The 288358-nt window shown below is 34.2% G+C and overlaps 23 protein-coding genes, 3 long non-coding RNA genes, 2 other non-coding genes and 5 pseudogenes across 43 annotated transcripts; 15 read left to right on the top strand and 18 right to left on the bottom strand.

Moving 5' to 3' along the window:
- The first annotated feature begins 5148 nt into the window (after positions 1-5148).
- LOC127899242 (heavy metal-associated isoprenylated plant protein 33-like) lies at positions 5149-5979 on the top strand. Its single transcript, XM_052432579.1, has one exon. The coding sequence runs from the start codon at positions 5149-5151 to the stop codon at positions 5977-5979; it is 831 nt and encodes a 276-aa protein (XP_052288539.1).
- A 16101-nt stretch (positions 5980-22080) lies between these two features.
- Positions 22081-23118, top strand: LOC127899241 (receptor like protein 22-like). Its single transcript, XM_052432578.1, has one exon. It carries the CDS (start codon positions 22081-22083, stop codon positions 23116-23118), a length of 1038 nt encoding a protein of 345 aa, XP_052288538.1.
- Positions 23119-32214: 9096 nt separating this feature from the next.
- On the top strand, positions 32215-35082 carry LOC127899240 (uncharacterized). The gene is made up of 2 exons (XM_052432577.1): positions 32215-34493; positions 34575-35082. The coding sequence occupies exons 1-2, from the start codon at positions 32215-32217 to the stop codon at positions 35080-35082; spliced, it is 2787 nt and encodes a 928-aa protein (XP_052288537.1).
- A 2043-nt stretch (positions 35083-37125) lies between these two features.
- Positions 37126-39806, top strand: LOC127899239 (receptor-like protein 53). Its single transcript, XM_052432576.1, has 3 exons — positions 37126-37196; positions 37453-37520; positions 37603-39806. The coding sequence occupies exons 1-3, from the start codon at positions 37126-37128 to the stop codon at positions 39804-39806; spliced, it is 2343 nt and encodes a 780-aa protein (XP_052288536.1).
- A 16849-nt stretch (positions 39807-56655) lies between these two features.
- Positions 56656-60793, top strand: LOC102624948 (receptor-like protein 7). The gene is made up of 6 exons (XM_052432575.1): positions 56656-56692; positions 57355-57443; positions 58053-58329; positions 58426-58722; positions 58899-59258; positions 59475-60793. Exons 1-6 carry the CDS (start codon positions 56656-56658, stop codon positions 60791-60793), a joined length of 2379 nt encoding a protein of 792 aa, XP_052288535.1.
- A 537-nt stretch (positions 60794-61330) lies between these two features.
- Positions 61331-65019, bottom strand: LOC102629147 (uncharacterized). The gene is made up of 4 exons (XR_008051152.1): positions 63969-65019; positions 62824-63442; positions 62500-62752; positions 61331-62298 (listed from the first exon to the last, which is right to left on the bottom strand). It is a non-coding gene; the product is annotated as an uncharacterized LOC102629147 (long non-coding RNA).
- An 8888-nt stretch (positions 65020-73907) lies between these two features.
- Positions 73908-76663, top strand: LOC127899215 (uncharacterized). Its single transcript, XR_008051177.1, has 3 exons — positions 73908-74353; positions 74453-74656; positions 75066-76663. It is a non-coding gene; the product is annotated as an uncharacterized LOC127899215 (long non-coding RNA).
- Positions 76664-97272: 20609 nt separating this feature from the next.
- Positions 97273-98899, bottom strand: LOC102614762 (bZIP transcription factor 11). The gene has a single exon (XM_006487188.3). It carries the CDS (start codon positions 98049-98051, stop codon positions 97533-97535), a length of 519 nt encoding a protein of 172 aa, XP_006487251.2. The 5' UTR covers positions 98052-98899; the 3' UTR covers positions 97273-97532.
- A 7830-nt stretch (positions 98900-106729) lies between these two features.
- LOC102613204 (transcription factor TFIIIB component B'') lies at positions 106730-113720 on the top strand. Of its 11 annotated transcripts, none has more exons than XM_052432450.1 (16): positions 106730-106938; positions 107452-107579; positions 107681-107928; positions 108003-108069; positions 108151-108371; positions 108459-108528; positions 108609-108643; positions 108752-108824; positions 108906-108964; positions 109094-109502; positions 109585-109685; positions 109844-109887; positions 111407-111602; positions 112441-112585; positions 112691-112821; positions 113480-113720. In XM_052432450.1, the coding sequence occupies exons 2-16, from the start codon at positions 107525-107527 to the stop codon at positions 113609-113611; spliced, it is 1986 nt and encodes a 661-aa protein (XP_052288410.1). In that variant the 5' UTR covers positions 106730-106938; positions 107452-107524; the 3' UTR covers positions 113612-113720. The 11 variants fall into 11 exon arrangements, with proteins under 11 accessions (XP_052288410.1, XP_052288409.1, XP_052288408.1 ...); XM_052432449.1 differs by having other exon boundaries at positions 108891-108964; XM_052432448.1 differs by having other exon boundaries at positions 108465-108528; positions 108752-108964.
- A 5890-nt stretch (positions 113721-119610) lies between these two features.
- LOC102612902 (phosphatidylinositol/phosphatidylcholine transfer protein SFH8) lies at positions 119611-126139 on the top strand. Of its 2 annotated transcripts, none has more exons than XM_006487180.4 (15): positions 119611-119822; positions 119927-120096; positions 120927-121230; positions 121668-121767; positions 121845-122111; positions 122213-122290; positions 122408-122509; positions 122621-122670; positions 122809-122908; positions 123020-123112; positions 123218-123331; positions 123732-123861; positions 125097-125500; positions 125716-125790; positions 125896-126139. In XM_006487180.4, exons 2-15 carry the CDS (start codon positions 120063-120065, stop codon positions 125914-125916), a joined length of 1872 nt encoding a protein of 623 aa, XP_006487243.2. In that variant the 5' UTR covers positions 119611-119822; positions 119927-120062; the 3' UTR covers positions 125917-126139. The 2 variants fall into 2 exon arrangements, with proteins under 2 accessions (XP_006487243.2, XP_015388422.2); XM_015532936.3 differs by having other exon boundaries at positions 123215-123331.
- A 442-nt stretch (positions 126140-126581) lies between these two features.
- On the bottom strand, positions 126582-130895 carry LOC102612595 (phosphatidylinositol/phosphatidylcholine transfer protein SFH3). 4 transcript variants are annotated; one of them, XM_052432012.1, is made up of 14 exons: positions 130465-130895; positions 130002-130113; positions 129461-129722; positions 129275-129374; positions 128929-129195; positions 128744-128821; positions 128559-128660; positions 128426-128475; positions 128212-128311; positions 128021-128113; positions 127817-127888; positions 127576-127699; positions 127108-127490; positions 126582-127007 (listed from the first exon to the last, which is right to left on the bottom strand). In XM_052432012.1, the coding sequence occupies exons 2-14, from the start codon at positions 130045-130047 to the stop codon at positions 126837-126839; spliced, it is 1848 nt and encodes a 615-aa protein (XP_052287972.1). In that variant the 5' UTR covers positions 130048-130113; positions 130465-130895; the 3' UTR covers positions 126582-126836. The 4 variants fall into 4 exon arrangements, with proteins under 4 accessions (XP_052287972.1, XP_052287973.1, XP_052287974.1 ...); XM_052432013.1 differs by lacking the exons at positions 130002-130113; positions 130465-130895 and having other exon boundaries at positions 126582-126818; positions 126933-127007; positions 129461-129959; XM_052432014.1 differs by lacking the exons at positions 130002-130113; positions 130465-130895 and having other exon boundaries at positions 126582-126830; positions 126933-127007; positions 129461-129958.
- A 5529-nt stretch (positions 130896-136424) lies between these two features.
- On the top strand, positions 136425-141097 carry LOC102612099 (diaminopimelate decarboxylase 1, chloroplastic-like). Its single transcript, XM_006487177.4, has 9 exons — positions 136425-136959; positions 137123-137297; positions 138063-138212; positions 138844-139005; positions 139328-139513; positions 140035-140157; positions 140234-140323; positions 140587-140679; positions 140783-141097. The coding sequence occupies exons 1-8, from the start codon at positions 136472-136474 to the stop codon at positions 140665-140667; spliced, it is 1455 nt and encodes a 484-aa protein (XP_006487240.2). The 5' UTR covers positions 136425-136471; the 3' UTR covers positions 140668-140679; positions 140783-141097.
- Positions 141098-146940: 5843 nt separating this feature from the next.
- Positions 146941-153099, top strand: LOC102610005 (bifunctional dihydrofolate reductase-thymidylate synthase-like). Of its 2 annotated transcripts, none has more exons than XM_006487171.3 (13): positions 146941-147015; positions 147281-147345; positions 148150-148664; positions 148766-149165; positions 149290-149334; positions 149523-149588; positions 150343-150404; positions 150491-150565; positions 150661-150826; positions 150905-151028; positions 151381-151487; positions 151653-151831; positions 152377-153099. In XM_006487171.3, the coding sequence occupies exons 3-12, from the start codon at positions 148237-148239 to the stop codon at positions 151761-151763; spliced, it is 1584 nt and encodes a 527-aa protein (XP_006487234.2). In that variant the 5' UTR covers positions 146941-147015; positions 147281-147345; positions 148150-148236; the 3' UTR covers positions 151764-151831; positions 152377-153099. The 2 variants fall into 2 exon arrangements, with proteins under 2 accessions (XP_006487234.2, XP_006487233.2); XM_006487170.3 differs by having other exon boundaries at positions 146973-147015; positions 147281-147349.
- Positions 153100-153284: 185 nt separating this feature from the next.
- Positions 153285-155262, bottom strand: LOC102611810 (protein HYPER-SENSITIVITY-RELATED 4-like). The gene is made up of 2 exons (XM_006487176.4): positions 154086-155262; positions 153285-153980 (listed from the first exon to the last, which is right to left on the bottom strand). The coding sequence occupies exons 1-2, from the start codon at positions 155127-155129 to the stop codon at positions 153552-153554; spliced, it is 1473 nt and encodes a 490-aa protein (XP_006487239.2). The 5' UTR covers positions 155130-155262; the 3' UTR covers positions 153285-153551.
- Positions 155263-158657: 3395 nt separating this feature from the next.
- On the bottom strand, positions 158658-160428 carry LOC102617895 (AAA-ATPase At3g50940-like; annotated as a pseudogene).
- A 1197-nt stretch (positions 160429-161625) lies between these two features.
- On the bottom strand, positions 161626-164436 carry LOC102618456 (AAA-ATPase At3g50940-like; annotated as a pseudogene).
- A 187-nt stretch (positions 164437-164623) lies between these two features.
- On the bottom strand, positions 164624-166813 carry LOC102609517 (AAA-ATPase At3g50940-like). Its single transcript, XM_052432453.1, has 2 exons — positions 165492-166813; positions 164624-165172 (listed from the first exon to the last, which is right to left on the bottom strand). The coding sequence occupies exons 1-2, from the start codon at positions 166524-166526 to the stop codon at positions 164768-164770; spliced, it is 1440 nt and encodes a 479-aa protein (XP_052288413.1). The 5' UTR covers positions 166527-166813; the 3' UTR covers positions 164624-164767.
- Positions 166814-170403: 3590 nt separating this feature from the next.
- Positions 170404-174174, bottom strand: LOC127899238 (protein HYPER-SENSITIVITY-RELATED 4-like; annotated as a pseudogene).
- A 3535-nt stretch (positions 174175-177709) lies between these two features.
- LOC127899237 (protein HYPER-SENSITIVITY-RELATED 4-like) lies at positions 177710-179038 on the bottom strand (annotated as a pseudogene).
- Positions 179039-179448: 410 nt separating this feature from the next.
- LOC102609232 (AAA-ATPase At3g50940-like) lies at positions 179449-181829 on the bottom strand. The gene is made up of 2 exons (XM_006487165.3): positions 180569-181829; positions 179449-180147 (listed from the first exon to the last, which is right to left on the bottom strand). Exons 1-2 carry the CDS (start codon positions 181595-181597, stop codon positions 179710-179712), a joined length of 1467 nt encoding a protein of 488 aa, XP_006487228.3. The 5' UTR covers positions 181598-181829; the 3' UTR covers positions 179449-179709.
- Positions 181830-183327: 1498 nt separating this feature from the next.
- LOC102631284 (AAA-ATPase At3g50940-like) lies at positions 183328-186181 on the bottom strand (annotated as a pseudogene).
- A 14772-nt stretch (positions 186182-200953) lies between these two features.
- On the bottom strand, positions 200954-204616 carry LOC102630983 (protein HYPER-SENSITIVITY-RELATED 4-like). Its single transcript, XM_006487159.4, has 2 exons — positions 203642-204616; positions 200954-201745 (listed from the first exon to the last, which is right to left on the bottom strand). The coding sequence occupies exons 1-2, from the start codon at positions 204614-204616 to the stop codon at positions 201290-201292; spliced, it is 1431 nt and encodes a 476-aa protein (XP_006487222.2). The 3' UTR covers positions 200954-201289.
- An 11517-nt stretch (positions 204617-216133) lies between these two features.
- On the bottom strand, positions 216134-217338 carry LOC102608458 (protein HYPER-SENSITIVITY-RELATED 4-like). The gene is made up of 2 exons (XM_052432418.1): positions 216733-217338; positions 216134-216645 (listed from the first exon to the last, which is right to left on the bottom strand). Exons 1-2 carry the CDS (start codon positions 217336-217338, stop codon positions 216271-216273), a joined length of 981 nt encoding a protein of 326 aa, XP_052288378.1. The 3' UTR covers positions 216134-216270.
- A 5151-nt stretch (positions 217339-222489) lies between these two features.
- LOC127899186 (protein HYPER-SENSITIVITY-RELATED 4-like) lies at positions 222490-223249 on the bottom strand. The gene has a single exon (XM_052432419.1). It carries the CDS (start codon positions 222953-222955, stop codon positions 222494-222496), a length of 462 nt encoding a protein of 153 aa, XP_052288379.1. The 5' UTR covers positions 222956-223249; the 3' UTR covers positions 222490-222493.
- A 503-nt stretch (positions 223250-223752) lies between these two features.
- Positions 223753-225523, bottom strand: LOC127899236 (probable jasmonic acid carboxyl methyltransferase 2). Its single transcript, XM_052432574.1, has 5 exons — positions 225449-225523; positions 225093-225348; positions 224944-225007; positions 224241-224367; positions 223753-224115 (listed from the first exon to the last, which is right to left on the bottom strand). Exons 1-5 carry the CDS (start codon positions 225521-225523, stop codon positions 223753-223755), a joined length of 885 nt encoding a protein of 294 aa, XP_052288534.1.
- A 4555-nt stretch (positions 225524-230078) lies between these two features.
- LOC102630481 (probable aldo-keto reductase 2) lies at positions 230079-232948 on the top strand. The gene is made up of 5 exons (XM_006487157.3): positions 230079-230397; positions 230494-230694; positions 231477-231649; positions 231756-231858; positions 232353-232948. The coding sequence occupies exons 1-5, from the start codon at positions 230185-230187 to the stop codon at positions 232689-232691; spliced, it is 1029 nt and encodes a 342-aa protein (XP_006487220.2). The 5' UTR covers positions 230079-230184; the 3' UTR covers positions 232692-232948.
- Positions 232949-233574: 626 nt separating this feature from the next.
- On the bottom strand, positions 233575-234672 carry LOC102630182 (uncharacterized). Its single transcript, XM_006487156.4, has one exon. The coding sequence runs from the start codon at positions 234388-234390 to the stop codon at positions 233701-233703; it is 690 nt and encodes a 229-aa protein (XP_006487219.2). The 5' UTR covers positions 234391-234672; the 3' UTR covers positions 233575-233700.
- Positions 234673-240462: 5790 nt separating this feature from the next.
- Positions 240463-240548, bottom strand: TRNAY-GUA (transfer RNA tyrosine (anticodon GUA)). Its single transcript is given in 2 exon segments — positions 240463-240498; positions 240512-240548. It is a non-coding gene; the product is annotated as a tRNA-Tyr (tRNA).
- A 13458-nt stretch (positions 240549-254006) lies between these two features.
- On the bottom strand, positions 254007-254143 carry LOC112499076 (small nucleolar RNA Z247). The gene has a single exon (XR_003066603.2). It is a non-coding gene; the product is annotated as a small nucleolar RNA Z247 (small nucleolar RNA).
- An 8640-nt stretch (positions 254144-262783) lies between these two features.
- LOC127899235 (uncharacterized mitochondrial protein AtMg00810-like) lies at positions 262784-264409 on the top strand. The gene is made up of 3 exons (XM_052432572.1): positions 262784-262859; positions 262938-263060; positions 263295-264409. Exons 1-3 carry the CDS (start codon positions 262784-262786, stop codon positions 264407-264409), a joined length of 1314 nt encoding a protein of 437 aa, XP_052288532.1.
- Positions 264410-267246: 2837 nt separating this feature from the next.
- Positions 267247-268426, top strand: LOC127899058 (defensin-like protein 1). Its single transcript, XM_052431772.1, has 2 exons — positions 267247-267414; positions 267981-268426. The coding sequence occupies exons 1-2, from the start codon at positions 267339-267341 to the stop codon at positions 268151-268153; spliced, it is 249 nt and encodes an 82-aa protein (XP_052287732.1). The 5' UTR covers positions 267247-267338; the 3' UTR covers positions 268154-268426.
- Positions 268427-273746: 5320 nt separating this feature from the next.
- LOC102607346 (defensin-like protein 1) lies at positions 273747-274926 on the top strand. The gene is made up of 2 exons (XM_006495244.4): positions 273747-273914; positions 274481-274926. The coding sequence occupies exons 1-2, from the start codon at positions 273839-273841 to the stop codon at positions 274651-274653; spliced, it is 249 nt and encodes an 82-aa protein (XP_006495307.2). The 5' UTR covers positions 273747-273838; the 3' UTR covers positions 274654-274926.
- Positions 274927-279945: 5019 nt separating this feature from the next.
- Positions 279946-280845, top strand: LOC112499206 (uncharacterized). Its single transcript, XR_008051214.1, has 2 exons — positions 279946-280148; positions 280418-280845. It is a non-coding gene; the product is annotated as an uncharacterized LOC112499206 (long non-coding RNA).
- The last annotated feature ends 7513 nt before the right edge of the window (positions 280846-288358 follow it).

The following is a 288358-nucleotide window of genomic DNA, read 5'->3' as shown; positions in this document are numbered from 1 at the left end:
TCTAGTATCTGAAATCAAAAAGGTAAATGATAAACCACTTAGTATATATCTTATCTTATCCAAAAGAATCTTGTTTCTCCATTTAATTACACTATTGTATCATAGTGTTCATTGACAACCAAATAGTACTTGAATTCTCCATAGAGATATTCTTTGTTTCGATCATATCGAAGTTCTTTTATGTTCCTGTCTAATTGCTTCTGTCTTATCCACGTTCTCTTTTGAATTTCAAAAGCAATGGAATCATGACGCACTTAGACAAACATAAATAAAATGAATATTCATCAACAAGATTGATAGAATACTCACAACCTCTTATAACATGTAAACTGATTAGTCCGTATACATTTGTATGCGCTAAATCATCAAATACAATGTTATGCTTTTAGCTCATGAAGAGCATCCTTGTCATATTACTTTTCTAAATAAGATTTATAGAGTTACAATGATCAATCTTGATAGGCCAACAAGTCTATCATTAATCATTTTCTTAAAATCTTATTATAGTTTATATGACTTAAGCATAAATATCAGAGGTGATTTTTGGTTAGAAGAAACATTTCTTTTCTTAGATAAATGCATATACTTTTTATAATTATATCTTACTTTGAATAGATCAATGTACTTCTATGATATAAATTGTCTTTATAAATAACCAAAATAAGTAATAAACAGAGGATCCATAAATAACAGTGTACTCCTGTTTATTAAAACAAGCCACCAAAATTAAATTCCTCTAAAGACAAATATCAAAACTAAAGTCTTGTAAAATTGATCTAGTCTTTCAATTGATATAAACTAGCACGTCCTCAACTGCTGTTTGAAGCTTTCTTCACTTAATCTCTTGGTTTCCTGAAAACCAAATAAATGAATTACAAATAATATTAGTTATCTCAGAATTCATTATTGTATGAATCAATAGAAATCTGAACTAATTAGGAAGCTTAAAGATTTCCTATACCTGATTTTAATAATCTTAGGACAATCTTTCTTCCAGTGACCCTTCTGTCCACATTTGTAACACTTGCCTTTTGGCTTGCCACTTCTTTTAGTGGACAGTTTGCCGATCCCAACTCTTGCTTGCTCATTCTTGTCTTTCGACTTAAGCCTTGAAGAGAATCCTTTTTCAGGAAGTTTTCTGCTATGATAAAATTCTTCTATAGCATGTAGTTCGTGCATTAATTCAATTAAGGTCATATCTTTATTGTTTAAGATATAACTGACCTTAAACTCTTTGAATGTATCAGGTAAAGATTCAATCACCATGTTAATCTTTGATTTATCATTGATTTGAACACCATGAATCTCTACCTCATTCAAATAGTCCATCATTTTGAGGACATGATCACGAACTTTTGTGCCCTCTCCCATCTTGGTATCCGTAATACGTTTTAATGCTGCTTCTCTGGCAAAATGGGTATTTTGTCCAAACATCTGATGAAGACTAGCCATTATTTCAGTGGCTGTTTCCATGCTCCGATGTTTCTTATGCAGTTCCACAGAAATCGAAGCCAATATATAGCGCTTAGCCATTTTGTTAGCTTCGCACCATTTCTCATAAGTCTCCCTCTGATTTCTATAATCGTATAACGATGGTTCAGGAGGGCAAGGCTGGGTCAACACATATTTGCTTCCCTTAGCAGTGAGAATATTAAATAGATTGCGTTTCCAATCTAAATAATTTTCGCCAGTGAGTTCATTTTTAACAATGATAATTAATAATGGGTTGATGGAAGACATTTTCTGAAAAAACAAAATACACATGCATAAATACTTTGAAACAATATTCACAATAAATGACAAAAATGCAAAAAACCATAAATGCATTTTAATTTATTGTAACGATAATCTAGTACTGCTTTGACAAGCTATCCGGTGGGGAAGTCATGTCTATACTTACTAGACCCAATTACCCATTGGATTATTTACTTTCATGTAGAGACATGATAAATAATTATCGTTATCTTTTTGGGCCTAAATTCGTTAACAGAGCTTCGTTGGGAAGGTTAATAACAAACTTTAGTTGAGTGTATAACCATTGTTTCAATCTACGTATTTTTCATATCAATAGTCACCGTTGGGGTGAACAATCGATTGAAAAATATTTCAATTTTATCTTTGAAGAAGTTCATCAAATAAAATATCTAATATATATACCCTCCGTAGGGAGCATCACCGTATCATGAAGTCGAGGTATATATATAATTTTATTATTGAACTAACAATGGAGCCCGTGGGAAAATTATCTTGAATTTTCCCTCTCCCACTCAATATTTTAAAATTGGTTTTTCCTTTTTAAAACATACATATTGTTAATTGCATGCTTCCTATAATATTATCTAGATGATATCAAATATTATTAAGCATGTGCAAATTTCAAACAATATAATGAAATTCATAATTAATGAATGACATGTATCATTATGCACAGAGTGGCACTACCTATTCTATATGGCATGTTATCATGGCATGTTATCATCCAAAACATAACACATAGAAAAACAATTAAATAATCTTAATTCATGGCTTTCCTAATAATGAAAAATACATTAACCTAAGCCTAATCTTCATTGGGCTTCTTGTCAATGTCCATCTTCTATAATCTTGTCTTTGTTAATGGACTAAGGGAAATTGGGCTTTTAAATTTATAATTGGTCCAATTTTTAATTTTAAAAAGAAATAAATAAATAAATAGTTTTATTATTATTTTTATTAAAATAAAACTTTTGGACCAAAAATAAATTTAATGTATTTAATTTTGTCTATGCATTTTTAATCCATTAAGCCCAATTGAAATTGGGCCTAAAACTAGGATTCATTAAATCCAAAACTGTTTTTGGACTTAAATGCAACAAATTAAAAACGTTTCTGCCCAACTGAAAAAATATGAAACTATAGGGACCTCCATGATAAAAACCATGGAACCCTAAAATCACATTTTTCTTCTCCTCTTCTTCCCCAGCCGCCATCTCCAAAAAGCACCAGCTGCTGTTCCCGGTTTCCAGCCATCTCCGACGCGAACCAACAGCCGCCATGTCGCCGGAAACGAACCAAACCGGCGCACGCTTCTGCTGCACATGCAGCGCGCGCCACTGGCCACACTGGCCAGCTCGCGCTGCAGCTGCGCGTGCTGCGTGCGCCAGCGCTCGCTCGCTGCTTGCTGTGCGCGCAGCGTGCGCTGCTGGCCATGCTGGCCGCGCGCGCTGCCTGCTGTGCGTTGCTGCTGCGCGAGTGTTTTTGCGTTGCTGGTTGGTGGCCGCCGCTGAAAAAAAAATTCCGGCTTCCGTCGTTTTGATCTCATTTTCCAGTGATGAATTACAAATTTCCTATGCCAATTTTGGCTTACAAAAATTCTATAACAGTAAAATAAATCAAGAGGGAAACATGGTGATAAAAAACCACCCCTCCTGTTACAGATCCAAAGAAAAAATACAACGGAAAATCTAACCATGAATTAAGACAAACCAAAACATGCTTTATTCATATATTAAACAATTAATATATATCTGAATAAATTGTGCCACTCTAATACATAAATTTCAAGAATGATTTCATACGAAATTCTTATATATTAATATGAGATGGCTCTGATACCAATTGTAGGGAAAAATCCGGTTTTTAAATTTTTATAAAACCTTTTTATGGACCGCTCTCATATAATATATAGGAATACGTAATTCAGAAATCGTACCTTGAAAATCTGAGTTGGCTTTTTTCCGCTGAAGTGATTTAGGCTCCTAGATCACGATCCGCCACCACCACTCTTGTTAGATCACGATCCGTCACCACCACGCTTGTTAGATCACGAACTGTCTCCAATGATCTTCCAGGTTATGACTCAGGTTCGATCTGCACTTGACGTGTGGGCGCCTTTATCACTACCAAAGCAACTAGCACGAGAAAATTTTTCTCTCAACAATGGAGAGAAAAATCTTTTTCTCTGATCTGTATAAAGTGGCTTCTCTCTTTTTTCTGTTGAGAAAAATAAGCCTTATATATCTCCCTTTAGTGAAAACCCTAGGCTCCAAATAATGAAAAATCAAAACCCACGTTATTTGCTTTTTCAATAGGGGACCCACCTTGTAAAATAACATAAGGCCCCTTATACAAAAGCTAATTAAATGGAGCCTCCCACTAAATGATATATTTAGGCTTTTGACCCAAATTGCTAGTTATCTTACTTATTAGTCCAGTAGTGGTGCAATCAATTAAATGAGCTAACCCGGGGATCATTTGGGAACATACAATAGTGGCTACAATAATTAGGCATGTAATTAAACTAGCCCAATTATTTAATTCCAAATCTACTCCACTAAAAGATTGGAACTGACTTCCATAATTGTATGCTCGAATAATAATTCGTCCCAAGCCACATTGATTTCTTTACTGCACAATCCTTTGTACCACATCGTTAATTAAATTGATATCTCAACTGTCCAATCAATTTAATAACATCTTATTCCTTGATCCTTACTGGTTTTCTCTAATGATCATTTTCAACATACTAAATATGTTGACACACTCTGGCCAGAGAATTCTATGATCAAGTACCGAAAACCTATCAAGAGATGTGTTGTACAAATTCTATATTGTTAATCCATAACTCCAATACTCATAATTGCTCCCACCAAGATACCGGGTAATCTTGATCACAAGGATGTGTCGTGCCCATAGGTAACTCAAATGAAATAACAATCACAATCATGAAATCATAATTAACTCAAGATTAAGATTACAGTAAAATCAACGCCTATGAGATTTAATAAGTCTGACAGTTATTACAAAGTTAATTAAATCTCATATGTGATCCTGTTCAATGTAGTCGTACTACATCAATAAATTCATACATGATTAAGACAAATCATTCAATGAATTTATTACAGTCTATACCTAAATAAAGTGCCCAACTTTATTTATCAACTGCGAACTAAATTTATTTAATCATAAGATAACTTGTATTTATGTCTTCTGTGAATCCACATGGTGATCACATAAATACATATAATATGATTAAATGGACTTTAATACAAATATTAATGCAATTAAGATATTTGAATAAAATACCTCATTTATTTTATTAATCAGAAAAAATTATTTATTACAATTAAATAAACACATATGCTTTTAAAGAGCATATTTTCCCAACACATGAAACTGCCTAACAAGCCAAACCAAAACCAGAAGGCAGTCAAGTTTCATATTTCTGATGAAGAAGATTTAAGTGACTTTGATGATGATTTTTTTGATGATGATGAGTATGATGAATACCATCCGCCACTCAATAAGATAAAGAAACCCATCATGGGTAATGGTGGCCGTCCGGGTATGATGCCTAATAACATGACGATGATGAATGGGAACCATCCTCGGCTCATGAATGCTCAAAATGGTGCTCCAAATGCTGCTCAAAATGACAAGAAAGGTGGGAATAACAACAACAACAAGAACAATCAGCCTAAAGGAGGCGGCGGAGGCCAGCAGCCAAACCCTCAACAGCAACTGCTGCAGCAACTGCAGCAAATGAAAGGGTTTCAAGAACTGAAGCTGCCACCACATTTTAAGGACCTGAAACTGCCTAACATGCCGATCCAAAACCAAAACCAGAAGGCTGTCAAGTTTAGTATTCCTGACGATGACGAAGATTTTAGTGGCTTTGATGATGATGAGTCTGATGATGAGGATGATGAATACCATCCACCGCCCAATAAGATGAAACCCATCACGGGTAATGTTGGCCCTCCGCGTATGACGCCTAATAACATGATGACGATGATGAATGGGAACCACCCCCAGCTCATGGATGCTCAAAATTGTGCTCCAAATGCTGCTCAAAATGCCAAGAAAGGAAAGAACAACAACAACAACAACAACAATCAGCCTAGAGGAGGCGGCGGAGGCCAGCACCAAAACCCTCAGCAGCAACTGCAGCAAATGAAAGGGTTTCAAGATCTGAAGCTGCCACCAGGCTGTCAAGTTTAATATTTCTGACGATGACGAAGATATAAGTGACTTTGATGATGAATTTTTTGATGACGATGAGTATGATGAACACCATCCGCCACTCGACGAGATGAAACCCATCATGGGTAGTGGTGGCCCCCCGGGTACGATGCCTAATAACATCATGATGAATGGGAACCGTCCCCAGCTCTTATTGCATGGTTTTGGTGATGATGACTTGCGCTTGACATTCAGCCCTGCCGCTCTTATGGCTCCAGCCGCTTGTCAAGTCAATGAGCAGTACCAATGGCAGAATATTAAGGTATGAATATCAATTTGCTGAGATAAATAATAATTGTTTGAGATACGTGATTGTAGTTTTTGTATTACAGGTTTATCAGCTGCTTGGAAAACATAAGAAACGTTCACTTGCTGTGTTTTATCTTGTGTTGGAAGCAGCATCATTTTTACTGGATCTGTATGGGAAAAGTGAGAGGGCTTTGCTTCTTGCTGCATTTCTGTTGTCCGCATTTGGTTTTGCTATGTGTATGTATACTTGTATCATGGGAAGAAGCAGAGGTTCAACCAGCGTACAAATTCAGAAGCAACTAGTTAGGACAGTCGAAATAGCTTTCTCTGTGGTCCAGTTGATTGTCACACTAGTTTATTTTATTCTGGCAGAAATTCATGTCAAGAACAATTTTAGCGTATCCGTTTTCCCTCTACTCTTTGCAGTAATTATTGCTGTGTTTACCTTCAAAAATGATGGGGGAGCTTCTGATTCATCAGGCCACGCAGACGATGATTTATTTGGAGATCCGCCGGTGTAAACTCGCCTAAAGTTATACAAAAGAATTGCTTTGTTTCTCACTATGTTGTCTTCAATTATTTTTGTCTTAAATTTATCATGAGTGTATTTATTTATTGCGTCTTGCTTGGGTTCGATTCTTTGACATCGGTAACCCACAAAATGTAAAGTTGATTTGGTTAAATGAATGATAGTCAGAATTTCCTGTTAAAAAAATTGCATTGACATGCAACAAAACTATAAGTAATGAATTCTCCACATCCTCTCTTAGCAGTTAGCACAATCATATATAACCTTAATGTAGGACAATTTTGTCTTTAAAAAGGTTGTCTAATTTAATTGAATAAATCATGATATAATATTACATTTATTTAAATAATAATATTATATTATTTAACAATATTACATTTATTAAAAATAATAATATTAAACTTATTTAAATATAAAATTATTATATTTAGTTAAAAATAATAATTTGCATTGATTCTAAGTTAAAATTACATTAACAAATATTATTATATTTATTAAGAATTAATAACATCACTATATACTATATTTATTTGAAAATATAATAATTTAATTTTAATACTATTATATTTATTTAATATTAATAATTAATAATAATAAATAGTTTGTTCTAAGAAAATATTAAATTTGTACTATATGTTAATAATAATGTTTCAGTTGTGTTGTTCTTATAAATAATTTTTAATTTACATAATTAAAATTAAAAAATTAATAAAAATAGTGATTTACATAATTAAGAATATTATTAATTATTATTAATTTATAATTAAACTTAATAATAAAATAAATAGTTTATCTTAAAATTTTTTATTTATTTTGTCATTAAAAACTACAATTCTTTAAATAAGGGTAAAATTGTAATTTAAAACAATCACTCTTAATCTAAGATAAAGTAAGCATATAAATATAATTTTAATTCACATTCCATACTCTTATTTCAATATAAGAAAACAATCTACTCTCACTCTACACTCCCAATTTCTGGATTCCTATTTTTCAGGATTCTCACTCCAATGTGAGAAATAAACGCTACCTTAATATTCTTGAGGATGGTGGATCGCATAACACAACAAAATGATGGAGAAACACCAAGAGCCTCTGAAATTGCAGCATAATTAATAGCTGCAACAATGGAATGGAAAACAGAAAAAGGAAAACATTAATAAATTACATTACTGAAAATGATGACAGAAATGCATGTTTGAGAAAGGCATTCAACTAACTAAAAAGCACCAAATTGAGGCATTGGATAGTCAATAACGCATGTCCTTGATATCTCTTGGCCGTAGGTAAATCTATATACAAAGCCACTGCATATAGGACTTACCACATTATTATTTACACATGTTTTCAAACATAGTCACCCATTCTGAAATTAAATCAAATTTAAGCATAATTAGATTCAAATAACATGGATTCTAGACAGATCATTGTGACCACACCATAAGTTAACCTTGGTCCAGATGGCTACAACAGCTAGTGTTTATCAAACACTTTATTGCTTCAGTTTAAAAACTATAGTTATTCAACCTCAATCTCAAACATGGCCTAAGTATTGGTCCAGATGGCTAGAGCTGGCAAAACGGCCCATTGGGTCGCGTTCGTGTCGTGTCAAATTTAGGTTGACCCAAACCCGACCCATTTAATAATTGTGTCAAAATATTGTGACCCAAACCTGACACGGAAAAATAACCGGGTTACTCAATAACCCGCTTAATATCTATATATTAAACACAAGTTACATCAAATATTTACACATTGTCATACATACGTATGTACATACATACATACATACATAATTTATCGATATTATAAAATATACATGTATAACAAAATATTATACATTTACACTATTGAAGTTTTAATTATATATATGTAAATAATATTATATATCAACATTATAAAATATACATGTCTACTAATATTTTACACATTTATACTATTGAAGTTCTAAATGTATTTAAAATTTTATAAACAAAACACTGTGTTTATATTTATCATTTCAAAGAATAAAAATAAAAGAGAAAACCATCCCTAATATTTGAATTTTGACCACAAGAACCTGTAAATTATTTTAAAATAAAAAATATAATCGGGTCATTGATCGGGTAAATGGGTCAAGACTTTTAACCCTAACCCGACACGGAAAAAAAATCGTGTCGACCCGGACCCGACCCATTTAATAATCGTGTTAAATTCGACGACCCATACCCATTTATTCATGTCGTATTCATGTCGGATAATCGGGTCGTGTCAAATTTTGCCAGCTCTACAGATGGCCACATAACTTGATTGCTTTGCTTTTGGCGAAGATCTCCATAATATATGTATATACGATGCAATCAAAACTACCGGTATGTAATTTTTGGCGGTCGAAGAGAGTATAAATCTTATAAAATGGCTGATTAATTGAAAATAATTTATTTATTCACAGTGCAAAGTGTAAAGAAAAGGCGAATTTGTTTGATATATTTGCAGGTAATTATTTCTGTGTCGCAAAAGAAAAGAACTGTGAAAGCTTAAAGGGGAAAAGATGCTAACGAAATTATTATATATCAGCAGAAGACTGAAGACTAAATTATTATATATCAGGAGACTGATGGCCTTAGACTTGGGATTGGGTTGACCGTGAAAGTTCTGGGACCCGGGTGGTGCTGGGATAATTTATTAGATTTTCGGGGAGTAAATGTTGAGTTCTGAGGCAAAACCAGTCTTTTGTACTTTTTTTTTTTTTAATTTCATAATTCCAATATTCATTTTTTGTCAAAAAGAATTTAGAAAACATATACATGTACAGGGTAAAAAAGACAAATAAACCTTGACATTTTTTTGTTATTTGATAAATGATCCCATTTAGTACCAAACATACCCCTATCTTTATAACAACACATGTAGTATTTTATTCTTTTTAATAATCTTTATCTATTTTTATAAATTTTCTTCAAATTTGTTATTATTTATCTATTAGTTACAGATTTAGGGTGCGTTTGGGATTGAGATTGGGCAGCTGTAGCTTAAAAGCTACAGCACTAAAGTGTTTGGTAAACACTAACTGCTGTAGCTTTTAAGCTATATTGATATGACTTTTCACTTATATAATACAAAATCTATTATATTTTTAATAATTTTATCAAAATTATTATTTAAAATTTATATTTACTATATATTATTAACTTTTGTTTCATAATTACAGCTTTTTTTTCACAGCAGCTGTAGCTTAAAAGCTACAGTACCTCAATCCCAAACGCACCCTTAGTGTACGTAGTAAATATGGTAATCCACTAATAAATCAGAGTTTATGAAGTGTTGTGATGGATACTGAGAAAATGAAGAGAAAATCTGAGAAGCAGAGGGAAAACAGAGACTTTGAGATTTTATTTTTTTGCATTATCAATCTGAATAGATCTGGAAAAAAGAAAATTAGAATTGAAAAGCCAAAAGCCCGACACGGCGACACCGTCCTGTTTTGCTTTTCACTCATTTTCTTCTTAATCCTCACTTTTGCTAAACGCGTTTTCAGTGGTGACTTATCTCGTGAAACATTATGGACATAATAAAAGTTTCCAAAATTAATTATAACATTAAACATTATTAGGCTCTGTTTAGATTGAGGAGTAGTTGTATCTTTTAAACTAAATCACTAAAATATTTGATAAACACTAACTACTATATTTTGAAAGTTAAATTGATTTGATTTTACACTTGTATGATAAAAAATATATTATATCTTTACTAATTTTGTTAAAATTATTATTTAAAATTTATTTAAAATTATTATTTAAAATTTATATCTACTACATTAACTTTTATCTTATAGTTATATTTTTTTTTTCACGCAATTGTAACTTAAAAAATATAATATCTCAATACTAAATAAGGCTTAGACTAACAGGAAAAAAGCTCTTTTGAGATAAGGTTATAGAAATTTTTTAAAAAGTTAAATTGTGCAGCATACGTTCTTTTATTGCACATTCTTATTTTATTTATAATAAAAATTTAAGATCCTTGTCTTTAATAAAATATAATTTTGTAACTTTTAATAAAAGAATTCATTAAAAATTAAATAATTACTTTTTTAAATTTTCACTACAAAAATAATAATCGAAGTGAGAAACTTTATATAAGTATTTCCATCGTTGAAATGTTATCAATACAAGTGAGCTAAGTTACATGCAAGATATTATTACGCCATACGTAACGACTTCCCTTGGGCGTTATGGCATTTATGATTACTCATTGACAATAAGTAACAAAAGCCAAATGATGTCCTGTCGCAAGCTCCCAGATATTCTCACCGGCATTATGTTGAAAAAATCAATGGTAAAAGCTTATTTGGTCTTTATATTTTGATATTAGTGCCTGTTTAATCTTTATATTTTTTAAAATAGCTCAAAACATTTATGTTGTTAAAATATGAATACCCTTGCGTTACTTTTTGTTCCTTTTGACTTGCTTTTATAATATTACCCTCTTATAATTATTTTTGGGCGTTAATAAAAAAAATTGAATTACGAATTTAACCCTAAAAAAATAAAAACAAAAAGAGTATATTAATTTTTGTGGAATCTCATGTATGTCCAAAAAAATTAATATTGTAAAAAAATTAAATTACCAATTTTTTAGATATTAATAAAAAATTAATATATTAACTCCTTAGCAGAGTGTTCCACACAAATTAATTTATATTCTTTTTATTTTTATTTTATTTTTGGTGTTAAATTTGTAATATAAATTTTTATTTTTATTAATGTAAAAAAAGAAACATTATTGTAAGAGGGTAATATTGTAAAAGCAAGCCAAAAGAAATAAAAAGTAACGGCAAGGATGTTAATAGTTTAACGACAATGATGTTTTGAGGTATTTTTAAAAATAAAAGAGACCAAACGGGTACTAACCTCTAAATATAGGGACTAAAAGTGCTTTTACCCAAAATCAAAAGCCTATATTCATTTATGGTGCCATTGGGTAGCCACATATATTGTCAATTTAGATGAGTGGGAGCCGTATGCATGCATTTGTCAAAAATGGAAGAAAATGGTTGCTGATTTCTAAGACTTTTGAGTGCGATAATTAAATGCATGTATGGTGAAGCTCTTTTATAGATACCAAGCTATTTCCTTTGGTATGCATTCCAAAATTCATCAATTCATTTTCTCTCTAGAGAGTGAGAATCTGAGAGTTTGATGAGTGAGAAATTAAGAGTTTTTAATAAATTCTTGAGTAATTAGTGAAGAAGTGATTGAGTGTATTGGGGTTCTAGGTAGTGAGCTAAAATATTTTAATACTTGTAATTTCTACTTCACTAATAAAGTTTTATCTTTATATCTTCGTCCGTGAATGTAGGCTAAAAGCCGAACCAGTGAACTATGTAAATTCTGGTGTCTTAATATTTCTCAATTCACTTTAGTTGTGTATCTGCTTCACCCATCAATTTTCTAATACATTATCCTCCTAGGCAATAAGTTTGACGGGTAGTGTAGATTCCAATATTGACTGCCAAGATGAAGAGACTTCAAGTTCTCAGCCTCGCCAACAATAATCTCCAAGGCCACATTCCATCATGTTTGTGCAACCTAACAAAATTCGAATTATTGGATCTCTTAAATAGTAGGTTTTCATGACAGATTCCACAACAACTTCTTGTTTCAAAAGTTAGCAATATTATGTTTACTCATTTTCCATTTCTTTAAATTGTCATTGTAATAGTGGACGTAGAATCTGAAATAACCAGCATCATATTTTCTTTATGTTTTCAGCATAGGTTTTATGTTGAAATATGGGACAATGAAATATTCATCCCATCTTAGAATTTACTATTACAACTTGTATTCCAACCTTTTTTACAATCTCATTATTTCCTAGTGGTAAAACAGTGACCAAAAAAAAAATATATATACAATTTTAGTGTAACTGTAATTTTTAATATAAAAATTGATTATTTGATACCGTCAACCTATGTGATCTCCTTTGAAATAATTTTGTAGATAACTCCTATTCAAAAACAGAGATATTGAAATAACACAGCAGCCACTGTTTTCTTTTGTGCACTCCTCTGTTACAGCTCTGTTTCTGTTTCTATCTTTTTGTCTTGCTTTAACAACTGACTGAAATAACCAGACTATCTTAAGCGATAATTTATTTCAAGGAAGAATTCCAAGATCAATTGTTCAATGTTAGAATTTCTTGATCTTGGGAATTACCAGATTACTGATACTTTGCCTACTGGCTACTTCTACGATGTAATATCGAATGATAAAGAAGCTTGTGCGACTATTTTAGCAATCCTTAAAAATATCCGTGTTTTTTCCCTTTTATTTTAATTTTATTATTCTCTTGAGAAACTATTCAAACTTAATTAAGAAATGAGTTTTAAAGATTGTGAAGGAGCTAATTAAATGGATAGACAAATAATATATATAGAAATGCAAAAGAGATATGTAAAGGAATTTCTGAAACTATGGAAGATATTTCTAAGCAACTTGCGTTAGTTAATTCTATATGATTGTGATGCATAGAAAAATTGGTCTCACAAATTTCTGGACTTGCACCGAGTCCACACATTTCTCTTTTACTGGCCCAATAATGTTTTTCACAAGGACTTGGAGGACTTAGACCAATGTACATTAAATACTCACATTCAAAATTGGAAGAAAAAGGAAAATTTACTCATTGTCACTGGAAAATTAAGCTTTGCGATGATTCCAAATTGCCTATAAAAGCAAACCACCTAAGATCCTTATGGTTCTTCACATTAGAGTAATTTTTTGCCAGGAAACTATGGGCTTCTTCACATTTTTGCAGTTTGCTTATTTCCTCGTCTTCATTGATTTTACAAATGCTACCTTTACAGCTTCTTCTTCTATGCTGCCACTCTGCCATGATGATGAGCGCTCTGCATTGTTGCAATTCAAGGAAAGCCTCATCATTAATGAGACTTATACTTCTTACCCTTGGATTAATTAGCCATGTCGTCCTAAAACAGAATCATGGAAGCCAGAAGAAGTTAATATTGATTGCTGCTCGTGGATGGCGTCGAGTGCAACGAAAACACGGGTCATGTCATCAAGCTTGACCTCTTCAGTAGCTGCCTCCAGGGTTCTATCAACTCTAGTAGTAGCCTTTCCAAGCTTATCCATCTTGAGTGGCTTAACCTTGCTTTTAATAACTTCAGTTCCTCCCAAATCCCACCAAAAATCATCAACCTTTCAAGGTTATCTCATCTAAACCTCTCTAGTTCTATCTTTTATGGTCAAATACCATTAGAAATTTTAGAGCTCTCCAACTTAGTGTCCCTTGATTTATCACGAGATATTCTTCTTGATGGCCCTCCTCATCAAGTTCTTCAACTCAAGAAACCAAGTCTCTCAAATTTAGTCGAGAAATTAAGTAAACTGAAAGAGCTACACAAGTAAATCACTATTATTAAGTGCAAAACATCGATATTAAGGGAAGTAAACAATGCAAAACTAGTGCATAAATTGCACTCTAACAAATTCCCCCACACCAAGATGATGCTTGTCCTCAAGCATATAACTCAAGATTAATCCCAAATCTCCACTCAATTCTCATCTCAACTCATCCAAAAACAATTTTAAGCAAGCATACCTCAAGAAATTAAGTCGATCAACATTCGAGAGATAAGGATTTTTAAAGCATAGAATCTCATAAGATAGAATAAGAACATTCAACCACCAAGAAGATCCATTCAAAATTCAAGTGCAACAAGATTTAATAGCCCTCTCAATGACTTCACTCCATGCACTCAAAGTGTTTAGGGTATCATTTATGCACTCAAATCAAATCAAAGAATGCTATTACCATAAGCTTGCTCATATATCACATCTCAATCCACAAAACATGAATAAAATGCAAAAATCTAAGGGTCTTAAAAAGGTTGTAATGGGGTTAAATAGGTTAAATGAAAAAGAAAGGTCTACGAAAGAAAAAGAGATCAAAATGAGAATAATGAACTCATTGAATGAACTTATGATATCAAAATGCTTATTTCTACTCAAGTCACCAAGAATGTAAACATTTTTTTTTTCAATTTTTTTTCGATTTTTCTTTTTCTTTTTTTTTTCTTTTTTTTCTTTTTTCTTTTTTTTTCTTTTTTTTTGAATCAAACAAAAGAAACGAACCTTGCACAATTCAATTCAAGCATAATGCTTGTTGATCTAATTGAGAAACTTTAATACAAGGTAGAAAAAGCAACAAAATATATCCACACAATGAGTCCAAAAAAATTTCCTTAAATTGAGGCTCAAAAAGAAGAAAAACGGTTAAGTAGACGGAGAGAATTAGATGGGTAATGGTTAAGGCTCAAACAAAGATAGCAAATAAAGGTCTTCGGGTAGAGAAAAAAAAATGCGAGAATAGAAAAATGGAAAAGGGTTTGCCCTTATCATTTTAATGCATAAAATCCCGTAATGCGGCTTCAACATGCATAACAAAGCAAGTTCTAGAATCAACAAACTAAGATTGATATTCACATAACAAAAATATTAGAGCAAAGTGGTTGCTCATAGGCTCAAATCCTCACAAAGTTGGTAAATTTGCCATCAAATCATGTACACTCTTCAAATGAATCAACCATCAATAGTGGTGTAGAATGAGAAGAAGGTATGAGTGATATATAAAAGGAAAGGTAAAAATGATAAGAAGTGAGAAAGATGTATGTAGTAATATGAAAAGTGAAAGATAAAATGTGAGTGATGAAAGAGTATGATAGAATAAAAATAGATGTAAATAATTTGAGATAGATGGGAAAAGAGTAGTGAGAAAGAAAAGAAAAGAAAAGAATAATAATATATAAAGCATACTAACTCCAAAATCATTTAAGGATGAGTAGAGTGAAAATACTACTTCCAGACATCAATAATGCAAAAATCCCGGCCCACACCAAGAACTTACATTGTCCACAATGTAAGATAATCAAAGCTCACATAAAAATTAAAGCGTAAGGATAAAAGATTAAAGGCAAAAAAAACTTCCCTGAATTGTGAGCTTTGATCCACATAACGTCTACGGGCTTGGCGGAAATGGTGGGGTAAATCCCACACTCTCAAAGTATGCAGCCAAATTATGCTCCATCTTGTTTAGCTTGTGCTCCATTTTCTCTAACTGAATGCTCAAAGGTGGTGCGGATGTAGAAGGAATAGTTGGCGGGGCAGCAATGTCGTCGTCAAACTCGTCATCAGAGGTAGCACCACTCCTAGCATAAAGCTTCTTCGGAGGTTGAGTGGGTCCTGGTTCAGTAAACTGAAATCTCCCCTCCTTGAATTCGACCACACCTGTTCTTTCAAACACAGACATATCCAAAAATTCCTTTTTGCAAGTAGGATGCAAATCATTATTGTCAGGATCAAGCACATATAGGTTTATAGCTAATAGAGTAATGTATGGACCAAGAAATAAAGTCATATACCGTTTAAGTACACTTTGAAATTGATCCGCTAACCAAAAACCTAAATTAGGCCTCACATCATTTAACATGCACCAGATAAAATAAAATTCAGTTTTAGAGAAAACTCCTGAGTGATCTTTCTTGCCTAAAAAATTATATGCTAAGAATTGATGCACACATTTCAAAACAGGATCACGTAAGAAAGAACTCTTTGATTTACTCGGGTCATAGGCATTGTGATCAACAGATAAATTACGCCAAAGACCATAAGGCTTAAAATTTTCACTAAAGTCACAAGTTGTTCCTAAATATGCATCACTAGAAGAATAATCATCATCAATGAATCCTAAAGCTAGGTTAAAATACGTGATAGGGTGTGAAAAATTTCATCCCATTAACCTAAACTTTATGACATCCGGGGTATGCAAAGTAAAATCATTCGGTATATTAAATTGAAAAGTTGCATAAAACTCCCTAATCAACTCAACATAACCGAAACAATCAACATCAACAAACTTACGCAACCCAATCTTATCTATCAAAGAATCAAAATTATCCTTAACATTCAATTTTTCAAGAGTCGGGTAATGAATATACTTAGCTGGAAGTATTTTGCGCATGGAAATATCTTTGTACCTCTCTTTCTCTTGTTAAGTCGCGAATGCGAGGCACCCTCCGAGATTGGATTCCGCAAGTGGCAAAACACTCATGCCTTTTCCATGTTTCGATCTTTGTCTCACGGATTGGCATGAATCTGAAATTGTGTTCCATGGAACCATAGTGGGAGCGGCAATCTTAGATTTCTTTGCGACGAGTGTCTTTTTAGATGACTTGGAAGTAGATGCTTTCATCTTCGACATTATTACAATGATTACACTCACGGATTTCGATTTACCCGGCTGGAATACAGGGCGTAGGCTGGTTGCGTTGCGTTGCTGCTCGGCTGGAGCTTGCTGCGCTGCTTGGGGCTGGTTGCGCACTGCTGGTTGTGTTCGGGATGCTGTTTGCGTGGTTACGGCTGCTGCTCACTGGACGCGGGATACTGGTGCTGCGTTACGTTGTGCGCGGCTGCTGCTGCGTGGCTGTGGCTGCTGGTTGCTGTGGGTGAAAACGAAATCAACAGTGAATTTTTTTTTTTGAATTAGGGATTTGTGAACAGTGATTTGTGATTTTTGTTTTTTTTTTTATTTTTTTGTTTTTTTTTAAAAAAAAAATATATATATATATATGTATATATAAAAGAAAGAAAAGAAGGAAAAAATAAATTTTTTTTTTTTAGTGATGAATCACTTTGAGACACTAAAAATTTCAGAAGTACTTTTCTAATAAGCACGTGGGCACGCCTTAAAACCATTTTACTTTAAAAATCATAGAAGTACTTATTAGTTAAGACGTGGGCACGCCTTATCGAAAAGTTTCTTCTAGCCAAAATAAGCAAACACATTATTTTTTTTAAAAAAAAATCTGAATCAAAATTAAAAGAAGATATAACAAAAACCAAAATAAATAAATCATTTGGGTTACCTCCCAAAAAGCGCCTTTGTTTTATGTCTTTGGCTAGACACATTTATGCATCAATCTCCATAATTGGGACTCTCGAGAGCCACATCCTCCACAATATTCACTGAAAAACCTTCATAAAAAGGTTTTAAGCGATGACCGTTAACCTTAAAAACTTTGTTAGAGCTCGAACTCAGAATCTCAACTGCACCATGAGGAAAAACATTAGTAACAATAAAAGGTCCAACCCAGCAAGAACGTAATTTGCCCGGAAAAAGTTTAAGCTTAGAATGAAAAAGAAGAACTTTTTGACCAACAGAAAACTCCTTTCTCAAAATCATTCTATCATGAAATGTCTTCGTTTTTTCCTTGTAAAAAACTTCCTGCACTATAGGGTTAATAATATCCATAGAAAATACCGAATGTTCCTCACTAGGATATTTCATGGCATCATTCATATTGAATTTTATAACCTCTCCATCAAACTCCATAGTGAGAGTCCCTTTATGTACATCCATTTTAGTCCTAGCAGTCTTAAGAAAAGGTCTTCCTACCAAAATTGGGATAGAATTAGAGGAGTTATCATCTTCCATATCAAGTACATAAAAATCAGCAGGAAAAACCAACTCATTAACTTGTACTAAGACATCTTCTAATACCCTATCAGGATATGCATTAGACCTATCAACTAGTTGAATTATCACGCCAGTTTCTTTTAATTTACCAACATTCAAAGATGAATAAATAGAACGAGGCATGACATTAATAGAAGCTCCTAGATCTAACAAAGCCTTTTCAATTCTAACACTACCTATTTTACAAGGGATAGTAAACATACCTGGATCCTTACACTTAGAAGGTAGTTTCTTTTGAAGAACTGCTGAAACATTCTCCCCCATGTGAACTTTTTCATCTCCTCTTAATTTTCTCTTAGAGGTGCACAGTTCCTTAAAGACTTTAGCATATCGAGGTATTTATTTTATAGCATCTAATAAAGGAATATTTACCTCAACCTTACGAAATGTCTCAAGGATGTCTTTCTCTTGTTCCTCCTTCTTGGATTTTACAAACCGGCTTGGAAAAGGAGGAGGTATCGCAATAGGTAAGGGTTTCGCTCTGGTGGGTTGCGCATCTTGAGATTTAGGCATCAATTCATTCTTCTCAAGCTCATCTTCTACATGCTTTGTCACTTTCTTACTAGGCTCTTGTAACTCTTTTCCACTTCTAAGGATGATAGTACTAACGTTTTGCTTTGGATTCACCTCAGATTGTGAAGGCAATCTCCCTAATACTTGAGACTCCAGACGGCTCACTGTAGTCGCCAATTGACTCATTTGGTTCTCCAAATTCTGAATGCTTGCTGTAGTTGCCTGCTGAAATTGTTGAGTGTTAGTCGCAAGTGATTTAACAATTTCTTCAAGAGATATACCTGACTTGGAGTTTGACTGTGGAGGTGCTGGTTGTCTTGGTGGATACTATTGTGGGAATCCTGACGGCCTAACTCCATAGCTGAAGTTGGGGTGATCCTTCCATCCCGGATTGTATGTTTGTGCATAAGGATCATACCTCCTCTAAGGCATGCCTGGAAATCCTCCAACTGCATTGGCTTGTTCAACGGGTTCTTCTTGAAGTGTAGGACACATATCAGTTGAATGACCCATATTGTAACAAATGCCACAAGTCTTCACCTGTTGCACATTACCTACAACAAACTTTTCCACAAGAGAAGTAAGTTTATCTAAACGTTGTTCAATAGAAGAAATATTTACCTCATTCACCTTCCTTGAAGTGAGATCTTGCCTGCTGCCAAATTGTTGTGCGTTGGTAGCCATATTTGATATCAACTCCCTTGCTTGAGTAGGGGTCTTGTTCACCAACACGCCTCCACTAGCAGTATCTATCATACTCCTATCCATCAATGATAGTCATTCGTAAAAATATTGAATAAGAAGTTGATCAGAAATTTGATGCTGAGGACAGCTGGCACACAATTGTTTGAATCACTCCCAATACTCATACAAAGTCTCCCCAGGAAGTTGTCTGATCCCACAAATGTCTTTTCTAATGTTAGCAGCTCTTGAAGCAGGAAAGTACTTCTCGAGGAACTGCTTCTTCAAACCATTCCACGTTGTAATCGATCCAGGAGGCAAGTAGTTCAACCAATCTTTAGCTAACCCATCTAAAGAGAACGGAAAAGCACGCAACTTAATCTGCTCTTCAGTCACGCCTTGTGGTCTCATACTTGAACACACAACATGAAACTCCTTAAGATGTTTATAAGGATCTTCACCTGCAAAACCATGAAACTTGGGTAATAAATGAATAAGACCGAACTTTAATTCAAAATTTACCTCCAAGTCTACATATTGAATGCAGAGTGGTTGCTGATTCAAGTCTGGTTCAGCTAACTCTCTAAGAGTTCTTTCTACAGGTGCAGCTCTATCCATCACTTGTTCTTCTGAATCGCTAGATGATTCAACTAAATCAGGCACCGTATCTGTTTCAGAAAGCAAAGGCGACGAGGATTGTTGCTTAGCTCGCTTCGTTTGCTGTCTCAGCTGGCGAGCTTTCTTCTCAATTTCAGGATCAAATGAAAGTGTACCTGTACGAGAAGAACGAACCATACACCAAGTAAAATGTAAAAAAGATTAAATAAACGACACCAATCCCCGGCAACGGCGCCAAAATTTGATGGTTGTCGAAGCCAACAAAAATAAATTCCTACTCTAAATAAATTGTGTATAGTGATTGAGCAGGGTCGTGTCCACAGAGATCGGTAATTATTTAAATCCTTTTGAAACGTAAAACGTAAAATGGGGGAATTGTTGACAATAATAAAAATCAAATTAAAATAACAAGAATGCAAATTAAAGTTGTAATTCAAATTGGAGAAAGCTCTGGTTGAAGGAATTAACTCAGCTTGATTCGACTACTGATCATTGATTCGACTACTGATCATTGATTCAAATATAGATTATTATTACTTATGAATAGACCGGTTATAGCTACTGAGACCCTCTAATAGCCAATCTCTCCTTAACTAGTCGATAACCAAGGTACGACCGTTGGTTATTTCCCTAATCAATAGACAACCCTAGATACGTTCATAGGATTTAATCAATTGACAGCCTGAAAAACCAGAGAAACCCAAATCATAATCAACACATATGATGATTCATTTAAATTAGATTGTTTATTCTCACAACACAACTCACTGCTATGTTATTTGTCACAAACATTAAAATCTTCATACGATGAATCCTTTAATTGACAATAGATTAAGTTGATAATTAAATAGTGGCCAATTACCTAATTAACAAACATAATCATGAAATTAATTCAGAGAATAAACAAATACCCAAAAAGCAATAAAACAATTAAAGTATAAGAAAGATCTCACAGTAGTAATGAATCAAAACTTCATTATCCTTCAACCAGAAAAATAGGTTTAGTTCTTCATAGAGAGAAGAGAAAAGTTTAGATTTAGGGTTTCTTTCTTTTCTCCCCAATCCCCTATTTTCACAATAGATTCCTCCCTTAAATACTCTCTCTCTCCTCTCTTTTAGAATTCTATTTAAAATAAAATACTAATATCTGAAATATTAAATTCGTAATTACAAAAATAACCAAAAATACAAAACACGTTAAACTAAAAACTGCAGGTCCGTAGTTGACAACACGCGCCCACACCTTATCAACAAAGTTCTTCTGACGCTCATAATTTCTCCAAGAGAACAATCATCCTTAAACATCATCTTATAGCTCAATTTTATCACCAATCAATAGAATTGCACCTACAAAAGTAAAACACAAGTAAATCACTATTATTAAGTGCAAAACATCGATATTAAGGGAAGTAAACAATGCAAAACTAGTGCATAAATTGCACTCTAACACCACTTCAGAAAAAAATTTGTCTGTAGGATAGCGTTCTTGCAACCTTTTTGAATTTCCAAATTTCTTGAAACAACAAAAACATTTGAAGGCGCTAGACCTTTCCTCCAACAAACTACATGGAAACATACCTAAATGGCTGTTGAACCCAAGCATGCAGAATTTCAGCTACTTAAACCTTTCCAAAAACTCTTTAACTGGGTTTGATCAACATCCTTCTGTTTTTCCCTGGAGTAGTGGTGAATTTACTTTAGATCTCAGTTCTAATTTCCTTCAAGGACCAATCCCAGCTCCACCCACCAAAACAAGGCACTATCTAGTTTCAAAGAACAACCTAACAGGGGAAATTCCATCATGGATATGCAATTTGAGTAGTCTTTATATCCTTGATTTGTCAGACAATAACTTAAGCGGTGAGCTTCCTCGATGTTTGGGCAATTTCAGTGGTGAACTTTGAGTGCTAGACTTGCAAGGGAACAACTTCTTTGGGACCATCCCAGATACCTTCATGAATGGAAGTAATTTGGGGATAATTGATATGAGCCATAATTTATTACAAGGAAGAATTCCTAAATCATTAGCCAATTGTGCAGTGTTAGAAATTATTGATCTTGGGAATAACCAAATCATTGATACTTTTCCTGCATGGTTGGGAACTCTTTCGGAGTTAGATATTCTCGTCTTACAATCCAACAACTTCCATGGTGAAATCAAGGAACATAAAATGGAGTGTGGATTTCCGAAGCTTCGAATCGTTGACCTATCTAACAACAGTTTTACAGGTAATCTTCCATCTAAATATTTTCAATGTTGGAATGCCATGAAATTTGTCAATGCGAGTCAACTGAGATACATGCGAAATTTTCTCTCTTCGTATTTTTCGTTTGACTTCTATGGATATTTTCCCCATTATTATTACTCATTGACAATGAGCAACAAAGGCCAAATGTTGTCCTATGAAAAGATTCCATATATCCTTACCGCCGTCATCCTCTCAAGCAATGGATTTCATGGAGAGATTCCAACATCGATTGCCAATTTAAAGGGGCTTCAAGTTCTGAGCCTCGCCAACAATAACCTCGAAGGGCATATTCCATCATGTTTCGGCGACCTAACAAAATTAGAATCATTGGATCTCTCAAACAACTGGTTTTCGGGACAGATTCCACAGCAGCTAACTGGGCTCACATTCCTTGAATTCTTCAATGTCTCACACAACAATCTCACGGGACCCATTCCAGAAGCAAACCAATTTCCTACATTTGACAGTAGTTCATTTGATGGGAACTCTGGATTGTGTGGAAAGCCTTTGTTCAAAGAGTGTGAGAATTCTGAAGCTCCAGCAAATGAAGATCAGATTGCAGACTCGAAGGCTCTGCTTTCAGGCGCATTTGATTGGGAAATCGTTCTGATAGGTTATGCAGGTGGAGTTGTTGCGGGATTAGTTCTCGGGTTCAACTTCAGCACAGGGATAGTCGGATGGTTTCTGGAGAAATTGGGGATGCAGCAAAAAAAAAGAAGGAAAAATAGGAGACGTAGAAACTGAATGTAATTAGGCTTTTTCTTCGAAGGGTTTGCACTATTAATTATGAGTACTTGTTTTTCTTTTCTTTATATTGTTAGTGTACTATTTTTGTGATTGTTTTTAATTTTGCTATTGTAATATGGTTGTGGTGGTGTAATGAAAGCTTCATTCATAAAAGAAAATTAATAGTGTTTGGAAATTAATATATTTTTTTCAATGATGATTTTAAGACCATTAAAATAGTGATAACAATAACAGTTTTGAGCAAAAGCTCAACTACAGTACAAGAATAGTGAAATAGACTTTAATCGGGGCAGTGGAGATTGTCTTCTCAGTGACCCAATGGATTATAACATCCGTTTCTTTGAAACTACTGTAAGGCATATTGAACACAAGGTCACTGTGTACACAAAATGTACATGTCCAGATTTTCTTTAATCAAAATCTATTCATTCATTGGAATACAATCAATGCGACAGGGACTTGAGCATTCGCAAGTTGACAGTCAAATACCAAACTCATTGCAATTTTTTCTTCTTTTTTGGACGTGTAAACACGCCTAAAGTTATGTAGAGTTGCTTTCATTTTTACTTAATTAAGAATAATTTTTACTTAACTAAGAATAATATGGTCTCTTTAATTAAGTTAAAAAAAAAATTCAAACTCTAAAACTAGACATCCAAATTTATTCCATTAATCCATTATTTAATTAGCTAGCTAGGTACTATTTTAGTTAGTTTAGAAAGTGCGCTTTTTGATGATCAACATCGTAAACTAGTTGAAAGGGTGAAGTTAAATACAAAAAAAATTTAAACAAATACCCCTCCTCACTCGTGTGAGCGGGATTCAACTTTTAAATTGGAACTAGTTAAGCAGTAGCAATCATTCTTGGTTATAAATATTCCATAAATATTATGATTTGTTTTAATGGAACTTATTTTACGATGAGAACATTCAAGTCTTTTTCACAATTTAAATAAAAAATTATGTTTTTGGCCAGTAATTAGTATAATATTGAAATCTGATAGCCAGTGCAACAAATTGGGAGAACTGGTTCTATTCTTTTCTTTTACTTTAATCCTCCTTAATTACACGAGGAGAGTAGAGAGTTAAAGAAAATGCAGAGACATCGGACAACAGAGTTAGAGTTCTCTATCTATATGAGAAATCTAATCCCAAATGAAACACAGCACACAAGCACTGATGGAGTAGAAGATCTCATTCAAGGCACTGTTGGAGGATACGGAATACTCAACATGGCGTGAAGGAAAAGTTAAGCGAAGTGGTAATAGTGGGAAAAGGAGAAAAAAGAACCAAATTTTAATAAAGACAGACCTAAATTGATACTCATTATTAAAGACAGACTCTCACTAGTCTCGAGTCAATGTTCCATGAGCCTTTGTCACGTCCTAGTCATTTCTACATCCCTCCTTCGTCATTCCTATCTTAAAAACTAAGAAATAATTTTCTAACACGAAATATGTAAAGATCATGCAAAGACCTAAAACACTTGACGGAAATTGAGCTTGCCATCACTAAAAATTGATACTTGAAGACTTCTATTTGCTAGCCGCTAGTCTCTGTCTGCGAGCCTTGATCGTCTGTGGACAATAATTTATGATGACTAATAGTGAATCCGACAATATAAAATGAAATACCTTTAATTGATCTAAATTAAAAATTATGTCAATTTTAGTAAATCCAAGTTCATTAAAATTTTTTCTGGTGTCTGTGTGGGGTTAGTTGATCGTGTCAAAAATTGTCACTTCTACTACAATGGATTTGTTTGCATAAAAAACTATTTAATTATCATCTGTTTTTCACTATTTTTTTTAATAACTTAATAAACACCTCGGCTAAGGAAGGGAATTCACCATTTGCCACTTGTTGTACGTAAGATTTATTTGAACTTTGAGCTGATATCACATGAAAATAATATTTTATCCATAAAAAGTTAGATCCAACGGAAAATAATATTTTATCCATAAAAAGTAAAGAAGTACGATTGCTGAGGATGCAGAACCAAACAGCTTATCTATGGCCCAGCTGCTGCTGATCTTCACATGTAGGGTTTAAAGCGGAATAGGACTCAGCTACACGCCTAAAGTTATGTAGAGTTGCTTTGATTTTTACTTACTTAAGGATAGGACTCACCTATAATGTTTTCTTCAATTAATTTTTTTTTAAAAAAATTCAGACTCGAAAACTAGACATCCACGTCTATTCCATTAATCCATTATTTAATTAGCTAGCTAGGCATTATTTTAATTAGTTTAGAAAGTGTGTTGTTTGATCATTAACATCGTAAACTTGTTGAAATCGTAATTACTAGAAGTGATTGGCTGTGCTAGGCACATAGTCAATAGCTAGAATATGTGAAATATTATAAATGCCATGTGCTGAATAAGTAATATTTTGGATAATTTAAAAAAAAACACAGGAACCAAGTATTTGAATTAAACCGTAAGGACTACTTCATGGATAGGATGAATTTTGAATGAAAATTTTGAAATCTAAGAGAAAACATGATGATACGAAAACAACGAGTAAGTAGCAAAAATATAGAACAAATTTTGCAAATCATTAAATACGTGCATTTATGTTTATTCGGTTTACTCAAACAGAGATCCATTCAAATTTGAAACAGAAAATAAGATAAATAATTCATAAAGATTTGAAAACGTTGAGGTGCCGTGGGCTTGATCCAAAACGTTGTTATGAAATCACCTACAGTCAAACAGAGGCGGATCTACTTCGCAATTGTCCCTGGTGGAAGAAAAAATGTCTTAATTTCATGTTAATCTTGGGATAATCATTTTTCTATCGGAGCAATTTTGTTAAGAAAATTTAATAATGAATCAATTTTATAAATTATCTTTTCAGTGGGGCCAATTGATAGTTGTTGAAAATTGGTTTAAACTAAAAAGTACAAAGTGTATTCCATTAGCATATTTATTGTGGACATTAGTTTTGGTTCTACCTGTTGCCAGTATCACTGTAAAAGAGCATTTGGGCAATGCACATCATGAAGAATTGACTGCGGCATTGCATTGGAGATCGTTAGACGAATGATTGCCTGTTTATAGTATATAGAAAAAAAGATGTAATTAATAGTAGTGATAGCGAGAAATTATTGAACATTTCAAAAATATGAAAACACGTGGAGAACAAGTGTAAGAATGTTTTTCATGACTAGTATCAATAGATATTAAATTTTGAATATTTATTTTATTAAGTTTTTTTTTATAATATTGTCCCCACTACATTAATTTTTTGAATCCAATCATACGCACAACAACCCCATTATCAATGAGATAAAAACTCAAAAATTCGGTCCTCTTAGTTACTCTTAATTCCATTAGCTTGCCGTATTAATTCTTTTTTTTTCCTCTTCATAACTACAAATTACCGATTATGGTTTGCAAGCCATCGAGACAAAACATCCTCACTTGATTCTAGTCTTCTGATAAGGTCTTTTTAACAATAAAATAAAGGAACATTTACCTGACAACAATACGTCAGCATCGATGACAATTGCCGTCAAGTATGCAGAATATTTAAACATGCGGTGAAGAGAAGTTGTATTGAACCGGCAGCAATGGGGAAATTACGGAGAAAAATAAGGCAAATTGACCCATTCGATGACAAATTATTGAAAATGAAAGGAAACAAACCCACCATAGACAAGTTATGATACAAATACAATTAACACTTATTATAGACCGACTCTCCCTGGTCTTGAGTCAATATTCCATGGGCCTTCGTCACGTTATAGTCATGCACAGGGGTGGTAATTTATGATACAAATACAATTAATGCATAAATCCGACTCCAAAATTAGCGATTTCGAAATTGACCCACCATAGGCAAGTTTGATAGATCCTCTTAAATAATTTTCTTAATAAATTATCAATAATACATTAAATTAAAAAAAATATTTTAGTGGTACTTTGCCGCTTCACAACTTAATTTTTGTTAGCTAATGCATGTTTGTTTATTGACGTCTATTTCCCCAGTCTTCTAATAATTTTCTAATGCGTTCGAAGAAAATTGCATGTAAAGCATGCATTGTGCGCTCGAAGACTTCACTTAAAATTGACGTCTATTTCCCCAGTCTTCTAATAAAGCATGCACTGTGCGCTCGAAGACTTCACTTAAAATTGAGCTTAGCTATTAGGAGAAAATTGCCAATTAATTGAAACTTCACTTAATTTCTCACTAATCACTAGCCTCCGGTCAATATTTGAGTTAGACTTAACCTGGGAACAAGTCTAAAGTTGTTTAAAGAGAGTCCCTTTGCTTTTGGCTTAATGTTCAAGAATCATAGGTTTCTCTTTAATTTATTAAAAACTACCTAAACTCTAAAAGTAAACGCACTAATAATTATTTCATTTATTTATTATTTAATAATTGCTTACGATGTTGATCATTAATTAACATCATAAAATAGTCGAAATCGCAATAACTGGGTAGGCAGAGTAAAAGGGTGAAATTCATTTACAATAGAATTTAAACGAATAAACAGAACTATTTATACATATATTAATTAATCTCAAATTTCGATGACGTAGAAACAAAGCAGAGAAGATATATGAATATGAACATCCAGTAATCTATCACTTGTCAGCTTCCAATAGAAATTAATTGCGAATTGCCTATAAAAGCTGACCACGATGCTGATGTCTCTTCACATTGATAAAGTTTAATAGATTTTACTGCGAGGAAACAATGGGTTTATCCCTAAGTTTTTTCTCAATATTTGTGCTGTTTGTTTTTTCCCTCATCATCTTTAATTTTGCAACTGCAAACTTCAGTACTGCTTCTTCTGTGCTGCCAATCTGTCACGACGATGAGCGCTCTGCATTATTGCAATTCAAAGAAGGCCTAATCATTAATGTCCCCATTGAGGAGAGTCACCATAATTATCCTTGGAGCTATGAATGTCGTCCTAAAGTGGCATCCTGGAAGCAAGGAGAAGGTAACGTTGACTGCTGCTCTTGGGACGGCGTTGAGTGCAGTGAGAACAATGGTCATGTCATCAAGCTAGACCTCTCCAACAGCTGCCTCCAAGGTTCCATCAACTCTAGCAGCAGCCTTTTCAATCTTATCCATCTTGAGTGGTAATCTAGCTGGTAATGACTTCCGTTACCCTGAAATCCCTCCAGAAATCGCCAACCTTTCGAGATTATCTTATCTAAACCTCTCAGATTCTTTCTTTACTGGTCAAATACCATCAGAAATTTTAGAGCTCTCCAACTTAGTATCCCTTGATTTATCAGGAAATGGATATTCTGGAGGTTTTCTTGAACTCGGTAAAACCAGCCTCACAAATCTAGTCCAGAAGTTGACCAATCTTGAAACACTTAACCTTGGTCGAGTGTTGATATTTAATACTCCGATACCTCATAACTTGGGTAATCTATCTTCTTTGAGATTTCTGTCTTTGCAAAACTGCCTAGTGCAAGGTTAGTTTCATTATTATTATTAAAATTGTCTACTTAAATTAATATGTCGTGTCTATTGGTATTTCACTGGATGCTGATTGTTAAGTAAATAAAAGCACCAGGTCGGCCATGCTACTAATCTCTACCCCGGCATGGATCACCTCGGCCAAATAGTACGAGCAGAACACGGGGACAAGCATGAACCGATCATAGGCGATTACCAACCAGAGGTATATACCGAGCCGGTACCCGTCCCCCAAAAAAGCGGGAACACGATTCCACAGAATCGCGGTAGTTGCGCTGTTCCCAGAACCGTTGCGGGAGATGCGAGATCCCACATTTGCCCATAATGCAGCGGTTAGAGTTCCGGGAGGGACTGCCACTACCCGAAAAAGGTGGGGTGAAGGGCAAATGGAAACGTGGGGACAGCGGCTATAAAAGAGGAAGAAATCGATGAAGATGGGGATAGAAAAAAAGAGAGAGGGAAAACGCTGCCAAATTGCAATCAGGCCATTTCCTTACAAATTTTTAATAAACTCCTGGAATCCAAATTACACTGTTTTTCCGTAAACACCTTGTGCTAACTTAGGCATCGGAGGGTTTACGCCGGCAAAACCACCGGCGTCTCTGATCCATTTTTAGTGAGTGCAGGTCTATTGAGAGAAAGGAGGACGATTCCAATCCTAGTGAACGAGCAACAGTAGATAACACAAACGTTGGTGAAAGAATCTGGTCGGTCAAGAGGCTAGCAGATTTCAGCATCAACATTTTGGCGCCGTCTGTGGGGAGCTGGATAAAAAGCTACCACCGAATTAGTAGTTACCGGAGAAACATCGAACGATTAGACATGGATTTGTCAAGGAAGGACGCTTTGAGGGAGGATAACGAATCGGGGGAGACAATCACCCTTCGGAAAATTGCAAATGAAGCTCGAGAGAGGGTGATGCAAGATCGATTGGAGCGGATGGAGAAACAAATGGAGACTCTCACAGCCATATTGTTTGAGCTGAGGGATGAGCGGAGAAGGGATTGTGAAACCCCCGTGGGAAGAGACGAAGTTGGAGCAGAACCCAGCATCCGGGGGCGTAGAGTCGAGGAAATCCCTCCGCCCCCAGATCAACCTAATAGGGCGCATCCCCATAGAAGTACTGGTCGGGTCCCAGGGGAACACGTTGATAAAGGGAGAGACCAACCTCGCCCTGGACGAATACTGGGAATTAATGGCCGAGGGGCCAGTGTTGATGAAGGAGAGCTCAGACAGCGGTTGCAGAATGTCGAGCAGGAGCGAGACCAGATAGTTGCACGTGGTCCTGATCGTGCTATAGAATTGAAGGGGGAGGTGCGCAGATTGGCGCAGGTGATAGAGGAGATGCAGGGCAAGAGAAAGCCCCCGAGCTGGAGGATAATGCTAGATGAAGAATCTCCGTTATCAACTGAGATCATGAGTACCATAATCCCAAGAGATTTCCGCTTCCCCGACCTCAAATACTCCGGGCGAAGTGACCCGTTGGTGCACATTGAGCGTTTCAACGACATGACGGGTGTGCAGGGGCTGACACCAGCTCAGAGGTGTAGGATGTTCCCGTTGACACTAGAGGGACGAGCCCGAGAATGGTACCGCAAGCTGCCTCGAGGAAGTATAAAGGGGTATGAGCAGATGTGCCAGGAGTTGGCCGAGCAGTTCCGAGGGGCAGTGGCCCCAGAGGACGACATGATGGAATTGATGGGGATGAAGCAGGAGGAGCATGAATCCCTTCGGGATTTTGTAAAACGATACAACCGAGCCGTGCTGGATTTGGGAGCTTTTAATCACCCGCAGGCGTTGAGGGGATTAAAAGAAGGTGTAAGAATCGGTCGATTGTGGTATAACTTAAGGAGCCCCCTCGTACAGAATTACTCGTCGGGGTATGAGCAGGCGAGACGAGATATAGAAATCGAAGAGGAGAAATCAGCAAGAATTAAAAGTGAACAGCTGGAAGAGCTGAGGCGAAAGGAGCGGAGAGCCCTGAAAGGGAGCGGGTTGGGAAAGCGAACTGGAGAATCTTCAGGGATGGGCGGAATATCAGCTCGGTCCCGCCCTTACCCCATAGCTCCGAGAGCACAACAGTTCCAACACAGCCGGGCTCAACCTCAGCGCCCCCCAATCCCAGAGCGGCAGCGAGAATTCCGGCAGATGGCTGCCCACCCCTACCACAACACTCCCAGAGCATTACATGCAACCAATTCCAGGGCTAGTTGACCAAATCAGTTAGCAACTGGGACAGCCCAAGGTGACATTCATGATAGCTGAGCAGTTCAGCTGGTAGACCAGAGCTCGGCCTATAGACAGTACACTCCATTAAAGATCTCTATGGAGGAATTATATGAGAGGATCGAGAGACGAGGCCTGCTATACCCTCCAGCCCCAATAACAAAACCGACTCATCGACGGGATAAGGGCAGATTCTGCAAATTCCACGACACTCACGGTCACACTATCAGCCAATGTCGTGACCTGAAGATTCAGGTGGAAGATTTAGTAAGGAACCGATACTTGGATGAGTATGTAGACGGAGTGTCCCCTGTCATTGAGTTAGAGTACACACGGGATGAAGGAGTTGAGAGGGGTCTGGAACGAGAACAGCCGGCCATCCGTGTGATAGCAGGAGGGCCAACATTGGCCGGGGATTCAAACAGAGCACGGAAGAACTATGGGAGATACGCCATGACTGGTAAAGAGGTGCTTCTAAATTTGCCGGCAGCCAAAAGAGCAAAAGTGCGGCAAGTTCCCATTATGTGGACGGAGGATAACGAAGAGGGTATTCTGTATCCTCATGAGGATGCCTTGGTGATTAAGGCAAAGGTGGCCGGTACAGAATTGCAGCGAATACTGGTGGACACGGGCAGTTCAGTCGATATTCTGTTTAAGTCGGCCCTAGATGATATGGGGATTTCAGACTTAAAGCTGGAGCGGACGAATACATCCTTGAAGGGATTTGGAGGGGGACGACTAACTCCCATGGGGGTCATTGAACTCCCGATTACTGTGGGGACAAAGCCATTTGAAAGAACGATGATGCTGGACTTTGTCGTGGTAGAGGAAAGAAGTCCTTACCAGATGATATTGGGGAGACCGTTCATGAGGATAAGCCAATGTGTAATGTCCACGCATTATCTGGCGCTGAAGTACAGAATAAATGGAGTTGTGGGTGTAGTAAAAGGCGACCAAAGAATGGCGAGGAGCTGTTATGCTACAGCGGCCAAGGAAACGCTGCAGGTGACCTCTCTAGATAGCCGAGGGGATTCAAAAAATGGTCGCCAGGAACCTGTTGAGAAGCTGGAGGAGGTTGTTGTAAGTAGGAATGACCCTAGCAGAGTGGTTAAGGTCGGATCAGAATTGGGCGAAGCAATAAAAGACGAGCTAGTGAAGTGTCTACGGTCCCATGCAGATATATTTACCTGGTCTCATGAGGATATGCCAAGAATTGACCGCGGGGTAGCTTGCCACATGTTGGCCATAAAGAATGGGGCAAGGCCAATGAGACAGAAGAGGAGATTCTTTAACCAGGAAAGGTACGAGGCCATAAACACCAAGGTGGAGAAGCTGTTGAAAGTATGATTTATAAGGGAAGCCAGGTACCCAGAATGGATTTCAAATGTAGTCCTGGTAAAAAAGGCCAACGGGAAGTGGAGAATGTGTGTGGACTTCACGGACCTCAATAAGGCATGCCCAAAGGACAGTTTTCCCCTACCCAAAATAGATCAGCTGGTGGACTCAACAGCAGGTCACGGTCTGCTCAGTTTCATGGATGCCTTTTCTGGATACAACCAAATACCCATGGACGAGCAGGATGAGGAAAGCACTGCCTTTATAACTAACATGGGTTTGTTTTGCTACAGGGTAATGCCTTTCGGCCTAAAAAATGCAGGAGCCACCTATCAAAGGTTGGTAAACAAGATCTTCAAGCCGTTGATTGGACACACTATGGAGGTATACGTGGATGATATGATTACAAAGTCCAAAGAGCCGAGGGATCATGTGAAGCATCTAGAAGAGACCTTTGAATTACTGAGGAAGTATGAGATGAAACTAAACTCGGAGAAATGTGCATTTGGGGTCAGCTCGGGCAAATTCCTCGGATTCCTGGTAAGCCACCGAGGGATTGAGGCCAACCCCGAAAAAATACGATCGGTTACAGAAATGAGATCTCCGCGGACAGTTAAGGAGGTGCAGAGCCTTACAGGGAAATTGGCAGCATTGAACCGATTCATCTCGCGGGCCACAGATAAATGCCACCCTTTCTTCCAAATCATAAAGAAATTGAGAAAGATGGAGTGGACATCAGAGTGCGAGGAAGCATTTGGGCAGCTGAAGGAATATCTGGCCCGTGCACCGTTACTGTCAACTCCGAGAGAGGGTGACCAGCTGTTTCTGTACCTGGCAATCTCTGAATGGGCTACCAGCTCGGTTTTGGTCAGAGAAGAGGAAGGAAAGCAACACCCGGTATACTACACGAGCAAGGCCCTGGTAGACGCAGAAACCAGATATCCATTGATGGAGAGGTGGGCGCTGACTCTAATAACTGCAGCCCGAAAACTCAGACCGTATTTTCAGGCCCACCAGATTGTTGTGATAACTGACCAGCCTCTTTGGCAAACACTTCAAAAACCAGATGCATCTGGTCGGTTAGTAAAATGGTCTGTGGAGCTAAGTGAATTTGACCTCTCCTATAAACCCCGAGGAGCAATCAAAGCCCAAGCACTGGCAGAATTTATGGTTGACCGAGCGGAGCCAGGGGAAGAAGTTCGGGAGGAGCAACCAATAGAGCAGGAGAAAACAGAGGGGGTGTGGTTGATAATGGTTGATGGATCATGTAGTGAGCAAGGATCCGGAGCAGGAGTTGTAATACGGAGCCCAGAAGGGACCGAAATAACATATGCAGTGAAGTTCGAATTTCAGCTCACAAACAACCAAGCTGAATATGAAGCCTTTATCACCGGGCTCGGACTTGCACACGCTTTAAGAGCAGAGAGGATAGAAATTCGAGCAGATTCCCAATTGGTATGTAATCAGCTCAACGATCAGTTCCAAGCAAGGGGAGAGAAGATGGGTCTTTATTTGAAAAAGGCAAGGCAGATGGTCGGGCTTTTCCAAGAAGTGGAGGTAAAGCAGATATCCCAGAATGAGAATTACCGAGCAGATATGTTGGCTAGGATGGCCGCAATTGCAGATCCGAAATTACCTAAGTCGGTCCCACTAGAGGTAAGGACCTCGCCGAGTATAGGAGAGGAAGTGGAGGTGATGAGAGTAAGCACTGGAGAATCCTGGATGGACCCGATTCGCGCATATATCCGCGACGGAGTTTTACCAGAGGACAAAAGGCAAGCAAGAAAGTTAAAATGCCGAGCAGCGAGGTACACGCTACTAGATGAAGTGTTGTATCGCCGAGGGTTCACCTTGCCCCTTTTGAGATGTGTGGATGAGGAGGAGGCAGATTATGTACTGAGGGAGATTCATGAAGGAATATGCGGCAATCATTCGGGGGCAAGAACTTTAGCCTTCAAGGCACTTCGGCAAGGATACTTCTGGCCAACCATGCACCAGGATGCGAAAAGGATGACAAAGAACTGTAAAACCTACCAAAGCTTCTCTGAGGTTCCTGCACAACCCCCAGAAAAGCTGACCACTATGACATCCCTGTGGCCTTTCACTCAGTGGGGAATCGACTTGATTGGTCCGTTACCTAAGGGCCGGAGAGCGGCGACACATGCAATTGTGGCAATAGACTACTTCACCAAGTGGGTGGAAGTGGGGGCCCTCAGCCAAATCACGGAGAGAAAGACAACTGATTTCATTTGGAAGAACATCATCTACAGATACGGGATTCCCTATACCATCATTACAAACAACGGGAAGCAATTTGACAACGGCAACTTCAGGGAATTTTGCCAAAATTTGGGGGTGGATCTGAAGTTCTGCACCCTCGCTCACCCCCGGGCAAACGGATAGGTGGAAGCGGTCAACAAAGTGATAAAGAAGCTCTTGAAAACTAGGTTGGGAGAGAAGAAGGGAGCCTGGGTTGACGAGCTACCAAGAGTGTTATGGGCATACCGAACAACTCACAAAACCGCCACGGGGGAAACCCCGTTCGCTTTAGCTTTCGGTCATGAGGCGGTAGTCCCAGCAGAAATTGGAGTGGGGACACATCGAACGGAATATTTCACTGAGAAGCAAAATGACGAGCAGATCTGCTTAAGCCTGGACCTACTTGAGGAGAAAAGGGAAGGGGCCTCGCAGAAAGTGACCCAGTGTCAGCAAAGGGTTATGCGTTATTACAACAAGAACGTACGCGTGAGGCAGTTCCAAACAGAAGATTGGGTGCTCAGGAAGGTGAACCAAAACACCAGGAATCCCAACCATGGAGCTCTTAGACCAAAATGGGAAGGCCCATACAGGGTGATACGAGCAACTGGACCAGGAGCCTACAAGCTGGCGTATCCAGACGGACGAGAGGTGAAGAGGTCGTGGAACGCCGAGCACTTGAAAAAGTACTTCCAGTAAGCAAAGTGCTCTATTAGTTTTCATTTGGATAAGTTATTTCTGTTACGAACACGGTGATTTGTGACACACACATATATTCCATGTTTCTGTAACGCATTCGAAATTCAATAAAGATGAATTCAGTATGGAACTCGTCTGTTAGCAAACACATTAAATTCTACTAAGGCAAGAAAGTGCCTGCTTCTGCTCGGTCAAACGAAAGACCAGCAGCTAATCTACTAAAGCGAGTAAGTGCATGCTTCTGCTCGGTCACCAAAAGACCAGCAGCTAATCTACGAAAATTCTACAAAGGCAAGAAAGTGCCTGCTTTTGCTCGGTCAAACGAAAGACCAGCAGCTAATCTAGTAAGGCAAGAAAGTGTCTGCTTCTGCTCGGTCAAACGAAAGACCAGCAGCTAATCTACTAAGGCAAGAAAGTGCCTGCTTCTGCTCGGTTAAACGAAAGACCAGCAGCTAATCTAGTAAGGCAAGAAAGTGCCTGCTTCTGCTCGGTCACCAAAAGACCAGCAGCTAATCTACGAAAATTCTACGAAGGCAAGAAAGTGCATGCTTCTGCTCGGTCAAACGAAAGACCAGTAGCTAATCTACGAAAATTCTACGAAGGCAAGAAAATGTCTGCTTCTGTTCGGTCAACGAAAGACCAACAGCTAATTTATGAAAATTTTACTAAGGCAAGAAAGTGCCTACTTCTGCTCGGACAACGAAGGGACAGCAGCTAAATTTATGAGACTTTTACTAAGGCAAATATGTGTCTGCTCCTGCTCAGTCACCAAAGACCAGCAGGCGATTTTGCGAAAATTTTTACCAAGGCAAACGGATGCCTATTCCTGTTCGATGCACTAAAGAACCAACAGGCGAAACCAGATAAGAAAGCCAATAGAGAACATTTAAAAAAAAAATTCAAATGTTTACAGGGCAAATGAAAAACTACAGTCTTCACAAAAATAGACCTAAGGATTAGTAGAATCAACGGCCTCAGCAGGTGAAGGGTCAGCTATCTCGGGAGGCGGAAGATCAGCAACATCGGGAGGAGGAGGCATGGACCCCTGACCCACTTCAAAAGCACGCTGCCCAGCTTCACCCTCCTGCTCCCCATTCAAAGGAACCTCCACCTGCTCCTGCTCATCCTGCTCCTTATCTCCCTGGCCGGCCCCAGTCATATACCTCTCCACCCCAGATTCCAGCTTGCACATGTCGAGCTCGGGGTATTCTTCCTTGAGTACAGACATGATGCACTTATAGCTGAAAGCAACCCCGGAGTTATACTCAGCATCCAACCGATCATCCACATCAGCGGATTTACCTTTCTCTTCAGCCAGCTGGTCACTCAGGGATTTGATCTCTCCCTCAAGGGCGGTCCTCAGAGTATCTCTTTCACTTTGAGTAGCCTGAAGATCGGATTTCAGATCACCCAACTCACCTTCAAGCTTGGAGGAAGTAGACTCAGCAATCGTAACTTTCTCCTCAAGCTCCGTAAGCTGCTTGTTCAGCTCGGCCAGCTTCTCCTTGGACCGATCAGTAGATTCAGCTTTCTTTTTCAACTCCTGGTTATCAGCTTGAAGCTTCCTCTCATGACGCGCGGACACGGTCTTGTAACACGAGACCATTGTGGCCAGCCTGAAGGAGACTCTTTGAACAAAAGCAGCTAACTCGGAGAGGCCCATGCTCAAGTCGGAGTCTCCCCAGAAGAAAAATGGTACCTCAGGTCCGTCCCAGTTAACAAGAGGACCAGGTGGGAAGCCCCCGGGTTGGTAAGACTCAAATATCAATTTCCACTCTTAACTCATTTCACTCGCAAGACCAGAAACTGGGGGACTGGTGTTAAGTAAATAAAAGCACCAAGTCGGTCATGCTACTAATCTCCACCCCGGCATGGATCACCTCGGCCAAATAGTACGAGCAGAACACGGGGACAAGCATGAACCAATCATAGGCGATTACCAACCAGAGGTATATACCGAGCCGGTACCCGTCCCCCAAAAAAACAGGAACACGATCCCACAGAATCGCGGTAGTTGCGCTGTTCCCAGAACCGTTGCGGGAGATGCAAGATCCCACATTTGCCCATAATGCAGCGGTTAGAGTTCCGGGAGGGGCTACCACTACCCGAAAAAGGTGGGGTGAAGGGCAAATGGGAACATGGGGACATCGGCTATAAAAGAGGAAGAAATCGATGAAGATGGGGATAGAAAAAAAGAGAGAGGGAAAACGCTGCCAAATTGCAACCAGGCCATTTCCTTACAATTTTTTAATAAACTCCTGGAATCCAAATTACACTGTTTTCCCGTAAACACCTTGTGCTAACTTAGGCATTGGAGGGTTTACGCCGGCAAAACCACCGGCATCTCTAATCCATTTTTAGTGAGTGCAGGTCTATTGAGAGAAAGGAGGACGATTCCAATCCCAGTGAACGAGCAACAGTAGATAACACAAACGTTGGTGAAAGAATCTGGTCAGTCAAGAGGCGAGCAGATTTCAGCATCAACACTGATGTTCGCTTTTTTTCTTAAAAAAAAAACAGGAGGAATACCGTCTTCACTTGGTAATCTATCAAAGCTCATCTATTTAGACCTTTCATCGAATCAATTATCGGGTGAGATACCTGCTTCCATTGGAAATCTTGGTTCTTTAAAAGAACTAGACCTTTCAACAAATGAATTATCAGGTAGGCTGCCTTCTTCCATTGGAAATCTTAGTTCTTTGGAAAAACTAGACCTTTCACTGAATGTATTTTCGGGTGACATGCCTGCTGTCATTGGAAATCTTAGTTCTTTGAAAGCACTAGTTCTTTCAAAGACTAATTTTTCTAGTGATTTGCCAGCTTTCATCGGAAATCTTCCTTCTTTGGAAATACTTGATCTTTCAGGGAATAAAATTTCTGGTGAGTTGCCAGATTTCTTTGGAAATCTTCCTTCTTTGGAAGAACTTGACCTTTCAGGGAATCAATTATCGGGTGATTTTTCTGTCTCCACTGGAAATTTAACTTCTTTGAAGAGATTAAGCCTGGAGTCATGTAGTTTTTTGGGAAAACTTCCACCATCAGTAGGTAATCTAACCCAACTACAATGGTTGGGGCTTGCATCTAACAATTTTTCGGGTAACTTGCCTTCTACTATAGGCAATCTTAGGTCATTGGAAACTTTGGATATCTCTTCTTGCAATTTCTCAGGTCCAATTCCTTCTTCACTTAGGAATCTTACCCAACTTAGCTGCCTTGACCTTTCTCGGAATCATTTTAGTGGAGGAATGGAGCTGGATGTTTTTCTTATTAGCCTAAAAAATTTAGAAGTATTATATCTCTCATCAAATAGGTTGTCAGTGCACACCAAAGCCACCTCTAGTACCACTTCACAAAAATTTGGTACAGTAGGGCTGCGTTCATGCAATCTTACGGAATTTCCAAATTTCTTGAAAAACCAAAAGAATGTGGCCGTGCTTGACCTTTCCTCTAATAGAATTCATGGAAAGATACCTAAATGGTTGTTAGAGCAGAATTTCTCTTCCCTGAACCTTTCCCATAACTTGTTAACAGGACTTGATCAATATCCCGTTGTTTGTCCATGGGGTAACAGACCATTTTCTTTAGATTTTAGTTCTAATTTTTTGCAAGGCCCACTCCCAATTCCACCCCCACGAACCAGGAATTATCTAATTTCAAACAATAGCCTGATAGGGGGAATTGCACCATGGATTTGCAATTTGAATTTTCTTGAAGGCCTTGATTTGTCTCGCAATAACTTAAGTGGCTTGCTTCCTCATTGTTTAGGAAATATCAGTAATCACCTCTCAATATTAAATTTACAGCACAACAAATTTTTTGGAACCATTCCTCAAACCTTCTTAGGGGTAGAGTGGTTGAGGATGATTGACTTAAGCGATAATCTATTACAAGGAAGAATTCCGAGATCTCTGGTCAATTGCTCAAACTTAGAATTTCTTGATCTTGGGAACAACCAGATTAGTGACACATTTCCCTCTTGGTTAGGAGCTCTTCCAAACTTGAATATTCTCATCCTACAATCCAACAAATTTCATGGCATTATAAGGGAACCTGGAACTGATTGTGGATTTCCTAAACTCCGCATTATTGACATCTCTAGCAATAGATTTATTGGAAAGCTTCCATCCAAGTACTTCCAGTGTTGGAATGCTATGCAAGTTGTTAATACAAGTGAGCTAAAATACATGCAAGGCGTGATTTTACGAGCATCGTATGTCAGCGAGGAATATGGCATTTATGATTACTCATTGCAAATAAGCAACAAAGGCCAAATGATGTCATATGACAAGGTTCCAAATTTCCTCACGGGCATTGTTCTCTCGAGCAACAGATTCGATGGGGAGATTCCAACATCAATTGCCAATTTAAAAGGACTTCAAGTTCTCAGCGTCGCCAACAACAGTCTCCAAGGCCATCTTCCATCATGTTTGGGCAATCTAACAAATATGGAGTCGTTGGATCTCTCAAACAACAGGTTTTCAGGACAGATTCCTCAACAACTAGTTGATCTCACATTCCTTGAATTCTTTAATGTCTCACACAACAATCTCACTGGACCCATACCACAAGGAAACCAATTTCCTGAATTTGACAATAGTTCATTCGATGGAAACCCGGGATTGTGTGGAAGGCCTTTGTCCAAAGAATGTGAGAATTCTGAACCTCCAACAAATCAGGATCATCATATTGACGGCTCAGAAGAGTCTCTGTTTTCAGGCGCCTGACTGGAAAATCATTCTGATACGCTATGCGGGTGGACTTGTTGCAGGATTGGTTCTCGGGTTCAACTTCAGCACAGGAATAGTCGGATGGATTTTAGAGAAATTCGGAATGCAGCAAAAAACAATGAGGAGAAAGAGGAGACTTAGAAACTGAATGTAATCAGGCTTTTTCCTTTGAAGAGTAAGCACTAGCATGTGTACGCGTTTCTCTTTTCTTTAAATTATCGTTGTAATATGTTTTGATTGCTTTAAAATCTGTCATTGTTATACCGTTTTTAAGTCTGTTATTGTAATACTGTTGTGGTTATTTTAATGGAAATTTATGTTTTTCTTTTTATAAAAAATAAAAAATTGCTTGTATCACATTAAGTCAACTTCAGTATAAGGGGTGATTTTGCTTGAAATGCATCAGTTTTGACAAAACAGTAGGCTAATGGTTCATATAGAAATTTGGGATCCCGCGGGGGGGGGGGGGGGGGGGGGGGTGGGGGGTGGAGTTGAGCAGAACCAGGAGACGTATAGAAACTGTAACTTTCTTTGAAGACTTCTAGCATAACGTTTACAACTTTTTTTTTTTTTTTTTTTCTTCATGTAAGAATTAAACTTTCATCCTATCTTAGAATTGAATTTTAACACTTGGATTCCTGAAATTGTTTTATAGAGAATAAAACCTTCATCCTATCTCAGAATTTACTTTCACCGCTTGGATTTCTGGAAAATTTTTATCACCTCATATCGTACCGAGTGTTAAACTAGTGACCCAAAAAATTAATAATATAATTAATAACGAGGAACAAGATGATCTCCTTATAATGTTTTTGAAAAATCAAAGTACTCAAAAACAGAGGATACTGAAAAACAGTAGCCACTTTTTTTTTTTTTTGGGTTTTTTGCTAAAGGATTGCACAAGCTATTTTCTTCTTTGCACTCCTCTGTTTTAGCTCCGTTTCGGTTTTTATTTATTTATTTATTTATTTGTTTTGCTTTGAAAACCGAGTGAAATAGCCAACAGGATCTATTTGGGAAATGTACGAGAAGTAGTCTTCTTGCTGCATTTCGTTTGTCAGCATTTGATTTTGCTATACTTGTATGAATCTAAACATAGTTGTAAGCATCAAGCAGCAACCGGTTATTTCACGTGAGTAACGTATCACTTTAGTCAGTAGATTTATATGGAAGAGGGGAATACGAATAATTGTAGGATTGCATTAACTTGATTGCATTGTGTAGGTCAATAATTTACTTGCATGAGGTCTCTAAATGTGTCTATGACTAGTTTAACCATTGTTTAGTGCAGATCTATACATCGTTCGAAGAAGTATAACCATTGTGGACGCCAATTGGCACATTTGTTTCCTTATTACACCCACAAAAATATAAATCACTCGTGAATTGTTTTAGTAGCAAATGATGTACTCCAAGAAGTATGCACCTCTTCGTTGTTTTTTCAGAAATGATAGATGCATATAATTGGGGACAATGTTGGGAGCATGAACCAATATAATAAAGACACATGTAAAACGACACTCCTAAACTAAAAGATTAATGATAAATAAATAATGTAAACAACTTTGTTTTATAAAAAACACGAATTCTTCAGCAGTTTAATTATTTGTTTTTATTTCTCCTTTTAGATAAATGACCTAAGTCTTTTAGCACAATAATTCTCATGAATTACAACGGAGTGAGGAGCATGAGACCAGGTTCTTTCATCCAAAACTCTCTCCCACGTGCGCATGCCAACGGTAGTTGATTGAGATTCTCTGCTAAAATTCATCTTTCTCGGAATTCATTGCTTGCATCTCAGATTTTCCTAATATCTCCTGAAATGACACTTCAGGAAGATGATTAAAAGAAAAAAGGGTAAATCAGACAAATTTATTAATTCAATGATCCGAAGGGTAGTATCCAGTATGGTCCCCTCACTTTTGCTTCATCTATTGTATTTCAGAAATGTCTCAGACAATTCCCAATCTGGAATTTGCCTCTTAGTTTTGCCAAATGAGGATTCTCAATGTAAGTAAAATTGTAAAAGGTGAAAAGTAATTAATTTGGTCTATTTTAATCTCCTGAAGTTATCGAGCCAAGTGAATTCAGAGACATTATTCATGACCCAAACAGAGTCATTATTCGTGACCCAAACTACTTTATAAGTTTTCTAGATAGATTACCAAAGGCTAAAGCAGTCACACCTTGGGTAAAAAGAAAAAAGTATTTTCTGGGTAAACTATTTACTTATTTATTGATAAATGGTTTTCTACTTATTTGGTGAAAGAGAAATAATGGAGGTTTATCTTGGCTATAGATTATATTGATTCTAGAGCAAGAATTATTAAAGTTTTGCTGAATATTGATTTTCAGGTTCCAGAGTTGCATGGTTGTAATTTATGAGTCAATTTGATAAATTTTAGTTTCAGTGTCATAGTTTTCAGGCGCATTTGATGGGAAAATCATTCTGATAGGCTGTGCAGGTGGACTTGTTACAGGATTGGTTCTCGGGTTCAACTTTAGCACCGTAATTGTCGGATGGTTTCTGGACAAGTTGGGAATGCAGCAAATGGCAACAAGGAAGAAGGGGATACATAGAAACTAAATGCAATTAGGCTTTTCTTTTAAGACTGTGCACTATTATGTGTCCTCGGTTTTTTTCTTCCCTTTAAATTATCATTATAATGTTGGTGTGATTTTTTTAAATGGATCCTTACATTTCTCCTTTTAAAAAAAAGAAAAGAAATAAGAAATAAGAAATTGGTGTATTATTTATTAAAAATTGGTTTATGGTGCCTTTTGAAATTTACATCACTATTAATAAGAAATGGAAGCTTTAGATATTAAATAAAAAATTAAAAGTGTTTGGTAATTAAAGATCAGATATCAGTATCATCAACATAGACGAGTTGATGTTTGCTTCTGCGTCCGCATTGCGAATGAACATGGACAAATCAATGGCTCTCCAAGCAGCACATAATATTATTTGGCATATGAACCTAGAAAAGATACAAACTACCAAATATTTGCATCGAGTAGTTTTCACATAATAAATTATGTTTTTGGCCAATAATTACTGTAATATTGAAATCTCATAGCTAGTGCAACAAATAGGGAGAATTGTTAGGTATTTGCTGACTAAGTCTTAACAGATTATCACTTTAGTTTTTGAGTTTGTTAGTTCGTGTTGAATAAACCCTGGTTTGTAGGGTGAAGATTTGTTTTTGAATTGTTCTTCCTTAATCTTAGCACTTTGGATCATTCCTGTTTGTAATGGCTATATAAATAAGCTTTTACAGCTACCAAAGTTTCTTGCTCTCTGCATTTGAGTTCTAGCTCAGTTAATAGTGGTATCAGAGCTTCACAAAGGGGCCATATTGTAAGAAAGTGTGAGTAAAACATTGTGAGTAGAGTGAAAGAGAGATGGTTGCCAAAGCTAGCAACTTTGCACAACCAAACATTCCCAAGTTTGATGGAGATTACGATAATTGGAGCATGTTGATTGAAAACCTTTTGAGATCGAAAGAATATTGGAACATCATCGAAACAGGATACACTAAGCCTGCTGAAGGAGAGACATTGATGGCTACACAAAGGAAAACCTTGGAGGATTTAAAACTAAAAGACCTGAAGGCAAAAAATTATCTCTTCTCAGCAATTGACAAGCCAATTCTAAAGACCATCATTCAGAAGAGAACATCCAAGCAGTTGTGGGATTCAATGAAGAGAAAATATCAAGGAAACATCAGAGTACAACGTGCTCAACTTCACACTCTTCGCAGAGAATTTGAGATTCTGGAGATGAAGATAGGTGAGTCTGTCACTGATTATTTTTCAAGGGTGATGTTGGTAGCCAATGACATGAGGAATATTGGAAAAGATATGCCGGACGTGAAAATCGTTGAGAAGATCTTGTGTACTCTCACTGAAAAATTCAACTACATTGTATGTTCCATTGAGGAGTCAAAAGATATTGATCATCTCTCTATGGATGAGCTGTAGAGCTCACTGCTTGTTCATGAGCAGAAGTTTTAGAAAAATGGTGGCAATGAGCAAGCTTTGAAGGTCACAAGTGGTGAGAGGCTTGGCGCAAGTGAGGAAGACAAGCTTGGAGGAAGAGGTAGAGGTCGTGGAAATCTCAAAGGAAGAGGAAGAGGTCGAGGAAGACAACCTGTTGACAAAGCCACCGTTGAATGTTTTCACTGTCACAAGTTACGACATTTTAGATATGAATGTCCTAGCTGGGACAAAAATATCAACTACGCTGAGTTGGATAAAGATGAAGAAATGCTACTGATGTCCTATGTTGAGATGCATAATTCCAAAAGAGAGGAGGTGTGGTTTCTGGGCTCCAGCTGCAGCAATCACATGAGTGGAGATAAGAGGTGGTTTATTGAGCTCGATGAGTCATTAAGGAAAATTGTAAAACTCGGCAAAATTCAAAAATAGCTGTCATGGGAAAAGGAAACATCAGGATACAAGTTCTTGGAAAAACTTAGGTGATCATTGAGGTATTTTACATTCCCGAGCTAAAGAGTAATTGATTAGTATTGGACAGCTTTAAGAAAAAGATTTGGCCATTGTGATTCAATATGTTGTGTTTGGGAGAAATACGTCGACGAGACCAGGCATGATGAACAGATATCTGATGGCAGAGTTCTGCGAACCGGTGTGTCCCGTAAGAGCCTGGTATCCCGGAGAGCAGGAGCAGGAATATCCTGCTCATCCACGAGCACGTCATCCGCGAGGCCAATTTCCTGTAAGAAGCATAAAGCCATTCCTGCTGTATTCCTGCTAAGTGTTGATTCGAGGAGACCCGGTCAACGACAGTTAGTGAGGCATGCTCTCCAGTCCGAGAATCTAGGCACGAAGGCCACGCAACCACCCACGACTACAGAAATAGGGAATCCACTTTCGAGAAGTGGGAGGATAACGAGCGCGAATGGAGGGGAGGCCCGAGTTCAGAAGTGGCCTATAAAAAGGTAGCCAACGAAAGGTAAAAGGGTTAGCAATTTTGAGATTATAACAGAGATAAAGGAAATTCTAAAGAAGTGAAACTATCAAAAAGCCATAAGATCTGTGGCAAGCGTTCCCAGAGCCTTCATATCTGACTTGAGCGTCGGAGGGTTTACGCCGGGAAAACAACCAGCGTGCTCTGACTTGTTTCTGTGGACGCATGAATACTTGGAGAAGAAAGCATACAAGGAGAGATCCTGATCGAGGTGAGGTTGATCGAGCAGATATCCTGGTCGTAGGAAGAGCGTAACCAGAATCTCGCATCAACATGCTGTATGCAAGATTTATTACCCAATGAGAGGGTTAATTATGCAAACAAACATGTCAGTAAATAGGATGTTTATATTGTGTGCTTTTGCACTTACTCATGCTCCAGGACAAGCTTGTTTTCAAATGGCATCCGAGGACACAACAACTCATCTGTGGCATCGGAGGTTTGGACACTTGAACATTAAAGGTCTGAGAACTTTGGCATACAAAACGCTGGTGAAGGATTTGCCGATTCTCAAACCTTCTGTGAAATTATGCACTGATTGTGTTGTTGGCAAGCAGCACCATGACCCTTTTCCCAAGAAAAGTTTATAGAGAGCTTATCAACCATTGCAACTTGTGCACTCTGACATTTGTGGTCCTATCACTCCTGAATCAAATAGCCACAAGAGGTATATACTCACTTTTATAGATGATTATAGTCGTAAGATGTGGACTTATTTCTTGCATGCTAAGTCAGAGGCATTTGCTATATTTAAGAATTTCAAAAGCATGGTAGAAAGAGAGAAATGGAATTATATTTCTTGCTTACGTACTAACCGAGGTGGGGAGTTCACCTCATCGGAGTTTAACAAATATTGCATTTCAAATGGGATCGCCAGATAACTCACTGCAGCCTTCTCCCCACAACAAAACAGGGCTGCAGAGAGAAAGAACCAAACCTTGTTGAACATGGTGCGGTGCATGTTGACTGACAAAGGAGTTCCTAAGGAATTCTGGCCGGAAGCTGTAAATTGGGTAGTGCATATTCTCAACCGATGTCCTACCTCAGCGGTGAAAGACAAAACACCTGAAGAAACAGGGAGTGGACTCAAGCCTTTTGTGGAGTATTTCAAAGTGTTTGGTTGTATCGGACATGTTCACATACCAGACATCAAGAGGAAGAAACTTGACAATAAGAGCTTCAAGTGTGTGTTTTTAGGGGTGAGTGAAGAATCGAAAGCCTTTCGAATGTATGATCCTAAATCTAAGAAGATTGTCATAAGTCGGGATGTGATGTTTGAAGAAGAAGAAAAGTGGAGCTGGGAGAAAACAACTGAAGCAACTCGTTGTAAGAGGCTACTAAAAGTTCTACTTGGAGAGATGCCATGGACTTGGAAATTCAAGCTATCGAAAGAAATGGTACCTGGGAGTTGACAGAATTGCCAAGAGGAGCCAAGAAAATAAGTGTAAAGTGGGTTTTCAAAACTAAACTGAATGAGAAGGGAGAAGTGGACAAATGCAAGGCTCGGCTCGTAGCAAAAGGATATACAAGTCGACATTGATTATACTGAGGTATTTGCCCCTGTTGCTCGTTGGGATACTATTAGATTAATTCTTGCACAAGCTGCTAGCAGAGATTGGGAGGTGTTTCAGCTTGATATTAAGAGTGCTTTCCTGCACGGTGAGATAACTGAAGAAGTTTTCATCGAGTAGCCACGAGGTTATGAAGTGAAGGGTGCTGAGAACAAAGTCTATCGGTTGAAGAAGGCATTGTATGGGCTCAAACAAGCCCCACGAGCATGGTTCAGTAAAATTGAGTCCTATTTCATCAAAGAAGGGTTCGAAAGGTGTTCAAGTGAGCACACTTTGTTCAAAAAGAATGGTGGAGATGGAAGAATCCTTATAGTCAACTTGTATGTTGATGATCTCATTTTTACTGGGAATGATGGGAAGATGTTTGAGCAGTTCAAGAAGTCAATGAAGCAAGAGTTTGAAATGTCTAATCTGGGAAGAATGAAATATTTCCTCCGATTAGAGGTGGTGCAGGGTTTAGTTGGAATTTTCATAAGCCAAAGAAAGTATGCTAATGAGGTACTTGAAAGGTTCGGAATGGAGCATTGTAATCCTGTGAAAAATCATATTGTGCCTGGCTGTAGACTTGTGAAAGATGAAGGAGGTGCAAAGGTTAATTCCACCACTTACAAGAAAATGGTGGGTAGTCTCATGTATTTGACTGCCACCAGACCTGATCTTATGTATGTAGTGAGCTTAATAAGTCGTTTTATGGAGGCACTGACTGAGTTGCATCAACAAGTTGTGAAGAGAATTTTTCGATACTTGAAAGGAACAACAGAGATGGGAATATTATACAAGAAAGGATGTGAGGAAAATTTGGTTGCTTTCTCTGACAGTGATTATGCCGGGGATCTTGAGGATCGAAAAAGCACTTCAGGTTATGTCTTTAAACTGAGTTTTGGAGCTGTGGCGTGGAGTTCCAAGAAACAGCCAGTTGTGACACTCTCTACAACAGAGGCAGAGTTTATAGCTGCTGCTTCATATGCTGTCAAAGTATTTGGATGCAGAGGGTTCTAGGGAAACTTGGTCTCAATCAAAGTAAATGCACTATTTTCTGTGATAATAGTTCTGCTATTAAGCTTTCGAAGAATCCTGTAATACATGGTAGGAGTAAGCATATCGATATTCGATTCCATTTTCTTCAAGAATTAACTAGAGATGGTGTAGTTGATTTGGTGCATTGTGGCTCTAAAGACCAATTAGCTGATATTATGACAAAACCATTGAAGTTGGATTTGTTCTTGAAGATGAGAGGACAACTTGGAGTATGCATCTTTCAAGAGGTAAACTGACTGTAAATTTTGCAGTTCAGTTTAAGGGAGGATTTGTTAGGTATTTGCTAACTAAGTCTTAACAGATTATCTCTTTAGTTTCTGAGTTTGTTAGTTCGTGTTGAATAAACCCTGGTTTGTAGGGTGAAGATTTGTTTTTGAATTGTTCTTCCTTAATCTTAGCACTTTGGATCCTGTTTGTAATGGTTGTATAAAAGCCTCAGTTCAGTATTCAATAAATAAGCTTTTACAGCTACCAAAGTTTGTTGCTCTCTGCATTTGAGTTCTAGCTCAGTTAACAAGAACTGGTTCTATCATTTTCTTTTACTTTAATCCTCCTTAATTACACGGGAGGGTATAGAGTTGAAGAAAATGCAGAGACATCGGACAACAGAGTTAGCAACACACAAGCACTGATGGAGTAGAAGATCTTATTCAAGGCATTGTTGGAGGATACAGAGTACTCAACATGCCGTGAAGGAAAAGTTAAGTGAAGTGGTAACAGTGGGTAAAGGAGAAAAAAGAACCAAAATTTAATAAAGACAAAGACCTAAATTGATACTCCTTATTAAAGACAGATTCTCTCTAGTCTCGAGTCAATGTTCCATGAGCCTTTTTTCACGTCCTAGTCATTCATAGGGGTGGTAATTTACGATGCAAATACAATTAATGCATGACTTTGACTCCAAATTGGCGATATTAACATCCATTATAATGATATGGCGAATTTAACTTCAGTTGACTTAGAACGGTGTTCATATATACATCTCTCCTTCGTCATCCCTATCTAAAAAACTAAGAAATAATTTTCTGACACGACATATGCATAGAACATGCAAAGACCTAAACCACTTGACTGAAATTGCGCTTGCTATCACCGAAACTTGATACTTGAAGACTTCTAATTCTAGTCTTGAGTCTCTGTCCGCAGGCCTTGATCGTCTGTTGATGATGATTTATGACAATTTATAGTGAATCCGACGATATAAAATGAAATATTTTTAAGTGATCTAAATTAAAAATCATGTCAATTTTAGTAAATCCAAATTTCATTAATTTTTCTGGTGTTTGTGTCGGATTCGCTGATCGCGTGAAAAATTGTCACTTCTACTATGATGACTAATAGTTCAAGAAAATACAGAGACATCGAACAGAAGTGTCAGTGTTCTCTCTAGACTTGACACCTAATTTTAACTTCTAGAATGATTTTGCATGAAATTATGGAGTTTTGGGTTGTTAACGTGAGATATTTGTTACATTTTAGGTGCATTAATTAGAGCCCATCTCAGAAACCATCAGCTAAAGCTCATTACAAATTGGTGCATTAGTAGCTCAGGTAAGAAATGTAAGGGAATAAAACTCGAATTCTTGACCTTGAGAATAATTAAGTTGAGGAGCTGTTATCACTCAACCAACGAGTGAGTAGTTTACAAAGAAGAGCGACAGTGACTCTCGGGTGGACTATATCATTTTAACGGCAACATGTGTTCAAAGAGATGTTCAATTATTGATGGAACAACTTTTGACGAACAATTGATTATTTTAAAACTCCCCTCGCTAGGCAAGAATATATATCATCTTCAACGATAAATGCCCTCGAGTAAGCACAGACTATTAAACATGCCGTGGACGAAAATTTTATAGTTGTAGTTAAAAGTCATCAAGACAATGGCATGCGCTCGAGTATGCAGAATAGTCAACTTGCCGTGAAGGAAAATTCAAGTGGGAAGGAGAAAAAAAGAAGCAAATTAATTTATCGACCCATTAGATGACAAATTATAGAAAAAGAAAGTAAATATAAACCCCCAAACAAGTTTGATAGATCTTATTAAAGATTTTTTTTTTCAAATAGATTGTTAATAATCGTTTTTTTTCAATTTTTTGACTTTTAAAATTGATTCAAAAGAGGTTTTTTTTTTTTTTTGTAATTTGTAGGAATTATGGGTTTACTTTAATTTATTAAAAAATGTTCAAACTCTAAACATCCATGTTTATTTTCATTAATTAATTATTTTAGAAAGTGTGTTTATTAATAATCATTTATTGACAAGGTGAAATTTGTGTTAGCTGAATAGGTGAGTTAAATCCGTGTTAGTTGCGAGTTGAAGGGGTTAACGAGTTAAACACTTAAAATTTTGTTTCCTCATGTTAGTTAAACATATTGTTTTCGTATTTAAGTTGTCGCTATGGTTATGAAATAAGTTGTGTTTGTGTTAATATAAAATTCAGTAGTGATATGTGTACAACAAACAAATAGTACAGCATCTCAATAGGATAAAAGTATTTTACTATAAAATATTAGGGTAGTTATCAATGATTTTTTTTTTTTTTGGTCAAGACATTTTAATCTTTTTATATTTTATCAAAATTTTGTGACCCAATTTATTTGGTCAAAAATAGCATTTTCCGAAAAGAAAATTTCAATGCAAGACAAATTTTTTATTTTTGTCTCTTATAGATTTTATACTAATTATTGTACATACATCATTATTCTATAGAATTTCACCACATGCAATTTCATCGTATAGTTTAAAAGTCATCAAAACAATTGCATGCGCTCAGTATAAAGAATACTCAACATGCCGTGAAGGAAAATTCAAGTGGGGAAAGGAGAAAACAAGTAGCAAATTAAAATTATTGACCCATTAGATGACAAATTATATATAGAAAATGAAAGGAAGTATAAACCCTCGGACAAGTTTGCTAGCTTCTATTAAAGATTTTTTTTCCCTTGTTCAAATAAATTGTTAATAACACATCATTGTTATTTGGTGGGACGTTGCCTCTTCAGAAGTTAATTTTTGTTAGCTAATGGCTTAATCATCAGTTCCAAATTTTATTACTTTTGCGTTCATGCCATTCGTTCATTTTTAAGTAACGATAGACTCTCATTAGTCTGGAATTTCCATGAGCCTTTGTCCGCCATAGTCGTACACAGAGATGGTAACTTATGATACAATTAATACATGAATCTGACTCCAAATTTGCGATTTTGAACTGACCTAGATTACTCTCACCATTATTATTTGTGTTAATTTCTTTTTAAAAAAAAGTTTGGGGGTTCAATTTTTTTTTTGGGTATATTGTAGGAACATATTTTTTTAAATGAAAATTTTGAGACATTTAAAAGAACTATTCTAAAAATAATTCTGTGAACAAAAATAAAGATAACAAAGTTTTTTTATCCAACAACTATGAGTTCAAATTATCTTAACATCCATTATAATGATACGGCCAATTCTAATTTGAGTTGACTTAGCACAGTGTCCATATGTACATCTCTCCTTTTTCATCCTATCTTAAAAACTAAAAAATAATTTTCTGACTCGTCATATGTACAGAGCATGCAAAGACTCCAAGTTACTAGTCTTGAGTCTTGGCCCGCTGGCCTTGATCGTCCGTTGACAATAATTTATGATGACCAATAGTGAGACCGATGATACGAAATGAAAGGCTTTTGATTGATCTAAATTGAAAACACGTCAATTTTAGTAAATCTAAATTCATTAATTTGTCTTGTGTTTGTGTCTGACTAATTAGTCGATCGTGCCAAAAATTGTCACTTCTACTATTGTGACTTTGTTTCCATTAAAATTTATTTAATTACTACCTATTTTTCACTAGTTTTTTAACTTAGTAAACCTCGGTTAAGGGATGGAATTCACCATTTTTCACCAGCTGTATGTAAGATTTGTTGGAATTTTGAGTTGATATCATATCATTTTTTTTTTGAAGTGGTCTGGATCACTTTGGAATTATGTTTTTCATTTTTTCTTCAAACAAAAATAAAAATTGATGTATTAGACATACAATAAACACCAGTACAAGAGAATAGTCCAACGGTTTTTAATAAGGACTTGGGAACAAAAAATTATCATGATTAAGTTATTTATTGTAAGTAATAATATTTGTTTTGTCAGCACTCAACATGGGTGATTGAGAAATTTGGGATAGTAAAAAAGAATGAGGAGAAACAGGAGACGGAGCAGAAACTGTAAGTAATTTTCTTTGAAGACTTACAGCGTAATGTGTACTCTTTCTTTGTTTTCTTTTTTATGTTCATTATAAACTTTCAACGTATTTTAGATTTTATGTTTATTACTTGGATTCCTGAAACATTTTTACAGAGTAATCTCAAAATTTGTTTTTGCCATTTGGATTCCTGAAAATTTTGTATTATCTCATCTTGTTCCTAGTAATAAAACAGTGACACAAAACCATAAAATATATACCAAGGAACAAGATGATCTCCTTATAACGTTTTTAGAAAACTCAGAAGTATTCAAAAGCAGAGGATATCGAAATAAAACTGCAGGCACTCCTCTGTTTCTGTTTTTAATTTCTTGTTTTGTTGTGTATTCAGTGAATCAAATCAAAGAGGATGAAACGACAGAGTTAGCTTGCGTTTTGTGATGCTCGATAACTTCAGTAAAACGACACTTAAAGACTGCGTTTTATGAAGTAAATGTTTTGCTTGCTACAACGACATACAGTCTTGCCGTTTTGAAGTTAATAGAACACGAGCAGAACACGTGCATACAAAAGGTTGTTAAAGGGCCGTTATTGCACATGGTCCTCACGTGCGTTTCTGGGAAGCCTCTGAGGTGGTTTATAAGCTGTGATGCTCAGCTGGAAACGGCGTGTGTGTTGGTTGAGAGAGAGAGCATTGTAACGAGAGAAAGAAAGCTTGAGACTGAGAGTTTTCTTGTTCCTGTTGAGTGCTTGTTAATCTCTGTAATCAAGTCTTGAAGTCATATCAATGAAGCTGTTAAGTTTGTTCCCCCGTGGATGTAAGTCAGTGCAAATTGACTGAACCACGTTACATAGTTGTGTTCTGTGATTTCTTGATTTCAATTCGTTTCTTTGTTTGTTTCTAAACACAATCCTAGTCTTAGTAATAGGTCATTAATCCATTAAGCTTTCTGGTTGTCTTTGGGAGGCATCTTGATTGATTCTAATCCAAAGATCCTTTGGGAAGTGTTCTGTAAAGCTTCTGTTTTCAGCTTATCAGAATCTTCAATTGGTATCAGAGCTGGATTGAAAGATTAGATCCAAGTATGGCTGCTCCAAGAATTGATCTAGAAAAATTTAATGGAAAGAATGATTTTAACATGTGGAAAGTGAAAATGGAAGCACTGCTGATCACACAGGGGCTGGGTGATGCCATTGAACCAGCAACCAAGAAAGAGGGGTCTTCATCTCGTACTCCTGAGCAAATTGCTGAAATTGACAAGAAGGCCAAAAGCACCATAATCTTGAGTCTCAGTGACTCAGTTATCAGAGAAGTTGCAAAGGAGAAAACAGTGGCAGAGTTATGGGCAAAACTTGAGAGTTTATACATGACCAAATCACTGGCTAACAGGCTGTACATCAAGAAGAGAATGTTTTCACTCAAGATGGCTGAGGGATCCTCTCTTGATGAGCACATTGATGAGTTCAACAAGGTTTGTGATACCTTGGAAACTATTGATGAAGGGCTGAACGATGAAGGCAAAGCTCTACTCTTGATAAGCTCCCTACCTCCTTCATACTCAAACTTTGTCGATGCTCTCATGTATGGCAGACAATCTCTATCCCTGGATGAGGTTAAAGCTGCCTTAAATACAAGAGGGTTACAAGAGAAACAAGTGAATGGAGTACATGGAGAGGGGCTGACTGTGAAAGGAAAGATTGACAAGACTGAAGGAAAGAAAAAGAAACAAAGCAAGACAAAGAACAAGAACAAAAATCTAAAGTGCTTCCAATGTCACAAGGAGGGGCACTTTAAAAAGGACTGCCCAGAGAAGAGTTTCAAGAAGAAGGGACAGAATGGTGATGCAGCTATTGTTGAAGAAGAGGGATATGAATCAGCTGATGTGTGTGTGGCAACAGAAGAAGTGCAGAAGGGTAAGTGGATCCTTGACTCTGGATGCACATTTCATATGAGTCCTTGCCAAAATTTCTTTTCTGAATATCATAAGATTGATGGGGGAAAGGTTATGATGGGAAATAATGCAGTGTGCAAAGTCATTGGGATAGGAAATATAAACCTTAAGCTTCATAATGGAACCATAAAAGAAGTCAAGCAGGTTAGACATGTACCAGAACTCAAAAGAAACCTAATCTCTTTAGGGATGCTTGACCAAGTTGGTTATAGTGTTAGGCTTGAACATGGAAAAATTGAAATCCTTAATGGGGCTACACTAATTATGAAAGGAAGTAGAAAGAATGGAGTATATGTTTTAGATGGTGAAGTAGTAACTGGAGAATCCAGTGTATCCACTAAGGTTAACATGGATGCAACCAGATTATGGCATCTGAGACTAGGGCACATGAGCATTAAGGGCCTTAAAGAACTAGCTAAGCAGGGTGTTCTGGGAAGTAATAAGATTGGGGAATTAGTTTTTTGTGAAGACTGTGTCCTAGGGAAGTCTGCAAGAGCTAGTTTCAAGAAATCTCAGCATAATACTATAGACATTCTGGACTACATTCACTCAGATCTGTGGGGGCCATCTCAAGTCCTATCTATGGGGGGAAATAGATTCTTCATGTCTATAATTGATGATTTTTCGAGGAGGGTTTGGGTGTATGTTCTCAGAACAAAGGATCAAGTATTTGGCAAGTTTAAGGATTGGAAAGCCTTAGTTGAAAACCAAACAGGTAAGAAGGTTAAGAAGCTAAGGACAGACAATGGACTTGAATATTGTAATCAGATGTTTGATGATTTCTGTGCTAGTGAGGGCATTGGCAGACATAGAACAGTGAGAATGACTCCTCAACAGAATGGGCTTGCTGAAAGGATGAACAGAACTTTAATGAATAAAGTCAGGTGCATGATGATTCAGTCAAAGCTGCCAAAAGGGCTCTGGGCAGAAACCTTGTTAACAGCTTGCTTACTGGTCAACCTAAGTCCTTCAGCAGCCATTGAGTTCAAGACTCCTTATGAACTGTGGTCTGGTAAACCTGGAAACTACAATAATCTCAAAGTATTTGGGTGTACAGCATATGCACACATAAATCAGGGAAAATTAGAACCTAGAGCCTTAAAGGGACAGTTTATAGGTTATCCAGATGGAGTGAAGGGTTATAAATTGTGGTGTTCAGAACTAACTCCACCCAGATGCATAACAAGCAGGGATGTGGTGTTCAATGAGGAGGATGAGCTGACTACTGGAAACCCAGCTGAAGCTGCTGAATCTCAAGATAGTGGTACTGAAAGTATACAGTTTGAGGTGGAGCATCCATTTCAGAAATCTTCAAATGAAGCTGCAGATTCAGATGAAGATAATTCTGAAAATAAAGAACACCAAACAGAACATCAACATCACCAAAATCAAACTGAGCTTGGAGAATATCAGTTGGCAAAAGACAGAGAAAGAAGAACTACCAGACCTCCAAAGAGATATGGCTATGCAGATCTAATAGCTTATGCACTTGCTACCTCACATGAAATTGATGAAACAGAACCTAAGAGCTACAAAGAAGCAGTTAACAGTACAAGCAAGGTTGAATGGCAGATAGCCATGGATGATGAAATAGCTTCCCTTTACAGAAACAATACATGGGAGCTGGTGAGAAAGCCTGATAATAGAAGGATAGTGGGATGCAAATGGATATACAGGATCAAAGATGGGGTGTCAGCTACAGAACCTAGGAGGTTTAAGGCTAGGCTGGTAGCTAAAGGATACACACAGAAAGAGGGCATTGATTTCAAAGAAGTATTCTCACCTGTGGTTAGACATGCATCAATAAGGGTCTTGTTGGCTCTAACAGCAGTTTATGACATGGAGCTTGATCAACTCGATGTCAAAACAGCCTTTCTGCATGGGAACCTGCAAGAAGAAATCTTCATGACACAACCAGAAGGGTACACAGACCAGCTGAAGCCAAATCATGTGTGTCTGCTAAAGAAGTCACTGTATGGGTTAAAACAATCACCCAGACAGTGGTACCTCAGATTTGATGAGTTCATAACATCTCATGGATTCAATAAATGCAGCTTTGATTGTTGTGTTTACTACAAAACAACAAAAGCAGATCTCCATATATACTTGCTCTTATATGTGGATGATATGTTAATAGCTTGCAAACAAAGAGAAGAGATTGATGCCTTGAAGTTACTGCTCAGCTCAGAATTTGACATGAAAGACTTAGGGCATGCCAAGAAGATCTTAGGCATGGAAATAAGGAGAAACAGAAAGGAAGGAAAGATATTTCTAACTCAAGAGAAGTATCTAGCTAAGGTACTTGACACCTTTGGGATGGAAAGCTGTAAACCTGTCATGACACCCCTGGCATCACATTTCAGACTCTCAAATCAGCAATGTCCTCAGACTGATGAAGAGAAATCTGAAATGATAAAAATTCCATATGCAAATGCTGTTGGATGCATGATGTATGCAATGGTATTAACCAGACCAGATCTTGCATATGCTTTAAGCCTTGTGAGCAGATACATGGCAACACCAGGGAAGGAGCATTGGAATGCAGTGAAATGGATTCTAAGATACTTAAAGGGTACCTTGGGGGTTGGACTGCAATATGGGAGAACTGAGGGCAGAAATGGTGGGCTATGTGGATATGTAGACTCAGACTTTGCAGGGGACAATGATAGAAGAAGATCCTTAACAGGCTATATGTTTATGCTAAACGGATGTCTAATCAACTGGAAAGCAAGCCTTCAACACATTGTAGCTTTGTCAACTACAGAAGCTGAATACACTGCAGCTACAGAGGCTGTTAAAGAAGCCTTGTGGCTTAAGGGTATGCTAGCTGAACTGGGGAAGAAGCAACAGTCTGTTGATATTCATTGTGATAGCTCAAGTGCGATCTATCTGAGCAAGAATCCAGTACACCATGAAAGAACCAAACACATTGATGTGAAGCTACACTTTATAAGGAATGAAGTGTCTAAAGGAGTCATCAAAATGGTTAAAGTTCACACTGACAGTAACCCAGCTGACATGCTTACAAAGGTGGTACCTACAGCCAAATTCAGCCTCTGCTTGGATTTGACTGGAGTGTGCAGCTCCTGAGAAATGCACACGATAATGGGGAAGAAGTTTATCAGGAATGATTTGCTTCAAGGTGGAGTTTGTTGTGTATTCAGTGAATCAAATCAAAGAGGATGAAACGACAGAGTTAGCTTGCGTTTTGTGATGCTCGATAACTTCAGTAAAACGACACTTAAAGACTGCGTTTTATGAAGTAAATGTTTTGCTTGCTACAACGACATACAGTCTTGCCGTTTTGAAGTTAATAGAACACGAGCAGAACACGTGCATACAAAAGGTTGTTAAAGGGCCGTTATTGCACATGGTCCTCACGTGCGTTTCTGGGAAGCCTCTGAGGTGGTTTATAAGCTGTGATGCTCAGCTGGAAACGGCGTGTGTGTTGGTTGAGAGAGAGAGCATTGTAACGAGAGAAAGAAAGCTTGAGACTGAGAGTTTTCTTGTTCCTGTTGAGTGCTTGTTAATCTCTGTAATCAAGTCTTGAAGTCATATCAATGAAGCTGTTAAGTTTGTTCCCCCGTGGATGTAAGTCAGTGCAAATTGACTGAACCACGTTACATAGTTGTGTTCTGTGATTTCTTGATTTCAATTCGTTTCTTTGTTTGTTTCTAAACACAATCCTAGTCTTAGTAATAGGTCATTAATCCATTAAGCTTTCTGGTTGTCTTTGGGAGGCATCTTGATTGATTCTAATCCAAAGATCCTTTGGGAAGTGTTCTGTAAAGCTTCTGTTTTCAGCTTATCAGAATCTTCAGCTTCAAAAACTGACTGAAATAACCAACAGCGCCTATTTGGGAAATCTAAAAGAAGTTGGTTTTGCTATACTGGTGTGAATCTGAACATAATTGTAAGCATCACTTTTAGGAGTAGATTTATGTGGAAAGGGGAATATGAATGATTGCAAGATTGCATTCACTTGATTGCAATGTGTAGATTCAGAAATCCTTTATGTAATACTTTTATGAGTAGATTTATGTGCAAAAAGGGGTGTAAAGGAACGTACTTTTTCTCACTATCCTGGATGCATACGAGTGTCGTTAAAGTGAAGTGAAAAGTAAAAAAAGGAAAAAAAGTTAGAATTAAAAAGCCAACAGCCCGACACCGTATTGATGCAACTGTTTGCATTTACTCATTTTCATTGTTTCCCTCCGCTTATTAATTAATCCTCACTTTTGCTATAATCGTGTTTTCGGTGGTGACAGAATAGTAAATGTTTATGGCATCACATTAAATAATAAATATTATTAAGACTTAACTTTTGTTGACTTGAAAAAATAAACAAGAGTCCAATGATTATAATGTTTGAACTGCTGCAATTTGCCTATAAAAGCAAACCAAGGCCTTTAAGTTTCTTCACATCTATAAAGTTAAACAGATTTTACTTTGAGAAAACTATGGGTTTATCCTTTATATGTTTATCCATAATATTTATGCAGTTCGCTTTTTCCTTCATCTTTAATTTTACATTCGCCAACTTCACTGCTTCTTCTGTGCTGCCACTTTGCCACGATGATGAGCGCTCTGCTTTGTTGGAATTCAAAGAGAGACACATCAATAGGGATCTTGATGCTTGGAAATTTGACTGTCGTCCTAAAGCGGCATCATGGAAGCCAGAAGAAGGTGATGTTGATTGCTGCTCTTGGGACGGCGTTCATTGCGATAAGAACACTGGTCATGTCATCAAGCTTGACCTCTCCAATAGCTGCCTTTTTGGTTCTATCAACTCTAGCAGCGGCCTTTTCTAGCTTGTCCATCTTGAGTGGCTTAATCTTGCTTTTAATGACTTCAATTCGTCTGAAATCCCACCAGAAATCATCAACCTTTCGAGGTTATCATATTTGAACCTTTCTGGAACTTCTTTATCTGGTCAAATACTATCAGAAATTTTGGAGCTCTCTAATTTGGTATCCCTTGATTTATCACTAAATGATGGTCCTGGTGGTAGACTTGAACTCCAGAAGCCCAATCTCGCAAATTTAGTCGAGAAGTTAAGTAATCTAGAAATACTTGACCTTGGTGATGCTTTTATTCGTTCAACGATACCTCATAACTTGACAAATCTATCTTCTTTGACGTTTGTTTCTCTGCGAAACTGTGAATTGGAAGGTAATTAAATTTTATATATTTTCTCCTAAATTAATATACATGCATGTTACTGTTAAATATACATATATATTTTACTCGAAAATTGCTATTTGCAATGTTAAATTCGTTATTAAAAGCTATTGTTATTTTTAATTTTCTACTTAAGTAGTGCGTTCTTTTTTCTTTTCAAATTTCAGGAAGAATTCTGTCTTCATTTGGCAATTTATCCAAGCTCCTTCATTTGGACCTTTCACTAAATGAATTACGGGGTGAATTGCTTGTTTCCATTGGTAATCTTCATTCTTTGAAAGAACTAGATCTCTCTGCAAATATTTTATCCAGTGAGTTGCCTACTTCGATTGGAAATCTTAGTTCTTTGAAAAAACTTGACCTTTCACAAAATAGATTTTTTAGTGAATTGCCTACTTCTATTGGAAATCTTGGTTCGTTGAAAGTACTTGACCTTTCACGTAATGGACTTTTTGGTGAGTTGCCTACTTCCATTCAAAATCTTTTTTCTTTGGAAGAACTTCACCTTTCATTCAATAAATTTTCAGGTGAGTTTCCATGGTCGACTAGAAATTTTAGTTCTTTGAAGATACTAGATCTGAGGTCATGTAGTTTTTGGGGCAAAGTTCCACATTCGATTGGTAATTTCACCCGGCTACAACTTTTGTATCTTACATTTAATAATTTTTCGGGCGACTTACTTGGTTCCATTGGAAATCTTAGGTCATTGAAAGCATTACATGTCGGTAAGTGTAATTTTTCAGGTCAAATACCATCTTCACTCAGGAATCTTACCCAACTTATTGTCCTTAGCCTTTCTCAGAATTCTTATAGAGGAATGATAGAGCTAGATTTTTTACTTACTAGCTTGAAAAATTTGGAAGCTTTAGTTCTCTCATCAAATAGGTTGTCATTGCTCACCAAAGCCACTTCTAATACCACTTCACAGAAATTTCGGTATGTAGGATTGCGTTCATGCAATCTTACTGAATTTCCAAATTTCTTGAAAAACCAACATCATTTGGTGATCTTGGACCTTTCCGCCAATAGAATTCATGGAAAAATACCTAAATGGTTGTTAGACCCTAGTATGCAGTATCTCAACGCCTTGAACCTTTCGCATAACTTGTTAACTAGGTTTGATCAGCATCCTGCTGTTCTTCCAGGGAAGACTTTTGATTTTAGCTCTAATAATTTACAAGGACCACTCCCAGTTCCACCCCCGGAAACCATTCTCTATCTAGTTTCAAACAATAGCTTGACAGGGGAAATTCCATCATGGATATGTAATTTGAATACTCTTAAAAACCTTGTTTTGTCTCACAATAGCTTAAGTGGCTTGCTTCCTCAGTGTTTAGGCAATTTCAGTGATGAACTTGCAGTGCTTGACTTGCAAGGGAATAACTTCTTTGGGACCATCCCAGATACTTTCATTAAAGAAAGTAGATTAGGAGTAATTGATTTAAGCCATAATCTTTTTCAAGGAAGAATTCCAAGATCGTTGGTCAACTGTTCAAAGTTGGAATTTCTTGATCTTGGGAACAACCAGATTAGTGACACTTTTCCCTCTTGGTTAGGAACTCTTCCAAACTTGAATGTTCTCATCCTACGATCCAACACATTTTATGGCATTATAAAAGAACCCAGAACTGATTGTGGATTTTCTAAACTCCACATTATTGACCTCTCTAACAACAGATTTACTGGAAAGCTTCCATCAAAGAGTTTCCTGTGTTGGGATGCCATGAAAATTGTCAATACAACTGAGCTAAGATATCTGCAAGATGTGATTCCTCCGTATGGACAAGTGTCCACTGATCTAATTAGCACTTATGACTACTCATTGACAATGAACAGCAAAGGGCGAATGATGACATATAACAAGATTCCAGATATCCTCACGGGCATTATTCTCTCAAGCAATAGATTTGATGGGGTGATTCCAACATCGATTGCAAATTTGAAGGGACTTCAAGTTCTAAACCTCGACAACAATAATCTCCAAGGTCATATTCCGTCATGTTTGGGCAATCTAACAAATTTGGAATCATTGGATCTCTCAAATAACAGGTTTTTCTTTTAAGACTATGCACTATTATGTGTCCTCGGTTTTTTTCTTCCCTTTAAATTGTCATTATAATGTCGGTGTGATTTTTTTTAATGGATCCTTACATTTCTCCTTTTTTAAAAAAAAAAAAGAGATAAGAAATTGGTGTATTATATATTAAAAGTTGGTTTATGGTGCCTTTTGAAATTTAAATCACTGTTAATATGAAATGGAAGCTTGAGATATTAAATAAAAAATTAATAGTGTTTGGTAATTAAACACCAGATATCAGTATCGTCAACATAGACGAGCTGCCGTTTGCTTCTGCATCCGCATTGCGAGTGAACATGGACAAACCAATGGCTCTCCAAGCAGCACATAATATTATTTGGCATATGAACCTAGAAAAGATACAAACTACCAAATATTTGTATATAGTTTTCACATCCAGGAACCTCGATTGTAGTAATAATGTGTGATTGAAAATGTAATACAAAGTGTTTAGGAAGTAAGAAAGTGCAAGGAAAATGAAAGAGAAACATCGAGAAGTTTCTGGGAAAGTGTATTCTTTATTCTTTTCTAAAACTGATTACAACTTGAGTATTTATACTAATGATTCCAGCTGGCAGTTAACATGTTATTTAAATGATAATTGTGAGGAATTAGGCTCCTACGCCTACCATTAAAAAAAAAATAATAATAATTTTGAGAACAGATTACATAAGTAAAGAAAACAAAGGTTTTTACGCAACAACTACGAGTTAAAATCATCGTCACATGCATCCAAACTAATGTTGACAGTCGAATGACATGGCCAATTGGCCAGTTTAACTTTGGTTGACTTAAAACGGTGCCCATGCATCTCTCCTCCATCATTCCTGTCTTAAAAGCTAAGAAATAATTTTACTGCTGTTTTCTTCTCTGCACTCCTCTGCTACAGCTCTGTTTCTGCTTTTTCCAAACACTTTAGAGATATATATAGTCTAAAAGTCATGACAGCCTAAATCTCTAGAAAAAATGCACTCGCGTATGCAGACTATTCAACATGCGGTGAAGGAAAATTTTAATGAACTGGACTAACTAGAGGCAAATTTATTGATTAATTAGATGACAAATTGATTCTTGAAAAATAAAAGGTAAAGCCCCAATGCAAAGTTCGATAGATCTAAAAGAAAAAAAAGATATTTACTCAAACACCCAGCTTGTTATTTTTATTCCGCTAATTAGACCCAAAAATTGAAAGAAAGCTTTGCGATTATCTAACCGCCTAATATAAATTTATCAGAAAAACGAACATTACATATTACTATTTGCGCAGTTTATTAATTTTTTTTGGCTACTGTCCTCTCCAGTTATTAAATTTAGTTAGCTTTCAATATTTCTGTTCGGTTCAGTTTTCTTCTTCCTTTGTGGAACGTGTAAACTTGCCTAAAACAGATCGAGTTGATAATCAGCGGTTGGTGCCATTGTAGAGGCACGGGGTTCGAACTTGCCACCATCATACCAGTTGGAAAAAGCTCATTAGATGCGCGAGGTAAAGCCTGAAAAAGTGGAATATTTTTAACAGGCAAATCTCCATATAAATCATCGTCTGCGTGGCTTGACGAATCAGAAACTTCCCCGTCATATTTGAAAGTAAAAACAGCAACAATTACAGAGAAGACTAGAGGCAAGACCGGCGCACTAAAATTGTTCCTGACATGCAATACTACCAGAATAGAATAAATGAGTGTAACACTCACCCGGATCACAGAGAAAGCAACTTCCACTGTCTCAACTAGCTGCCTCAGACTATGTATTCTGGTTGCACCTCTGCTTCTTCCCATAAAACAAGTATACATATTCATAACAAAACCAAATGCCAACAGTAGAAATGCAGCAAGAAGGAAACCCCTCTTACTTTTTCCAAATAGACAGAAAAATTGATGCTACTTCCAACACAAGATAAAACACAGCAAGTGAAGGTTTCTTATATTTACAAAGCAGCTGACAAACCTGTAATAAAAGAACTACAATCATATATCTAAGGAAATTATTATATATCTCAGAAACTTTGATATTTGTACCTGCTTGATAGTCTGCTATTGGTATTTCTGATTGACTTGACGAGTAGCTGGTGCCATAAGGGAGGCAGGGCTGGATACCAAGAGCAAATCATTCAGCAAGTTAAACTGGTTCATCGGGGTCCGGATTATAAGCAACAAGAAGTGATTGGCTGTGCTAGGCACATGATCAACAGCTGGAATATGTGAAACACTCGAATTTCTTAATGAATTATTATAAACACCGTGTGATGAATCAGTAGCATCCTTATCCTTTTTGAAAAGAAACAGAGTTGCTATAGAAAAGGGTAGCAGCAAAACTGATGCACTGGAATTGCTCGACTCCCAAATCTGGTAGTGCGAAATAAACGGATGTTATAGTCCATTGGATCACCGAGAAGACAATCACCACTGCCCCAATCAGCTGCCTCTCACATTCTTGTCTCGTTGCTGTAGTAGCTCCTCCTATAATACAAGCATAAACACTAATACCAAAAGCAAGAAGGACGCGCGCTCCACTTGCTTTTCTTGACTAGATCCTGCACCTATGATTTTGCCTCCAAAGCAAGATTACTAAATAGCTTCCAGGCGGATGAGATTGATTCCAAGGCATGATATTTCAGTTTATGTTGAATAAATGATTCTGCCTCCAAAACAAGATAAATAAGTGAATCTCGCAAAGATGGAATCGCTTCCGACAGAAGATAACTGAGCAGATATACCACAAACGATGTCACTTCCAACACAAGATGTGTAAATAAAATCCGTACAAGGGAAAGCACCGCAATTGTACGTTTCTTACACTTTCTGACTAATTTCTAAACCTGTGACATAGAGGCAATTATAAGCTTCTTCCTAGATTAAAATGACTTCCTGTTTATCATGACATGAATCGAAATTAATTGTCCTTTCTCCTGGCATTTAGCTTAGCCATTATTTAAATTTGCAAAACAGCAGCTTATTCTCTACGCATTTTGCGTGCATGAGAGATATGATGTTCCGATTATAGCTAAGTAATTTAGTCACAGTATCTGACCCTGACTATGTGATCGTCATCTAAACAAGAAAAGAATGAACTAATAAACAAATATACCAAATCAATTAATCCATAAGATTTAGCAAAATAATGCATAATTAATTAATTTATCTAACAAGTTAAGAAAGAGGACCTTGTCTGCAGATAAAAGGGAGAACCCGGAACGCTTAATCGGAGACACAACTGACAAGGGAGACTCAGGGCCGGAACCCGATGCCCCATCGGACAAGACTTGCAAAACATCATCAGAAACCGAGCCAAAGCTCGAAACAGACGACAAATACTCCGAAAAGGACAGTGTTTCCGGAAGGTTGACGGACTCAGCATTCCACAAAATCTAATTCTTGGAGGACCCAGTATGAGTGTCATGATGAGTCACCGAGTTCCTCCACAGCGGCATGTGTCCGTTTGCATGCAAAAAGTACTTACTGCACCAACTTTTGAACTTGAATTGAAAGCCGACTCTTAGGCTCCCACTCAGGTTGGCGGTCCATGTTCTTTTTCCCAGGAACCGTCCGAACAACTTCGTTGCCAGTCACGCCCAGCAGAAGCGGAATATCAGAAGCCGTCAAGTACCTGCCATGGCTGCTCTTGAGACGGAAAAACGTTGCCTTTGTTCCGAACTAACTCGACTAACCATATTGGTTTTTTACTAGATGACCTCTGACTCGCCGTTTCTTGATCGTCTTCAGCGACTAAGTGACGTATTGATTGCTTTCTTTTGGCTAAGACATTGATAACATATGTATATATAATGCAATGAAAACTACAGCCACTATTTTTTATTAATGGTTGTGTGAATTATTGTAATGAGTTTATTTAAAAATTATTATAAACATAAGAAATTAATTTTAAAAGTTTAGTTTGATATTTAGATGGGTGTGTAGAGACACTGCGTTCATCGCTCCTTTCATCTAATAATTTTTTTTGGGAGTTCCCAGCTTTCAAAATCCCAGGTCACTGGAATTTTTAGATGTCTACAAATGCAGTTTTCTGGTCAAATTCCACCTTCATTGGGTAATCTCAACCAACTACAATGGTTGGACCTTGCATTTAACAACTTTTTGCGTGAGTTACCTGCTTCTATTGGAAGTCTCAGCTCGTTAGAAAGATTGGATGTCTTTTATTGCGATTTTTCAGGTCAAATTCCACCTTCACTAGGTAATTTGACCCAACTCGGCTATCTCAAGCTTTCTCAAAATAATTTTAGTGGCACAAATGGAGCTTGATACTTTTCTTGTTAGCCTAAAAAATTTGGAAACTTTATATCTCTCATCAAACGGGTTATCATTGCTTAACAAAGCCTCTTTTTACATCACTTCAGAAAAAAATTTGTTTGTAGGACTGTGTTCATGCAACCTTTCTGAATTTCCAAATTTCTTGAAACACCAAAAACATTCGGAGGCCCTAGACCTTTCCTCCAAAGAAAATACATGGAAACATACCTAACTGGCTATTGATCCCAAGTATGAAGAATTTTAGCTACTTAAACCTTTCCAAAAACTCTTTTCCTCGGTTTGATCAACATCCTACTGTTCTTCCCTGGACTAGTGATTCATTTACTTTAGATCTCAATTCTAATTCCTTCAAGGACCAATCCCAGCTCTATCCACGAAAATAAGACACTATCTAATTTCAAAGAACAATCTAACAGGGGAAATTCCATCATGGATATGCAATTTGAGTAGTCTTTATGTCCTTGATTTGTCAGACAATAATTTAAGTGGTGAGCTTCTTCAATGTTTGGGCAATTTCAGTGGTGGACTTTCAGTGTTAAGCTTGCAAGGAAAAAACTTCTTTGGGACAACCCCAGATACCTTCATGAATGGAAGTGATTTGAGGATGGTTGATTTGAGCCATAATCTATTACAAGGAAAAATTCCTAAATCATTGGCCAATTGTGCAGTGTTAGAAATTTCTGATCTTAGGAATAACCAAATCAATGATACTTTTCCTATATGGTTGGGAAGTCTTTTGGAGTTAAATATTCTCGTCTTAATCCAACAACTTCCGTGGTGAAATCAAGGAACCTGAAATGGAGTGTGGATTTCCAAAGCTTTGAATCATTGACCTATCTAACAACAGCTTTATGGGTAAGCTTCCATCAAAATATTTTCAATGTTGGAATGCCATGAAATTTGCCAATTCAAGCCAACTGAGATATATGGAAAATTTTCTCTCTTCGTATTTTTCATTTGACTTCTATAGATACTTCCCCCAAAATGACTATTCAATAACAATGAGCAACAAAGGCCAAATGATGACACATGACAAGATCCCAGATATTCTTAAGGGTATTATCCTCTCGAGCAATAGATTTGATGGAGAGATTCCAACATCGATTGCCAATTTAAAGGGACTTCAAGTTCTCAGCCTCACCAGCAATAACCTCCAAGCCATATTCCGTCTTGTTTGGGCAGCCTAACAAATTTGGAATCATTAGATCTCTCAAAAAATAGGTTTTAAGGACAGATTCCATAGCTGCTAACTAGGCTCACATTCCTTGAATTCTTCAACGCCACGCACAACAATCTCACGGGACCCATTCCACAAGCAAACCAATTTCCTACATTTGGCTACAGTTCATTTAATGGGAACTCTAGATTATGTGGGAAGCCTTTGCCCAAAGAATGTGAGAATTCTGAAGCTCCAGCAAATAAGGCTCATATTGAAGGCTCGGAGGATCTATTTTCGGGTGCATCTGATTGGAAAATCGTTCTAACAGGTTATACAGGTAGAATTGTTGTAGGATTGGTTTTCGGGTTTAATTTCAGCACAGGTATAGTCCGATGGTTTCCGAAGAAATTGGGGATGCAACTAAAAACAAGAAAGAGAATAAGGAGGCATAGAAACTGAATGTAATTAGGCTTTTTTCTTCGAGGAGTTGACACCATCAATTATGAGTACTTGTTTTTCTTTCCTCTATATTGTTAGTGTACTATTTTGTGATTGTTTTTAATTCTACTATCAGAATGATTTTCCACTTAGATGCGCCTGAAAACACTGACTCCTCTGAGCCTTCCATATGATTTTCATTTGTTGGAGCTTCTGAAGTCTCACACTGTTTGGACAAAGGCGTTCCACACAATCCCGAGTTCTCATCAAATGAACTATGGTCAAATGTAGGAAATTGGTTTGCTTGTGGTACGGGTCCAACGAGATTGTTGTGTGAGACATTAAAGAATCCAAGGAATGTGAGATCAACCCAATTGTTGAGGAATCTTATCTGAAAGATAATTATCGGAGAGATCCAATGATTCTAAATCTGTTGGCTTGCCTAAACATGATGGAATATGGCCATGGAGACTATTGTTGGCAAGGCTGAGAATTTGAAGTCCCCTTAAATTTGAAATGGATGTTGGAATCTCTCCATCAAATCTATTGCTTGAGAGGCTAATGTCAGAGAGAATATTTAGGATCTTGCCATACGACATCATTTGGCCTTTGTTGCTTATTGTTGATGAATAATCATAAGTTCTGTCAAACCCAATTCAAATAATTATTGGGACTAGAGCAATGAAACCTTGCATATGTTAGTTCACTTGCATTGAAAACTTGCATAGAATTCCAACATTGGAAATATTTGGATGGAAGCTTCCCGGTAATTCAATTGTTAGAGAAGTCAATAATATAGAGTTCAGGGAACCCACATTGAGTTCTAGATTCTGTTATCATGACATGCTTTTAGGATGAGAATGTTCAATATGGAAGAGTTCCTAACCAAGAAGGGAAAGTATCACTAATTTGGTTATTCCCAAGATCAAGAAATTCTAAACTTGAACAATTGGCCAAAGATCTCGAAATTCTTCCTTGTAATAGATTATTGCTTGAATCAATCATTCTAAAAAACTTTCTGTTCAAGAAGGTTTAAGGGAATGCTTCCAGAAAATTTATTGTGCTATAGATCTAATATTACAAGAGGATTACTAAAATTGCCTTAACATTGAAGAAGCAAGCCACTTAAGTTATTGCAAGACAAATCAAGGCTTTCAAGAATACCCAAATTGCATATCCAGGATAGAATTTCCCCCGCTAGGCTGTTATTTGAAGCTAGATAGTTCACGGTATTCTAAGGTGGAACTAGGAGCGGTCTTTGTTGACAATTAGAGCTAAGATCAAATAAAAAGCGATCATAACTCCATGGAAAAACGACAACATGTTGATGAAACCCTGTTAAAAAGTTATCGAAAAGGTTCAAGTAGCCGAAATTCTACATACTGGGGTCTAACAACCATATAGGTACTTTCTCATGTATTTTATTGGAGGAAAGGTCGAGCAACTTCAAATGATGTTGGTATTTCAAGAAATTTGGCATTTCAGTGACGTTACATGAACGCAGTCCTACAAACAAAAAATTATGTGAAGCAGCACCAGAAGTGGCTTTGATGAGCAACGACGACTTGTTCGATAAGAGAAATAGCTCCCCTAGGTGTTTAAGATTAACAAGAAACATATCTAGATCCATTGTGCCACTGAAACTATTGTGAGAAAAGTCAAGGGAGCCGAGTTGGGTAAGGTTAATTACCAAGTAAAGATGGAATTTGACTTGAAAAATTTGCATTCAAATAAATACAATATTTCCAATGATCTAAGATTACCAATAGAAACAAGTAACTCACCATAAATATTACTAAATGCAAGAAACAACCAATAAAGCTCGGTCAAATTACCTAGTGAAGGTGTAACTTCGCCCCAAATTTTACATGCAATATTTTCAAAGAACTAAAATTTCCTATGGACCAAGGCAACTCGCGTGAAAATCTATTAAATGGAAGCTGTACTGGTTCTTCCAAAGAAGCCAGATTTCTAATTGAAGTTGGCAATTGAACCGATAGTTCATTCATTGAAATGTCAAGTTCTTTCGAAGAATCAAGTTATCCAATGGAGGTAGGCAACTCACCAGATAATTTATTAGATGACAGGTACCAAGTGAAGATGGAATTTTTCCTGTGAATTTAAAAAAAAAAATCAGTGAAATGCAAATGTTGTCACATATATTAAGGATAAAGTCAAGCGAGGTGAGAATTTAGTTACCTAGCAATTCGCAGCCTGAGAGTGATAAAAAAGTCAAAGAAGACAGATTTGTCAGGCTATAAGGTATTGGAGAAGAAACTGTCACACCATCAAGATCAAACTCTTTGAGGTTATTCAGCTTCTCAATAGATTTCTAAGACTTGGCTTCTCAAATTGGAGATTATGATTATATGATAAACGAGGGGACACCAAGTTGGAAAGCTCTAGAATTTCCAATGGTATTTGACTAAGAAAAGCGGCAAAAGAAAGGTTTAATGAGATAAACTCGAAAGGTTAATAAATGGGATTTCAGAACCATTGAAGTCGTTAGAAGAAAGATCAAGCCACTCAAGATCGACAAGCGTGAAAAAGCTGCTGCTAGAGTTGATAGAACCCTGGAGGCAGCTACTCGAGAGGCCAACCTTGATGACACGACCTTTGTTTTCATTGCACTGGACACCATCCCATGAGCAGGAGTCAATGTTTCCTTCTTCAGGCTTCCATGAAGCTGATTTGGGACGACATGGATGCTAGGGATAAGTCTCATTAATGATGAGGCTTTCTTTGAATTGCAACAAAGCAAAGCGCTCATCATCATAGCAGAGTGGAGACAACATCGAATTAGCAATTGTAAAATTAAAGAAGATGAGGGAAAAAACAAACAACATAAATATTGTGAATAATAAACCCATAGTTTCCTGACAATAAATTAGTAAATTTTTATAAATGTGAAGAAACATAAGGATCTTGTTTCCTTTTATAGGCAATAATGTGCAGCCAAAGGCCCATAGCAAAGCTTAAATTTCCCATTCTGAATGCAAATATTCAACATACGTATAAAAGTCCACATGTTGAATTGAATTGACCTCTCATTATTTGACAAATGTCTCTGTCGATTATGTTTCAAAAAGGCACCCATTGTCTTATGGGGGCTCTTTTTTTCTTTATATCCACTCTTCATATCTCTTATTTTGAAAAAAAAAAAAAATTCATCTCAGTAGGAATTTTTTCATTTTTTTTCTTCGGTAAGTCAGTAACGCATACAGAATTTAATTTGAATTTTCTACTTGCATCAAAACCAATAATCATGAAGTATATCTTTTCTCACTTAAACATTTGAAATTAGTAGAATATTGGGAAATTATGAGTTTGATCCAAAATCACTTAACAGAGTTGAAGACCCTGATCCTTTTAATTCGAATAATTTTACACATCGTTTTCCATCGGCCACGTGTGTACGCCGAGGATAACCATGGCAGCCAAATGTACAAAAACAGAAAAGAGGAGAAAAATCGGCCACTTGTGCACAAGGAGGAAATAATAATAATAATCATCATCATGGTAGCAACGACGCCGTTTAATGGGATGGCGAAAGGTGGATCGCGAACCGTACTGATAACGTCGCCGTTTAGGGCGAGCTTTAGCTCTAGAGATGATGATTGATGGCCAAGCACCGCCAGACCGTAATCGACTGCTCACCTCCCTCCAATCAGAATTCCCCAATTCCGACCACCACCTCCTCCTGAATGTCGATGCCGTCAGTACTGCCTCTTCATTAATTAATTAATTAATTAATTAATTGATTATTAAGCTTTTAGGAGTAATAATACTGAATGGTAAATTAATTTTGTTCTTTTAAAAGATTATATTTTCTTCAATTATCTATAATTGCCTGTTGTTTTTGTTTCAAGCTTTTAATGCAATATTTATGTAGCTAAATAAACAAAATTCAGGCTTTCTAATTTTACTACTAGAAAGCCTGCAAGTTCTATTGGCCAAAATTTGTTTACTTATTGCAGATCATTGATTGAACAAAATTTTAAAGACTTCAAATTAATGATGACATACAATGTCACAAGAATATGTTGTTAGGCATGAAAAGAAAAGAGTAGTTAGCAGTTTTATCAATGCGGTGGTCAATTCTCTTACTCATTCAAAACTTCATGCGTCCGTTCTGGTTCTGAAATGACATTTTCTTGGATGTTTTTCACATAACGTTGAAATCTGATAGCTTGTGCAACAAATAAAGAGAATTATTGACTCTGTCCTTTTCTTTTACTTTAATCCTCCTTAATGTGAAACTGCTTTGTCCATAGGGCTAACTTGACAATTCAGGTAGCATTAATAAACATAACCAGATTTGGGATGTTTCGCCTGAAGCATTTGCACGAATGCTAATATACGTGTTCGAGAAGTTTTCCGACTCTTGAGACCTGACTCCTAATTTTAACTTCCAGAATGGTTTTGCATTAAATTATGGGTTGTTAACGTGAGATATAGGTTACATTTTCATTTTCTTTGGGAAATTTACGTGTGACTAAATGACAATTTTATTAGACTAATTGTATTGCGTTTGAAAGATGTATGTATACAGATATGGATATCTAACGGATGCTGGAAGAATGGTTGAATGGACAATTTCTAGGAAAATGCTGCAAATCAGAGTGAAACCAATTAGTGGTCATGGACATGATAATATGATATACTTGAGTTTTTGTATCTGAGTTCTTGGCTGATGAAGAATTTCCGATCAGTCGTGCAGGAAAAACTTTGGAAAGTTCTATCAATTAGCATAGATAAATCACAACATTAGTTAAATCAACCACAAAAGATAGCTAAATTTATATGAATGGAAACCTTGCGCATCCTTGGCAAGAAACTTAGGTGCATCAGAGCCCATCTCAGAAATCATCAGCTGAAGCTCATGGCAAATTCATGCGTACCGTGCATTAGTAGCTCAGCTCAAGAAATCTAAAGGAAATATACCCCCGCAGTACTCGGGGAGTAAAACTCAAATTAAATTCTTGACCTTGAGAATAATTAAGTTGAGGAGGCTCCATCACTCAAGCGATGGGTGCATAGCTTACAAAGAAGAGTGACAGTGACTCGAGAGTGGAGCCAATGCTAAACAAAGCTTCAAGTCAACTATGTCATTTTAGTGGTAACATTTGTTCAAAGAGATGTTTAATTATTGATGGAAGAACTTTTAATGAAAATTTTGATTATTTTAAGACTACCTTCGCTGGACAAGAATATGTCAACTTCAATGACAAATGCCCTCGAGTAAGCACAGAATATTCAACACACCGTGGGCGTGGAGTTGCTGATAACTTTTATTTCGGAGTCAAAATGAAGAAAATAGTTTTCAAAAATGGACCAAGGCCATCTCCTTTGAAATATAAGGCAGAGGACTTTGAAAGGATTATTGCCCAGGTACTTTTCTTCACTGCACTCTTCTGTCTACTTCTTTTCTTTCTTTCTTTTTATTTATTATTTTTTTGAGATAAAAACTGACTCAAATAACCAACAGGATCTATTTCGGAAACTAACTCTGATGCATTTCTAATATCAGCATCCGGTTTTGCAGTAAGAGCTGCAATCGTCAAGAACAATTTTCATGCGGAGCATTAAAAGTTTCAAACTACGAGTGCATGTATTTACCAAACACTTGATAAACTTCCTCGAATATGCAAAATATTAAAACATGTAAATGCCGAGAAGGAAAATTTAAATGAACCGGCAATAGTGTTGGGAAAGTAGAAAAAAGTAAATAAATCCCTGATAGAACCTCATCCTACCAAATACATTTTTAATTAAATTATTAATTAATTGACACTTAACTACTTCTCACTAGTCTTGAGCCTTTGTCTCATCATACATATGACTTTTAAAATGCTGATTTATTATTACATGGTTCATGAATCTGACACGAAATTAGCGGTACCCAATTGAATTAAATTTTCATGGTTCTTGTTTGTGTCATATTTAATATAATTTGTTTTCTTAATTAGTTTAAAAGTTATTCAAACTGCAAATCAAACATCCATATTTAATGGAAAGGAAACCAAGATCGAAAGAAGGGAAAAGGAAGAGCAATAAGAAATATATGATTCAAGAGCACTACCCTCGCTCTGATAGACTAATACTATGATTAAAATGAAAGGTTCGGAAAATGCTTTCATATATTATTATTTTTACAAGTGTAAAATGCAAAGGATGATATGCAAAATTCCAGCTGACTCCTAAAGGTTAATAAAGGAAAGCAACTGAAAGCAAAGCAGTAAAATCTCTAAAATTAAGGAAATAAAAGTAGAAAAGCATATAAAATTGGAGAACAAAAAGTTTTGTAATTGAGAGGGCATTAAGGCAATCAAATATATTCTCCGACAAGATAAAATTACCTCAAATAACTTTCAAATTATGAATACAAGGGAAAAGGACACCTAAACACCCTTAGGTTTGGGAAAATAATTATGTAAACCCTCAAGTTTTTACTAAAGGACACTAAAATCCTCTTTTGACTATAATACCCTTTTACTTTATTAAATAGAAATATAATATTAAAATAAATGAAACTATATATACCTTTTAAAATAGTTTCAATATTTAAAAATGTTTTAATAATTTACAATCTTATATTATATTAAACTAAATTTGTAATAAATAGAAACATAATATTGAAATAAATATTTAAACATTTAAATTATTTTCAATATTGTATAAAATAATTTTAATATTATAATACATGAGATACATTTTATTAGTTGTAAAATCTATTTAACCCAAAGATTTATTTAAAACTTTTGTAATAAGTAGAAATATATTATTAAAATGAATATAAAAATTTACATTTTTAAAATTACTTTACATACTAAAAATTCTAATATTATTAGTCTACCAGATAAATTAAACTATTTATATTTTATTTATATTTAATAAAAAACTTTAAAATCATTTTTTTAATTATTAAGTTCAAGGGGATTATACTTAAAAAAGAGTCTTAATGGCCTTTATTGAAAACTTGGAGATTTGCATGACTATTTCCCCCAAATCTTGAAGTATAGGTCTCCTTTTCCCTAAATACAATTAGAAATTTTCGAATGGATCAGCCTAAATCGTAGACAAGAAGATATCAACATCAATGACAAATGCCTTCGAGTATGCAGAATATTCAACGCGCCGTGAAGGAAAAATTTTAGTGAATAGGACAGAAAAGAGGCAAATTTATTGACCCGTTTTATGAACAACTAATTATTGAAAATGAAAGGAATTAATAACCAAACGGTTGTGGCTCAGTTGGCGGCGCAGGCTGGGTAAGTGGGAAGAGCTCTTGGGTTCGATCCCCACTAAACACACTATTTGGGAGGGGTAAAGAACCTTAACTGTGACTACACCCCGAATCCGAATTAGTCGGGGTCTAATGCGGTCATCGGAAATCAGGTGATTTAAACAAAAAAAAAAAAAAAGGAAAAAGGAATTAATAAGGCCCCCGTGAATAAAAAATCCATGTTGAGCGGATCGAACCTTTAAAGAAAGAGGAAAGTAACTCTGAGCTAGTTGACCATACCATCGACAGCAAGTAGGATTGTAAGATGGGGAGAAAAACTGAGTGTTGAGATACTTCTTGTGTTGATTATTTGAACTTGACTTTTATGGGACATAAGAGTATGCTAGTTTAAGACTTCATGTTTTGTAATAGATTATCTTCATCCTGTTTCTTAGCAGGTAATATCTGATTGATTTTTTGAACATAATTTTCTTTGCATCATTCCTGTGTACAAGTGGTCCACTTATCTATTTAGCTTGCCATGTTCCTCTGGGCAGGTCATTCCTTTTACTAGTGGAACTGCATGGGAGCAACCTCCACCAGACTTGGCATCTTATTTGTACAAGAATCGAATTGTTTACTTGGGCATGTCTTTTGTTCCTTCTGTCAGAGAGCTGATTCTTGCTGAATTCCTTTACCTCCAGTATGAAGATGCTGAGAAGCCCATTTACTTATACCTAAACTCTACGGGAACCACCGAGGTTGGAAGCTTTCTATGTCATGCTCTAGTTTTCTTTCAGATTTCGTCTATTAATGCTTCTGAATACATATTTTGAATTTCGAGCATCTTTATGTACTGGGTTTTCAGTTTTTCTTCTGGTTCTCTTGCAAGGACACTCGTTCATGAACAGTTATGCCAGGATCAGCAATCATGCATTCTTGTTCTCAATTATGGTTGCAGTCTTGGCCAGTATTTATGTTCATTCTTAAACTAGAATTTTTGTCTTCTCTTCTTCTCCAAAAGCCAAGTTTAGCCGTTATAAATATGCTGTCTTTTCTACTTCTCTTTCTTTATTAAGTGAGAAAAGTAAATAATACTTTGCGAAAACCATGTTGCCTTGGCATTTATCTATTGATTCATGCTAATAACAGAGTTTTATATTTTGTCAGGGTGGCGAGAAGTTGAGTTATGAAACTGAGGCTTTTGCGATATATGATGTTATGGGGTGAGTAGTCTTTATGCCTCTCTTCTTAAGCAATCTATTCCTATTGAAATGTGTTTAGTAGTTTGTTGTTTGCTCTGAGTGAATGCAAAAATGGATTTCATCCCTTTTTTCTAGTTTTGGTGGCAACATTAACATATTGGCTCCATGTTTGACCATCAAGCTTAACTGCTTTTGTATAGTTTATGCCTTGTGATTGAGAACCATGCTTAGGTTTTAGCAACTTGCAGGTGTCTTCAGGCAGTAAAATGTTGGTTTTCCCTAAAAAATTCCTGCCCATAAATACAGGATGAAGCCTTCCAATAAGCACAAATGAAAGAAAGAAAAAAAAAAGAATTTAACTAATGCTTTCATACTTTCTTGTGATTCCTTAGTTAGGTGCATTATCCAAAGAGACCCTTTGGTCCTGATTGTGGGAAAAATATTTTGGCCTAAATTTCACATATTTTATGCTTTTGTATGGTAATCTTCAAGTTAAGGAAATAGTGTGCCTAGTGTCAGCCTCATGCATGCTAATGTCCACATATTGTTATCTCACTGACCAAATTGCTTTAAGTTTCTGGTGAGTCTAATGTCAATCTAGTAATTTATATATATATATATATAAAAACCCTTCTAAGATTATCCCATTGTAGTAATGGTGATGAATATCTGTATTCCAATGTCTCTATCAAGGGTAAGATTGCTTATTCCTCGTTAGATTGGAATTGGAATTCAATTTTTAAGGAACTTGAACGAGGGAGAAATACAAGAAGCTTCTGCTCTTTTGACTTTACTGGAGAATGTTTCAGCTAATGTTATGATAGAGGATAAAAGAATTCGGAAGCTAAGTCCTTCAAGGATCTTTTCTTGCAAATCCTTTTTTGGATAAGTTGATTGATGATCAAGTTCCTTTGAATTTTCAGCCTGCCCATATGATTTGGAAAGCTAAAATCCCAAGTAAAGTTCAAATTTTTGCTTGGTCCTTGGCTCTTGGTAAACTTAATACCAGTGATGTTATTCAAAGGCAGAACCCTAATGTTTCTTTGTCTCCTTGGTGTATCATGTCCAGGAAAAATGGCGGAAGTGTGGATCATTTGTTTTTCATTGTCACACTGCTGTCCAGCTATGGCATAGATTGTTTCAGGCAGCTAAAATCTCTCGGGTGATGCCAGCTTCTAGTATATCTAAGCTTTCAGAATTTATTCATGCTGTTGAGAAAGGTTAAAAAGCTAGAGTGCTGTGGACGTGTTCAGTTATGGCCACCTTTTGGATGATTTGGCTTGAAAGAAATAGACGGATTTTTTAAGATTCAGAGGAAGATATCATCTTTTTGTGGGAAAGAGCGTGAGTATTAGCTTCTCTTTGGGCCACAATTATTAAGAATTTCAAGATTCTTCTTTATTCTTCATTCATCTAAACTGGGAATGGTTTTTGGCTTAATTGTGTGTTTTTTGTTATGATTTTGTTGTAGAGCTTTCATAGTCTTTTAGATCCCTTATTGATTTTTTCATCTGATCAGCTCTTAACTTTATAGATCTTCTAGTGATCCTTTGGGGGGTTCTTTCTTTGTGGACTAATTGTTCACATTTTGTAATTATTGTTTTTATTAATACTAGTTTCTTTGTTTCCTATTAAAAACAAGGGAAATTTACAACTGCTCACCTGTTTGTTTTGTCTTTTTAAAAAATACACAAACCTTTTTTTTTTCAGCGCGCCACCTGTGCTTTTTGTATCTCAATATCCGTATCTCTATAATCCCCATACTGCATGCACATGCCCCCAAAAGGAAAAAGCGTCCAAACACACGGCCCAAAGCCTCTATATGTGTTCAGACGGGCCCCAAAGACCTTTCATCTCATATCATCTGTATCATTGTATTTGGAGGGGATGGGTACTGTCCAATAATTTTCTAAGTAACCATTTTACACACATGTACATATGTAACATATGTGAATTAAAAATGAATAAGTATGAGGCGGTTAAGAAGTTAGTAAAAGCAAAAGAATAAGCTGGAAACAGAGGAAACATATGCACGTGTAACAGAGAGTGAGAGAGAAGCTACCAAACCGACCCAACTACAGACCTGAAAACCCAACCCGGAACCCGCAACTTTGACCCGGCCATATCTCCCATTTCCGGCCACCGTTTCGGCCGAGCTTGGTACCAATCTGAAGCTTAGAAGCCAGTCGTCGTTCCCTTGCCATCCTCGTCCCTGAAAACCAACCGAAACACTGGCGATCGAAGCTTGGAACCCGCGACTGTTTCACTTTGGTCCGTCGGGATTTTCACCGGTTTTGGGTGAGACCACCGGTTGGATTTTCTTCCCCACGACTCCCTCTTCTATTTCCGACCATCCATAGGCACCGAGAGTCATTGTTTTGCCGTCGGTCGATTGTTGGAATTCACGGCTGCCGAGCTAGATTCCAGCTTCGTTGCCGCGCGTTGGAGCTCACCACCGGTACCATTGAACTCAGCGTGATTGGAACTTTAAGATTTGAGTATCCTAACCAGTGTTGACCAAATTTCGGTGACCGTTGACCAGCAAGGGCATTTTGGTAATTTCACACTAAGAGGGCAATTTTGTAATTTCTGAGCCTATGGATATTTTAGTAATTCCTAGAATTGAGGATTGAGTGTAATTACGATTCTGAGTGTAATTCGATGATTTACAATTTCGGAACATGTTAATGATCTACGAACTCAAGGGCATTTTAGTAATTTTATCAACACAGGAGTTCTAAATTATGGATAAATGTTCGTTTCGAGTTTATTACATAAATTTAGTCATAATTCCGATTTACGGAAAATAATTATGTCGTTTCCTTGATTTAGGAGGATTCGCGAGCGAGAATCGGTCCGCAGACGTGGACGATAACCGACCGTGAACACCGTCACTGTGAGTGGAATATACAAAACCTATTTTTATAGTTAATTATGATATTAAAACATGTTTGCGAAATAATTATTTTAAATGTTCTGATTTAATGATTTCCTCGAACTGGATTTTATTCACGCATTGGTATTTTATTAAAATGTTTGGTTAATGATTTTGCGTATCGGCTTTGAATAAGCATGATAGTATTTTAAAGATAAGAAAAGTGGATTCAAATGTGGTATGATTTAAAATATGGTTAAAAGGTATGTGAATATGAGTACAATGATTGTTTTTGAAATCATTAGACAGTACCCTTCCCTCCAGATACAATGATACAAATGAGATGAGATGAGACGAGAGGCCTTTGGGGCCCGTCTGAACACACATAGAGGCTTTGGGCCGTGTGTTTGGGCGCTTTTGTCTTTTGGGGGCATATACATGCGGTATGATGATTACAGAGATACATATATGAGATACAGACAGATATTGAGATACAGATGATACAAATGAGATACAGGCCTTTGGGACCCGTCTGAGTACATACTGAGGCTTTGGGTCGTGTGCTTGGGCGCTTTTGTCCCTTGGGGACTAGATTATGCATGCACAGATATGATGAGATATGAGATGGTATTTCTCTGTCTATCCGTGTAGCTCCGGGGCATGACGTTACCCAGATAGTACGTCATTGCCCGTCCGTTGAGGTCCGGATATGACGAGATTATTTCCCTGGGTACTTGTTTGGTGATGATTTTCAGATTTGTGAATTCTATATGATATTGTGATATGATTTCCATTGTTAGTAATTTGATTTAAATGTTTAATGATTTATTATTAGTTTCTCGCTTATGATTTAATGAAATCGTGTTTCGAAATGATATGATTATTTCTTTTAAAATAAGAATTAATTTTCAAAACTACTATCCACTCACTGATCTCACTGAGTTTTAAACTCACCCCGTTTTTATTATATTTTCACCCCCTCACCAGGAGGTTGCAGGAACACCAGACCGACCCAGCGACTGTAAATATATTTTGAGTTTTGGCGACGTGATAGTGTTAGAAGATATAAATGTTTTTATTAGGACATCTTGGTTATCTCGTCCTGTTGGGATTGTATAATTTTGTTATATTATTCTTTTGGGATTAAGAATAAACTGAGATATTAATATTAGTTATAATATTATCTTTTGAGACTCTGGAGATATAAAACTCAGCATTTTGGTTGAGGATGTTAATCACTGGAGTTTGTTGTATATTGAATTGTATTGGGATTGTTATATTCATATTTGTAGATTGGGAGTGTTATATTTATAAAGGAGACTCTGTCGAATTTTCGGCAGAATCTTTACTAATAGAATTTTTATCAAGTCCATTTTGATGAGACTAGATAGACTCGCCTGGGGGGGATTCGGTGCGGGTCGTTTCAACATAAATATACAATCACATCTAAATTTTCATTTCCTTTTTATTCAACATATCTCAATTCCACTTAATTGTCTTTAAAACTATTATCATGAATTTACTCATAAGCGATAATAAAATCATTAATCAAACTCTTTCTCAATAATAATAAATATCAGCACGCAGATAAAAATCTATTTTCTAGAAAATCATTAAATCGAAGCATCAAATACTTATTATCAAAACATGTTGTACTGTATGGTAAAATCAGAATATACTATGAAAATATGTTTTGTATATTCCACTCACAGTGACAATATCTAGACTCGGCATCAACAACCTTTGCGGGTTGATTCTCGTTTGCGGGTCCTCCTTATTTAGTAAACGACAAATCATTTTTCGTAAACATGAAATATAATAAAATTTACGCGATTAATCTCGAGACAAATATTTATCCGCATTAAACTATTCTCGTATGCATCAAATTACCAAAATACCTTCCATGCCAAAATTACCAAAATGCCCCCGACATCAATATTTATCAAATTATCCTCAGAATCCTAAACTATCACACTGCCCTCAATTCAGATCACAAAATAACCACAATATCAAAAACTACGAAATCACCCTCAAAGTATAAAATTACCAAAATGGCCTTAACAACGTAAATTATCGAATTACCCTCTAAATCTCAAATTACCTCACTGTCTTAGTCTGAAATTACCAAATTATCCACTATTTTCATAAATTACAAATTTACCCCAATTTTTTATGAAATTACCGAATTGACTACCGGACTTAGTCAACGGCGATGGAAAGCTCAGGTCTAAAATTTAGGCCATGCTGAGTCCAATGGTGTCGGCAGTGATTACCCACACGCGGCGACAATGGCAGATCGAGTTTCCCAAATTCGTGAGCTCCAGGTAGTCGATCGGCGGCAATCCGCCCATTTAAGGTGACGGAACTGGTCGGAAATGGAAGCTTCTGACGTGAGGAGTGGAACCCAGCCGGTGGCACAGCTAATTCCGACGAAATCGACGGCAATGATGATGGGTTTTGGCCGCAGCTTTTCGAGCTTCAAACGGCGGCGTTCAGGTTATGTTTCGACGGCGAGGATGACGGGGATGTGATGGGCGGCTACTAAGCTTTAAATCAGTACCTTGATTGGCCGGTGAGGTGGCCGGAATCTGCAGCTGGAGTCAGGTCAAGGACGCGGGTTTCCGGGTCGGATCTGGGTCAAAACTGGGGCTATCTCTCTGTTTCTCCTTCTCTCTCCCTCTCTCTCTTTCTCCTTTCTTTTCAATTTATAGAACGCATCCCTTTTTTTTTTAAGCTTAATACAAATTAAACTAATATCGAATCCGTGACGAAAACAAAATCTGACTACATGATCCTTTTAATCGCGTTTGATTTGCCTCGATTTATTGTTGTGACAAATTTAAAATAATGCAAACACGACATATTTAATAAGCATGTAGCATTTAACAACCTTCACCCACAATGTCGGAAAAATTGAGTCGCATCAACTTCATCGTAAAAATTCGCAACAAGTCCGACAAATTTAAAATTAATACTGAAAGGGAAAAATTAAATACTACACTTAATTAGGAAAATTAAAGTGCATATGTTACAAGCAACGCTTCTCTTGGGTGCCGGTGCCAAAGGAAATTGTGCAGCTCTGCCATCGTCAACGATCATGATAAAGTAGGTTCTTTCTTGACCAGTGATCTCCAATGTCCTTGTAGTTTAAGTATCTTCTGAAATATTGCTCGGGTGTCTTGCAAGGCTGGAGATACTGGAATTTGTTTGCTTAAGAGCTCATTGACATTGGCGAACTCTGTTAAATTAAATGTTCTTATTCTTTCTCTACCTATCTGCAACCAATTAGAAGGATTGAAGGCCAAGCAATAAATGTCGAAATTGCCAGAAAAGAAATAAAAAATGTGAAGGCAGAGTTGGTAATATTGATGATTATACTTGAATGATTACACATTTCCTCCCTATTAATCAAGATTCTGAGATAAATCTTTCTTAGTTAGGATTTTTATCTTAGCAGTGTGAGGACAAGGGGGTAAAAAATTAAGAACGACCAGAACTAGACTTATGACATAATTTTTTGTGCATTTATCTGTATCTGTAAACTGGATATTTGAAAAAGTTCATTAAACTTGCATGAGTAGTTGTGGTGGTTAATGTCAATGCTTATCAATCAGGAACAGTGCTGAACTATGTGTTCTTGAAGAAGAACAAAGGGCTGCCACTATTAGTTGAAAATCTAGGAGCTTATATGATGCTTAATTCAGTTGTATCTTTTGAAACTGGCCATAAATTCACATATACTTTTATGAATTTATAATTATTCTTCAAAAGAAACTAAATTGTTCTATCATGACCTTGCATATTTATGCTGACATGCATATCAAAATTTTCATGAGTGACCAAAGTTCTCATTTTAAGAAGTGTTAGAAGTTAATTTCTGAAATCAGTTAATTTTACCTTCTAAGGGAGGGGGGAAACAAGAATGATTTTCTTTTCTTTCTATTCACAAGGAAAATGGATTAAACAAGAAGAATTCTGCTTATTTTCCAAGTTAACATTTGAAATTATGCTTTGAGTTATCTGAACTTGATTGACGGACTTTATTTATTTCTGCTGATTTATTTCTTCTATTTCCTAGGTGAAAATTGACCACATTAGCAACTATTGTGAAATTAACCCTTATGATTATTGGATTGATCACACCCTAAGACCTAACTCAAACTTAAAGACTCAAGAATCAAACTTAAGCTACCCAAGAACAACAATCAGATCAAAGAACACAACCCAAAGAACAAAGAACACACAAGAACTTGAGTGGTTCAGCACCTTTGAGGGTGCCTACATCCACTGGAGAAAACAACTTAGAGAGCAACTTTATTAAGCTTCAAGGTTACAGAGAAGATAACGCACAATACAGAGATCACTCACAAAGCTTAACTCTCACTACAACTGCCTTATCTCTCTCTCCTTGATCCAACAAGATTACACCAGAACCAGCTTGTTTATATATTAGTTTGGCAGGTGAAGCAGATCTAAAATTTTCCCTCCAAATCCAACAACCTTAACCAACCTGTCACGAGCTCCTCACGCGTTATTATAAAGCCTTCCTTAAACGACTTCTAGCAATGCCGTTTAAGCTTAAACTATGCGTGCATTGGTCACGTGAGATTTTTAATGGTTTTAAACGACATTGTCAATTTGTCAGCTTCTGGAATCTCATTCAAATGAAACGACATGTCACTCGTATTCACAACTTAAAACCGACAAGTTGTACTGACGAGTTTGAGTTCATTTTAACAATCTCCACCTTGAACTCAACACTTCCAGCTCCCTCCTTTCACATTGTCTTCTCTCTATCTGCAGCTTCTTAAAACCTACAGATACCTGCTAAGTTCATACAAAGGATGAACTTAGCCATTGGCACAACCTTGGTTAACATGTCAGCTGGATTTTCTTCAGTATGAATCTTCAGCAACTTTACAGCCCCCCTTGACACTTCAAGTCGTACGAAATGCAACTTAACATCTATATGTTTTGTTTTCTCGTGATGGGATTGATTCTTGCTAAGATGTGTAGCACTCTGACTGTCACTATATACTGTTACAGACTCTTATTTTGCTCCCAATTCAGTTGTCGTGACTTTCAGCCAAATTGCTTCTTTGAGAGCTTCTGCTACTGTAGTATACTCAACCTCTGTTGTGGACAAAGCCATTTCATTCTGTAATGTTGCTTTCCAGTTGACTGTGCAGCCTTCTAGAGTAAACAAATACCATGTTTGTGACCTTCTTTTATCAAGATCACCAGCAAAGTCAGCATCCACATAACCAATTAATGTGTGTCCATTTTTACCTTCTCCACCATAAACCAAGCCAACCTCTAGAGTTCCCTTCAGGTACCTTATAATCCACTGAACAGCTCTCCAGTGTTCATATCCAGGGTTTGCCATAAACTTGCTCACCAAACTCACAGCATGTGAGTTATCAGGTCTGGTAAGTACCATGGCATACATGAGGTTACCTACTGCACTGGAGTAAGGTATACAAGCCATTTTCTGTTGTTCTTCTTCAGTTTGAGGGCACTGAGCCGCAGATAACTTGAAGTGGCTTGCTAATGGTGTCTGAACTTACTGTGCATCATTCATTCCAAATCTCACCAGAACCTTCTGAATGTAGCTTTGTTGAGTTAAGAACAAACTCTTCTTGCTCTTGTTTCTGATGATATCCATTCCCAGAATTCTCTTAGGTTCTCTAAGTTCCTTCATTTCAAATTCCCTGCTCAAAAGCTTCTTTAAGTGATTGATCTCTTCCCTGTCATGGCATGCAATTAGCATGTCATCTACATATAGCAAAAGATATATCGTTCCCCTTCCACTTGTCTTTTTTAAGTACACACAACAATCATAGCTGTACCTGTTGAAAGCATGTGTTATCATGAAGTTATCAAACTTCATATACCATTGCCTAGGTGATTGCTTTAACCCATATAGAAACTTTTTAAGTAAGTAGACATAATCTTCTTTTCCAGATGTCATATACCCTTCAGGTTGCTGCATTACAATTTCCTCTTGTAATTCACCACGAAGGAAGACTATTTTTACATCCATCTGCTCAAGATGCATATCCTGAACAGCCACAAGTGCAAGAATAATTCTAATGGAGGCATGTCTCACTACAGGAGAAAATACTTCAGTGAAGTCAATTTCCTCATTTTGTGTGAAACCCCTTGCCACCAGTCTGGCCTTAAATCTTCTAGGTTCAGCACCAGGTATCCCATCTTTAATCTTGAAGATCCATTTACAGTTTACTGTCTTCCTCTTAGCTGGTTTTTCAATCAATTTCTAGGTCTTGTTTTTCATCAGAGATGCCATCTCTTCATCCATTGCCCTCTTCCATACCAGCTTGTTTTTGCTTGTGATAACTTCTTGATAAGTTCTAGGTTCATCATCATTTAGCTCTTAAGCAGCAGTCAAAGCATATGCAATCAAATCAGCCACTGCATATCTTTTAGGTGATCTTATTGTCCTTCTCTTTCTGTCTCTTGCCAACTGACAGGTGTATTCTTCACTTTCTGCTGATTCATGTTCAACATCAACTTCAGGTTCTATTTCAGCACCCTTAGTTTCAGGCTCAAGTTCTTTCAAGTTTTGAGGCTCCACTTGAAACTTCACTTTATCAATCTCAGTACCTGATTCAGTGTTGTTAATAGGACTCCTTGGTTTTTTCAATAACTCTTCTTCATGGAATCTTACATATCTGCTTATGATGCACTGTGGTGGTTTTGAGTTAACACACCACAATCTATAGCCTTTGACACCCTTTGGATACCCCATAAACCTGCATTTTAATGCTCTTGGTTCCAGCTTACCCTGCTTCACATGAGCATAAGCTATGCAGCCAAAAATTCTGAGTTTTGCATAGTCAGCCATTATACCTGACCACAGTTCTTACAACCTATAGCAATTGATGGGCTCTTGTTGACTAGGTAGGATGCTGTGTTTAATGCTTCTGCCCATAGGGTTTTTGGGGGCTTAGAATAGATTAACATGAAGGTGAGTTATATTCCTTGTGTGTTTTTTGTTTTATTTTGTTGTTCTTCTTCACTTTTGATTTGATTTTGCAGATTTGATTTGTTTTGTTTTGATTCACTCTCCCGTATAAATAGCGGATAACGGTACTCCGTGACTTTTTAAGTCGGTATTCTCAGTTTCCCACAATAACTAAAACCTCAATGTCAAGCATGGAAGAAATACAATAAAATTTGCATCAACATTTTCCTTCTCTCCCTCAAAATGCTCTTAAGAAGATTTACAAAGCTCGTTGTGAACGACTGCATTTGTTAATGATCAATGGGATTCCTGCTGACGTTCGCTGGTTAATTGAAGCAAAGATCTGATTGGCAAGTGAATTTTCTGATCCATTCATTTCCTACATGCCTGGTTTTGGTAAAAGTACATTTGCTAAGAAAAGAAGAGCTAAGCGACTTGGCTTTGAATGTTCTCACTGTGTAAGACTTGCTTGCAAAAAGCCACGTTGTAAAACTTTAAGAATGGTTTCTGTAAATCGTGAAGATAAAATCAAATTCGTTAAGGATGGCATGAGTAAAGAATCGTTAGATGATATCTTACGATCTCTTGAGACGCATCTGAGTGGATATGTTCAACGTGAAATTCAAAATTTGTGGAAGCTGTTCTAAAAGAAAAGTGCACAGTTTAGTCTTGTGAATTTGACTCTAAAAGACCATATTAGCCAGTTTATGAAAAAACTATATATGAAGCCTATCATCGACTCATAGAGGGCGTTCAAGCCGTTACTTGACATAAAACCAAAGGCAAATGTGAGCCACAATCACAACTACTAGTAAATATCTTTTTATTTTACTGTTCTTTTATCTTTTGCATTATTATTATTATTGTGTTTTTTTCTTTATTTTATCTAATCACTGTTTGCTTTTTCTTTTCACTGTTTGCCTTTGAATTATTAAGCTAAAAGCTTCACGCGTCATTTGACAAACACACCACCCCATTTACAGATGTATATCATTATGTCCATCACCAAGATCCTTAAATAGGAGCTTCTTTTCAAGCACTCACAAATTGTTTCTTTTTTAGAATTTTTCTAATGGCAGCAACTTTAAGTAGTCAACTTAAAAATATTTGTGTGTTTTCTGGATTTCGTTATCAAAAGTATAAGGAGTTCGTTCAGGCAGACGTAGATCTTGGTCGTGCTATACCAGAGAGGAAACTACATCTTGTATATAGAGGAGGTGACCGAGGGTTATCAAAGCTTGTCTCTGAACCTGTTTTCGTTTGAGGAAGCTAAGTGCTAGGCATCATTCCAAAAGCCTTAAAACCTTTAGGATGTCTACCAGACTCACCAACTGGAGAAGAGTTAGTTGTCTCATATATGCAAGAACGAATATCTGAAATGTTAAATCATGCTGACGCTTTCATTTTCTTGCCAGGAGACTTTGCAACTTTGGAGCCGCTAATTACATTTGCTTCTTGGGCCCATTTGAATATCCATAAAAAACTTATCGGTTTGTTAAATGTTAATAACTTTTATGATGACTTAATAACTTTTCTTAATCATGCAATTAAAAATTATTTCATTTCATCATCAGCGAAAAAACTCTTCATTTGTGCTCCTACTGCTAATGAGTTACTTGACCTTTTGCAAGTTTACAAACCAGAGCCAGATCCCGTGACTTTGGCGTTGGATTGGGCAACTGAGGACGATGGCAATAACTCTCGTAAAAAGTGTAAATTAGATTTAACTCTCCGTTTGTGAATATTTCCAGCAGTGGCTAGGTGATATCTTCTAAACTTTACTCCTTTCTTTAGACATTGAGGACAATGTCTCTTTCAGGTTGGGGGGAGGGAATAGTTGATAATTGTGGAATGTCTCAGTCCTAGTGATGTTTTTACTAATTTTTATTGTAAAGACTAACTTTGGATAAAAATTTGAGTCGAAAATGGCAGAATATAGAATGTAATGTCTCTAGAAACGCATCTTCTTAAGTTTAGTGTTTTGTTTCCAAAAAAAAAAATGTCTTCTAACATTTTATTTTTTGTCTTTTTTCTCTTTTTCTCTTAATCATCTCCCTTAAGTTTCTGCAATCAGTCCCAATTTCTTTTAGTGTTTCTTTAACAAAAAAAAGAAAGAGTTTTCTTTTTCGGTGTGATCTTTTAACATTGGATAACATGACGATTTTTAAATTTTGGTATTTGTATTATCTCTGGCCTTGAGTTATGTTACACTATGTTTTCCCTTTTACATGTTGAAACATAAATTGAGAAATTGGATGAGTGAAATTGATTAAGTCATTTGGAGGAATGTACATATCATGAAAAGACCAAGCGAGTTTTTTAGCCTATTATCCTTGGAGAGTAATCATATTTTCCTATACAGCTTCACAATTTATTGTACAAGATCTCAATATTTTCTTTTTAAAAAAAAAAGTTTGTGCAGCTGCATCTAAAAGTCCATTGAATTAGTGGATATGAAAGATTATATAGAGCCCTAAAAGATGACAGAAGGCCATCTTTGATCCGTTTGAGCCTTTTTAGCTAATCCTATTATAAAGAATTCATAGTTAACCCCTTTGAGCCTTTAATTAAAAAAAAAAAACTTTTTTTTTTGTAACCTATCATATTTTCCTACTCCAATGAGGAGTATCACCTTATGTTTTATGTTTTCCATCACCCAATTATATTTGAAAATAGGGATTATTATGTATTCCTAATAATGGTACTATAAAAAAAAGAAAAAAAAAGGATGGTATGTATATATGAATAAATAAATAAAAATAAAAATCCAAGCAAAAAAAAAGCACCTTGTAATCTAAAAAAAAGTCTCATATTTTTCAAACATATATTTTTGTTTTCCTTATTACTTTTTTTGTTAATCATGACCCTAGCGTACGTTACGTCCTAATAAAAGTCCTTTTCAATTTTAGGGAACTATAGTCTGAAGTAAAGCTGGTGATATGGACTAAAAGATGTGGTGATGCATAAAAATAAAAATAAATTTTGCTAGTAAATTCCTTGGATTTGAGATCATTTAATTTCTAAATTGTGGGCATGATTTTTTTATCTTGATGAGAGTGTGTGATATTGTTTTATTATCCTCTCAAATTTATCATTTTTTTAGAGTGACAATTTAATTTGGGGTATATCTCCTCGCGCGAGCGACATGACAAAATCACAAGTTTCCCTCCTCGACCCCACCGCAATTTTTTCACCTATGCATCACACCAACAATGTCACCCATGCACTCAACATTACAAACTCCTTTAATCTTCACTCATTATCACAAACACAACACAAAAACCACAACATAGAACAAGAATAGAAAATAGAAATTTAGGGTTTTTGACCTAAGCTTTAATTTCATTACTTGACCGGATTTAAGTAAGTGTTGGTTGCCAAGAATGACTCCAGGAAGCCGCCAGCGATGAGTGAACAAGTTGGGAGTGAATTCTGCGGGGAGAGAGAGAGAGAGAGAGAGAGAGAGGAATGAGAGGGAGAGTTATGGGTAGAGGTGGCAAAAATACCCGTCCGGTCCGGACCCGGACCGTACCCGGGCGTTGCGGGCCGGGTAATACCCGGCTCGGGTATGAAGCCGGGTCGGTCTTGGGCATCACTTGATAAACCCGGAACCCGTATTTTATTAAAAAAAATTATAAAATATATATTATTTTAAATATTTTATATTTATTTGACTTATTTATTATACATATATAAAGTTTTAAACACTTAAAATTTATATTTTCATGTCAAATTTTATTAAAATAAATTTAAAACTTATAAAATTACCAAAAAATAAAAAATATATACACATAAAATATTAAAAAATATAAAATCCGGGTACCCGGATTAAAACCCGGCCCGGACCTGGACCTGGACCGGTTGCATCCGGGCAGGGTCCGGTCATGGCAATACCCGGACCCGGCCCGGGGTTTTGCCATCTCTAGTTATGGGAGGGGTATTTTCGATACTAGGGATGATTATTGACTAATGTTGATAGGAAAAAAGTTGAGGGGTTAGTTGTGAAAATAACAAAATTTTTTGGATTATTTGTGTAAATTTCACAATAAAAATTCAAAGCAAAAAATCATGGATTCTTCCAAAGTCCGATCAAGAATCTTGAAAATTTTTATCATTAAATAATTGTGACTTTATTACTTACGAAACTGACTATAAATAATTATGGGCTTACGAGATACAAACACGATCAATTAGTCTTTGATGACTGTTCTCAAACAAGTTCTTGAAGTGCATCCGACTTTAAAAGCCCGTTGTTCAGTTATTATGGGCTAATGAGGCCTACTTTTCACTTGTTATGGGCCTCCTCAATTTGATGATGCATGTGTACTTGGGTTATCGTTGTTTACTTTCTTTTTTGTTTGTTAGTATTATTGAGAAGTGTACGAGAAGTCTATCGAGACATGTCTTAACATATCATTTTTTTAAAATTTCAACATAAAAATATGGTGATTAAATATGTAAAAATATGTTTCAATGCGTCATAATTTTATAGTAGGAATATAATTTTGTTAAGGGATATTATCATTTTCCCATCAAAGGTATTCTGACACATCATGTCAGACTGTCAGTACCACGGTTTGGTAAAACCATCAATTTACCACCAAACGTTTAAATTGTTAGCATTTTCCCACCATTCCGTTAAAACTCAGTTAATATGTAACGGAAAATTCATAAAATATCAATTTTACCCTTGGAGAGTAAAAGACCATATAATTATCACACGAATTTAGTGGATGAGTTTTTTATTCACATCCAAATAATCTTTAGAAGAAAATTAAAAAAAAAATGGATTGGGTCCTCTGGTTAGGGCAAATTAAGAATTAGAAATTTTAGAGCGAAATGCCAGAGGATTTAATTTTTTGAGGGGTTAATGCTTAATAAGAAGTATGTTAATTTTGAGGTAAGATATTAAACTTTTAAAATGATAGGGACCAAATAATATTTAGTTGAATAAACATTTTTTCGATCCTTTTCACACGGAAAAAAAATATTTATTTTTAAAATTTTTAAAACTCAGACTATTACATTAACATGATAATTATATTAGTTTTTATTATTTTAAATTTTACTCTCACAACCATCAAACAATTCAAAATCTTTAAAGAAAATACCACATAATGCTAAGTAAGTGAATTAACATTCTCAAATGAGAGATCAACTAGAGTCTTAAATCTAAGTCACTTGTTGGTTAACTAAAACTTTAATTAAGTAAATACTTAAATATAATTTCTTAAATGACATAGTTTTGTAGTTTGATTAATATTTTAATCTTAAATCACATAAAACTCAACTTGTTGCTGAGATAAAGCAAAAGCTCAATTTTATAAGCTCGAGGTTAATTACATGGTCTTTTACGCTCCATGGATAAAATTTACCTTTTATGAATTTTCCGTTACATATTAACTGAGTTTTAACGGAATGGTGGGAAAATGCTAACAGTTTAAACGTTTTGTGGTAAATTGATGGTTTTACCAAACTGTGGTACTGACATGATGTGTCAGAATACCTTTGGTGGGAAAATGATAATATCCCTTTTGTTAATTATGCTCCTAACATGTAGTGCAATTAAAAGAAGACACTTGAACTAATAAAAAAAAATCTCTTTTATAACTTGCACATTTTCGATTAATGACATGTTTGCAAAATTCGTTAAGTATTGTGGCGCAGTAGCTTTAGGCCGCAATTACAATGAAATGGATGCTGTAACTATAAGATAAAAATTTAATAATATTTGATATGAATGTAACTTTGAAATAATAACTTTGACGAACGTAATAAAAGTTAATATCTAATTTTTATATTACATATATATTTTGCAAGTTACTTGTTTTTCTTTCTAAGTTATAAAAATCTTGTAAATATAACCAAATTCCACATTTCCCACTTGTATGGTAACCAACTAACCATATCCTTAATTGAATGAACAAGGTTCTTTTTCTTGTGACATGTTGATTGTATATCCATCCATATGTTTTCTTTTTCAAATTATCTTGCAGCTTTCACAAAAGTAACTACTACTATAAACAGCAGCATGAAGCTTTGCTTTCTCACAAATATAGCAATAGATGAATAGCTAAAGCACTAGAAATTCACTTTCTTAAAGTCACTTTGAATACCCATACGCGAGTGAGATTCGAATCTCGAATCTCTTATGCCACTATCGGCACATCAAAAAAATTTTACAATTTTTCATTTATATAACATTTTTTTTAATTTTTTAATTTTGTTTTCTAATAGCAATTTTGGTCAATTTAAGGGTTCTTCTTGAATGCTTTAAGAATAAGAACCTTGGAGACAATTCCCTCTCGAATCAAATCATGATACGCTTAATAATATTTAATTACATGTGATTAACAGCCCACAATCTGACCATCTGTATTCAACAAGTTGAAGCATAATTCTTGATGCAAAAGATGCTCAATATTAAATTGGCAGTGGCTTATCACGAGCAATCAACTAGTTAATAAAATAATACATCACTCTTAATTATATTTAATTCCTTTCACCTTTTTTTTTTTTTTTTTTGCTTTTTATTAACATAATGGATCTTTAAGAGGTGACAATGTCCTAGATCACCGCCTAGAATCATAATTAATTGAAAGGAAAGCATTTCTCATACTGCCAAAAGTACTTTTATATTTGTTTTTTGAAAAAAAAAAACAAATAGAAATTAAAGTGTTTGTCGAGATTCAAGTTTTGAATAATTTATCTGATTTTAGAAATGCCCTTTCTAGATTTTTTTTAAAAAATCCAATATAAATTTTTATTTTTTCAAAAAAATATGTATATTTAAATCATATTTATAAAAAAAAAAAATAGTGTCGTTCGATCATTATTAAACATATTGTAATTCTGTAAGGATTCCACCAAAGTACCTTCTACTATATGGTTGGCCACATGCTCTGCCCATTTTTAGAGTTGTTTAATTAATTAACCCAACAGCATGCAATCAAATCCCGAAAGGAAAAAAGGAAAATTAAATTGGAAAAGAGATCTCATCATCCTTGTTCCCTCTATTATATTAATATGCATGCAAGTACCATAAATTCCTTTTTCTTTTGTATTTTAATTATTATGAGGTTAGAAATCAAACCACCATACCTAAATTCTCACCGACCATTTTCATTTTACCTATGGTCTGATTTTTTTTTTTTCCTTTAATTTTTTTCTGTCACGCATTTAGTGAATGGGATCATGCCCTACATGATTAATTGTTAATTATTGATTGGAGGGAAATGTAATTAATTCATAAAGTTAGCTTAATTATCTATGTGCTTTGGGAAATGCTGCTCTCTTAATTGTCCCTTTTTTCAGTGGGAGCCATTCTCTAGTTTGGTGATAAATCTCGACCGTTCTTACTTATACGAAAAGTGTTTGAATATTTAAAAATAGATATGGCTTTCGAAAAGGTTACGCTTTTTTTCTTTTTTCTTTTTTCTTTTTTCGAAAAACGCTTGTCAAAATTTTTATGCTGGTTTTGGTTGAAAAATAAGTAAAGCTTTTGTGCTCTCCAAAAGCTATTTTAGAAACGTCCTAACTTAATTTTATTAATTCCAAAACCTAAACCCTGTTTGTTGAATTTGAATTTTGAACACTAAACAAATATGAAATTTTCATTGTGAAAAGCTGCATGATTACGAAATTAGTTCTTTTATATATCCTTTTTAGTAATTTAACAACTTAAATGTATTATGTGTGTTGTAGAAACAAATAGCCTATTGGTTCAAAAGAGTTTTTTTAATTAACAAACTCAACAGTTTTTTTGTCAAAAGTTTTATTTGAAAAATAAGTTTAACCAAATAGAGCCTACATCTTAAACTTAAATACGAGTTATGTCAAAAACACAGAGTAGTATTATACATTCTAAAAATTTCATCTTGATATTCATTTTCTAGTTGGTGAGTTAATGTAATTAATTCATTTAATAAAAATTTATAAAAATTATCAACCATGTAATAAACGATAAAAATTTCATCTTGATATTCATTTCAAATTTTAATATTTAAAACAGAATTTTCCTTGTCGTGTATGTAGGAATGCGTTAAAAGAACTTTAATATTTAAAAAGCTCCAATACTACAACCTTAAAAGATAATTTATTTTTATCATAACCATACATACCACAATTACTATCGTATCAATAGTTATAATTCATATGACATAATCATAAGCATTCCTCTCAACACTCATCTTCTATGAACATGATTAAAGCCACACACTTACTATTGCCTTGTGATGATAACTTAACTATTTAATTCACAATGGAAGGAAATAAATTATTAAACCGACATTTAAATAGACAAAAAAGATGAAGAGTTTGAATAAACAAAAAATGGAGACGGTTAGATCAAGAGACTTGGCTCTACTTGAAAAGGACCAAATGTATTGTTTAGCATAAAAGTTTTATTACAGACAAATACGCAAGTTTGAAATAGCAATCAAAAAAATTCCAAACAAGTGGTACTTGTGATTTCTAATTATTATACAATACAAATTTGCTTCTTCTTTTTTTTTTTTCTTTCTTTTTAAGAGCTTGAGGCCTGCCCACTTGCTATCATGGGTCCATCTTGCAAAGCCACATAGCTATAGGTTTCTAGACCATCTTTTGTCTTCTCTGCACATTAGGTTTACTTACTTATCAAGAGAAGAAACAAAAAAAGTTGTTCAATTTCTAATATTGGAGAGAGTGGGTGTGATTTGTGGCAAAAATAAAATATCATAGGTGGGCCAAAAGTTATCAGATATTACATTAACGATTTGATAACCTTAATTGGGTTACATCCCATGCCCATTCTTAATCTTTTCGTTTAATCTAATTTCATTTACGTGAGATACATGGGTCATTAATTTTTCTTTTATCGTTATATAATATCAAAGAAAAATTGGGTCAAATGTAGAATTAATTAATCTATTGACATTAGCTAATTAATTTTTTTAAATTTACGGATTGTCGAAGAGAATTAAAAAAAAATGAAAAAAGACTTAATCATGAATATTGAATGAAAAAAAAAATTATTTAAAAAAACTTTTAACTTCTTCTTTAAACATAATTACAATGTCAAAGAGGGTATTTTTATTATTTTAAACTGTGTGCTTCTTTGCTTTCTTTGTGATGATTGACTAGCTAGTAGCTAGTTTAATTGTGCAATTTTATTTATTTATTTTAATTTTGGGTTCAAAAAGATAAAAGTTGCTTAAGTGCTTACGGAACCATGATTGGATTAATTAAATTAGATTGTGACATAAACATGACAACTTATTTTGTCCCTTGTAATGTTTCTCTACTTTAATGGGAAAAAAATAAGGGTGGCATCAGGACATGGTAATGTTGTTGATTGAACTTCAAAAAGAATCTTTATATACTTTCGTTTTTTTTTATTACTATTTTCATTTATTTATTTATTTATTTATTATTATTATTATTATTATTATTTAAAGATTGAAGTGCAAAAAGCTATTGGAATCTTAAGAAAATCATAGCCTCAATTTTCTCAATAAAATCAAAGGTGAGAGCCCATTTGCCATGATATCTTGTTCTTTTATGGCGAATTGGCGATGGCTTCAAATTTGCTTTATCATTTTGGGGGCCCTTTCTCATTGTCTCTTTATACAATTAAGGAATATGGAGGCATATTTAAGATATGAAAACTTTTCAATTAGGTCCTACAGCATATGGGGCACGACACCTGGCCAGTCGATGTCTCAAAAGAAAATTGCATATACAGTGTATTTATGAATCGAACCTACAAAATAAATTTTTTAATGATTTGGCTTGGCCCATACAAAATGAAGAATTTATTATATTTTACTCTTACATTTGTATTCTTTCTTTCTTTCTTTTTTCTTGGATTTTAGTCTTTTATTCTGATGACTTTTGAGCCTTTAAATTTTTTAATTTAGTCCTACCCCCCTCCACACATATGGAGGTTACATGGTTTCTTATATACTTTTTAAAATTTTTTTTTTTGAAATAACTAACATTACTCGAACTTATATGAATTAGTTTGGTAATTTTAACCCATATTACTCGAACTTAATGAGCTAATTTGGTACTTGTAACCTATAAGCACTTCAAATTAGGTAATTAGCCACTAATACAAAAACTCTTTTTTTTTTTTTCATTTAACAAGAAAATGGTGCCAACACCACCATGACACTCCATCCAAACAAACTTATTCAATCATCCCTCTCTCTCTCTCACACACTCATTTATATATAAATTATAGCACATGTGATCTTGGAAAATTAAAACTCTTTTTTTTTTTTTCATTTAACAAGAAAATGGTGCCAACACCACCATGACACTCCATCCAAACAAACTCATTTAATCATCCCTCTCTCTCTCTCTCTCTCACACTCATTTATATATAAATTATAGCACATGTGATCTTGGAAAATTAAAACTTAAACATAGGTAGCACTTTCTTGAACCATCATGTGTTTAAGAGAACAGGTAACCGAAAACAATGCTCCCTGCACATGGGATTTGTTCCACCAAAGCTCTTATGAAGTCATGTGTCTTTTTTTTTTTTTTTTTTTTTTGTTGGTTCACTTTTTATTCCAATACTCTTGTTGTTGCTACAGCTTTAATTAACTTTTGATTTCGTATCTTTATTTCTTTAATTATCGTTTGTGGTTCCAATGTTGGAGGACTGTCTTTTATTTATTTATTTATTTATTTTATTATTACCTTACTGCGCTTTTGTTTCGTGCTCCTCCTTTACACAATTAACAATTACGAATGCAGATAAAATAATTAACGGTGGGTAACTTGACACTACTTTGAGTCTGATTGCTCTTTTTTAATCCCTGACCATTATTTCTTTCTCTATTACTCATTATATATATTTTGAAGTCGTGATCAATAGTGTTTTTTTTTAATATTATTAAGAGTACTTTAGGGTGTGACTATACTGCATTCGGTGCACACCGTACACTCCAATCATTTTTTTTTTGTTATTGATAACAATTGTTTTTGCTATTAAGCCACTAGGCTTTAGCGTAATAGTATCATGAGTTCGAACCGCACAATGTATTGTGCGGGTTTAAATTTTCTTCTTTAATTTAAACGAAAATAGTTTTTTTTTTCTTTCGAAATGTAAGTAAAGTAGATGTCTCTCGAATATTGGAGAGGATAAAAATATGGGTGGTGCGCCTTATAAGAATCGATATAAACTAGTCTCAGTAATAATATAATTTGTAAATATCAGTTGTAATCTCATGTAATATGAGTTGTACTCTTGAGCAATAATCTCATGTAATAAAAAAATATTTTTTTATTATTAATAACAATTTATTTGTTGTTCATCCAGGTTATTTTTTTTTTTTTTTTGGACAATATCTGTTACAAAAACTTGTTATATATAATTCTAATTTAGTTATTATTAACGAAAAATTTGTTACAAACATCACAGATGCACGGTGTAACTGATGCACCGTAGCAAGACCCTGTATTTTCATTATAAAAACAAACCGCCCAAAATAATTGAATCATTGTGCTATCTCTGGTCAAAAAAATTGGGCTGTGTCATTTGGGGAAATTTAAAAAAAAAGAAAGAAAAAGAAAAAAAGAGAGTGTAATAAGATTGTACATTAGGGAGGGGTTCATTGATCAGATATTGATGATCTCGTGGTGTACTGAGTTGAATAATTGATTATTTGATAATAACATCGAGCGTATCCTTTGAATTCAATGTGCTTATCTAAGATGCATCAAACTTATACACAATCCATAAGTTCCCAATCAAAATTGTCAACCTCTTGCAAAGCACATCGGCACACACTTACTCATAATATAATTTAGAAAGAAAGACTGCTGCTTTGTGCTTTATAAAATATTTTTAACTAATTAATAACCATTATATCCCAAAAAAAAAAAAAAAGTTTTTGTGAGAAGAAACAAAAATCAATTTGAATTTGTCAAACAAAATTCTCTAGTGGTCTCATAAAATAAATACAGGATTGTGCTCACCTACTTGTAGCATCGCACTTTATAAAGTACGACTGCACGCATGCGTATTAAAATTTAAGAGTGAAAAGTGTGTTATGGAACCCACGACTTTCTTTTTCAAATCTTAACATACATGCAATCGCATATTATAAGATGCCTAATTGTATAATTATGTGCACTAAAGTGGACGATTTATGGTCACCTTATAAAGAATAAGGTAACATATAATATAATTACGTAATTTTAAAAATAATATTACAAATTAATTATATTATGTCATGTGACACTACCACTCTAATGAAATAAATCATTACTCGATCAAAAGAAAAGCACCCGCATGAGTTTAAACAGTGAAAGGAGAGATTTTTGCAAAATACAAAAATATTATTTGATAGAAACCAGAGACCAAATTACATTCACTCGAGCCTTGAAACCAAACTTAATCAAAGATCCCCCCCCCCCACTTACTAATAATTTACACACACCATAAGAAACCCCAATAATAAATACCTTATTCCTTACAACAGGCTAATTAAAAGCCTAATTACACTGCAACAACAATAAAAACATAAAGACAAACAATTCTCTCTCATGATTGATCTCTCAGAAAGAGGAGGTCAGCATCAGTACTGATGAAACATGTCTGCAGAAGCCATGATAGGCTGATTCAGATATGACAAATTCAGTGGGTTCATGAAATTATCGAAAGCAGGCTCGTTGATCATGCTTGTGGCTTCAAAGATAGCAGCGGCAGCACCGCCATTGTTTTCGTCGTCGTCGTTGTTGTTGCTGGCATCCAAGAAGCTGATGATTTCATTGAGCGAGTGCAGCCTGTGAGTGAGCTCACCAAGTTGGGCCCTCAACACTGAGTTCTCAGACTCAATGTTCATGTAATGTTGCGTCGCGATGTTGATGCTGGTGATGATCTGGTGATTATCTTTCCTCAGCTGAGCAACCTGAGCCATCAGATCATCCAAATGCTTCTGCTTCCTCATCCTCGATCTTCTAGCTGATTCTCTGTTCGATATCATCCTCTTCCTCTTCCTTTGATCCATCAATGCTTGTAAACTCTCCTCAGACCCTGAGTTTTGCAACATCAATGATGACGATCCTCCTGATGATGTCCCACTTGAAGAAGCCATTTAAATTACTGCAATTCTTTTTTTCCCTTTTCCAATAAGAGGAAACTGAGAGAGAGAGAGAGAGATTTTTGCAGGACCCAGATGAAATCAAAACCGAAAATTTTATTATGCAGATGATAATAATGATGATGATGATGATGATGATTACAGATTTATTGGCTAATTAACTATTAATAACTGAAAAATGAAGCTAAAAATTAATCATGAAACATAATAGAGCCAGTAGAGGAAAACAACTGAGAAAGATTGAACAAGCTGGGTCCTGCGCCTGAATGTGGAATATATCATACACTCAGAAAAAAGAAGTTCAAGAATTGGAGACATGAATCTCAAACATCAAGAACAATATACTGAGCATTAGTTCTTCCCCAAAAAAACCAACTGCGATTTGTGTTTTGAGATTTGAAACTTTTGCTCAAGAACACAAACCCAACACCCAAAAAAGATCCAAACTTTGTAGAAAATAAGAGCAAAGATTGGATTTTGGAAGTGGGTTTTGAGCTCTGACTCAAAATAATTATATAGGTTAACACGAGAGAGAGAGAGAGAGGGAAGAAGAACAAAGCTGGCTTCAGATTGAAGCTACGAGAGCTCTCAAAGGGAGAAATATGGAGGAGCAAGAAGCAAGATGCTCGGATTAATTAAAATGATCGGCGAGGAAGAAAAGAAGGAAAGGGGGAAGGGAATTTGAGAGTGAACGGGGGAGGAATTTATAGAACAAAAAGGGGGGAAGAACAAGTTGATGAAAAATATTATTATTATTATTATTGTTTCTCGTAAAGAAAATGAGAGACAATTAAAGGGAAAATTTTAATGGGAAAAGAAAACTAAAGAGAGTTTGCGAATCTGCTGAGAAGAAAAGTTTTGTTGGGAAAAGTTGATGGGACATGTGAGGTGGGCTGAAGGAGAGAGAGACTAGGGACAGTGAGAAGAGACCACAACTGTTCAGATCCAGCTGGCAACCAACATCGATCCCAGTTTACATCATCCCCCGAGCTCCTATTTTATATACTTCAGAGCACTACAAGATTACAAAAAGGTAAAAATAAATTTGTCATTAGTTATGGTTTAGTGTGATACGTACGTACCGGCAATGGCGTGGTGGTGGCATACGCCCAATGCCCGTGAGGCTAGGCCAAGGTAAAACTTGTGGTTTGTGATGTAACGAATGACCAAAGAGATTACTTAAGTTAATTGGTTGATCAAATTTTCTCACTTTATACTTTAAGTAGCTAATAATGAATATTTAAGACATAAATCATGTGCTTTCTTTAGTAGCTAATAATAATGTCACATTCAACCACTTGTCCACTGCTCGTTAACTATTTGTGTCGATTATCATCAATTGATCGCTTATCTCGCACAACATTATTACTCCATAATAAGTACTTAATTGTTGTCGTTTATTAATTCACCCTAAACGTTCTTAGTGAACTCCATTTTTATCTCTAATTTTCCTTTCTCCCTCAATATATACCTTTCCTTTTGCCAAAAGAGAATGAGATTGACGCAACAAATAAAGGGAACCACCAAGCTTTCTATTTTCGGTTCTTCTTTTAATGGATTTTCTTTCATTACCCTTTCTGATAAAATATCTCTCGCCATCAAGTAAAGAAGTATCAACAAGCGAAGATATTATGGTAGAGGGGAGAAAATTGATGGAACTGAAAAAGAGAATATTGAAGTAAAGGAGAGAGTCGAATTTACGCATAAATCTTCTTTTTTTTTTCCCGAAATATAAAATGTTATTAGAATTTTTACATCCGTAGGGATGGAAATGATGTCTGCCCCCTAAAAAGATTTCTTTCGTCTACCTAGTGTTGGAATTTTGTGAGTACGATTCCCACCATTTACTTACAGCCAAATAATAATAATTATTATTATTATTATTGTTGTTGTTGATGCCAAGATATGGTTGAGGTGGTGCGTAGGCTAGCAACTAGATGTCACCACCCTAGCATTTGAATTTATTTACAGAGGGACATAGTTTCACCAATGTCAATAATTTGAGCAGAAATCAGGGACCATGAGTTCATCCTTCTTCATGAACAGTTGCAATCACAGAAATTAGTTAAGGATGTTGGAAGTTTTTTTAGCTCAGTCCTCCAACGGTTAAGTCAATTTATGGCTTTACTAAAAGACTATAATGTTTAGTTGTTGCAAAGATAGACAAATAAGAATAAAAAATTCCTCTTTTCTTAAAATAAAAAGTAAATGAAGAAGAAGAGTCGGCGAGAAAAGATTTGGACTCTTTGAGGGTTTTATAGAGATTATAATCCTTTATCGCTTATAAATCAGGCTTAATCCCTGATTTTTCGAAGAGAATTTGAGAGCTGGTTTTGACTGAGTCTCTTTTTCGGTTGGTTCAGTTTAAATGTCATCTTTCTTGCTCATCGGTTGGCTCAATTCAGGTCTCTTGCTCATGACCCCATGTCTTTTGTTTGTAATGATGAGAGTGTGATTAAGTGTGCAAGGAGACACCTAACCGTGGTCCTCAATTTTTCATCCAAATAATAATAATAATAACAATGTCATTCAAACCTCTTAATCTCGATAGGTTATTATTATTTAACTACTTCAAACATTATAAAATAATCCATGAATGCAAGATCCATATTGAGTAAACACTTTATTATTATATCTTTGTAAAAATTTATATTTTACTAGGTTACTCTTAATTTCGTTATTGAATAATGATACAGCCACAAACTCTTGTACAAACTTATTTTGTACAAACTTATTTTGTACAAACTGATGTGGCATGATAAAATTGGTTGAATTAAATATCACTTGACCCACATGATTTATTTTTATTAATTTATATTTTCATTCAACCAATGAATTAATGCCACATCAATTTATACAAAATAAATTTATACAAGAGTTTGTGGCTGTATCACTACTCATCCTTAAACATGATATTTTGTACGAAACATTTTGTTTTTATATTTCTTTCTTTATGAGGAGGCAAAAGCTCCCGTTACTCCCGTTTAGGGTGGCTACGTTGTGTACATTTTGAGATGTGTGTGATAACTAATTGATACATGTGACGCAGAACAATAAAATCACACTTCCCCAAATCACCCCCCCAAAAAAAAAAAAATAATAATAATAACTGTAATTTTTTTTAAATTTTTTTGTGGTTGTTGCGTTAATTATTTGTTACTTTTGTTACGAGATTATGAATGTGCCACAAACCACTGTTGATAATCTGACACGAATCACCTGGAAAAAAGCAAAACTCTAGGGATGTAGGTGTCATCATTTATTACACCTTTGGGGCTCTCTCCGAGATCCTCTCACTTCATCATTGACCCTTCCAATTGTCCAAAATAACCCTGGATTTTCCTGGGAAGTGTAAAGTTTTCTTGGGCTTTTTGTCTTTTAAGTCTCTAGATTCTGAGATACCCTTTTCCTTTTTCCTTTTTTTTTCCTCCCGGAAGCAAAATATTAATTTTATTTATTTGCTTCTGTCGCTGAAATGTGGCATTGAGGCAATTTTGGAAATTGGAAGGGGATAATAATATCTGGATCCCTGTATTTTAATATATTTTTCTTAGGAGGAAACATAGTTTTGTATATTTATATCAAATAGGTCTATATAATTCATTTAGCTGTAAATTGGACAGCATACTATTTCTTGCCTGCCCTATTAACCATTACAATTCATGTCGGGTCTAAGCTTTCTCTTGATCCTACTGTTCTGAAAATAATTTTTATGGAGGTGGATTAGTGGCCTCTTAAAATTATATTTTTATTTTTTACATACTTTATGAGCCCTTAAATTACATATAAATGAAGTAATGAATGGTAAAGATTTAGTCATCCTCTAAAAGTTTACAATAATATATGGACAAATACTTTTAGAGACTTTCATTAAACATTTATTCATTTATGAAGGAATTTTTTTTTAAACATATTTTGCCTCATATCAGAATATCTGTGTGTTTGTGTGTGTGTGTTGTGCGTGTGCATGTGCGTGTGCGTGTGTGTATGTAAAATCCCGTTTAATCCTTATATTTTAATATTAGTACTCATTTAATTTTTATATTTTTAAAAATATATTAAAACAGCCCTGCCGCTAAAACATTGACACTTTTCTTGTTACTTTTTGTTCTTTTTAGCTTGTTTTTATAATATTACTCTCTTACAATAATGAATTTTTTAGACATTAACAAAAGGAAAAAAAATTAAATTACAAATTTAACTCCAAAAATAAAATAAAAACAAAAAGAATATAGATTAATTTATGTAGAACACTTTGTCGAGGAGTTAATATATAGATTTTTTATTAATATCCAAAAATTGGTAATTTAAATTTTTTACGGCATTCATTTGTTAGGACATACGTGAGCTTTCACAAAAATTAATATATATTCTTTTTTCATTTAATTTTATTTTTAGGGTTAAATTAGTAATTTAATATTTTTCTTCTAATTAATGTAAAAAAAAGATTGCAAGAGAGTAATATTATAAAAACAAGTTAAAAGAAAAAAAAAGTAACAATATGGATATCAATAATTTAACAACAAAAATATTTTAAGATATTTTTGAAAATATAAAAACTAAACAGAGATTAGGATAAAACTGTGGTGCAACTGTGGTACCGTGCCACAGTTGCACCCAACCGTTGGATTCCCACTTATTCAAGTAGACTCCACTTATTTGAGTGAATCCAACGGCTGGTGCAACTGTGACACGGTGCAACTGTGACACGGTACCACAGTTGCACTGTAGCCTGACCCCAGAGATTAACTTCAAAATATAAGGAATAGACGAGGTTTTATCTTCTATATATATACATATATGGACAAACCTTAGGTGCAACTGTGGCACCGTGCCACAGTTGCATCTAGCCGTTGGATGTCAGTGGACCCCACTAATCTAACTATATCCAACGGCTAGATGCAACTGTGATACGGTGCCACAGTTGCACCGTAGCATGATCCTACATATATATCTAGCTATCTGTGCGTGTGTACAACTACGAAGGTTCCCAAGTATTCACCAACTCTTTGCTAAGCCAGCAGCCTTTTAATCCCTTGTACTCGTAACCGGTAACTCTACCATACTTATATATATAAGTTAGAGAAGTTTCTTTGCACAAATTGACTACTACTTTTTCAAAAAGTATAGTCAAATAACAGGGCCATGCCCATTGATCCAAAATTTATCAGTCCAAGTATAAAAATATTTATGACAACAGTATTAAACCCTCCAAATTTCACGGTTTTATTGTTTTTTTTTTCAATTTTTTTTTTGTCCCTTGGCAGCACCATCTATTTAATATCCCCACTAAAGAAAACAAGCTTGGTTGCGCCTAAGACTAGCATAATTTAAGATTATGCATTTGTTGGTTTTTACCGAACATGAGTTTTTTTTTTATTAAAGGGGAGAAAGTGGACACATATGTATCACATTGTCTATGAATTTCACATTATCTATAAATCTATCCAATGAAATCTTCCGATACATTTCTTCCTTGAAATTGATTGATCATGGTATTGATAATTATAACGTGGGAATAAAAAGTAAACCCTCTTAGCATGAATTTATGATTTTATTAAATGGTCCTATTGAAATGGTCCCATTTAAGTATTTTTTTTTCCCATTTTCACTAGTATGATTAGCAGCCAGACAAGTAAACATACAAGTGAAAGAGACGCACATTTTCCATGCCGATCTCTTTTTCTAAAGGCAAGAAACAATTCTTAGTTTAATACATGCAAATTACTTTAGTAGCACAAAAGTAAACATTGCTTTAATCTATGGAAAATTTTGTAAAGGAAAAGAAAATGATGTACAAAGTAAAGTCTCACAGTCCCATCATTTTCACCATAGAAATTGAGTCCTTTTTTTATTAGTCATTTGTGTATAAGTTTCTCAATTTGTGGTTTGGTCCATCGAACTGAACCTTTTTTTGATCCCTCAAAATGGAACTTGCCTTCCTTGTGAAGGAAACCATTAGTGGCTAAGTCGGTGAAATTTTGATTTTTGGACATTGAAAGTTGATAATATTTCGATAATTCCTTTTGGGACCAAATGAACTTAACTAAGCAAGTGGTGGGTCATGAAACAATTTGAAAATACCCCACTTAGATATTCTTCAATAAGTCGAACCATTTGGTTCTATTAGAAGAATTATGGTTCGCTCTGTAGTTAGGTGATAAACGTCAAGGCGAAAGAGGAATATGGTGTGTCACATAATTTAATGACAGACAAATTAACATCTTACTTTAAATTTTAACACGTATCATTGGATCACATGATATCGATAGCATAAAATTTGTGTTAACATTTTTAGTAAAAAATTTAAGTTAAAATATCCTCCATTATTTTCTGAATGTTAGTGTATTAAAATGCACAAAATATTTTAATATATTTTTTGCGTTTTAACATGTTACTTAATTTTTTTACGATAAATTTTGAACTATCGATTTCATGTGATCCGATGATACGTGTTAAAATTTAAAGTAACATTTAATGATGTTAATTTGTTTGCCATTAAATTAAAAATGCGCAAAATATTATTAATATTTACCACTGAATGGCGGTTCCTAACAACATGCCTTTAAAAAGAAAAAGAGTTTTGAGTTTTTTAATATCGAAAGAAAATTAATTATGTCATTATAAATAGCAAGGTATTTACAAGATGTTAGTCTATTAAAATGTACAAAAAATACAATGAAATTATCTCTGCACCAACTTTGTTTTGTCATATGTATGTCTAATCACCACAAAATTTTGTTATATTTTTTGCACCACCTTTGTTTTTAAACTTGTATCAGTTAACTACTTTGACACAAAAAAAATGCTATTTTAACCTTAAATAAATTAAAAGATCATTTTATTTTATAAAATTTTAAAAATAAAAAATTATAGTTACAAAAATATCCTTAAATTTAATAAAATAAATAAACCTCAAATCCAATAAATAATTTTTTATTTTTTTTTCCTAATGAATAAAGATAAAGTGATTCACCATCTGGCTCTTAGATGGTTCAAAATTTACAAATCAATATAATTGTGAGGGGTAGCGAGTTTCGCGTGTGCAAACAGATTGGAAAGAGGCTAAGCCCAAAGCACGACCGTGAGTCTGGATCCAAGGACACAAAGAAGCTAGGCCCACGTTAAGATATCAGAATGTAATATGTACGTACATGGCGAGTACAGTGAGTGGCATGCGGCGCAAACCTTAGCCCAAAACAAAATTCCATTCCCGGTTTACCAAACGCGCCGCCGTACAAATCCGCTTGGTCGCTTTTGTTGGTACTGCCGCCGGCCCACCGTCACAATTTCTTGCAAGTGGCGTCACTGTTATTGCTGCACAAGGTTTTTATTTCTTGGTTCGCTGCTGCTGCCTTCGCAAATTTTACTATCTAATATTATATAACAGTGACGATTCTTTTTGTAACATTGAGTTATTTTCTTCATTCAATTTGTTATTTTTTTTAGGAGACTATTTCTCTTGATATAACCCTCTCAAATATCAATTCCATTCCTAAAAGAAACTTTGAGGAATGAAATTTAAATTAAACCCCTATAGTACGTCTGTAGGGCCTCAAACTACTTAAATGTGAGGGAGTGACTCTAGCCACTAGATCAAGCCGTAATGGTTTCATTCAATTTGTTATTTTTAATTTTTAGTAAACATGCTTATTTTTAAGGTTGTAGTAGTAGAGCTAATAAAATTTGACACAATCCGATTATCTGACATGAACACGACACTAATAAATGGGTATGAGTCGTCGAATTTAACACGATTATTAAATGGGTCGGGTCCGGGTCAACATAATTTTTTTCCGTGTCGGGTTATGGTTAAAATTCTTGACCCATTTACCCGATTATATTTTCTATTTTAAAATAATTTACAGATTATTGTCATCAAAACTCAAATATTAGAGATGATTTTCTTTTTTATTTTTATTCTTTAAAATGATGAATATAGACACAATATTTTATTTATAAAATTTTAAAGACATTTAGAGCTTTAATAATATAAATGTATAAAATATTGGTAGACATGTATATTTTGTAATATTGGTATATAATATTATTTACATATATATAATTAAAACCTCAATAGTGTGTGTAATATTTTAGTAGATATGTATATTTTATAATATCGATAAATTATGTATGTATGTGTGGATGTATGGATGTATGTATGTATGCGCATACGTATGTATGACGATAATATGTAAATATTTGATGTAATTTTTATTTAATATATAGATATTAAGCGAGTTATTGGGTAACCCGATTATTTTTTCGTATCGGGTTTGGGTCTCAATATTTTGACACGATTATTAAATGGGTCGGGTTTGGATCGACCTAAATTTAACACGACACAAAGCTGATACAACATAAACACAATCCGATGACCCGTTTTACCAGAGCTTTCGTAGTAGTATACTTAGCATATTCTTTGTAACTTTCATTTCTTTCCTTAGGTGTACATAACCCTGGCCTTGGCACCGGACGTTTAAACTTTAAACGGGGCAAGGGGCCCTTGTGCAAGTTTTTGATCTTACAGTGTCAAACTGCATTTAGCATTAATTATAGGGGGCTGAATAGAAGTTTCCCTTTCCCCAACAAAAAACATTGCGAAATATGAGTATAAATTGGGGGGTGGTTCTAGTTGAGATTCGAACCCAGCTTGCAGGAACACCATGCAGTTTCCTCGCTATTTTCCCCACACGTTCCTCACCACTGGGCCAAGTAATCCAATTGTAGTTATCGTTTTAAAATACTAGATTAGTTCTGGTTCAAACGTCACCGCTTTACCTCGCTCCCCTTCCCCTTCTCGAACCCTAGAATCGAAAAAACCCTAACTCCTCTGTGGTGTGAGACTTAAAACCCTAGCCACGTTGATGATGATGCAGAGGTAGTTTCTTCCCTTTCTAATTCTCTTTTCTTTGCAGATAATTTCTGTGTATATGTTTTCGGTTTTCAATTGAAAACAGTATTTTTTTTGGCCTTTTGGTTTTGTTCGGATTATTAAGATAGAATCGCCGTTAGAAATTTTGTGTTTTTGGATTAAATTTGCATTGGAGGACTTATAAATATAATATTTTTTAGAGCGCATGTGAAACTTTAATGTAGAAACGCATCATTTTAGAACTACTTATTAATGTAGAACCAGAACACACACAACACATCAATACAAGCTCCAAATGTTTATTGAATACGGTTTCATTGTCGAGTTAAGTATGCAACATTGTTGGTTCCAAAAAGAATGACAAAAGAGAACCTAGAAACGAAGGGAATTATGAAAGATGCGACATGTATGTTTATCAATATTGAGTTAGAATATACTTTGAGTTTATATGGATTAGCCTTTGATTTTTCAATCTTAATATTGACCGCTTGACCCGCTCTTGGTTTCCCCATCTCTCAGGAGTTTTACTGCACTGATCTGTTTCGTTTATTCCCTCTCATAAGTGTCATGCTGTCGATGTTAGACAAGCTATATGGATTTGGATACTGACCTTTTTGCTGATGAATCTGGACCTGCAGTAAACCATGGTAAGGATTGCTTGGGAAACTAAACAGTTTTAGGAAAATAAGTCTTTGCATTTGTAAATCTGTATTTGCAGTCATGGTTTTGGTACTGAATCCTTTAACAGTACGTGGTAGGTTTCAACCCAAAGCCAAACCAAGACCTAGAAACGAAAGAACTGCATCTGTTGACGTTATAGATAAAGATAGCCAATTGTTGGATCCTGTTGTTTCTTCTGTACCGGCCTCGGAAGTTGTCAGGACAGTTGAGCACTTTAAAGAAAATGAGAGCTCTGAGAATGCTCTGCATTCTGAGGTCACGGCCTCTGATGGCTGTGGAGACTTGCTCTCTTCCTTTCAGAAGGCAGCTGGGCAGGTAAAACAAAAGTGTTTCTCTCATTTGCTATTGCTGATTTATCCAGTATTTCTTGACAAGTTGTGTATTTGTAGAATGCAGATGTACTTTCTGGTTTGGAATCTCTCAATGATTTTCAAAGTCAATCTTCAAATGGAACAGGTGAGGTAATAAGAAGTTTTTGACCTGTTGTAACATCTAATTGGAGTCTTTTCTCTCTAGTGATCACTTTGTACATTTCAGAGATGCCAGCTCTTATTGTTTCCGACTACAACGGAGGCGAAGCTGTTGTCTTTGAAGGTCTGAGCTCTGACAACAATGCAGCACCTGGAGTATGCGATGCCGCACAAGCTGAAACTTCTGCTGATATGTTCTTGACCCAAGATCCAATATCCTGTGGGCAGGCAGCTCTTACAAATAATGCTGGAGGTATTCCTGTTGATGATGCAAGGCTAGAAAGAGAGGTGATATACTGAAAATAAACACTTCTTTAAAATTATATTGTTTTTGTTTGAAATAGTATTTGGATTAAATTGTCTAGAATTGGTTAGGTTCAGCAAGACGGGGCCTTTCCTGACTTGAATTTTCTAGATTCTACTTCGGAGGAAGCTGTTGCATCTGGTATTGGAAGCCATCTACTCTCATTATTTTTCCATTTCTAACATTGTATTTCAAGGTTTCATTAAATCAGTTTCATTTAGGACAACGTGCCGCAAAATACAAACCCAGGCCGCAGGTGCGAACCGAGAGCGAGAAGTTTAATATTAGTAGTGTGCCTCATCCTGATGCTGTTGAATCTGTTATGCATTCGCCAAATGCTCAGTTTGTTTCTTCTGGATCTCAGTTCATGTCTGAGGGTTCAATTCCTGCCTCTGTACCTGAGGATTGTTTTGATTACTCATCTATAGACTTGGATGGTACTACTCCCCCAGATCCTACTTCCTCTGAGTTCCCAGTGAATGAAGAACTGACAAATTTTGCAGAAACATCTTTCACAGATGCTGCCGCTTCTGGGGACATGCAACATGAAGATTTTCCAGCAACAACTGAAAGCCAGGTATTTGCTCCTGTAGATTTTGTTTTTTCTGAGTTTGGTTCTTTCATTTATTAATTGCATTGCTGAATCATGTAGACCTGCCGTAATCCCCCATTTTTTAATTTAATTTAATTTTTCTGACTTTCTCAGAGTGCTATGGGTAAGGAAACAAAAGCATCAACTGTGCTAAGTCTTTCTCAGAGGTTGATTGAATCTTCACAGGCTGGTAAGGAGACTGAAGTTGGTAAATTATTAAGACAGTTGAGAAAGGGAGTAGTTGTTCCCGAACTTGTTGATGAGCCTGACAATGAGGCCCGTAATGATGGAAGCTTCAGTGCTGAACCTCCAAGTAATGCTGTAGATGAAGATGAAGGTGATGTTGGCGGAAATAGTGCAGAAAAGACGTCTGAGAAGAAAAGAGCACCAAGAAAGTCGAAGGAAACCGTGTCTGAAAATGGAAAGACGGTTCGAAAGCGTAAAAAAGCCAATGAAGCATCAGATACAGACAAAAATCCTCCAAAGAAGTTCTCTCATTCAACTCGTCGGAAGAGAAGGATTGGTAATTGACAATTCTGATGACATATATTATGTGATAAAATGATTCTTATTTAAATTCGGATTCAATATTCTTTCTATTGTAGTGAATAAGGAATTGCTTCAAACGCCAGAGGATGAAATTGATCCTCAGAAGGTGCCTATGAAGGATCTTATTCTGTTGGCAGAGTATAAGGAGCGGTTAGCGGTAAGATTCCTATGTTATAGATTTTTATATTTTATGAACAAAGATACTTTGTATTTCATATAGCACTCCTAGAGTAATTGTTATCCTCTGTTTTGCCATTCTTATGGTTCTATAAATTTTTAATTTCTATGCTGATTAAAGTCTGCCGGAATTTGCAGAGTAAAGAGGCAAAAGCAACGGGAACCCCCTTGAAAAATCAAAGGTACATGCGTTTTTTACAACAGAAGTCGCATATAAAATGTCTCTTCCTTTTGTGAAAAAAAATGCTGTGTTATTTAGCTGCTATTTCTGTTTTCTTGTCTGCAATTTATATGCTATCCAAATTACATATGAATAGTTTTGTCATTCCAATTTGAGAATGCATTAGGGAATCTCAAGCCATGAAGGGCACGTTGATTTCTCCGTTCGTATATTTCCTGTGTGGCATGCACTTTCATGTGCATATCTATCTTTCTAATGACTTGTAACCGGTCTCCAAAGGTTTGATTTGTGGCAGCTAGTTCCTGCTTGAAATAGCAATATCTTATATAACGACAAATTGTCCATTTTGTACTGATAGAAACAACCTTGTAGTCACAGAAAGGACTTCATTCTTGCAAATCCCATCTTTTAGGACCTAGTGTATTTACGCCAAGCGCAAACACCTGGCCGGAAATTCCCCTTATATATTTTTAATACCTTTACGTAATGAAATCTGATAAGTTGGGTAATATGCAAAACAATATAGACATAAGTTTTCACTTCTCACTGCTATATTTAATGATAAGAGGAAAATAATGATTGCCGATGATATGATTTGGCATGAAAGAGAGAGCTTGGAAGTTGGAATGGTGTCCATTATGCTGCAATGATTATTTGTTGGCTTCCATGCCAATGAAATCCTTGCTTGTTTTCATGGATTGCCAACATTGGGTTGAGGTAAAATATGGGTACAAGTGCGTCCTGCAATAAAAGGTTATATGTGTATTGCATTATGGTTATTGCTTGTATTCAATGTAAAATTTCCTTTTAGGTAAAATGACGTCAGATTAATAAAAAAGCTTTGAGGTCATTTTGGTAAACCTGAATTGGCTTCTAGAAAATGCTCATTTGCCTAGCCTTCATTTTGCAAAACTAGTGGGGGTGGCTTTTAAAATCTTATTTACAGTAAGTTGGTGAGGTTGTGAGTGATAAATTATAAACCCTTGATTATCTCCATATCTTTAATATTTTTTTCTAAATATGTTGCATCTTTGTTGTGCATTTAGCTGTAAATTTAAGTTGGTAGGATTTTTCATAGTGGGAATATGGTCCAATTAAAATGTATTTCAATGAGTCCAATTAGTAGTTCAACAGACTTGTAAGCTGTCCCACCTGTCACAAGGGGCTGAGAAATCCCAATATTCATCTTTGGAGAAAATTAGCCAAAGTTTAAAGCATCTAGCTGCATAAATGTTCATTCATTAAACAAATTTTTATGCTTGTCAGGCTCCTTATTTTTGAAAACATCCAGAAAGCCAATTCTTAAAATAATTCCTACTAACAAATTTGCATCCGCCACCTTAATATGAAAGTTGCATTTGAGATGTAAACAATTGCTTCTGCATGTGTTATGATAATTCATGGGCAAAATAAAGTTGAATAACATTTAAATGGCATGTCTTATGTTGTTTCAACATTTTTTTCTTGAGTACTATGCATTCGGTTGATTTAATTTTCTGGTTACAATTTTCTCTCTTCAGTGCTGAACATTCATCCCGTGAGGAAGATTATCATAATGAGGATGAGACCTTTGCTTCAGAACAAGACAATGGCTCCTTTGGTGATCCAGCTACTGATAGGGTTCAGCCAAGAGTTCATTTCTTCAATTATCAGTCTTTCATGAAGAAAACACCCACTGTACGATGGTCGAAGCAAGAAACAGAATTGTTTTATGAGGTATGTGTAGCCAGACCTTTTCTTTATTTACTTGTTCCATTGTATATCAACTATCACATACTTGAAGTATAATTGATGAAAGTTGTCAGTAAATGCTAATTCCACCATTTTCACCTAAGAAATGTGGGATTATTCTTAGGACATCCTTAATCACTTAAATTGATGTTGGTGATGAAACTTTGTAATGTATGTTTCTTAGGTTGCAGGACCATTGGCTATTATTTTTGTTAGAATTATTAAGTTAACATGTTTGTTAAGCAGAAGCATTCTTGGTTTGCACGAATTTAATGTTGATGAATCCAGATGAATTTGTTAGGTTTTCTCTTTTGCAACTTGCAAATGCAGGCCTGGATAGACTGTACGGTATTGTTATGTTGCATCTAGAAACATTTGTTACTTTCCAATGAGTTTATTAGGTCTAGAGATCTTCTCATAGGCTCTGGTCAATTTTTAGTTTCTAATTTTCCAAATAGTCATTACATCAAATCCATGCCTAGGAGAGTTCATTCTTTTTTGGCATTGTCATGGCTGATGTAAGCAGATCTCAGTTCTTCAACTAGGAAGAGGTTTTAGAGGTTCACACATCGCCAACATTTCTTAGTAATGTTGCTTACCTGGATGTTTATTTTGTGAGAATTAAAATTTCATTAAAATTCTCCATAACTCTCTAATTAATTTAACCAATATCCTTTATTTTGTTTTCTTATAAATGTGGCAAATATAATGCTTAAAAACTTCATTGTACAGATGAGGTTGCATCTTCCTATCATCCAGGCATTCCCTGGTGTTTCTCTAGTTTTAGTGTTTTTAACAATATGTCTGAATCTGTGGATTTTAGGCCATTCGGCAGTTTGGTACAGATCTGTCAATGATCCAACAACTTTTCCCTGGAAGAACACGCCAACAAGTCAAATTAAAATATAAAAAGGAAGAGCGTGAACACCCGTTGAGGTTAACTGAAGCTCTAACGAATCGTGCCAAAGGTAAGATTTCTAATTATTGTTGCTATTGGAAGCTTAGATCTTGTTATTGTGAATTTTGACATGCTTCTAAGCTATGGGGTAATATTTTTATTATTTTTCTTTCAGATCATTCCCATTTTGAAAAGGTGATTGAGCAGCTGCAACAGTTTGCTGCTCAAGCAGCACAGGATGCAAAAGAAGATGATTCAGCTAGCATGATAGACGAGGATTTGGAGGAGTTGAATCCCCAGTATAATGTATTGTTTCCTGCTCTCCCTTGTATTTTCCAAAATGAAAATTTTTGTTTGTGTGTTGCATTGCATTGTTTTTATTCATCTACCTCATTTTCTGTGCATCTTGCTTCTAAGAAGAGCAGAATCGGTATATTTTAAGAATTCTGCGCGGAACTTTTGGACAATTTTGGACTTAGAATTTATGTATAAGTTACACAGTTGAGAGATCTAAAGGGGGTATTAAAGACAACAAATCATCCAATCCATAATCCTTTGAGGATGTTGATTTTCAGTTTTAATCATTTTGACCATCCAAATACTGGTTGTCCAAGTGAAAATTTACACCATGGTCCTCTATGTTTCATATCTTATCATTTTTACCCCTCATCGTCAATGAATATTTTTGCTTATGGAACAAATTTGGTGATGTGTTTCCATATAATGTAGATGTGTATTTTGACATTTTTAAGACTCTTTTGCTTTTCGAAAGTTTTTATGGAAGTAAGAAATTGTTAATATTGTTTTCTTGTAAAGCTTAAGCAGGGATATTATTTATGCTGCACGGGTGATTGTGATGTCTTGATTGTCGCTTTCATTTGACTTTTTGGGCTCATCATGATTTATGTTCAGATAAAAAGCAGTGCCATTTAACTTTTTTAGCGTTATATTTGTGTATTTGCAGGATAAAGCGGAAAAAGTTGAGCAAGATCAAAATGCAGAAGCAGATGTTAATGAAGTCCACAGTCCAATGAAGGATGATGAAAACGCCGACGACTACGACGACATATGGAATTCATATAAAAGTGAATTTTAGTAAATCAAAACGCTACTCAGATTACTCTTGCTCTCAATATCTATTTCTTATATATTTATCATATTTTTAACATCACAGCAAATTTTATCTCATTCCTATTTTGAGCCAATTGAAGCATCATCAGGTCTCGATAAAAGAAATAAGGTAGGCATTAAACATTAGCAGTCGTATACATTAGCTTTAGGTAAGACTTGATGTAGCCCCTCTTAAGAAATTAGTATTATGTTTGACTTACAAAATTGGTTGGCTGGGTTGGGTAGTTGGGGGATTTTAATAAGTAAATTAGGGCAACTGGGGCTTGAGCTTGATGATTCATAATTACTAATTCGCCACTTGTTTATGACCAAGTAATTAATTAATTGACTACTCGTTTTGACAAATGGCTTATTCCTTGTTTCTTTAGCTTTAAAGCAAGCCGTGGGAAACTGCCTGTCAGAAAGGAATTCTTGGTATTTTTGTGCTTTTTTTTTGTTGTTGTCACTGTTAATCGTTATAGAGATTAGTGAAAGGGATTGGGATACTCTTTTCTATCTTGCATGTATCTGTTCATTACAGGAGTCGTTGAAATTGAAATAAAAGCAAAGTCCAGAAAGGAATATGATCATTTATGGAGTCAACCTACAGTGCAGCGCTGTATCTCATACAGCGCATGCACGCAACCAGTACAACCGGTTTTTAACCGGTTAACATAATAAATATTACATTTTAATTTGTTTTTAATGCGAAAAAAATATGAAAAAAATAGGGAAAAAAAGATAAAATTGTAATTAAATGAAGCAAAAGAATATAATAATTTTAAATTTATAAATAGTACAAGAAACTATACAAGTATTATAAACAAGTCACAAAATAACTATATTCTCACTTATTTTGTCACATTTCAATATTTATAGTGCATGTTTCGAGTTTACTTTTCAAATTCCTATTTTTTTGTTACGATTTATCTAAATTTTGGTAAGTTATTTCAACTCATTTTTCCACCAGTTTTTGGTTCTATATTTTCACTTTTTTCATTAAATTCCAACTTTTTACGTGGATATTTTAAGTTTACTTTCAACATTCCTACATTCCATTAGCCTTTATCTAATTTCTGGTAAGTTATTCCAACTCATTTTCCCACCACTTTTAAGTCCTAGATTCCAACTATTTTTATAGAGTTTCAACATTTTCGGTAGATATTTCTAGTTTACTTTTAGAGCCCTACTTCGCATTGGAATTTATCAAATTCTTAGTCCATTATTCCAATTTTTGGGTTGAGTTCATCAACTCTTGTTGCCACTACTTTTTGATTCTATATTCCTATTCCTTTTATTGAATTCTAATATTTTGGGTGAGAGTTTCAAGTCCACTTTTTAGATCCTCATTTCCTGTTAAAATTTATCAATTTCTTTGTTAGGTTATTCCGACTTTTAGGTTAAAGTTATCAACTGTTATTACCACCAGTTTTTCCTTTTATGTTTCTACTCTTTTTATGGAATTTCAATATTTTGGATGGATATTTTAAGTTCATTTTTAGATCCCTACTTCTCTTTAAAATATATCGATTTCTTGCTAAGTTATTCCAAGTTTTGGGTTAGGCTCTTCAATTCATATTCCCACTACTTTTTGGTTATTTATTCCTGCCCTTTTTATTAAATTTCAATATTTTGGGTGGATGTTTCAAGTTCACTTCTTATATCCCTACTTCCTGTTGAAATTTATCAAATTCCTGGTAAATTGTTCGTACTTTTCGGTTAAATTCATCAACTCTTTTTCCTACTAGTTTTTTGTTTTATATTTCTACTTTTTTTTATTGAATTTTAAAATTTCGGGTGTATGTTTCAATTTCACTTTTTGGATCCCTACTTATAGTTGGAATTTATCAAATTGTGGGTGAGTCGTTTCCAATTTTGCGTTATGTTCTTCAACTCTTGTTCCCACCACTTTTTAGTTCTATATTTCTACTTTTTTTAATGAATTCCAATATTTTGAATAGAAGTTTCAAGTTTATTTTTTAGATTCCAACTTGTCATTAGAATTTATCAAATTCTTAATAAGTTATTCCAACTTTTGTGTTAAGTTCTTCAACTTTTATTTCCAGTACCTTTTAGTTATATATTCCAGGTTTTTTTTAATGAATTCCAACATTTTGGGTGAAAGTTTCAAATTCAATTCTTAGTCCCTATTTCCCATTGGAATTTATCAAACTATCGTTGCGTAATTCCAACTTTCAGGTTAACTCTCCCACTTTTTTCCCACTATTTTTTGGTTCTATATACCAAGACTTTTTATTGAATTCCAACATGTAGGTGTGTGTTTCAAGTTTATTTTTCATGTCTCTAATTCCCATTGAAATTTACCAAATCATCAGTAAGTCGTTCCAATTTATGGGTTCAGCTCTTTAATAGTTACTTCCACCATTTTTTTGGTTTTATATTCCAAATGTTTTTACGTATGCCAACATTTTAGGTGGTTGTTACGAGTCGCATTTTATTATAGTAAAACATTAAAATATTGAGGTAAATTACGTTTGACCCCGCTTTTTTTTAATAAATATCAACTTACAATATAATTTTGAAAAATCATTGTTGCAACCCTCAATTTTTTTCAACACTATGAATTTGTATAAGTCCACTCCCCTCCCCCCCGGCCCCCAACGGTCTTTGTTACTTCATGGTATTTCTTGAATTTAATCGTATGTATACTTTAAACTTTTGATCTTTTACATATTAATGCTCATTTTATTATTTTACATAATTGTGCTTAGATTTTTTTTAAAACAATTGTGCAACATATAATTTTCATCATTATATTTAGTTTTAAAAATTATTTCTTTAATCTCTCATCAATCTTTAGCTTAAGATTGACAAAGTAACATTGACTTAAATCCAGTTCTATTAAGTCGCCATTAATTTATCTTTACCAAGTACATTAAACACAATAAAAGTAACTCAAATTAAACAATAATTTTATAAACACATTAGAAAATCATTGCAATCAAGGAAAAAGAAAATATATTAAATATTAAAATTAATTTTCTCTAATAGAAAAATTCAATGCTATAATTTTTAAGAGAAATTATTTATACACCATCTTTCTTTTGGAGAACAAATTAAAAAAAAAGTTCATTTACAACCAATGCCAATTCTTGTTCACTACTCAACTATGCACCATTAGAGAAAAAAAGATAAAATAATCCCAAGGGATTATAGAAAACTAATTTTATTATTTCTATTTCCCCTTTGATCTGGAGACAGCCAGCTGAAGCTTGGGCTGCTCACCAGCCTTACTTGGATTCAACCACTTGAGAGGATGCCAATAGCAGTTTCTGCGTCAAATGCTTTGCAATATTTTCCCTTGCCAATCATTCTATATTGGAAGCATAAAACATTAAAAAAAAATGAAATGACAATTCAAAATGTTATACAATTTAAGTTAATTACAAAACTTTAACAAGACAAGAAAAAAATTAAGAACATTAATCGTGAAAAAAATTAATAATGATTAAAAAATATATATTTTAATGTATGAAGCGACAAACGAAACCTTAGGCCTAAAGGATATGTTTTTTGATGAAATTTTAAAAAATAAATTTTATATTTTCTTTTTAGGTTTCTGAACAATAAATAAAGTTATTTTGAAAAAAAAGTATCAAGAATAATAATATAAAATATGAAAATTTAAATAATATACAAAAATTATTAGAATTAAAAATTGTGAAAATGGGTAAATATGTTTTCATTTAGGCAGTAGTTTTCCTGCCTAGATGAAGCAAAATTCTTTTAGTGTTATATCAAAATAAAAAAAATTAATTGAATACTATTTAGAGTAATATATTATATAATATTTTTAAATTTACAATTTATATGTACATTATAAACTATAATTTAATGGTATTTGATAATCTGTATACATGCACTTTATGGTAAAGTCCAACGATCCACCGAATATTAACTCAAAAACCTACTCCCATAAATATACAAAGAGATACATACTTTATTTTAAATAACAATGTAATATTATAGTTACATTATTAATTATTTAGCTTTTATAATATAATGTCGACAATAATTTACAATGATAATTAGCAACATTTCTCAATAAATTATTAAAAAGTTTATTACGATAAAATGTTGTTATATTTAGAACATACGCTCATTTTGATTAAAAGAAAAGTGATATTGATAAAATTATCATATATGTGTTCAATTTACCAATAATAATAGTAAGGCTAACAAAGATACTTATTAACAACATTAGTAATGGATATTAAGAGTTATAGTATCATTAATCATAATACTAGTAATAAAACAATATCATTAAATATTAACATTACATGTAATCATGTATAAGCTCCTATAACAATTCATAGAATTTTTTGTGACTTCAAATTAGTGAGTAAATGAGACCATAAAAAGTAATTTAATGAATTTCTTAGAAATTTGTGTGAAATATTTTTAATAAGATTTTTCATCTTATAGTTACCCATATCCAGAACTAAATTGTACTATTTATATTAGTCACTAGTACAAATAATATTGAAAACAAAAATATTTTGAGTAATGACAATACTTGGTACTATCAATAATATAGAGTTGACCAAATAGGCAAAAATTTGCAAAAGAAAAAAAATTAAAGAGGTCTCACTAATTTTTATATTGCAAAACATTTGTAGATTTATAATGTCATAATAAACAATGATATAAGTTGTTTATGATCAATTTCATTATTAAAAATGATTGCATTGATTTATAATTAATATAGTTTACACTAATATAAATATTATTCACGTTATTTACAACATTACATGTTTTAAAATATATTATTATGTTAGGGGGTCTTTGATAGTCGTCTAAATTAAATGAAGTCTTTAATATTTAGTTAAAAGATGAGGGAGCAAAGTGATAATTACCAGGATATTTGCCGATTCCAGTGTCCCACCATCTGTTTCGGTGACCTATTTTATGCCTAAAATTACGAAGCCGTTGGATTGCTTATAAAGTAATCTAACGGCCAATAAATTTAGAATAAAAAATTAAACTTCCGCTGTATCTTATGCAGCGCTTTATTACAGGCGGACCCTCATTTATGTTGTGAAAATGAGGGGATCTGAAACAGTCAAATTATTTTCCTCCACTTTCACGCGAGAAAAGTCAAATTTGCCAATTTGATTGCCTCAGCCTTAAAGCCTCAAAAAAAAAAAAAATTGTCACTATCAAGAAGTCCGTATAAGCAAAATGGAACATGTGTTGTTAATGAGTTATTAGAATCTTCTTTCGAGGAAATATATATTTTTTACATTATTATATTTATGGAATCAAATGGTATTTTTATTATTTAACATAAGGATACAAGCATAATCAACCCATGTTGGGTAAGTCAAAATATATGGCTATATTTTGCTTTAAAAATAAAAACTATGGCTACATTTTTTTTTTAATTTATAAAGCAAACCAAAACATTTTAGAGTAAAAAATAACCCATTTCAGATCATCAATCAGATTCACATATGTTCAAAATAAAAAAAGGAATTTTACAAATTAAACTTGAGAAAAAAAATATATAAAAAGAGCCTATCTTTGGAATAAAAATATAAAAAGAAGAGTACGAGACGGTGGATGAAAAATAAAAAAAGAGAAAAGGAGGGGTCAAAGAAGAGCATTTCCTTTGGAATTTTTATAAAAATCCATAAAATAATATCCATCAACCCATCGCCGACGGTTGACCAAAAGTTATTGTACACAAAAGAAAAAAGACAAAAAGAAAAATAACAAAACAAATCACATTTTTAATTAATTGTTTTTTTAGAAGCAGAGCGTGATAGAAACGACCAAATCATTGTACAGTACAAAACACAGCGTAATTTCACTCATTACTGTCGGCGGATTCCCTCGTTTAACATACACCCGCTCCCATCATCCGCCACGTGGTATTTCTTAACAATCCACTGATCACAGGGCCCCAGGTTTCCCCCCTCTCTATATAAAGTCCATCATTTTCTCTTTCTACGGTCTCTTTGTTTCATTCTCTCTCTTTTCTTCGCCGTCGTTTTATTCGGCGGATTTTTAATTAACTAATTTATTTTATTTATTTTAGCAGCAAAATTATATAATTGTTTCGAATATTTATTTACATTATTTACTAATTATTTTCTGTTGAGATCTGACACAATTATGACCGTCGGATCATTTTCGTGACGCCTGTCGAAGCTGAAATAGCAGCAGATATATCGGTATGTAAGGTTTTACTTTTATTTTATTTATTTTTATATTTTCATATTTGTGTTATCTGAATTTTATTCTAATTTGGCTTTCTCTGCTTCTATTTTGACTAAAGAACAAGGGTTTTGATAAAGTGTGTGCTGGTGCATTGATTGATTGATCGATCGATCGATCGATTGTTTGACCGATCCATTCATTGCTGAAAGCGCAGAGTGTCAGTCCCGCGTTTCCCTCTCACGCGCCACCGAGAGATGTCGGGTCCTCTCGATCGCTTCGCTAGGCCTTGTGAGTATCATCTCCTCACTCCCCGTCGCTTCTATTTCTGTAAAAATTTTCTTTTATTTAATTTGATTTATTTTTTTCTTTTTGCGTTGTTAGGGTTTTACTGTGCACTCTTCCTTTGTTTGATAATTTTAATTAATTATTTCTTTTTGTGGCTTTAGTGAGAAGAACTAACTTGATTGAATCAAGACAGTAGGATGAGCTTAAGATGACATGAATGAAATATTTCATTTCTGTTTTGTTTAGTTTTAGTTGGTTCTTGAGAGATTATGAGGCTAAACTTAAATAAATAAATATCAATTTTTTTTGGCAAAATAATTTGTCATGTGTTCACGTATGTAGGAGTTAGATTTGAAATTATTCTGATCTGCTGTGAACTTGTGCCCTGGGATTGATAGAAACTTGGTTAATATTTCAAATCTTGTTTATATTTTGAAGTTTTATTTCAGTGATTAGCTTCTTCTTTTTTTTTTTGGGGGGGGGGGGGGGGGGGGGGGTGAGACAGTGATTAGCTTTCTACCCAAAACAAAATTTAATTTAAGCGACAAATAGAATGATGAAAGATTTCATTGGTGTTTTTATTGATTTTTTTTCCCTTTAGAAAGGTTACACAATACATGTACATTTAGTGTCTGGAATTTTGGGTTTCTTTTCTGTTGTTCATGGATTAGTTTGTATTCCATGCTGCAGAAAATTTTTATCCATAATAATGGGTTGGCAGTCGGCACTTAAATCTTGTGGATAAGTCAATTATATTTCTTTCTTTGCCTTCACAAATGTGGAATTACACCTGTTTCTGGTTGCAAATATATTGATTGTTGACTGTGCCGCAGGTTTTGAGGGATTCTCAGGAAGTGATGAGAGGAGAGAAAGGAAATCTGATTTTGAGAACTCTGAGGATGAAAGGCGGACAAGGATTGGGTCTCTGAAGAAGAAAGCCTTAAATGCATCCACTAAGTTCAAGCATTCTCTGAAGAAAAAGAGCAGTAGAAGGAAAAGTGATGGCCGGGTCAGCTCTGTTTCAATTGAGGATGTCCGTGATGTTGAGGAGCTTCAGGCTGTTGATGCATTTAGACAATCATTAATTATGGATGAATTGCTGCCTGAGCGACATGATGATTATCACATGATGTTAAGGTGCTAAGATCCTCGTTTTTGTTGCATAATACTTTTATGTATGCAACTATATTTTACTTTCATTTTCAATCTCTTATGCCATTCTTTCTTAGTTATTGTATGTTAACCAAGATACTTTGAAGTATTGATTAAAAACTTCATTGTTCCTTACAAGTACATTGTAATAACTATTGTGTTTTGTATGATGTATTCTCTATTTCTTTCATAAGGATCCAAGTATGGATTAAAAATTTTCTGTTCTGTGTTTCTTAGCATTTATTTATGTAATTAATTTTTTGTTTTCTGCTTAAGTGCCGCTTTCCTGATTGACATTTTATTTGACTTTCTTGGCTTCATTTTCACTGGCATTTTTAGTTTGTGTTGTGTGATTGTATGTTGCTAATGCAAGCTTTCATTTTTTTTTTTAACCCACGTTTCAATGTTGCGACATCTCTCAGGTTCTTAAAAGCTAGGAAGTTTGATATTGACAAAGCAAAGCACATGTGGGCCGAGATGCTTCAATGGAGGAAGGAATTCGGTGTTGACACTATTATGGAGGTAACCACAGTTGACAAGTGGCCTAAAATTGGATTTTAGAAATACCCTTATTCATTGTGTTTTCCTTGTGTTATCAGGATTTCGAGTTCAAAGAAATAAATGAAGTTTTGAGTTATTACCCCCATGGTTACCATGGTGTGGACAAGGAGGGAAGACCTGTTTACATTGAAAGATTGGGAAAAGTTGATTCTAACAAACTTATGCAAGTTACCACTATGGATCGATATATAAGGTATCATGTTCAAGGATTTGAAAAAGCCTTTGCAGTAAAGTTTCCAGCTTGTACAATTGCTGCAAAGAGGCACATTGATTCGAGCACTTCAATTTTAGATGTTCAAGGCGTGGTATGTTGTTGGTGATCTCCTAATGCTTTTGTTATGTTGTGTATTTAGTTGCAATTAAAATGTTTAATCCTTAATTTGTTTCTGATTTCTCAATGCTTCAGGGCCTTAAGAATTTTTCCAAGAATGCTCGTGAGCTCATTTTGCGGCTGCAGAAGATTGATGGTGATAATTATCCTGAGGTATGGAATCTTATTTCGCTACAAGTTGTCAGTACTTGCAAATTTTTGGCTATTATATGGGGACTGAAATTAGTTATTATATCTATCCTGAATCTTGCACTCCCTTAAATGATGCAGACTCTTCATCAAATGTTTATCATTAATGCTGGTCCTGGATTTAGGCTGCTGTGGAACACTGTGAAAAGTTTTCTAGACCCTAAAACAACTTCCAAGATTCATGTATGTTATGATTCTTTAATAAAGATTTTTCTATTTTGTCAGGGTTCAGTGATGGTATATCATGTAATATATTTATTTAGACATATTCGTTGTTGGTTGCATCTAATGTAGGTTCTTGGAAACAAGTACCAGAGCAAATTGCTTGAGATAATTGATGCCAGGTAAAAGATCTGTTATAGATGTGTCTTATGTGTCTCTCTAATATAGATTATTTCTTTTTATTTTGTTTTGCTTAATTCATTTTTATTACATGGTTAACTGGTTTTATATCTTACTGAACCTTTTTTCTGCATTTACAGAGAGTTGCCAGAGTTTCTTGGAGGTACCTGTAATTGTGCAGATCAGGGAGGTTGTCTTCGGTCTGATAAGGGGCCATGGCAAAACCCAGAGATATTGAAGGTTATTATTTCTCAGCTTGATGTCTACTACATGTTTTATGCTTTTATCATGATTGGTATTCCTTTTTAATTTCAAATATTGGCTGCAATGCTGCATATAAACTTGTTACAGATGGTGCTTAATGGAGGAGCACCGCGAGCCAGGCAGATTGTGAAAGTTCTAAACAGCGATGGGAAAGTCATTGCTTATGCTAAGCCGCCAATGGTACAGCCATTTTAATTATTATCTGTTCATGAGGGCATAGCAATATTTAACTGTTTGTATTTTTAGTTAAATTCTCACTTCTCTTTTTCTACTATTCTGAAGCAGTTAAAAGGTAGTGATACATCTACTGCTGAGTCTGGATCAGAAGCAGAAGATATTGCTTCCCCAAAGGCAATGAAGAGTTATTCACATCTTCGATTGACTCCTGTCCGTGAAGAAGTGCGTATTTGGACTCTATTGTGTGATTACAGTTACGATTTTAGTATCCATTTTTCCAAAGTTAAGATGTTTCTTGCATTAGCATCTAGCTCTTGATTTAGTTATTTTCTTTTCGACAAGAATCAAAGATTGTTTTATTACAGAAATAAGTTTTCTTAGAAAATATTTATGAAGAGGTGGAAATGTCCTGATATGTTTTAGTTTGTCTTTTTTCCATTATGTGATTCAAACTTGAACAGGTACATTATATTAGTATATCTTCTATCCAGTGATATAAAATAAAAAAGAAGATAAATTAAGGATGGTACAAGGAATTTATTTTGTTTCATAAAATTTATCAAATTGTGTTTGCAAACAGTGGATGTTAAATTTTTTTTTTATTCTTTTTGGGAATTTCCAGGCAAAGGTTGTTGGGAAAACAAGCTATGCTGGAAGCTTCTCTGGGTATGATGAATATGTTCCCATGGTTGATAAAGCTGTTGACTCTAGTTGGAAGAAGCAACCATCTCTCAGAAGTCCTGCTGCCAAAGGTTTACAAGTCTGCTATTGTATTTATTGTTTAGTTAACAATCTGTTTGATCTCTCTCTTGGTTTTGTATGCTTGTAAAACAATGTGGATGCTCTGTATAAAAATAGAATATCCTTCATGCCTGTGTATTACAAATCTCCACCCGAGTCTAGCATGAGTTCTGTGGGTACTCTTGGTCCAGCTATGTCACATTGGACTCTTTTTAAGTATTGGTTCAAATGAATCCCAAGGGGTTGGATTGAGTTGTTACATTACCTTTTACTCAACCAAGAGATTAGGAGTTCAGAACCCCTTTATGACACCTACTTGGGATATTTAAATCCTACCAGTTTTGTTATTATCAAGTTTGTAGGGTGTGGTTGATGCAGAACAAGGTATTATCCTTATTTAAAATCGTTTTGACATTTGTTTTAACATTTGCTTAGAGTTTTGTTATTATAGAGGAAGATTATTACTTTCCTTTCCCATCTAAGGTAAGTTTTTTTCCCCTTTTTTAGTGGGAGTCTTTATTTTTCTTTTATGATTTGTTTTCTTTTCATTTTACTTTTGAGTTCACCCCTTCTCTAAATTTTTTTTTTTGAAAGGTTCTTCTCTAAATTTTTAGTTTCTCTATTAAATTCTTTTATAGTCTCCCCACTTTTTTCTAAGTGATTACATCATCCTCAAAATGGTAAAAATCATACTACCATAGAAACAAAACTAATCCTAGTATACAAGGAAAATAAAAATCTCCTCCTAAATAGGAAAGAAAAATAATTTCCTTGCATATAACTCTAATCAAGTGGTCAGTGGTCCCTGGTAGAGAACTCAAAGGAACCCAACGGATTTCTGGTATAAAAAAGGGGGAGTCGCTCAAATGATGACTGTTGGTGTCAAAATATTAAAATTCAAGGAACCCAAACTTGGGATATTATAACCAAACAGGTTTCTGACTTTATAGGTTTCCTGGTCTGGTTCTGGCAATAGTTCCCAGAATATAACTAAATGGGCATACTGAGGGATTCCTTGGTTGAGAAGAAAGAAAATGAAGAAAAGTGAGCTCTATATGAAGGTTTCAGTATTTGATAGGGAGACTTATGAAGTTATGCTATTGTTCTGATGTTTATAGTCATTCGTATTGATGCTACTAAAGTCAGGAAACTTGCAGAAATTTGCAATTTATGCCCTTTGTTGTCGCTTAATTTGGTTATTGGTTCAAATATTCTGAAAGAAAAAGTTAATTTTCTTTTAATGCAGGAAGTCTTCCCCAGCTTCCCACTTCAAAGACTCCAGAAGGGATTCGTGCTCGGATTTGGGCAGCAGTTATGGCCTTCTTCATGATGTTTGTAACTTTATTCCGCTCAGTTGCATACCGTGTTACCCACAGGATTCCTGAGACATCAACTGGTCATGATCTAAATATTTCTGAAGTTGCTGTTGATGCGAATGAAAAGGAGGAATTTCGGCCCCCATCTCCAAGCCCATCTTTGACTGAGGTAGACCTCCTTTCCTCTGTAACGAAAAGATTAAGTGAGCTTGAGGAGAAAGTTGATACGCTTCAAGCAAAGCCTTCTGAGATGCCTTATGAGAAAGAGGAACTGCTGCATGCAGCCGTTTGTAGAGTAGACGCCCTTGAAGCAGAGCTGATTGCCACTAAGAAGGTATGATTGCTGAACTTTAGATCCCTGAAATTATTGCTTAAACATTGACCATAATAACATTGGAACAGTTTTTCTTTGGTTCTTGTGGCAGTAGTGGTATGTTCAGTATTCATAGATTTGGGTGTACATGTATATTTTGAGCATGCATCACTGTTCATCCTTTAAACAACAGTATTTTGGGGACAATTATGACGATTTTGTGTTGTCTTGTGCAGGCTCTTCATGAAGCTTTAATGAGGCAAGAGGACCTCCTTGCCTACATAGACAGACAAGAAGAAGCCAAATTCCGGGTAGGTTGATTGATACACCATTCTCTTATTTTTGCACACAATATAAGATTTTTTTTTTTTTTCCAATTCATAATTTGTTGCTGATATTTGATTATATTGTATCAGAAAAAGAAGCTTTGCTGGTAAGATGTTTTGCTCCACAGTCTGGGGTTGGCTGTTTTCTTTCAATCACGCTGTACCTATCCAAGTGTTTTTAACACAAGATCGGTCCTTGTTTATGTTTATCTTTCCAAGACTGTATGCCTTTGAACAGAGTAATTTAGCCTTTGAAAACCATTTGTTCCTGAGTAATTATGGTTTTGTAAGTTGTTTCTATTTTAAGATTTGAAGCCATTGAGCTTCTAGTGTCCGAGCGCTTGTGTTTTATTTCACATTTTGCGGCTCCCCTAAACTTTTTGGAATACGAAGTTTCTAGTTTCTCTTGTGAAGAAAAAACTCCGGCTCTACTCTCTAGGTACTTAATTAACCGAAATTTGAATTTAACTTGAAAGTTGAGTTGAAATTAACACAAAACATAGAACCCGCAAATTGAGTCGATTGAAATTTTTCCTTTTGAATAAAAAGACATAATAAACCTGTTATTTTGTTTCGTTGAGACTGAGTACAGACATTTGCGGTATGATTCGAAGAGCATTTAAACTTAAAAATTTATAAATTTAATCCCAGGGAAGAGTCCCATGGGATTCAACAATTAATGCTAAGTGGATAATTCACTCAATGTACGTCAAGAACGTTCATTCTATTCTCTCATTTGTTGGCAGATATTTTAGTAACTGCATGAACTCTGGAGCTGGAAGGAGCAAAGGAGACCTTATAATTATAGAAAGATAATGTACACAATTCTGAAGAAAATGCAAACCGTAGACCACACAAAGGGCTTTGGAATTGAATATTAAACAAAACAAACGCCGGTCAGATACTCAGATAGCAAGTGTTGGGCTACCAGGAAAACTGCATTTAAATCACCATCGCCACCCGTATTAACACCACAATTCTCAGAAGCATGCACAGAACCAAGAAGATTTCACCTACCAGGAAAACTGCATTTAAAACCCGAAAAGGAACTGAAATGTGAAAAAAACATTCACCAGATCCAACCAAACTAATTTGCATAACACAATGCTGAGATATGTTAAACTTACAAGCTTCTTCTTCTTCTTTTTCTTCTCAATGTAAGCTACGAGCTCTTCTTGCCTAGCAAGTGAATTCTCAAGTGCCTGCACGACAGAAACATCGGACACAATTATGCAACAGTAAACTCAAAACAGAAGAGGTCAATTTCGAAAATGAAAAACCAAGTATATATTAATTATGTACCTTCTTGGTGGCTGATAGTTCTTGCTCCAGGGTGCTTACTCGGTTTACTGCAGTATTCAACATTTCCTCCTTCTCTGGTGGCATTGTTGATGGTTTCACGGTGAGCATCTTTACCTTGTCTTCTAGTTCTGCCATGCGCTTTGCCATTGCCATGTAGTCAGCACCGGAGATGGAGGGTGCTGTCAACTTGTGGTGGCCTTTCATCATTGAGTCAGTATAGTAAACTTGACTGCCATAGAGGGCGGCTTCAGTGATTCTTCGTGGCATGTTGGTCGTCATGCGAACCATGGTGACAATTCCCATAACAAAGGCCAAGACCCCACCAAATATATGGTTGCTTATTCCTTCAGGACTTTTGCATGGATGTTGTGCTGTGAAACAATCTGTGGCCAAACCAATAATGTTGCAACTATTGGATTTGGTGAAAGAACAAACAAGGTTCAAACATCAAGTGAACATATCACGTACCTTTGGAATTGGCAAATTTTTTATTTGGCATAGATTTGAGCCAAGATTCATCAACAGTCTTGTCAACAACTGGAATGGACTTTCCAAACTCGTAAGCATTGTTGAGCTTTTTACTAGCAAAAGACTGCAATTTGAAGACAACCGGAATCATACATTGAAGCTGATAAAGTGTGAGAAAAAGGCAAAAGCAGAATTGTGATATACGATCAATGGACACGAGATGGAAGTTTGGGAAACTTACTCGAACAGGAGCGAAAGTGGGATGCATATGATCCCTTGCTACTGTTGCTTCTGCGTTGAAGGGATCATATCTCTTCAAGTAATGGCAATACACATTACAAAAGGAAAGATCAGCTATCATCGTTAAGACAATGAAAAGGGTAGTTTCAAAGACGGCGAGCAACACTTTAAATAGTAATGGGGCTCAATGCCAACGGATGAGTACCTTTGAGAGTGAATTCTCATCTTCGGAGATGGTCTTCTCCTCAATGCCTGACAGAGTCCTCCTTGAGCATTTCGCATAACCATTTTGAACCATCTGCCACAATTAAATAGCAAATTTCGAAGTTATATTAATCAATGCCCAATAAACAAGAAAATGCATTCTAAGAGATATTATTGATTATGTTTAATCACCTTCATTATTTCTGGATCATTCCATGGGCCCTTATCAGAACGCATACACCCGCCTTTATCAGCACAAGTACAGGTACCGCCTAGAAACTCTGGCAACTCACTGGCAAACATATAGATAGAAGTTAAAATTGCATGCCGCCATTTCAATGTTCACGTGAAAAATCTCGAGAATTAAACTATTATTCAGGAAGCTTTGAGTGCTTCATTCACTTACTTGGCATCAATTATCTCAAGCAACTTTGATTGGTACTTGTTGCCCAGAACCTAGTAAGCAAAAGATCAACTTACTTAGTGAATCATAATATCAAATCAGAGCTAGTTTAAGGTAAACAGAACCAAGTTCATACATGGATTTTGGCAGTGGTCTTGGGATCAAGGAATGATTTAACTGTGTTCCATAAGAGCCTGAATCCAGAACCAGCATTAACAATGAACATGCGGTTCAAGGTCTGCGATAAATGAAAAATTCAATCAGCATCATGTTATTATTGGAAAGCAATCAGGTGGACATTAACCTGGATCTAAAGAGTACCTCAGGATAGTTGTCACCATCAATCTTTTGGATGCGCTGAACGAGGTCTCGTGCAGCTTTGTTGAAGTTCTTAAGTCCCTGATGCATCAATTCATATTGATCTTAGTGAAATCTACTTTAAAGGAACTCATTCGTCAAAAATACATATGCTCAATACGACATTATGGTTAACGATGATCACATACCACTCCTTGCACATCCAGAATAGTTGTGCTCTGATCAATGTGCTTCTTTGCTGCAATGGAACAGGCAGGAAACTTGGAAATGAAGGTTCTCTCAAACTCTTTTACATGGTATTTCAGATAACGATCCATTGTGGTGACTTGCATCAACTTGTTAGAGTCGACTTGTCCCAACCATTCAATGTAAACAGGTTGTCCATCCTTATCAACTCCATGATGCCCTTGAGGGTAGTATTTTAGTACTTCATCAATTTCCTTGAATTCAAAATCCTGAACAAAGCAACCAAATCGGAACGTTCAATACATGATAGATAATCAAGGGGACTCAAATTATGGCCAGTACAAATACCTCCATGATTGTGTCAGCACCAAATTCCTTCCTCCACTGGAGCATATCACCCCACATTTGTTTTGTTTTCTCTATGTCAAATTTCCTGGCCTTCAAAAATCTGCATCAATATTTATAATTCAGCCTTTGATACCTTTCATGTGAATGGTTCAAAATGACATTACAACTAAAGGCTTAAAACATTACCTCAACATCATATGGTGATCATCATGTTTAGCGGGTAGTAGTTCATCCAAGACTAGTGCTTGGCGAAATGCATCCACCGCCTGCATTTCCTCAGCGTTAAGGCAATCCTCGATTGAAACAGACATCACCTTGCTGTTCCTTCGACCCCTCTTGGTCAAAGAATGCCTAAACTTGGTTGAGGCATTAATTGCCTTCTTCTTCAGAGACCCAAGCCTCGTCTTCCTCTCATCCTCTGAGTTTTCATGATCAGACTTTTCAAGTCCTGAAAAGTAGATGATTGAAAAGAACTTACAAATTTGACAAGCATGTGCAGGTACTTTATACTTTTCATATAGTTTGCGAGAAGCCATCAAAGAGATTCAATCCCAAAAGGCTTTTTCTGAATTACATGCCCTATGTTTCTTGTAGTATAAGTAAGAAAAAGATTACTCCTATGGATTGTTACATTTTGACAAAAACAATCAGGATTACATCTGGAGCTCGTGTACATCTAAATGAACATGCGAATGACAGAAATATTGAAAAAGATTGAAATGCTGACCTGCTTTGTTGTGTCGGTCAAGAGGTGCAGCCATGGTGTCAGCCATAATTGAAGCTTTCAAGATAAAAATTTCCGGGATACCAAACTAATGCCTCACCAAATAGGCCAATACCTTCAAACATTATCCAAAAGTCAGAAAAATCAAGACATTCAAAGAGAAATGATCCTATCTTTACACATCAGTTTTTGATATTGAACCTTCACATAAAGCATTAGACATCATCATGACATAAAAATACACAGGAAACCAGTTCACATTTCAATAACCAACGTCTCAGTAAAAGCTAACATGAATCATCATCATCATGCATTATGATAGAAATGAAAAATAAAACCACCCAAATGAATGTGGATTAAGAATCTAAGCCTGTATGTGTGTTCAATATCAAAAAGGGCAGTCATTAAAAATCAAGAAGATCAAGAAACCAGATAGCAAAAACGAAAGAAGAGAATGTTTGATTACCTATTATTGCGAAGAATGCTAATGTTAGCTGGCAAAAAAAAGAGAGGATTATATATCAAACCAAATGATTCTTCTGAGTTGGGGTATCTAAAGAGACTGCTAAAATCTACAGCCAGGATGATTTTGACAGATTTTGAGATTGGCAAAAAAAGATTTTATTTGAAAGATATTAATAAGTTTTTTTTTTTTTTTTTTTTTTTGTGTTGGACGGGGTCTAAGGAGGCGTTTTTAAAATTCTGTTGTTGAGGGAATGTAAGGGAGGGAGAATTGGCGATGTGCACGCCGCTTCTTCCATCTAAATCTTCAACTGTTTTTCAAACAAATCCAACGTCTCAATCTCTATCTTTACTTCTTCTTTTTTTTTAATTAATCTTTTTCCTTAATTTTTTCCATCTCCTAACCCACCTTTCCATCTCCGTAAGAGAAAGTCTTATATGAGACTGTTCTGGCTATATTAAGTAAAAAAAAATCATCTAAATTTGTACACGATTAATGAATGTTAGTATTTCACTAATTAATTATAGCGATTTAACTTAAAATAATTGAAGGGTATGTACAAATTCACATATGGATGTTCGTACTTAAAATTAACCATCAATATAAACCGTACATATTGTTGTAGGGGCTAAATTTCCATCGGTTTCAATTACCTATTGTTTGTTGTAGCACTCCACTAAGGTAGTGTTTACTTGCTGGAGTGGGAGTGTGGAGTGTGAATTCCTCCCACTCCAGCGTTTACTTACCTTAAAAAGGGGGAGAGTGGGAGTGGAAATTCGTGGGTCTCACTCAATTTTAGAGTGAGGAGTGGGATTCCCACTCCCATGGGAGGAGATGGGAGTGGGAATCCACTCCTCCCTCTTCTCATTTTATCCTTATAATTAAAATTAAAATAAATAAATAATATTTAATAACATAAATAAATAATATTTAATAACATAAATAAATAATATTTAATAACATAAATAAATAATATTTAATAAAATAAATAATATCATATTTATTAAAAATAATAATTATATCATATTTATTTTATTAAATTTAATAAAATAAAAATAAATATTATATTTAAATTAATAATATTAAACATTAATTTTAATAAATATTAATTATTTATTTAATTAATTAATAATAAAGATTTTATTCTAAAAAAATATTAATTTTGTACTATATTATCAATAATAATATTTCATTTGTGTTGCTATTATTAATAATTTTTATTCACATAATTTAAATTAAAATTAATAAAAAATTATGATTTACATAATTAAGAATATTAGTAATTATTATTAATTTATAAATATAATAAAATATTTATTTTATTTTCCAAATATATTTTTTATTAATTTTTTAATTACAAATTATAATTCTGTACATAAGGATAAAATTGTAATTTAAAATAATTTACTCCCAATCCAAGACAAAGTAAACAAATAATTGGGATTTTGATTGACAATACATACTTTCATTTAGTCTAAGTAAACACCATACTCCCACTCTCACTCCACACTCCTAATCCAAGGATTCTCACTCCAATCCAAAAAGTAAACGCAGCATAAGTGCATTTATTTGATGGTTTTGTTGCGCTCAACTTCAAAATAGATCATGTCAACTACAATCTTCATTCAAATATTAGCCATAATTATTTTTTTTTTATTTAAAAAAAATGAGGGATTCATGTTAAATTTTGGTTGGTGTAAAGAGAGATGTTAGAGCTACCCCCATCATCAATATGACAACATCAATTTTGTTTGTTTATTTATTTATTTATTTGTTTTGACTGAAAAACTTGCCATTACTAATTTTGATTTCGTCATGATGTTTTTCTAATTTATATTTCAATGACATTTAAATTGATAATTAGAACATTAATTTGAACAATCAAAATCATGTTATTTTCCAGCAAACAAAAACTTGCCTTTTTGTTTTAACTAATTTCTTTTGAGACTGAGAAACAAATTACAATTTTCTTCCAATCTAATCTCGTAGAGCTAATGACAATTCTTATGTGTAAAAAAATTTTGATAATATCTGATATAAAATTCAGAGTATTATTTCATTAAACAAAATTTTTTTATCTGCCTAAGCCAAATTAAAAATTAAATTAAAAAGGGAACCTTTGGGAAAATTTTCAAAGAACAGTGGAGCTATTAACACCTCTAAATGAAAATCCCTTTAACACCTCCTTTAAATTTTATTATCTCAAATATCTCCAGCTTAATTTATAAAATAATAACTCATAAATTAAAATTAATTGTCTTTTAGTTAAATTTCAGCATAAAGAGATTAGATTTCACCGTAATGAGAGCATTTGTTTTTTTTAAAAAGTTTTTAGTTATAAAAACGTACATATCCTAAAATTTTATATTATTTTCTTCTTGTACATAATTTTTATCTCCATAATTTTTAATTCTTAAAAGTTTGTCACAAAAATATTTTCAATTAAAATTTAAAATATAAATATAAATTATGAAATGGAATAGGTGTAAAATATTATTGAAAGAATAATTTACTTAAGTGTTTTAATTGATTTTAAAAAAAACAGAAAAAAAAGAATTAAGATAGTTTCAATTAAAGAGGGGTTTTATGAGGAATTTAAAGGAGTGTCAAAAGGCCTACTCATAATGTATGCTGAAGATTGAATTAAAAAAGGAACCTTTGGGCATACTTTTGGGAATTTTTCATTGATTTGTCCATCATCATAGTTAATAAACAGAGATATCTTACATTATGTATTTTAGTCCATCATTATTCTCTATAATTCGTTGTTGTCCAAGAAGGGCGATTGATGAGCAAAGAAAAAAAATTCAAAATCTGAGGGGAAAAAAATTAGAAGAAAGATTATAATAGTAGAATGATAGTTAATTAGGTTGCAAATGAAAGAAGGGATATTTTTGGATTTTTGAAGGGTGTATAAAGTAAAACTACATTTTTAAAATCTATATGATAGATTTGTTAAGTAAATGGGTATAGAGAAAAGAATTATGAGTTTAAATATCCCCACCCATTTTTCTCTCTTTAAACACTTTAATATATATCGCTTGGTTTTATCTAAAAACGCTTTAAATAAAACAAACAAGCCATCTGTTTATTTTGTTTGTCTGGGAATCTCAATGCTAATTCTATTTTAAATCATGATTATGTGAAAAGGATATTTTTAGTATTAAAATAACTATAACTAAAAAAATTCAAAATTTATTAAAAAAAAAATTAGTCTATTTGAATCTATTAAAATACTCAAAACTCAACTACAAATTAATGAACCCAACAGCGGTGCTTGAAGCTCTACTTTTGGAAGAGCCTTTAGAGGCCCATAGAACAACCCAAAAACCCAAAAAAGGGAGCACGTGACTAAAACAATATTTCAGTTAATAACGTATGGATCCCTAAATTCTAAACAAATCACAAGTAATGATGGTACTTTGAATGCAGCTCATTGTAGTCAAATTCTATTAAAGAGTTGTTAACGGTAACCAATTATTCGAGTGCTATATATCTAAAGTTTTGAAGAAAATAAGAGTGTGTATGAAATAACAATAAGAATAGGCTGTAATAATATTATATAATGTTATAAAAAGTACAAAAAAGAAAATTTTGTTTATTAGTAAACAATAGATATATTTTTTAGAAGTAATAAAAGGTAAAAGATACAAAGTAAAATTTGAGAGTAGGTAAAGATATACAAAGCAAAATTTGAACATATTCTTTCGAGACTAATCATTTAATAATTATTTTACAAGAATGGAGCAATATATGAATTTCAGTCCAATAAAAATTATGTAGTTTCCTTCAAGAATTTAAAAGTAAAGATCGATTATTAAACAGTCAGCAATGCATCTTAGACAATTTGTGGAGTTGTAATAACCCACAAGATAAATTAAAAATAGTCAATGCACTCGTGCATTACTTTAGACAGATCAATGAACATATAGAAAGTAATCATTTACATTTTTCGTAGACATTTATAGTTAGTGGAGAGAGATAATTAATCTAACAATCAATTATCTTGATCCATACTATAGAGGTTCTTATGCATTTCATGAAGCAATAGATTTTACTAGACAATAAATATGACTAAATTATCATGTTAGCCATTCAATTAATCCTTTAAATAGTGCATCAACATCATCAACCAGTTAAATAATTTAGACAGATAATCATCATAATCAACCATACAATTTTGTAACCATTGTGAGGTCATGACATGCACAATTAGAAAGTTTAATGATATTAGGTATTATTTAAACAATGAAGTGGAAGCATGTAGACAAAAAATATTTGCATTAGAAACTATTTATGTAGAATTATATAGAAAGAATGGGATGAGCTTGATAATGCACTAGACAATCAAAATCATAATAGCCAGAATAAACAAAAATCAATAATAGGAACAAAATGGGATGAGCTTGAGAAATGAGAATTTTCTCTTTTTCCAAAGAGAGAATATCCACTTCGATATATTTAATTTTAAAAATTAGACAAAAAGCTGCAAATATAGTATTAGAAAAACAAGAATATATTATGCAATTTTTAAATGACCTAGCTATGTTAGATTTAGTTATTAATGGATTAGGCATTATATGGGATATCCCAATATGAAACCAAAAATATAAATTGCCCAAAAGAAGACCCGCTTTATATATCAATCTCTTTAAAAAGATTTGCATGTAAATATCATCTTGTTTATAGTATACCCTCAACATGTATAAATTTATCTAGGTATGGACCTATAGAGAGAGCACGAAAGCAAGCCCTTGTATTCACATACTAAAGCAATAAAAAACCTCTTTATTCACTTTACACATTTCTTTTCATCTTTTGAAAGCTTAGACATCGATTAACAAGTAAGTTACTTTGGTTCCTTTCATTTTTTTTTTTTTTGGGTTTAGAAGTCTTGCCTAGTTAATGAAAGTATGATTTATATTTAAAGCATTAATAGAAGGTTGTTCCTTGTTATTATTTAAGAGAAAAGAGTTTGGAAAAATGCGCTTTTATTTTGACAAAAATATTAAGAACTCAGTAAAAGTTTCCGTTGGATTTCTGAAAATTTATTTTAAAACATGATTTCCATTGGCCTGATTTAGCGATTATTGTGTTGTTGAAAAGGTGTTTTGGACGTGAGTCACGAGTTTTAAAGTGTTTTGACAAACAAGTTTTCAAAGCCAGTTTTAATAAATTTTGAAAGGCAATTTTGACGAGGCAACTTTCGCAGCTTTCTTTGAACACCCTTGCCACCAAAAACCCTTTTCTCTTCTTTGGTAGTAGTTTTAATAATTTGATTTTCTTATATATATATATATATTAAGGATATGCCATCAAATAATTAATCTAGAATGTTTCATTAGATAATAATAAAAAGGTGGGTTTTGTATATCAAATAGACTTCATAAAATTATATGAACTTAAATGCTTAATATATGTCATCACTTAGTTGATTTAAAAGTTTTTTTTAGACTTATAACTAAAAAAAAAAGTAGATTTGTAATTGAAGATAATGGTGTATAATAATCTATGAGTTTTATCATAAACTTTTAAAATTAAAATGATTTAATACTACTTTGGTAAAAGTAAGCGGCACAAGTCATGCCTAGGGAAGGATAAAATATTGACTCTATTATCATGCCACTTTATGCATAACTTTTTTTTTTTGGTTAATAAAAAAAAAATAATAGTCCACCAATTTTTTTCACCAAGAGCGTGCTTAAAAAATTGTTTAGGCTGATCCTCTTACCTATTAGTTAAAAGACGTTGATGATCTGATTTAAGATTAAGAATATAATAATTAAATTATTGATTTCATTCACGTAAAATATTTGGGAATAATAAATTGATAATAGAGATCTGTGTAAAGAAAATAAAAATTATGTCCTTATTGGGGATTAAGCCAAATTATAGGGATTAATATGTTATTATCCCCTTGGAAAAATATTGACTCCATTTCCAACTATAAATCAAGTGAATTGTTTGCAACATTCAAAGGTGTGTCTCCATCTTCCTCAATTGTTCACCAATGGCCGCCACTCAGCTTTGCTCTAATTCAGCCTCTCTTTCCAAAGCCCTAACCCAAAACCCATTTCCGAAAATCCCCATTTCACCCCTCAAAACCACCTTAAACTTCCAAAGAACCCTAAAACCCTTCACTCTCAAAGCAGTCCTCTCCCAAAACCCCGCGAAATCCCAGACACACACAGCCCCAGTCGAGCACTGCTTCAGCAAGAAAGCTGACGGCTTTCTCTACTGTGAAGATGTTAGAGTTCAGGATGTCATGGAGACAGTTGAAAAAAGACCTTTTTATTTGTACAGTAAGCCTCAGATCACTAGAAATGTGGAGGCTTATAAACAAGCCCTTGAGGGGCTGAATTCTATCATTGGTTATGCCATTAAGGCTAATAATAACTACAAGATTTTGGAACATTTGAGAAAATTGGGTTGTGGAGCTGTTCTTGTTAGTGGCAATGAGCTGAGGCTTGCTCTTCGAGCTGGATTTGATCCCACCAAGTAATGTTATGTCGTACATTTTTGTGTCTACCTATGAATTTTTGTGTTTCTTTAATACCATTAGCTCATACTTTTGTTGGGGAACTTCCAGCTATTAAGGAGAAGATGAAGCTTTGCTCAACAATTATTTTTTGGGGTAATTGTTCATTGTGATGATCAACAGGTGTATCTTTAATGGGAATGGGAAGCTTTTGGAGGATTTGGTGCTGGCTGCACAAGAGGGTGTGTTTGTTAATGTTGATAGTGAGTTTGACTTGGAGAATATTGTTGTAGCTTCAAGAATTGCTGGCAAGAAGGTTAATGTGTTGCTTCGGATTAATCCTGATGTGGATCCTCAGGTTTGTAGTAACCTTGCTGTGATATGTATGAACAATTTCGACTCATTGCATTCTTAAAATGTGTAAATTCATAAATAATAGAGAATTGTTTAGAAAGTTTTATCTGTTAAAAAGTTTGAATACGAGAATTGGTGTAGGCATTGTTAATTTTGAGCTAATAGTATGTGAAAAGAAGGTCCGTGCTGCTATGTGACTAGATTTGTATGTACCTCAAGGACGAGTGAGTATATGACAATGGTGCATGGCAAATACATTTGATTGACTGGTAGACTGCCAAATGAACTTAAATTTCGTCTTCAATGATAATTGAACTTCAGAGTCATCTTTGACATTTTCTACTACATTTATATTTGTAACGGTAGTCATTAGATTAATATTTATACCACACAAGATTCTGTGCCTCCCACCTCAGCCTTTATGATTCTGCACCATCCTTGTAATACCATCACCATTTGAACCACCCTCGGGTTACCATCATCATTTTGAAAACATTGCCACTGCCTGCATTATCAGGCCTAGCGGACTTACTTCTCACCTCCATAACAAGCGATAAGATTAATCTATTGTGTTCTATGTCTTCATGTTATTGTTATATTGTTCATGATACTGAGGTATATGGTACTATTTTCTATATCTATGGACAAAGTTGAGTTTAGGCTGTTGATTTTATACAAATTTTATTTGAATTATATAGCAAAATCAACAATTATTCAAATCATTACTGTAAAATTCTCTTACATACTGTATATTTGTATTCTTTATTAGGTCCATCCTTATGTTGCTACTGGGAACAAGAACTCTAAATTTGGCATTAGGAATGAGAAGTTGCAATGGTTTTTGGATGCCGTGAAGGCACATCCTAATGAGTTGAAGCTTGTGGGGGCTCATTGCCATCTTGGTTCCACCATTACCAAGGTCTGTTTACAATAATTTGCTCATTCACTGTTACTTCTTGATATCATTTTTCTATTTAAAGCTTTTTATGAGGTAAACGTATGGTTTGTGTAAAATCTTATTGGTGGTTCTTTTTTACTTCCAAAATTTAGGAAGAAAGTTAAAAATCCTTGTTAGAATTGTTTGTAACTAGCATCTTCATGTGTCAAGCTTTTCTTGCGATATTATATTATTGTCCAGGTCAACGAACTGGACCTGGTAAACTAGATTCTGCAGACCTTCTAATGAAGGGATGACTTAATTCGTTGTTTGGAGGGCAATTTACTTCCAGTATCGAGAGTTGATGGGGTGCCTCCACCAAATGCTTAAAGGAACATCAAATGTCTGATATCTTTAAATTTCAACTGTTACAACACACCATTAATAAAAGGCATTTTAACTGTCAGGTGGTGGTTTAATGTAAAGTCTTGAATTGAATTTCTATGAAGTTGTGTTATTTATGACTGAGAGTGGAAAGGGAAAAGATTTTTTTTTTTTTGTTGGGTGGGGGGGGTACGTGGTTTTCGAGTTGTTTCTGTCATAAGGTATTTATGATAGTTTTCTTGATCTGTTTGATTAACGGCAGGTGCTGCTTTTTTTTACTGTTTTCCAGGTGGACATATTCAGGGATGCTGCAGTTCTTATGGTCAATTACATTGACAAAATCCGCGCCCAAGGCTTTGAAGTTGATTACTTGAACATTGGAGGTGGTTTAGGAATAGACTATTATCACACTGGTGCTGTCCTTCCCAAACCCAGAAATCTGATTGACACCGTCAGTAACAGATTTTAAAACTCTGCAAATTACTTCATAACATCTGATCTTGAATTATTTGATTATCATATGTGAAAATGGGAGTTCCTTCTATGTTTTACATTTATGATGGACTCTGCACATATTTATCCAAAACAATGATGGGAAAAAAATGTATTAGTAGATGCAATCTGCCAAGTTTAATGGATTTAAAGACAACTTTGGTTTCATGATAATCGACATCATCTCAAGGCCACGTTTAAAGCATAATTATGTCCTGCCAATTCTAATGTTGACCGTATGGGTTAACTTTACACATTTTTATTGTTGGTTGTTGTTATAGGTTAGGGAGCTGGTTCTGTCGAGAAATCTGAATCTCATCATTGAACCAGGGAGATCACTCATTGCAAATACCTGCTGCTTGGTTAATCACGTCACTGGGGTTAAAACTAATGGAACAAAAAATTTCATTGTAATTGATGGCAGCATGGCTGAACTTATCCGTCCAAGTCTCTATGATGCTTATCAAGTAAGTATCTGTGTAAACAAACGCTGAATACTACTTGGTGACGTCTGAAAAATTAGTTCATTTGTTTCCTTGGACCTTTATTGATCGGCATATACATGGAAATCCGTGTAGCATCGCTACAGCTTGTCCTCTTCTTTGAATTAAGTTCTTTTCTTTCAAGGAAGCTTTTCTATCTGTATGGTAGAAGATGCATCAATATACTTGATTATGGAAGGCACCCATTCCTGTCCTGTGGTCAGTTTGCTTGAATTTTCACACTTTTCCTAGCTATCAACGGTTCATCCTCCAATTGTGGAAGTAATTGATGTCACCTTCTTCTGTTTATCACTAGACATTTATGTCATAACAAGGATCCAATTTGAGGAGATGGGTCGCCGTTCTTATCTCTGTTGATGACTTCTATTTTTCAAAGACATGAATTGTTAGTTAACTTAGTATTTTTGACTGAATATGTCTTCTTGTGTCCTTAAACCTTTACTGTTTACATTGATTGCAGTTGACCTGTTCTTATTTGGTTGCAGCACATAGAGCTGGTTTCTCCAGCACCTCAAGATGCTGAAATTTCTAAATTTGATGTGGTGGGTCCTGTCTGCGAGTCTGCCGATTTCCTGGGGAAGGAGCGAGAACTTCCTACCCCTGATAGGGTAATGTGCTAGTGTTTTAATGTGATGATTGGAGGTATAATTTTCTTGCCTTCTCTAATCAAGATTTCACTTGCAGGGAGCTGGTCTGGTTGTTCATGATGCAGGTGCTTACTGCATGAGCATGGCATCGACTTACAATCTGAAGATGCGCCCACCTGAGTACTGGGTAAGGAGCTTGATTTCTATCATAATTTTACCAATGTGCTGACTGCTGTACGAGTTATTTCTTTTTGTGTGCTTGTGTATTTTTTCTCATTAGCTTTTATCTTTTACCCTCAACAAATATTCACTTGAATGTTCATATATCCAAGGAAATCTTTGGGTGTTAAATTCAGAATTCATCCTAAATTTTAAACGCTTTAAAGTTGCAGACCTTACAAACATTTTGTATGAAAAAAAAATGTCTGAGAATGTGGACAATATTTTCAGGTTGAAGAAGATGGGTCAGTGTCCAAAATCCGGCATGGAGAGATATTCGAAGACCACATGCGGTTCTTTGAAGGTCTTTGAATGCAGATACGTGTAAGGCACACTTAACTTTATGATTTGCTTTTACATGAAACGATCACGTGTCAAATTCTATTAGCTACTGATTTTCTATTAGCTGCTGAATGTTATATTTCAGCTTTGTTTGACATCCCATTGGATTCTTGACTACAACTGCAAAAAATGAATCTCAACAATTCAGACTCTCCTACCTGGATATCACTAAGCATTCGAAATTTTTGTCTGATGGAGTTGTTACAATGATTATACTGTAATTTAAGTTGTATTGAGGATGTATGTTCAGTGCATCACAGTGATCCGTAGGTTACCCAATTTAATTTACTTATGCCTGATGCCATGGAACTCATATCGTGCTTTTACTCAAAGTTGAAGCCATAACAGCTCAAGTGTTTGTGTATTGTACTTCAACAGTTAGTGATTTTGTTCACAATCATTGCGAGGGATTAAAAGTCGTAGCAGATATGATCCGGTGATAGGACAATGTTTAGCAAATTTTGAAATAAAATATGGGAATCTCATTCTTTTAAGGAGGTGAAAGTTTTTTCGAAGCATAGAAAGCAACTTTTGGTGATTTGTCTAACTAATGGCCTACAAAATGCATCATTGAATTGAAAACTTCAATAGGATTCTCTCTTTTCACTGCTGCTAATGCTCGTGGAGGCCCGGGACATATAATCAATTGTTGGCAAAAAGGGTTTTCGTAGGCTATAAGTAATAACTCTCAAGAATAATTCCACGCATACAAAGTTAGGATAAAAATTGATGTGACAATTTACTCCGCATCCAATAGGAATATCATTGTGAAATACACTTTAATAGTGTTACGTTTTGCCTATAAATATCCCCCAAAAAAAGAAAAAAAAGGAAAAAAAAATTGGTATGTTACTTGGTAGGAATATAATTGTGAAATACACTTTAATAGTGTTACGTTTTGCCTATAAATATCCCCCAAAAAAAGAAAAAAAAGGAAAAAAAAATTGGTATGTTACTTGGTAGGAATATAATTGTGAAATACACTTTAATAGTGTTACGTTTTGCCTATAAATATCCCCCAAAAAAAGAAAAAAAAGGAAAAAAAAATTGGTATGTTACTTGGTAGAGCTGGCAAAACGGGTCATCGGGTCGTGTTCGTGTCGTGTCGTGTCAAATTTAGGTCGATCCAAATTCGACCCATTTAATAATCATGTCAAAATATTGAGACCCAAACCCGACATAGAAAAATAATCGGGTTATCCAATAACTCGCTTAATATCTATATATTAAACAAAAGTTACATCAAATATTTACACTTTGTCATACATATGTATGCACATACATACATATATCTATACATACATACATAATTTATCAATATTATAAAATATACATATCTACTAAAATATTACACACTATTGAGGTTTTAATTATATATATGTAAATAATATTATATATCAATATTATAAAATATATATGTCTACTAATATTTTATACATTTATACTATTAAAGCTCTAAATGTCTTTAAAATTTTATAAATAAAATATTGTGTCTATATTCATCCTTTTAAAGAATAAAAAAAAATCATCATAATATTTGAGTTTTGATGACAAGAACCTGTAAATTATTTTAAAATAGAAAATATAATCAGGTTATTGATCGGGTAAATGGGTCAAGACTTTTAATCCTAACCCGACACGGAAAAAAATCGTGTTGACCCGGACCCGACTCATTTAATAATCGTGTTAAATTCGACGACTCATACTCATTTATTGGTGTCGTGTTCGTGTCGAGTAATCAGATTGTGTCAAATTTTGTCAGCTCTATTACTTAGAGTGATTAATGAAAGTTTGACGAGACATCAACGTGTACTTTGTATTTACCAGGAAAAAGAAAAAGAAAAAGAAATGAAACCGATCTTGCTTGGACTGAACGTGTACGATAGGTGAAATAAAGCCATTGATAATGATCCAAAATTTTTTTCCTCAACTCGGTGGGATTGATAACACTCGAATCCACGTTACTTTGTGTAATGGGTGCTTTCTTGTAGACTATGACATTACATCACACAATTAATTATTAATTAGTTCGTTAGTCAATTCAATTCACAAAATTAGCTTTCAATTATTAACTAGTTTGTAACAATGAAACATCATATCGACACTGTTCAACGCATTACAAATATGATATTATATGTTATAATGTTCTTAAAACAATTTCTCAAAAGACTCTTCGAATAAAAATAAATTTATATTATTTTAATTAATTTTTTCTTCTACCAATATAGTAGTAATTATGATATTTTTTTCTCTTCGAAAATAATGAGATTAAAAAATAATATAATATTGAACTAAAGACTCAATAGGCTCTCCAAATAAAAATTTTCAAAAGAAAACCGTACTAATTTTATTTGAAAATTTTCATTTGAAGAATATAAAAATACTCTATTTTATTGATGGGCTCTTCAAATAAATAATGAAGTCTCATTTTGTTGGTGATGTTGTTAGTTGTCGAGATACTTGCAATCCAAACTCGATGATCAGTGATATTCATTAAATTAAATACCCATCGACTTTCTCTAAGTAGTTGGAGCTTTCATTTTACAACACCATATTATCAAACAAAGTCTTAAAAGGATCAATCAAATAAAATATGCCCATCGCAAATTTGTCCATGTACAATTATCACCCAGGCTGCAAGCAGATCAGACAAGCATCTGGAGTTATCTGATACCAAAAGAAACCTTGTTTAAGCGTTAACAAGCAAACAAAAGGAGAAAAAGGCATGCTTGGTGGTGTCATAACTCATGCATGTAAAATCTCTAAAAATGCTCTAAAGATTTGGTCTTGGTGAGTTGGTTCCAGCCAATAAGATTAGTAGCAATGGGAAAGCACTATTGATTTTCTTTTTCACCCCAAAGAAAAAAAAAAAAAAGCACTTTTAACAAATATTAAGCAAAAAAGAAAAGTTTCTTTGTGGTCCTAGATTATCTACTATGATCATGACTGATACCAGAATCCCTTTAATTGGAATTAGTTCTTTGTACTTTATTGATTGGTGATGATGAATATTGTAGCTAGTGAGTTAAAATGCTTGTAATATGCTTTGATTATGATGGCTACTGTTACGCTTTTACACTTATGTGACTAAAATGTAAAATCAATAATCTATAAAATACTGCCCAATAGTTGTTTCTGCGCCTCAAATTCTAATAATTTTGTAAGATCATATTTTATGTAAAACAATGTTTTGTACTAATTTGACATTGCCGTTTTTTTTTTTTTTTTTATATTACAATATCGTTGTGAATTTTAAAACGATCAAGGTATATATGGTATTTGACATCAAAACTTTTCTATATTCTCTTAGTAAATTTAATATTTACGCCAAAACTTTTATATATTATCTTTTTTAAAAAAAAAATTATATGAGACTAATACTTAGATTTACAAATCTTATATAATACAACTCAGATTTTAATCATTTTTAATATTCGAGGGACGTCTACTCCACTCACATTTCAAAAGGAAGATAATTGTTTTTACTCAAATTAAGAAAGAAAATTAACCATCACAATATATTACGGGGCTCAATTGTAAACCTTGAGTTCTAAACACTAGGCTAAATACTAATGACTCTATATTATCTTAGTTTCACATAAATAATTAGAAATTAATCTCTATCTCACCAACCCAACATTGTCTTGTCTTTGAGCTAAGACATTGGTTTCCCGCAAATGAAACACATATCAATCCGTTGTGTTTTGGATGGAGACTTCTTGTTGACGATTGTGCTTCGTGGCCAATCACCGCTTGCCACGTCAACGTCAGGCAAAAACATCGTCAATTTCTCCTGATATGCTGACTGCCTTACGAAAATTTGATAAATCAGATTAATCTCACGATAACATTGTAGGTGTTGGAGTAATTAAGACGTCTAAGTAATGCTCTATCTTTTGATTAACCAACCAAAAGCTAACTGAGTAAATGACAATGGTAATAAAAAACAAAAAATTGACAGTGACTTTGACCCTTGGATGTATGACGAGTGGACGGTTAAGATCTCACGGTTGGTACATCGCTTTTTATTGACAGCTGTCGTGAATTTATTGGTTGCATGCTAATTTCCCGCCTTTGCAGGCGAAGCGGCACGGTTTTCGGCCTTATTTTGTGCTTTTGGACTATACTCTTTTGGGCTAGCTGTTTTTCGCTATTGAAATAAAAAAAATAAAAATAAAACCAACTTTTTTTTTCTTTCAATTAAGTTTAATGACGAAAATGCCACTGCGATTTGTGTCTAATATCTTCGATATACTCTAGTGACTAATATGAAATTTTACTTCCACTTTTTTTTTTCTTTTGAAAACTGATACGGAGGACTATTATTGGTATTACATCAAATTATAACAAGTATTTATAATCAGACTCCATTGAAGTACTACCTAGATTCTATTCCACTCACTTATTATTGTTATTACATCATATTACAATTAGTATTTACAATCAGACTCTACTGAAATACTATTTAGATTCCATTTCACTCATATTTTGTAAAAAAAAATATTGTTTCCACTCAATTATGAAATAATTGAGGAATGGCTGAAACTAATTTCTATTATATTTTTATGGGGGCTTGAATACTTGCTCTCACAATGTCAATTGTTCTTTCTTCTACTTTCTTGACAACACTAGCATCCATAAAAAAGAAAATAATATATAAAAATTTAATAATGAAATTATTAGATTTGGAGAACCTACTTGCCTTTTTTTTTTTTTCAATTATTGATAAAGTTTTGCATTTAGGAGGAACTCCTTGGACAATATATAATTATTTTTGTTTTTATTTTCATAGAATCATTATTTTGGAGATAAATCCATAAACTTCATCATAAATTTAAAACAAGTTATTTTCTTTAATATTAAGATAAGAACAAACACCAATTATAAAAAAAAAGGAAAAAAGAGATGAGGACAAATATACCTCATTCATATTAGACCAAATCATAACAATATAGCATTTTGAACTTATTTCAAAACCTCAATATAAAATAAACACTAACAGGATGAAGCATGCTTAGTCTCACCTCCTATCATAAACAACGAAAAAAATTCATTTACTCATAGATTTATGAAAAAAAAATTGTTTTATATAATATAAAGAGGTGTATAAGTTTAATGGTAATTGATAATAATCACATGAAAAGAAGACTCATGATCATATGAAAAGACCTAACTTGAACATCCACTTTAAATATAAGGAGGAAGGTGCCGACTAACTCAACTAAAGAGTTGTTGATAAGTCAAATTTTGCTGGTTTTAAAATACTTAAAAATTCTTTTAAAATCTCCCAAGAGTTTAATCAAATTATTTCCAAACATTTTTTTTAACTATTCGAGTTCAAATTCTGAAAGAGATATGGACTAAAATTTTAATTTATATATTACTCAACCCAACCCTCAACCTCAAAAGGGGGAAAAAAAAGAAAAATTATTCCAATTAAAAACTTACTCATTCGAGATGGAAAGTGTAGATACGTAAATTAAACTAAATGTTAAAAGGGACATCAATGACATTATCCATTAGAATAATAATCCATCCCTAACTATGACCACATCATTACAACATACATTATAAGATAAGACCAAAATTAATTGACATGATAAGGTTATAACAATATCAGTATTATTTGGGCTAAAAAAACTTGGCAAATTGGCTTTGCATATCCTCAATTTTTTTTAATATCATTATTTTTTTGTCATAAATTACATAATTCATGTTTCACAATTTATTTAACTTAGAGAGATCAATTATGCTCACAAAATTTAAATGCACAATATACATGTCTTAAGTGATATGACATATGATTTGACATTATAATAAATTATCGCATGTAAAAAATTACTTCCTATTTATTGTTTTTACTCACAGTGATCTGTACAAGAATGACTTATATAGGGCATTTAATTTTGTATTCTAAATTTGTAATTGTATTACAATAATAATCCGTTCTTAATTTCTTATCCATTCTTAATTGTATTACAATATTATTCTTATAAAAGAGTTTAATATATATATATATATATATATTAGTACAACTCAGGATATTAACGAAATTCAAACCTTTTTTTTTTTAAAATTTTTTTCACTTTTTAATGCTGTTTGCCCAATGGCAACAAATGAACAAAATATCAGTATCACGGGTAGGTACATGAATAGTGAAAGGATATAATATGTAAATACATTCGGCAAATAGGGGCAAAAAAGTAATAGGAGTGCTTATAAATAAATAAAATAACCCTTACCAAACCATGTACTAGCCTTGGCGGCACTCCGCGTCAAACGTGCTTTTGGATTTTGTGTCGTTTCAAACTTATTTCAGTGTGTTCCCCTTTTCCTCTGCTTTTTATCTGAAACTTCATATTAAAAAAAAAAAAAAAAAAAAAAACAGAAAAATAAAAGAAAAGGAAATTTGTCAGTGAAGAAAAAGTGAATTTAGCTTCCTTGGCTCACAGCTTTCGCACTCATTTTAGTTCATTTTCGTGAAAATTACTCACATTTCTGAAACTAAAATATACTCGCATTTTTATTTATATTTTTGTAATCGAAACCCTAATTCTTCGCCATTTTTCATTTATTTTGGTAGGTTCTTTTTTTTTTCTTTTTTTTTTCGCGTGAGAGATCAAGATTTTGCGGCTCGCTTGCAGATCGGTCGGTAACTTTCTTTCATTTTTTTTTTAATTTTTGAGAATTTTTATTTTAATTGACGGAGATGCTGTTGTTTTATTTGTTTATTTATTATTATTATTCTTTTTGCGAAGATGATTCTACTTTCTTTCATTTTGGTGTTGTAAATAATTTGCATTTGTGTATATTTTCCTCTTTGACTATAAATGTGATCATGCATTGTATATTTTATTTTATTTTTATTTTTTTGCAGCAAACGTTGAGGATTTGCTCCGGCTGTTATTTATTTATTTATTTATATAATATTTTTATTTTTAATTTTGATCAATTTTCTAGGGTGGGATTGTGAGTTTCAGCTTTCCTGGGAAAATTGAATTCATAATGCAAAAGAGGAATTTGTGTGAATTGACATGCAACAATTATTAATGCAAGAAGGATATATCAGTTTTTGTGTATTAGCAGAAATGAATTCTTGGGCTATATATTATTTGGCAATAAATGATAGGATTGCATTACTTGCTTCTTTATGTTGGCAAAAGTGTGCGGCTTCTGCTGAATCTTTTGTGCAGTTACGTGTTATATCAAATTGCAATAGCTAAATTGGCAATTAGATTTTGTTTGTTTTCGAAATGGGGATGCGTGATCAGTATATCATGCAGTTTGGAAGGTTCTTAAATGTGAAAGTCTATATACGTCTAAGTGGACATGTAACCGTGTTGCAAATTTGTATGTATATGTAAATTTACTCGCATGTTTCTGCTTTTTTCGCTCATAAAAATTTGTATGTACCAGCAGTTGGTTGTAGTTAATATTTCTGTCACTTTTCAGGTTATACCGCACTTCCAGGGAAGTTGGCTGTGCGGTTTTCATCTTGATCAATCATCTTCAAGTTTCTGTCGATCTCTGAGTTCGATTATGGCTGCTGACTCCAAGACAAGCCTTTCTAACGGCAATGTCAGTACCCAGCCTAATCCCAAGAGGTCTTACCAAGTTGTTGTGGCTGCAACTAGAGATATGGGTATTGGTAAGGACGGGAAATTACCCTGGAAATTGCCATCTGATCTCAAATTCTTCAAGGAAATCACTCAGATAACTTCAGATGCTGGGAAAAGGAATGCAGTCATAATGGGCAGAAAAACATGGGAAAGTATTCCTCTTGAGCATCGACCTCTGCCTGGTCGGCTTAATGTGGTTCTTACTCGTTCTGGAAGTTTTGATATTGCTACAGTTGAGAATGTTGTGATATGTGGAAGCATTGGTTCTGCTTTAGAATTGTTGGCTGCTTCTCCTTATTGTTTGTCAATTGAGAAAGTTTTTGTTATTGGAGGCGGCCAGATCTTAAGGTGTGTGCTTGTTTTTTTAACTTTATATAGCAGTGCCTTTTTATTTTATTTTATTTTTTTCATTATGATTTCTTTTTTATGTTGATTTTCATTTGAAACAGCGAGGCTCTCAATGCTCCTGAATGTGATGCTATCCACATTACTGAAATTGAGACCAGGATTGAGTGTGACACATTTATTCCATCGATTGATTCATCTGTATTTCAGCCATGGTACTCATCCTTTCCCATTGTGGAAAACAACATTCGGTATTGCCTTAGTACTTATGTTCGTGTGAGAAGTGCTGCGGTGGAATCCCTTAGTCAAAACAATGATATTGTCCTTGATAGTAAGACAAATTCTGACAAGTTTGAGGTCAAGCAGTTCTCATTCCTGCCGAAGATGGTTTTTGAGAAACATGAGGAGTACTTGTATCTAAGACTTGTTCAGGACATCATCTCAGATGGCAATCTGAAGGATGACAGGACAGGAACTGGTACATTGTCCAAATTTGGTTGCCAGGTAATGCCAAGCTCTTATTATCAATAGAGCTTCTCTACTTTTGCTTCTGAAGTTTGTTTCCGTCTGACAGTCTTGTTTAACTATTTGTGGAAGCTGATCTTCTTTTCAAATTTGTTTCCTGCAGATGCGGTACAATTTGCGCACAACTTTTCCGCTTCTTACAACCAAGGCATGTCTATCTTATCTATTTTTCTAAAATTGTCTTGGGTCTTAGAGATTGAGCCAACTCATGGTGTTTTATTTTATTTTATTTTGCTTTCTTTCTTGGTCAGAAAATCAATTTATAATAAAAAGGAAAAAAAAATCTCATTTATTTGATATTTAGGTTGACATTCATTGTTATCATTTGGTTCATAGAAAGTATTTTGGCGAGGTGTTGTCGAGGAACTTCTCTGGTTCATCAGTGGTTCAACAAATGCCAAGGTAATGATGTTATTGTTGAAAGTTGATCTTTTATGTACTCTTGGGAGCAATAGAGCAGATCAGTCTTTGTCTTCCAATGGTTAAGATCTTTCAAGGAATTATTTTATTTTATTTTATATTTTGTTTGCATTTCACTAAAATCAAACCTTTGCACACACATGAAGCTACAAGGAGTGGTTAAAATGATTAGCATTTTGAGGGTCTTTGTTTAATTTGTTGCAGCTTTTTTTAACTGCTCAGAGTTTGTCCCACTTCATCTGTCATATTTTTTAATGCACTGCATATGATCCATATATTCTGTAATTGTTTTTTTTATTTTTTTATTTTTATTTTCTAAACAGGTAATCTGTGGTAATACTAGTTTCTTTGTTTCCTATCAAAAGTTCGGTTGATAAGTTAGGTTTTTCTTTTTCATTTATTCTATGCAAGATGTGTTCTGAAAAATTGCATGTTTACATTCTGACTATGTTTTGTGGCAGGCAGAATTAACTGAATGCACACTAGTGGAGATTAATTTTTCTTTACCATGGCATTAATAATTTTTGTTTGTTCGCTGCCAGAGATGAATTCTTCTTGTGTTGCTTTAAAATAGCAATCCTAGTTTTCACTTGACCTGTTAATATCGATCAATGATCATTTATCTTTTGCTTTTGTTAAAAAAAAAAAAAAAATTTGGATGAGGCATCCATTGAATTGTTTGTTCCTTTTATTCTGTCTGGAGCAGGACTGCGTCCTAACAATAGTATCATGACAGGTTCTTCAGGAAAAGGATATTCATATATGGGATGGCAATGCATCCAGGGAATATCTTGATAGGCGAGTGTCAGGATTTAATTTTTCTTTGAAAAGGTAATATTAATTGTTCTTTCATGCACTTACCGCTGATATTTGTGCCTGTTCAGTGTTGGTTTGACGGACAGAGAGGAGGGTGACCTAGGACCTGTATATGGTTTTCAATGGAGGAACTTTGGTGCAAGGTTAGTGGAGTCTGGTTTTTCAAGTTTCTATGACGGATCACATTACCTTCAAGAATTCAAGTTTCAGGCTTTGCTAATTGTCTTAAATTTTACAGGTATACTAACATGCATGCTGACTACTCTGGCCAAGGCTTTGATCAGTTGCTAGATGTTATTAACAAGATTAAGAATAATCCAAATGATCGGCGGATTGTACTCTCGGCTTGGAATCCTTCTGATCTCAAATTGATGGCGCTTCCACCTTGCCACATGTTTGCTCAGGTAGCATTTATATTTTGCCTTAATTTTGTCTCATTATTTCTTTCGTTGTTTGTTGAGTCTCACTTTTTGTTTTGGCAGTTCTATATGGCTAATGGGGAGTTATCATGTCAAATGTATCAGCGCTCTGCTGATATGGGCCTGGGTGTGCCGTTTAACATTGCTTCATATGCCCTCTTGACATGCATGATTGCTCATGTTTGTGGTATGTATTCTCCCCAAAAACTGGTTTCACTTTGCAGTTTGCACATTCAGGCAGAATTGTTAAAACTTGGTAGTTGGATGGGTATCATTGGTATTAAAGGATAAAAGAGTAATTTCTGATGAGAAATAATAATGAGCCTTGCAGTGTGTCCCTTTACTCTTTGAAGAGTGTTACGCCAATGTGAATGGGGAATTTGAATTGATCAAAAGAGTATAGGAAACATAGAAACAATGAACAATCTGTACAAGGGTAAAATTTCCTTATGCAGGGATTAATCGAATGGTTTTATTAGTCTAAGTGCTAGAGTTTTGTCCATTAGGAAACTCTCTTGACCTCCTTTTATGTTGTACAGATCTTGCTCCTGGCGATTTCATTCATGTCATTGGTGATGCTCATGTTTATCGCAATCATGTCAGGCCCCTGGAGGAACAACTTCAGAAACTGCCAAAGCCTTTTCCAGTAAGTATAATTATAGACATACGATTATGACTCAATTATTAACTCATGATGATGATAGATGGAAAAGGCGTACTTGAATACTTTTCTCACTTTTTTTTTTTATTTTTTATTTTTGTCATTTTACCTTATGGTACTTCTATGTTTTCTTACCATGTTGTAATGCAGATTTTGAAGATCAATCCTGAGAAGAAAGATATAGATTCTTTTGTAGCAGAGGATTTCAAACTTATAGGTTATGATCCACACCAGAAAATAGAAATGAAAATGGCGGTATAGATCTCTCTTATAGGTTCAGTAACTCACAGACTCTGGTCCCTCCTAGGCAATAATTGCCAAGTTTTGAGGCAAGTATAACACTCAATTTTTCTGTTCATTGATTTATTTTCCTCTTTGAATCCTCTTAACATTCACTAAGTTTCATTAGTTTCAATTTGGGCGAAGTTTGATAGTGTGTGCAAAATCCATTGCATGTTACTCTATTGCATACTTTTGGTGTGGATTCTCTTCTTGTTTTATGTAGGATATATATATATATATATATATATATCATCATAAAATGGAAAATCTTGGCGTCCTTGTTGGAAGCTTGAATCATAAAGTGTATACTATTGGAGATTTACCCCTATATACTTCCTTTTTTGACCTCAGATGGGGTGCAGTGTAGGTCTTGTTGGAAAGTTCCAGGGTTTTGTGAAAACCTAATAGCATCTTTCATAAAGTCTCATGTTGAGTATGAAGTGAACTTGAGTTTGAACCATAATTGGTGTTGTATTTTAGGAGCTTCCAAGATCTTGGCTACCCCTTGTGTGTTTTAAGTAGTCTAGAGCTTATAAAAAAAACTAATTCCGAAGACTGATGCTGTGTTGTGTTTTTCTATATAATATTGCAGGCACCGCTACTGGAGGCATGTATTGACGCAGAGTTTTATACAAATAGCCAATAAGAATCTGATTGTTGGATAAACTTTTAAATAGTGCCTATGTAGTAAGCGGGAATCCTTTAGTCCACAAGAGTCGGTGGTTCTAAGGTGATTTAGGATGTTTGTATTTTCTTGCTTTTCAACTTTCATTTTCCCTTGTTACATGAAAACTATCACAGTATGTACTTCTGCTCAAAGTCTCGAATGCTCTTTTTGAAAGAGATTTGGAAACTTGGATTTATTTCGTTTTTCCCATTTATTGCTTTTTTATGTGATGAAGCATGGTTTGATTTTTCTGGTTGGAAACCTTATGTGATACACCAATCACATTCACTAGTCATTCTTCATTAGAATTGCTTCTACTCAAAAATTTTGTGGAAGATCTTTTGATGCGTTAAGGTCTTTCTAATGTCACTTGCATGAATGTGGGCGGTGTTCATAAGTCATAGCTGCAGAAAAGTCACACTACTATTTGAAGTGTTGCATTTGCTGCCAGTGTGTGATGATGCCGAATGCAAATCACTGTGACAAGAGTTATTTTGGGGAAAATTTGTCACTGGGTTTCTTTGTTCCCTTGGTGGCAAGTATGCCAGATAGGATTTCTGTGCCGCCAGGGTTCAAGACCCGGTAGAGAGAGAGAAAGAGAAGCATAGAAGAAACCAAATAAGAGGTATTCTAAAATACCTCCCTTTTTTTTAAAAAAGAAATGTTGTGTTAATATTTTGTATAGCATAGAGAGAGAGAAGCATAGAATAAATCTTTTATTTTATTTTATTTATTTTTTAAATGTCGTATTAATCAAGAAGGGCTAAATGCCTTGGCATAGTTAAAAAATATCTTTTGAGAGTACGGCTACTGTCTCCCTCTTACCCTAGTGGCTGGATTGCTATCTTCATAACTATCCAAGCCACCAAGGTTCAAGACCTGGTAGAGACGGTAGAAGAAGAAACACCAAGAAGAAGGAAAAAAAAAAAAATGATATAAAAAAGAGGTATTCTAAAATACCTCTCTTTTGTAATTCTTTATTTTCTTAATAATGCTATAAGTAAGCGTATCACAATTTGCTCCTAAATCATTTGATGGTTTATTACAAATAAAATTTTAGGACAGCATAGATTACATCAAATGCGCATGGCAGCAAGATTTTAAGCTTCAATTGCTCGAACACTTTCTGCTTCCTCTGCTCTCTCTTCTTTCACTTCTTTAGCTTTGCTTTCATCACTTTCCCTCCTCTTTATCTCAAGAAACTGAATTAGCTCCCTAAGTGCAATTTCGGGCACCTCATTCCTCATCAGCTGCTCAGCTACATCAGCAGGCGTCACCTTTGCTTTCTCTATCAACCCTTCAACCTCCAAGAAAAGTGGATGCTCGGTAATTCCAAGGTAGCTTGAGGCCAGCATTTTGAACCCACATGAAGTGCAATAGGACATGTGAATGTGCACATCCATGCGACCAGGGCGCAAGAAAGCAGGGTCCAGCCTGTCTTTATGATTGGTTGTGAATATTATGATCCGCTCATCCCCACAGCTCGACCATAGTCCATCTATGAAGTTTAGCATTCCAGACAAAGTCACCTGAAATCGAAAAAAAATAAAATTATGTACCATATTATAAGTTCTATTTAAAAAAAAGAAAAAAAAGAAAGAAAAGACTTGAGAATCTTGAGATACTAAGATTACCTGAGGTACTTGATTAAGATTCATAACGGGTTGGATCACATTCAAGTCCATAGCATTGGTAGCTTTTGCCTTTGCAAACCTATCCTGCAACTCAATGGAACAATCAATGTCCTCCACAACGAGAATGGATTTATTCTCTGTGGCGATCAGCAAATTCCTTAACTCCATATTCCCTCTGAGATTTGTCAACTCCAAGTCATAAACATCAAAATTCAGATAATTAGCCATGGCCGCAATCAAGCTTGACTTCCCTGTACCTGGAGGACCATACAACAAATACCCGCGTTTCCATGCCTTGCCCACATTTCTGTAAAACTCCTTCCTCTTCACAAACCTCTCGAGATCATCCATTATCATCTGCTTCATATCAGAATCCATTGCCAGCGTATCAAAAGTGGCCGGATGATCAAGATTCACTGATTGCCATACATCTCCTCTCATCCCGTGCATCCTATCATACCTCAAGGTAAAAAGCTTCAGGGTTTTCTTTTGCGTGCTTGTTTCTTTAGATTGCTTCAATACGTGAGGAATGTAACTATCCATGACCACTTGCTTATACTTCTTGTGAAAACTGAGCTCAAAGCATCTGTCCTCGGATTTAACCACAGGGTTGTAATGGTCCGGATGATGAACCATCTCTGTAGGGACTTGTTTTGAAGAAAACCTCCATTTCAGTTGAACTCCATTAAAGACATCAACAATCTCCTCATCTTTTTCAACAGAGCATGAAATCTTGGTTTCCTTGTTTGGCAAGTTGATCTTAATTCGCTTCACGTAGGGTGGGATTCTGGGTTCAAGATAAAGCTTTGCAGCTTTAAAGAGCACGTTTTGGTTAAGGCCATCATCATATTCGTTAATGACTAACGTCAACTCACTAGAAAATCTTGCAAGAAGAGATTTGAGTTTTACAGCAAAGTAGGCTCTAACCTCAAAAGGCAAGTAATCATGAGTAATGGATCGAATAACCATAGCTGTGGCCGCTGCAGAAGCTGCAGCGGATACTATGGTGGTGGTTGATAGCATTTGGGTAGTGTTAAGAGACATCTTTTTCTCCTTTTTGGTGGCGAGGGAGAAAAAAAAAGTTTTTGAGGTGAAAGGAGGGCTTTTGATTTATGGGTTCTTTTGGTTGTTTTTCATTTAGATGATGAGTTTGTGGAAGAAATATATAGTGGGAGTGGTATTAATGAAAGGAAGGCGCGGGAAGCGGATTTGGAATTTGGATTCTCTGATTGGTTTTTTTTTTTTTTTTTTTTTAAATCTATTTTATAACTTTTAATGATCTAATAAACGTGAAGCAGATAAAATATGAATGATATTAACTCTTAAACTTTCCCTTTTAACATTTAATTTTTTTATTTCAATCTTGACTCTCCTCTCTTCTTTTTATACCTAATTTCTAGATTCAAATTCTCACTTTATTTTTCTTTTTTTCTTTTATGTGCCCTTGATTTTTAAGGATTTAAAATTGAATGTTTGAGACTTAGCTACTAAATCAAAAGGTTTAGTAGTTGACATGAGTTGTTTAATAATAGAAAACTTCAATTTAGACATTCATTATTACGCGTGCCACATGTCGTTAAATTCTTAAAAGTCAAGGTCTCAAGAATATAAATGAAGAAAAAAAAACAAGGAGAAGATATTAATTTTGAGGGAGAAAATGTGTGAGAAGAGGAAGTGTGGGAAAATGAAAGAAAATTAGGTCATGTTTGGAATTGAGGTGCTGTATCTTTTAAGATGCAACTGCTGTGAAAAGAAAAACTGTAATTATGAAAAAAACGTTATTAATATGCAGTAAATATAAAATTTAAATAATAATTTTGATAAATTATTAAAGATATAATAGGTTTTCTATCATAAAAGTAAAAAATCGTAGTAACATAACTGTCAAGTTACAGCAGTTAGTATTCACCAAATACTTTAGTACTTTAACTTAAAAACTACAACTTCTTAATCTCAATCCCAAACACATCCTTACTTGAATTCTTATGCTGGCGGTTTTCAAGTTTTGACGTACTTATTAGTTCATGAAGAAAGATATATGGAATTAAAATAATAATGGTGGAAAAACTGAAAGAGTGTGTGTGGAAGACGGACAAATTTATAAAAATGTGGTAATAACAATGAGAACCCCTAATATATTACTTATTTTTATCGAAAAATTAACATTTTCGATAATATGCCTATGATCACGTGGTGCTCTGCAAAAGTATTCACTTCACTACAAAAATAATCTGGTACGCCACACTTCTACATACATTCACTTCCACCCTAGCAATAATTACTCAATTGAGACCCTTGGTCCGTATTAATGTGCTATACCAAAAAAAAATTATAATTATGAAATATTATTAACTAGTGTGTATTAATATGTCTTTTAAATAATAATTTTGATAAAAATAATAATTTTTTTTTAATTTTTTAATCATATAAATAACAAATTAAATCAACTTAACTTTTGAGACACAACAATTCGTGTTTAGTAAATATTTTAATACTATAAAATTTAAACTATAACTACCTAATTTATATACCGAACAGGACCATAAGCCAACTGTTGAGGTTGGTAGTATCCCACTATAAACGTGAACTAACAGTTAAATTTGCTCCCTGTAATAGAATTTATCGGATGAAGTTGAAATTAACTAATAGAAAAAACTATGCTTTTTATGTTAAATGCCCTAAAAATATGGGGAGTTTTTATTTTTTGTGATTAAGAATAATTTTTTCCAAAGCTTCGTACAAAGTGGGTTATTTTGATGGGGACTTTGTGGGCAGTAGCAAAGCATTGAGTGGAAAATGGGTTTCTATGTCAAATCTTTCAACGTGCGTGATGAAGCCGCCTTGACTTTTAATATTTCGTAGGAAATGCATGAAATGAATCTGAGTCATATTTTTTTTTAATACATTAGTGAACCTTCTTGATAACTTCATAGTACTTAATTTAAAAGCATTTTGGACTAATTTCTTAGTGGAAATTTTCTAACACTCGGTCTCACCCTTCACACAGTATTCATATGAACTTTCGGATTGACCGGCGTCTCTTTTATTATCATCATTATTATATAAATATATTCAACCTGTGAATCCTAAAATGATTTATGGAAATTAAAAACAAAATAAAAAAGTTAATTAAGTTGTGAATGTAAGTAGAAAGTACTCTTAACATTAAGATAAGAAGAAACACAAGTATTCAAATGAAGAAATATTATATGAAAGTGAAAATTGGCAGGCTTAATTCTCCCAAAAATTTAATTGTGAATTGACTTACGAATGGTGGCCTCCATTTATGAGAGTTACTCCAAAATCTTTTAATTTAATGTGACCGAAGACTTGAGTATATGTGGCTATTAGGTTTTGTGGGTTCTAACCATGCAAGTCAAGGTCCCAATAATAACTGAGGTCAAGCTATAATAGAGTCATATATTCCAACCTAGAGGACAAGTTAGCAAATCAATTTGAATGATGCCTTCAATTTTCAAAAAGTAATTAAGATTTTGACGTTTGAAAATGAGGGCTGCTGGGCTGGCCTTCTTGTATTCGCTACACAAAGTTAAAAGGTCACCTTGAGGGTTGTTTAGTTACCAAGTCTACATGCGCCCTTGGTGGCAAGTATGCTGTTTGGGCATTTGTTTGCTGCCAGGGGTCAAGACCTGGTAGAATCAGATACAGAAAAGAAACATTGAACATAAGCAGGAAACTAACAAATCAAAAGAGAGGTATTAAAAAATACCTTCCTTTTTAATTGGGTAATGTGCATTGATCAATTCATCTTTTCATTGCACAATTGTTGAACAGCGTCAACAGAGTGTAAAGGATGTGAGCACAAATAAGGACTCAATGTTCTAATATAGAATTTGCTTTATAGAAATGGGCCACCGGGATGCCTTGGCCTTTGCGGATGGATTACCATTCAAGTTATCTTAGTCACTATGGTTCAAGGCCTGGTAGAGGGAACTGGAAACAAAGGATTAAACAGAAAAGGGAAATGTTGATACAAAAAGAGGTATTAGAAAATACCTTTTTTTTTTTAAAAAAAAAATATTATGTAACTATAACCATTCAAATCTGCTCCTAAATTATGGGATGATATTATTTGAAAACCAGATGCACCCAGATAAAAATTTTTATATACGTATTCATAATCGAAATTAATTTCATGCATGATAGCAAGATTAGTGGATTAAATACACACACACACGCGTATATGTTATTGAATATATTACCCACGTATCCAAAATTTTTTATAACAAACCCAATATACTGAATATTTAGCATGTCTTAATTTATATATTGTTAGATATGATGACAAAGACATTGCCCAAGGAGTAGTTAAAAAGCTTATGTAAAGAGCGGGCTTGGTGGTGTCTCTTAAATGAGTTGGAGGGGGAGATTCGTAGGGTCCATTTCATTTTAGTGGACCAAAATGCTCAAGTCCAGATAGGTTTGCTTCATTTGCAATTATTACCAAGCTTTGAACTTAGATGAAATTTGCCATGAATTAGGTTTTGAAAACGTGGCTGTATAAAGAAGAATAAATGGAGGCGGCAGCAACTTTTGTGGAGAAGAAAAAGACGAGAGAGAGAGAGAGAGAGAGAGAGAGAGAGAGAGAGAGTGAACAATGACACAATATTAAATCTGAGGGCTTTAGTTTCAATCTTTAGCTGGACGGTCAGAAGGTGAAATTAATTTTATTTTTTCTTAAATTTTGAGGGTAAGTTCTTAGTATCATCCTCTATAATCTTATTAGTCTTGATTTTTATTTTATTATCTTGTTGGCTATTATTTGAGATACCCATTTATTAGAAAAATAAGTATTAGGCTGTTACTGTAAGCGAATAATATTGAGATTTGTTGATGTTGGTAGCCTGTAGTATTATCTAGAGAATAATTTATGCTGTAATCCTATTAATATAATGGAAGATTATATTGAACTATGGTTCTGGGGTTTTTCTTGTTTTGGGTTTTCCACGTAAAAATGTAAGTCTCATGTGGTTGGTTTTTTTTACTTATGGATTATATTGGTTTATTTTTCTACTTATTTATTTGTGCTACATATCCTATTTTAATTACACAAAAAGGAAAAAAGTTTTGTTTCCGCTTAATTTGCAACTAGTTGTGGTAGTCACTTTCCCATCATATATGCCATTGGCTTTCCTTTCAATTTGGTGCGTCATCTGCTCTCTCTTCTGCTTAATCTCAAGGGCATCAGTTAGGTACTTTATTCTTCATTAGCTGCTCAACTACATTTGCTGGTGTCACATTTGCTTTCTCTATCAACTCGTCAATCTCTGAGGAGTGGATGCTCTGTGATCCCAAAGTAGCTTGAGGCCAGCATTTTGAACCGAAATGGAGTGCAATAAGACATATGAATGTGCATGTCCATACAACTTGATCGCAACAATATATGCAGGGTCAAGTCTGTTTTTATGATTAGTTGTGAATATTATGATCCTCTCATATGCACAACTCGACCACAATCCATCTATGAAGTTTAGCAATCCTGATAAGGTCACTTTTGTTTCTTGATTGATATTAGTTATCGATTTGATTGCATTAGATTTCACAGGATTCAAAGCTTTTGCCTATGAATGCTTGTCTTGCAAATTTATGGAACAATCAATGTCCCCCACAACAAGAATAGACTTATTCTTTGTGGCAATCAACATATTCCTTAACTCCATATTCTCTTTGAAAGTAGTCAACTCCAAGTCATAGACATCAAAATTAAGATAATTAGTCATGGCTGCAATTAAGCTGGATTTCCCTGTTCCTGGAGGACCGTATAAAAAGTAGCTATGTTTCCATGCTTTGCCAACATTTCTATAAAACTCTTTCCTCTTCACAAATCTCTCAAGATCATCCATTATCATCTGCTTCATATTTGAATCCATTGCCAGTGTATCGAAAGTGGCTGGATGTTCAAGATTCACCGATTACCATACGTCTCTCCCTTCGTGCATCCTGTCCTTTAAAGTAAAAAGCTTCAAAGTCTTTTTTTGCTTGCTTATTTCTTTAAGTACATTCAATACATGAGGAATGTAAGCATGCAAGACCATTTGCTTATTCTGAGATCTCAACTCAAAGAGTTTGTTCTTGTCTTTAACCTTTTATTGGTCTGGATTACGAACCACCTCCAGTGGGTCTGGTCTCGAAAGAAACTTCCGTTTTAATTGAACCCCATTAAAGATATCAACGATCTCATCATTTATCTATCGGAGCATGAAATCTTGGTGTCCATATTCGACGTGATGACTTTGATCCTTTTTGTGTCGAGCTTGATTTTGCGTTCAAGATAAATCTCTGCAGCTTTGAAAAGGTTGTTTTGGCCAAGACCATCAACATATTAGACTTGTTGGGAAAGCGACTACCATAACTAGTTACAAATTAAGCGGAAATAAAATTCTTTTTCTCTTTGTGTGATTTAAATAGGTTATGCATCATAAATAAATAGGTAGAAAAATAAATTAATAAATTCAAAGCAATAAAATTAATCACAAAGGACATAAATTTTTACGTGGAAACTCAAAGCGGAAAAAATTATAGGACGTAGTCCGTTATAACTTCTACTATATTAATGAGATTACAACATAATTTTTTCTCTAAATAATACTAAAGGCTAATAACATCAAGAATTTTAATATTTTTGACTTACAGTAACAACTTAATATTTATCTTTCTAACAAGTGAGTACATTAAATAATAGCTAATGAAAGAATAAAATAATAATCAAGACCACTAAAATTGTAGAGAGCGATGCCATGAACTTATCCTCAAAATTTAAGAGAAAACGGAATTACTTTTGCCTTTCTATCGTCCAATCAAAGATTAAAAATTTTACCTCTAAATTATAATAGCCTGTCACTATCTACTTCTCTCTTTTCCCACTCGCCTTTTTGTGAATAGGAAACTAGGGCCGCTGCTTGTTTTTTAATACTAAATTTCATGGCAAATTTTATCCAAATCCAAAGCTTAATGTTAATTACACATCAAGTAAAGTTTTTGAGATCTTTTGAAATTTTGGGCTTTTGGGCCTCCAAACGAGATGGACCCAACAAGACTAATGTTCACTCATTAGAATATCTTGCGATAAGAGCTTTAAGTTGTACACATAAGTAGCCTCTAACCTCATTAGGGAAGAACTCTTGAGTAATGGATGGAACAACCATAATTGTGGCGCGGCAGAAGCTGCAGCAGATACTATGACTGTGATAAATGGCCTTATATTTGTAGGACTTTTAGAAATAGAGATTTTCTTAATTTTTTTTTTAATTTTTTAGTTATTGACAAGAACTTCTTTTTTAAAATTATGAAACCACTTTAATTGATTATTTTTTAAAATTATATTATGAAAGAAATGAAATAAGATTGTTAAATAAATTAAGATAATTTAACTTTTTAAAAAGGTTCTACAACCTCTATTCTTACAAGTCCAAAATTTGAGTTTATTACTACTAAAAACAAAATATCTTATTTAATTTTCAAATGGTCTATTCAAAATGCAACCAAACAATACTAAATTTTTTAAAAAGATCTTATAAAATTAAATAAACACTAATGTCCATTAGATAAGTTATATCGAATAAGCACTAAGTATAATAATGTTAACCTTGGGGGATACAAATCGATTCAACCAATGAATCCTAAAATAATTTCTGAAAATTTAGGACATACAAAAGGTCATCTAATCTAAGGAAAATATAAAAGGACACCTCTTGCAAAACCAAAAAAAGAAAAAAAGAAAAAGAAAATGGTGGTCATTAATCATCTGATGATTCGAATTCATTGGCAAAATAGAACATATTCAAGCCTGATTTTTGACTCTGATGTAATTTTATTTGAACCTCCTATGTAAGACTTTCTTTGACCACTGAAATGAAATGTACCCTATTCTGATCACAAATCATTGCTTCTTGAAGACTTCCCTACAATTTGCTGAATCTTTGGCATGTCTCCACATGTGCCACTGGCTTTCCCTTCAATTTCTGCTTCCCCTGCTCTCTCTTCTTTCACTCCTTTGGCTTTACTTTCACCCTGTTCTCTCTTCTTGTTCTTAAGAAAATCAATTAGGTCTCTAAGTGCAACTTCAGGTACCTCACTCCTCATCAGTCGCTCAGCTACATCAGCAGGAGTCACCATTACTTTCTCTGTCAACTCTTCAATCTCTAAGGAGAATGGATGCTCTGATTCCAAGGTAGTTGGAGCCCAGCATTTTGAACCCACCTGGATTACAATAGGTCATGTGAATATGCACATCCATAAGACCAGGATGCAACAAAGCAGGTCAAGCTTTTCTTTTTGATTGGTTGTGAACACCATGATCCGCTCATCTCCACAACTTGACCATAATCCGTCTATGAAGTTTAACAATCCTGATAGTGTCACCTGAAACTGAAAATCATGTAATCTGGTTCAACATTTATAGGTACTACTGAAAAAGGAAAATTTGCAGGAGCCATTTTACAAGTCCAACCATTGTCCCGTGAAGCATAATTTAACAACTTTGACTGGTGAACAATCTTGTAGATTGTCTGAGCATTATTGCTCACAAACAAAATCCCACATGTATAAATCATAAATGTGTGCTCAAACAATGTTATATGCTATGCCTGTAAAAATTGAAAGGAAAATAGGCAAAATATGTAAGAAAGCTTTTGAATCGCATTTGAGAGACTACTATTAGTGAGAATTCTTTCTCACAGGACTGCCTTATATGACTTACGAACATGAGGGTTTTAGGAAGACCTATAGAGACTATGTGGCTAGCATAAAAAATCATAGTGGGACCTTTTGCCTCTCTTTTTTTTCCCTGGCATGTCATCTCTAAGAATTAGAGATCTAAAACTATGGTGCTTTACAGCTCTTCATCATATTGTCCATTCAAGCTAGTTGCCAGCGGTGCAAACGTTTGCTAATCCTTGAACAAGGATGTTTTTATTGCTGCTGGTGTCCAGCCACAGGGTTTAGAACCTCTCTGAGTCTGGCCAGTAACAAATCACTAAAAAAACTTTCAATGAAGATCATGTAACCTGACACAGAAATACTACAACAAATTCTTGGTTCGCAACTTGTATCACGGTTTAAACATAGACTAGGTGAGCTATCAAGAGACTTGACTCGAATTATTTTTGACAATTAAAAACATGATAGTGAACACTAATATAGAATTAAGTTTCTTACCAGATCAAATCAACCAAGAGTAATCAGAATCATCCAGCTAAAGAAAGAAATAATTACCTGAGGGCCTTGATTAATTCCTGGTCTTGCCGTATAATTCATGTTAGAAACCATAGGATTCACAGCTAGTGCCTGTGCATGCCTATTCTGCAACTCAATGGAACAATCAATGTCCTCCACAACAAGAAGGGACTTGTTCTCTGTGGCAATCAACAAATTCCTCAACTCCATATTCCCCCTAAGAAGAGCAGACAACTCCAAGTCATAGACATCAAAATTGAGGAAATTAGCCATGCCAGCAATCAAGCTTGACTTCCCCCTTCCTGGAGGCCCAAACAACAAATACCCGCATTTCCATGCCTTACCTACTCGTCGATGAAAGTCTTTCCTCTTCAGAAACATCTCAAGATCATCCATTATCATCTTCTTCACATCAAAATCCACAGCCATTGTATCAAACGTGGCTGGAAGACCAAGATTCACGGACTGCCATACATATCCTCTCAGCGAATTTCTATCCTTCAATGCAAAAAGCTTCGAAGTTTTCTTTTCCTCACTTATTTCTTCAGATTTCTTCGACACATGAGGTATGTAACTATCCAAGACTATTTGTTTATACTTCTTGTGAGAACCCAGGTCAAAGAATCTAACTTCTGATTTACCAACAGGTTTGCCCTGAATGCGTGCAAAACGAAACACGGACTCAAACACCTGTTCTTGGACTTGTTTTGAACCGAGCTTCCATTTTAATTGAACCCCATTAAAAATATCAACAATCTCTACATTTTTTTCAACAGAAGATGAAATCTTGGTCTCCTTTTTTGGCAAATTGATTTAGATTCTTTAAACATAGGATGGGATTTTGGGTTTAAGATTAAGCTTTGCAGCTTTAAAGAGCTCGTTTCGTTTTGGTTAATGCTGCTACCATCAAATACTTCAATGAATAAGGTTAACTCATTTGAGAACCTTGAAAAGAAATCTTTCAGTTTAAGAACAAAGAAGGCTCTCACCTCATAAGGCAGCAGAGTTTGAGCAATGGATCGAAGTACCATACCGTGCCTGCTGCAGAAGCTGCTGCAGATACCGTGGTCGTCGTGGATGGCACTCGGGTTTCGCTAAAAAAACTTCTTTTGGTCGCGCATTTTTGCCTGAAAAAATGTAAAACAAAGATGGGGTTTTAAGGCGGTAAAGAAAATGATACCAAGTAGGGCTTTCAATTTATGGGCTTTGGTCGCTCCTCCTCTTCTTCTTCCTTTTTTTTTTTTTTATTATTATTATTTTTATTAATACCGATTTCTTGGTTTTTGGCGGGCGATTCAAAGTATACTTTGTAGTACAGTAGCTTACAAAAGTGAGTTTTCAAGGAAATTAAACTGCCCCGGTATGTATGTTATAGATAAAAGTACTGCAAACTCCATAAACTACTGCTTCTAGCAAGCCTCATAAAATCTACTGAATCTCTAGCCTGTCTCATTTATTACATTTTAAAGCGTTCGAGTAGTTTTTGCCTAGCTCTCTCCTCTCTCCTCTGCTGCTTTGGCTTCACTATCATCATTAGCTCTCTTCTTAGTCTCAAGAAACTCAATCAGGCCACTTAGTGCAAGTTCAGGCACCTCATTCCTCAGCAGCTGCTCAGCTACATCCGCAGGCGTCGCCTTTGCTGTCTCTATCAGCTTTTCAATCTCCACGAAAAGTGGATGCTCTGTGATCCCAAGGTAGTTGGAGGCCAGCATTTTGAACCCACATGGAGTGCAGTATGACATGTGGATATGCACATCCATACGACCGGGGCGCAACAAAGCAGGGTCAAGCCTGTCTTTATGATTGGTTGTGAATATTATGATCCGCTCATCTCCACAGCTTGACCACAATCCATCAATGAAGTTTAACAATCCTGATAAGGTTATAACATACTGAAAAAAGGGAGGGAAAAAAATGTGGCCAAGTCAGGGATTATATACATATGATTTGCTGTTGATAAGAACAGCCATAGCCATTTTACAGATCCAACCCTCTCAATAAAAACCATGTAAATTAATACAAAAATGAACTGACAACAAATTTCCTGATTTGCAAACTTATATCCTGGTGTTAACCATGGACTGGCTTATCTTAGCTATAACAGGGGAATCCGGTTCACTATGAACAATTCGAAACGCGTACGGTACTGATCATTTTACAGTATTAAGAATTATTAAGTTAAAATAAAGAGATGTTGGATGATAATATTACCTGATTTTGTTGTTGTTCAGATCCTGGTATGAGAACACCAGGATTTGTAGCCCTTGCCCGCGAAAGCCTGTCCTGCCGGTCAATGCAACAATCAATGTCCTCCACAACCAGAATGGACTTGTTCTCTGTGGCAATCAGTATATGCCTTAAATCATTATTTCCCCGAAGATTAGATAACTCCAAGTCATAGATATCAAATTTGAGATAATTAGCCATGGCCGCGATCAAGCTTGACTTGCCAGTCCCTGGAGGACCAAACAGTAAATACCCTCGTTTCCATGCCTTGCCTACTCTTCGATAAAATTCCTTCCTCTGCAGAAACCTCTCTAGATCATCCATTATCGTCTTCTTCATATCAAAATCCATAGCCAATGTATCAAAATTTGCCGGATGATCAAGATTCACTGATTGCCATATTGATTTATCACCAATCATTCCTCTGTGAGACCCCAAAGTAAAAAGCTTCAAAGTTTTCTTTTTCTGGCTTATTTCTTTAGACTTCTTCAAGACATGAGGTATGTAAGTACCTAAAACAAAGTCTTTGTTTTTCTTGTGAAAGCTCAGCTCAAAGCATGCAGCATGATCTTTCACCGTATAACCTTTAGTAATTGACCTTTTGTTGATGGCCTCAGATGGGGTTGGTTTTGACTCAAACTTCCATTTTAAGTGAACTCCATTAAAGACATCAACAATCTCTTCATTTTTCTCAACAGAAAGTGAAATATTAGTTTCTTTCCTTGGCAAATTGATTTTGATTCTCTTCACATTGGGAGGGATTTTGGGTTCAAGATAAATCTTTGCAGCTTTAAAGAGCTTGTTTTGGTTGAGACCATCATCATATTCATCAATGACAAAGGTTAACTCGTTAGAAAAACTTGAAATAAAATCTTTGAGCTTCAAAGCAAAGTAAGATTGAACCTCACGAGGCAAGTAATCGCGAGCAATGGATCGAATGACCATAAATGTAGCTGTTGTAGAGGCCACAGCAGATACAATGGTCCTAGTTGATGGCATTTGGGTAGTGTTAAAAATCATTTTTTTTGGGGAACTGGGGATGTTTGGTTTGAGAGAAAATTATGGATCTTTGAGCTAGAAGATGCAGGTAACTGGGGCTGTTTAGTTTGTGAGGAAAATGAAAGACAGTGGTGAGTTTTTGCAATGTTTGAGACTTGGAGTGACTGTGATTATGAGAATGTGTTTGTTTTGCTTTGCATTATTGGTTACCGTCCATTTCATCTTTTCGTCATTGCTTTTCTTTGTCACCAAGAGACCTCAGTTGACCGTGACGTGGGAAGCACTGCTTTGTTGAAAAGTGAAAGAATGGCTTGCAATTTCGAAAGGCAAGGTTGGTGGCACGATTTGTTGAAGTCAACAAATTGTTGGTTGCACCAATAATTGTAGAGAAGTAAAATCAAAATTGTTTTTGTAGCTGAAAAGAAAGAATTGACAAAGGGGATGAATTTGAAAATTAATAATAATTAAAAATTATATTTTTAATTATTTTATTCTTTGCATAGTAATTCATTTCTCCTATAAATAGCTAAGTATTTCATTTATTTGAAATCATCCAAAATTGTTAAGTTTATAAGTTTCTAAGCTTTTGAGAGGAGTAAGAGAAGTGTGTCTGGAGAATTTATATTTCCTGTAGAGTGTGAGAGTACTGGGTATATTTGGGTTTCTGGGAAGTGAGATTCGTTACTCAAATATTGTACTCTATTAATTGTTAAATAAACAATTATTCTTTATAGCCTCCGTGGATGTAGGTTTAATTACCAAACCACATAATTCTTGTGTCTTTTATTTTTCTATAATTATTTGGTGCGCTTGATTCCGCATTCCGCCCACAACATGATTTAGACGTTCATTTCATCTCGACTCCACTAAAAAGTGTTTGCTTCTCAACTAATGTGTCCTAAAATAACTTGAAAGGTTGAAAATGTAAAGATGAAAAGTCCACTTTCTCTAAAATTTAGCTAGAAAAGAAAACAATAAATGGTCCTTCTTGAGCAAGTTTTCAAGCATTAATTTTTTGAACCTTCATTTCAACTTATTTACTTTAAAAGCCACAATATAAATTGGTTAGGGAGAAATAAAGCAAATTGGTTGATAAAAAGAATTAATAAGCTACATCAAACATAACTCAACATATTGGTTAAAATGGATTATTAAACTATGAGAAGTGATTCCCATCTAAGAAATTTTCCACGCTTTATACATTTACAAAAAGAGCAAACTATTCAGTAGATTATCTATTGTCAATGATGGTTTGAATATAGAGGTCTCTCAGAGCTATACCTATAACGTTGCAAAACAACTAGGATTCATAATTGACATAGGAAGCAATAATATTAATTCGGCATTATTAAGCAAAATACAAAGACTTAGAATAAATTAAAAACACACCATAGGTGAAACGACCTGCCTCGAACCCCCCTGGGTGAGTCAATCTAATCTCATCAAAACAAACTTGATAATAATCTAATTAGTAAGGATTCTGCTGAAAATTCGGCAGAGTTTTCTTTATATATATAATACTCTCAATCTACAAATATATAAGACAAGTACTCCCAATATAATTCAATATACAACAAACTTCAGTGAACAACATCCTCAACCAAAATGCTGAGTTTTATATCTCCAGAGTCTCAAAAGATAATATTATAACTAATTTTAATATCTCAGTTTATTCTTAATCTCAAAAGAATAATATAAAAAAATTATACAATCCCAAAATAACGAGATAACCAAGATGTTCTAACAAAAACATCTATATCTTCTAACACCATCACTTGGCTAAAATTCAAAATATAATTATAGTCGCTGGGTCGATCTGGTGTACTTGCAACCTCTTGATAGGGGGAAAATATAATAAAAACGGGATGAGTATAAAACTCAGTGAGATCAGTGAGTGGATAGTAGTTTTTGAAAATTAATTCTTACTTTAAAAAAAATAATCATATTATTCCAAACACGATTTCATCAAACCATATGCGAGAAACCAGTAATAAATCATTTAACATTTAAATCAGATTACTAACCATGAAAAACATATATAACGATCATACATAATAATCATGGAAATCATATCACAATATCATATAGAATATACAAAAATGAAAATCATCACTAAACAAGTACTCAGGGAAATAATCTCATCGTATTCGGATCTCAATGGACGGGCAATGACGTACTCTCTGGGTACCATCACACCCAAATAGGTTTGCTTGATTTGCAATTATTACTAAGCTTTGGACTTAGATGAAATTTGCCACGCATTAGGTTTTGAAAACGTGGCTGTTTAAAGAAGAATAAATGGAGGCCGCATCAACTTTTGTGGAGAAGAAAAAGACGAGAGAGAGAGAGAGTGAAAGAAAGAGAGAAGAGTGAACAATGACACAATATTAAATTTGAGGGTTTCAGTTTCAATCTTTAATTGGACGGTCGGAAGGTGAAATTAACTTTGTTTTTTTTTTAATTTTGAGGGTAAGTTCTTAGTATTATCCTTTATAATTTTACTGGTCTTGATTTTTATTTTATCGTCTCGTTGGCTATTATTTGAGATGCCCACTTATTAAAAAAATAGATATTAGATTATTACTGTAAGTGAAGAATATTGAGATTTATTGATGTTGGCAGCCTCTAGTATTATTTAGAGAATAATTTATGTTGTAATCTCATTAATATAGTGGAAGATTATATCGGACTATAATTCTGTGGTTTTTCTTGTTTTGGGTTTTCCACGTAAAAATGTACGTCTCTGTGGTTGGTTTTTTTTTTTACTTTGGATTATATCGATTTATTTTCTATTTATTTATTTATGATACGTATCCTATTTTAATCACATAAAGAGAGAAAGAGTTTTGTTTCCGCTTAATTTGCAACTAGTTGTGGTAGTCACTTTCCCAACATATGACATTGGCTTTCCTTTCAATTTGGTGCGTCATCCGCTCTCTCTTCTTTTGCTTCTTTGGCTTTACTTTCATCATTTTCCGTCTGCTTAATCTCAAGGACATCAGTTAGGCCTCTAAGTGCAATTTCGGGTACTTTATTCCTCATTAGCTGCTCAACTACATCTGCTGGAGTCACATTTGCTTTCTCTTTCAACTCTTCAATCTCTGTGAGGAGTGGATACTCTGTGATCCCAAAGTAGTTTGAGGCCAGCATTTTGAACCGAAATGGAGTGCAATAAGACATATGAATGTGCATGTCCATACAACTCGATCGCAACAATATATGCAGGGTCAAGTCTGTTTACCATACCGTGCCTGCTGCAGAAGCTGCTGCAGATACCGTGGTCGTCGTGGATGGCACTCGGGTTTCGCTAAAAAAACTTCTTCTGGTCGCGCATTTTTGCCTGAAAAAATGTAAAACAAAGATGGGGTTTTAAGGCGGTAAAGAAAATGATACCAAGTAGGGCTTTTAATTTATGGGCTTTGGTCGCTCCTCCTCTTCTTCTTCCTTTTTTTTTTTAATTATTATTATTATTTTTATTAATACCGACTTCTTGGTTTTTGGCGGGCGACTCAAAGTATACTTTGTAGTACAGTAGCTTACAGTTTAATCACCGTTAAATGATTAGATTTCATTAATAGTGTTGACTTCTTTAATTATCTAACGGTGATCTTATGACTTATCACAATCTGTTACTTACTTTTGATTTATTTGATCTAAAGGATGAAAGATGAGTTTGTTGTGTAGTTGGTGAAGAGCATGTAATTGGGAGAAATTGGTAGTTAACAAAATAGATCACGTTGAATTAGTGGCAAATAGTTAGTTGGGAAGTTAAGATTTAACCCTCTTCTGCAGTTCTGCTTAATTGTCATAATTAAATGGTTAATTATGAACTTTTGTAAATCAAATTTTCAATTATATTCTTCATTAATTCCTTATGACATATTCATACATAATGATGCACCAACCAAACTTTTCATTGATATATAAAGTCATAGATAATATCATTTTCATCCATGGAATGATATAGCAGGATTCCAAGCAAAACCCTGCCACCATAAGTGAGTTTTTAAGGAATTTAAACTGCCCCGGTACGTATGTTATAGGTAAAAGTACTGCAAACTCCATAAACTACTGCTTCTAGCAAGTCTCATAAAATCTACTGAATCTCTAGCTTGTCTCATTGATTACATTTTAAAGCGTTCGAGAAGTTTCTGCCTAGCCCAATCCTCTGTTTCTTTGGCTTCACCATCATCATTAGCTCTCTTCTTAGTCTCAAGAAACTCAGTCAGACCACTTAGTGCAAGTTCAGGCGCCTCATTCCTCAGCAGCTGCTCAGCTACATCCGCAGGCGTCACCTTTGCTGTCTCTATCAGCTTTTCAATCTCCACGAAAAGTGGATGCTCTGTGATCCCAAGGTAGTTGGAGGCCAGCATTTTGAACCCACGTGGAGTGCAGTATGACATGTGGATATGCATATCCATACGACCGGGGCGCAACAAAGCAGGGTCAAGCCTGTCTTTATGATTGGTTGTGAATATTATGATCCGCTCGTCTCCACAGCTTGACCACAATCCATCAATGAAGTTTAACAATCCTGATAAGGTTATAACATACTGAAAAAAGGGAGGGAAAAAAATGTGGCCAAGTCAGGGATTATATACATATGATTTGCTGTTGATAAGAATAGCCATAGCCATTTTACAGATCCAACCCTCTCAATAAAAACCATGTAAATGAATACAAAAAATAACTGACAACAAATTTCCTGATTTGCAAACTTATATCCTGGTGTTAAACATGGACCGGCTCATCTTAGCTATACCAGGGGAATCAGTTTCACTATGGACAATTAGAAACACGTACGGTACTGATCATTTTACAGTATTAAGAATTATTAAGTTAAAATAAGGAGATGTTGGATGATAATATTACCTCATTTTGTTGTTGTTCATATCCTGGTATGAGAACATCAGGATTTGTAGCCCTTGCCCGTGAAAGCCTGTCCTGCCGGTCAATGCAACAATCAATGTCCTCCACAACCGGAATGGACTTGTTCTCTGTGGCAATCAGTACATACCAAGAACCAGACGATCGAACAAGGAAATACAGGCAAATCAGCATTTGCCAAGTGGATCGCACTAAATTACAACGCATGGTATACAACAGGAGGTGCGTACAAAGACTTAGCTCAAGCATATGACGAACAACCAGACATAGCCATATTCGACTGTGCCAGATCAACAGAAGACTCAATCAGCTACAGATTTCTTAAATGTCTCAAACAAGGCATCATAAGCAAAATAAAATATTTCAGTCGTAGTGCTTGGATAAAAATACCACATATAATTGTATTTGCTAATTTCAAACCATGTACATCAAATGAATACGATAATAACGGCAGACTCACAAGAAAAACCGTATTATCACCAGACAGAATGTATTATATTAATTTAATTGTTTCCTTTTTCTTTCAAATCATTCATTCTTTCCCAAAGAAGCAAACACTAACAATAGAAGCATTAGGAGGCATAAACGAATGGACCACCCTTGCATACATGCCCTGGAGGTCATGTGTTATGGTCACTCTTCGTTTGTTTCCACTCCATTCCTGGACTCGAGTACGGGACAAAGCCCTCAACTCTTCGAATGTAAGCTAAGTGTTATTTGATACGTTTTTTTTTTTTCATTCTTGAACATTTCGTTAAATTGCTAACATAAACCAAATGATATACAAACAATCCATAACGTTCACACATTGTTCAACAAACATTCATTCCTTACAAATTTCGACATTACATCCATCTGGAACACCACCAATAACCTTACAACATTCTTTACAAAACTGAATACGGGCACACTTATGCCCCCATTTACATCACACTTATAATAATCTCTAATAATATCATTAATATTATTAACTTTCATTAATTATAAAACTTATTACAATCGATTACATAAGCTTTACATTTAGCTAATTCAACATCATAATCATTAATGAATACAACTAAATGCTTATCAAACTTCATGAAAAACCGATCCATATCAATATTAATTACCCCATAGTTTCCATCTAAATTAACATCCACAACCTCCATGTTGCCATTATCATCACACCAATCACTCAATGATATTACAGTGTTACGGTTCTTCTCAACAGACCAATTACTAAAATCAAACCCACACTCAGCGTCTTCATCATCACTATCCACCATCCCATAATCAACGCCATGAGCATAGGGAAGAGAACGGCCATGAGCATAGGGAAGAGAACGGCCATTCGATATCAAATACCCACGTCTACGGAAAAACTCAACTAACTCCATCCTCTCCATATTAAAAGGGATTAATACAAACACAAAATCATGCTCACATATTTCAGAAACTATACTATGCATCCACCCCTTACTGAAACTCAAATGAGAACCACACATACCTTTCCTCTCCATTCTCTCTCTAACCTCTACGATCCTGCTCTCCTGCTCCCAAAATGAAGCCGATCAACACATATTTATAGCCAAACACTGAGCGGGAAACCGAATATTAATTCAACTTCTTCAAATTCCTTCCAATAAACTAAATTTGATAACTAATTGAAATCCACCAATCACAACAAACTACAAGGATTGACAAACACAAAACTACGTAAACCAAACCATAATCAAAACAAATTGTTTAAATTAAACCACCGACTCACCTACTTTAAAGTGCAAACCGACTAACCAATTACAATGCCTTCCTTTCAAAAGAAGGCCGACAACACACGGGCCTATGACCTTTAACAAAAGCAACGAATAGCCAAGTAACTTCGGTCCATCCATCAAGTATCCACACGGGCACTCCAATCACTGTTTTCTACCAATTAGCCACCCCACCATCAACGCACACCATTACGCCACCGAAGATTAGACAACTCCAAGTCATAGATATAGAAATTGAGATAATTAGCCATGGCCGCAAATCAAGCTTGACTTGCCAGTCCCTGGAGGACCATACAGTAAATACCCACGTTTCCATGCCTTGCCTACTCTTCGATAAAATTCCTTCCTCTGCAGAAACCTCTCTAGATCATCCATTATCGTCTTCTTCATATCAAAATCCATAGCCAATGTATCAAAAGTCGCCGGATGATCAAGATTCACTGATTGCCATACTCCTCTATGAGACCCCAAAGTAAGAAGTTTCGAAGTTTTCTTTTTCTGGCTTATTTCTTTAGACTTCTTCAAGACATGTGGTATGTAATTACGTAAAACAAAGTCTTTGTTTTTCTTGTGAAAACTCAGCTCAAAGCATGCAGCATGAGCTTTAACCCTATAACCTGTAGTAATTGGCCTTTTGTTGATAGCCTCACGTGGGGTTGGTTTTGACTCAACTTCCGTTTTAAGTGAACCCCATTAAAGACATCAACAATCTCTTCATTTTTCTCAACAGAAAGTGAAGTATTAGTTTCTTTCTTTGGCAAATTGATTTTGATTCTCTTTACATTGGGAGGGATTTTGGGTTCAAGATAAATCTTTGCAGCTTTAAAGAGCCTGTTTTGGTTGAGGCCATCATCGTATTCATCAATGACAAAGGTTAACTCGTTAGAAAAACTTGAAATAAAATCTCTGAGCTTCAAAGCAAAGTAAGATTGAACCTCACGAGGCAAGTAATCGCGAGCAATGGATCGAATGACCATAAATATAGCTGTTGTAGAGGCAGCTGCGGATACAATGGTCCTAGTTGATGGCATTTGGGTAGTGTTAAAAATAATTTTTTTTTTTTTTGGGGAACTGGGGATGTTTGGTTTGAGAGAAAATTATGGATTTTTAAGGTAGATGATGCAGGTAACTGGGGCTGTTTAGTTTGTGAGGAAAATGAAAGACAGTGGTGAGTTTCTAACAATGTTGGAGACTTGGAGTGACTGATTGTGAGAATGTGTTTGTTTTGCTTTCCATTATAGGTTACTGTCCATTTCATCTTTTCTTCATTGCTTTTCTTTGTCACCAAGAGACCTCAGTTGACCGTAAGGTCCGTAACGTGGGAAGCACTGCTTCAGACGTTCATTTCATCTTGACTCCACTAAAAAGTGTTTCCTTCTCAATTAAGGTGTCCTGAAATAACTTGAAAGGTTGAAAATGTAAAGAAAAAAAGTACATAGATTCCGCTTTCTCTAAAATTTAGCTAGAAAACAAAACAATAAATGGTCCTTCTTGAGCAAGTTTTCAAGCATTAATTTTGTGAACCTTCATTTCAACTTATTTACTTTAAAACATAAACATTTTTTTTCTCTTGTTTGTGGGTGTGGGACTGTTTGGTTTGTGGGAAAAAGCACAGTATTTGAAGGGGATGAAAAGGTAAAGGAGGTTTTGGTTGTTCTCTTTGTTTCTTCACTGTCAAGAAAGAAAATTGCAGACGATATGCAATTATATGATCCTTGAAGCTGGCTTAGTATTACTATTATGGCACTCACTACAGCCTATACTCCCGATTCAGCATTGCTTGATTCGCCTCTCTTCGTAATCTTCTTCCTCCTGTCTTTGATGAATCGGACAGTGTTAGGGAAACAAATACTATCTAAAGTTTTATGACTTGAGAAATTTTATGCATATTTATATAGGCTCTATGACCTAAATAGATAAGGGAAACAAATGCCAGCTAAACAAGTAATCCTAAACTAAATAGGAAATTACATGAATAAACTGGCCTAAAATAATCTTTATATTTTAATTTATGTTTTTTAAAAGTTGATCTGATGGACAAGTTCAAATCAATTTTATAATTCTCTCCTTCCCAAAAATTAGAATAAGAGTGACCAGCTAAATATTTATCTATCTATATTATATGATCATTGTCTAATTATGTCAGAGTGTACGAGTCTAAAAGTTTTACATCTACGTGGTTTTCTCCCGTGATAGCTTTCATGCTAAAGTATATTTTCATTAGATAAAGTATGGTTAGGTATAACACTACCCTTTAGATTTTGAATTAATCAAGTTCTTCTTATACCTTTATTTGACTCAAATTTCTATTAAAATCGCATTATTAATTTGTCTTCGTAAAAATAACATATGCCACAAATTCTTAAACTCGGGATATCCAATCTGGATTTTTAAAGTGTGGGAACAGTTAGAAAAACGCATAAACCGTACAGTTTAAGTGCTTTAAGTCTTTAAAATCCCGCGGTCTTAAAGTTTTTCTGAGTGTTTCCTGTACTTTATGATCCTGGATAAAAAAATTGTTATATATATATAGGGAGGGAGAGAAGCAGAGAGAGAATATTGAATGTAATTAACATTAGTATAATCTTTATAAATTAATAGTGTTATAATCATAAAAAAATTTATTATTTGTAAAGTACATTTACTATTCAATGAACATATATTTATTCAACTAAAAATTTATTGTATGTTACCAATCTAAGGATAATACAATAACTTTAGAACATATTACGTACAAGTAAGCACTCAAAGTATCAATAATACTTTGTAATTTTTTATTGCGATTGTACAAGTTAACCCTATAACTTATAGATGAATAATAAAAATTAGAGATAGATCTAATATAAATTTATATTTCAATTAATAATAATAATATTATTATTATTATGAGGTTATATTTTTTAAATACCATAGTCAATTATATTTCTATTTTTATCAAATTATTATTTTATGACATGAATGAGACCATCAACAGAGTTATATCATAAGAATTTTTTTTTTATAAAAAACTTATTAATATAGCCTAGCTATTAGCCCAAGTTGGGACAAAAAAAAAATTATTACATAACAGAGGTTATTACTTTGTCGAACATTAATTTATAAAGGTTATACTATACCTTTCAGATAGGGATCGAGAAGAGTCTATTTACTGTATTTAAGGTATTTTTTTGCAAGCTTTTTGTATTTTTTGAGAGAACTCCAGTTTATGAATTTGGTTTTTCTTATATAAGTAATTTGATGAGCAAATTTATTCTAATATTATGTGACATGAAATATGTCTTATTATAATTTTTCTTAAAAATAATGCAATTTTCTTTTAGCATAAGTAAAATAATGATGATAACAATAACAACAATATCGTGCAAGTTAACATTGCATAATGTTACTATGTTAGGGATATATTTCAAAAGAAAAATGCAAATTATGTCTAACGGTGTGTTAGATTGAGGAATAAAAAGTTTAGGATTGGATTGTTTTGAGAAATTATAATTCAACTCAAAATAAATTAACGGACCACTCATTGGTCCAATGGTGAGGATCTCATCACCTCATTTTTTTCAAATATGCTTTAACAGTTTCACTTTCACTTTAATGAAATTCTATTTTCTTATATTCCTTATATCTACTTTCGTTTTTATTTATTGAACAACAAAAGTTTTCACCTAAGATGCCGTTTTATTTTCTCATCTTGTAATGTCGACATAGACTAAAATTTTAAAAAGAATTATTGAACTCTTCAAAATTTCGATATGACGGCATTTTGAGTGCACATTTACAACGTTTCTATGTGCTGGCTGAGGATATTCGTAGGAATAGGATGTGCCTAATTTTCATATATGAAGCTATGTTTTCAATTGGAGTTGAACAACTATAGCTTACGATCTACAAAAATGTACCACAAAAATTTACCTCTTGTTATGCATGATCATAAGTCATAACAAATTGCCGCAAAAATATAATTTTCATAAATACCAAGTCATAGATAATTCCAATTAAAAGTAACTAGCCAGTTATGTGGATGGTACAGATGACTAAGATGAGTCCTCAATTTTAACTAAAATTTACTCCTCGTTGTCAGATTCTTCATAATCGGTTTCCTAATCATATTTTTCAGTACTACTTTCTATTGCCAGTGCTCTTTGCTCCGTTTCTTTTTGTTCACTCTCGTCAATGCATCAAAGATTGGTTAATAAGACTCAACAAAAAATCAGAGCCCTAAACAGAACTTAAATACATCCTAAATCATGTATTATGATATGTAGCAATTTAAAATCATGCAAATTAAAATCCTAAATAAAGTGATAGGAAAACATGTGGAAAATAAGAAGAGTAAACTTATCAACCATTATGATTCTCTCCTAAACAAAAGTTTGAATTCATGGTATGAGTAATAGCGTAATTTATATGGAGTCTTAAAAAGCGCTATTAAATTTAGAAAAATAAACTTTTTTCCAAAATTTATCCCACGAATAACCCTACTTATAATTTTAATATACTTATTAATAAGTGTTATGCCGTATATGTTTTCTAATAAAAACCGAATTTCCATAATCTAAAATGATGGAATTAGGCGTTACAAAAGTAGTTTGAGGCCAGCATTTTCAACCCACATGGAGTGCAATAGGACATATGAATGTGCATGTCCATGCAACCCGGTCGCAACAATAAATTGAGGGTCAAGTCTGTCTTTATGATTAGTTGTGAATATTGTGATCCTCTCATCTCCACAGCTCGACAGACTCCATCTATGAAGTTTAGCAATCCTGATAAGGTCACTTTTGGTTCTTGATTGACATTTGTTACTGGTTTGATTGCATTAGAGTTCACAGGATTCAAAGTCTTTGCCTGTGAATGCCTGCCTTGCAAATTAATAGAACAATCAATGTCCTCCACAGCAAGAATGGACTTATTCTCTGTGGCAATCAACACATTCCTTAACTTCGTATTATCTCTGAGAGTAGTCAACTCCAGGTCACAGACATCAAAATTGAGATAATTAGCCATGGCTGCAGTCAAGCTGGACTTCCCTGTTCTTGGAGGACTGTATAACAAATACCCGCGTTTCCATGCTCTGCCTACATTTCTATAAAACTCTTTCCTCTTCACAAACCTCTCAAGATCATCCATTTTCATGTGCTTCATATTAGAATCCATTGCCAGTGTATCGAAAGTGGCTGGATGATCAAAGATTCACAGATTGCCATAAGTCTCTCCCTCCGTACATCCTGTCCTTTAAAGTAAAAAGCTTCAAAGTCTTCTTTTGCTTGCTTATTCCTTTACTCAAAACACCTGTTCTTGGGCTTGTTTTGAACCAAGCTTCCATTTTAATTGAACCCCATTAAAGATATCAACAATTTCTTTATTTTTTTTTCAACGGAGGATAAAATCTTGGTCTCCTTGTTTGGCAAATTGATTTTGATTCTTTTAACATAGGGTGGGATTCCGGGTTCAAGATAAAGCTTTGCAGCTTTAAAGAGCTCGGTTTGATTAATGCTGCTATCATCAAATTGTTCAATGACTAAGGTTAACTCATTTGAGAATCTTGAAAAGAAATCTTTCAGTTTAAGAACAAAGGAGTTTTCTCGAAGTACCATAGCCGCGGCAGCTGCAGAAGCCGCTGCAGAGACCACGGTCTCGTGGATGGCTTTTGGGTTGCGCTAAAAACTTCTTCTTGTCGTGCATTTTTGCCTGCTGGGGTTTGTTTGGTTTCCAAGAAAAAATGTAAAACAAAATGATATCAAGTAGGGCTTTTGATTTATGGTTTTGGTCGCTCTTCATTTTCTTTTTTTAATTAATATCGATATCTTGGTTTCTGGCGGGTGACTACAGTACTTTGTAGCACAGTACCTTACAGTTTAATCACCGATGAATGATCGATTTTATTAATATTGTTGACTTTTTAATTATCTAACGGTGATTAAGCTATAAGATAGAGTTTCTATAAGTTGATCATAATCTGCTCCTTACTTTTGATTTATTTAATCTAGAGGATGAAAGATGGGTTAGTTGAGTAATTGGTGAAAAGCATGTAATTGGGAGAAATTGTTAGTTACAAAATAGATCACGTTGAATTACTGGTAAATAGTTAGTTGGGAAGTTAAGATTTGATCCTACTTCTGCTTATTTATCATAACTAAGTGGTTAATTATGAAATTTGTCAATCTAATTTTTAATTATATTCTTTATTAATTCCTTTGACATATTTATCCTGTTTTTCCGCATGAGTACTATCAAATTTTTTTTTTTTTAAATTATCATCTCAATCAACGATGGCTCCCAAAGCCGTGCCCATAATAATAATAATGTTGTGAGAACAAATATAGAATTTATACATAATGACACACCAACCTAACTTTTCATTGATATAAAGTCATAGATAATATCATTTTCATGCATGAAATGATAGCAAGATTCCAAGCTAACCCTGTCACAATAAGGGAGTTTTCAAGGAAATTAAACTGCCCCAGTATGTGTGTTATAGATAAAAGTCTACAAACTCCACAAACTATTGCTTCTTGCAAGCCTCTATAAAATTATTTACTGAATCTTTAATTAGCTTGTCTCATTTATTCCTCCGAGATTTCGAGAACTTTCTTCTCAGCCTGCACAGCTCTCTCCTCTGCTTCTTTGGCTTCACTACCATCATTAGCTCTCTTCTTAGACTCAAGAAACTCAATCAGGCCACTTAGTGCAAATTCAGGCGCCTCATTCCTCATCAGCTGCTCAGCTACATCCGCAGGAGTCACCTTTGCTGTCGCTATCAGCTTTTCAATCTCCACGAAAAGTGGATGCTCTGCGATCCCAAGGTAGTTGGAGGCCAGCATTTTGAACCCACTTGGAGTGCAGTGGGACATGTTAATGTGCATGTCCATGCGACCGGGGCGCAACAAAGCAGGGTCTAGCCTTTCTTTATGATTTGTTGTGAATATTATGATTCGCTCATCTCCACAGCTTGACCACAATCCATCGATGAAGTTTAACAATCCTGATAAGGTTATATGATACTGAAAAAAGGGAGGAAAAAAAAAATGTGGCCAAGTCAGGGATATATATTTATATGTTTTGTTGATAAGAACAGCCTTAGCCATTTTACAGGTCCAAACCATTACCTGGTGAAGCATAGCAGAACACCCGTTTTTAGATGGGTGAACTTTGTCTACATACAGGCAACATTCTACAGTTTCTCATGTGCATATCTTTGCTATCCTAGAACTAGGAAATTAAAATCGCCAGAAACTTCTCAATAAAAATCATGTAAATGACTACAAAAAATAACTGACAACAAATTCTCTGATTTGCAAACTTATATCCTGGTGTTAAACCTGGAATGGCTTAGCTTAGCTATACAACATGTACGGTACTGATCATTTTACAGTATTAAGAATTATTAAGTTAAAATAAAGAAATGTAGGATGATAAGATTACCTGTTTTTGTTGTTCATATCCTGCTATGAGAAAATCAGGATTTGCAGCCCTTGCCCGCGAAAGCCTGTCCTGCAACTCAATGCAGCAATCAATGTCCTCCACAACCAGAATGGACTTGTTCTCTGTGGCAATCAAAATATGCCTTAAATCATTATTTCCCAGAAGATTAGACAACTCCAAGTCATAGACATCAAATTTGAGATAATTAGCCATGGCCGCGATTAAGCTTGATTTGCCAGTCCCTGGTGGACCATACAGTAAATACCCACGTTTCCATGCCTTGCCTACTCTTCGATAAAACTCCTTCCTCTGCAGAAACCTCTCAAGATCATCCATTATCATCTTCTTCATATCAAAATCCATAGCCAATGTATCAAAAGTCGCCGGATGATCAAGATTCACTGATTGCCATATTGATTTATCACCAATCAGTCCTCTTTGAGACCCCAAAGTAAAAAGCTTCAAAGTTTTCTTTTTCTGGCTTATTTCTTTAGACTTCTTCAAGACATGAGGTATGTAAGTACGTAAAACAAAGTCTTTATTTTTCTTGTGAAAGCTCAGCTCAAAGTATGCAGCATCAGTTTTAACCCTATAACCATTAAATGGCCTATTGTTGATAACCTCAGATGGAGTTGATTTTGACTCAAACTTCCATTTTAAGTGAACCCCATTAAAGACATCAACAATCTCTTCATTTTTCTCAACAGAAAGTGAAATATTAGTTTCTTTCTTTGGCAAATTGATTTTGATTCTCTTCACATTGGGAGGGATTTTGGGTTCAAGATAAAGCTTTGCAGCTTTAAAGAGCTTGTTTTGGTTGAGGCCACCATCATATTCATCAATGACAAGCGTTAACTCGTTAGAAAACCTTGAAATAAAATCTCTGAGCTTCAGAGCAAAGTAAGATTGAACCTCACGAGGCAAGTAATCGCGAGCAATGGATCGAATGACCATAAATGTAGCTGTTGTAGAGGCAGCTGCGGATACAATGGTCCTAGTTGATGGCATTTGGGTAGTGTTAAAAATCATTTTTTTTTTGTTGTGAGTGGGGGGGGGGGGGGGGAGGATTGGGGATGTTTGGTTTGAGAGAAAATTATGGATTTTTGAGGTTAGATGATGCAGGTAACTGGGGCTGTTTAGTTTGTGAGGAAAATGAAAGACAGTGGTGAGTTTTTAACAATGTTGGAGTGAGTGTGAGTGTGAGAATGTGTTTGTTTTGCCTGGTTTTGTAGGCTTCCGTTCATTTGATCTTTTCGTTGTTGCTTTTCTTTGTGACCAAGAGACCTCAGTTGACTATCACGTGGGAAACACTACTTTAGACTTTCATTTCAACTTGGTTCCATTAAAAAAATGTTTCCTTCTCAAATAAGGTGTCCTGAAATAACTTCAAAGGTTGAAAATGTTTAAGAAAAAAAGTACATAGATTCCGCTTTCTTTAAAATTTAGCTAGAAAACAAAAATTAGTGGTCCTTCTTGAGCAAGTTTCCAAGTAAACAGTCCTTTTTGAGCAAGTTTTCAGGCATTAATTTTGTGAACCCTGCTTCTTGAGCAAGTTTTCAGGCATTAATTTTGTGAACCTTCATTTCAACTTATTTACTTTTAAAGCCACGGTATAAATTGGTTAGGGAGAAATGAAGCAAATTGGTTAATAAAAAGAATTAATAAACCACATCAAACACAACTTAAGATATTGGTTAAAATTGATTATTAAACTGTGAGAAGTGATTCTCATCTAAGAAAATTTTCACACTTTGTACATTTACAAAGAGAGCAAATGAATCAGTAGATTGTTTATCATCAATGATGGTTTGTACGTCAGAGCTGTACCTATAATGTTGTGTTTACTTCTCGAATTAAGGGATCGGAATCCAAAATCAGAATTATTGACAACGTTTATTTCGTAAAATAGAGTTGGGAATATAAATCGGAATCATGTGACCCACCACAATTTAGAAATGAAGAATGAGAAATTCATTCCTAAGGGAGGTGGGAATGAATCTCCCATTCCTAAGAATGACTATTTTGCCCTCCCCAAAATTAAAAATGCATATATTGTCCTCATTTACAATTAATCAATATATTATTATAATTAATTAATAAATTAATTAATATATTATTAACAATAGTTATTAATAATTATAATTTTTGATAAATAATCACAATAATTAATATACTATTATAATAATTACTAATATAATTATTTTAATTAATTAATATATATTATTAATTAATATAATTATTACTATTAATTAATATTTTAGTATATTATTAACAATAATAAATTAATAATTATAATAAATTAATTAATAATTTTAATAATTATTAATATAATTATTTTAACTAATTCATATATTATTATCATTATCAATTAGTTAATATACTATTATACTAATTATAAATATAATTATTACTATTAATTAATTTATTAATATATATTTAACAATAATATATTAATAATTATAATTTTTGAATAAACAATCACAATAATTAATATATTTTATAATAATTATAATTATAATTAATTAATTAATTTTAAAATTAATTAATTAATATATTATTAACAATAATTAATAATAATAGCTTTTTAATAAATAATCACTATAATTAAAATATAAAATAATAATTATAATAATAATTCATTAAGTACTTTTTAATAACTTGTTACAATCTAATTCATTCCGATTTCAATTCCTATATGTCAAGTAAACAACTTATTCTAATTACCATTCCAATACATTTCGATTCAAGCCCATTCCGATTACTGACAAGTAAACGCAACATTTGTACATTTACAAAGACAACAAATGAATGAATAAATTGTTTATCATCAATGATGGTTTGTATGCAGAAGTCTCTCAGAGTTGTACCTATAATGTTGAAAAACAACTAGGATTTATTAATCCGGCATTGTTAAGCAAAATAAAAAGACTTAGAATAAATTAAAAACACACCATAGGTCTTCCAGCGGCCTTACAACAAATTACAGCTTGCTTCTCCAAATTACTTGATAATCTCTAATCATTCCACAATGCAGCAAAAACATACATTTCGCAGATACTAAGTCAGAAATTTTTCAATTGAAAGAAACTACCCAATTATGTAAATGCTGTAGATAACTGATGTAAGTCCCCGATTTTAACTACAAACTGGCCACTTCTTGCTGTAAACCACCATAAAAATTTAATGAATCTTTATCATGTCTTGACTCTTTCCTTCACTGGTTTCCTCATGAAGTTCTTGAATACTTTTTGCTTCCATTGCTCTTTGCTCTGCTTCTTTAGCATCTATCTCATCGTTGTCCCTCTTCTTCATCTTAAGAAACTCAAGTAGGCCACTTAGCGTAATTTCAGGTGCCTTATTCCTCATCAGCTGCGCAACTACTTCTGCTGGACTCACCTGTGTTTACTCTATCAACTCTTCAACCTCCGAGAAAAGTGGATGCTCTGTGATCCCAAGGTACTTGGAGGCCAGAATTTTGAACCCACATGGAGTGCAATATGACATGTGGATGTGCACATCCATGCGGCCAGGGCGCAGCAAAGCAGGATCAAGCCTGTCCTTATGGTTGGTTTTGAATACAATGATCCGCTCATCACCACAGCTGGACCACAATCCGTCTGTGAAGTTTAACAATCCTGATAAGGTGATCTGAAATTGAGAAACAAAACGTGATTTAAGTCATGCATGTATATAGGATTTGTTGATTCGAACAATCTTAAGAACCATATTACTAGTTCGAGCATCATATTTTGAAGGAAAATGTAACAAATTGACTGCTCGATTATATTATCCCTCCTATTTCCTATTGATTTTGCTCTAGGAATTAGTAATCCAAAAATTGGAATCCTATTGCTAGGGTATCTGGAGGAACCACTTTATGTAGAATAATTTAGAACTTCAAAACACTTTTTCACTTTCTCAATATCTAACTAGAATATTTTGGGCTGGTGCCATCGACAAGTTTCAGATCCTCTGGTTCTAGCTACGTATTGACAAAATTACCAAAAGTTTCTAAAATCCTCTCTACAAATAAAATCAAATTCCTGATTTGCAGCATCTATAAATACTGGTATTAAACATGGATTAAGAATCATTAGGTAAAGAAAAAAAGATAGGATGATAAAATTACCTGATCACGTCTTGGACTATGCCAATCAGGACTTGCAGTTCTGGCTTGTGCACTTCTGTCCTGCAACTCGGTGCAACAATCAATGTCCCCCACAACCAGAATGGACTTATTCTCTGTGGCAATCAATACCTTCCTTAAATGCTTATTTCCCTCCACACTAGACAGCTCTAAGTCATAGACATCAAAATGGAGATAATTAGCCATGGCAGCAATCAAGCTTGATTTCCCGGTCCCTGGAGGACCGAACAGCAAATACCCGCGTTTCCATGCCTTGCCTACTCTCCTGTAATAATCTTTCCTCTTTAGAAACCTCTCAAGATCATCCATTATCATCTTCTTCATATCAGTATCCATAGCCAGGGTATCAAAAGTGGATGGATGATCAAGGATTGCTGATTGCCGTGTATCGTGATTTATCCTATTACAGTTCAAAGTAAAAAGCTTCAAAGTTTTCTTTTTCTTGCTTAACTCTTTAGATTTTTTTAAGATATGAGGTATATAAGTACCCAAGACAGTTTCTTTATGCTTCTTGTGAAATCTCAGCTCAAAGCAGGGGACACGGTCTTTAAACATGTAGTTGCCATTATTGCAAAGCTCCTGATCCGGGGCTGGTTTTAACTCAAACTTCCATTTTAGGCGAACTCCATTAAACACATCAAAAACCGCTTGATTCTTTTCAACAGAAAGCGAAACTTCGGATTCCTTCTTTGGCAAGTTGATTTTAATTCTATTCACATTGGGAGGGATTTTGGGTTCAAGATAAAGCTTTGCCGCTTTAAATAGTTTATTTCTGTTGAGGCCATCGTCATATTCTTCAATGACAAGCGTTAACTCACTGTAAATTCTTGCAATAAAGTTTTTGAATTTCTGATCAAAGTAGGAGCTAACCTCATCAGGCAAGTATTGCCTAGTGTAAGATTGAATAAGCATAAACGTAGCAGCTGCAGAGGCAGCCACAGACATCACGGTTGTTATGGATGGCATTTGGGTAGTGTCCAAAAACATAATCATTTTTTTTCCTCTTGTTTGTGGTGGTGGGACTGTTTGGTTTGGGGGAAAGAGCACAGTATTTGAAGGGGATGAAAGGGTAAAGGAGGTTTTGGTTGTTCTCTTTGTTTCTTCGCTGTCAAGAAAGAAAATTGCAGACGATATGCAATTATATGATCCTTGAAGCTGGCTTAGTATTACTATTATGGCACTCACTACAGCCTATGCTCCCGCTTCAGCATTTCTTGATTCGCCTCTCTTCGCAATCTTCTTCCTCCTGTCTTTGATGAATCGGACAGTGTTAGGGAAACAAATACTATCTAAAGTTTTATGACTCTTGAGAATTTTTATGCATATTTATATAGGCTCTATGATCTAAATAGATAAGGGAAACAAATACCAGCTAAACAAGTAATCCTAAACTAAATAGGAAAATTACATGAATAAACTGGCCTAAATTAATCTTTATATTTTAATTTATGTTTTTTAAAAGTTGATCTGATGGACAAGTTCAAATCAATTTTATAGTTCTGTCTTTCCCAAAAATTAGAATTAGAGTGACCAGACAAATAACTATCTATCTATGTTATATGATCATTGTGTAATTATATCAAAGTGTACGAGTCAAAAAGTTTTACATCTACGTAGTTTTCTCCCGTGATAGCTTTCATGCTAAAGTATATTTTCATTAGATAAAGTATGGCTAGGTATAACACTACCCTTTAGATTTTGAATTAATTAAGTTCTTCTTATACCTTTATTTGACTCAAATTTCTATTAAAATCGCATTATTAATTTGTCTTCGTAAAAACAACATATGCCACAAATTCTTAAACTCGGGATATCCAATCCGGATTTTTAAAGTGCGGGAACATTTGAAAAAACGCATAAACCGTACAATTTAAGTGCTTTAAGTCTTTAAAATCCCGCGGTTTTAAAGTTTTCCCGAGCGTTTCCCACACTTTATAATCCTGGATAAAAAAACTATTATATATATATAGGGAGGAAGAGAGGCAGAGAGAGAATATTGAATGTAATTAACATTAGTATAATCTTTATAAATTAATAATGTTATAATCATAAAAAAATTATTATTTGTAGAGTACATTTACTATTCAATGAACATATATTTATTCAACTAAAAGTTTATTGTATTTTACCAAGCTAAGGATAATACAATAACTTTAGAACATATTACGTACAAGTAAGCACTCAAAATATCAATAATACTTTGTAATTTTTTATTGGGATTGCACAATTTAACCCCATAACTTATAGATGAATAATAAAAATTAGAGATAGATCTAATATAAATTTATATTTCAATAAAAAACAAATAATAATGAGGTTATACTTTTTAAATACCATAGTCAATTATATTTCTATTTTTATCAAATTATTAATTTATGACATGAATGGGGTAAACGCCCATTTAGTCCATATATTTTAAGATTAGTGTCCATTTAGTCCCCGTATTTTTAAAAATACCTCGAAACATCCCTGCCGTTAAAGTATTGATACCCCTACCGTTACTTTTTATTTCTTTTGGCTTACTTTTACAATATTACCCTTTTATAATAATTTTTTTGTTTGGACATTAATAAAAAAAATAATTACCAATTTAATCCTAAAAAATAAAAATAAAAATTATATTAATTTTTAATTGTGAAAAATTGTATGCAAATATCAAGTGTGCAAATGGTGCTTGCAAAAAAATTAATATAATTTTTTTTTAATTTTTTAGGGTTAAATTAGTAATTTAATTATTTTATTTTTATTAATATCCAAACAAAAAAATTGTTATAAAAGGGTAATATTGTAAAAGTAAGCCAAATAAATAAAAAACAATGGTAGGGGTATCAATACTTTAACGACATGGATGTTTCAAGGTATTTTTAAAAATACGGAGACTAAATTGACACTAATCTTAAAATACATGGACTAAATAGGCTTTTACCCACATGAATGAGACCATCAACATAGTCATATCATAAGAGTTTTTTTTTTTTTAAAAAAAAGCCTTATTAATATAGCCTAGCTATTAGCCCAAGTCGGGACCAGAAAAAAAAAATTATTATGTAACAAAGGTTATTACTTTGTTGGACATTAATTTATAAAGGTTATACTGTACCTTTCAGTTAGGGATCAAGAAGAGTCTATTTATTGTATTTAAGGTTTTTTTTTGAAGCTTTTTGTATTTTTTTAGAGAACTCCAGTTTATAAATTTGGTTTTTCTTATATATGTAATTTCATGAACAAATTTATTCTAATATTACGTGACATGAAATATGTCTTATTATAATTTTCCTTAAATAATAATGCAATTTTCTTTTAGCATAAGCAAAATAGCGATGATAACAACAACGACAACTTCGTACAAGTTAATATTGCATAATGCTACTATGTTAGGGATATATTTCAAAAGAAAAATGTAAATTATGTCTAATGGTGTGTTTGATTGAGGAATAAAAGGTTTAGGATTGGATTGTTTTGAGAAATTATAATTCAACTTAAAATAAATTAACGGACCACTCGTTGGTCCAATGGTGAGGATCTCATCACCTCATTTTTTTTTTAAATATGCTTTAACAGTTACACTTTTACTTTAATGAAATTCTATTTTCTTATATTCCTTAATCCTTATATCTACTTTCGTTTTTATTTATTGAACAACAAAAATTTTCACCTAAGATGCCGTTTTATTTTCTCATCTTGTAATGTCGACATAGACTAAAATTTTAAAAAGAATTGTTGAACTCTTCAAAATTTTGATATGACGCCATGAGTGTACATTTACAACGTTTCTATGTGCTGGCTGAGGATATTTGCAGGAATAGGATGTGCCCAATTTTCTTATCTGAAGCTATGTTTTCAATTGTAGTTGAACAACTATAGCTTTCGACCTACAAAAATGTACCACAAAAATTTACCTCTTGTTATGCATGATCATAAGTCAGAACAAATTGCCGCAAAAATATAATTTTCGTAGATACCAAGTCATAGATAATTTCAATTAAAAGAAACTAGCCAGTTATGTAGATGGTACGGATGACTAAGATGAGTCCTCAATTTTAACTAAAATTTACTCCTCGTTGTCAGATTCTTCATAATCGGTTTCCTCATCAGATTCTTCAATAGTACTTTCTGTTACCAGTGCTCTTTGCTCCGTTTCTTTTTGTTCACTCTCGTCAATTTCTCCCTTCAGCTCGATAAACTCAAGTAGGCCACTTAGCGCAAATTCAGGTTCCTCATTCCTCATCAGCTGCTCAGCTACTTCTGCAGGAGTCACCTTTTTTAGCTCTAACAACGTTTCAATCTTCGAGAAAAGTGAGTGCTCTGTTGTTAGAGTGCAATTTATGCACTAGTTTTGCATTGTTTACTTCCTTTAATATTAATGTTTTGCTCTCAATAATAGTGATTTACTTGTGTTTTATTTTTGTAGGTGCAATTCCATTGATTGGTGCTAAAATTGAGCTACAAGATGATGTTTGAGGATAATTATTTTTTTGGAGAAATTATGAGCTTTAAAAGAACTTTGTTGATAAGGCATGGGCGCGTTCTGTCAACTAAAGACCTGCAGTTTTTATTTTAACGTGTTTTATCTTTTTGGTTATTTTTGTAATTTTGAATTTAATATTTAGATAATATTTTAGATATTAGTATTTTTATTTTTGGAAAAGCTAGGAAAGAAAAGGGACATGAAAAACAAAGGGGGTAGATTTTTGAAGGGGAAATAAAAAGAAACCCTAGATTTAAATTTTTCTCTTCTCTCTATGAAGAACTAAACCTATTATTCTGGTTGAATGTTAATAAAGTTTTAGTTCATCATTACTGTGAGATCTTTCTTATATTTTAATTGTTTTATTGCTTTTTGGGTATTTGTTTATTCTCTAAATTATTGTCATGATTATGTCAATTGATTAAATCCTATGATTGTATCTAGGGTTGTCTATTGATTAGGGAAATAACCAATAGTCGTACCTTGGTTATCGACTAGTTAAAGAGAGATTGGCTATTAGAAGGTCTCAGTAGCTATAACCGATCTATTCATAAGTAGTAATGATTTATATTTGAATCAATGATCAGTAGTCGAATCAAGCTGAATTAATTCCTTCAACCACAGCTTTTCCCAATTTAAATTACAATTTAAATTTATATTCTTGTTATTTTAATTTGATTTTTATTATTGTCAACAATCCCCACATTTTGCATTTTACATTTTAAAAAGATTTAAATAATTATCGATATCTGTGGACACAATCCTGCTCAATCACTATACACAATTTATTTAGAGTAGGTATTTATTTTTACTGGCTTCGACAACCACCAAATTTTGGCACCGTTGCCGGGGACTGGTGTCGTTTATTTGTTATACTTTTTACGTTTTACTTTGTGTATGGTTCGTTCTTCTCGTACAGGTACACTTTCGTTTGATCTTGAAATTGAGAAGACAACTTGCCAGCTGAGATAGCAGACGAAGAGAGCTAAGCAACGATCCTCGTCGCCTTTGCTTTCTGAAATAAATACGGTGCCTGATTTGGTTGAATCTGTTAGCCTAAAGGGCTACACATAATGTAATTTTGATGATAACAAACATGTGTCTTAAGTAAAAATAATAAATATTGTATTTCCTTTTTTCACTAGTTTTTTAAAGGAAAATATTTATGCAAGTGAATCAAGTGAAATCAAGATTCAAGACACTCAACGGACAACGACAAAATTAAGAATAAAGTTTAGAGCTCAACGGACAAATTAGTGCGATAAATTCTTGTAAAGCCGGTATGATTTAATTGATGCATGATTTAGCATTTGAGAAGCTTAAGAGATTAATTTAATTAATTACTTTTCATAAACTAAAAGGTTTTATTTTTATTAGATAAAGTACCTTGTGGTTTTGAGAAATTTGGACTTAAATGTAAAGTTTTGAAATCTTTGATTTTAATAAGTATTATTATTATTAAATTTCGGAGTTGGACGTTTTTACAAACATTTGAAATTTTTTGGGCCATACTATAATTTATGAATATTTTATACTAAAGTGAAAGGTTTTGAGAACTTTGAAAAATATGGATATTATGTTGAAAATGACCTTTTTGTGAAATAATAATATCTTTGGGGCCATATCATAATTTTAAAAAGTTTTGAAAAGACAAGTATTATTAGGAAATTCTGAAATTGGACCTATTTGTAAAGTTTAATGACGTTTTGGGGTCGTAGTATAATTATAGAAAGTGTTAGGCCAAAGTGTAATTTTAGTGAACAATGTTACTGTAGCAAAATTCAAAAATAACGGTAATACCACTGTTCCTGAGCAACTAGCCAGATAAATCAAGCGGCTAACCGCTTGGGCGCGGGAATTTTCCTATAACGGCTAGTTTTCGGGCTTTAACTATAAAAACTCAACTCAAACTTCATTCTAAGAACTAATGCAAGGAAATATAAGATCATACAACATATATTGAGCTTCCAAAACGCAAATTATCATAGATTGAATCATTATTGAGCTATTATTTGCATATCCACTCTTAAAGAGAGTTTTTGTTGTAATTTTCATTACTTATCAAATTGTGAGTGTATAAGTGTGAGAAACACTTGGGGTAAAGAGATTGGCGAGATAATCTCTTGATTGTAAAGGTTTATTGACACCTTGGAAGTCAATTGTAAGAACTTGAAGCCTTGGGAGGCTTGGATAGTGAAATCCTCGAGCTTGGTTGGCTTGGAGGCGTGGACGTAGGCGGGGATTGCCGAACCACGTAAAAATCCGTGTGTTTGTTTTTCTCTTCCCTTACTCTTTTATTTTTATGCTTGTTTGAATTTATTGTTTTCTATTCCATTAAGACGTTAGATTAAATTATTGTGGGAATTGTATTGCATAATTTTTAAAAACCCAATTCACCCCCCCTCTTGGGTTGCGTAACTTGCATTTCAGAATCATCTAGCGATTCTGAAGAACAAGTGATAGATAGAGTTGTACCTGTAGAAAGAACTCTTAGAGAGTTAGCTGAACCAGACTTGAATCAGCAAACACTCTACATTCCATATGTAGACTTGGAGGTAAATTTTGAATTAAAATCTGGTCTTATTCATTTGTTACCCAAGTTTCATGATTTTGCAGGTGAAGATCCTCATAAACATCTCAAGGAGTTTCATGTTGTGTGTTCAAGTATAAGGCCTCAAGGAGTGACTGAAGAGCAGATTAAGCTGCGTGCTTTTCCTTTCTTTTTAGATGGGCTAGCTAAAGACTGGTTGTACTACTTGCGTCCTGAATCGATTACAACGTGGAATGGTTTGAAGAAGCAGTTCCTCAAGAAGTACTTTCCTGTTTCAAGAGCTGCCAACATCAGAAAAGACATTTGTGGGATCAGACAACTTTCTGGGGAACTTTATTTGAGTATTGAGAGCGATTCAAACAATTGTGTGCCAGCTGTCTTCAGCATCAGATTTCTGATCAACTTCTTATTCAATACTTTTATGAATGACTGTCATTGATGAATATAAGTATGATAGATGTTGCTAGTGGAGGTGTGTTGGTGAATAAAACCCCTACTCAAGCAAGGGAGTTGATCTCAAATATGGCTGTCAATGCACAACAGTTTGGCAGCAGACAAGATCCCACTTCAAAGAAGGTGAATGAGGTAAACATATCTTTTATTGAACAACGTTTAGATAAACTTACTTATCTTGTGGAAAAGTTTGTTGTAGGTAATGTGTAACAGGTGAAAATTTGTGGCATTTGTTTCAATATGGGTCATTCAACTCCTGACACTTCAAGAAGAACCCGTTGAACAAGCCAATGCAGTTGGAGGATTTCCAGGCATGCCTCAGAGGAGGTATGATGCTTATGCACAAACATACAATCCGAGATGGAAGGATCATCCCAACTTCAGCTACGAAGTTAGGCCGTCAAGATTCCCACAACAATACCCACCAAGACAACCAGCCCCTCCACAGTCAAACTCCAAGTCAGGTATATCTCTTGAAGAAATTGTTAAATCACTTGCGACTAACACTCAACAATTTTAGCAGGCAACTACAACATGCATTCAGAATTTGGAGAACCAAATGAGTCAATTGGCGACTACAATGAGCCGTCTGGAGTCTCAAGTATCAGGGAGATTGCCTTCACAATATGAGGTGAATCCAAAGCAAAACGTTAGTGCTATCATCCTTAGAAGTGAGAAGAAGTTACAAGAGCCTAGTAAAAAAGTGACAAAGCACGTAGAAGATGAGTTTGAGAAGAATGAATTGACGCCTAAATCTCAAGATGCGCAACCCACCAAAGCGAAACCCCTACCTGGGGTGATACCTCCTCCTTATCAGCTACTCAGCTACTTGAATTACCTTTTTTAGCTCTAACAACATTTCAATCTTCGAGAAAAGTGGATGCTCTATTATCTGAAGGTAATTGGAGGCTGGCATTCTGAACCCACATGGAGTGCAGTATGACATATGGATGTGCACATCCATATGACCAGGGCGCAACAAAGTAAGGTCAAGCTTGGCTTTATGATTGGTTTTGACTATCATGATCCGCTCATCACCATAACCTAACCATAATCTATCTATGAAGGTTAGCATTCTTGATAAGGTGGCCTGAAAATAAAAAAATTACAATACATGATCAAGTCATGGATGTTTATTGTTGTGCAAATTTTATTGTACTCACAAGTGCACAAATCCATTGCAGTATAGATTTATAGTGATAAGTGTCGATCTCACGAGAAGGTAGATTTAATTATGTGTAGGGTTACTTTTCTAAGTGTATATGTGAATTTGCTGGAGATGATTTTTTAGTAATACTAAGATTTAAAATAAAAATGACGAGAATAAATTAAGGATGAAAATAATTCAAATAAAATACTTGAGTTTTTGGATTCACACTCAACACTTCATCAAAGGCTTAATATTCCTTTTTATTTCCAATTAATTTATGAGGAAATATTTTCACTCTTCATAAGCCTAATTCTATTAAATATAGCTTCTAGCGCTCAGTGTGCCAAAGGGTAATGGCCTTTCGCTAATTATAGTGTTGAGTACAAGTTGTGCTAGATGATAATAATCCCTTTGTCGACAACATGGCAAGACCATCCACTACACAACTTAGATGCACTCTCTATCAACATTGAGTCAAGACAACCCATAAATACTAGAGGAGAGTCTCTTTCTAATAAATATACTATAAAGTGCTCATTGTGCCAAACAATAACAATCTTTCACTTGGAAATCGGTATACCGTTTAAAATCTAAACAAGATACATTGTCTGTCAATAATGAGTCAAAACAACCACATAAATTAGAGATAAAAAGAAAATAAACTTACCGAATTAAGCTCATGAATTATGTTGAGACTTCCCCTTCAACCTAAGCTTGAAATTAAATTAGCCACTGATGATTGAACTAGGGGTAAAATGATAATTTTACTAAAATACATAGAAAATATAAGATGGAGAGAGAATTACAAAAAATAGAGCTCAAATTTGGATTTAGAGTTGTCAAATTTGGGGAGAGAGTCATTTACTTATAGATACAATGAGTAAATCATGGTCATCAGATAAAAATAATTCGGACGCTCGGGATTGCATTGCATGGCAAGATCTGATTGGTTGGAACACATCATTGGTCATGCCACATCAGTATTTTTTTGGTCCAATAGGATATTGTTACATCATCGGTCAACGCCACATCATCAAACAATGCCACATCATTGGCCAACACTACATCAACATTTTTTAGTCCAATAAGATACTGACACGTTGTCGGTCAATGCCACATCAGCTAGTCAATACCACGTTAACTGAGCCCCACCAATGTCGTAAAATTATAATCTTATCCTTTATGCACTTCTTAAGGTTTTCAGTTGTTTTAAGCTTAAAAACACTATATGTTTTGCCGTCCGACTTTTCGTTAATTGTAAAGTGACAAAATACTCATAAAATATATAAAATACTTAAATTATAATAAAACACATATAATTAAAGTTAAATTATTACAAAACACATATAATTAAAGTTTAAATGACTTAAATACATAAAAGTTAAAATATTAGTGAGGCTTAGAGTTTAGAATGATGATTTTACCTCTTGTAAATATGTATTTACTGAGATACTGAGAAAAAAGATTTCAAGCACTAAATCATTCTGTATAAATTAGTTCATCCAGAGACTTTTCTTTATAGGATTTAACTTTTTAGATTATTAATTCCTAGAGTAGAAACAACAAGAAATAAGAGGGACAAAAATGCCACTTGATGGTTTGATGCAATTTATATGGTCATTACATGGGCTTCCAAACACATTATGCCCATATATGTGATTTGTAGATGGTTGAACTTTATCTTTGAGCAGCATTGCTCTGACAAGATAATTGAATACAAAACTAATTGAAAACAAGTTCCTTATTAGCAACTTTAATCAGAGAGTAGCTTAACTTAGCTAAGAGACTTAGTTTTTAAGCAATTAGGAAGGAAACTTATATTGAATGTTCTATTGTTAAGAATCATCAAGTAAAAAAAAGAATATAGGGTGACAAGAGTAACTTATTTCCCTGATCATTTCATAAATCATACTAATCAGTATTTGCAACCCTGGCCTTTGCAAGCTTGTCCTCCAACTCAATGCTGCAATCGATGTCCTCCATAACTAGAATGGACTTGTTTTATGTGGAAATCAATATCTACCTTAAATCTTTATTTGTCACCGTAAAAGAGAGTGTAGATTGTGGAAAAGAGAACATGCGAAAGAAAATGGTGATGCTTAGAAAAATGACAAAGAGAACACTGCAACCACATTTGACGGTGATTTGTATAGTTTATAATGAGAGTTCAGTAAACCTCACTTGTCATACTTGTAATTGGGTGATCGATTCGGGCGCTTCATTTCATGTTACTGCATATCATGATTACTTCACATCTTATATTAATGATGATTATGGCCATGTTTGGATGGGAAATGAGAGGGCATCCAAGATTGTGGGCATATGAGATATTTGCTTGGAAACTGGCATTGGCTATAAGTTGTGTCTTAAAGATGTCAAACTTGTACCAGATATTCGTCTTAATTTGGTCTTTGCAGGCAAGCTTGATGATGATGGTTATACCAACCAATTTGGTGAAGGAGAATAAAAGTTCACCAAACGCTCCCTCGTGTTAGCTAATGGGAGGAAAATAAACACTATCTATATGATAGAAGCCAAGATCAAGAAAGAAGATGTGAATGTGGCTCTAAAAGATTCTGACATTAAAATATAGCATAAAAAGTTTGGTCACATTGGTGAGAAAATTTTAGAAACTCTTGCTAGAAAATAATTTCTACCTAGCTTTGCGGGTTTGTCCCTCAAGACTTGTATTCATTACTTAGCTAGAAAGACACACATAGTAGCTTTTAAAAGTTTTTCTCCATCTAGAAAGTCACAATGATGTTTGCATGATGTAAGTATATTAATAGGAGGTGCACTTTATTTTGTGACTTTTATTGATGATTACTTTAGAAAAGTGTGGGCCTTTACTTTGAAATCTAAAAACTAGGTGCTTGATGTGTTTAAGTTCTTTCATGCTTATGCTGAGAGAGGGACAAAAAGAAAATTAAAATGTGTCAGGGCAGATAATGGTGGTGAGTACAGAGGACCATTTGAGTAATATTGCAAATCCCATAAAATAAGACTTGAGAAAACTGTACCAAAGACCCCATAGCAGAAGGATGTAGCAGAAATGATGAATAGAACAATTGAAGAGAGGGTCATATGTATGTTTTCTAATGCTAAGCTTTCTAAATCTTTATATGCGTAAGATATGCGTACTACAGTTGACTTGATTAACCTTTCTCATTCAGCTCTATTAGATGGTAATATACCTGAGAGAGTTTGGACTGGGAAAGATGTTTCTTATAAACACTTGAGAGTGTTTGGTTGTAAAGCATATGTTCATATCCCAAAAGATGAGAGATCGAAGCTTGATGATAAAGCCAATGAAAGCATTTTCTTAGGCTATGGGCATGAAGAATATGGGTACAAATTATGGGATCTAGTGGCAAGAAAATTGATCAGAAGTAGAGATATGTTCCTTGAAGATCAAATAATTTGTGATGCAGAGAAGAGTGATGAGCCTCAGTCATCTCCAAAGATTCCTATTATTCCAAGTTCAGTTTCTCCACTTGTAGTTCATGATGATCATAGGGGAGTTGAAGAGGATAATAATGATTGTCCAGCAGAACCAGTTGACCAAGTACCTTTAAAACCACCTGCACCACCAGTTGAACCAACATTGAAAAGATCCACCAGATAACGGCGACTTTTCACTAAATATCCTCCACATGAGTATGTGATGCTTAGAGATGAAAATGAGCCAGAATGTTTTGAATAAGCCATATCTCACCATCATAAAAGTGAGTGGGTTAAATTCATGCAAGAGAAGATGAAATCCTTGAATGAGAACCACACTTATGACTTAGTGAAGCTCTCTAGAAGAAATAGGGCATTGAAGAACAAATGAGTTTACAGGTTGAAAACTGAAAATAACTCACAACATCAATACAAGACTAGATTAGTTGTGAAGGCTTTCGATTAGAAGAAATGTGTTGATTTTGATGAAATATTTTCTTCTATGGTGAAGATGTCGTCTATCCGAGTTGTTATGGGATTAGCAGCTAGCTTGAACTTGGAGATAGCACAACTTGATGTAAAGACAACTTTCTTACACGACGACTTAGAGGAGGAAATATACATGGAGCAACCTGAAGGGTTCAATGTCAAAGCAAAGAAGAACTTGTGTGCAAGTTGAAGAAAAGTTTGTATGGGCTAAAACAGGCACCAAGACAGTGGTACAAGAAATTTGATTTTTCAATGAAGAATCATAGTTTTAGCAAGACTATATGCGACCATCATATTTTTGTGAAGAAGTTTGGTGATAATGATTTCATCATTCTTTTGTTTTATGTGAATGACATGTTGATTGTTGGCCAGGATGCTAGTAATATAGACAATCTGAAGAGAGAGCATAATAAGTCTTTTGCAATGAAGGACTTGGGACTGGCGAAACAGATTCTTGGCATGAAGATTTCCCGCGATAAAAAAGTTGGAAAGTTATGGTTATCCCAAGAAGTATATGTTGAAAGGGTTCTTAAAAGATTTAACATGGGCAAGCCAAATTTTGTTTGTTCTCCACTTGCAGGCCATTTCAAGCTTAGTTCTGAGCATTGTCCTACAACTGAGAAAGAGAAGCCAGAGATGAAATGAGTTCTTTATGCTTCAGCAATTGGTAGTTTGATGTACGCCATGATTTGTACAAGACCAAATATTGCTCATGTAGTTTGTGTAGTCAGTCGATTTCTCTCCAGTCCGGGCAAAGAACACTGGACAACAATAAAGTGGATTCTCATATATTGGTGACAAACATGTGTTACAAGTGTACACGAATACAAATATGGCGAGAGATATTAATTCTAGAAAATCCTTATCATGATATTTACTCAACTTTGCAAGGGGAACAATCTCATGGCAATCCAGACTTCAATAGTGTGTTTGCCCTATCTACCACTAAAGCAGAGTATATTACAATCACTAAAGGTTGTAAAGAAACTTTGTGGATGAAGAATTTCCTATAAGAGATTGTTGTGAAGCAAGACAACTTTATTGTGTACTGTGACAGTCAGAGTGTCATTCACTTGGCAAAGAATTCAACATATCTTTTGAAATCCAAGCATATTGATGTGAGGTATCATTGGATATGAGATGTGCTTGAGAAGAGATAGTTGCAACTTGAAAAGATACACACAACGGAAAATGAGTCAGATATGATGACAAAGTTATTACCTAAGGAGAAGCTGAAAAACTGTATGCAGAAAGCGAGTTTGGTGGTGCCTCCGACATGATCTGGAGGGGGATATTTGTTGGATCCATCTCATTTGGGTGGCCTAAGCCCAAATTTAAATAAGTTTAGGCAATTAAGTAATTAAAATACATTGAGGGGCTAAGTGAAAATTTACATGCAATTTGACTTTTAAAAGCAAGTGAACGTTGCTGCCTGTGCGTGCAGGAGAAGCCGGAGGTGAAACAAAAGCCAGTAGAGGTTTTTAATTTGGGAATAGTGATTTTAATCTTGGCAATTTTAATTCCATTTTTTCTTAAATCTTGAAGGTAAGTTCATGGCATCGCCCTCTACAATCTTAGTGATCTTGATTTTTATTTTATCATTTCGTTGTCTATTATTTATGATACTCACTTGTTAGAGAGATAATTATTAAGTTGTTACTATAAGTCAAGAATATTGAGATTTTTGATATTGATAGTCTCTAGTATTATTTAGAGAAGAATTTGTGTTGTAATCTCATTAATATAATGGAAGATTATATTGGACTACGGTCCCGTAGTTTTTTTTACTTGAGTTTTCCGCATAAAAATTTATGTCTCTTGTGGTTGGTTTTTACTTTAGATTAATTGTTTTATTTTTCTACCTATTTATTTATGGTGCACATCCTATTTTAATCACACAAAAAGAGAAAAAGTTTCGTTTCTGCTTAATTTTCAACTGCTTGTGTGATTCTCTTTCCCAACAGTTGCTACTCCCCTTCTATTGATACTTCCCCTCTATAAGACCTCGAAGTAAAAAGCTTCAAAGTATTCTTTACTTGCTTAACTCTTGAGATTTTTCTCAAGACATGAGGTATGTAATTACGCAAGATAGTGCCTTTATGCTTCTTGTGGAATCTCAGCTCAAAGCATGGGACTTGGGGCTTAACCATAGTGTTGCCTTTATTATGAACCTCATGCTCTGGGGCTGGTTTTGTCCCAAATCTCCATTTTATTCGACAAGAATCAACAATCTCTTCATTCTTCTCAACAAAAAGTGAAACTTTGGTTTCCTTCTCTGTCAAACAGATATCGATTCTATTCACATTGGGAGGGATTTTGTGTTCAAGATAAAGTTGTGCACTAAGAGTGTTTTTTTTGTTGGGGCCATCATCATACTCTTCAATGACAGACGTTTACTCACTAAAAATTCTTGCGACAAGGCTTCTGAATATATGATCAATGTAGGCACTAACCTCAGGAGGCAAGAACTGACGAGCTTAGGATCGAATAAGCATATAAAGGTAGCTGCTGCAGATGCTACAACAGACATCATGGTCGTTATGGATGGCCTCTAGTCCTCTACTCTTTAATTTCAAATTTTAATAATTTTTTTTTATAACGTATTAGCTTTTACTGTTTAAGTACATTTTGTTATGCTGCCGAATTTAAAAAATATAGAAAATAATCTTTCGAATTTCAAATTAATTAGGTTCTTATATCTCCGTTGTGACTAAAACTGAATGAATTAAATCATTATCGTATCTATATAAGGATACCTCTATTCTGTTACTCAAATTGTATGAAATTGAATGAATTCTAAAGATCATCGATCCCTTGCCAACTTTGCGAAGTGGAAAAAATTTTAATCTATTTGTGAGATTTAAGTAAATTTTTTAGTTTTATTCTTGTGAGAATTCAAACTTCCAGTTATGGCTTCAGACAAGTTTAAAAGTCTTTTATTTTATGTTATTTTTTTTTAATTATTTAGCATAATAACAATTCAATTCCATACCAATCCATATGAATGTGGTTGAGACTCCAGACTCCACCCCCCCCCCCCCCCCCAAAACAGAAGTCTCAAATAAATGGCACCCAATTAATCATTTAGCTTAACAACAACCAAATTTCTAGTACTACGTATAACTATTTCTTTCTCTTTTGAAACTAGCTTTAAAAATAAAATAAAAAAAGAAGAAGACTGATTGGAGAGAAAATTTTTGAATTATGGAAAGTATAAAAACCTAGTTTTAGGAGGGAAATTTTAGTTAAACTTGAAAAATAGCCAGGGAACATGCATACGGATTTAAGAGAGGGAGAGAGGGTCAATTCTAGTTAACTTATTTTCCAAAATGCTTAGGGCACCCAGACACCGCCATTGAATAGGTTGAAAAATATTGAAGGGACCAAAAAAGTCACCCGGAACATAACTGCCCCTTAATTCACCTCCTCTGCTCCCCGCCGATATTCACTCAGAATGAAATCACTTGTTTTAACTTAAAATTTTTAATTCTGAACCTCAAAAAGCCAGAAAAATAAGATAATGCAATTAAATATTTTTGCACTGGCATGGATATATAAATAAACAAGGGCCCATTGCAATAATTTCGCCTGAGGTCCCGGGTAACAATGAGCCGTATTTGGTTAAAACACACAGCAAATATGTAAGAAAGAAATAATTATCATTAAACAACGTAAAACAAATAGGAATAAATAATATTCAGCATTGGTAAGCAAATAAAGAAACTAGGATTAAAAAACATACACAATAGATCTCCGAATGGCCTTTCCGCAAACTTGCTCCTAAATTATTTGATGACCTGAAATGATCAGAACACACAACCAAGTGCACGCGGTAAATAAACTTTTCATAGATAATATCATTTTCACACATTATATGCGACATAGATTTCAAGCCAAACCCTGTCACTACCGGACATTTTTTGAGGAAACGAAATACCCAGATATATGTTATATATCACTAAGATAAGTACCAAGTGAAACTAAGGAAAAAAAAAAAGCTACTTGCAGACTTCCATACAAATCTATTGAGTCTCCACTTCATCGGTTTTCTCAGAAAGCTCTTGAATATTTTCTGCTCCCCTTGCTGTTTCTTCTGCTTCTTTAGCTTTACTTTCACCAGTTTCCCTCTTCTTTATCTGAAGAAACTGAATTAGCCCACTAAGTGCAATTTTGGGCACCTCATCCCTCATCAGTTGCTCAGCTACATCAGCAGGAGTCACCTCTACTTTCTCTATCAACTCTTCAACCTCCAAGAAAAGTGGATGCTCGGTGATCCCAAGGTAGTTTGAGGCCAGCATTTTGAATCCACATGGAGTGCAATAGGACATATGAATGTGCACGTCCATACGGCCTGGGCGCAACAAAGCAGGGTCAAGTCTGTCTTTATGATTAGTTGTGAATATTATGATCCGCTCATCTCCACAACTGGACCACAATCCATCAATAAAGTTTAGCAATCCTGATAAGGTCACCTGAAACTGAGGAAAATATGTGATATAAGTCAGGGATGTATAGGTATGATTCGCAAGAACAGCCTTAAGAGCCGTAGCACTGGTCTAAGCATTATCTTTTGAAACAATATCTATATAGTTGAGTGGTCTATTATCTTGCAAGAGAAATGTTGCTCCCAGACAAATCTAAACCACCTATAAATATAGTTTGCCACATATCACTTATCTGCATGCAGAGTTTAGAAATCCTTGCAATGACAACATAAGTTGCATCAAATCATAATATGGCACGCTTTACCCCTCCAATTTCCTATTGTTTCCCTTCTAGGAATAGGGATGGCAAAAATATCGGGTTCCACAAAGATTCAGAAGATACTAATTCAAAAAAATATGGATTTACACATTAAAAAATGTCGATCTAAATGCTAATATTAAAGATCTGTGCGGATCTGGATTTAGATCTGGGCACAGTGTAAGTGTATTCGGAAAGCCAAATATCTGAATCCGCATATCTTTTAGTTTAAATATTATTTATTAATTAAAATTCAATCAGCAAATATATAAGTTAAATGACTTAAATGAAAAAAATCTAACCTAACCTTAAAAGTGAAACACACCTGCTTGAAATCTAGGCGGATTTATGATGTTTTTATTTGAGAATTTTTGGTGTTGTCAGACTGGCATAGTTGGTTTTATATTATTCTTGAAGTTTGATTTATATTGTAGTATTTTTGTTTGTGGATTTGTAGTGTTATTGTATGTTATTCTAATGTTGATAGTTTAATTATGTTGGATTTTATTAGGTAAATTAGTTGAATTCTTTTAATTTTAATTTAGTATTATGCAGATTGTTGAGTTGTGTTCCACATTTGCTAATAAAGGTGACTTACTGGGGTTTATAAGTGGGATAGGTCACTTCATCTAATAGACTAGTCATTTGGGTTGAATGCTTAAAAATCCTAAGTTAAGCCCCCTAAAAAGTGGTATTAGAGCCAAATCCCAGTAGTCATAATGTAGTGGTGGAACAAATATGTTGGACGAAAGAATTGGGCCCCGCGGTCGTTTCATTCGAGGGGGGATTGTTAAGTTGTGTCACATATTGACTAGTAAATTAGAGTTACTTGGGTTTATAAGTATGATACGCTACTCTATCCAATAGGCACGGTCCTTTCGTCTGGGAGGAGATAATTGAGTTTTGTCTCACATTAACTAATAAAGGAAAGTCACTTGGGTTTATTAGTAGGATAGGCTACTCCACTTAATAGGCTAGTCTTTTGAATTGGATACCTAGTATTCCTAAGCCAAAACCCCAACACGATTTCAAATATCCAAAAAATCTGCCCACAAACCGCACACGTATTACAAGCATCTGGATCGACATACTTTTTTTTGAATCTAAATGTAGATGTGGATACCAAAATATCGATGTGGATCCGGATGCAGAAGTACCTATATCCAAATCAGGTCCAGCTTTTGCCATTCCTATCTAGGAAATTAGTGATCGGAAAATGGGAGTCCTATAACTATGAGGAAGAGTCTCTAGAGGAGTCGATTTGTTCAAAATGAATAAGAGAAATCCTCTGGAAACAGTCACAAGAAATGCTACCTTTGCCAATCCTAGAATAAGAGTATTCAATGCTGATGCTATCATATAATTTCAGATCCTCTGGGGTCTCCCCATCGGCGAAAGTCCCAAAAATTACTAAAAACCACTCAATGAACACAATGTAAACGAATACGGATATAATTGACAACAAATTCCTGATTTCCAACTTCTACACTGGTGGTAAACATACACCAGATAAGCTTAGCTAAAATATGAGACTCATTTTCACCATGGACGATAAAGAAGGAACATGATATTGAAAATCACAGTATTAAGAATCATTAAATAAAGAAATTAATAGAGGAGAATAAGATCACCCGATTTCCTTGATTACATGCAGAACGATACAAGTCGGGAATTGCAGCTTTGGCCTTTGCAAGCCTGTCCTGCATTTCAAGGCAACAATCAATGTCCTCCACGACCAGAATGGACTTATTCTCTGTGGCAATCAATATCTGCCTTAAATCCTTATTTCCCTCCACACTAGACAGCTCCAAGTCATAGACATCAAAATTGATATAATTAGCCATGGCAGCAATCAAGCTTGATTTTCCGGTCCCTGGAGGACCATACAGCAGATACCCCCGTTTCCATGCCTTGCCAACTCTCTTATAAAACTCTTTCCTCTTCAGAAACCTCTCAAGATCATCCATTATCATCTTCTTCATATCAAAATCCATAGCTAAGGTATCAAATGTGGCTGGATGATCAAGATTCACTGATTGCCAAATTTCTGTATCTCCTCTATAAGGAAACAGTGTAAAAAGCTTCAAAGTTTTCTTTTTCTTGCTTAACTCTTTAGATTTCTTCAAGATGTGAGGAATGTAAGTACGCAAGACAGTGTCTTTATGCTTCTTGTGAAATCTCAAAGCAAAGAATGTGATATTTGATTTAACCAAATAATTCTGATTATTGTGAACCTCACGCTCTGGGTCTGGTTTGGACTCAAACTTCCATTTTAGCTGAACCCCATTAAAGACATCAACAATTTCTTCATTTTTTTCAAGAGAAAGTGAAACATTTGTTTCCTTCTTTGCCAAGTTGAGTTTAATTCTTTTCACATAAGGTGGGATTTTGGGTTCAAGATAAAGCTTTGCAGCTTTAAAGAGCTTGTTTTGGTTGAGGCCATCATCATATTCTTCAATGAGCAGAGTTAACTCATTGCAAAATCTTGCTATTAAGTTTTTCAGTTTAACATCAATGAAGGCACTAACCTCATGAGGCAAGTAGTGACGAGCAAATGATTGAACGAGCATAAATGTAGCAGCTGCAGATGCTGCAACAGACATCATGGTCGGTAGGGATGGTATCTGGGCACTGTCAAAAAACATTTTTTTTTTTTTTTGCCGTTTGGTTTGTGGGGAAAAGAATGGTTTTTGAATTGGTTTTATTTCGAGAAAGTGAACATGATTGAGTTAAAAAAGAAAGAAAATGGTGTGGAATTGAAGATGTTTTAAGCTATGAAGGTTTTAAAAAATGGTAGGAGTGAGGTAAATGCATTATGGAGAAGATTTGACTATTTGTCGGCAGTTGAGTGCAAAGCCAAAAATAGAATAATTTTCTTTCTTTAGGTTCGATTGGACTTGCCCCTCACTTCCTCTCACATTGTTTCTTTTTTTAGATTCGATTGGACTTGCCTCTGACTACCTCTCACTTCGACCCTTTTTTTTAGGTTCGATTGGACTTGCCTCTCACGTGTTTGTTTTTTTAATTGAGTACTTGTTTAATAGTAATAAGTGATGATTTAATTTCATAAGTTTTTATTTAAATTTTTTTATCTTTTAGTTATTTTTTAGTGGAATTTTAAAGATTAAATAAGTTACTTAACTTCGACTATCAAAACTCATATTTTAAGTTTTTTAAACATTAAAATATTAAAAATATTATTTATTTATTTAACAATTTTATTTATTTTTTTCATGACATAATATTAAAAAGTTTATCCATTAAAGTAATTTTGTAAATTTTAATAAATCTCTCATTAAAAATCAAACAAATAAATTTTTTTGGATATAAGTTTTACTTGTAAAAGTTCTATTTAAATAAACTTTATTTGAAAAGTTGTATCAAACAAGTTACTTGACTTATTTAATTAAGTTAATTGAAGGTATTTATTTTTATATTTTAATAAAACTTTTTAGATAATTTTGAATTAATAAAGTAAGTCAATTTTTTGACTTTTTATTGAATAGAGAAATCTAAATAAGCCAACTAATTTCTAATAGAAAACATATCTCTATTTTATTATTTATTTTTCATGTCTATCCCAATATCCACCCATCTATGTTTACCCATTAATAATCTAATCTTTACTTTTTTTAGTAGTCTGGAATCCCTCGTCATTTTGCTTCTCTTATCAAGTTCTTAAATCTCCCATTATTGGTGATCGAAAATATTGTTTTTAAGCTTTCTAATGTAATTATATAATTTGTTTGTATAAAAAAATTATATATTATAATTTCAAAATCATTATGTATTCACTTGAATATGATTTTGCTTATATATAATAAAATATTATGGTATTTATACTCGTTGATATTTATTACACACACACGCACTCTATATATATATATATATATATATATATATATATGTTTACATTCAAATTTAATAAGGATACAAATGTAAAAGTCTATGGTTTTAGTTTTTAAGAAAAAAAAGCAATTTATTACTTATTTTCATATATTCACACAAAAAAATGAAAATATTATTCATATCCATATCTTTACATCCATTTAAATTTCATACCAATTCAAGTATATTCAGATTTATAAAAAAACAAACGACACCTACATTTTACTTCTATATATGTTTAAGAGATCTCACTCATTTAGAACACTTAGGATTTACTCAATGGTTTAGTCTCACTTTCACCGGGCTTTTTCTACTATTTATAAATTCACCACCATCAATGTGAAATAACTTTAACAATCTCTCCTCATACTTCGAATCTCCTTATCAAATGGTTGGGCTAAAATTATTGGTGAACCTAAACTTTAATACTAGTATTAGGTAGTCTTAACCGCAATACTTTGTTATGATTATGATAATTTAGCTGAAACTTTTCGAGTGAAAGACTTGGAAAGAAATTTCAATCCCCAGGAACTGTAGCGTTAAGTTAAATTCATTGTCTTAGACTGGTTAGCAAAGAAATGAAAATTACTCGAAAACGAATATATTGACAAGTCCAGTGATCCTCTTTGAAAAAAAAAGGTTAAAAAAAAATGTATTGACAAGTGCAGGGTTAGGTTATGATTTTACAAATAATGCTATTAGTTATTTGCAAATGATTCTGAAAGGCAAGAGTTATTTGCAAATGATTCTGAAAGGCAAGTTAAATTTTGTTCTTAAGAAAGTCTCATTAAAGTTGGTTGATTAAAAAAAGCATGGATCCGATGCTGTCCGTAAGTTGGAGCATCTCCAAACATAGCAGGTTCCTTCTTTCTTTTTTTAGTCTCTGTGAACCTTTCATTATAACTTTCCGTTACTTTTTTTTAAAGTGGCTCCAGTGGAGTGGATAGGGAGGGCCTCACCTTTCAAGGAATAATCCTGAGATGGTGGAACCCACAGTCTCCTTTTTCTATAAACACTTTCTTCATCCAATGGCTCTGGTTTTTTTTTTTTTTTTTTTTTTTGTAAGATCATACAAGGGCACCGAGTAACATCAAACTTGACCCTCAAAATTCTTTTTAATTAGCTTGGACTTGATAATCTGCCCTTGTCTTTGAATTAGGGAAACTCAATCAGGTGCTTCAGCGAATCTCAGGACCCTCATTCTTCAGCAACTGCTTACCAACATCTACAGGAGTCCCCAATGCATTCTGCATTATCTCTTTGATTTCGGATATAAGTGGAAGGTCTGTAGCTCACAGATAATTGGCATGCCCGGCACTGCCGAGTCTAATCAGTCTTTATGATTCGTCATGAATACGAAGATTCTCTCATGTCCAATGCTGGACCACAATCCATGACCATCTATCGTGAAAGTGCCACCTGTCTAAAAAAAATGAAATGAAATATATAAAAATAAAACCACTGTGTACACGAAGTTTGGCTTGAACTTTAATTGACAATGAACGAGTTGCCTGGCTTGATCGGTTAGGTCCAAGGACATCAACAACAGTGTTAGAACGGTGCGTTTACTTTCCTGTTTATCTACTGTTTATTTTATTGTAGTTAGAATGGATTGGAAAATTTAGATGGATTGAAATTAAAATAAGAATAAATTATTTTTTTCAATATGACATTAGAATGGGTAAAAATTAGAATGGGTTAGAATCCAAATAGAGAATTAGAATTAGAATAAATTATTTACTTGAGTTGTATTGTTTATTTTATTTTATAATTAAAATAAATTATCACAAATTCCTAAAATGACCTTAATTATAATTATATTAAATAGGGGTGGGCATGGGTTGGTTTGGGTTGGATTTTAAGTCAACCCAAACCAAACCATAAAAATTTGGATCCAACCCAAACCAACTCAAATATTTTTAACCCAAACCAAACCAAACCATTTGAGTTTGGTTTGGGTTTGGTTTGAATTTTATTATCAAAATAATTTTTATTTTAATAAAATTTAATTATATCAAAATTATAATAATTATTAATTGTTATTAATTATTAAATTGATATTAAAATATAAAAAATATAGTGGATAAAAATTATAAATTTTACAATAACTTAATCCTTAAATTAAAGAATACTAGAAAATCAAAATAAAGTTTAATCACAAAAATTATTATTTCTCAATAAATAAGAACGTACACTTTAATAATAAACTTTCACAAACATGACATTAACAATCTAATAATAAATTTTGCCACTTTGTTATTTATTTAATTATGCAATATTTGTTTTTATTTATCGTTTTGGTAGTTTTGCGTTATGTTGTCTACTTATATGTTTAATTTTAGGGAGATTGCCAGTTTCCCCCCTACAGTAATCAACATATATTATTTGTCCCACTTCTGCTTTTATAATGGCCAAAAACTCCTCTAATAATATAAGTTTACAATATTACCCTTATTTTCAACTACTCTTTTATTTATATTTATTCTAAATTAAATAAATCACATGAATAGAAACTAAATAAAAAATAAAGCATTAAAAATAAGAAATATTTGTTTTGATATGAACAAAAAAATTAATAATAAATTTTTTTTATACTTATTTATTTTTTGAAAATTTTCTTATAATAAATATATAAGAAAATTATTAGTCAAATGATAAAAAAAATTATTATAAGAAAACTTGATTGACAAATAAAAATTTATTATAAGATAAATAATAAAATATTTTACCTATACTTTTTACATTTAATTTTAAAATATTACAAAATATTTATTATAAGAAAATGTTCACAAAATAAATAATTACAAGAAAAAAATTTATTATTAATTTTTCTACTCATATCAAAATATATATTTCTTGTTTTAATACTTAATATGGGCATTACATTCAATTATTAACCAAAAATTAGCCGACATCTAGCATATCGGACCCAGTCCAAGCCAAGTTATTATTGATCATTAGTAGAGTCTCCTGCTCTTTCTATGATGATCTTTCCATGTGGGAGGAATTATTTTTGTAAATAAGAAAAAAAATTTATGTTATTTACAACAATATTTATTTAATTTAAATTTATTTTTACTGTTATTTTCATTTTCTAACTGTTGACAATTGATCACGCCGTAAAAAATTTAATGGTGGTCTTTCACTTATTTGTGTTAATTTATTTTGTTTTCATTTATTTCATTTGAAAATTTAAGTGTTGGGGTTTTATCTATAACCCATGGGTAAACCATACCCAAACCATAATGAAATGGTTTTCTACATAAAACCCACATCTAACCCATTTTAATGATTTACCCAACCCAAACCATTTAATTTGGTTTGAGTTTGGATAAACTCATGGGTTGTGGGTTTATGTCCACCCCTAATTATATATCTGTTCACTAAGAAAATAAAGAATAAATGATTTCAGCATTTTTATAATCACAACTATTGTAATAAAATAATAATTAGTAATTAATATAATAGAATAATAAAATGATGACAATACTATTATTATATTAACTATTACTATTATAATGATAGTTCTTGTGTTAAAATTATCATTATAATAGTAATAGTAATATTATAGTTATTTTTTATTGTAATAATTATAATTAATAATATTAACAGTAAAAATAATATTACTATTATTATCATTATAAATAATAATAATAATAAATTTTTTAAAACAATAACAATAATAATAATTGTTATTGTTATATTTTTATTATTATTTTAATTATATCTATTATTATAATTATTTTATTTAATATCTGAATGGGGTAAAAAATGATTTTTTTTGTTTTATTTAAAGGTTAATATATCAATTCATTCTTCATTTTCATTCCTTATTTCTATTTCCACAATTCGACCTCTCCTATTCCCAAATTTATGGGTCCCACTCAAAATTCATTTCTACTCCTTGATATTTTTAGTAAGTTTTGTTCTCTTCTTAAGCAAATTTTGATGCTTTTAATATGTTAAATGATTTTGGGCCTCCCTTAACTTTAAAAGTAGGATTGGCCATTTATCGGTCCGGTTCTATTCTATCCCTGAATCGTACTAAAACAAAATTATTATGTTCATTAGAATATAAACTAATACAGACCGAATTAAAATTAAAGATAAACTGAATATGGATGACAATGAGGTAGGGTGGAGGTGAGGAGACCTACCCCATTCCCCACCCCATTAAAAAATTTTACCTTCATTCCCCACCTTATTCCCCAATAAATTTAGTGGGGTGGGGATGGGGAATCCCCATGTGGAGAATAATTTCCTCATCCCCACCATATTTCCCATTTACTTATTTTATAATAGGTATAGATACATGATTTCAGTAAATTAAAAATTAGAGGCTTAAAATAAAATTATCACCATATTATAAGGTATTTAAATTCTTTTTAAAAAATCTCTAAAAGTTTGAAACAATATCTTAAAATGATATCAAAACTGAAAAATATTTGAATTGAGCAACACCTTAAAAGAGAAAAAGAAAACATAACAATGTTTTAAAGTTGAAAAAAATTATATTATAGGGTTTTCTTTTATTCATATTCTATTTATATTACATAAAAATAAAAAAATATATTAATTGACATTATAGTTGATAAAATAAAATTATTAAATAAGAATTAAAAATATATTTATATATAATGGGAATTAGGGTGGGAAGTACAAAATCAAACCCCATCCATTTAAGAATTTGAAGATTATTTTTCTCCCATTCCTCACTTTATTCTCAAAAAATTATTTAAATTTTTTTTTCATTTGGGGTAGGGTTACATGAAACCTCAAACCGAACTAACAAAAGCGAACCATTTGCCATCCCTAGAACTGAACCGAACAAAAGTAATTCAATTTGATTCCGTTCTATTCGATTCGGTTCAATATAAAAAAGAACCCAATTATAAGATTTGAGATTTTGAGCTAATATCTCGTACTTTTCACTTTATTGGAATACACATACATTCGACTGTATTAAATAGCACACTTATATACATAATAAAGTTCACGGCCTCTCTTTCTCCTCAAAGCCTCAGCTCTCTCTCAAAGCCAAAGAAAACCAACTAAAAACAGATTCCAAGCCCAACTTCCTCCCACTCTCAAAACTTTCCTAGAACCCCCATTTTCTCGAGAAATGAACAAAGAAAGTTGAACTGGGGCAAACTGCCACTTCAATCTGCAACAAACTCCAATCTGTAACAAATTTCAACTACAGAGAATGAAATACAAAGATCAGAGACATATTTGTGAAGAAACAAATATGCTCCTAAATATTATATTACAAAATGAATGCATGACCAAAAAAAGAATCAAAAGAGCACTGAGTTTTGTTAACTTTTTATGGCCAAAAAAGGTAGAGAATGTGATAGTGACTAAAAAAAATAAGTATAAAAATACAAAGAGAATCTAATCTTTCCTTTTTGAAGGAATATTAAATAATAATAGATCAATAAATTAAAAAAAATATAGCTTTTAATAATTAAAAAGATAAATCCATTGCACGTGCCTGCATCAAGTGTAAAGTATTCAGCAAATAAAATATATAAAACGAAATAATTCAATAGATATGTATATATAATGAAAAAAAATTATACGTACAAAAGAATATTCAGAATATAAGTAAAGATAGATTAAAATAAATAGATTAAAAGAAAAAGAAGAAGAAAACGAAACTCAAAGTAAAAGAAAGCTTCGAAATCCAAGGATTTTTTTGGGTAAATTTAGAGAAAAAGATACCTACACTTCTAAGGTTTGCGAAAATGGTTATAAAAGTCTTTAAGAGCCATTTTTAACCACAATACCCATTGAATGTAGTAATTAAAAATTGACCTTAAGTTTTTTTAGTTAATATATATTTAATATAAATAATATAATCTATCTAGTAAACTAATAATAACATTAAATAATTTTTAACATTTAAACTAATATTAAGATTTTGAATTATTATATTTATTTTAATAATATATTTACATTTATTATAAAGATTCTAAACAAATCTTTGGATTAAATAGATTTTAAATATCTCCCTATTAATAATATTAGAATTATTTTTTACGTAATACTCAAAATAATTTTAATTTTAATTTTAATTTTAACTTGTTTATTTTAATATTATATTCTATTTATTATTAAAAATTACTCTAATATAATAAAATAGGCCTAATAGAGTGTAAAATATTGAAATATGTTTTAAATATTAAAATTATTTTAAAATTTATATATTATTACATTTATCTTAATGTCATGTCTCTATTTATTATAAAATTTTGAAGTTAATTTTTTCCGATTTATAGAGTCAAATGGTATTATGGTGGAAAGGGGGTCTTAGTGTCCCTTATTGAAAACTTGGGGTCTTGATTAATATTTCTCCAAATGTTGGGGTGTAGGTGTTCTTTTTTGCATGAATTTAATCATAAAAATATTTACCCAAAGGAAATTAATGTTAAATTAGGTCCGATGAGCAATTTAACCAAAATGAATTGTACCGATTCTATTTGAGAATTAGTTTAGAAAATTCATCAAAGTTGATCGATCTTAGTTTAGGTTTGGTTGATTTTTCAAGGAAATGAATTAAAATCAGAAAAAGAGAATACATAGAATACCTACCAATGAACTAAACCCTATTATAAAAAAATATCGGTCAAGTCAGGTTAAAAAAATTTCAAATCTAACCCGAAAATAACCAGTCATGCATAAAAGAAATAAAGTTGAATGTCTATTCCACATAGTTCAGTTCTTATCTTTTACCTTTATTATGAATGAAAAGAATGGCTGCTGATAGTTGCCTACTTGCCTGGGTAACAATAATGAGCAACGACGAGAGGTGGGCGGTGATGATTAAAACAAATGAGAGCCAACGACCACGAAGGTTAGATGACGACTGTGAGGACGCGATGAACTGGATGAGAGGTAAAGCGACGAATCAACAATGATGGCAATATGGGTTAGGGGTGTTTTGAATCCAAATCTACTCAATTCATCTTATCTATGGAAATCTAATTCGTAAAAATTTAGATTGGTGGATTGGATTGAACTGAAATTTTAAAAATCCGCAGTCAGTCGATTGGATATGGGTTTACTTTTGTAAATCTGGAAAAGTCTGCAAATCTGCAAAAAAAAATGAAAATATTTATTTAATTAAAAGATTATCTTGTAAATATGATATTAGTACTTACTAATAAATAAATAAGTTAAAATATAGTTATATTAACACCATATTATATCTTATCTAGTAATAATATAAAATAAAAAATAATTAAATAAACAAATATAGTTTCTTAAACAATTAATTTCATGTACTAATTTAAACAAATGAGATTTTCTAGCTTTATTTAAATAATTAGTTTATTTAAATTTTATTTAATTTTGAATTTGATCGGTAGTATAATTATTTTTATAATTATTTTTTATTTAACTAGCTCGTAATTGAACAGAATTAAAAATTTTTAGTCCGCAAATTAATTCGTAAAATGATGGATTGGATATGGATTGTGTCAAATCCACATTCAGTCCGCAAACATATGGATTTGATTTGGATTAAATTTGACCCATCCATGGATTGTATTAAATTAAAAATTTATAATCCGCAAAATCGTAAATCAAATCTACATTGATGTCCAATCCACAAAAACCAATCCGCGAACACCCCTAAATTATGAGTAAAGTGAGTTAGGAGACCATGTATAAGAGAGAGTTTAGAGGATTAGGGTTTCTTTTTCATTTATATATTCTTCTTTTAATTATAAAATAATGTGAACTGAATAAGGACCGATTGGTTCTTTAAAAGAAAAATGTGAACTCAATGATTAGTTCAGTCGATTCCAAATTGAACTGAATAAGAACCAATTGGTTCGTTCATTTAGAAATCTTTCAGCTTTATCCTTTGGTTCGATTCGGTTCAATTTGACAAAAACCCAACCAAATGCCCACCTCTCCTTAAAGGTAAGTTCAATGAATAAGGCTTTAAGTTGGACTATTTGCACCCCTCCAAAATTCTTTTAGAACCCCCCTTTTCTAGTTATACCAAACTTAATGCCAAAAATGCCCTTTATTTTTAATTAAACACATTTAATTTGTGAATCTTTTAGTTTTCTATTATTTTCTCACTCCTTACTAAAAAATTTTAAGGGTGACAAACTTCTTAATAAAAATGAATGAATTAAATAAAATATCTTTAATATTATGAAGTAAAAAGTTCAAGTATGAGCCGAAAAAAGAGTTAGATAATTTTGTCAGAATGTATTTTGTTTAATATCAATAGATTATCTTAGTTATTGAAGAAAAATTTATAGGGAATTTGAGAAAAAAAATTACATGTGTGAGTTTGATAGAAGGGAAAATACAAAATTTTTCTCTCTCTTTTTTTTTAAAAAAGAGAGAAAATACAAGAGTTTGAAGTGAGATACAATAGATGTGAGATATATTAGAGTATTTTTCCTTAATGCGAGATATATTAAAGTAGAATTAGAATGGACTGAAATCAGAATGGGCAGGGATGGTAATGGAAAATGAAAATTAGAATAAGTTGTTTACTTGAACTATAGGAATCAGAATCAGAATGAGCTGTATTGCCGTAAATGTATTTATTTTATCTTGGAATCATAATCAGAATGAGTTAGATTGTAACAAATTACTAAAACGTACTTAATGAACTATTGTAATAATTAATATTTTGTGTTTTAATTATTGTGATAATTTATTAAAAAATTGTTGGTATTAATAATTATTGTTAATAATATATTAATTAATTGTAAATTTTTTATCATTAATAATAATAATTATTGTTAATAATATTTTTTAATCAAGGACAAAATGAGTATTTTTTATTTCATGTGGATCAATCGTGGGAATGAGAGATTGATTCCCACCACCCTTGGGAATCGATCTCCTATTCCCTATTCCCAAATTTGGATGGGCCCTGCGATTCTGATTCCATTTCCTACCTCCATTTTGCAAAGTAAATGTTATTAATGATTCTGATTCTAAATTCTGATTCCCTAATTTGGGAAGTCAACGCATCATAAATATGATTGTAATAGGAGAGGGGATTTAAAAAGATTTTGGATGGGTGCCAATATTCCAACTCTAAGACTTTCCCTCATTTTAAAACTTTCTACCAATCTCTTCTGCCAGTTGTGGGATAACCCAACAATCTCACCATGCACATCGGCCCTTATGTCAAAAGCATAAACATTTGCTCTTTCAATTAGACTGATGGCGAAGTTGGCTCTAATACCAGTGTTAAGTGATCTTGAGCCTCTTTCAACTCGGAAAACTAGCTCAAGAGTTGAGACTTTCTCTCACCACCAACGCTTTCCACCTAATGTGGGATAACCCCAGCATAATATAGCAGGAAAGTAAGAATTCAAAACCTTGTCTTTGTGTTTACGGTCAAAAGTATGCTCAAAAGAATTCAATTCTGATTGAATTCTTGTTCTGAATGAGAAAATTTGATTGGAATTAAGTTCCACTTGTCCTGTGATTTGCTTTTGCTTCCATTTAAATTTCACCCCATCAAAGAAATCTACAATTTCCTGATTTTTTGTCATCGAAATAGACATCTTAGTCTCTTTCTCCGGCATGCTCACTTCAAAAACTATGGTAGATGGAGAGATTTTGGTGCCTAAATAGATGTCAGCCGCCTTGTAGATTTTGTTGATTGCCAATCCATCAAATTCACGAATGATCAAAGTTATTTGAGAGGACAAAGACTTGAAGAGGCTTTTTGTACGATCCAAGATATAATTTGAAGTTTGAAGGGTAGCAAATCCAGTGATATGGACAGAATTACTATTGCTGAGCAACGGCAGAACCTGCATTGGTTGCAATTGCTTGTGCAGAGGGCGCATCGATGCTAGAACCTAATTTGATTGAATGAAACTAGAAAAGAATTTCTAAACTTCTAACATTACCATCCTATTTACAATAGACTAGTTCCCCAAAATTCAAGGAAATTAACGTATAGTGAAAGACCTCTTTCCAAAATTAGAACTCTGTGGTAAAAGTCTACTTTCCCAATTTAAAACGGATTAAAGTCATAGAATAAAACTGAATTTGACACAAATAAGTCAGCAAACTAAAATGGAACAAATTTGAAAAGTCGATGAATTTGTTTCCAAATATTCAATTATGTGACTACTTACATATTTTTTGTCAAAATGTGTTAGTAATATACTTATTTTCTTTTATACTTTTAATGAAGGAATTTTCCGTATAAAAGAACCAGAACTTGTTCAAAACATTCATGCTTTAACCATGAAAATGAAGCTCTATATTGCAACAATAATTATCACCTTTTATGTTCTCACATCATACTATTTCCTTTCAATTCAAATCATATAAAACTTTCCTCTGCATCTTTACTTAACCCCTTAATTCTCTTTAGTTAACTAGCTTGGCTTTCACAGCCTTCTATCAATTTTGCATTAAGGAACTGAAGCAGGCCTTTGAGTGCAATCTCCGGATCTTCATTCTTCAGCAACTGCTCACCAACGTCTGCAGGAGTCACCCGTACATTCTGCATTATCTCTTTGATTTCATATATAAGGGGATGGTCTGTTATTCCCAGATAATTGGCAGCCAGTGTATCAAAACCACAAGGAGTGCAGTAGGACATGTAAATGTGCACATCCATGCGGCCAGGGCGCAGCACTGCTGGGTCCAATCTGTCTTTGTGATTTGTGGTGAACACGATAATCCTTTCATCTCCGCAACTTGACCACAAACCATCTAAAAAGTTAAGCAATCCGGAAAGTGTCACCTGAATAACAAATGAAACAAAAAAGAATAAGGCACAGGGATTTTTAGAGAAAGAAATCTTTTTGTTATCATAAGCTGTTGGTTGTACCTGCATTGGTCTAAGTGGTTTAAGAACATTCACTGTTGTAGGCTGAGCTTGTCGATCTTCTAACTCAAGGCTGCAGTCAATATCTTCAACAACAAGTATTGATCGGTTACCTGTACTAAGCAAAACTCTCCTTAGCTCAGAGTTGGAATGGACAGCAGAGAGTTCCAAGTCATAAATGTCAAAATTAAGATAATTTGACATTGCAGCAATCAAGCTTGATTTCCCAGTTCCAGGAGGGCCATACAGCAAGTATCCACGTTTCCAAGCCTTTCCTACTCTTCGGTAATAGTCTTTTCTTTTGACAAACCTTTCAAGATCCTCTATTATCATTTTCTTCAGCTCTGCCTCCATGGCTAATGTATCAAGTGTAGCTGGATGATTGAAGGTAATCCAGTGCCAAGAATCCAGTCCAAATCTACGAGCATGATCTCGATTTAAGGAGTACAGCTTCAAAGTTTTATTCTCTTCTTGTGCAGACTTTGATTTCCTTAATATATAAGGGAAGTAAGAATTGAGAACCTTATCTTTGTGTTGCTTATGAAAAGTGAGGTTGAAATATCGGATTTCAGATTGCATCTTTGTAGATTGGCCGGTGTTACAGAGCATGGTCAGAGCTGTGAGGATGAGCACACTTGATAACTTGATAGCTGACGTGTAAAAGATTCAGTTAGCTGAGTCAGCTACTTTGTTAACCAATTGGTTTAGCGTGTATAGAATATAAAACAGATTTAGTTTACTTTGTAACTGAGTATAAATAAAGAGCTGTAAGCACGATTGTGTGGTTGAGTTTTATTCAATAAATTCTAGATTCTTCTTCGTCATTTTTCTTCACTTTCTCATCGTTTTCCTTACTCTCCAAACATATAATTACAGATTCTTTCATGGTATCAGAGCAAACAATGATGAGCTCGAATCAAACCTCTGGATCTTATAGTTTTGTTACTCCTGTGAAACTCGACCAAAATAACTTCATTGTTTGGAGAACTCAGATTTTAACAACAATTAAAGGTAACGGCTTGGAGAGCTTCATCAATGGTGATCGAGCCTGTCCAGAGCAATTTCTTCCATCAGCTGTCACTGGAGCTATTGATTCAACAAGATCAGAGATCGAGAAATTAATCCAGAGTTTTTTGCTTGGGTGAAGACTGATCAGTTGATTCTGAGTTGGATGATGTCATCCATTCAACAAAATTTGCTGGCAACGGTGATTCATTGCTCTACTACTAAAGAGCTTCTGGACACACTTACTAGTATGTTTATCTCACAATCTCAGGCTAGAATAATGCCTCTTAAAATGCAGATTCAAACACTTAAAAAAGGCTCAATGTCAATGATTGATTATTTTGCTAAAATGAAAAGGTTATCTGATAGCTTAGCTCTGGCTGGAAAACCTGTTGAATTGAGTGATTTTGTTCAATATGTTTTGACTGGATTGGATTCCTCAGATTATGAGTCTCTTGTTACGAGTGTCTTAGCTAGAGGTGACAAGATTAATCTTGATGAGTTTTACTCTTTACTGTTAAGTCATGAGAATAGAGTTGAGCAGAAGAGAGGCAAAATTGCTAGTGATGTTACTCATAATTTGTCAGCTAATATGGCACAAAAACAGTTTAATTCTGGAAAAAATGCTGGTGGTAATCCAAGATATAATAATAATGGAACTTATGGTGGAGGTGTCTATGGAAATTTTGCTAATGGAAATGGTATGGGACAATCTGGTGATGGTAATTCAACTATTGTTTGTCAAATCTGTTTTGTACCGGGTCATGGAGCTCACAAGTGCAAGAATAGGTACAATTCTGCTTTTGTACCTTCAAGGAATCAAGCAAGAGGAAATTTTAATGGCAATTTTAGGGCTGGTCAAAGGAATTTTGGAAGGGGATTTGGAAATTCAGGTGGTAGATTTTTTAATGGTGCTTATGGCAGAGGGTTTAATTCTCAATTTGGCAATGTCTTTACTAATCATAATGCTGGAAATTTCAATTTGCCAAGAGGTCCAGGATATCAAAGCTATGTGATGTGCTCAGATCCAGCTGCTTTTTATGTTACTCAACCTAGTAGCTCCACTGGTGCAAGTTCTTCTGCTTCTGGTTTTGGTTTTACTGGAGATTACAGCGGCTGCTCTCCTTCTGCACCCACAGTTCCTACTCCTGAGATGGTTGAAGATCCCACCTGGTACATTGACAGTGGTGCAACTAATCATATCACCAATGATGCAGGTAAACTTCTTGAACCAAAATCTTATAGTGGAAGTGAAAAGTTGCTTGTTGGTAATGGTTCTTCTCTGCATATTAAACAAGTTGGATCAGTATTGCTAGACACAACTACATCTGAACCTTTGTTGCTGAGTCATGTTCTTTATGTTCCTCAAATAACCAAAAATTTACTTAGTGTCTCGAAACTTCTAGCTGATAATAATGCTACTATTGAATTTCTTGAAAATTGTTGTTTTGTTAAGGCCAGGAGTTCAGGGACCATCTTGCTTAAAGGAATTGCAAAAGGAGGATTGTATCAAGTCCAGATTGCATCCCAATCTTCTGATGATAGCCCAGTTTTATTTTGTCAATCTTCTGTCAATCACTTTGAATCTATGTTTGCTTATTTTCCTTCTTTGTCTTGTAATGGTTCTGTTGTCCAGAATAATCCTTCCCTTGTCAGTAATAACTCATGTAAGTCAGCCCTGATAGCTAATACAAGCACTGCTGACATCAATTTGCTTCACAAAAGGCTAGGACATCCGGCTTTTCATACTCTCAAAAATGTATTGAAGGATTGTACTGACTTTTCCTTGAATAAAATCAAACACTTGAGTTTCTGTAATGCCTGTCAGTTTGGTAAAAGTCATCTGTTACACTTTGATTCTGTTCCAACAAAAACAGTAGAGCCTCTTCAACTCTTATATGCTGATCTTTGGGGTCCTTCTCATGTTACTTCAACTCAGGGTTATTCCTATTATTTGTCCATTCTAGATGATTTCAGTAGGTTTACATGGATCTTTCCCTTGACTGCTAAATCTGATGCTCTTCAAGTGTTCATAAACTTCAAAAACTTCATTGAAAAACACTTGCATAGGCATATCAAAACTGTCCAGACAGATTGGGGAGGAGAATTTAGAAGTTTCTCCATATATCTTGATCAATTTGGTATTCAATTCTGACATCCTTGTCCTCATATTCATCATCAAAATGGTAGAATAGAAAGAAAACATAGGCACATTGTGGATATTGGCCTCACTTTGTTAGCCCAAGCGAGTTTGCCACTAAAATTCTGGTGGAATGCTTTTCACACAGCTGTGTTTCTCATCAATAGATTGCCTACACCAACCTTGAATAATATTTCACCTTATCAAAAAATCTTTCATAAAAAACCAGATTACAATTTTCTCAGAACCTTTGGTTGTGCTTGTTATCCTTACCTCAGGCCATATAATAGGCACAAACTTGAGTTTAGATCAGGTAGATGTGTCTTCATTGGGTACAGCTCTCAACATAAAGGGTACCAATGTCTTCATTCTTCTGGTAGGGTGTACATCTCCAATCATGTCATCTTTGATGAAAACTCCTTTCCATATGTGCCTGGCTCAGACTTTTCTTCTGTTACACAATCATGTAATTCAAATGATACAGTTTCCCATTCGTCCACTATCTCTACTCCTATCTTTACTCATTTTCCAGCACTGCAATCTCCTCTGCAATCCTCTTCAGCAAGTGGTTCCTCCGAGTTTTCAACAACAATTCCCAGCCAGGTAAATTCCCCTTATTCTTCTTCTCATACACCACAAATGTCTGATATTCAACCTTTAAATGATACTCAATCACTACCACATATAATACCTGCTGCACCACCAATAGGACATTCTATGATCACCAGATCTAAAGCTGGCATTTTTAAGCCAAAGTCTTATCTTGCTGCTCTTTTAGCCACACCCTCAGAACCTACCTCTGTTTCCCAAGCAATCACTGATCCAAAATGGTTTCAAGCAATGCATGAGTATCAAGCACTTCAAAACAATCATACCTGGGTTTTAGTACAACCATCAACACCTGTCAAAGTAATTGGCAGCAAGTGGGTTTTCAGAATTAAATATAACTCAGATGGAACCATTTCTAGATACAAAGCAAGACTTGTGGCAAAAGGTTTCCATCAGACACATGGAATAGATTATACTGAAACCTATAGTCCAGTTGTGAAAGCTTCCACAGTTAGAATAGTTTTGAGTTTAGCTGTCATGAACAAATGGATCCTTAGACAGGTAGATGTAAACAATGCATTCTTGAATGATTTTTTGGTTGAAGATGTGTATATGGTCCAGCCTGAAGGATTTGTTGATCCTACAAAGCCTACTCATGTATGCAAACTCAAGAAGGCCATCTATGGATTAAAGCAAGCCCCCCGAGCATGGTTTGACAGATTCAAGAATGCTATGGTAGATCAGTGGGGTTTTCTAAACTCTAAGTCTGACAGCTCTCTCTTCTATAAGTGGGAAAATAATCATATCTTACTTGTCTTAGTATATGTTGATGACATAATTGTTACTGGATCTAACTACCAACTGGTGCAGCAAGTAATTCATAATATGCAGACTACTTTTGCCTTAAAGGATTTGGGGGAGTTAAACTATTTTCTTGGGATTGAAGTCTCTAAGACAGCAGCTGGAGTTCATCTATCTCAAGCCAAATATATAGCTGATCTCTTAGCAAAACATGATATGGCAAGTTGCAGTCCAGTTCCTACTCCTATGTCCACAGGGCATCATCTCACAAAAAGTTCAGGCTCACCTATTTCTAATGCATCTCAGTACAGAAGTATAATTGGGGCCTTGCAGTATGTGACTCTAACAAGACCTGAGATAGCATTCTCAGTTAACAAACTAAGCCAATTTCTATCCTTACCAATGACAGAACATTGGGAAGCATGTAAACGACTTTTGAGGTATTTGAAGGGATCCATTCATTTTGGCTTGCATTTTTATCATTGTGGAACTTTACAAGTGAACTGTTATAGTGATTCTGATTGGGCATGTGACAAAGATGATAGAAAATCAGTAGCTGGGTATGCAGTGTATCTTGGTTCGAATGTAGTTTCATGGTGTTCTAAGAAACAACAAGTGGTTTCAAGGTCCAGTACTGAAGCTGAGTACAGAGCCTTAGCTCAAGCTACATCTGAAGTTGTTTGGATTGAAAATCTGCTTAGTGAGTTGAAAATCAAACTTGTTACAGAACCTATTATGTGGTGTGATAATCAAGGTGCCATAGCTTTGGCTTACAATCCAGTTTATCATGCTAAAACTAAGCATGTTGAATTGGACATTCACTTTATCAGGGAGAAAATAGCGGCCAAAAAGATTGAAGTGCAATTTGTTCCAAGTGAGGATCAAACTGCAGATATACTTACCAAGCCACTAACTTTTGACCGCTTCCATTATCTTCGCAGCAAGCTAAATGTCCATCCTGGACAGTTTAGCTTGAGAGGGGATGTTACAGAGCATGGTCAGAGCTGTGAGGATGAGCACACTTGATAACTTGATAGCTGACGTGTAAAAGATTCAGTTAGCTGAGTCAGCTACTTTGTTAACCAATTGGTTTAGCGTGTATAGAATATAAAACAGATTTAGTTTACTTTGTAACTGAGTATAAATAAAGAGCTGTAAGCACGATTGTGTGGTTGAGTTTTATTCAATAAATTCTAGATTCTTCTTCGTCATTTTTCTTCACTTTCTCATCGTTTTTCTTACTCTCCAAACATATAATTACAGATTCTTTCAGCCGGTGTATAAGACATATTGCGTGGATTCTACTTGTCTTGTGACCTGCTTCCATTTGAGCTTCACTCCATCAAAGTGATCTACGATCTCTTGGTTTTTCGCCATTGAAATGGACATTTTAGTCTCTTTCTCAGGCATGCTTACTCTAAACATTTTGGTAGAGGGGGAGATTTTGTTGCCTAAGTAGATATCAGCAGCCCTATAGATTTGGTTGCTAGCCAGCCCATCGAATTGATCAATGATTAAGGTTATCTCAGAGGAAAAAGATTCGAAAAGCCCTCTTATATTCATCAGGACAAACAGCTTAAGTTCATGGGGTACCAATTCTCGGGCTATGGACCGAATGACCATGGCTGAAGCAGCAACAGAAGCTGCAGTTGATACAATTGTTTTGGCAGAAGGCATTTTGGTATTAGAAAATTTCTCAAGGTTCGATGCAATTGTTCTGGCAGAAAGCATGTTGGTAAGGGAACTGAAGTAAAATTTGATATTGGGCGACTTCTTGTTTCACCTTAAAATTGATCTGTTCCAAGGTCTTGAATAGTCACTTTCGTGGAACCTGAATGGAAAAACAAGATTCTTGTGCTTTAGTTGGATGTTTTCTTCCTTCTTCCGAAAAGCTTGTTTTGTCCTTGTCTATTTGGCCTCTTGAAATTGTTTCCATCAGAACAATCTGTGTGGATACACTTGGCATACCTCCATCTTGTGTGCAAACTGCCAAATGTAATTTGTCATGAAGCAAAATAAATCAGAAACAGATCATTTCAAATTCATTTCTGCTTAACTTTCAAATTGTTATTCTTTTTTCTCTGAAAAGAGGTGAGACCCAATTTTTTTAATTCAGGAAAATGACCTAATTCTCAAGCTTGGCAAACTCTCAGAAACGACAACTCTTGGGCTCATCGCCACATTGTTTGTCCACTCTGTAATTCTAATAACAAAGTTTGTTTCCGGACAAGAAGAGATTCTGATCACATTATCACATCTTGCATATATGGGTCCAACAGTAGCAAATTGTAATTCGATGTGCTATTTTGGAATGTCATCGCAGAAATATGAACTGAAAAGTGGATAAATTACCATTAGTTTACAGGTTAAATGTTTCTGTTCCAGAAATTAATTATGAAACTAAAGAAAAAATTTTCCCAAATTGCATGTTTTTGTCAGATTCTATAAAACGGGACTGCTAAACTGATTTTCTCCGTTATTTTAATGAACGAAATCACACTACAAAAGCCAGAACATGTGACGAAAACTCAGGACTTGGTCATGGAAATGACCATTGTAGTAGAGTGGCCTGGTGCGAACTCCAAGTACTCAGAAATCTTCTTCGCCAGCCTCTCAAACAAATCATCCATGATTTCCTCTCCAAAATGACTTGCTAGCATAGATTCGGAAACCGCTCTTATACTTTTGGCAATATTCTTGCCTCTTGTATGTCTACCAGAAGTTAGGCTTTTGCTGCCATCATCTTTATTAGCATCCCAATCAACTGTATGTATATCAAATCGACGGATATTAAAAGACCCTTCTGTTTGAATAACATGTCTCACTTCTTCTGGACTAGGTGCATAATAAGGGAGATTAAACCAGTCCACTTTTGCCTCTTCTACCAACCCCTGAAGAACAGAAAGGGAAATTAGCTAGACTTTATGTTCAGCTTACTGCTGCTTGCCGTTCCCAGTTGTGCATTACATTACAAGCATCAATGGTGAACATCAAAGAGAGGGAGAGAGTCATTTACCTCTAGGACCATGTCATTCAGAGTGACACCTAACAACTCCCAGCCGGTACATCTAGGGTCACCCGGCTTTCTGTCATTTCCAATTATGCTGAGGAGCACATGGCCACCAGAAAGTATCTCTTCTGACCTTGATGTCAGAAACAATGTAAAGTCCCTCTAGAAGAGATCCAAGTAAGCTTCATGTACGCCAACAGGGCTTGTTTTAGCCATGCAAATATGTCCTTTGTTTAATGGAACTCCTGATTCGCTCACAAGCCCTTCTGGTACCTCATAATTCATGCGAAAAACTAACCATGATTGTACATATGCAAAAGTTTTAGTGCCAGTCTGAGTAATGAATAACATACTACTGCTAAAATATGTGGAATAGCTCAACATATATACATAGAAGACTGGCTTAATTAAGCAACGCTCCTGCCTTTATGGAACTGAAAGCAAAGAAGATCAACTTTTAATAGTGATTTCAATTTTTAAGAGGTGCGGTCATTTTATACAGAATTATATATGCTTACGATATTGGTTACCATATTGTAAGGGGTCAAATTTCATGGGCTAGAAAGTGATAATGCAGTAACGTTGAACACCAAATAATAGAGAGAATTATGCAATAAGTGCAAATCAATCTCACACTAGTGTATATGCACTATATAAGCATTAGATATTAACCTCCATACGAGGAAATATTCATATTTTTCTTGCTAACCTGAGAAAGCCAATGAAGACTGTAGGAAGAATGAACAAAGTGAAGAGACTTGTTGGGAAATAACCTGCCATAGAAAGAGCCAGGGATTCCTGCAATAAAACAGGGTCCAAAATTGCTTCCTTTTACTTCTTTCAGTTTCTCATAAAAACCTGGCAATGACTTGAAAATGGTGTTGAAGTCATTTCCAGGAAGATCATTCAAGAAAACCTGATACATTGGTGCCTCGCGATTCAGCCTTTTGCACGTTCCATCAATCGTGTCTATGATTTCCCACAATAGAGAAAGAGTATTAGGTCCTGAAGAACAGCCCAAATCTGCTATTTTCAAGCACTCAGGAAGGCGATTGCAATACAACTTTTTTATGCTATCTTGTAGTATTGGCTTTGCCGTGAGCATTGCTCTTTTCTGTTCCAAAAACAAAAATAAAAGGATATATAATCATCAACGTAGATCATTTTGTGTGAGAATATGGGTGTAAGAGTGAGAGTGAAAATAGGAAAGAGACTTGAATCTTTGAGTTGTTGGCGTAGCTGGTATCTCCTCGGCCACCATTCATGCAAAGAACTTGCTGTACTTCCATTGCTAAAATTATTTCTGGCCTTGTTGAGATGCTACCTGCATTGTCGATCCACCCTTTTATTTATGTTCAGTTTTTTTCAGTCTCCTAGAAAAACTCATCTGATCATGCGCATTTGAGAATATATTTTACGTTGTGATAGATTTGAGGCAAAAGCAAATAACGTACGCCATGTTTGGACTACATGGAGAGATCAGCTGACCTTTCACTGTACGTAAAGCAACCCCTTAAACTTTCTGAAACGAGAAATTTCAATGTTCAACTTTGGCATTAAAAATTGCTACTTGCCGCGTTTAGTATTATGTTACATAATACATTATAAATCAACTGGTATTTGACTCCATCTGTTGGAAAATCGAGCTTGTTAGGTGAATAATTTTACATTTGAGATTAAATTGCGTTCCGAGGAATGCATTATTGTATCGGAATTTGGGAGTCTTTGTTACTTTGCTTAAATTTGGTGGCAATGTCCCCTGCCTCCCCAGCAAAAACATGGCTGGGAAATGACACATATTTTATTCTGGTCACATTTTCAAAGCTTGCTTTGCTCTATTTTGTGTTCTTCCCTCTATTATAAATGTAACATTGTTTTTTTTTTCCTTTTTTCTTTCGTGTAAAAGGAATTCGTAGTGATATGAATTTTGTATTGTTAATTTATTCTGTTTTCTTGGTTGGTAGGTGTTGCAAGGAAAAATGTAGCAAGTCAAATAATGAGAGAATGAGACCATGAGAGCATTCTAGATCAGTTGAAGCTTAATAAGTCTATCAAGTATAGCTATATGAGACTATGAAAGCACGTGAACTTGAGAGTACATGAGCATGAAACCATGAGAACTTGTGAGCATGAGTCCATGAGAGCATGCTAGGTCAGTATGAAGCTTAACAAGTTACCTAAGCACAACTACATAAGAGTACTAGAGCATGTGCGTGAGACTATGAGAGCACGTGAGCATGAGATCATGAAAGCATGCTAGCTCAGTAGGATGCTTAATAAGTTAATTAAGTACACCTATATAAAAGCATGAGAGCATGTGCGTATAAGACCAAGGAAGCATATGAGCACCACCATGGGAGATAAATTTAATTAGAAAAAACCCAGGTTTTGAGTCCAATAACTAGAGACGAGTAATTTGAGACATTATCTAAACCCAGTAGAAGAATTTAGAAGCTCCTGAAGCACAAGACGAGTTTAAAAAGAAGATAAATGCTTGAGATAAGCGTTGATATTATAAAAAGCTCAATTTAAGAAGGAGATAAATATCGATATCATATAAAACTCTTAGTGATAAAGATTATCAGAATAATGAGTCATCAAAGATTAATGATACCTAAATTATATTATGGATAGAAAATCCTTGATGCACAAAGGGACAAGAGCAAATAGCTAAACTTGAAAAAAAAAAAAAAAAATTCGTTGTAATTTGTATTCAATAGTGAAAATTACTCTTTCTATACCCTTGGATGTAAGTTAAGTGCTAAATCATGTAACTTCTATGTGTTCTGATTTTTATATCATCCCATTATTTAATTCTTTAGTTGACCTATAATCAGGGTTAACCTTAGGCACTGTCGTTAAGTGAAATCGAGTGTGTTATCCTATGCAAGGACCAAATTAGGAACTTTGTTTTTAGGGTGAATTAATTTCTTTTATTTTTTAATTAGGACTATATATTACTATGTGAAGTCTCCCAAGAATTTAAATAGACTAGGAATTGGTTACCGTTTTTTATTTTAATTTCTTTATGTTGTAATTATGTAAAATAATTACTAACTAAAGTGTGTGTTTTATTTTCTGAAATGTGTGGCTAATTTATTTTAAATCTATTTACTGTTTGACTATGGTTACAATTTTTACTTTTATAATCATATAATTATTGGATTTTGGATTTTACGAATTAAATTATTTAGTTTAAAATTGGGCAGTGGCAGATATTAAATTAAAAAGAACAAAAATTTAAGGTCGGAAACAAAATCACCTTTAGTGATTAACTTGAATTATTAAATTCAATAGTTTGTATGGCCTGTTTTCAAATTTACATGAAAGGACAAACTTGTAAACATAACAATGGCAGTTCTGTAAAATAATTATAATGATATCTCCGTAAATAAAGCTGAAAATTTTCTCCAAATATTGGACAAGCTATAGCCCGTCCCAGCCAACACGTCGCCTACCCCCTGATCCTAGCATTGTATTTTAGCTCAATGTGATCTTACTTGCGCGGTTGCGCCCGCACGGCGGATAATATGCAGGGTTGATGTGCGCGTTGGCTAGTGCGGGCAATTGACAGTTTGACACCATTGGGGAAAACAAAACTCCTTAAATTTCATGTAAAATTTTAGTATAATTATTTTTTAGTGGGAGCAATGTCGTAAAGAAAATTTCATAACGAGTTAATTTTATAAATAGTCTTTTGCAGTGGGTTAATATTTTTTCAACTAAATTAAAATATTTACAAAATGATTTTTCAAATATCTCTCGAATCTCACACAGACAACTCATACTACTCTTTTTCAATTGAAAAAATAGAGCCCTTTTAACCATCTGTGGCCTCTCAGTTCTTACCCTTGATCGACGCAATCCTCTTCTACTCCACTAAAATTCTTCCTCTTTCTTTACCCTTAGAAAATGTTTGTTACATTGTATAATGGGGCATTAAAATATTATTTACATTAAAATAATACTAATAATTTTTTTTTCTTTTGCTTTATTATAATAATAATAAAAATAAATATAAATTTTTAATATTATATAATATTTTTTATTTTTACATTATAATTTATTAATAAATTTATAATTTATTATAACTAATAATAAATATTTAAATATGAATAAGTTTGAATAATATTAATTTAAAATTAATAATAATATATAATATTAATACAATTTAAATATATTAACATAATATAATATTTCATTTAAATTAACCACAAAAAAATCAACACAGTACAGTGTAGCACCAAATATTGTACAACATTATTATAATAAAGTGTTAATGCAATACAACATAATATAATACACTAACATTAAAATAATACAATACAATATAATATAATACAATGTGTCAAACGCACCCTTAGGGAATTAATTTTTTGGATCTACACACATACATGCTCATATACACTATCACGTTTAATGCATAACAACAAATCACATAAACTTGTAGGCAAATCACATAAATTTATATCCACACATATCAAAATAGTTTTTTCAATATGCCAATCACATAATTAGTACAAATTGATTTTCAGTCTAAAATTTTTGTATGTTAAACTATACATGTTCAAGAATATTTTTTAAATTTGTTTCAAAATAATCGGATAAGAGTTTAATTTATAATTTTTCAAACTCAAATAGGAAAACTTGGATATATTGTTGGTCAATTTTTTTAGCCTTTTAATACAATTTATTTATTTCTAAAAAGAGGGTCCGCCTATATTGCAACGGTTGCAACATACAACAACCTTTGTCATTTTGTGTTTGATTACACTACACTACCTTATATTTTCTGCAAAATTCAATAGCCACTAAAAGTAACAAAATTTTACATATAAGCCCATTTTTGGAATAAAATGACATTTGAAAAGAATTTTAATTTATTATTATTATTATTAATATCATTATTATTATATAAGATTATTTCTATTAAATTTTATTATTTTTATTTATTTTAATTATTATTATTTATGATTATTACTGTCATTATTATTATTAAAATTTATTTCTTTTATTATTTTAATTGTTATTATACTGTAATTAATTCATTAATATTAATATTTATCTTGTTATGATTAAAATTATTTTTATTAAAATATATTAACTTTATCATTTTAATTATGATTAATTATTGTTGTTGTTATTATTATTATTAAAACTTATTAATAATTTTTATTATTTTTATTATTATCATTATTAATATTATTATTTCAGTTAATTTTGTTGTTATTATTGTTATTGTTAAATAATAATTTGGTTTGATTCTAAGTCTAAATTACTTAAAATAATATTATTATATTAATAGAGAATTAATAATATTACTATAAACCATCTTTATTTGAAAATATAATATTATTATATTTATTTTAAAATATTAGTATTATATTTATTTAATATTAATAATTAATACTAATAAATAGTTTATTCTAAGAAAATAGTAATTTCATACTATGTTAATGGTAAAAATATTTCATTTATATTGTCCTTATCAATAATTTTTAATTTATATAATTAAAATTAAAATTAATAAAAAATTGTGATGTTCATAATTAAGAATATTAATAATTATTATAAATTTACAAATATAATAAAATAAAAATTTATTCATTAAATATATTTTTTATTAACTTTATAATTAAAAAACTATAATTTTTTAAATAAAGATAAAATTATAATTTGAAACTATTTACTCCCAATCCAAGACAGCGTAAACATATAAATTGAATTTTAATCTTCATTCTATACTTTTATTTCAGTATAAATAAACAATTTACTCTCACTCCCACTTCTACTCCCACTCCATACTCCCAATTATAAAATTTTCATTCTTCAATATTGTCAGTCCAATAAAAAAAAGCAAACGCTATATTAAAGTATTATAATCCTGCCATTATCTTTGTTCTTACACTCTCCTGGTCAGCTAAGCTAACAAGTGTGGTGATTTCTGGAAATGGCGACGGTGAGGAGAATGAAGCTGGGTTCACAAGGCCTTGAAGTATCAGCACAAGGCTTGGGGTGCACGGGCATGTCCGCTTTATACGGTCCCCCGAAGCCTGAGCCCGATATGATCGCTTTAATCCGCCATGCCATCAACAGTGGCATCACTTTTCTTGACACTTCTGATATTTACGGCCCGCACACAAATGAAATTCTTCTGGGCAAGGTCGGTCATCTTAATTTTTCATAAATTTATTTTGCTTTTCTTAATTCTCCTGCATCTTTAGCGTGCGGGTATTATTTAATTATTAATTCTGGATAGGCTTTGAAAGGAGGGTTCAGGGAAAGAGCTGAATTGGCAACTAAATTTGGAATAGGTATTGTGGATGGTAAGTACGGATATCATGGGGATCCTGCTTATGTGAGAGCTGCATGTGAGGCCAGCTTGAAGCGTCTTGATGTTGATTGTATTGATCTTTATTACCAACATCGCATTGACACTCAAACTCCCATTGAAGTCACTGTAATTTCCTCTCCTTATTGCTCTCTTTTGTTAAGCTTAAATGCCGCATTTTGTATTGTGGGGTTGTAGCTTTGGTTGCGAAACAAATGTTATTACTGTTCACTAATATAGATTTTTTCATCTATCAACTGTGAGTATAAAGTTTTACTTGTTTAGTTTGTTATTGTATTGTATAGTTAGTGATTTTTGTTTCGTCAAAACATTGTCTCAATTGTTGAATGCGTGTGAACATATCCATGTGTAATGCATATCGCAGACCCTTTTGGAATGTATTTTTGTTGAAGAAAAGGGGTTGGCAGGAAGAATGCATGTTAGATGTGTGGGGGTAAGGAGAGGGAAGGTTTTTATTTTTCATGTTAACTAACACTACAGACACTGTGAAGACATGGTCTGTTATATGTGGACCGTGACTCATCGAAGGAAGACGAGATATTATCATATTTAATTATTCTTAACACGAAAGTGCAATTTGTCTTGTTGTATACTTGACTGAGAGACTTTCTGCATCCATGTTTTGAATTACCATGCTGAAATCTGTGTGAAAACTCAAAAAACAACGTTGGATCAATGTTAATGACCTACACATATTGTTGTATTTGTCAGGTAATGAGCATTTATCCTTTTTTTTTAAGCCGCATCTTTCTTTGAAACTTAACGATCTGATAGGGTTATGAAGTTTGATTTCTCACAATGTTTCCTTCTCCCATCAAGTTTCTTAGTTGGACTTTGAAACTGGCTTTATATTGAACATGAAGTAATTCTTTTTTTCGCTCTTTTGAAAGATTGGAGAACTCAAGAAACTAGTTGAAGAGGGCAAAATAAAGTATATTGGACTGTCTGAGGCTTCTGCTTCAACAATTAGACGAGCTCATGCTGTTCATCCAATAACAGCTGTGCAGTTGGAATGGTCCCTATGGACACGAGATGTAGAGGAAGACATAATTCCTACTTGCAGGTGAGGCATTAATGAGAGGAACTCAATTATTTAGAGTTAAAAGGAAATAAGAAATCATGAGTAAAGTATTGTAACATCCGCTAATGCAATGCCAATGGTTCCTCAGGGAACTCGGCATTGGGATTGTTGCGTACAGTCCTCTAGGACGAGGATTCTTTTCATCAGGGTCTAAGTTGGCTGAAAGCTTATCAGAGGGAGATTATAGAAAGGTTTGTAAATCTACCGTGCAAGTACTAATATTTGGAATGCAATGCATCTGCATTTGGCCTAAAAATGTTTTTTAGCGTCATAATTGGATGTTTGCAAGCATGGCAAGCAACTATTCTCCTATCTCATCATTAACCTACAATATGAAGGTGTGCTTTCTGTAGACTATTACCTTGCGTCATGCTATCTTGTGGCATCCTTTTATTACATTGTTCCTCTAACTTAGTGTCTTTCACCTCGCTTTCACCTTTTTTTTTTTTGGTTCTCTTTGTCCATATGTTTGACGATTCTGTATATTTAGCATTTCATGATATTATTATTCAAAAGAAAATTGGGGCTGTGGAACACCTAGGAACCACCCAAAGTGCTGTAATATCAAAACGAGAGTTGCATTTACTTCTGCTTGTAAATGCATTCTATATCCAATATCTTGTTCTTTCTTAATGATTTGATTTTAGTTTTGTTTGCTGAAGTGTGAGTGTTCTAACTTCTGCAGCACCTACCAAGATTCCAGCCTGGAAATTTGGAGCATAACCAAAAGCTATTTGAACGTGTTAATGAAATAGCTGCGAACAAAGGGTGCACCCCATCACAGCTTGCATTAGCCTGGGTTCATCACCAAGGAGATGACGTATGTCCCATTCCTGGAACCACCAAGATTGCCAACCTCAATGAAAATATTAAGGCTCTGTCAGTGAAAATAACTCCAGAAGAAATGGCCGAACTTGAAGCTATTGCTTCAGCAGATAATGTGAAGGGTGACAGATATCCGAGTTCCTTGGGTACTTACAAGACTGCTGATACCCCACCATTGTCTTCATGGAACCCTTCTTAAAATGGATTGCTTTTAGCCATGGCTATTCTGCCTCTCTGGTCCCAGTATGCACTTTCTGAATACCAGAATAAGGCAGTAAATTTGTTATGGATAAGATTGTTTGTTACATAAACTTTCTCACAATATTTTCATCAGAAGTGTTGAGATGACACTCCTTGTATGAATAAATAGAACCGTTTGGCTTCTTTTTGTTACTATTACAATTAAAAATATAGCACTTACATTTTAGTAATAAGATTGGAGCATAGAAAACTTTATTACTTCTTGTCAAACCTACTCTGTTGATTGGAATCTACAACCTATTTCATGAAGATATTTTTCCCATGATATCCCATTTCTTTATCAGAATGAAATATTGGTAGTTCATGAATGATCCTTTCTTTCTGATTTGTGTACGTTTAGCACTTGTAGCATTGCATATTCTCGCTAAAAATTTTACCGCCAATGAAAAAGCATAAACTCCAACTCATCCTGTACTTTTGTAGAATAGAACTTGTGCTGCCACAGGTACTCCCTTAATCTGATTTGTATAGATTTTGAAATTCGGGCATGGGCAAACAGATGTATATGCTTTTCAGATTTAATAGTTGGTATTGTTCTTTGATCTTTTAGTTTGGAATTTGACGCACCCAACTCAGAATTAGAATTTGGCACTAAAGGATATTATGATGTAACAAGATATGGAATTGGAATACATTCCTGCTCATTTTGTCAAAATTGTTACATCATTCAGAATATGGCAATCCCTGTAGTTCTCTCATCCGCTTATCCAAATCTTCGAGAAGTGCCTTCACTGACTAGACTATCCATTAACTTTTGACATCAATGAATCGTTTTTTAAGAAAAATTGAAGTTGTAGAAACAGTTAAGCAAAAGAGAAAACTAAGGTAACTAGAAATGTTCCATTGCATATATGATATAGCAATTTACAAAAGAGACTCATACAAACATATGAACAGAAATGAAAAGAAAAGGGAACGTTCTAATTATGCTATTATCTAAGTACCCTTTAGATCAAAGAGAACTCTAACTCTTCTTCCCTTCGAAACTTCTGTTGCCTTGCAATGAAAGCTTCAATTGTGCGGCGAAATTCTTCATTGCTCATTCTATCTTCAGGGAACGAGCTTTTCACCAATCTTTCCCCAGGATTAGTACTTTTCTTGAACTTCTCAGTTCCCCCTCTCCTCAGTTCCCGGCATGACTTTTCGCAATTTACACGCTTAAAGTTCTCCGATTGGCATCTCCTATAACCCTTGGCTTGCAAAGAAGTGTATGCTTCATCACAAAGTAATTTCTCTGCACAGATGCTCTTTTTTTCTCTGTTCTCAACCTCATACCGATGAATATTTTGAGTCTTTTCACTCTTGTGCACAAACTGTGTGTAGAAATCGTTTGCTGGATCCTTTTTGGCAGAATCCTCCAAGGAAAACTGCCCTGAGTTTGCAAAAAGAATGGCAACAATCACGTTGCCGAGGATGAAGACAAAGCGAGGGCTAACAAGGAATAGTGCGAAATCCTTGAAGTACTCTGCCGAAATCTTTACAGCCAATGGGAGCTGAAGGGTAAAACGTGAGACCAAAATCAGGATAACACAAATCTCAACTATCCTGAACAAGCTTGCCATCTTTCGAATCCGGCGATGCTTGTGGATTGCATTAGCCTTCGCAACTTTAATGTTGGTGATTTCAAATGAATCCATTTGGACACAAGGATCAAGAATCAAAGCTGATTTTGAAGTGAAGTATAGCGTTTGATGTGTTTTTGTTCTCACTAGCAAGACTCAGGAGAGTTGGTTTTGGATCAGGGCTTCTCCAAAGAGAGGACAGAAAGTTGCTACTATCAACATAGCAAAGAGTGACGTGTTTTTGGTGTTCTGATTCATAGAAACAGAGTGGAAAACAGAGAAGATAAAACAGAGGAAACAGAGTGAGCTAGACTGTTCTCTGCTTTTGCTTTTCTCTCTAAGATTTGGAAGCTTGAAATGTTTGTTTGGTCTTGAAACTTGTTGGTTGGCTTGCTATATATAGATAGAAGAATATAAGCCTTTTTCTTTTTTATTATATCAATTTTTTTTTTCTTCATCTAGCAAAGACACACCATATTCCCTATTATTTACTTTACTGGAAAATATGCAAGTTGAGGGATTTCCAGTCCACAGTCCACTGGACCAATGATTTTCTTTTTCTTGTGATATTCTCACCACTTCCAAAAGACTTTTGTACAATTGTAAATTACTCATTTATTTTCATTTCCTCTTTTAGATTTGACAATGAACAGCAAGAATAATTAGAGAGCAACTGGCCAGTCAGAACATTCTTGTTAGCTTATTTTGCAACCAAAAATAAATAAATAAATAAATAATAATAATAATAATAATAAGTGATTGCATCGTCAACTTTCCTGAGAGATTATTGTACAAAAGTTAAGAGAGATAATTGTACATAACTTATTAGATTTATTTTACCCCACTTCTGACATTATATATTCTTATGACCAAACTTTTCCCACCCATGGTATTCAAAATTCAATTATTTATTTTTAAAAAATGAAACAAAAACCCAGGATTATATTTCGAAAAAGGACTGATAACTCTATTTTAAGAATAGACATTAATTGGTTCAATTGATAAAATTTCTTATAATGATACTAGAGGTCTAAAATTCCAATCCTACTTAAGATGAATTAACCACTATCTTTCCTAAAAGATTAAAAGGAAAGTAATAATTCAATGATCAGAAAGATATAATAATTAAAAGACATTAGTATTTAGTAGTACTCCACCTAATCTTGAGCAAAAGTTAAAAATTACACAATTCATCAAAATTTATTACACAATTCATCAAGAAACCCTGAATCCCCTCAATTAATATGATTGATTGCGAATCTCACTAAATTATATTTCATGTAAATTAACAATCAAGTAAAATTCATTCATCGATAAGTTAGCAAGTGGAGTTTCTATAATCTATGTGCTAACATGACAATCCTGATGGACTTGTCGCAAAACCATTGATTGGTTTCTTACAAATTAAGAAACTGACACATAGCACTAAACTGCCTTTTTTTTTTTCTTTTTTTTTTCTTCTTTTTCTTTTTCTTTGATAATTATAGCAGACTTTCACCTTTAACTGGCATTTCGGTTATTATCACACCCACCAATAATGCAGGAGTGAAGCGTATTGGCCTTTTTTTATCCCTTCTACTTTTAGGGTTTAGAAGAATTGATGCTACGTGGCAACGGGTTATTTTGTTTTGCCAAATCTTGATCAATCCTCACTCTCTGATTTTGATTAACAGTTTATTTGTAATTTGATTCATCTTGTTATTTGATTTGATTGTGACAGTAAACGGTTTCTTTGGATTGTGTTGAAAAGATGGAAGCAAAGTAGTGGCGGTCCCATTCCCATATGCTAATACTAATCTTTTATCTAATTTTCCTAAAGTACATGATAGAAATTCTTTAACTAGTTAATAATTACATATGTACTGCAATTTTATAAGTGTTATGAATAGTGATAAAAAGGTACAATAACTAAATAATATTACGGGTCAATTTGATAATACAGTAACTTTAAAAATAATTATTGTTAATTGTGTTATAAAAATAATTAACTGTAAAGAGAATTAGTTAAACATTTGGTAAAATTTATTTTTATAAGTGTTATAAATTCTATTGCTTAAGCCATTGTAAGAATGTAAATAGTTAAATTGGATGTAACATTGAATCTAATTTATTTACACATTTATACAATATTTTTTTATTATGTACATACAATAATTGATAACTAAAATAAACATTTTTAAATTATTAATTTTATTTTGTTATTTTGTTATCTCAATATAATTGGCAATAATAATAATCTCTTTAAATTTAATGATTTTATCATAAGAATGTCTACGAATTTGATCAGTTACCCTTCAGTCTTAATCAATAAAAATAATCTTGGATTTTTATAATATCTATGAGAATATATATATATATATATATGGAATTATATTAAATATAAAAATAATTTTTAAAATCAAATTTTAAAAAGTTTTTCTTCCCATACTTTTCAAAATCTGCAGTAGTATGTAGTGATTTTACCAAAAGTGACCTCTAAAAAAAATTAGCTTTTATCGTTTTAAAATCACTTTTAAATATCTTAAAAGCAATCTCAAATGGGGTCTATGTGATATACACTCTCAAGCACCATACACAAATGATTATTTGGATAGAAATTGTTAAGGTGATTGAAATAAGAAGAAAAATGTTACATATTTAATAAATTTTCAATTATGTATATATTAAAATTCACTTGGATCATTTTATTATATTAAAAAATATCATAACTAAGAATTTGTGAAAAGCTATTGTTAAATGTTAATGTTAAACAAATTTCATAGTTTTAAATTCAACTATTAGTTTTTAAATTTTAAAATACATGTGCTTTTAAATGTGTAAAATATCAAAAAATAAATTAAAATTTTTGTATTGCTTCTTGGTTTCCTAAAATTAAGCTCCATTTGTGATTGATGTATAGCGGTTATAGTTTAATGTCATGACTATAATAAAGTGTTTGGTAAATATTTATAAATTGTAACTTTAGTTTGAAAGTTACAGTATTTTACCTAATTAATTGTTTGATAAACAAATGTATATAATCCTTATTGTGTTGTTAGAATCGTTAATTTTAAAATTTATGTGTGCCACAATCATCAACTTTTATTTTATATCAGTTATAACTTTTAAATCACAATACCATCAAACGAAACCTTAATCTCTAAATTGTCAACTAAAGATCGTAGTATTATATCAACTTGAATCAATACCTATCGCAAAACATGTAACATGTGAGTGATTTGTGTAAATAAAACTTAAAGACCTACATTTGGGGGTGGGGGACCTGTAAAATTTAAGGAGAAGTTATTTTTTTAGCTTTTCCATATTATATAAATCTTTATTTTATGACACATGTAGCTCAAGTGAAAACTACACTATCAAATAATCTATAAAGCAGATTCACAACATAAATTAAGTGACCTTTGAAGTATCAAAAGGGTATAGTGAACTAAAAGAGTTGATAAAGGAAAACGACTAGTTATTAAAGGGAAACTCAAAATAAAAGCCCTCTTGGCAGACAAAATCGAATAAATGATTGGGCTAATTGGGGGTGGCTAATACTCCAAATTGGGCTAGATCTCTGGGCTCCATTGACTCAATTGATTAGATTATCCAATTCGCAAAGCGAAACATAAGGAATCAACTGAAAGAGAATCCTAGTGGGAAACAAAGGTTTAAAAATTAAAAGCTTATTTTGAAGAAAAACAATCATATGCTAATTCCATGTGGAACTAGACAAATGATTTTAGAATCTTTGATGTGGAATAGTTAATTCTTTCAAAGTATAATAAGCTTTCTGATTAAGGCTTTAATGCTCACTTTCTTGCTTGTAAAGACCTTAGATAAGAGATAAGGCTAAGGCATGCAGTGCATGAAACTCAAAAGCTACTTGATCAATTAGTTAAGCTAATTAAAATGCCGGATGGTTTTAATATTTCTTTGTAAGTTTGATGTAACATCGAACTCTTTAATTTTATTTTCTTTTAATTATTTTATTTTAAACCCCTCTCATTGAGAGTGGAGGATGATTCGATAAAACGGGAGCAAGCCGTCCGCCCCTTGATTTTCTATTTTTTAAAAATTAATAACTAATTAAGGTTCTAAAATTCTTAGCATCTTTCAATTATATTTGTGACATAAGTAATGTGAACACGTCTAGCTTACGTGCCCAAAAATTCCAACACGTTGGATTCGGAAATTTTTGAATCGGATTCCACTAAATATGTCTGTTGCTTTCCTTTGTGTCTCTTGATTGATTCTCTAAATCAAGGAACAAGACTTTAGCTTTATTGTTATTTTTCTTTCGTTATTGAATTGTCAACTTAATTTTGCTTGCAATTTGCTTATTCTTTTGGTAGGAGTCTAGGAGTGACAATTTTTGAAATCGATACGTGGCGGTGAGTTATGGTTGAACTAAAATGATACAATTATTAACTGATCAGTTGAATTATATCACTCATTTATCAATCATGTCAAATTTGAATAAAGAGTTTTCAACATGCTAACCTATTTATGACACAATTAACTATTTGATTAATCTTATCATGTTGACTTATTTTTTTAATCTAACATTTATTATAGTTTAAAATTGTTTAATTATATTTAGAGTATCAACGTAATTATGCTCATCTTAAATTTTCTAATATCAAGTAATATAGTATATTTGATTTTCTTATTATCCCTCATCTTTTTGCTTAATTACATGATCATGCTCGCCCCTAATGCTAATATGTATTTCGGCTTCAAACTCTTGAGCCTTAATCTTATAACACGTATCTTGACCTCATACTCTTGGGCCTCGATCTCATTGCACAAACCTCAAACCTTATTTGCTTGGGTCTTAATCTCATAATACGTATCTCGACCTCATAGAATGTATCTTGGTGGCAAACTCTTATCAACTTCTCTCCTTATTCTTAAGGTGGAAGATTACTGATGGTGTGTTTACTTCTTGGAATGATGAATGGGAATGGAGGAATAGGAATCAAAGTTATGTTTACTTGACAAAAATGACTTTGGGAATGTGAATAAATTGTGTGGATCCTACATAATTTGGGAATAAAGAATGGGAATTTTATTCCCATGGGAGGGTTGGGAATGAAAATATGGGAATGAGAATGAAACATAAATTTACTTTTCTATCCTTCTAATTTTTTCATATTTCTTAAATTACCTTATTCAAATCACAAATAATTTTATTATTTTAAATGTCATTAATAATAATAATAATAATAATTATTATTATTAAATTTTATTAACTTTATTATTTTAGTTACTGTTAATTATTGTTATTATTATTTTTATTAATATTATCATTATTAACAATAAAAATAAGGATAAAAATAATTAATTTATAATTATAACAATATTATCATTATTAATGTTGTTGTTGTTGTTGTTGTTATTAATAATAATAATAATAATAATAATAACAATAATTAATAATAACTAAAATAATAAAGTTAATAAAATTTAATAATAATAATGTAATTTTCATTATCTACATACATGTATAAATATTATTATAAAAATGATATTAATTAAAATAATAATAATAATAAAAATAAATGTTAATAATGATAATATTAATAAAAATAATATTAATAGTAATAATAATAACTAAAATAATAAAGTTAATAAAATATAATACTAATAATAATAATAATAATAATAATAAATGTTATTAATGATAATATTAATAAAAATAATAATAACAATAATTAACAGTAACTAAAATAATAAAGTTAATAAAATTTAATAATAATAATAATAATAAATGTTAATAAGGATAATAATAATAATAATAATAATATTATTATTATTATTATTAAATTTATTATTTTAGTTATTATTAATTATTGTTAATATTATTTTTAATAATAATAACAACAACAACAACAACAATAATGATAATATTGTTAATAATGATAAATTAATTATTTTTATTAATTATTAATATTATGGGTATTTTGGTTAATTGATTCTCATTCACATTCCCATTTATTTTGCCAAGTAAACACATCAATGACATTCCAACACATTCTCATTCCTATTCTCATGAAGTAAACGCAACATGAGAGTTTATTTTCAATGATTTTTTTAGTTGAACTTAACCCAATTTGTCTTTTTTTATTTTTGTGTAGAAAAAAAAGAGTAAAGTGTAAAACATCCGACCTGCCGGATTCGAACCAGCGACCTAAGGATGACAGCTTCACTACTACAGTCCTCCGCTCTGCCAACTGAGCTAAGGTCGGCTGATGACAAAAGGCTTTAATTAATTAACATCTATTAGAGTCTAAGAAAACAGTGTAATAAACCAGTGAGAATCATGTTTGGCTAGCAAAATTAACATTTGATTATTTCATTATTTCGAAACTACTTATATAGTTTAATATTCTTTCAAAGGACAAAGCACACACAAAGCAGCAAATGAAAAGGCAGCTTGCGTACAGGCACAGCTGCTAGTGATATGCCTAGCAATCGAAGTAGCAGAAGCAATCAAAACCACGGAAATCGAAGTGGCAGGCACCATGCTTTGCATCCTCCCATTCCTTGCACTGCTTGTCACAGTTTGGTGAGCTGCCACAGAATCCTGACCATGTCTTGCTTCGCTTCTGGCACAGTTTTGCTTCCACCATTGCCATTTCTGTAAAAACATGTACGAATTAATTCGTCAGTCATCAGTCAAATGTTACAATTAATATTGCCTAATGATTAATTTCAATTAAAAATATTGCCCATTTTTATCAACTTATTAGTTCCTGCTTTATATAAGTAAATTTTTATATCTTACTTAACCCAATTTGATGTGATTTTTCTCCTAATTTTGACTCAATATGTGTTTGGAATTGAAGTGTTGTAATTTTCATTTTACTGTTATGTGTGTGGTGTTAGGAAATTGGTGGGTGAAGCAGGACCGCAGCTAAAATGAAATTGGAAATAAAATAAAGAACAAGCACAATAGAGGACACCAGAAATTACGTGGTTCGGCTTTTAGCCTACATCCACGGGCGAAGACAGAAGGAAATATTTTACTAGTGAAAAGGAGTTACAAGTATTGTAGTATTTTAGCTCACTTCCCAAAACCCCAATACACCCAAACTCTCAAATCACTATAACTCTTAAAAATCCTCTCTAAATAAAGAAAAGAACTGAAGAACTCGATGATTTACAAATGAAGGGAGCCAGCGTTTTTATAGCCAAAAATTGGCTACTGTTCATTTAATATTTAATTATTATTTTTATTTTATTAATTTTTCTTTTCTTTTCCTTCTTTGGCCCGGCATCTCTTTTTCTAACTTCATATTTCTTCTTCAAACATTTACAGCTTCTAGATTACGACTCCTCATCCTCCATTCTTCTTTTGTTTTCTTTGTTTCAAAGAATGCAGCAACAGCCGCATTCAAAACAGGGAAAAGTGGTGCCACCTTCTAGAAAAGGTGGTGCTATTTTCCACATTCTCCCACTTGGAGATTAGAGTGAAAAGCAATCAATCTCCACACTATCCTTTCTGCTTCGCCATAATCATGTTGCCTACGTTGTTGCTAGGCCACAGGAGGATCTACTCCAGACAAACTTATCAGTATTTATCGGCTTGGTCAAAACATCTGCTAGGTTCTCCTTCGTATGGATTTTCTGTAAATCCACACTTCCATCTTCCACTACTTCTCGAACGAAGTGATACTGAACTCCTATGTGCTTTGTCCTGGAATGAAAAGCTGGATTCCTTGCAATGTGCAAGGCACTCTGACTGTCACAAAACACAGGAATTTTCTGTTGTTTGTGCCCGAGCTCCTCCAATAATCTTTGTATCCAGATAGCTTCCTTGCAAGCTTGTGTAGCTGCCATGTATTCTGCTTCTGTTGTAGATAAAGCCACAACGGTTTGCAGTTTCGAAACCCAGCTTACAGCTGCTCCCGCAAGTGTAAACACATAACCAGTAGTGGATTTCCTTTTATCAAGGTCTCCTGCAAAATCTGAATCCACATAGCCCCTAACAGTAAACTCTGACCCTCCATAACATAATGCAACATCTGAGGTTCCTCTGATGTATCTCAGAATCCTCTTCACAGTTATCCAATGCTCTCCGCCAGGATTCGCCATGTATCGACTGACTGCTCCCACTGCTTGTGCAATGTCCGGTCTTGTACATATCATAGCGAACATTAAACTTCCCACTGCTGATGCATACGGTACTCGAGACATCTCCTTCCTCTCTGCTTCATTGCTAGGACACATACTTGAGGATAATTTGAAATTAACAGGAAGTGGGGTAGAAATTGACTTACAATCTTGCATGTTGAAGCGCCGCAAGATTTTCTTCAAATAATTCTTCTGTGAGAGCCAAATCTTCCTGTTATTTCTGTCTCGGTGAATTTGCATCCCTAGAATCTTGTTTGCTGGTCCCAAGTCCTTCATTTCAAACTCCCTAGCCAACTGTGCCTTCAATTCTTGGATTCGATCTTTGTTGGGACCTGCTACCAACATGTCATCCACATACAACAGTAAAATGATGAAATCATTATCTTCAAACCTCTTGTAATATGTACAATGATCTGAACTGAGTCTGTTGTATCCAAGGCTCATGATGAAGGAATCAAATCTCTTATACCAACACCTCGGTGCCTGTTTGAGACCGTATAGAGATTTGTTCAACCTGCAAACCAAGTTCTCCTTTCCTTTTTCTGCAAAACCTTCTGGTTGGAGCATATAAATTTCTTCTTCAAGTTCTCCATGAAGAAATGCAGTTTTAACATCTAACTGCTCTAGATGTAGGTCAAATGTAGCACACATTGCCAAGACTATTCTGACTGTTGTGAGTCGAACCACCGGAGAAAATATCTCGTTGAAGTCAATACCTTCTTTCTGAGCATATCCTTTCACTACCAGTCTCGCACGATACCGCTCCACTTGGTCATTGCCATCACGTTTGATCTTGTAGACCCATTTGTTTCCAATGGCTTTTCTTCCACGTGGTAGTGGTACAAGTTCCCATGTCTTGTTCTTGTGTAGAGCTTCAATTTCTTCCTGCATTGCTGTCATCCACAAAGCAACATCTGAGCTGTTTAAAGCTTCATGGAAAGTTGAAGGCTCTCCATCCTCTGTTAGAAGACAGTATGCAACGTTGATCTCTGTGACATACTCCGAGTGCCACGTTGGCGGTCGTCTCTCACGAGTTGACCGACGAACTTCTGGAGCCTCGGACTCAACTGGTTCTTGTTCCTCGTGCTCTGATGCTGCTTCAGAAGAATCTGAATCTTCTGGATTATTTTCGACATATACCGGCACAGTCTCTGACTTTTCTTTTACAGTGCCATTATCTTCATCTTTTCTTTGCAGTTGATCTTCTACAAAAATAACATCTCTGCTGATGACGATCTTGTGGGCAGTGGGGTCCCACAGACGATACCCCTTTACTCCATCAGCATACCCCAAGAAGATACATCTTCTAGATTTTGCATCTAGCTTTGTTCTTTCTTGGGCATTGTACATCACGTACACAGGACATCCAAATGCATGTAGGTAGGAATAATCAGCTGGCTTTCCAGTCCACATCTCCATCGCTGTCTTCAACCCAATAGCTGTAGATGGCAACCGATTTACTATATAACAGGCAGTTTCGGCTGCTTCTGCCCAGAATGAATTGGGTAGACCAGTAGTCCTCAACATAGCTCTTATTCTTTCTGTAAGAGTTCTGTTCATCCGTTCTGCCACTCCATTTTGTTGAGGAGTGTATGCCACCGTGAACTGTCTCTGAATACCTTCTTGCTTACAGAAAGCAAGAAACTCGCCGTCTGTATATTCTCCACCATTATCTGTCCTCAAGCACTTGATCTTTTTACCAGATTCAAGTTCCACCCACGCTTTGTATTCTTTAAACACATGAAATACATCTGACTTTTTCTTAATTGGATACACCCAACATCTTCTGGAATAATCATCAATGAAAGTCACCATGTACTTTGCACCTCCCATGGATATATCCGGTGATTCCCAAACATCAGAATGAATCAAGTCTAGAATGCATTTACTTCTAGCAATAGATCTACTGAATTTTAATCTATACTGCTTACTTATAACACAATGCTCGCAAAATGGTAAACTTACCGATTTGAGCCCCGGAAGCAATTTTCGCTCAGAGAGAATCTTCAAGCCTTGTTCTGACATGTGGCCGAGTTTGAGATGCCACATCATCGTTGATTCTTCTCCATTTGACGCGACACACGCATCAGCCTCCTGTAGTGTTTCTCCTTTAAGCATGAATAAATTAGCACCAATCTTTTCTGCCTTCATCAATACAAGCGCGCATTTAACGATCTTCATTATTCCATTCTCCACATGAGTTTTGTACCCATGACTATCCATTTGTCCCAAAGACAATAGATTTTTCTTCAGGCCATTGACATGTCTTAACTCTCCAATTGTGCGAATTGTACCATCAAACATTTTTATTTTGATAGTACCAATACCAGCGATCTCCAAGGCATGATCGTTACCCATATATACAGATCCTCCTGAGATAGGTTCATATGTGTGGAACCATTCTCTCCTAGAGGTCATGTGCCAGGTAGCTCCCGAGTCTATAAGCCAGACATCAGAAAGTCGTTTTCTGCCTTCTGAAACAGTTGTTGCCTCACTGTAGAGAATTTCGCCATCATTTGAGGTACTTGCTACACACCCCTGAGCATTTGATGACTCAGGTTCTTTGCCCTCTCTTTTCTTCTGGTTACTCCAACACTCCTTTTTGACGTGCCCTTTCTTGCCACAGTTGTAGCATTTAACATTCTTCTTACTTCTGGATTTTGATCTACCATGATTTTGACTCCCACTGGGGCCACGTTCTGTTGATCTTCCTCTCGTCACCGATAGCGCCTCCGCTTGCTGCGAACTTGCTTGTCTGTTTTCCTTGTTTTTTCGCCTGCTCTCCTCATTTAATACGGAGGCTGCAACATCGTCGAAAACTAAACCCTCTACTGGATTGTTGTTCGTCAGGTTGATGATGAGTTGATCATACGAATCTGGTAGACTTTGAAGTAGAAGCTCTGCACGTTCATTTTCCTCTATATTATGACCCAACGTTGTGAGTTGTGAAAATAGAGTCTTCAATGTGTTGATGTGGTCGGTCACCATTGTAGATTCCGCCATTCGAAGAGTATAGAGTTTCCTCTTCAAGAAGATTTTATTGTGTAGTGACTTGGCCTCGTACAATTTTGTGAGAGTATCCCATATTTCCTTCGCCGTATTTTTCTCTGCCACACTGGATAATACTCCATCCGCAAGTGCCAAGTGTAGATCAGAAATGGCATTGCCGTCTACCTCGTTCCACTTGTCATCAGTTATCTCCATGGGCCTTTCTTCAATTGCTGCCAAGCAATTATTTTTCCTCAATACAGCTTTCATCTTCATTTTCCACAACGAAAAATTATTTCCGTTAAATTTCTCAATTTCATACTTTGCCGCCATTTTATTGATAAATACTGTACACAAGCTAGTGTACCACCTTGAATAGTTGTGAGTATGTGTGAGAATGCACACCAGGAAAGTTCCCAGGAAAGACTGGAGGGGTCACAATGGTCCCACTTAAAACCCAGACTCCTTAAGCTCTTATCGCCTTTGTGACAGAACTTTCCTAGACATGTACAGAATCACACAGTTGCTTTACTCACACCACTATTCCCTGCTTTGCACCGCAAAATTCTTGGATCGCTTCCACCGTTTCACGTGAATAGTACCGTATACATGAATAGTACCGTACACCGTATACGTGAATAGTGCCGTACGCCGTATACGTGAATAGTGCCGTACACCGTATACGTGAATAGTGCCGTACTCCGTATACGTGAATAGTATCGTATGCCGTATAATTGAATAGTGCCGTACACCGTATACGTGAATACGTGAACAATTCCTGACTCCAAAAATACAACCAATAGCTCTGATACCACTGTTAGGAAATTGGTGGGTGAAGCAGGACCGCAGCTAAAATGAAATTGGAAATAAAATAAAGAACAAGCACAATAGAGGACACCAGAAATTACGTGGTTCGGCTTTTAGCCTACATCCACGGGCGAAGACAGAAGGAAATATTTTACTAGTGAAAAGGAGTTACAAGTATTGTAGTATTTTAGCTCACTTCCCAAAACCCCAATACACCCAAACTCTCAAATCACTATAACTCTTAAAAATCCTCTCTAAATAAAGAAAAGAACTGAAGAACTCGATGATTTACAAATGAAGGGAGCCAGCGTTTTTATAGCCAAAAATTAGCTACTGTTCATTTAATATTTAATTATTATTTTTATTTTATTAATTTTTCTTTTCTTTTCCTTCTTTGGCCCGGCATCTCTTTTTCTAACTTCATATTTCTTCTTCAAACATTTACAGCTTCTAGATTACGACTCCTCATCCTCCATTCTTCTTTTGTTTTCTTTGTTTCAAAGAATGCAGCAACAGCCGCATTCAAAACAGGGAAAAGTGGTGCCACCTTCTAGAAAAGGTGGTGCTATTTTTCACATGTGGATGGTGATAAGCATTAAGTACCAATGTTTAGTAAACGGTAGCCGTTGTGCATTCAAAATTAAACTTAAGCACGTACTTTTAAAGATACCTTTAGTTGATCTTGGTTTATTTTGAAAACAAAATATGTTACATTAAGACACTCACCAGAGGAAGCGAGGAGGATAAAGAAGGCAAAAAGAAGAGCCAAGGTTGTGGTAAAGCTAAGCAAAATGCTTGCACCGACTGCTATAAAATATTAATTGCCATTATCATAATGATATCCAATGGAATTTATGGATCCTTGTTTTTTTTTTTTCTCTCTTAAGTTTTATCAGATGTTAATTAGATAAGCTTGATGAGATCAAGATCAATATAGTGTATGTGACCGATGTGAATTAACTCTAGTAGGGAAAAGGCATATAGAAAATATGTTAACTCTAATCACGTGTATTAAACAAAATGAATAATGATAAGATGAAGGAATATAATGCACGATTGAGATTGTATAAAAAAAAAATTAATAAATAAATAAAGGCATTAACACAAGAAATTTTCTATATATATATAGATATCTTTTTTTTTTCCCACTATAAATAGTTTATAAGCTAAGAATTCCTTTTGTTTCAAATTCAAGTTAGTCAACACTTCATCTGCTGCAAATCGGCGCTTGCAGCTGTTGTTAATATGATCGATAACTCGACAAGAGATATGATGCATAGCACGCATTACATTTTTGAATCAAATTACACCTACCCACTCGCTACACCAAATGGTGATAGTGGCCCATTAATTTGTACAGCCATATTAATAAACTCTTGAATCTGCCTTGAATTTTTAGAAACATAACAGAAAATAATGGCAAAACTCTCCCTAATTTTTCCACCTTCCTCGCTCCCCTCCCCTCTACCTTCCCTCCTCATACTTCTGACAAGCACACATGCAAGTATCATAAGAAACAAAAAATATGTCTAAGTTCTAAGTTCAAACATATAAAAAAGTGTCAACTTACCGCAGTGTATAAAAGCTTTATAAATTAACTTTATACTTTCAGTTTTACTTTTAAAATTATTATGATTCTACTTCACAGATCCATTATTAACATAAAAACATGAATTGGCAATGACTCAATCACTTTGATAAATCACTTCCCTCACACTCATATGGTAGGGGTTCAAGTCTTCCAATTTGCAACAAATCTTACCTCTCCTAGGTTCAGATTTCCTAATTTTAAAACTAATCTAAAATTATTTTAGAAAAATTCTGATTGTAAATATAAGTAGATTGAATTAGTAGGTAGAGTAAATACGACATAAATAATGAGAATAATGGTGTCATAAGGAATGATGGAATAAAGAATGAAATAAGTGATTTGGTAAGTTATAAAATGTTAATCATACAATTCCATTTACTGTTATTTAACTGACATTATTGATAGAGTGAAGCTATTGACACCCCTTCATTATCCTTATAAAATCCGACGTCAAATAAAACTATAGTTAAGGACAAATAAGTATTAAACACATATAGATTTTTCTTCTAACAAAATACTTATGTTCATAATTAATCCTTTTTTTTTTCTCTACTTGTTATTTCTTATCTAACTGGAATAAATCATATAAATTTAGAATAATCTATGTTTCTTTTCCTATTTGTTATTGATTAAATTTTTTTGTACTGAAGATTACTTTCAAACTACAATATAAAATATGTGTTATTTAAACTAATGATTAACATTAAAAAAATCATCATCTAGAAAACATTTCAATTTGCAAAAAGAATAAAAAAATAATTCAACATTACTTTGAGTTTTAATAATAAAAAAATTAAATGAAAAATTAGAAGAGTGTATTTAAAAAAAATATTTTTAAAAATAAAATAAATATAACTGAAAAGAAGAGTTTTATGAGGAGATTTGAGGGGTGACAATGCTCCAACTCTCATTGATATGATAACCTCTGAAAAATCATTTACACACTAAAGTCAAGTCTTATAATACATATAAAATCATTTAAATGAAATTAATCAATGAATAAGCCCATCAACCATATCTACACCATTAATTTGGTCGCACTCAGCAGCAGTTGACTTTAGAAATTCTAAGTGGACAGCTAAGACAATTAAACAGCATGCATGTGATTATCACATTTTCCGACGATTAATCTCCATAATTACATCATAATCTACGCCTAAATATCGTGCTCAAATATTGCTGCAGGCATATTTAATTTATTGACAAAGCTTATAGTACTTTTATTAGACAACATTATCGATTTCCTAATCTTCAAGATTAAATGTGAACTCTCTTTTACGTACATATGTGAACGAACATAAAGACATCACAAGATTGGGACAGTACTACAAACCAAAAAAAAAAAAAAAGAACAGGGAGCTGATCGCTGGAAGTTGGGAGTTGGACTCCATAATTTCATATATAATGTTGAATCATAGTGGTGGTGGGCACAGATTGCAGTGGGGACGAATTTTATTTACTTGAGGAACTTTTCGTTTCATTTTTTTATATCTTAATTTTTAAGCAAATCTACTTATTTAATGTGATTTGCTGAACCTGGCTAACTCATTTGATGACAGAATAATTGGAAATACTATTCCATGGCCGATGTGTATATATTATGAATTTTCTACACATACTTGTTATATTTATATATGGATTCTAAAACCTTAATTTTACCAATTTTTGCAATAATTGTGGGATAACACAATGGTATTGTGAGACTGGTACCTAAAAGTATTTGAAATATAATATATGCAAAAAAATAAGAGTGCATGATATACTAATTTTAGAATACATCTGAGGTACCATGTCACCCATACAATAAGCAATAATATCATGACATATATACATTTATTTTATTAAACCACTATTATGTAAGTGGTGATTGTATTAAATTTAATTACACATATCATGCGTGCATCAATTGATTGTAATACATCTGAAATATTATAGAATTTCTCAGAGTTGAAGATTGAAAATGATGTTTGGTTACTTAGAAAGTAAAAGAAAATGAAAGGAATTAAGAAATAGATCTGAGAAAACTTCTGATCTTATTAATCAAATACACACATAATGTGTGTTGAATTATTTCTTATATACAGGTGCTTAAGCTCAACTTGATAACTGAATATAACAACCTTTAACTAATCAGTCACGTGTATATATATTTCATAATCACCAGGCATGACATGGCATGCCACATCACCAATGTGTAACTAATTAATCTTGCTGCTATCATCCTCTGTTCTGCTGACTACTATACAAGTGTGAGCTTCCTTAACATCCCCCCTCAAGCTCAATGGTCTGTTAATAACATTGAGCTTGGAGCGGAAGTAACTGAACTTAGGAAATGACAGAGGTTTTGTAAACACATCAGCAACTTGTTCCTTTGTAGGAATATATCTGATTTCCGGCTCCTTCTTTAGCACCTTGTCTCTAATGTAGTGAATATCTAGTTCAATGTGCTTTGATCTAGAATGAAAAACAGGATTCCTAGCTAAATCACCAGCACTTTGGTTGTCACACCAAAGAACTGGAGGAGGTAACTTCATAATCTTAAGCTCAGAAAATAAGGATTGCAGCCATGATAATTTTGAGCTTGCTGAGGACAGGGCTCTGTATTCACTCTCTGTGCTAGATTTAGCAACAATAGGTTGCTTCTTAGATGACCAAGAGATTAGATTGTTACCAAGATATATGCAATAAGCTCCAATGGATTTGCGATCATCAACATCACATGCCCAATCAGCATCTGAATAACCAGTCAATCCAGTAGTTTCAAGTATTCCCTCCTTTTGAATGTGAAGGCCATAGGTGATTGTTGCTTGAAGATATTTAAGAACCTTCTTGCAGGCCAGCCAGTGTTGAAGTGTGGGAGCACTGAGATATTGACTAAGCTTACGAACTGAGTAGGCAATATCAGGTCTGGTAAGAATTAGATATTGAAGGCCACCAACAAAACTTCTGTACAATGTGGGATCCTCAAACTCTTGCCCCAGAGAATCTTGTACAACTCTTTCCAGCTTGAAACCAATATTAAAAGGTGTATCAGAACCTTTGCAATTCTGCATTGAAGCTCTACTCAACAAGTCTTTGATATACTTTGTTTGAGAAAGATGCATTCCCTGAGCAGTCTAACACACTTCCACTCCAAGAAAATAAGCAACCAGCCCCAAATCCTTAAGAGCAAACACTGTGCTGAGTTTAGTTATGAATACCTCCAGTAGATCAGTATCAGGGCCAGTAATTAGAATGTCATCTACATAGATGAGAACAATGATTAATCCTCTTGTATCATGCTTGATGAAGAGAGAAATGTCAGCCTTAGAATTGATAAATTGCCAGTCAGTTAGACAGCCTTTGAGCTTTTCATACCAGGCTCTTGGAGCTTGTTTTAGCCCATACAAAGCTTTGTTGGGTTAGCAAATGTAACCTTCCTTAGATTCAAAACCCTCAGGTTGTGTCATATACACATCTTCAGAAAGTTCTCCATTGAGAAAGACATTATTTACATCAATTTGCCTTACTTTCCACTCTTTCATAACAACTAAGCTTAGGATAACTCTTACTGTTGAAGATTTGATTACAGGGCTGAAGGTTTCTAAATAGTTAATGCCTGCAGTTTGGTGAAACCCCTTTGCAACTAATCTTGCTTGTACTTGGAGACTGAACCATCAGTGTTGTACTTAGTTCGAAAAACCCATTTGCATCCAACTGGTTTATAAGAGGAAGATATAAGTACTAGGCTCCAGGTATTTTCTTCATGAGGGCATCATACTCTGCCTGCATAGCTTCCTTCCACTTAGGATCAGATAATGCCTCATAGGTGGTGGATGGTTCCAGGCTGTTATGGTTGGCAATGAAGGCCTTTGGCTTGAAGATTCCAGCCTTAGCTCTAGTGATCATTTTGTGTGTAGATATGAGTGGTTTGACTTGTGTTGGTACTAATGATTGGTATGTTTCAACTAGTAAAGAAGATGGATTTTGCTGATTTGGTAGTGATGTGGCATTATTGGGCTGTATGGAAGTGTTTAGATCAGAAGCTGGTTGTATGAGTGATGAGCAATAAAGTGAGTCAGTAGGAAGGTTATTTGATGGTGAGGAAACATTTGGTATGTTGTGAGAAGAACATAGAGGAGAATAATGGTCATTATCAGCTGTATTAGCTTCAAGAGTGTCTTGATTGCTACTGGAAACTGGAACTGTATAACATTTGAGAAGATTGTACTGAAAATCTGAGGAATGATTTCCAGATGAAGAAATATGAAAAAGAGATGAATATGGAAAGGAAGATTCATCAAACAAAACATGACTAGTTATATAAGTTTTACCAGAGGGATATAAACATTTATAGCCTTTATGTAAAGGGCTATAACCCAGAAAGACACATTTGGATGTATGAAACTGAAACTTGTGTTTATTGTACTCTCTAAGGAAAGGGAAACATGATCAACCAAAAACTCTTAGAAACTTGTAATCTAGTGAAAGTTGAAATAGAGATTCATAGGGAGATTTCATGCTCAACACAGGAGTGGGTAGTCTGTTTATAATATAGGTTGCTGTATGAAAAGAATCCCACCAAAATTTAAGAGGCATGGTAGCTTGTGCAAGTAAAGTTAACCCAAGTTCAGTGAAGTGTCTGTGTTTTCTTTCTACTAAACCATTTTGATTGTGAGTATAGGGACATGAGTGTCTGAATTGGATTCCCTCGGCAAGAAGATAGTTAACAAAAGATCTGAACTCTCCCCCCCAATCAGATTGAAGACATTTAATGGATCTGTTGAGTTGTTTTTCAATTTGGGTTTTGAAGATTTTAAAGACAGGGAGAGTTTCATTTTTTGTTTTTAATGGGAATATCCAAGTGAATCTAGTGCACTCATCAACAAAACTTACATAATATTTATATCCTTGAGGAGAGATCACAGGAGATGGTCCCCATAGATCAGTGTGTAATATTTCTAAAGGAAATTTTGTTTTTGTTTCAGTAACAGGAAAGTGTAATCTGTGCATCTTTCCCATCTTACAGGCATCACAAGAGTCAAAGGTTTTGTTTCCATTGATAGTTTGAACAAATGAACATGTTTTGATTACATGATTTAAAACATGAGAAGATGGATGACCTAACCTTTGATGTAATACAGAAGTACTTAACAAACACTCAGAATTTATACAAGGAACTGCTGAAGTGTGTAAGCAGTTGGTTTTATTTTGGAATTCAGAACTAACACTTGAGAACATTGAAAGAGGAGTTAATGTCTTGGTTGACTCTACATTAGTAATATAACTCTGACCAGATGATGTGATAAGAGTTTTATTAGAAGAAACCAATAGCAATCTGTAGAGACTCTTTTCAGCCTTGCCCTGCAATATTACCACATTCTTCATCTGGTCCTTCACAAAACAAAATTTGTCAGTGAATTCAACCACTATATTATTATCTTTGGTAAGTTTGGATATGCTAATGAGATTTTTGGTAATTTGTGGTACTAGGAGCATGTCATTAAGTTTAAGTGTTGATAAGACATCATCTCTATTTTTATGCATTTTCAAGACTACACTGCCTAAGTGAGTTATGCTTAAACCAGCACCATTACCAACAATGAGCTTAGAAGTACCTGTAAAGCTTTCATAAACATGCATATTATTCATGTCATTTGTCAGATGATGTGTAGCTCCACTGTCTAAGTACCAGTTTGCATCAGATGGTCCCTCTATGTTGGCTAAGTATGCAGCTTTTGGATTTCGATTTGGTGGTGGTCTATATGCTCCAGAATTCATGAACTCAGTAAGTTTCCAGCAAATGTTTGCAGTATGCCCAGTCTTGAGGCATATTTAATAGGTTGGTTTAGAACCATTCCACTGAGGCTTGATATGTCCAGAAGGTCTGCCATTATATCCTCCATTACCAGCATTTGGATTCCAATTGCTTCCTCCACCTCTCTGATTATCACCTTGATAGGCTTTGTACTGAGAATCTCCATTACTAGCAAATCCATATCCAGATCCTCCATAATTGCCTTTGTAATGATTAGTTCCAAAACCTCCACTATTTCCAGTATTGTATCCATAACCACCAAAGTTTTTACCACCAGACATGTTTCCTTTCTTAAATCCTCTATTTAGAACCATATTTGCTTCAAAATTCTGTTTCACATTTGTATCAGCAAGCATTTGAGCTTGTTGCTCAATCCTTGCTTCTTGAGTTAAAAGCATGGCATAAGCCTCATTAACATTCATTTTTCCAACACCTACTTGTCTAGTTATATAAGTGGCTACAGAATTGTATTCTGATCCCAAACCAGAGAGTATATGCAGAATTAAATCATCATTATTCAAAGCACTTCCTGCTGCAGCCATGTTATCAGCTATAGATTTCATTTTAATAAAGTAATCGTTGATTTTCAAATCATATTTCCTAGTTGAGTTCATCATGTATCTCAGATGTAGAAGTCTAGATTTAGATTGTGAGGCAAATTGTGTTTCAATAGCCTTCCACACCTCAACAGAAGTTTCCAGATTAAACACTAAGCTAATAATACCTTCACTCATTGATGAGAGCAGCCATCCAAGAAGTACTTGATCTTGTGACCTCCAAATCACAAACTTTGGATTCTCCACAGATCTGATATCATCACCAATCCTTTGAGCAATGTGAGATGGAGGTGGAGTTGCTGAATCATCTATGAACTTCTCCAGTTTGTTACTGCAGATTGAAGCCAAAACTTGAGATCTCCATATCAGAAAATTGGATTGATCAAGTTTAACAGGAGTGTTGAATGTAAATGAAGAAGTTGTTGAGTTAACAGTTGTGTTAAGAACTGGTGCAGAAGATGAAACAAGATTTACTGATGCCATTACTTTACCGTAGCTCTGATACCAAGTTGAAGATTGAAAATGATGTTTGGTTACTTAGAAAGTAAAAGAAAATGAAAGGAATTAAGAAATAGATCTGAGAAAACTTCTGATCTTATTAATCAAATACACACATAATGTGTGTTGAATTATTTCTTATATACAGGTGCTTAAGCTCAACTTGATAACTGAATATAACAACCTTTAACTAATCAGTCACGTGTATATATATTTCATAATCACCAGGCATGACATGGCATGCCACATCATCAATGCGTAACTGATTAATCTTGCTGCTATCATCCTTTGTTCTGCTGACTACTATACAAGTGTGAGCTTCCTTAACACTTAGCATGCAGAGAGCATAGTATGTATGTGCTCAGAGCACTCAAAACTACAATTACTCCGACACGCGCGCGCGCATGTAATCTGATCGAATTATTTTGCAAAGATATTGGAAAGATAAGTCAATGAAGTCAGGCGACACAACGCAAGAAATTATGCTCACACGTACAATTTTTTATTCATCCCACCTTTGAATTCATCCTCCCCTTTTTTTCTAATTTCAGTGACCCGATTTAATTTTTTATTGATCATATCCATGTACAAATAGGGGTCGTGGCCTAGTACCATTTTGATCATCAAAACAAATTAAATAAGCAAGTGCAGAAATGGCCAAGTTTACTACAACTTTCGCTCTTCTTTTTGCATTCTTCATTCTCTTTGCTGCCTTTGGTAAGTAACTTAACTAATGCTAGTATGCTGCAGATTGGACAAAATTGATTCATATATATGTTTCATATGCATGCATATTAAGCTTTTGTAACAATTTTTTTCAACTTAAGATAAAATATATCCTTGTATATTGTAATTAAAGCCCTTTTCCACTCATGTAAGCAGAGTTTAAACCCCAAACTTCTTGTTTCGACCTAAGAGATCATTTTACCACCTGAATTTGTTGATACCCATGAGCTTCGATAATAACATATACATCTAAGTGGACGTTAATGATTGTGTGTACGTGTTACAGACGTGCCAATGGCGGAAGCAAAAGTGTGCCAGCGGCGTAGCAAGACATGGTCGGGGCTGTGTCTCAACACGGGGAACTGTAGCAGGCAGTGCAAGCAGCAGGAGGATGCAAGGTTCGGGGCTTGCCACAGGCAAGGGATTGGTTTTGCATGCTTCTGTTACTTCAAGTGCTAGTTGCTTATCAATGAAAGAAATTATATACATCGTCAGCAGCGAAAGCTAGCTGTGGCTACCTTAATTAATTTGCTGTCGTTCGTGTGATGTGTCTCGTTTCAGTCGTCTTGTGTTTAGAACAATAACAAACTACGTTCAGTTAGCCATAACTATACCGTACGCAGCTTCTGAATAAGGAGAGAGTCAATGTTTGTTGGGTCTTTGTTGTATTGCTTGTTTGTGTTATTCTAATATAATGAGCCACGCTCTACAAAATGAATTATAAGTTATTAGTCCATCTCTTCACGCTATATATATTACTACGATATGCAAGCATCAGGAATCAACTTTCATGCACTATTATGAAATTACCTGAAAGATTATGACTTGATAGAAAATAATCATAGAATAAAATTTGGTTTCGCCCTCTCCCGTTCTTTTGGGCGGGGTGATGAAGTGCTTATTTGAAATAAAACTTAATTTTATTTGTAAAAATTATCTGAAACACTATGACTTGATCAAAAGGAATCATATAATAAGTTAAAATATATTTTTTTCATGTTTCTTTTCTTTGGAAACACTAAAAGAAAATATTTATAAATATGAGATTATTGAAAATAACTTTTTTGATTCATATTAAAATCATGCATTCGTTATTGTCAATGGGACAATTATGACTAATGAGAAAAAAATATGGATAAGGGATATCCAACAATTCTATTTACATTTCGTGCGAGTGGAGTAATAATTTTGTGATGAATTGGAGTCTGTACCTGCTTAATTTGGAGAGTGTTTTGGGTGGTGATGACAGCATTGCATGGTATACATGTACAAACACAGTGGATAACCAAGATTTTGTATCTCAATTAATCATTGGTGCTTAGCATATTAATTATGTACCGATAATTAATAAACTCAATCCTCATTTAACACATGATGATAAATTATTTATGTTAGGGGCCAAATTTTTTTCCCCTCCCATTATATCCTAGATATAATTAAGTTATTGGTCTCGGCCCCGATAAAGTTTGATATTACCACTATTGACGTAATTGGGCCTCTAAAAGTTTACTTTCATAACTTTTGATATCTCTATGTATCCCACACCCAACCATATGAAAGTTTAGGATTATTACAGTGTGATATTATGTTCTCACTTGGTATGCAAACTATACATATATCCAACTGAGTAAGTTTGAGAATATCATAAATATAAAAGCAGAACATCGTTTGTGCAAGGTGACCCCTGACTTTTAGAAATTTTTAAAAAAGTAATGTAAGCTATGGCAAAGTCAACTCTAAATTATCTTTTGAAAATTTTAAAAGTAAGTTAAAAAACCCCAAAAAAAAAATTAAGGTAACCCTCAGCTTACTTTTTGAAAATTGTCAAAAAGTGAGCCAAAAGAAAAAGATTTGAAAAAAATAATTAAGAAAATTATAAAATTTAGCTATGTTTGAATTTTACATTTTTACATCATTACTTTGTAAATATTTTATTTTGGCCTCACTGCATTCTTTGCCACATCGGCTGAAAATACTTAATTAACTAGAAATTAATGTACATTGATGTGTACTTCATGATGATAAGTTTGTGCATGCGTGCATTAAAACATTTAATTAACTAGAAATTAATCATTTTGTGTAAGTGTTGTGTATTACAGAAATGGCAAAGCCGGCAGAGGCTGCACTATGCGAGCGGCGTAGTAAGACTTGGACTGGCCCGTGCTTCGTAACAGAAGACTGTGATAAACAGTGCTGAGAACGCGAGGGTGCAAGTAGCGGTGCTTGCCACAGAGATGGTCTTGGTTTTGCCTGCTTCTGCTTCTTCAATTGCTAGCTATAGTTACTCAACTTGAAGAAGCTGCATGCATGCCTTTTGCTGCTTTTGTGTGTTTATTCCTCTTGTGTTTGGAAATAACAAGCTACTGTTGTGTTGGTCACAGCAATGTAGCTGCAGCTGTTGTTGGATCATAAACTTGATCCAAGATGAATAAATTCAAGTCCAACTCATGGAAGATTCCATGAGTAGGTATGGTTGGTGAGATTTGAATTTGTGTTAGGTGTGGTAGGTGTGGTTGGTGAAGTAGGTGAGTGGTAAGTTTTAATGGATGGTGAGGATTTGTGTATTAGTTGAATAAATGAATGATTGTGATTAGTTTGTTTCATATATAAATACCCCCTCTCCCCTTTGGTTTAAGCATCAAGTGAAGTAACAAAATCTCTAAGGTGTAGAGAGTGAAAAATAAGAGTTGTAATTGATGAGTAGTATTGTTGAAGAAATAAAATAGTGTGTTTTGTTTGTAAATTCTCCAACAAAGTGGTATCAGAGCTAGTGCGTGATGCTATATATAGTCATATAGCTAGGGGTGTCAAAAAAATCCGCCCGAACCGGACTCGGCCCGGACCCGACCAATCCAGTCTAAGCAAAACCCGGACCGCACGCACTGAAAATGCGGGTTCGGGTTTAAGAATTTCAAAACCCGGTCATTTTCGGGCACGGGTCCGGGTTCAACACCAAAAACCCGGAACCCGGAACCGGACCCGGTTTCTAAATTAAAAACTATATATATATATAAAAACAAAAATGTCAAAACCCAAATCCCTAATTGGCTAATTCCCGATTGAAAGAGGCATAAGCAGCAAGCCAGCAATGCTGTCGCCGGCATAATCTCTTCTTATCACCATCGGCATTCGGTATCAACCACCACCCACCGTCACCGTCGCTCGTCGGCATCATCTTTTCTCGTTTGCTGACTCAGCTTGGCACGCGGCTTTACTCGGTTGCTCCATCTCCAGTGGCAGTGCGGCTGTGACTCAGTGACAGTGAGTCGTTCGTGTAGGTGAGGCCCCCTCCGACGCCGTCAGCGCCATCGTCTCCAACTCTCCATCGCCACTTTCTCAACCACCATCACAGCCACTAATACCAGCCCCAGGTATTGATTTTTTACTTCTTAATTTTGCCTTCCTTGTTGCATTTTTGCCAATACATAATCTTTACATCCTTTTGAGTTTAGCAGTCAAAATCAGGGGAAAATAAATTATGCTTATTTATGCTTTGTATTTTTCCTTTGTTAAAATTTTTCTGACTTAGTTAAAAAAATGATAAATTATTATGATTATTTTTGTTATAATGTTTATTTATGCTTTGTATTTTTTTGGATGTTGATTTGGTTGGTTATTGTATGCTCGAGCTGATTTTTTATAATAATAAACATAAGTAATACAGTAATATGAGCTATATTTTTTATGATATTACTAAAATATGAAATTTAGTATTTTTGACAGTCTCTGTAATTTCTTTGCTATTGTAACAACAGACCAAATGAGCAACTCAATGTCGGACAACGTGGAAATCAATTCATCGAGTGTTCTAGTTTTATCTCATAATGTCGAAGATAAAACTGATAATGAGGTTGAGGAAATTTCAGTGTCAACTGTGAATGATAGTAAGAGCAAGGAAGAAACCGGAAAAAAGAAGAAAGCCTCTGAAGCTTGGGAGCACTTTACATGAACCTTTTTTTTTTTTTAATTTGGAATTAGACATGAACTTGTTATTTACTTATTTTACATGGAAGTATTTTGACTCTTTAATGAACTATTTTTTGAGTTGAATATTTTAAGATTTTCATATGTTGTATTGGTAATTGGTATTTTGGTATCATAATTATGAACTTATGATATGTTGGATATTATTTTAATATTTAGATTTATTTAGTGATTATTGTATTGTTGAATTTAAATTTTTTTTGACATAGATTGAATGAGTTTAGATTAAAAATTAGATGAATTTAAGTAGTTTGTCTATAATTTTATTTGCTTAATTTTTCTTTTAAGTTTTTTATTATTTATATTAGATTTCTCTAATTTTTCTTTTAAATAGATTGAAATAATTTTTATTTATTATTTGTGTAATAAATTTACATTGTTATTTGACATAAGTAACTTTCTCATATGGTTTTAGCTATTTAGTTAATAGTTGATAATAATAAAAGGTTCTGCTTCTCAGCTTCTGTAGGAGAGAATTGCATGCCACATTGCCATTACTATTAAGTTACTACACGCGGGTTTCTAAGCCCGAACCAAAAACCCGGACCCGGATGGTGCTGGGTTTGAGCCCGGCCCGCACCCGGAAAAACTGGGTTTTAACCCGGGTCCGGGTTTTTTGTCACTCATCCGGTCCGGTCCCGGGCAACACCAAAACCCGGACTGGACCCGGATTTTGCCAAGCCTACATATAGCATATCAAATCGAAGATCTCGACGAGAGGAACGTGACGCCGTAAAAATTATCTCGATCCAAGACTAGACGTGCCTACACGTGCCGCCGGAAGTTTTCTGTCCTGAAGCTGAGTCGACTCACCGAGTTAAACCAAGCTGAGCCGAACTGAACCAAGTCGAGCCGAGCAGAACCGAATCAAGTCGAATAGAGCCAACTCTAGCCGAACCAAGACTACTAAGCCGACGCTGACCGTTGACAGTTGACCGTTGACCAACGTTGACTGTTGACCGAAAGTTGACTCGAGTCCTTCCCAAGGTTTTTCAACGTGCTGGATTCATCTGTGCATTTAGAATCTCTAAATTCTCACTCAATTTGTGAGTTATGGCAAATGGTGGTATGTTGTCATTTTAAGTTCCATAATTAAAGGTAAGTAAGTTTGACAACTGGAGTATTAAAATGAAGGCTCTATTGGGTGCACATGACGTATGAGATGTCGTGAAGAAAGGCTTTATTATGCCAGAAAATGAAGCCACTTTAAGTGCGGCGTAGAAGGAGAATTTAAAAGACTTGAAGAAGAAAGAGAATAAAGTAAACTATCTCATCTTTCAATTATTAGATGAAGATGCTTTTGAAAAGATTGCTGGTACAACCTCCTCAAAAGAAGCATAGGAGAAACTAGAGACCTCTTACAAAGGAGCGGAGCAAGTAAAGAATGTACGTCTCCAAACATTACGAGGAGAATTTGAGTCCTTACACATGAAGGTATCAATTTCTGACTACTTTACTCGGGTTGTGACCGTTTCCAATGAATTAAAAAGAAACGGTGAGGAGTTAAAAGAGGTAAGGATCATTGAAAAGATACTTCGATCAGTAGACTCGAAGTTTGACCATATTATTGTGACAATTGAAGAAACAAGAGATCTTGAGGATATGACGATTGAGCAACTTCAAGGAAGGTTGCAAGCCTACGAAGAAAAACTAAAAAAGAAACAAGAATTCAAAGAACAACTTCTCAAGATGGAGGTCAATCCAAAAAAAAGAGAAGAAAGCTCCGACCACAAGAAAATGCACTATATTCGAGGTAGAGGACGAGGACGAGGTAGAGGTCATGGTCATGGACAAGGTTGGAATTTCAACAATAACTCCAATTATGCCAAAGGAGAAAGCTCAACCAGAGGACGAGGCAGAGGTAATCCAAGATCGAGGTATGACAAATCCTAAGTACAGTGTTATAATTGTCAAAAGTTTGGGCATTATGCTTTAGAATATAGAGCTCCAAGCGCCAAAATTGAGGAGAGAGTGAACTATGCTGAAGAAAAAAATGGTGAAGATGGCACACTTTTACTAGCACGCAATGACACAAGTGGAGGTCAAGAAAATACATGGTATCTTGACACAGGTGTTAGCAATCATATGAGTGGAAACAAAAGCATGTTCGTGCAACTAAGCGAATATGTGAATGACAGTGTCGCTTTTGGAGATGATTCAAAAGTACCAATGAAGAGTAGAGGTAACATTCTTTTTCGCGCAAAAGATGGTAGTCACCAAATAATTTCGAATGTTTACTATGTGCCCAATATGAAAAGCAACATCCTTAGTTTGGTCAACTTTTAGAAAAAGGCTATGATATTCACTTAAAAGATTATACTCTTTTTCTAAGAGATGACAAAAGAAATCTAATTACAAAGGTGAGAATGTCGAAGAATAGAATGTTTCCTTTAAATATTCAAAATGATGTTGTAAAATGTCTCAAAGCCTGTCACAAAGATCAATCATGGACTTGGCATCTTCGATAAGGGCATCTCAACTTTGGAGGACTGAAGCTACTATCTAAGAAGAATATGGTGAAAGGCATACCATACATCAATCACCCTGATCAACTTTGTGAAGGATGTTTACTTGGCAAGCAGTTCAGAAAGAGCTTTCCAAAGGAGTCAAACTCAAGAACTTAGAAGCCACTCGAGCTCATTCATACTGATGTGTGTGGTCTATTCAAACCAAACTCCTTTGGTAAAAGTAACTACTTCATTCTCTTCATAGATGATTTTTTCAATAAAAACTTAGGTGTATTTTTTGAAGCAGAAATCAGAAGTCTTTGAAACTTTCAAGAAGTTTAAAGCTGCAGTGGAAAAAGAAAGTAGATATCAAATTAAAGCCATGAGATCTGATCGAGGTGGAGAGTTCACTTCCAAAGAATTTTTAGAGTTTTATGAAGCAAATGGAATTCAACGCCCTTTGACAGTTCCAAGATCCCCCCAACAAAATGGTATTGCAAAAATGAAGAACAAAATCATCCTCGACATGGCAAGAAGCATGCTTAAGAGTAAGAGGCAACCAAAAGAATTTTGGGCTGAAGTTGTTGCATGTGCAGTCTACTTATCCAATCGATCTCCAACAAGAAACTTGAAGTGGAAGAAAGCCCGGCATCACCTATCTAAGAGTTTTCATAAGCATTGCCCATGTACATGTACCAAACGAAATAGAGCCAAGCTGGATGACAAAAGTGAGAAGTTTATCTTTATCGGCTATGACAACAACTCCAAAGGATACAAGCTTTACAATCCAAACAATGGGAAAATCGTGATCAGTCGAGATGTAATTTTTGATGAAGAAGGAGAATGAGATTTTGGCTCTGGTGTGGATGACTTCAACTTCTTTCCCATTGAAGAAGACGATCATACACAGATAAAACGAGTAAAATAACAATAAGAGCCAATTACTCCACCTATGTCACCATCATCAAACATATATGGAAATTCACCGCCATCTTTCTTAAATGAAAGAACCGAAGAACATACAAGGAGTCTTTAAGATCTCTATGAGGTAACTAAGAGACATGATAATCTCACTCTCTTTTGTCTCTTTGCTGATTGTGAGCCAGTCAACTTCCAAGAAGCGGCACTAGATGAGAAGTGGAGAATTGCAATAGATGAAGAAATTAAAGCCATTGTGAAGAATGATACTTGGGAGCTTACTACTCTTCCTAAAGGGCATAAGACGATCAGTGTCAAATAGGTGTACAACACGAAAAGAAACGCAAAGGGAGAAATTGAAATGCACAAGACGAGGCTAGTTGCAAAAGGCTATAGTCAAAAGACTGGCATAGACTACGACGAGGTATTTACTCCTGTAGCTCGACTTCAACCTATTAGACTTATTATTTTTTTGGTTGCTCAGAACAAATGGAAGATTTTTCAAATGGATGTCAAGTCTGCTTTCTTGAATGGATTCCTTGAAGAAGAAGTTTACATCGAACAATCATTGGGCTATGTGGTGAAAGGACATGAAGACAAAGTTTTGAGATTGAAGAAAGCTCTTTACGGGTTAAAGCAACCACTAAGGGCATGGAATAGCAGAATTGACAAGTATTTTCAAGAGAAATGCTTCACCAAATGCCCATATGAACATGCTCTCTACGTCAAAGAAAAAGATGGGGATATTTTGATTGTGTGCCTGTATGTAGATGATCTCATCTTTATTGGAAGTAATCCAAGCTTGTTTGAAGAGTTCAAGAGAGTGATGATCAAAGAGTTCGATATGACTAACATCGGACCGATGACATATTATCTTGGAATTGAAGTCAAGCAAAAGGAAGAAGGCATATTTATCTCCCAAGAAAGTTATGCAAATGAGATTCTCAATAAGTTCAAGATGAATTATTGTAAGCCTATAAGCACGCCAGTGGAATGCGGAGTTAAATTATCCAAACATGATGAAGGCGAAGATATAGATCCAACATTCTTTAAAAGTTTGGTTGGAAGCCTACATTATTTGACATGCACAAGACCAGATATCCTTTATGCTGTTGGACTTGTGAGCCGATACATGGAGAATCCAAAGACCGCCCATTTTAAAGCTGCAAAAAGAATCCTTCGCTACATCAAAGGTACAACTAATTTCGGCTTGTTATACTCATTTTCTAATGACTACAAGCTTGTTGGATATAGTGATAGCGATTGGGGTGGAGATGTAAATGATCGAAGAAGCACCACAGGATTTGTGTTCTTCATGGGAGATATTGCTTTCACATGGATCTTAAAGAAGCAACATATTGTCACGCTATCCACTTGTGAAGCTGAGTATGTAGCTGCCACATCAAGTGTTTGTCATGCAATTTGGCTCAGAAATTTACTGAAGGAGTTGGGTTTGCCACAAGAAGAGCCAACCGAGATTTATGTTGATAACAAATTAGCAATTGCCCTATCCAAAAATCTAATCTTTCATGATCAAAGCAAACACATAGACACTCACTATCATTTCATAAGAGAGTGTATTGCAAGAAAAGAAGTGCAAATCAAGTATGTTAAATCACAAGATCAAGCAGCTGATATCTTCACTAAGCCACTCAAGTAAGAAGACTTCGTAAAATTCAGAAGTTTGCTTGGTGTCACAGGATCAAGTTTAAGGGGGGTGTTGGATCATAAACTTGATCCAAGATTAATAAATTCAAGCCCAACTCATGGAAGATTCCATGAGTAGGTATGGTTGGTGAGATTTGAATTATTTGTGTTAGGTGCGGTTGGTGAAGTCGGTGAGTGATAGGCTTTAATGGATGGTGAGGATTTATGTATTAGTTGAATAAATGAATACTTGTGATTAGTTTGTTTAATGTATAAATACCCCTTCTCCCCTTTGGTTTAAGCATCAAGTGAAGTAACAAAATCTCTAAGGTGTAGAGAGTGAAAAATAAGAGTTGTAATTGGTGAGGAGTGTTGTTGAAGAAATAAAATAGTGTGTTTTATTTGTAAATTCTCCAACAACTGTTTCATGAAATAATATTTAAAATAATAATTAACCTGCTGTTGGTTATATGTGGTTATTTTCATGAAAGTAATCAATGTTTATTGTGTATTTTCACCTTTAACTTTGACTGAATATTGTTTGATTTAATGTTTCACTTCTATTTGTTACTATTGTTACAATTTTATGTGTGAGTTTAAGATTGTTATATCTTCATTTGGTCATTTAACCTAATTATAAGTAGGATTGTAATTTATAATAGCGTATGAGTTCGAGCCACATAATGATATCCATCGTTTATTCTCCATTAACTTTTTTTCCAATTAATACTTTTATCCATCATATAACCATACGAGTAATATCAAATCTGCTAATTAGATACTCCTTAACCAAAGTAATGAATTTTGCAGGTAATCACCCTAGGATCTAGCTAACTGGCTTTTAAGTAGTTTTATTTAATTGATAAAATTATTTTAATTTTACCCGCATCTCTATTGTTTAAAAAAATTGCTGGCAATCCAGCCATGTCTCCGACTCCATGATCCTTCTAGTATTTTCCCTTCGAACTACTAATTTAAATATCTAATATTCATTGGAAGACTTTCCTAGCCTTCTGAATTATTATCTTTGAAATCGTACTTTGTTACTATTATCCAGAATTAAAAGAATAATATTTGATTAGGTGAGAATATTTGAACCCATCAAATTACTCATTAGACTTATTTTTTATCTAAGTTTTTCATTGCTAGAATGTCCATAGCCTAAATTACTATTATAGATTAGACAATACTAGCAGATAAAAGATTGGAGAGAATTAAGAGTGGATGGAGGATTGAAAAAGAAACAATGAGAGAAATCTTTTATAAGAGTGTTTTAGTAAATAGGTTTATTTAGTATTTTAATGGGTTTAAATAACCATGCTATATTTGATTCCAAAAAAGTCACTATCCATAGTCAACTAAGAAAAATCCAATATCCTTTAAACCCAAAAAATATTAATTTCTAATAATGATTTTGTCCTCTATCAACATGCATATCATATACATTGATGATCTTCTCATCGTGATCCTTATCTTATTAAATCCGATGAGCATAAAAAAATAATCATAAATATTCTATTAGATTAGGCATCAACATTGTTGTAGTCACTAATTAGTTGCTATATTTATTTATCTATGTCAACAATCACCTAATAAAACAATGTTTTTAAACAAGAGTTCGTACCTTACACATACAAGAATTTAAAGGTCATAGTTCACAAATTTTCCCCACATAAATGAATTTGGCACCCACAACATAAGAGATCAAATAAGTTGTCGAGGATACATCCTTTTAATAAGATTAGGATGACTATGTTGTGTGTTGTTTAGCTGATTCAGGGTATCCATCATACTCATACAGAGTTATTTCATATTATTTCTAATCTCTAACACTTACCTGTACCAAAGTAAGATTTTCGAATCTGTTATGTCCCAAGAATTTGTAATCAAGAAATGCTTTGGCTCATTTTCATTTTTGTTGTCATGGTTTTCATGTATGTTTGGAGGAATTTTCTGCTCAGTTGTCTTGTTATCTTTAAGATTTTTTGTCAGAAATGAATAAGAATTTCATAAAGAAGGGATCACTTTATGATCCTAAATATTAATTTTTCTTGATTAAGACTAATATGAGCCAAAATCATTTTCATCATTGAATGTAAAAATAGTATGTACCATCGACATTATAGTATTAAAAATATCAAAGAAATCCCCTATTTAGTATGATTGTTTAAGTTCTTTCTATCTTCTCAATATTCTGGTATAAATTGACCTTGAGCTAAATTGAATGATAACAAGAATGAATTTAACTTTTCTATATCGTCTTTAAAAGTTTACATAAAACTGATAAAGTAATACTATGAATAAAACGTTTAATTTTCTGTTTATAAGCAATAGAAAACGATACTTGCATCATCATTTTGCTACATAGATGAAGTGCTGTATGTCGTAAATCGGATTGATAAGGACAATTAACCATACAATATATAGAATATACAGAATTCGATAGGGTGGTTTAACATGGTTATAGGGAAGAATGGGTCATTGAAGCTGGGAATTGGATATGATACTTAAATTTCAAGATTTCAATTAAGACTACTTCAGAGTGCATATGAAATAATGAAAAATAGCACTTGGCAGGACACTATTTCAATTCACAATTATTTGAATAAACTGTAAAATCTTTTGTCAATGACAAGGTTAGGGGGAAGAATGGGTCATTGAAGTTGGCATTGGATATTATATTTATATTTGAAGATTTCAACTAAGACTACTTCAGAGTGCATATGAATATAGCAATTGGGAGGACGTCATTCCCATTCACAATTATACGAGTGTGAATCCATTTTTAGGGTCTAATTCAAATTTCCCCGGTTAATTAATTTATTGTTTCTTTGTCTCTCGCGGATCTTGGCTAGAGACGAAGAGACAGCTTATATCCAAGTATAAATAGGGGTTGGGGCCTTCAGCAATTTCATCAAATTAAAACCAAAGCAAGTGCAAAAATGGCTAAGTCAGTTGCTAGCATTACCACAGCTTTTGCTCTTATTTTTGCGTTCTTCATACTCTTTGCTTCCTTCGGTGAGTGACTTGATGTTAACCAGTACTTAATAGTTTTTCATCAATCAAAATTTGATTTTAAGTTGTGCCAATGATATTAAGTTGTGCATTTTCAAAAAGACATGAGCCTAACTCATTCTCAAAAAGTTAGTTTATAGTTGAAGTTTTCTTGAATAACTGCTCTTAAGCGATGAGGGCATACTTGCGCATGAGTCTGACACTAAATACCATTCATAAGCCCACGTGCCTAACTAATATTAGCTAACTGAGTGCATTAAATATGCTGTGTATATGTTACAGAAATGCCAGAGGGGAAGCAAAATCATATATATGTTTCATATGCATGCATATTAAGCTTTCATAACAATCTTTTTTTAATTTCAGATTTTAGTGTGTGTGTGTGTGTTTGTATATTGGTATATTGTAATATAAAGCCCGCTTCCATTCATGTAAGCAGAGTTTAAACCTCAGACTTCTTGTTTCAACCTAAGAGATCATTTTACCACCTGAATTTGTTGACACCCATGAGCTTTGATAATAACTTATATATCTAAGTGCACGTTAATGATTTTGTATGCTTGTTACAGGAGTGCCAATGGCGGAAGCAAAAGTGTGCCAGCGGCGTAGCAAGACATGGTCGGGGCCGTGTCTCAACACGGGGAAATGTAGCAGGCAGTGCAAGCAGCAGGAGTATGCAAGGTACGGGGCTTGCTACAGACAAGGAGCTGGTTATGCGTGCTACTGTTACTTCAACTGCTAGTTGCTTATCAATGAAAGATATCCATCGTTAGCAGCGAAAGCTAGCTGTGGCTACCTTAATTAATTTGCTGTCGTTCCTGTGATGTGTCTCGTTTCAGTCGTCTTGTGTTTAGAACAATAACAAGCTACGTACGGTTAGCCATACGTAGCTTCTGAATAACAAGCTATACCGTACGTAGCTTCTGAATAAGGAACGAGTCAATGTTTGTTGGGTCTTTGTTGTATTGCTTGTTTGTGCAATTCTCATATAATGAGCCACACTCTACAAATCTAATTATAAGTTGTTACTCCATCTCTTCACGCTATTTATATTACTATGATACGCAAGCATCAGGAATGAACATTCATGTACTATTATGAAAATTATTTATTCCATATAAGTATTTAGTATGTTCTTAATTAGTTAAATGTGTATGAAACATAACCATCTTGAGACTTAATAATATAAAATAACAAAATTGGATATAGCTGCTGGTGAAATATAATTAACATTAATTTTCTCTCACCTGCAAATGACTTGGTCACATTAGAATTAATTAATTATATCGCCATCAATGAGTACTCAATGAGCCCTAAGGGCTTGACCGAGTGGTTTTTACGCAAATTTCTTTGGCCGACCACTTGAGTATGGATTTTGAGAAAAGTAACGGTTAAAAAATCAATCTGGGTTTTGCCTTCTCCCCTTCTTTTTTTTGTTGGGGGGAGTGCTTATTTGAAACAAAACTTAATTTTATTTACAAAAATTACCTGAAGCACTATCACTTGACCAAAAAAAATCGGATAACAAGCTAATAAATATTTTTTACATGTTTCTCTTTTTTGGAAACACTAAAAGAAAATATAAATATGAGATTATTGAAAAGAACTTTTTTTATTCATTTTAAAATCCTACATTTGTTATTGTCTATGGGACAATTATGACTAATGAGAAAAGATATGAATAAGGGATATCCAACAAATCTATTTTCACTTCATGCGAGTGCAGTAATAATCTTGTGATGAATTAGAGCCGGTACCTGCTTAATTCAGAGAGAGTTTTGGGTGGTGATGACAACATTACATGGTGTACATATAGACACGCAGTGGAGAACCAAGATTTTGTATCTCAATTAATCATTGGTGCTTGGCATTATAATTTTGTACCAATAATTAATAAAGCCAATCGTCACTTAACACATGATGATAAATTATTTGTGTAGGATCGAATTTTTTTCCCCTCCCATTATATTCTAGATATAATTAAGTTATTGGTCTGGCCCCGATGAAGTTTCATTGTACCATTGCTGATGTATCTTTGTGTACCCACACCCAACAGTATGAAAGTTTAGGATTATTGTAGCAGTGATGTTATGTTTCCACTTGATATGCAATCTCGATATATATTGAACTAAGTTCGAGATTAATATAAATATAGAAGCGGAACAGCGTTTGCGCAAGGTGACCCCTGACTTTTTGAAAATTTTTCAAAAGTAATGCAACCTATAGCAAAGGCTTTCAAGGCAACCCTAACTTATCTTTGAAATTTTAAAAGTTAAAAAAACCAGAAAAAAAAAAAATCAAGGTGACCCCCGGCTTACTTTTTGAAATTTTTTAGAAAGTAACGTAAAAGAAAAAGATTTGAAAATAATTATAAAATTATAAAATTTAGCTATTTTTAAATTTTACATTTTTACCTCATTACTTTGTAAATATTTTATTTTGGCCTCACAACCTCGTTTGCCACATCGGCTGAAAATACTTATTAGGCTAAGAACAAACCTCGGACAACTATCATGAGCTATCTTTTGAATCTGGATTAGAACCACCATCAAGAGTTGATTTATCTGTCTTTGTTGGTACTGATATATTTGTTGTTTACATATTCCCAACGTGGGAGATGGTTACCGAATAGCCAACCATATTGTGCACGTATAGGAAGTTTAAAATCATATGTTTATTTAAAAATTAATGTATTTTGTAAATTCGATACATGTACGTGTTTATCATAATAAACTTTTAAATTTAACAAACGGCGTTAATTTCAAAGCATAAACATGGGAAACAAAGTGAATATATATGGGCATATTTCCTTGGAATCAATTAAAAAAAACAGGAGGACAAGAACTAATACAAAACAAGAATTAAACCTTGCACTTTATCGATACATTAAAAAACTAGTAAGGTCTAAAAATTTCATCGAAACTTTCTCAAAAAGGGAAGTGATAGCTTACATTGCAAGTGTATAAATTGGGGCTAGGGTCACTTACAATTTTCACGAAATAATAAACCAGTTCAGCAAGTGCAACAAATAAAAATTAAAATGGCCAAATCTGTTTCTGGCTTTACAATGACTTTTGCTCTTCTTTTTGCATTCTTCATCATCTTCGCTTCGTTCGGTGAGTGACATTGATGTGTACTTCATGATGATAAGTTTGTGCAAGCACGCATGCGTTATAAAATTTAATTAACTAGAAATTAATCATTTTGTGTAAGTGTTGTGTATTACAGAAATGGCAAAGCCGGCAGAGGCTGCACTATGCGAGCGGCGTAGTAAGACTTGGACTGGCCCGTGCTTCGTAACAGAAGACTGTGATAAACAGTGCCGAGAACGCGAGGGTGCAAGTAGCGGTGCTTGCCACAGAGATGGTCTTGGTTTTGCCTGCTTCTGCTTCTTCAATTGCTAGCTATAGTTACTCAACTTGAAGAAGCTGCATGCATGCCTTTTGCTGCTTTTGTGTGTTTATTCCTCTTGTGTTTGGAAATAACAAGCTACTGTTGTGTTGGTCAGCTATGTAGCTGCAGCTGTTTCACGAAATAATATTTAAAATAATAAGTAACCTTACTGTTGGTTATATGTGGCTATTTTCATGAAAATAATCAATGTTTATTGTGCTTTTTTTTTTTTTTTTTTTTATAAATGTATACCTTGAACTATGACTGAATATTGTTTGGTTTAATGTTTCACTTTATTTGTTCCTACTGTTACAAATTTATATGTGAGTTTAAGATTGTTGTATCTTCATTTGATCATTCAACCTAATTATAGGTAGGATTGCAATTTATAATAGCGTAACTGCGTATGAGTTCGAGCCACATAATGATATCCACCATTTACTCTCCATTAACTTTTTTTTTCCAATTAATACTTTTATCCATCCTATAACTATACGAGTAATATCAAATCTGCTAATCAGATACTCCTTAATCAATGTAATGAATTTTGCAGGTAAAATCAATGTAATGAATTTTGCAGGTAATCACCTCCAGGATCTAGCCAACGACTTTTTAAGAAGTCTTATTTAATTGATGTTAAAATATTAAAAAATTATTTTAATTTTTACCCACATCTCTACCTTTTTAAAAACATTGTTGCTAATCCAGTCATGCCCGCTCCATGATCCTACTAGGATTTTATCTTCGAACTACTAATTTAAATATCTAATATTCATTGGAAGACTTTCCTACCCATTTGAATTGTTATCTTTGAAATCGTACGCTGTTACTATTATCCACAAATAAAAGAATAATACTTGAGTAGGCGGAATTAATTATTTGAACCCATAAAATTACTCATTAGACTATTTTTTTATTTAAGTTTTAAAAATTTTATTACTAGAAAGTCCATAGCCTAAATTTCTTTTATAAATAACAATACTGGCACTTGAGTAGGCGGGATTAATTATTTGAACCCATAAAATTGCTCATTAGACTCATTTTTTATTTAAGTTTTAAAATTTTTATTACTAGAATGTCCATAGCCTAAATTTCTATTATAGATAGGACAATACCGGCACTTGAGTAGGCGGAATTAATTATTTGAACCCATAACATTACTCATTAGACTCATTTTTTATTTAAGTTTTTAAATTTTTATTACTAGAATGTCCATAGCCTAAATTTCTATTATAGATAGGACAATACTGGCAGATAAAAGATGGCAGAAAATTAAGAGTGGATGGAGGGTTGAAAAAGAAACAATGAGAGAAATCTTTAATAAGAGTATTTTAGTAAACATGTTTATTGAGCATTTTAATAAGTTCAAATAATCATACTGTATTTGATTCCAAAAAAAACTACTATCCTTAGTCAAAGAAGAAAAGTCCAATACCTTGAAACCCAAAAAAATATTAATTTCAAACAATGTTTTTGTCCTCTATCAACATGCGTACCATATACATTGATGAACTTTTCATCGCGATTCTTATCTTATTAACATCCTATGAGCATAAAAAAATCATAAATGTTCTATTTGATTAGGCATCAACATTGTTGTAATCACTAATCAATTGCTATATTTTATTTGTCTATGTCAATAATCACCTAATAAAACAAGGCTTTTAGACGAGAGTTCTTACGTTACACGTACAAGAATTTGAAGGTCATAGTTCACAAATTTCCCCCACATAAATGAATTTGGCCCCCACAGCATAAGAGATCAAATAAGTTGTCGAGAATACATCCTTTTAATAAGATTATGATCACTATGCTATGTGTTGTTTAGCTGATTCAGGGTATCCATCATACTCATACAGAGTTGTTTCATATTATTTCTAATATCTAACACTTGTATCAAAGTAAGATTTTCGAATCTGTTATGTCCCAAGAATTTGTAATCAAGAAACGCTTTGACTCATTTTCATTTTTGTTATTATGGTTTTTATGTATGTTTAGAGGATTTTCATCCTCAATGGTCTTTTTATTTTTTTAACTTTTTGTCCGAAATAAATAAGGATTTCGTTAAAAAAAAAGGATCACTTTATGATCCTAAAATTAATTCTTCTCAATTAAGACTAATATGAGCCAAAACCGTTTTCATCATTGAATGTGAAAATAGGATGTATCATGGACATTATGGTATTGAAAATATAGAAGAAATCCCCTATTTAGTATGATTGATTAAGTTCTTTCTATCTTATCAATATTCTGGTATAAATTGAGCTTAAGCTAAATTGAATGATAACAAGAGTGAATTTATCTTTGCAATTTCGTCTTTAAAAGTTTACATAAAACTGATAAAAGTAACACTATGAATAAAACGTTTAATTTTCTGTTTATAGCTATAGAAAATGATACTTGCACCATCATTTTGCAACGTAGATGAAGCGCTGTATGTCATAGATCCGATTGATAAGGACAATTAACCACACAATATATAGAACATACAGAATCCGATAGGGTGGTTTAACAAGGTTATAGGGAAGAATGGGTCATTGAAGTCGGGCATTGGATATGATGTTTAAATTTTAAGATTTTAACTAAGACTACTTCAGAGTGCATATGAAATAATGAAATAGAGCACTTGGCAGGACACTATTTCAATTCACAATTATCGGAATAAACTGTAAAATCTTTTGTCAACGACAAGGTTATGGGTAAGAATGGGTCATTGAAGTTCGCATTGCGTATTATATTTAAATTTGAAGATTTCAACTACTTAAGACTACTACAGAGTGCATATAATATAGCAATTGGCAGGACGTCATTCTAATTCACAATTATTTGCATAAACTGTAAAATTTTTTGTCAATAATCCGAGCGTGAATTCATTTTTTAGTGTCTAATTCCAATTTCCCAGGTTAATTAATTTATTGTGTCTTTGTCTCTCGCGGATCTTGGCTAGAGACGAAGAGGCAGCTTATATCCAAGTATAAATAGGGGTTGGGGCCTTCAGCAATTTCATCAAATTAAAACCAAAGCAAGTGCAAAAATGGCTAAGTCAGTTGCTAGCATTACCACAGCTTTTGCTCTTATTTTTGCGTTCTTCATACTCTTTGCTTCCTTCGGTGAGTGACTTGATGTTAACCAGTACTTAATAGTTTTTCATCAATCAAAATTTGATTTTAAGTTGTGCCAATGATATTAAGTTGTGCATTTTCAAAAAGACATGAGCCTAACTCATTCTCAAAAAGTTAGTTTATAGTTGAAGTTTTCTTGAATAACTGCTCTTAAGCGATGAGGGCATACTTGCGCATGAGTCTGACACTAAATACCATTCATAAGCCCACGTGCCTAACTAATATTAGCTAACTGAGTGCATTAAATATGCTGTGTATATGTTACAGAAATGCCAGAGGGGAAGCAAAATCATATATATGTTTCATATGCATGCATATTAAGCTTTCATAACAATCTTTTTTTAATTTCAGATTTTAGTGTGTGTGTGTGTGTTTGTATATTGGTATATTGTAATATAAAGCCCGCTTCCATTCATGTAAGCAGAGTTTAAACCTCAGACTTCTTGTTTCAACCTAAGAGATCATTTTACCACCTGAATTTGTTGACACCCATGAGCTTTGATAATAACTTATATATCTAAGTGCACGTTAATGATTTTGTATGCTTGTTACAGGAGTGCCAATGGCGGAAGCAAAAGTGTGCCAGCGGCGTAGCAAGACATGGTCGGGGCCGTGTCTCAACACGGGGAAATGTAGCAGGCAGTGCAAGCAGCAGGAGTATGCAAGGTACGGGGCTTGCTACAGACAAGGAGCTGGTTATGCGTGCTACTGTTACTTCAACTGCTAGTTGCTTATCAATGAAAGATATCCATCGTTAGCAGCGAAAGCTAGCTGTGGCTACCTTAATTAATTTGCTGTCGTTCCTGTGATGTGTCTCGTTTCAGTCGTCTTGTGTTTAGAACAATAACAAGCTACGTACGGTTAGCCATACGTAGCTTCTGAATAACAAGCTATACCGTACGTAGCTTCTGAATAAGGAACGAGTCAATGTTTGTTGGGTCTTTGTTGTATTGCTTGTTTGTGTAATTCTCATATAATGAGCCACACTCTACAAATCTAATTATAAGTTGTTACTCCATCTCTTCACGCTATTTATATTACTATGATACGCAAGCATCAGGAATGAACATTCATGTACTATTATGAAAATTATTTATTCCATATAAGTATTTAGTATGTTCTTAATTAGTTAAATGTGTATGAAACATAACCATCTTGAGACTTAATAATATAAAATAACAAAATTGGATATAGCTGCTGGTGAAATATAATTAACATTAATTTTCTCTCACCTGCAAATGACTTGGTCACATTAGAATTAATTAATTATATCGCCATCAATGAGTACTCAATGAGCCCTAAGGGCTTGACCGAGTGGTTTTTACGCAAATTTCTTTGGCCGACCACTTGAGTATGGATTTTGAGAAAAGTAACGGTTAAAAAATCAATCTGGGTTTTGCCTTCTCCCCTTCTTTTTTTTGTTGGGGGGAGTGCTTATTTGAAACAAAACTTAATTTTATTTACAAAAATTACCTGAAGCACTATCACTTGACCAAAAAAAATCGGATAACAAGCTAATAAATATTTTTTACATGTTTCTCTTTTTTGGAAACACTAAAAGAAAATATAAATATGAGATTATTGAAAAGAACTTTTTTTATTCATTTTAAAATCCTACATTTGTTATTGTCTATGGGACAATTATGACTAATGAGAAAAGATATGAATAAGGGATATCCAACAAATCTATTTTCACTTCATGCGAGTGCAGTAATAATCTTGTGATGAATTAGAGCCGGTACCTGCTTAATTCAGAGAGAGTTTTGGGTGGTGATGACAACATTACATGGTGTACATATAGACACGCAGTGGAGAACCAAGATTTTGTATCTCAATTAATCATTGGTGCTTGGCATTATAATTTTGTACCAATAATTAATAAAGTCAATCGTCACTTAACACATGATGATAAATTATTTGTGTAGGATCGAATTTTTTTCCCCTCCCATTATATTCTAGATATAATTAAGTTATTGGTCTGGCCCCGATGAAGTTTCATTGTACCATTGCTGATGTATCTTTGTGTACCCACACCCAACAGTATGAAAGTTTAGGATTATTGTAGCAGTGATGTTATGTTTCCACTTGATATGCAATCTCGATATATATTGAACTAAGTTCGAGATTAATATAAATATAGAAGCGGAACAGCGTTTGCGCAAGGTGACCCCTGACTTTTTGAAAATTTTTCAAAAGTAATGCAACCTATAGCAAAGGCTTTCAAGGCAACCCTAACTTATCTTTGAAATTTTAAAAGTTAAAAAAACCAGAAAAAAAAAATCAAGGTGACCCCCGGCTTACTTTTTGAAATTTTTTAGAAAGTAACGTAAAAGAAAAAGATTTGAAAATAATTATAAAATTATAAAATTTAGCTGTTTTTAAATTTTACATTTTTACCTCATTACTTTGTAAATATTTTATTTTGGCCTCACAACCTCGTTTGCCACATCGGCTGAAAATACTTATTAGGCTAAGAACAAACCTCGGACAACTATCATGAGCTATCTTTTGAATCTGGATTAGAACCACCATCAAGAGTTGATTTATCTGTCTTTGTTGGTACTGATATATTTGTTGTTTACATATTCCCAACGTGGGAGATGGTTACCGAATAGCCAACCATATTGTGCACGTATAGGAAGTTTAAAATCATATGTTTATTTAAAAATTAATTTATTTTGTAAATTCGATACATGTACGTGTTTATCATAATAAACTTTTAAATTTAACAAACGGCGTTAATTTCAAAGCATAAACATGGGAAACAAAGTGAATATATATGGGCATATTTCCTTGGAATCAATTAAAAAAAACAGGAGGACAAGAACTAATACAAAACAAGAATTAAACCTTGCACTTTATCGATACATTAAAAAACTAGTAAGGTCTAAAAATTTCATCGAAACTTTCTCAAAAAGGGAAGTGATAGCTTACATTGCAAGTGTATAAATTGGGGCTAGGGTCACTTACAATTTTCACGAAATAATAAACCAGTTCAGCAAGTGCAACAAATAAAAATTAAAATGGCCAAATCTGTTTCTGGCTTTACAATGACTTTTGCTCTTCTTTTTGCATTCTTCATCATCTTCGCTTCGTTCGGTGAGTGACATTGATGTGTACTTCATGATGATAAGTTTGTGCAAGCACGCATGCGTTATAAAATTTAATTAACTAGAAATTAATCATTTTGTGTAAGTGTTGTGTATTACAGAAATGGCAAAGCCGGCAGAGGCTGCACTATGCGAGCGGCGTAGTAAGACTTGGACTGGCCCGTGCTTCGTAACAGAAGACTGTGATAAACAGTGCCGAGAACGCGAGGGTGCAAGTAGCGGTGCTTGCCACAGAGATGGTCTTGGTTTTGCCTGCTTCTGCTTCTTCAATTGCTAGCTATAGTTACTCAACTTGAAGAAGCTGCATGCATGCCTTTTGCTGCTTTTGTGTGTTTATTCCTCTTGTGTTTGGAAATAACAAGCTACTGTTGTGTTGGTCAGCTATGTAGCTGCAGCTGTTTCACGAAATAATATTTAAAATAATAAGTAACCTTACTGTTGGTTATATGTGGCTATTTTCATGAAAATAATCAATGTTTATTGTGCTTTTTTTTTTTTTTTTTTTATAAATGTATACCTTGAACTATGACTGAATATTGTTTGGTTTAATGTTTCACTTTATTTGTTCCTACTGTTACAAATTTATATGTGAGTTTAAGATTGTTGTATCTTCATTTGATCATTCAACCTAATTATAGGTAGGATTGCAATTTATAATAGCGTAACTGCGTATGAGTTCGAGCCACATAATGATATCCACCATTTACTCTCCATTAACTTTTTTTTTCCAATTAATACTTTTATCCATCCTATAACTATACGAGTAATATCAAATCTGCTAATCAGATACTCCTTAATCAATGTAATGAATTTTGCAGGTAAAATCAATGTAATGAATTTTGCAGGTAATCACCTCCAGGATCTAGCCAACGACTTTTTAAGAAGTCTTATTTAATTGATGTTAAAATATTAAAAAATTATTTTAATTTTTACCCACATCTCTACCTTTTTAAAAACATTGTTGCTAATCCAGTCATGCCCGCTCCATGATCCTACTAGGATTTTATCTTCGAACTACTAATTTAAATATCTAATATTCATTGGAAGACTTTCCTACCCATTTGAATTGTTATCTTTGAAATCGTACGCTGTTACTATTATCCACAAATAAAAGAATAATACTTGAGTAGGCGGAATTAATTATTTGAACCCATAAAATTATTCATTAGACTCATTTTTTATTTAAGTTTTAAAAATTTTATTACTAGAAAGTCCATAGCCTAAATTTCTTTTATAAATAGGATAATACTGGCAGATAAAAGATGGGAGAGAATTAAGAGTGGATGGAGGGTTTAAAAAGAAACAATGAGAGAAATCTTTAATAAGAGTATTTTAATAAACATGTTTATTGAGTATTTTAATATGTTCTAGTAATCATACTGTATTTGATTCCAAAAAAAACTAATATCCATAGTCAAAGAAGAAAAGTCCAATACCTTCAAACCCAAAAAAATATTAATTTCAAACAATGTTTTTTGTCCTCTATCAACATGCGTACCATATACATTGATGACCTTTGCATCGCGATTCTTATCTTATTAACATCCGATGAGCATAAAAAAATCATTAATATTCTATTTGATTAGGCATCAACATTGTCGTAATCACTAATCAGTTGCTATATTTTATTTGTCTATGTCAATAATCACCTAATAAAACAAGGCTTTTAGATGAGAGTTCTTACCTTACACGTACAAGAATTTGAAGGTCATAGTTCACAAATTTCCCCCACATAAATGAATTTGGCCCCCACAGCATAAGAGATCAAATAAGTTGTCGAGGATACATCCCTTTAATAAGATTAGGATGACTATGTTGTGCATTGTTTAGCTGATCCAGGGTATCCATCATACTCATACAGAGTTGTTTCATATTACTTCTAATCTCTAACACTTACCTGTATCAAAGTAAGATTTTCGAATCTGTTATGTCCCAAGAATTTGTAATCAAGAAATGCTTTGGCTCATTTTCATTTTTTTTGTCATGGATTTTATGTATGTTTGGAGGAATTTTCTCCTCAATTGTCTTGTTATCTTTAAGATTTTTTGTCAGAAATAAATAAGAATTTCACAAAAAAGGGATTACTTTATGATCCTAAATATTAATTCTTCTTTATTAAGACTAAGATGAGCCAAAATCATTTTCATCATTGAATGTAAAAATAGTATGTATCATCGACATTATAGTATTAAAAATATGGAAGAAATCCCCTATTTAGTATGATTGTTTAAGTTCTTTCTATCTTATCAATATTCTGGTATAAATTGACCTTGAGCTAAATTGAATGATAACAAGAATGAATTTATCTTTTCTATATCGTCTGTAAAAGTTTATATAAAACTGATAAAAGTAATACTATGAATAAAACGTTTAATTTTCTGTTTATAAGCAATAGAAAATGATACTTGCCTCATCATTTTGCTACAAAGATGAAGTGCTGTATGTCGTAAATCAGATTGATAAGGACAATTAACCATACAATACAATATATAGAATATACAGAATTCGATAGGGTTTAACATGGTTATAGGGAAGAATGGGTCATTGAAGTTGGGCATTAGATATGATATTTAAATTTCAAGATTTCAATTAAGACTACTTCAGAGTGCATATGAAATAATGAAATATAGCACTTGGCAGGACACTATTTCAATTCACAATTATTTGAACAAACTGTAAAATCTTTTGTCAATGACAAGGTTAGGGAAGAGTGGGTCATTGAAGTTGGAATTGGATATTATATTTAAATTTGAAGATTTCAACTAAGACTACTTCAGAGTGCATATGAATATAGCAATTGGGAGGACGTCATTCCAATTCACAATTATTTGAATAACCTGTAAAATCTTTTGTCAATAATCCGAGTGTGAATCCATTTTTTAGTGTCTAATTCAAATTTCCCGGGTTAATTAATTTATTGTTTCTTTGTCTCTCGCGGATCTTGAGTGGACACGAAGAGACAGCTTATATCCAAGTATAAATAGGGGTTGGGGCCTTCAGTAATTTCATCAAATTAAAACCAAAGCAAGTGCAAAAATGGCTAAGTCAGTTGCTAGCATTACCACAGCTGTTGCTCTTATTTTTGCGTTCTTCATACTCTTTGCTTCCTTCGGTGAGTGAATTGATGTCAATCTGTACTTAATAGTTTTTCATCAATCAAAATTTGATATTAAGTTGTGCCTATGATGTTAAGTTGTGCATTTTAAAAAAGATATGAGCCCAACTCGTACTCAAAAATTAGTTTATAGTTGAAGTTTTCTAAAATAACTGCTCTTAAGCGATGTGGGTATACTTGTGCACTAAATACCATTTAAAAGCCCACACGTGCCTAACTGATATTGGCTTACAGGGTACATTAAATATGTTGTGTATATGTTACAGAAATGCCAGTGGCAGAAGCAAAACAATGTTCGAAACGCGCCCAGAAATGGACTGGTCCCTGTATCAAGACAGGAAGCTGTAGGAATCATTGCCGCAAGAGGGAGGGTGCAGTTGACGGGGCTTGCCACTACGACTTCCCCGGATTTGCATGCTTCTGCTACTACAATTGCTAATTAAATCACTTACAACATATGAATAAAGCTGCTTTTGCTGCTACATATGTACTGTGTGCATGTGTGTTTGTTTTACTCGTCTTGTGTTTTGAGAAACGACGAGCTACCGTTAGCCATCGATAGCTAATTGTAGCTGCCATATAATTAAATAATCATCAGGTGTTCTTCTTTGGGTTGTTATTGTATTGCGTTATATTGTGATTGTAATTATGTAAGATAATATATATATAAAAGCGTTATATGTTAAATGTTTAAGAGTTAGTTTTTTGCTTTTTTGCATTTTTGTTTTGGTTTAATGTCTTTTCTAAGGGGTAAAAACTCATTTAATCTCTATATTTTCATATTAATATCTACCTAGTCCCTGTAATTCTAAAAATATGTTAGAATATCATTACCGTTAAACTATTGACACTTATGCTATTATTTTTTATTTCTTTAATTTTGGCTTACTTTTATAATATTACCCTTTTATAATAATATTTTTTACATTTGTTAAAAAATTAAATTATCAATTTAATCCAAAAATTAAAATATATATATATATATATATATATTAGTTTTTGTAGAGGCTCACGTATGTCAAAAAAATTAATATTGGAAAAAAATTAAATTAGCATTTTTTGGACATTAATAAAAAAAATCAATATATTAACTCCTTAGTAGGGTGTTTCACAAAAATTAATATATGTTCTTCATATTTCTATTTTATTTTTTGAAGAGGATAATATTCTAAAAGTAAGCCAAAGGAACAAAAAAGTTATGGTAATGATGTTTTGAGGTATTTTTAAAAATACAGAGATTAAACGTAGACTAACCTCAAAATATAGGAAAAAAAAATGATCTTTTACCCTTTTCTAAGGAGTAAAGCTCACTAATTGTCCATGTTAAATAAGGAGTTTGACACTTTCGTCTTATGGGTTTTGGGTTTTACCATTTATAAGGGTGAAGCTAGAAAATTAACTCGGTTTAAACTAATGTAATATTTCGTTGAAAGAATATTTTTAAGGACTAATATGAATGTTGTTTATTTCATTAAAAATTTTGTTAAGGGCTGATATAAAAAAATTTATTTATTTAGTGATTATAAAAAATATCATAAAAGTTATTAGGGCTAAATGAAATCTTCTAAGGGCTACCCTTCTCTGCCCTTCCTATATGACCACTCACCCTTTTACAATAGCTTTCATAATATCTCATTACGCTTTAACGTTGAAACTTTAATAAAATAATGATTTTATTTTTTATAAGAGGAGTATTATTTTTGTAAAAAATTTGACATTAATGATGCAATTAACAAAGTATTATTATAAAAAATTGTAGAGTTGAACTATAAGCTCAACAAAACTATTAGGGGAAATTGTCATTCTCCTATTAAATATTGAACTACAATTGTGAGTTTGTATGACATGAGGTTGACATTTGCAAATTATGTATGCGTGCAATATGTTCGTGGGAATAACAGAAAATTGTGATAGGCAGTGCCAAGAACGTGAGGGTGCAGGTCGTGGTGCTTGCCACAGAGATAGTCTTGGCTGCTTCTGCCCAGAATGAATTAGGTAGACCCGCAATCCTCAACATAGCTCTTATTTTTTCTGTAAGAGCTCTATTCATTTGCTCCGTCATTCCATTTTGTTGAGGAGTGTATGCCACTGTGAACTGCCTCTGAATACCTTCTTTCTTACAGAAAGCAAGAAACACGTCGTCTGTATATTCTCCACCATTATCTGTCCTCAAGCACTTTATCATCTTCCTCGATTCAAGTTCTACCTGTGTTTTGTACTGTTTGAACACTGGAAACACATCTAACTTTTTCTTAATTGGATACGCCTAATATCTCCTAGAATAATCATCAATAAAAGTCACTAAGTACTTTGCACCTCTATGGACATATACGGCGATTCCGAAACATCAGAATGAACCAAGTCTATAATGCATTTACTTCTGCTGTTAGATCTGCTGAATTTTAATTTATTCTGCTTGCTTGTAACATAATGCTCGCAAAACGGTAAGTTAACCGATTTGAGCCTTGGAAGTAATTTTCGCTCAGAGAGAATCTTCAAACCTTGTTCTGACATGTGACTGAGTTTGAGGTGCACGTCATCATTGATTCTTCTCCATTTGACGTGACACACGCATCAACTTCCTGTAGTGTTTCCCCTTTAAGCATAAACAAATTAGCACCGATCTTTTATACCTTTATCAATACAAGCGCGCATCTAGAAATCTTCATGATCTCATTTTCTACATGAATTTTGCACCCATGACTATCTATTGTCTCAAAGACAATAGATTTTTCTTCAGGTCGTTGACATGTCGTACCTCCTCAATTGTGCAAATTGTACCATAAAACATTTTTATTTTGATAGTATCAATGCCAGTGATTTCCAAGGCATGATCATCTCTCATATATACAGATCCTCTTGAGATAGGTTTATATGTGTGGAATCATTCTCTCCGAGAGGTCATGTGCTAGGTAGCTCGTGAGTCTATGAGCCATGTGTCAGATAGCTATTTTATACCTTTTGAAACAGTTGTTGTCTCACTGTAGAGAATTTCACCATTATCCGAGGTACTTGCTACACACCCCTGAGCATTTGATGACTCAAGTTCTTTGCCCTCTCTTTTCTTCTGATTGTTCCAACACTCTTTCTTGACGTGCCATTTCTTGCCACAATTGTAGCATTTAATATTCTTCTTACTTCTGGATTTTCACATACCATGATTGTGACTCCCACTAGGGCCACATTCCGTTGATCTCCCTCTCGTCACCGATAGCGCTTCTGCTTATTGCGAACTTACTTTTCTGTCTTCCTTACTTTTTCGCCTACTCTCCTCATTTAATACGGAGGCTGCAATATCGTCGAAAATTAGACAGTCCGCTGGATTGTTGCTCGTCAGGTTGATGATACGAATCTGGTAGACTTTGAAGTAAAAGCTCTGCACGTTCATTTTCCTCTATTTTATGAACCAATGTTGTGAGTTGCGAAAATAGAGTCTTCAAAGTGTTGATATGATCGATCACCGATGTAGATTCCACCATTCAAAGAGTAAAGAGTCTTATTTTTAAGAAAATCTTGTTGTGTAGCGACTTAGCCTCGTACAATTTTGTGAGAATATCTCATATTTCTTTTGCTATCTTTTTCTCCTCTACACTGGATAACACCCCATCTGCAAGTGACAAGTGTAGATCAGCAATTGTATTGTCGTCCATCTCATTCCACTTGTCATCATCAATTATCTCCATGAGCTTTTCTTCAATTGCTGCAAAGCAATTATTTTTCCTCAAAATTGCCCGCATATTCATTTTCCACAACTAGAAATTATTCCTATTGAACTTCTCAATTTCATACTTTGCTGTCATTTTATTAATGAATACCGCACATAAGCTAGTGTACCACCTTGAATAGTTATGAGTATGTGTGAAAATGCACACCAGGAAAGTTCCTAGAAAAGACTGGAGTGGTCACAACGGCCCACTTAAAACCCAGACTCATTGGCTTTTATCACCTTTGTGACAGAACTTTCCTAGACATGTACAAAACCAAACAATTGCTCTACTCACACCACTATTCCCTACTTTGCACTGCCAAAATTCTTGGATCGCTCCCACCGTTTCTCGTGAACAGTACCGTATACGTGAATAGTATCCTATACGTGAATAGTACCATATACATGAATAGTATCTTATACGTGAATAGTACCGTATACGTAAATAGTACCGTATACGTGAACAATACCCTTTACGTGAACAATACATAGGGATGTCAATGGGGTGGGTTGGGGCGGGGATCATGATCCCCAAACCCGAACCCAATTTAGAAGCTTTCCCCCGAACCCGCCCCATACCCGAAAAATTGTAATGGGGGATAGTTTGGGTATATCCCCGAATTGAGCGGGATTAAAGCGGGGACCCGATCCCTATTTTTTAAATAATAATTTCTAAATATTTCACTTTCCTCTATTTTTTTAAAATAACAATAATAATAATAATTCTAACAACCTCCATATTAGAAATAAAATTACAAATGATCAAATAAAATAATAATAATAATAATTCTAACAACCTCCATATTTAGAAATAAAATTACAAATAATCAAATTCTATATTAGAAATAAAATTACAAGTGTTCAAATTTTAACAACCTTCACATAAATAAAAACATAATAATTCTAAACCTTTGACATAATTACAAATGATCAAATTTTATACGACAAATCAAAATAATTTTAAGTCTTCAACATAAACTTGTAGCCATCACCATTGATGCACATTCTAAGATTTTTCATAAATCTATAACATAAACAAACAAAATTAAACTGAATAATTAGTTTATTAAAATAAACTGGAAAATAACTTAAACCGTCCTACTAAGAATATAATCTGTATCACTAGCAACAAAAACTTTCCTCTGATGCAACCAAACGCCAAACAGAAAGTAATTAGAAAAATGGTGTGGAGAAAGAGAAAACATGCCTGCATGAACTGGAAGACAAAAAGCTCCATTAAAGTGAGTTCCAGCAACTTTTTCCCAACATAATTTCAAGTTTCCTGGCTTAGTTGTGCCACCTTATCAATTGGTATACATGTAGCAAATAAACATCATTTCAACTAAAAAGTAAACTTTAAAAGATGTACTACTTTACTAAACTAGGAAAGGGGTCTTCGTTTCGTCTTGAATTAGATCAATGAATTGATCAAAGTTTTGATCATCAATGAAGTCATGTAACTCAAAAGTCATTGCCATGCATCAGGGATTTCCAAATGCATCCATTGTTTTGTTAACGACCTTGGAAAAAAAATGATTGTAGATGATCATATTCTCAGCGCAATATATATGATTTATCTGATTTACCGTGTGACTGGAATCTTATCCGGATTCATTTGTTTTGTATTTGAAGAACTAATAATATTAAACTGCAATTTAAAGGTTCGAAGGAAACAACAGAATACAAAACAAAAACAGAAAAACAAAATGTGACTTATAGCTAGCTTGTGTTTCAACAAGAAAACAAGCACATCTTGTCCACTGATAGACAACCCATATTAATTCTACCAGATCTATTCTTAAACAAATTGAAAATGAATGCAATGAACCGGTGATGTTTCAGTTGGCATTCACTGGAAGGATCTCGCTTTTCTTCATTCTTATGTCACCATTGTCATTCAAACAACTCATAATATGCGAGCGGTTACATAATAACTTCAGGGGATAATTAGAAGTTAATTCATTAAATTAAAAAAAAAAACTAATAACTAGTGTCGGGGTGTGCGAAATTACAGAAAGTAACAAATAATTTTTTAAAGTTAGTGACAAAATGGCTGCATGGGTGAAATTAATAAGAGAAGCAACAACAATCAGCTGCCAACAATTAAGTACATGAATGAAATCTGACCTTTATTAGGCCCAAATCATGGCTATCGGTGACTCAAATCAAGGTTGCGGCCTCTGCTTCAGTAAGCTCTCCAAGGCTACAGTCAGTGCTTCAGTACTATATGACTGAAAATGAAATCAAAAGAAGATGAATGAAAACATATAAAATGTAAAATTGACTCAAATCAATGAAACCAGATGCAATTTGAAACAAATAAATAAAGAAAAATAGAAAAAGTAAAAACCTTGCGGTAGGAGAATCGACAGGCGCAGATAAGTGATGGTCAGTGACGACGATCGATAGCGGCTGACCGGCTGTTATTGACGACGACGACTGACAAGCTGTTAGGGTTTCTTTTGGGAAATAAAAATCGATTCGATGATCCAAGGGAAAGAAAAAATATTAGATAATTTTTTTTTTTGTTTTTATCTTCGGGTCGGGTTAGGGGACCTGACAAATCCCCAAACCCAAACTCGAAAACTTTTTGGGGCTTAAACCCATACCCAAAACAAACCCAAATTTATTTTCAGCTTTTTTGGGGCCCCATACCCGTCCCAAATTAATCGGGGCCCCGCGAGTTTGAGGCCCGCTAGGTATTTCTGCCAACACTAACAATAACCCCGACTCTAAAAAATACAACCAATAGCTCTAATGCCACTATTGAAATTTTGGTGGGTGAAGTAGGGCCATAGCTAAAATGAAATTAGAAAAAAATAAAGAACACGCACAAAGAGGACACTAGAAAATTATGTGGTTCGCATTTTAGCTTACATTCATGGGTGAAAGTAGAAAGAAAATATTTTACTAGTGATATGAGGATTACAAGTATTGTAATATTTTGGCTCACTACCCAAAACTCCAATACACCCAATCTCTCACTTACTAGACTTACAAGAGCTTTATAATTTTAAGCCTTTAAAATCACTCAAGCTTTCTACTTTCTTTCTCACAAAATTGAATGCCCAAAACAAAATGGGAAGCTCCCTTTTTATAGCCAAAATTTACTATTAAAATATTAATATTTGTTTTCTTTCCTTTTCAAAACAGTGTGCCTCCATTTTTCTTTTTCAAACTTCTTCCTTTTCAGTGCCAAACCCTTTAACATTTGCTGCTTCCAAATTTTATTTTTCTTCTTTTTTCTTTTTAACTGGGTAATTCCACCTCTTCTAGAAAGAATAAAGCCCACATCTTTGACAAAATCTTCGTTTTGTTCGTGAAGATAATCGGAAAGGTTTCCATTAGGGATATATTCATAAACTAACAATGGAACCTCAGTCTCCAAGCAACATCCCAAAAGCTTAACCACATTCCTATAGTTGATTTGAGAAAGAATCACAACCTTGTTAATGAATTCATCAAGCTTCCCTTTATCAACTACTTTGGATTTTTTCACTGCAACGATTCTCTCGTCTGCCAGCATTCCTTTGTGAACGGTACCTTGGCCTCCTTGACCAAGTACTATATTCACATTTAAATGATCAGTGGCTTTGTCTAATTCCTTTGCCGAGAATATTTTGCACCTATCAACAGTGCCTTCAGAAGAAGTTAGTTGTTGTTGCAGGAGCAGACCACCATTCCTTTTGAAAAACTTTTCTTTGAGTTTGATGTCATTTCTTTTCTTTATCCGAACGCGTAGCCACCATGCATCTACTACTAGGAGAAATCCTAAAAGGCCTGATCTAATACTTGCATCGTTTAATTTAAAAAAAAATTAGAAATTAAATATCTTTTTTTTTTATCATTTTGAAGTAATTACCATCAAAATCTTTGTAAAAAGATGATAGGAATCAGACGATGATCATTCTCAGCAACACCATCACGACAAATTAAAGCGATATGACATAATTATGTGCAATGGTGGACTTATACTTTTTTGCTGGATAGGGCCATAACGAAGAAACAATAAATTTGACTAGGTTACAAAATAAATATATAAAATTGAGGAGGCCGGTGGGCTGTAATGAATAATCAATCCACAACGTTTCATAGGCTATAACAAATTTATAAAAACTGAGGCGATCGAACTAAAATTCATATAAAATAAGTAAATTTTCAATTCAATTTTTTTTATTTTTCTTGGATTTTACAAGTACTTCCGTCCCTGCAATATGGCAAGAATTAGGTCAATATATCATCTTGTATGGACGGTCAATTTCCAAAAAGTAATATCAGTCATCCCTAAACTTAGCTATGTTTTAGATATACCCACTTTTACATTCATTACCGTGGATTGAGTTATCAGAAAATTAAGCTCCGAAGTCCCAAGCAAACATTAAACCTTGTTCTTTAGTACAAGTGAAGTAACCAAAGATGTGATTTTATTTGAGTATCAGAAAGTATTTAATAAGAATTTATATATCCCTGAAATCGGAATTATGTGTTCTAGTTTTTTGTG

The sequence above is a fragment of the Citrus sinensis genome, chromosome 8 (genome assembly GCF_022201045.2).
Source record: "Citrus sinensis cultivar Valencia sweet orange chromosome 8, DVS_A1.0, whole genome shotgun sequence".
In the NCBI taxonomy this organism is placed as follows: Eukaryota; Viridiplantae; Streptophyta; class Magnoliopsida; order Sapindales; family Rutaceae; genus Citrus; species Citrus sinensis.
The sequence above is the reverse complement of the archived record's forward strand: the minus strand, read 5'-3'. Positions and strand labels throughout refer to the sequence as shown.

What these genes read in the sequence shown, in the direction of transcription:
- LOC127899241 (XM_052432578.1), top strand. Translation starts at nt 22,081, where the DNA reads ATGAATGGAAGTAATTTGGGGATAATTGATATGAGCCATAATTTATTA.
- LOC102630182 (XM_006487156.4), bottom strand. Translation starts at nt 234,390, where the DNA reads ATGGATTCATTTGAAATCACCAACATTAAAGTTGCGAAGGCTAATGCA.
- LOC102609517 (XM_052432453.1), bottom strand. Translation starts at nt 166,526, where the DNA reads ATGATTTTTAACACTACCCAAATGCCATCAACTAGGACCATTGTATCT. An exon ending in CTGAACAACAACAAAATCAG is followed by an intron (nt 165,173 to 165,491) that starts GTAATATTATCA and finishes CCCTTTTTTCAG; the next exon opens with TATGTTATAACCTTATCAGG.
- LOC102614762 (XM_006487188.3), bottom strand. Translation starts at nt 98,051, where the DNA reads ATGGCTTCTTCAAGTGGGACATCATCAGGAGGATCGTCATCATTGATG.
- LOC127899236 (XM_052432574.1), bottom strand. Translation starts at nt 225,523, where the DNA reads ATGGAAGTACAGCAAGTTCTTTGCATGAATGGTGGCCGAGGAGATACC. An exon ending in GTCTTCATTGGCTTTCTCAG is followed by an intron (nt 224,368 to 224,943) that starts GTTAGCAAGAAA and finishes TCTGACATCAAG; the next exon opens with GTCAGAAGAGATACTTTCTG. An exon ending in TGAATGACATGGTCCTAGAG is followed by an intron (nt 224,116 to 224,240) that starts GTAAATGACTCT and finishes TCTGTTCTTCAG; the next exon opens with GGGTTGGTAGAAGAGGCAAA.
- LOC102610005 (XM_006487171.3), top strand. Translation starts at nt 148,237, where the DNA reads ATGGCTGCTGACTCCAAGACAAGCCTTTCTAACGGCAATGTCAGTACC. An exon ending in GTGGTTCAACAAATGCCAAG is followed by an intron (nt 149,589 to 150,342) that starts GTAATGATGTTA and finishes GTATCATGACAG; the next exon opens with GTTCTTCAGGAAAAGGATAT. An exon ending in AACTGCCAAAGCCTTTTCCA is followed by an intron (nt 151,488 to 151,652) that starts GTAAGTATAATT and finishes GTTGTAATGCAG; the next exon opens with ATTTTGAAGATCAATCCTGA.
- LOC102612595 (XM_052432011.1), bottom strand. Translation starts at nt 129,810, where the DNA reads ATGGCTTCTCGCAAACTATATGAAAAGTATAAAGTACCTGCACATGCT. An exon ending in GATCACCATATGATGTTGAG is followed by an intron (nt 129,375 to 129,460) that starts GTAATGTTTTAA and finishes ATATTGATGCAG; the next exon opens with ATTTTTGAAGGCCAGGAAAT. An exon ending in TTCTGGATGTGCAAGGAGTG is followed by an intron (nt 128,822 to 128,928) that starts GTATGTGATCAT and finishes TTGATGCATCAG; the next exon opens with GGACTTAAGAACTTCAACAA.
- LOC102612902 (XM_015532936.3), top strand. Translation starts at nt 120,063, where the DNA reads ATGTCGGGTCCTCTCGATCGCTTCGCTAGGCCTT. An exon ending in CGATCGCTTCGCTAGGCCTT is followed by an intron (nt 120,097 to 120,926) that starts GTGAGTATCATC and finishes ACTGTGCCGCAG; the next exon opens with GTTTTGAGGGATTCTCAGGA. An exon ending in CTTATGCTAAGCCGCCAATG is followed by an intron (nt 123,113 to 123,214) that starts GTACAGCCATTT and finishes ACTATTCTGAAG; the next exon opens with CAGTTAAAAGGTAGTGATAC.
- LOC102630983 (XM_006487159.4), bottom strand. Translation starts at nt 204,616, where the DNA reads ATGATGTCTGTTGCAGCATCTGCAGCTGCTACATTTATGCTCGTTCAA. An exon ending in CATGTAATCAAGGAAATCGG is followed by an intron (nt 201,746 to 203,641) that starts GTGATCTTATTC and finishes TATTTTCCTCAG; the next exon opens with TTTCAGGTGACCTTATCAGG.
- LOC127899235 (XM_052432572.1), top strand. Translation starts at nt 262,784, where the DNA reads ATGTCACCATCATCAAACATATATGGAAATTCACCGCCATCTTTCTTA. An exon ending in AACCGAAGAACATACAAGGA is followed by an intron (nt 262,860 to 262,937) that starts GTCTTTAAGATC and finishes ATTGTGAGCCAG; the next exon opens with TCAACTTCCAAGAAGCGGCA. An exon ending in TAAAGGGCATAAGACGATCA is followed by an intron (nt 263,061 to 263,294) that starts GTGTCAAATAGG and finishes GATTCCTTGAAG; the next exon opens with AAGAAGTTTACATCGAACAA.
- LOC127899186 (XM_052432419.1), bottom strand. Translation starts at nt 222,955, where the DNA reads ATGCTTTCTGCCAGAACAATTGCATCGAACCTTGAGAAATTTTCTAAT.
- LOC127899240 (XM_052432577.1), top strand. Translation starts at nt 32,215, where the DNA reads ATGTGTGTGGACTTCACGGACCTCAATAAGGCATGCCCAAAGGACAGT. An exon ending in AATTTGGGGGTGGATCTGAA is followed by an intron (nt 34,494 to 34,574) that starts GTTCTGCACCCT and finishes CTTGAAAACTAG; the next exon opens with GTTGGGAGAGAAGAAGGGAG.
- LOC102613204 (XM_006487181.4), top strand. Translation starts at nt 107,525, where the DNA reads ATGGATTTGGATACTGACCTTTTTGCTGATGAATCTGGACCTGCAGTA. An exon ending in TTCAGAAGGCAGCTGGGCAG is followed by an intron (nt 107,929 to 108,002) that starts GTAAAACAAAAG and finishes GTGTATTTGTAG; the next exon opens with AATGCAGATGTACTTTCTGG. An exon ending in TCGTCGGAAGAGAAGGATTG is followed by an intron (nt 109,503 to 109,584) that starts GTAATTGACAAT and finishes TTTCTATTGTAG; the next exon opens with TGAATAAGGAATTGCTTCAA.
- LOC127899242 (XM_052432579.1), top strand. Translation starts at nt 5,149, where the DNA reads ATGAAACTGCCTAACAAGCCAAACCAAAACCAGAAGGCAGTCAAGTTT.
- LOC102624948 (XM_052432575.1), top strand. Translation starts at nt 56,656, where the DNA reads ATGGGGAAGAAGTTTATCAGGAATGATTTGCTTCAAG. An exon ending in AAGTTGGTTTTGCTATACTG is followed by an intron (nt 57,444 to 58,052) that starts GTGTGAATCTGA and finishes ATATTTATGCAG; the next exon opens with TTCGCTTTTTCCTTCATCTT. An exon ending in GCGAAACTGTGAATTGGAAG is followed by an intron (nt 58,723 to 58,898) that starts GTAATTAAATTT and finishes TTCAAATTTCAG; the next exon opens with GAAGAATTCTGTCTTCATTT.
- LOC102611810 (XM_006487176.4), bottom strand. Translation starts at nt 155,129, where the DNA reads ATGTCTCTTAACACTACCCAAATGCTATCAACCACCACCATAGTATCC. An exon ending in ATCTTAATCAAGTACCTCAG is followed by an intron (nt 153,981 to 154,085) that starts GTAATCTTAGTA and finishes TTTCGATTTCAG; the next exon opens with GTGACTTTGTCTGGAATGCT.
- LOC102612099 (XM_006487177.4), top strand. Translation starts at nt 136,472, where the DNA reads ATGGCCGCCACTCAGCTTTGCTCTAATTCAGCCTCTCTTTCCAAAGCC. An exon ending in GTCTCTATGATGCTTATCAA is followed by an intron (nt 139,514 to 140,034) that starts GTAAGTATCTGT and finishes ATTTGGTTGCAG; the next exon opens with CACATAGAGCTGGTTTCTCC. An exon ending in TGCGCCCACCTGAGTACTGG is followed by an intron (nt 140,324 to 140,586) that starts GTAAGGAGCTTG and finishes CAATATTTTCAG; the next exon opens with GTTGAAGAAGATGGGTCAGT.
- LOC102607346 (XM_006495244.4), top strand. Translation starts at nt 273,839, where the DNA reads ATGGCTAAGTCAGTTGCTAGCATTACCACAGCTTTTGCTCTTATTTTT. An exon ending in CATACTCTTTGCTTCCTTCG is followed by an intron (nt 273,915 to 274,480) that starts GTGAGTGACTTG and finishes TGCTTGTTACAG; the next exon opens with GAGTGCCAATGGCGGAAGCA.
- LOC102608458 (XM_052432418.1), bottom strand. Translation starts at nt 217,338, where the DNA reads ATGCTCTGTAACACCGGCCAATCTACAAAGATGCAATCTGAAATCCGA. An exon ending in AACCACTTAGACCAATGCAG is followed by an intron (nt 216,646 to 216,732) that starts GTACAACCAACA and finishes TTTGTTATTCAG; the next exon opens with GTGACACTTTCCGGATTGCT.
- LOC127899058 (XM_052431772.1), top strand. Translation starts at nt 267,339, where the DNA reads ATGGCTAAGTCAGTTGCTAGCATTACCACAGCTTTTGCTCTTATTTTT. An exon ending in CATACTCTTTGCTTCCTTCG is followed by an intron (nt 267,415 to 267,980) that starts GTGAGTGACTTG and finishes TGCTTGTTACAG; the next exon opens with GAGTGCCAATGGCGGAAGCA.
- LOC102630481 (XM_006487157.3), top strand. Translation starts at nt 230,185, where the DNA reads ATGGCGACGGTGAGGAGAATGAAGCTGGGTTCACAAGGCCTTGAAGTA. An exon ending in GACATAATTCCTACTTGCAG is followed by an intron (nt 231,650 to 231,755) that starts GTGAGGCATTAA and finishes ATGGTTCCTCAG; the next exon opens with GGAACTCGGCATTGGGATTG. An exon ending in CAGAGGGAGATTATAGAAAG is followed by an intron (nt 231,859 to 232,352) that starts GTTTGTAAATCT and finishes TAACTTCTGCAG; the next exon opens with CACCTACCAAGATTCCAGCC.
- LOC102609232 (XM_006487165.3), bottom strand. Translation starts at nt 181,597, where the DNA reads ATGATTTTTAACACTACCCAAATGCCATCAACTAGGACCATTGTATCC. An exon ending in GATATGAACAACAAAAACAG is followed by an intron (nt 180,148 to 180,568) that starts GTAATCTTATCA and finishes CCCTTTTTTCAG; the next exon opens with TATCATATAACCTTATCAGG.
- LOC127899239 (XM_052432576.1), top strand. Translation starts at nt 37,126, where the DNA reads ATGCAAGATCCCACATTTGCCCATAATGCAGCGGTTAGAGTTCCGGGA. An exon ending in GCTACCACTACCCGAAAAAG is followed by an intron (nt 37,197 to 37,452) that starts GTGGGGTGAAGG and finishes TAGTGAGTGCAG; the next exon opens with GTCTATTGAGAGAAAGGAGG. An exon ending in AGTAGATAACACAAACGTTG is followed by an intron (nt 37,521 to 37,602) that starts GTGAAAGAATCT and finishes AAAAAAAAACAG; the next exon opens with GAGGAATACCGTCTTCACTT.